Source organism: Asterias rubens, chromosome 6 (assembly GCF_902459465.1).
Source record: "Asterias rubens chromosome 6, eAstRub1.3, whole genome shotgun sequence".
Classification (NCBI taxonomy): domain Eukaryota; kingdom Metazoa; phylum Echinodermata; class Asteroidea; order Forcipulatida; family Asteriidae; genus Asterias; species Asterias rubens.
In genome coordinates this window covers 16,184,693-16,473,050 of record NC_047067.1, presented here as the reverse complement: position 1 = coordinate 16,473,050, position 288,358 = coordinate 16,184,693, and the positions used below count along the sequence as shown (strand labels likewise).

The window sequence follows — 288,358 nt, the reverse complement described above, 5'->3', positions numbered from 1 at the left end:
GTCACGATTTATATGTTTAAAAAATATATAAAGTTGTTTGGGGGGCTGACTCCGCCTACCCCTTTTGTGACGTCAATCGAGGCAGACTTTGCCTGCAATGCATATAGTAAACACACGTGCAAAGTACATGTACGTCCAAGTCATGAGTTGGTACATTTCAAAAAGTGTTTTTCTGCATTCAGCAGCAATACACCTGGTCGGCATTGCCGGAATAAAACAAAAACATTTATTTTTTTTAAACATACAAACTCACGACTTGGTCCATACATGTACTTTGCAATTGTGTTTACACTACGCATTACAGGCAAAGTCCGCCTCGATTGACGTCACAAACAGCGCCCTCTCGGGTCGGGGTCTACTCTTAAATTTGTAAATAACATAAGAACTGATTTTTTAAAACCTTAGTTAACTGTTTATTCACATTCCACTCATCAAAACACATATATTAGTGACAAAAACTTTATTTTGAAAAAATACCACTTCCAGGTGACTTTAATTAGTTAATTAAGAATTTTAACATTTTTTTCATTATGAATTAAGCTTATGTTCTAAGCTTCAGTTTGATATATAATTTAACTCTTTTGACCTTATAGTTTAGGAGATTAGGCTTAAACAAACAACGTGTACAAATGCCAAGGGGTTTTAGGCGGAAACAAAGAATAATAATAATTAGTCATTAAGTGTTTGTGAACAAACACAAAGCTGTTCCGTGTTCTTTCGCTTGGATGTAAAGGTCAACATGGGGTCTTGGTAACCTAAGGCTAATCTCCAAAGCCCAAGGAGTGTCTAACTAAAAAAAGTTTGAAAATCGTTGTGTATTTTGTTTAGATATGGTGCCACTTCCGGTTGACCCGGAAGTAGAGGTCAACTTAAGTTCACAGTTTTTCAAAGTTAATATTTTATGCCTAAGGAGTAATACAAATTTTAAAAGTTTGAAAATCTGTTGTATAGTTCTTGAGATATGGTCCCACATCCGGTTGACCCGGAAGTAGATGTTAACTTGAGGTCACAAATTTTTCAAAATTAATCTCCAACCCCCAAGGAGTCTATAACTACAAACAGTGCAAAAATCGGCCAAGTGCTTCTTGAGATATGGTCCCACTTCCGGTTGACCCGGAAGTAGAGGTCAACTTGAGGTCACGGTTTTTTTCCAAAGTTGATTTTTAATGCCTAAGGGGTCTAAGGGGCCATTCATAATTTTCAATGTTTTAAAATTTTGATTTCTTTTCCAAAGATTTTTGACCCACCCACCCCTAATTTCGAGTATAAAAACATTGATTTGTAATGCAGTATTAAAAATAAAACTACATGTGGTTTGCATTGTGCATGTACTTACAAAGTACTTTTACTCGTGTGCCCTGCATGGATGTTTATAATGCACATTTAGGCCTCGCACCGGACCGCAGGCCCAGTTTTTCAACCCTGGGCTAAAACTTTCATCAACCTTTGTTGTGACCCAAACCCATGAAGATCGGTGCCAAGTTCAGAGGCCAGCTATGCGTTAGATTTTTCAACCCCCTAAAAATATTTTGTTTTACTCCGAAATTAACGGAATCATCGCCCGAAAAAAGAACTTGCTCCGGGGAAGAAAACAAAATAGGCTAAACACCAAAATTGTGCAGAATTTGTTTTTTAAAATGCATGAAAAACCTCTCCAGTATACATCAAACTGAAATGAGGTACACAGGACATGTGGCTGGTCAATGTGGAGGTACGATTGTGTCAGATTAATTCCCCAAGAAAATTAATTTCCGGCTAAAACGATGTGCAAAATCCTCCGCTCATGACTTCTACCTGTTGTGTTGAGTACGCATGTGAGGCGCATTTAACAAACTTGCTAAACGGATTGGGACAAACTGGTGGCGCAATTCGCGTTTTGCGCTCTGCCGAATAATTGCCGAATAAATTGTCAGCTGAATTTGGTGAGAGAACCAAAGCGTGCGCAATCTGCAAATTCGCGCTCTGTTTGCATGCCAGCCCAAGTTGATAATTCTGATAAACTGCATTCAATCTGAAGATTGTGCATTATTATTTTGTTACCCTGTCTGGCCCAAAGCGTGAGAAAATGGTTGCGGTGCGTAAAAGTGTGAGACTCGCCTTAATCTGCGGTCGCTACCTCCATGGAAAATCACACTCGCATTTGACATGTTTATTGTGGTTGGAAAGTTAGTCATTAGTCAACTCGACCACCGCTACCAACTCGATCAGTGTACGAACTCGTTGTCCAACTCGACCGCTGCAAGTAAAATAGAAAAGTCAACTCGTCCATTGTGCCGAATCGGCGTACTCCTAATGGTGTTTCACATAATGGGCCACGCGTATGGTGTTTCACATAATAGTGAGTGAAGCTATTTATAGAAAGGAAAAAAAGGAAAAAAAAAGGAAGGGAAAAAAAAAAGAATTTAGTTGCCAAGTGGTCTCCCATCCTAGTACTGACCTGGCCCGATGTTGCTAAACTTCAGTGATCAGACGAGAACCATAGTAATCAACGTAATATGGTCGGAGTCAAAACAAAAAGTATATTTTTGACGGAAATATACAAAAAATCTGATTTGAACCAGAACACAAGGTCAAAATGAGGTCATGTCTGCGAGGTGTTTACTGAGTTTTTAACGACCTTTCCGATGGTGTATCGATTGTAAGAATCCATCATGTGGATCAAAAGTTGTGACATAAACTTTGAAATTTTCATAAATCAAGAATGGATGACGCCATCATAACGTACATGTACAGTTATGATTAAAGGAAGTTATCAAAATGGGGAACGGGTACCCGTGAGTCACTCGTTACAATAACGAGCGATTACAAGCGAGTTCGAGCGGGTTCGAGCGATAACGTGTGATTATGAGTGGGAGCGAGCGGGTTGGGGGAGTACCCATTTACCATGTTGAACGAGGGCTATTGAGGAGCATTCATGCGTAAATAATGACCTGAAGAGAATTCTTCAGCGGTGCCCGTTTGCAGACGGATCTGAGTGTAGTTACTGTGTAAACATGGTCCATAAAGTCTTCTGCCGACCACACAAAGCACAACTGACTTGTGCCGATCACACAAAGCACTGTCAGAAAATCCTTTGTGGTCTGGCGACGGTTCCAGCAGTATGGCCATCTTATCCATCTTTTTAATAATTATCCCGTCTTCAGACTTTGGAGTATTGTTAACAAAATGTTTCATGCAGAGAATGTCCGAACTTTTGTCCATCTTATTGTTAATAATAGTTGTCGTTGAGGGACTTTTGCAGTTGGACAAAAATTTTGTTTAAAAAGCCATTATACACTTTCGGAACCAAAAAAAATAAAGTTCACAGATTTACAAATAACTTACCAGAAGGTAATGGTGAAAGACTACTTTTGAAATACTATTCCGTGAAATGCTTGAGAAAACATTACAACAATTATCAATTCTCTATAGCGAGAATTACGGATTTATTTTAAACACATGTCATGACACGGCCAAACCTGCGGAAACAAGGGTGGGTTTTCCTGTTACTTTCTCCCGACTCCGATGACCGATTGAGCCTAAATTTTTACAAGTTTGTTATTTTATATATAAGTTGTGATACACGCCCATATACTGTCTTTTACATGATGATCCCGTTCAGAGACTGTTAGGGTCAGAGACTTGGAGACCGTTGGAGTATAAATGTACTTTGCTCATGTTTTAAATAGAGAATGTCGGAAATCCTATCTTTAAAAAAAATACTTGGGCGTTGTGGGACATTTGCAGTTGGAAAATACTTTCATTTTAATTGTAAGGATGTCCGTACCCCGTCTTTAAAATAATAATCCCGTTCTGAGACTTTTGAGTATTGTTAACAAAATGTTTTATATAGAAAGTGTCCGAACTCTCACCTTTTTAATAATAGTTGTCGTCGGGACATGTGCAACTTGGACAATTATTTTTTAAACGGAAAAAAGAACGTCCGGATAGGCCTACCCCGTCTTTTATTTAACTAGTGGCCAGAACGTCTGTACTCCATCTTTTAAATAATAATCCTGTTCAGAGACTTTCGGGTATTGTTAACAAAATGTTTTTTTATATAGGAAATGTCCGAACTCCCGTCTTAATAATAATAATTGTCATTGTGGGACATTTGCACAATAATTTTTTGAATATGGAAAAAATAATGTCTGTACTCCGTCATTTAATAATAACTCCGTCTTTTAAAAAATAATCCCGTTCAGAGACTTTTTAGTATCCTTATCAAAATGTTTTATAATAGAAAATGTGCGAACTTCCATCTTTTAATAATGTCTTTTTAATGATAACTTTCGTTATTTTTTTGTGGGACATTTGCAGTTGGACAATAATTTTGTTAAACGGAAAAAAAGAACGTCCGGAACGTTCAAACTCCTGTCTTTCTTAATCATAGTTGTCGTTGTGGGACATCTGCAATTTTTGGTTTAAATTTTAAGAATGTCCATACTCGTCCGTCTTTTAAATAAAAATCCCCTTTCGAGTATTGTTTACAAAATGTTTTATATTTTTTAGAGAACGTCGAATTTGTTTTGGTAACATGGGGGGGGGGAGAACGTCTGTACTCTGTCTTTTTAATAAAAATACCGTTCTGAGACTTTCGATTTGTCAACAAAATGTATTATATAGAATGTCCGAACTCCCATCTTTTTGAATAATAATAAATGGGCGTTGTGAGATTTGCAGTTGAACAATATTTTGGTAAAATGTTTCCCAAGTATGTCCCTACTCCGTCTTTTAAATACCAGGTAATAACTCCGTCTTTTAAATACCAGGTAAAAATCCCGTCTTTTAAATAATAATCCCGTTCTGAGACTTTCGAGTATTGTTAACGAAATGTTTTATGTAGAGAATGATCAAACTCTCGTCTTTTTAATAATAGTTGTCGATGAGGGTTTGCAAGTGGACAATATTTTGGTAAAGTTTTAAAAAAGGTCCATTCTCCGTCTTTTAAATAATAATCACGTTCTGAGACTTTCGAGTATTGTTAAACAAAAATATACATTGTAGGAACTCCTGCCTTTTTAATAATAATTGTCGTTGTGGGACATTTGCAGTTGGACAATAGTTTTGTTAAGAAAAAGAACGTCCGTACATTGTCTTTTAAATAATAATCCCGGTCTGAGACTTTCGAGTATTGTTACCAAAATGTCTTATATAGAATGTCCGAACTCCCGTCTTTTTTAATAATAATTGTCGTTGTGGGACATTTGCAGTTGGACAATAGTTTTATCAAATGGAAAAAAAAACGTCTGTACTCCGTCTTTTTAATAATCATTCCGATCAGAGACTTTCGAGTATTGTCATCAAAATGTTTTAACCGATGTAATTTAAAAAAAAAAATTGGGAGCTAAACGCTTCTGGACTAAAGCTTCAGTATCTTCTGTGTTGTTGTATAAAGTAATCATAGTTGTTCTCAATGGCACATTGAAAACAGTGGGAGCGACATGGCAACAAACATATATTGTTGCTGCCAACCATTAACAAAACATTTCTGACCAGACCAAGCAAGTGCATCACAGACAATGCACAATTAGAAGGTGTTTAGTAAGGCATGGGTCAGTTATTGTTGGCTACTTTGAAAAGGCTATAGAGATGAGCTAAACCACCACAACAGAGGTGTGAAAACATCTTTAAATGATATACATGTACATATGGTAGATCAAGGGAAACTTGCCACCAAGGGAAATGCAATAAGTTCAGAAGAAAATAACCACAACTATAGGTTACTCAAATTTCTTTGCATGTGGATGTAAACATTAATTCAGTCGTTATAAACAAAGTGTTTTTTCTGGATCGCTACTTTATATTAATATAAGCGACAAGTACAAATACATAGCAAAGGGCAGAGGAACTATAGAATCCATATTTGAAAATGATCTGATTTAATTAATCGAATATGTATACAAAACAGCCACCACGACCACTCCTAGCTCCAAGTAATCATTATATGCCTATGCGCCAGTCACCCCCCCCCCTCCCCGATATCACCTGGCAACACTGTTGCTATAGTCGGCTCACGCATGGTTCAAGAGACTTTCCACGGTGCCCAACTCCTATATTTTCGGAAAGTCAGATCCACAGAGAGCGACCAATGAAGTCTCCATTCACAGGAAAGTGGCTCATTTATTGGCCAAGAAATGACAGCAAATAACGCTCCATTCACGGCAGTATGATAAGAGGAAAAGTTGCCGAAAGTTGTTGTGACTGGGCGGGCTTTTATCAATGGCGCTGCCGTCACATTTCTATAGGTTGCTGTTTTTGTTGGCTTGGTAAAATTACATTTTCAAAGACGTAACAAAACTCTTGGGTCGAATATAAGGGGAAACCCCAGACTCATAAAAACCACAAGCTTTTGTGAATGTTGTTGGGTAAACTCATTATTCGAAAGATGCTAGATCCGTTTTTTGCCAATGTGATTAAAATGAAAATAGATTGAAATTTTTAAGCAGCGTTTTTGATAGATTCTAGAAATCTATAACCTTTCATCATTTAAGGTTTAACAGAAATACTAATTTAATGGTTAGTTAATTAGGAACTTAACATCAGCTATGTTAGGACTAGGATGTAGACACCATCTCCTGCCATCTCACAGAATTTTTTGTTTTGCTTGTTTTGTATACTCGGTATGTTCGTTATGTATGGTCATGTTTTGTTTACGTCATCATCTATCTAAATTCGTTCAAAGAAAAACATTCTTTCAAACGATAAAATTGGATCGTGCAATTAAATCCCCCCCACAGTAGTGTGGGTAGGGTCTACGAACGAATACTTACCTGTAGAGCAAATTACTACAATTGCATATTCCCTATGCGCCGCTAGGTAACACTCAGACTTTTTTACAACAAGTGCAACAGCGACCTCCATCGCCCAGTGCACGACGGCGCGACCGCCATGCGCAATCGCCCTCTTTCTCAGAAACTCATACGTACAAGTATACAAGAACCAAGTATAGTGGGGCAGGCGGGAGGGATGCTCTACAGGTAAGTATTCGTTCGTAGACCCTACCCACACTACTGTGGGGGGGGGGGGGAGTCTATGTCAATCTACTTACCTGTAGAGCAAATTACTACAATTGCATAGACTAGCACCGTTTAGGAAGGCGGTGGGTATACGCGGGACTATTGCACATCATACAATTATTATGGCGTCATGGCAACGAGGCGCGACCGGAAGGAGGCACCAGCTGTTGCAAGAAATAAAAAACGCAAAATATGGGGGGCCACATTGTCCGCACACGACCCGGGGGGTGTCGTCCCAATAGGACAAGGAAAAAACATTATCAATGTTAAACAGTGGCACAAATGTATGGTATACAGACAAGAACTCACCGAGGGTGAAGACTTGATGCGAAAAGGACTAGCAGGAGGATGACCCACGGGAGGCCGACTGCAACACCGCACGGCCTGCCTGGCCGTCAGTCTGGAGTACGTCCTTCAGGTAGCATTGTGAGAAGGTTGTAGCACTCTTCCAACAGGCTGCCTTGGTTATATCCTCTATTGGTATAACTTTAAAAAATGCCCAAGAGGACGACACGCCGCGGACGTCGTGGGCGTGAATATTGCCCTCGGCTGCCGGCCACCCGCCCGGAACGGAGCGGATGGCGGTAACGATCCAGCGAGCGATAGTATCGCGCGTTACCGGTTGATGAGGGGTTGTCGAGGCCAAGAATAGTTGGTGATGGCCGGAGCGGATAGGCTTGGTGCGGCTTATGTACCATTTAAGCGCCCGGACAGGGCACCAAAGTCTGTCAGCCGCGACCGCAGAGAAGGACTTTAAGTCCAGAATGAAAATGTCCGGGGGCTGAAAAGAATCAGACTGATTCTTCGTCAGAAACCCGGCGGAAGGAACCAGACGGACACCACCGGGTTCCCAACGAATGTGACCCGGTGCAAATGTCAGGGCGTGGAGCTCGCTACATCTGCGCGACGTAGCGGCCGCCAGCAGAGAGGAAACCTTTATCGACAACTGCAGTAAAGGAGCATTGCTGAGGGGTTCGAATGGGGGACCTGCTAGAGTGGATGGAACACTCTGGAGGTCCCAAGACGGGACAAGTTTGCGTACCGGAGGCCGGGATACAAACATGCCCCTTGCCAACTGACAGATCGCTCAATTGGTAGAAACCGAGGAGCCATCGGGAAAGCCCTCATGAATGGCTGCAATGGCCGACCGGTAGTTTTTAACCGTGGCGGTCGCTAGCCCACTCTCGTAAAGGTAAAGAAGAAAATCCCCTATGTCCTTCAGAGAAGCACTGGGGGGCGTATAGATCGCCGTCTACACCATTTAAAGAAATGGCGTAGTCGGCAATCGTAGATCTTACGAGTGGAGGCACGCCTCGACTGGGCGGCAAGCTCTGCAGCCCGGCGTGAAAGGCCTGCTGTGCGGAGCGACCGGGTGATAACACCCAGCACGTCAGGCGGAGTTCCCTCGGGGCCGGATGAATCATTCCGGAACTGGGTTGATAAAGGAGATCCGGACCAGGAGCCTCACGAGTCGAGGGAACCACAGCTGACGCGGCCAGAACGGGGCTATGAGGAGCACCCGGCAGTGGGTGGTCTCTATCTTGGTCAACACCCGGGGGATGAGCGAGAATAGCAAAAAGGCGTAAGCCAGGAGGTCCTCCCACGGAATCGACAAGGCGTCGATCTGCCATGCGTTGGGGTCTGGAACCCTTGACAATACGTTGGCAGCTGATTGTTTGCCTACGTGGGGCCGGTCGATCAGCCGGAAGAGGGTCTGTGCCACCTGAGGGAGAAAGGACCACTCTGTCGGGGCAATACAGCCCCTGGAGAGGGCATCGGCTGTCACATTCTCTTCCCCCGGGATGTGGACTGCCGACAGAGCAACGCCCTGGCGGATGCACCAGTGAAGGAGCTCCCAAGTCAGGGCGCACAACTGCGCCGACCGGGTACCTCCCTGGCGGTTGACATAAGCCACGACCGTGGTATTGTCGCACTGCACGAGCACCGCGCGTCCCGACACGCAGTCTGAAAATGCCGAAGGGCATTGAAGACCGCCATCAACTCTAGGACATTGATGTGGGACGAGCGGTGCTCCGGGCCCCACTGTCCCGCGATCTGGCGCGGGTGGAGGGTCGCCCCCAAGCCCTGCTGTGACGCATCGATGACAAAGGTCACCAAAGGCTGAGGGGGGCGGAACACGCGCCCCTGAGTGAGATGGGCCTCGTCCAGCCACCACCGCAAGTGCGGGATCAGCCAGGGCGTAGTGGGTACCGGCAGGTGGATAGGGTGGTGTCGAGGGCGGTAAAAAGACAGCAGATGGAGCTGAATTGGCCGCATCCGGAGTCGACAAAAATCCACCAAGTCCACCATGCTGGCCATAAGGCCAAGGAGCCTGAGCCAAGCCCTTGCCCGTGCCACAGCTGCTGGGAGAAAGAGGGACACGCACTGAAAAAGATTCAGTACGCGGTCCTCCGTAGGGTGGGCTAGTCCCCTTGGTGGGCGGAGATCGAGAGCCGCTCCGAGGAAGGTAGGGGTCTGCGAGGGTATCGTGTGCGACTTTTCTGTGTTCACTAGAAACCCGAGATCGGAAGAGAGGCGCCAGGTGAGCCTGAGCGCCGCATCCGTCGCCGCCCGCGATGGCCCCACTACCAGCCAGTCTTCGAGGTTCATGAAGACCATGACCCCGCGCCTCCGTAGAGCAGCCCCGATTGTCTTCATTACCCGAGTGAACACCCGGGGCGAAGTGGACAACCCGAAGGGCAGGGTCACAAACTCGTACATAAAGCGTAGGAATTTGCGATCCTCGGGCCTGATGGGCACGTGGAGGTACGCGTCCCTCAGGTCCAAGCTCGCCCCCCAGGCGGGTGTGACAATAGATTCGAGAATGGTCCGCAGCGTCTCCATACGGAAGCGCTGCGGACGAATGAATCTGTTGAGGGGTTTCAGGTTTGGGATTGGGAGCCACTCGCCCACCTCCTTCTTGGGAACCAGGAAGAAGGTGGACATGAAACCCCTCCGCGCCCCTTGCATGGGAGCGGCGTAAATTGCTCTTTTCTGGAGGAGGGAGGAGATCTCCCCCTCGATAGCCAACCGCTTCCCCATGTTGGACGGAATCAGCGTGGGCCGAATTATCATGTCCGGCGGGGGGGTCCCGGTGAACTCGAGCGAGTAGCCGTACTCGAGTGTCTCGAGGACCCACCGGTCGGAGACAACCTGCCCACCAGCCAGTCTTCGAGGTACATGAAGACCATGACCCGCGCCTCCGTAGAGCAGCCCCGATTGTCTTCACTACCCGGGTGAACACCCGGGGCGAAGTGGACAACCCGAAGGGCAGGGTCGCAAACTCGTTCATGACGCTGTTGTACATAAAGCGTAGGAATTTGCGATCCTCGGGCCTGATGGGCACGTGGAGGTACGCGTCCCTCAGGTCCAAGCTCGCCCCCCAGGCGGGTGTGACAATAGATTCGAGAATGGTCCGCAGCGTCTCCATATGGAAGCACTGCGGACGTATGAATCTGTTGAGGGGTTTCAGGTTTAGGATGGGGCGCCACTCGCCCACCTCCTTCTTGGGAACCAGGAAGAAGGTGGACATGAAACCCGTCCGCGCCCCTTGCATGGGAGCGGCGTAAATTGCTCGTTTCTGGAGGGAGGAGATCTCCCCCTCGAGAGCCAACCGCTTCCCCATGTCGGACGGAATCAGCGTGGGCCGAATTATCATGTCCGGCGGGGGGGTCCCGGTGAACTCGAGCGCGTAGCCGTACTCGAGTGTCTCGAGGACCCACCAATCAGAGACAACCTGTCCCCAGGACCCCAGAATTTTTTTAAGGCGGCCCCCCACGGGTCCGTCGGTGGGAGGCCGCCTTGAGGCAAGCGAGTCACTTGCGCCATGCCCCCAGGAATCGGGAGTTTGGCGCGTGAAAACCCCGCCCCGATTGAGGGCGCTGGTGTCCCATCTGGGTCGGCGCGGCTCGTACACTAGATTGAGTGTCGGCCCTGCCGCGAAACCCACCAAGGGCGTGCCGCTGAGGTTGACGCCGTGGGATGGTATAGGAGGCTTGCTTCTTCGCCTTGGCCTTGGGCGCAGCCGGTTTCTTTAAGTTAATTTTATCTGCCGCCTTGATGCGCTTGGCCTCAGCTTCCATGGATTCCTGGAACTGGCCCGCAAAAAGGTCGGGACCTGTGAGCGGCAAGGCGTCAAGACGCTTGCGTGCTCCCACTGAAGGAAGGAACAGTGCGTCTAACACGTTCGCCCTACGGGAAGACGTAGCCAGGGCGGAAATACGTGAGAACTGGTCCAGGATGGTCCTCAAGCCATCATCAAGGCAGTGCAGGGCAGCGACCACGAGATCGGCGGGAATCGCCGAGTCGCCATCAGCGCCCTAGGTCAAATACTCGGAAAGGAGTAACAAGAAAGAAGTGGACCGCATCCCAAAACGGGAGGCTGAGTCCAACTTCTTAGCCACTTCCTCCAATTTCCCACGGGCCTTATCGGCGAAGGGACGTTTGGAGGAAGTAGCCCCCCGGTCGGCAGTGAGTTTGTCCGATGCCGAATCTGGGAGAACGGGCGTCGCAAAATACTTATCGAAATCCCCTTGGGGAAAACGATAGTAAGCTTCAGCGCGTGAAGCATGCGCCCGCCATTTCCCTGCATGCATAACTGCATCCATGCGATCTGTGCAAACACGATCCAGGGGCAGAGTCGGGAAAGTATTCTGGACCGATGGAGCTGGACCCGACCTCTTCTTGAACGACTGACGTTCAGAAGGAGGGGGGTCGGCCATGGCCGGCAGGTTCAGCGCTCGGATCATGTCCCGCTGAACGAGCCGCAACTCAGTCTCACGAATTGACAACCGCTGCATAGCGGTCAACTCGTCCTCTTCCGGGGACGAGTCATCCCCAGGGGGGCGACTTGTCCCGGGCGAGTGCCCAGTACTATTATCATGGCCCATAGATGAACCCGAGTCAGAGAATACTGACGACGGGTGCAAACTGATCCCCAACGGGGATGTTACAGTCCTGGCGGTCACAGAGTGGTGGCACGGCGGAGACGCCGGGGCCCTGCTCACGGTATGAGGGATACCGCTACCCGAGGCCACCCACTGGTGGTCGAACGGGACCGGTGCGTCGACCCGGGCCGGGAAACCCGGCGGGGCTTACACGCCATGATGGGCCGACAAAACGGGCGGAGCCACTGGGCCATGGCCCTGCTCCAACCTGCCCATCAGGGAGGCGGTCAACGCCTGAAAGGCCTCCATGAAGTCGGCCCGTGAAAGCGAGTCACCGCGGTGACGCTTGTCCCTGCGGGATCCCCGGGAGGAATCACTGGAGCTCGAAGAGCGCCGTGACCGCTCCCCCTTTTTGGCCCTTTTCCCTCGACGGGAAGAAAGGGCTGGGGTAACCTCAGATGTCCCTTCGGACAAGGGTTGTGTCACGGGGACCCCAGAACAACGGGTAAAACCCGAGGATGAGGACGGACCCACCGAGCGCGGGATACCGGGGGAACCCCAGTTCGCCGGCTCGGCATGGGCAATCTGCCGACCGACCACCAGCGCGCCCAGCCCAATGGCATGAGCGGCCGGGTTACGGTCGGCAAACTCAACCCCGTCCCCCACCACGGCCACCGAGGGAGATTCGGTGGGGCTGGATGGGGAATGGCGCACTGAGACACGCGGAGGGGGGACCCCCTCCGTCCGCAGTAGGCCAGTGGGTGGCTTAGCGGCAGGCGTGGAAGACCCCGGAACGGGGTTTCCTTTGCCTGCCTTATTCTTCTTGGAAACGGCCCGGGTAGCAGGTGTTTTCTTGCTTGTACCCGGGCGTTTACCCTTAGACAGGCTGGACCCTTGGACGCTGACCGACGAGGGGGAACGAGAAATGTTCCCCCCGAAGTCAACGGGGTCCACGACCGACGCAGCACGCAGGGGCTGCGAAGGTTGGGAGGTTGTAATATTTTATTGGTTTCAAAACTTTCTTTGAAATATGTTATCCACATCCTGATGTTAAGTCGTCACCATGAGGTTAAATGTTTATTTAATATGCTTATATCTTTAAATTGTAGTACGATTTCTGAGACAGGAGATAAAAAATAACAACAAACTAAAATATTTGTGTCAATACAAAAAGATAAAATTATCGACCACTATTTTTTATACAACATTCTTATTTAACAATTACAGGTCCAAAATATTCCTGTCTAGAATTCCTGCCATCGAAAAAAACTCAACACAACATGGGCCCACTGGTCACAAATAATTGAACAGTTGATCTATACTATTAAAACGTAACCCCCGCCATCTTGGATTGAAATTAGAAGATCCAGTGGCATGGCATCCTTGTGGAAATCATCACGGTTGTGTGTGTGGAATTCAACACGTTTGTGTCTTTTCAGACGTCGGGTTGCAAGTCTACAAAACCCTGACACAAGCTCCCACTTAAGAGTCATCTGATTGGAGGAAGTTTGGGCGGCGACCGTGTGTCAACCACTGGTCGATGTTGTTACCAGACTTCCTATAAATCCTTCTGACAGGTGATTCATTGGACAGTGTTTCGCAGATTGTTCTCCGGATTGGTTCACTCATTGCCCCTTGCCCGCCCACCTGCCATTCGATCCGCCCTTTTTGGTCGGGTTACTTTCGTGTTATACTAAGCATGGTTCTCCGGATTGGTTCATTCATTGCCGCGCAGGGTCGAAGAGGCTGGGTGCCAGGACAAAACCGAAACAAATCTCACAAACTTGCATTGCATGAATGAAGTAACTCACAGGTTGATGTTTCGCAGGCGACCATGTGTCAACCACTGGTCGATGTTGTTACCAGACTTCCTAGAAATCCTTCTGACAGGTGCCTCATTTATTGAAAAGATTAAATGGACAATATTTATAAAAAAGCATTCACTTCCAAACAGCATGAGAATTATGGACAAGGATGGGATCAAACGGAAGCTTTATAATTTGGAAACATTGGGTAGGGCTATAGGTTGGAAGAAACCTGTAAGGTGTCTAAGGGAACTTTACAATTAGTAACATTTTGGGGTTGGGGGGGAGCTTACACAAATAAAGTAAGCATGTGTAATCGAGCCCAACCTCTCCTTACATTCTGGTCAGTGTATTGTGAGTGGCGTGTTGTCTGGTTTTGAGACGGGCCACCTGTTGCTTGGTGAAGGAGGTCGCCATGGGACCACTTTAGGTTGAAAGTGGGTGGCGACCTCGGACTTACAATAAATCTCCATACAGAAATTGCACTATTGATGCAAAACGTATCTTGCTGTTTTTAAACTACGGACACTATTTTTATAGAACAAATTATTTACAAGAAGAGTGTATACATTCTGATTCTTTTTGGCAGTAAACTCAAATGAGTACATGAATACCGTTTTAGAATACGGTCTGTTCATGGAGGTATAGTGTTGCAGTTTCAGAGTTTACCCCATCACGGAAGTTTGTGAAACTTATACACGTACGTCAAAGGCTGTTTTGAAGCTGTAAAAAAAAGAACTTTGCATTTGGTCAAAGTTGTGGAGCAAAACGACATTAAGTTTCCTTTTGAATAAGTCCATTCACAAAATTGGTTAGAGCAATGTGTCGGTCAGGTCTCAGAATGTACATTTTGCCAAATCCATTTTGCAGCCTACTTTAGCAATCGGCCCATCGGGTTGGTTACTGGAGATAATGTTAACAAAAGAGCCCTCAAGCGGCTGAATGGGGTACATTTTTAGGAGTTTGTCTATTACAAATTGACCCGAACTGGACGTAACAAACCCTAAAAATAACTTGACATGCTTTCTGAAAGTGAAATAAGTTAGAGAAAATTAAGGAGTGAGGCCGAGTTACCATTTTTATTTAGTTTGTACGATATAGGGTTCCAGAGATATGGGATGTATGGAGGTAGCGTGAACATGAACGTTCAGAAATTGTTTCGTTAAAATTTCGCGAGATGCAATAAGCCCCAAAGTAACAATAAACAATACACTTTTTTGACGTTCATGTTCACGGCTATAGTCCAGGCATTTCACAATAAAATGAGTTAACCTCGGACAAATTGCAACAGAAAGTCTGTAAACTGTTTCATATCCAGAATTTTGTCCTCTATAACATATCAAAACTCTTAAGCAATCCGAGTGGGGGAAAGTGTCATGGCTGCCATTTTTCGAAATGGTTGCAGAAACCCAATATTTCCCAGTATCACCACTTCTTTAATGACTTAGGGCTTTAATTTGAAGTGGTAAAAATACATTTTCACCCACAAGGAATCAAATAAAACGCATTTCGTATCGCTTAACCTGGTCAAAAAGCAAAAAATGACCGCCAATTTCTCAAAATGGCCACCATTTTCCAAAATAGCCGCCATAAAACAGATGTTTCCCAATATCTCCGCTTCTAAATGACTTAGGGCTTTAATTTTAAGTGCTAAACATACATTTTCTGGGGCAGGAATCCAATGACACTCGTTACAATAAGGTACACCTGACCAAAAAGCACAACAATGGCAGCCATTTTCCAAAATGGCCGCATTAACACATATATTTTCCTATTCTTTCCGCTTTTAAATAGGCCTAACATTGAGATTTAAGTGTAAGTGCTTTTGTAAGGATCCCTTCTTCTGCTTTCTAACATGTCTAAACGAAGTGTTATTTTAATGATGTTATTCTCCAGTTTGATTTTTCTCAATGTTATTAAATGTTGCTCCCACACTGGCTGAGGTACAGTGGGGGGAATCCGTCCTGGCCCAGCCTGAAAGAGACCCATAGGGCGTCCACGCAACAGCTGGTTGATGAACTTGCTGCCGTCTACAAGAACCGGATGGAAGGTTCCGTATCTGCAGAGGAGTTCTGCCAAGCTGATGTGTTAACAAGGATCAAGGAGCTCCTCATGGCAAAAACCAAATCATTGAAGTCAGTTAAGACTGCCACGCACTAGTTACAGTACGTGGAGATGGTGGATATACATGTACTTTGGAAGTTTGTCAGAGAAGAGCGCATTGGCAACTGGGCGTTGCACATTGAAGCTGTGTCAGAAATGCTGCGCTACCTGGCAGCTTCTGGGCACAATCCCTACACCAAATCAGCCTACCTCTGTGTGCATCGGTTGAGCAAGCTCAAGGATGAACATCAAGATGTATACCGACGATTCGAAGAAGGGTTACAGAGGGCGAGGCATATGACGAGGTGTATTAAAATGATAGACACTTTCTCAGAATATGCTTTTTGGTCAAGTTAAGCTTATGAAAACAGGTACGATTGGATTCCTGGCCCCAGAAAAAGTATGTCTAGCACTTAAAACTAAAGCCCTAATACGTTTAGAAGCGGAGATAATTGGAAATATCTGTTTTATGGCGGCCATTTTGGAAAATGGCCGCCATTTATTTGTTTGGCCAGGTTTAACTTTACGAAAAAGCGTTTCACTTGATTCCTAGTCAGTGAAAATGTATATTTAGCACTTAAAATTTAAGCCCTAAGTCATTAATTAGAAGCGGAGATATTGGGGAAAATCCAGTTTTTGGGGGCCATTTTGAAAAATGGCCGCCATGACGCTTTCCCCCACTCGGATTGCTTAAGAGTTTTGATATGTTATAGAGGACAAAATTCTGAGTATGAAACAGTTTACAGACTTTCTGTTGCAATTTGTCCGAGGTATTATCAAATAATGCCTGGACTACTAGTGCTCCCGTAACGTGCAGCCTATTGACAAGAAAGTTTAGAGGACCAATTAACTTAACTTAACTTAACTTAAATGCATTTCTAAAGCGCTTTAACACTGATTCAAAGCCCTGTACAGTCAAGAAAAATGCAGGATTAAAAAACATGAGCAAAAATAGCAATATGGTTTGTTAAAAATACACAACAGTTAAAAAGTAGCAAAAATTTAGTAAAAACATTGCATTACAAACAATCATATTACACGGAATAAAATACAAAAAGATAAGCGTCAGGTGGACCCAGAGTAAATCAACCCCATTTCTGATTAAAAGGAGACAAAATTGAATTGAAAAAAAAGGTAAGATCGCCACTGCAACCGCAAAAACGCACACTATATAAATTTACTTGACAAAGGGTCAAAATGTAGCAAACAAAATTTTAAAAGTGAAATTGTACTCAGAAAATCCGACTCAAAAACCATATACAACCGGCCCAGAAAAAAGGTATTACATGTATATAGGCATCATAATAAAAAAAACAGAGACATGCAGGACAAATAATGTCCATAAAGTGGAAATCAATTCAGATGAAAATAAACTAAAAAGAGGCCTATGCTCTTACCGCCCCCCCCCCCAAAAAAAAAAAAAAAAAAACAAGAAGAAAAACAGTAGACAGATTAGATTTGTGGCACACATCATGTTCCGAAAACTCGCTTTATCAGGCCTGTGAGTAGTTGCGATAACGTAAACCCTCCTACCGACGGCGTAGCTGGAGGGTTACGAGTCACTCCCATTCGATGCAGGGCGAAATATTTTAGTCAACTGATTTGCTCATTTTTTACCACTTTAAAAAATAATGACACAAATTCTATGAACACGAACTTAATCCTCAATGTCTAATGAATAACATTCAAAAACACAATTGAGAAAATATTTTGAAAAAAAGGACAAAAACTTACCAGATTCCGGGAGCGAAACAGTCACAAATTTCCCAGGTTCTATTTTTGAACCTGTCGCTGGTTACCATGCGCTGACCCCAAGCGCTGAACCCAACCGCAGGTACCAGCCAATTGAATTGACTACCTGCCGACCGAGCAGCAGCCGAGTTTGAATAAACCATTCTGTAAAAGGGGTGTTACAAGGGGTGCTGCAGTTAGGCAGTGCTTTAAGTGAGTGAACAGCGGGCATAGTAAACGGACAGCGCACACGCACTGTCGTGCTGCCTTATAACACCCCTTTTACAGAATGGTTTAGTCCAACAGCAATGAACATTGGGAAGTCACAAAATGGCGAAGCGACAGGTTCAAAATAGAACCTGGGAAATTTGTGACTGTTTCGCTCCGGGATCTGGTAAGTTTTTGTACTTTATTTCAAAATACTTTCTCAATGGTGTTTTGAATGTTATTCATTAGATATTGAGGATTAAGGTCGTGTTCATAGAATTTATGTCATGATTTTCGAAAGGGGTAAAAATTTAGCAAATCTGTTGACTAGCTGTCGAAATTGTACGTGTTTGACCATTTCGCCCTGCATCGAATGGGAGTGACTCGTAACCCTCCGGCTCCGCCGTCGGCAGGAGGGTTACGTTATCGCATTATTTAGTGCTGTAACAACGCTATGTATCGTGGTACGTGACGCTCCATAAATCGCGATGAATAAGTAAAGGGCCCATGATAGACTGGGTAAATTTTCAAAAAAAATCAACCCTGAAGGCAAATTGTGCTTTCATTGTCTCAGCTCCTTCAACTGAAACCAGTGACATAGAGTTTGGTTTTTGCTTAAACAAATTCTGCATGTCTGTTTTTTGTTGTTCAAATTCTCTTCCTTCCTCCATGTTAAAATTTGGCTCTAAAACATCAAACATTTAGTCTTAAGTATTTGTATACACAGTCCAATGCTCAACATTGTTTTAAAAATAACATTTTTATTATAAATTTTAAATTTGCATCAGGGATAAAGAATATTAATTTTGGTTTTTACCCAATCATATACAGTCGACTCCCGTTATAACGAGGTCCGCCGGACTGGCCCATTTTCCTCGTATTATCCGAACCTTGTTATAAACGCAGCGCGCTAAATATAGATACACACATCATCATTGTGCATGCACACAACACGTGTACGTGCATATACATTGTACACAACACGTGTACGTGCATATACACTTGTGTTAGCCTGCACGGAGCTGTTTGCTTATCAGAACAGCTATTACGAGCATCTTGTACACAAGAATATCATTGCTAAATGTCTTTTATTGAGTGATTAATCAGGGAAATGTAATATTTTGTACAATTTATGATAACAATATAGCAAAGAGATGTCAACTTGCCGTTCAGAGCGAGTGGATTCTGCCGCGTAGCGCATGGTATGAACATGATGCATGCACTGAACGTTCATTTTCGTTGGTGATCGACATGGAGTATCATGATAACAGCATGTCAAGCGTGGGACACAAGCGAGATGTTTCTGGAGTTCCGTTGCACATGGACTGAAGGGAGTGATGATTGTATAAAGGAGCTTGTTTCAGTTTTTTGCCGTTTCCTTTTTTAGCTGTTCCGATCCAGTTGTTTTGTTTCATTTTTCAATTTCTCCTTTTAATTCTTATAACAGTATTTAATTCATTAAATCTTTGTGTATCTGTGTCTTTTAAAATAATTTTCTTTTTGATTTATATTATTGACTTAATAAAATCTTTGCGTATCTGTGTCTTTTAAACATCTCTATCTTTTGATGTGATTGAATTAAATATTCTGGACGGGCAACCTTTGTTTTTTTCTTTCTTTTCTTAAAAAAAAAACATTTTTGGAAACGGGGGAATCTTCATTCATTGAATTGTTATTATTGAATTAATAATAATATTTTTAATTGAAAAAGGGGCTCTACTAAAAAAAAAAACTCGAACAGCGGTGACGTTTTTGAAGTTTTGCATGGATGGTACGAGCAAGGAATAATCATTAGAACCCCCAAATACTGCCGAGTGCGTTCGCCGACATGAATTTATTAAGTACGCGGCATGTTTTTGAAATTGAGAAGGATTGTCGTCAGTGACTAAACCGTTGGTGGTTTTGAGCCACGCGCGTGATTTAAGCCCTCTATTGTCTGCTTGGGTAAACCAGTCCGTTGAATAGACTGGTGGCACTCTACGAGCACCATGCAATTATCACCTCTTGTATTGATCATGGGGTTTAAGGGCTTCATGTCATTTCTCAACCTTGACGAAGGTAAGCTTTTTTTACACACTTATTCCAGGCCCTCGCTACAAACGTCTGAAAACAATACATTTTGTCTCCAAGGGACCGCAAAATTACCTCGTTATAACCGTGTTCTCGCTACTTCCGTGCTCGTATAATCCATATTTTAATGCATTGAAACACGCACGGGGCAGTTCGGGACCGGCAAAAAACCTCGTAATAACCGGAACCTCGTTACATGCGAGCTCGTAATAACGGGAGTCGACTGTACACCGATGTGTGTTAGCACTGTATACTCAGTACTTTCCCGAGTCCTGTGAAAATATCACAGGCATGTTACTCTTTTTAATTATTCTGAAAACCTCAACACTATTGGAACACATTGTTGAAAATTACGAAAAACAGACTGGCAGTCTCACAATAGAGCGAGTCACAGAAGGAGTTACAACTCCAGTCTTAATCCCCGAAGCTCAAATTAATCCGATTAGCGCTGCGCCCACCTCCAGTGGAAACACTATGGAGCAACACACAAGTTCAACGCGTGCGCAGTAGATGATGTTAGCCACGTTGCATGCGCACAGTGCTTCATTAGAAACTGTCGATTTTGAGCTTTTACTGTAGTTTGAAGCAAACAAATCGGCCTTTCCTGTGATTAGTTGTGACACTCGTTAGGTTTTGCTGATTGGAAATTATGAAATATGTAATATTGACTTTGTTATCATGAAAAGAATAACGTTGGTCTCCGGCCGTTGAAAACGAACTAAGATTGTTTGCAAATGTTTTTCTAGCCTTGATCAAGGCGCTCCAGCCAGCCGCGACCTGCAAAATCCCAGTCCCCATCACCATCACTGAATTTCGCCAGCGTACCCGCCATACATAACACAGTGCATATAATACATGTACAGCGTATGTAGCGCCTTGATTGTTTTGTATCTGCCAAAATTTAGGGCGGAGCTCATTATGCTAATGTTTACTAACAACCCGTTCTCATTGGTTGTTGGTTGACCTATAAACTCTCGCTGCGATGTCAATCACAATGTTCTGCAAGCACTGGCACATGTGCTCGTCGACGTATAAACAAGCCGTGTGTTGTAAAAAAAAAAATGGCAATGGCGGCGGGCGAGTGAGAAATCCCTTCAAAGTTGTTTACTGTAAGTCGCTGGAAATCAATGGTGTGTAATTTGCAACAAACATCGTAGCACAACTACAGAAACTTTCAACAAGATAAAACAACCGCGTTTAATGCATCAATCATGGATGTAGAAATAGAAGGAAGAAAATTAGACCATACAGTGTGTGAAATGTGTTTGAGAAAGGTTCAAAAAGTATCCAGGTGTAATGGCTACTTGGTTAGAATTCTTAGATGTTGGGCATATGACAGTACAACACACCCCATCCCCTTGAAGCACAATCACTTAATAACATTCTGTTTTCAGCCATGTTTGGTTTCATGAGATAAGGAACCCAGCTGTTTATTTTGTCTTTAATGTAGACTACATTTCTCGCGGTAAATCAAAGTTGGGGATCCAAAATATGTGTTGGTCGAAAACATACCAGACGGTAGAAGATGGTGCGTGACTGAAGATCTATTTCATAAACTAACTCTTGCCATACTACTACACTAAAGTTAACATACACTTAGTACCTCAGCTTCCAATTATGGGACAAATCTACCAGCTACTGTACTGATGCTAGTCCTTATAAATGTTATAATGGAGCGCAAGACAACGGGCCAAGGAACCCTCCTCTCTTCAAAGTTGTTCAACGTACCGACCGAGCGAGGCTTGTCCGGCACCGGTGGTAGTTGTATACCGTCCGGCAGCGCATTTAGACCCCTGACATCATAGCTAACATACACCATGATAGTGTTGCTGAGCAAAAGAAACATAAAAGTAGCATGCTACTGCAAGCTACCAATTAAGGAGTGTTTACGAAATGAGTGTTAAAAAAAATGTAATGTGTTAATAATCTGAAATTCCACTAAAGTGTCTGTAAAGATTTTATTGAATAAAACACAAGCCCCCTTTAGTGAAGAGAGGCAACTCAGATATCTGTTGATAACCTCAAAGATCAAGAGGATCGTCAGAAGGTCCAACTGGAGATTCAAGATGGTTCCACAAAATCTTAACACTTCATCAAGAGTACTTACTTCTTTTTCTGCAAGAAATCTACTTCAAATTTGATGCTCCCAATTAGCTGAGTATTTCTGTCAAAAGCGTACGGTGACACTGCAGAAAAAGGAAAATTAAATTGGCATCAAGCAAATTCTTTAGGTTATTCCATTATACATCATATATGTGGTTAGGAACACATTATTAACCTTGCGAAAGCACAAATTAAAATTTTTGTGACAGGCAAAAAAGAAATGTAGTGAAACAGTAGTAAGCTTGCTGTGAAAAGAGTTATCATGAAAAAATATTGAGCCATCATATTAAAGCCATTATACACTTTCGGCACAGACAAAAAAAAGTTCACAGATTTACAAATAACTTACAGGGTTTACAGAAGGTAATGGTGAAAGGCTTCTCTTGAAATATTATTCCATGAAATGCTTTACTTTTTGAGAAAACATTAAAACAATTATCAATTCTCGTTGTCAAGAATTACGGATTTATTTTAAACACATGTCATGACACGGCGAAATGTGCGGAAACAAGGGTGGATTTCTCCCGACTTCGATGACCGATTGAGCCTAAATTTTCACAGGTTTGTTAATTTTTATATCAGTTGTGATACACAAAGTGTGGGCCTTTGGACAATACTGTTAACCGAAAGTGTCCAATGGCTTTAAGACATCGAAATGGCCACCAATGCTGCAACCCACGTGCGTGTTACGTAAATATTCAGTCAACTCGCTTGTGTTCGTCAACTCGCAGTCAACACGACCAATACAGATGGAAGGGTGTGGTTTAGTCTTTACCATGCTGTCAACGATCAATTTACACGAAGCAGGGTACATAATTAAGCACACGGTACCAATCATTACGTCTTGGGCCAAGACAGTTCCAAATGCAGGAAAGCGCAATTTTTATCACTGAAATGTAACCTGAATCTAGTAAAAATTATCTTTTGGCTAATACTGTACAGTTCTATTACCCTTTTGTGGAGTTTATATGTATTTTAGCGGAAATGCATGTGACGGACATGTGACTGTTTAGTTTAGTCTTTGTATATGCATGCGTTTACTGCGTGGCTGGGCGATCGATGCAAGTAGGCGGAGCTAAGCGCTTGCAGTGACTCAGGCTGGCATGGTGCGCGTGCGCAGTGATCAGGCTAGCATGGTGCGCGTGCGCAAGTAGCGATCTGGGACCGCATGTGTAGAGGCATGGCACCGGGGGCTAGCGTGTAGTTAGAGGTCAGTAACAAGTCAGAGGTGTGTAGCGGAAGACCTCCAAACTGGAGGTGCTGTGTGTGAAGACCTCCAAACTGGAGGTGCTGTGTAAATAATTCCCGGATGGAGCGGGAGAGATCGTAAGTTAAGTTCTCTGTACAAAGTGTATATTAGTTTGTTCATTCTTGCATATTGTGTTTATCATTGAATTTTATGTGATAGGCCAGGGGTCTTATACGAGTTTATCTTTGTATTCTTATATGATAGGCCAGGGGTCTACGGAATTGTTATTGCATAAGTTGTTGAGTATTTTGGGTGTATTTTCATGTAACTGTGTTTATGTGACACGCTAGTTGAGTGTATAGTTTCCAGTCACAAATGCTTTGGCTTGTGACAAGGTACAGAACACCTTCTAGTAGTGTAAGAATTAAGTTAGGCTGTGATTGTGTTTATGTGACACGCTAGTTGAGTGTATAGTTTCCGGTCGCAAATGCTTTGGCTTGTGACCAGGTAAAGAACACCTTCTAGTAGTGTAAGAATTAAGTTAGGCTGTGATTGTGTTTATGTGACACGCAAGTTGAGTGTATAGTTTCCGGTCGCAAATGCTTTGGCTTGTGACCAGGTAAAGAACACCTTCTAGTAGTGTAAGAATTAAGTTAGGCTGTGATTGTGTTTATGTGACACGCTAGTGGAGTGTATAGTTTCCGGTCGCAAATGCTTTGGCTTGTGACCAGGTAAAGAACACCTTCTTATAGTGTAAGAATTAAGTTGGGTTTTCGTGGTTATGGTATTGCACTAGGAACGTGTAGAGGCACACTGTAAAAGCTTTTGGCTTGCAGTAAGTGTGAACACAGTTCAGGAAGTGTGATTTGGTGTGGTTATTTTCTGGTATTTGTTGTTTTCTTGTATTTGGTTGTTGTACCCGATATTTAGTGTTCCGTGGGCAGTGGAGACCTTTTTGGATTACAAATATATAAAGTAAAAGTAAAGAGAGGGTTACATGATTACAAAGTAAGTGTCATCCGGTTACAAAGTAAGCGTCATCGGGTTACAGAGGGTTACTTGGGGTTACTTTGGATATATCAGAAGGTTACTTGGGGTTACTTTGGATATATCAGAAGGTTACTTGGGGTTACTTTGGATATATATCAGAGGGTTACTTGGGGTTACTTTGGATATATCAGAAGGTTACTTGGGGTTACTTTGGATATATCAGAGGGTTACTTGGGGTTACTTTGGATATATCAGAAGGTTACTTGGGGTTACTTTGGATATATCAGAGGGTTACTTGGGGTTACTTTGGATATAGCAAAGGGTTACTTGGAGTTACTTTGGATATATCAGAGGGTTACTTGGGGTTACTTTGGATATATCAGAGGGTTACTTGGAGTTACTTTGGATGTATCAGAGGGTTACTTGGAGTTACTTTGGATGTAGCAAAGGGTTACTTGGAGTTACTTTGGATATAGCAAAGGGTTACTTGGGGTTACTTTGGATATAGCAAAGGGTTACTTGGAGTTACTTTGGATATATCAGAAGGTTACTTGGGGTTACTTTGGATATATCAGAGGGTTACTTGGAGTTACTTTGGATATATCAGAGGGTTACTTGGAGTTACTTTGGATATATCAGAGGGTTACTTGGGGTTACTTTGGATATATCAGAGGGTTACTTGGGGTTACTTTGGATATATCAGAGGGTTACTTGGAGTTACTTTGGATGTATCAGAGGGTTACTTGGAGTTACTTTGGATGTATCAGAGGGTTACTTGGAGTTACTTTGGATGTAGCAAAGTGTTACTTGGAGTTACTTTGGATGTAGCAAAGGGTTACTTGGGGTTACTTTAGATATAGCAAAGGGTTACTTGGAGTTACTTTGGATATATCAGAAGGTTACTTGGGGTTACTTTGGATATATCAGAGGGTTACTTGGAGTTACTTTGGATATATCAGAGGGTTACATGGAGTTACTTTGGATATATCAGAGGGTTACTTGGGGTTACTTTGGATATATCAGAGGGTTACTTGGGGTTACTTTGGATGTAGCAAAGGGTTACTTGGGGTTACTTTGGATGTAGCAGAGGGTTACTTGGGGTTACGTTAGAGCAAGGGTATGTGTAGTAATAGGGTATGTTGTAGTACTGATTTAATGTTTTGTTGAGATGTATATTCATTGACCCTGAGAGAAAGGTGCTTAATAAACGAATCCCTGCCCAATTATGTAAATGATTTGATTGAATATTGATTGTGCAATAACGGATCTAGTGATCAGTTTTACCGACAGCCAAGTAGTCAAGGTTCTCTGCTTACGTGTAACTTGTGTTTGTGTACCTAACAGAATTAGACTGATCATTATGCATTCGGCGGTATATTTCCTCCAAAACGGACCTCGTCTCACAGCCTTTAGACCCCTCGATGGTCTTTAAGCCTGGAGAAGAGTTAGGCCAAGGATCAAATTGTAATTTGCCTGTAATAATTTGCAATTGCCCGCCACAGTATTATTGGAGGTGTTGATGGCGAGTTGACGGCACCACGCAAGTTGACATTAAGTTGACGGAAAGTAGTTGAACCCATATTTTCAGAGCCATCTGTTCTAGTCAGGAACGAAGCCTTGGGGACAAGTCGGACCCCTCCCAGTCGCAGCTTCCTCAGAAAGACCTGCTATAATGAGGGATCGTTTGACAGTGGCCAAGACGCCAGGTGGAGGTCTCCCGGCGCAGGATGTACCGTATTTTCCTGCGGATAAGACACTTGGCGGACAAGGCGCAGAACGCTAAAATGACCAAAAAAAATTCAAACGTCAGCAGACAAGGCGCACCGCCGCACAAGGCGCACGTTTAACCGCACACAAAAGAACACCTTGCGCCACCCGATGTCGGTACATTGACACAAAGACATAATTTGTTGCCTTTGAGAACCTACGTATACCAACCTTTGTCCAATCAGCCAACGCTGTATATTGTTAAGTTCGGCCCAATCAGCGGGCAGAAACCATGATCCACGCACTGTCTGAAGTTAATTTTATTTGCAACATGAACACAATGCCTCCCTGGACATCCGACGTCCCACAACGAGGATCCTTGCTGGTACAGATACATTGCAACGACAGACGGACGTAGCGTGTGTGTGTGTAGTAATGTATCCTCTGCCGGGATGTCGCTGCATGCACATTAATATGCACATGTACACTGTGGATTGGGCTGCTCAATCTCGAGATTGCACAACAGATGTTGGAGACATGTGGGCACCGTATTGAGCGATGTTCGCCGACGGGTTGCGCTACGCCCTTGCATTTGCGCTGCCTGGAAATGCGCCAAAATTCCCACGTGACTGTGCAGATCCCAAGCATGAACGTATAGATACGCAGTCAAATTCCATTGCGGACTTGAGAGCAGTGACTATTTGGGCATCTATGTCACTGCACGTTCATTGTATCCAATGGGAATCACTGGATCTAGCAGCAGGGACCTGTCTTTATCCTTGCGGTACAGTAACAACGACTATAGGCGTGATATCTGCTTTTGTGTTGCGTAATTAAATTTACAGACCTCGGAACGGTTGCGTTTTGGGGCTTATTTTCTGTGTCATTTTGAGAGATTTTCGAGTCTGAACTTGGACATCGTTGATTTTACAGGCAAGTTTCATGCAAGGGCAACCATGGTTTTAACAACCAGTCCTACCCGAAGTTTTGAAGCAATAAAATAATTCAATAAAATAAAATGTGGTTTCTTCCTATTTTTTTTGGCTATAGTGTTGTATTATTTTATTTGGCCTTACAAACAAATACAAATCATATCCTAGTAAGATAATGCTACGTTCCCATAATACTTTTTAAAAGCAAACGTCTAAAAAGAGGCAATAAATATTAATAGATCGTTGTTCTCTACAATAAAAACCCTCAAAGTTTACCACACAATAGCTGTTGGGTGAATGTCGTTTGTATGAAGTTATTGATTGTCAATCGTTTTCGGAACGAATACCCGGCCACAAAGAAAAACGTTTGTACACTGCCGACGTCTGTTGGACCGAAAGCTAGACGCATTGCAGCATTAATGGAATGAAAGCACGGTCATGGGGAATAAACACGTTGCAGCATTGTTGGAATAATTGGACCGTCTGGGGGATTGCGGCATTGTTCGAAAATACGATCTCAGTGTCTGAATAGCCTTGTTCGCCCGTATTATTGAGTAAGGATTCTTCACACAAAGATCGTTGATTTGAACTGGACATGAAGGTATTTTTTATTTCACGCAGTGATCATAAAAAAAAAAAATCAATCGTCAGCAGACAAGGCGCACCGAAAGATAAGACGCATCAATGTTTTTGGGGTCTAAAAAGTCAGATAAGACGCATCTTATCCGCAGGAAAATACGGTAGTAGTCGGGAGTGTGGCTGGTATAGGAGATCATGTTGATCCGGGAGGATCAGGGGGTCCCCTACTGAAGTCTCACTAGTCTTAGGAACCATGGCTAGCGTGGCCAGAAGAGAGCGATCAGGAGAATTCGGAATGATTCCAGCTCTATTTTTCCTATGAATCTCTGATGAAGGGATACCATAGGGAACGCATATGCGAACATGCCTGTCCAGTCTATGGCCAGGGCGTCGGTGGCCCAGGCCCCTGGATGATGGAATCCTGCACTGAACACCCAGAGTTTGGCGTTTATTTGTCGCAAAAAGGTCCATGTGTGGTTGACTCGCTGACACAAAGATATTTTGGGTCACACCGCTGTGCAGGGTCTTTAAGGTCGTTTGATGCTGCCCGTACCGCCTTGGGTAGCAATTCCAGGATCACTTGTAGTGTTTCCATTCGAAAGCATCTCGGTCTGATGAACCGATTGAACGGTTTCAGATTGATCAAAGGTTGCCATTCCGTAGTTCCTTTTTTTGGCGTTAGAAAGAAGACAAGAGGAACCCCTAGAACTGTTCTGAGTCCGCCACCGGACGCACAGACTGCTTTGTTCTTACACGTGTTTTGCGAATTCGGGCACGTGTTTTGCGAATTCGGGTGTGCTCGTGAACTCTAAATGGCAGCCCATGCGTCGGACGTGATCTCGCTCCAAGACCCTGCGAAATCTCTGAGGCGGCCCCCGACAGGTCCCAGGTGGGGGGCAGGGTGTCACCGCCTCAAGACGGTCCAATGGGAGGGTCGGAAACGATGTTCTGCATGTTTCTTCCCCTCCTGCTCGTGTCTTAAAGGAGCGACGCCTCGATGAATCCTCTGGGATGGCGTCGGTCGGTAGCTTGAGGACACGTACCAGGTCCCATTGCACCAGCTGGAGCTGAGTTTTGAATGATGAGAAACTGCTCAGTTCTGCAGGCTCGTCTTTCAAGGAGCGTGCACGTGACTCACTTGAGCTCCTTTCCCCTTCGGGTTCCTCCCCTTCGAATGCCTCAAGAGTAGTTGAGGGGTGCAGTGAGATGGCTGTAGGAGAACCTCTCCATTGACAGTCACGCTCCGGAGTGCAAGGCACCTACGACCCACTATCAATTACCTCGGACGAGTGTGGAAGACCAGTATCGACTGGAGCTGCTCTGATAGGCCCCTGAACAATCAATCCCGAGTCTGGGTCCGGGAAGGTGGATGGTGGGGGAGCCCCCTGTGAGGTGGATGCCGCTGTTGGGAGATGGTTGCCAGTGAAGTGTTGATTGAACCAAACGCCTTCATAAAGGCTGTCGGGGATATGGTATCCTTTTTCTTCTTCTTTTTGATCTTCAATGTTGTTGAAGAATCATTAGAAGAGGAAACTAGACTTAAGTTTTTGTCATAACAAAAACAAGGTGTTCGGCATCCGGGAGTACAAAAATACAAGCCTAGTGGAAATTACAAAGCGACAACTCCAAGAAGTAACGCATATTCAAAGCATTTTACATGCACTTCCGGTTTAGACAGGTCAAAAGGTCAAGAGAAGGTCACTAACATACCCATTTTTGTGAAGTACGTAAAGCCCTTTCATATGATGTATAGATTGTCAAAATAGCTTTTGTGGTTAAGGAAATAGGAGCTGATGAGTAATGACGACTGGAGAAGAGACTAACTAACCGGAAGAGAAATGTTTGTTGAATGTTGAAACGCCTTGAAAACAGACAACGTACGAAAAGCCCTTTCATATGATGTAGGCCTATAGATTGTCTAAATAGCTATTGTGGTTGAGGACATAAGAACTTGTGAATGACCACTGGAGAAGAGACTAACTAACCGGAAGGGAAATGTTTGTTGAAAACGCCTTGAAAACATACTATAAACGAAGCTATTTATATAAAAAAATAAGTAAGTAAAAAAGAAAGAAAAAAACAATAACTGGCCAAGCGGATCTCCCATCCAAGTACTGACTGGGCCCGATGTTGCTTAACTTCAATGATCGGACGAGAACCATAGTAATCAACGCAGTATGGTCGTAGTCAAAACACACAATGTATTTTTGACAAAAAAAATCAAAAAAAATCCAATTTGAACCAGAAGACAAGGTAAAAATGGGGTCATGTCTGCGAGGCGTTTACAGAGTTTTTAACGACCTTTTCGATGATGCATCGATTGTAAGAATCCATCATGTAGATCAAAAGTTATGATTTTTTGAATTAATAAACTTTGAATTTTTATAACTCAAGAATGGATGACGTCATCATGACGTAACCAACACAGTATTCCACTCCTAATGCATATCTAACTATGTGCAAAGTTTCAAGTTCATACAAGTTTTGAAAGTGTGCTTTTGTTAGAGGACAAGGGACGGAGCGAAGAAGATGAAGAAGTAAAAAAAATAAAAATATTAATAAAAAAACGAACAATAACAAAAGGTGTTCGGAGCTATGCTCTGCTCCGAACACCTAACTAAACGCTTTTGTTTGGTCTTCTTGACAGAAGCCCCAATGACCCAGGGAAATTCCGATAGAGAGTCAGTCATCGGTGAAAGAGCGATCAGTGAATGAGGTTGACTGTGATTCCCTCACTCTGTTGGGTAGAGGAGGCGGAGCTCCTAACCCCTGCCCTGTCCGCCCGACAGGCGGGGGCCGCAGCGCCCGGAACACTGAAGAATGGTCAGGAGAGAGATTTAATTCCGAGCCCACTCGCTTCTGTTCACCTGCCTGGGCTGGTCAGAGGATTGTTGAGGCGTAGAGGATCCTGAGGAAATCTTCACCTGAGGACTGAGTAAAGTTGTAGATGTTGGCTGTGAGTGTGATGTACTTCTCATGGGTTTACCCTTGGTACTACTCGAGCCCTTAGCTGTGCTCTTTACCATTGCAAGTGATAGATTGCGGAATATCGCGCACGGCAGTAGCGCAGTCGAGTTTTTATTTTTACCAGTACTGTACTTCGTCCCTCCTTCCAGGGAAAGTATGTGGGAAGAGAAAAATCGTCAGGTCGATGTTCCTCACAACAGCACCCTCATTAGTCCCTCAATCCAAGTGTCGAGGAAGGAAAAAGGGCTGATCGGGGAATTTAATGAACGGCCTTACCGGCTCAAATTCCTGGTATCTCGGGGACTGGCTCAGATTGAAAACAGACGGGGCAAGGGAGAGGCCATAGGCCGGCATTCCCCGTTTATATTTTTTTGTTTGGGCCCCACGCTTTCCGCTGGAGCTAGGAGGAGCGAGCAGGGGAAAGGAACAGAAATAACCGGTATACCCAAGCTCTCTCCACTAACTTCCTGTGCTGGGAGAGGAGTACTTCTCTTGGGGCGGGAGGGAATTTGACTGGTCGCGACCAGAAGAGCGTTCGCCAATCATAAAAATACTGAGCCCTGGAGCCTCCTACTACAACAGCAGAGAGTACTTCTCTCGGAGAGTAGGGAGTCCACGAGCGTCTAAACTAGCTTTCTACCACGGCCGAGAGTACTGCTCCAGGAGGGAGTCCCAGGGAGGCGAGACACTAGTTAATTTATATATTCGTAATTAATTAAATTAAGGAAGACATGGATGACACAACAATAATATATACACTAAGAAAATAAAGTAACGGATGCACTCGATCCAGAATTCAGAATATATCTTAGCCAATATTTCTCAAGAATTTGGAAGATAAGTGTAACAGAAAAATGCTTAGGCTCTTCCAAAACGTCACTCAAAAATGATAGTCCAGGCATTATTTGATATGACCTCGGACAAATTGCAACAGAAAGTCTGCAAACTGTTTCATACTCTGAATTTTGTCCTCTATAACATATCAAAACTCTTAAGCAATCCAAGTGGGGAAAGTGTCATGGCGGCCATTTTGACAAATGGCCCCCAAAACCCGAGTTTTTCCCAATATCTCCGCTTCTAAATGACTAAGGGCTTAAATTTTAAGTGCTAAACATACATTTTCACTGACTAGGAATCAAGTTAAACGCATTTCGTAAAGTTAAACCTGGCCAAAAAATACATGGCGGCCATTTTCCAAAATGGCCACCATAAAACAGATATTTCCAATTATCTCCGCTTCTAAACGACTTAGGGCTTTAATTTTAAGTGCTAGACAAACATTTTCTGGGGCCAGGAATCCAATCATACATGTTTTTACAAGCTAAACTTGACCAAAAAGCATATTCTGAGGAAGTGTCAATCATTTTAACACACCTCGTCATATGCCTCGCCCTCTCATCAGGCCACCGCTGGTCTTCCCTCATCAGGACCTTTTTGATGGTAAGATCTACGGACAGACCAGTCCAAAGGCGGTCACTTCTTCTGAAAAGATGTAACCCTTCTTCAAATCGTCGGTATACATCTTGACGTTCATCCTTGCGCTTGCTCAACCGATGCACACAGAGGTAGGCTGATTTGGTATAGGGGTTGTGCCCAGAAGCTACCAGGTAGCGCAGCATTTCTGACACAGCTTCAATGTGCAATGCCCAGTTGCCAAAGCGCTCTTCTCTGACAAACTTCCGTAGTATATCCACCATCTCCACGTACTGTAAATAGTGCGTGGACAATCCTAAATGACTTGAATGATTTGGTTTTGGCCCTGATGAGCTCCTTGATCCTGGTTAACACATCAGCTTGGCAGAACTCCTCTGCAGATACGGGTCTCTTCCAGGCTTGGCCAGGACCGAGGCCCCCCCCCCACCCCCCCACCCCCCCCCCCCCACCCCCCCCCCAGGTTAATTTCGAAAAATGGCCTCCATGACACTTTCCCCTACTCAGATTGCTTAAGAGTTTTGATATGTTATAGAGGACAAAATTCTGGGTATGAATCAGTTTACAGACTTTCTGTTGCAATTTGTCCGAGGTTTACCCATTTTTTTGCATGAAATGCCTGGACTATGACTGAAAACTCTACTCATGAACTGGTTGTAATCTTAATAGGAATTAAGTGGACGTACAAGGACTCTAGCTAAAGCAAAAGGGTGGAAAAAACTCAAGTATACCACGCGAGTTACTGCGTGGCATGCTTGGTGGGCGCGAGAGGGCGCCCTCTGGTTGTAAATTTTTCTTGATGATTAGCCTGTCGGGGGAAGAAGAATGAAATAGACAACAAATGCAACACATAGTTTTTTTTTGTGTTTTTTCATAGTAATTGTGGGGGGAATAACCTAACATATTTTTTCTTATTTCCATGTATTTTAGGTGTTGGTCTTTCATTTTTCATAGAGAAGGTCTTTATTTTAAAGGTTTTTTCACAAAGCACTTGTAATTCAAGAAGAAACTCAATAATAGAATTACCTTCAATATCTTGGTTGATAGAAAGTACTGCCCATTTCCTCTGAGAAAAAAATGCAAAATAATTCAATCATTTTATTATTACAAAATAAGGAGTTGTCAGTTAAATTCGATTCAATTCAATTCAATTAAACATTTATTTCCTTCCCATCTCGTTAAAGTTGTATATTTTTCTACCTGAACCATTGAAAGTTTTAGAAACTTAAAAACCCATTGCAAAGTATTCTTTTAAAATGTAAAAAGAAAGCTCATTCGACAAACCAGTGGTTTGCCACACTTTTGTATGAGAAGAAATTTAGTGGTACATGTACTTTAAAGGCAGTGGACACTATTGGTAATTACTCAAAATAATTATTAGCATAAAACCTTTCTTGGTGACAAGTAATGGGGAGAGGTTGGTGGTATAAAACATTGTGAGAAACAGCTCCCTCTGAAGTGCCATAGTTTTGGAGAAAGAAGTAATTTTCAACGAATTTGATTTCGAGATCTCGAAATCAACCATCTAAAAGCAAACAACTTCGTGTGACAAGGGTGTTTTCTTCTTTCATTATTATCTCGCAACTTTGATGACCGATTGAGCTCAAATTTTCACAGGTTTGTTATTTCATGCATATGTTGAGATACACCAACTGTGAAGGCTAGTCTTTGACAATTACCAATAGTGTCCACTGCCTTTAATAAGGGAATCAATGTGTGGTGAAGAGGTTTTCAACTAGTGGTTTAAACGTGTCAAGGCCTGGTACTTGATCATTTTACCGAGACGAAGTCGAGGTAAATCATCAAGAAATAGGCCTCGGCGGGTTTAAACCACTAGTTGAAAACCGATTCAACACAATTTGATACCCATTCATAAATACTATTTCGGTCAAAAAAACAAACAATGCAAAAATTATGATTGTTCACCCCTCCAGCTATGAAATGGTAAGGCCACGTATCACGTGATGTGGCACAACTGTCCAAGCCGTTGCTCTCGATTAATAGGAGATATTAGTGCTGGGCGAATAGTGAAATTTTGATATTCGGATACCGCTGGCCAACTATCCGAAATTAACCGGATATTTGAATAGTTTGTTTTCGCCGCTAGAGGGCGCTGTTCGTTTGTGAATGAGATCGTATGGGCGGATTGATATTAGTTTTAGACAGTGTCACTCGGTTCATTCATAAAAATAACCGGATCTAATTTAAAGATGGCGATTTGCTTTTTCTTTTGATCGTGATTGACTCAACGTGAAGGAAAACTTTCGTAATCTTTAAACAAATTACGTCAGAAATGTCATTGTTTCAACTCTTCACGGAGGTGAGCATAGTTAAATACTTAATTTATGCTGTTTTATGCTGTCTTAATAGAAGTTTCATAAGGATTCAGACAAAACATTCCTATCAGTTGTCGCCCGACGTCCGCGGATATTCGGATATTAAAAGAATATCCGGTTTAATACCTGGTTGTGATTACAGAACTATCCAGTTTATAAATAGGTATTCGCGCCCTATGCGGATATCCGGTAAAAAAAAAAAAGGCATTCGCGGTTATGGATAGGAAAACCTATTCGCCATTAACCGGATATTCGAATAATTCACCCAGGCCTAGGAGATACGTCAATCAATTAATCTTGTGGACAATCGACATCGAGGGGAATAATAAAAATAAAAAAAATAAAAAAATGAAAACAAAATAACAAAGAGTTGTTCGGGCTTAATGCCCGAACACCTAAAAACCATCTACCCCCTGTCCTCCATGTACCCATTTTTACCCTGGGTAAAGAGAAGCAATTATAGTAATTCAACTCTGGTCCTATCCCCCACACTCGCTTTGGAAAATGCACCTTCTCAATCGCCACACCCACTCCTGTCCACATCCGTGCCTCCACTACACTGGACTCATTTAAAACCCCTCTCAAAACACACTTGTTTAAATCCATCTAAGCTGTTCAAATTCTGCTATTTCATCCCACGTTAAATTGTACTTTTTTTTTTTTAACATACACTTCTTGTTGCAGAGCTTAGAAACCTGGTATTAAGCGCTATATAAATGCATGTTATTATTACTAGAAGTAAAGCATCTTGCTCAAGGACCGGGACTCAACAAACAACAAATAACTGTCACAATGCATTTTTTACCTGTGGAAGACTGAATCCCACTGTTCCAGCTTGGATGCTCTGATGTGTGGAGACACTGAAAACATATCTAGAGCTTGGTGCAGTTTTCACCTCAATGTGGCTATAAAAAAAAAGTAATCACAAGGCATTTAAAATTTTAAATGAAGGGACCAACTGGAATCACATTTCAAGCAGGGTTTTAACATCAAATAATTTAGTTAGAACTATGTATTCTTTTTAAGGGGTTTAGACCCTACAGTCAATAATCCATTTGCTTCATTAGTAAAAATGTGTTTTTCCTCTTTGTATTTTGGGTGGTATAGCCATTCATCAATACCCTGTTCTGACATCAGTAAAAATGGCTATTTTAGAAAATTCATACATATTTGTATAAGCAGAAATACATGTAGCTTTTGTTTTTATCCAGATTTACACTCATCTTGTATTTGTGAAGAAGAAAAAAACGGGGAGAAAAAAAACCCAACAATTCTTAAAAACGTAAAAACTTCCAGAAACACGAGGGCCTTTGACCGATGGTGGCAGCAAACATATTGCCAAAAGAAGTGACGTAGCTGGACGTGTGGTTTTCTTTGGGTTTTTTCTTTTTTCAGGTTTATTCGCTGGCGCCTGCACGTGACCCGGAAACAGCAACGGTCAGCATGACAGACTAATACATAAATGGAATTACCAAAACAATGGCCGCTGCGATGGCCGACCGGAATTTTTCACCGTGGTCGTCGCCAACCCACTTTCGAAAAGGTACCAGAACAGATGTATTGGCGGGATGTATAATTCGCCGTCTACACCATTTAAAGAAATGGATACTCTCCGAATGGACACCCTCCCGGATCGGGCGGTGACCTCCGCAGCTCGTCTTGAGAGGCCCGCTGCTTTGAGGGATCTCTGACAGTGCCCACCGCGTCAGGTGCAGGGCCTCCACAGCCGGATGAAACACTATGGATCCGGGCTGGTACATAAGGTCCGGTCGCTGCGGGAGGACCATCGGCCTGTGCACCAGGAGCCTGACCAGCCAAGGGAACCAGGGCTGTGGAGGCCAGATTGGGGCAATCAAGAGAACCTTGCAGTGATCCTACTCGATCTCGGTCAGCACCGGCGGAATGAGGGAGATGGCATAGGCGTATGGCGTAGGCGTACGCCGGCACCCCGTCCCAGTGCATGGCCAGTGCGTCGATCTGCCAAGCCTCGGGGTTGGGACCCCTGGCACAGTAGATCGTCAGTTGATTGTTCGCCAGAGAGGCAAACAAGTCCACGTGAGGACGGGTCGATCAGCAGCAAGAGCAACTGGGCCACCCGGGGATGGAGGGACCACTCTGTTGGGATAATACAACCTGGGAAAAGGGTCAGCTATATGCACAAATGGAGTAAATCCCAAATCAGTGCACGCAGCTGAGCTGACCAGGTGCCCCCCTGGTGGTTGCAATACGCCACAACTGTTTAATTCTACTATAAAGACAGTTTGCTAAAAATCAATTTGAGGCAAAAATTTGTGCTTCAAATATTTTATTACCACCATGACTTTAATTTTATTTTTTCTCAACAGAAAGTTCCAGATGTACTATCTCCCCACGTTAGTCGAGGCTGGAAGGTTAAGGATGAAAACTTGCCAACTGGACAAACCTACTCCAAGCGCTTGACAGCATTCTATAATGTGTACATGTACATTGCTCATGCAAAAGAGTAGATGTGGTCGAGGCAAACTTTGTTCGGACAAAAGTCTACCGGGCATATACTTAAAATGCAATTGTGCACAAACTGTGAAAGTGTAAAAACTAAAGCTCTTATTAAAAACAATGATAAGTCTGATAAAGAATACTTATTTATGGCAAATAATAATTAAAATTGAGATAATTATGTATCTTCATGTAAACAGATGAGTAAAGCTATAGTAAAAACCTAAAACCACAAATAAATAATGTCGGTCTCTATTAACTACTTACTTTCAAAGTTTACAATACTGATTTTTTTTTTATAGTTACAAAATATTCTTTGAAGATTCAATGCAGGTGAAAAAAGGGAAATTTTTCTTCACTTGAAATAAATTGTTCACTGAACAAATTATTTCTAGATGTGGATTCTTCATACTTGATGAACAGAGTATCATGTTAGGGCAGAGATTGTCCATGCAGACAAAGGACATGGAGTATTTGTTATTTTTTTTGGATAGTTACAAAATATTCTTTGAAGATTCAATGCAAAAGCAGAAGTGAATAAAGGGAAACTTGTCTTCACTTGAAATAAATTGTTCACTGAACAAATTATTACTAGATGTGGATTCTTCATACTTGATGAACAGAGTATCTTGTTAGGGCAGATATTGTATGGGCAGACAAAGGACATGGAGTATTTGTTATTATCAAAACAGGATGGGAAAAGCCTGAAAAGAGGTGACCATGACGGAATAAAGCAAAAAATTCATATAGAAGAAAATGTTGTTTTGTGTTAACCTATTAGTAGGGATATTAATTAAGATAAAGTTGGCGGCCTAAGATGTTCTGTCATAGTAAACATAATAATCCATATTAAAACATGTGGGAGAGGTAGTAGTTTTCCATAGTATGACCGGAACAATAATTTCTGTAATATTTAGATGGTCTCTAAAATGTGTTGACAGTAAATCTAACTGTGTTTGGAACAACAAAATTATTGTTGAAAAATAGTACTTCTCTGTTTAAGGATAAAATAATTGTATTTTTGAGTAGACAGCGTTAGATCCACCCCTAATGGGCCATTTTATTGCAACTTTTGAGTAAGGGAAATCCTAAAATAGATCACCCTTTCATGATAAATAATTCCTTGCATCAATGCTCCATTGAAATGTACACAGTTTTCAAAAATTTTCATATTGCTTAATTAAAATGCAAATAACTTCCAAACTGGCTAGTTTGACAATTGTGGATTTATGTATTGGTAATCAGCATGTAATTGTCTATTAATTAAACCTGTTTCCACGCTCATGCAAGAGGTGCGCCATGAAACTTCATTTCTAAGCACATTTTCACTGCACACCCTGTGGTCTAGCAGGGTGCCAAAGAAATGCATGATGGATGACATTCATCGGTTGAGAACTTTTGCCGCACGCCACAATTTTCTGGTCGGAAATTTTACCACGTATTGCCTATCCTGAGGTGATCAAGCAAAACAATGTGGGTGGTCTGTTTCGGTCCTCACCTGGTGGTTTGATTAACCATCCCCAATCAGTGTGGTCGAGTCGTGAGTTACTGATCCACGACGGCATCCACCTTTCAAGTACAGCTTCCCATTTCTTGATTTTTAACTTTAATGATGCACTTCGCACTTTATTTCCATAAAAGATAATACCCAACTGAATTGAGGATATTTTTGCGGCGGTCATTGCGATGACCGTTTGGCCGTAATTCATTGTTTACACCTCAATAGTCCCCAGGTGTGTTCATTCAGCTGTTACAATTTGCTACTTTGGGGTCTTTGTTAAATGTATTATCATTATTATAACTATGGTATTCTGCCGTTGACGGGATGAACCGTATTCTAGACACTTTGGCTTAATTTGCCAACAACCGTGAAATATGAGATGTTTTTTTAACTGTGCTATATTTGCTTTAATTTCAAGTTCCTTTGTAGACCTTTTATTTTAACACTTCTGGTTTCGCAGTACAGCCTCGTCCGAGACCTGTATGCAGTAGTAGTTTTCGTGACCTCGGATTTAAACTACTGCCAGAGGTCAGTTTTGCTATTGGTTGATTCACTGTTGTTGATTTCGTGGATTTTTTTGCAATCTGCCATAAATCAGTTTGGCTTTAATTGCTTGATTTATTACTTATTGATTCGCAGGTTAAGCGACTATTAGGAATCACTTTAAACACATTTTAGATGATCTTGCAGATTGCAGACAACTGCCGGAGATCAGGTTAAGTTTTATAAAATACAAGCATTTTGTTATGTCTTAGCTCATTGTAGCATAAACAAATAAAAGGCTGCTCAGGCCACTCTGCTGATCAAACAAAGTGTTTCCTTGTCGAATGTGGTAATAATTGGTGTTGTTAAAGAACTAACATGCCCACTTTGTAATGTTTACAATAAAACTCATGAACATATCTTTATTTATTGTACCCACACTTTGGAGGCTTGGAACTTTGTGGAAAGACTGCTCAGAAGATTAATCTGGTAACAAACACTATCACTTGAATGACTCTAATATAATTTTAGGTTATGATTTGGAACCAGTTCAGGCTATTGTCGTAGCTTAACTGCTCAGGCTGATCTGGTAATATAAGATGCAAAAAGGTGTTCAACAGTTATTCCAGACTAGCACAATAATTGACATCATCATTCACTATAAGAGTCCCTGCCTGTAAGAATGTACCAAGTGGTGATTCATGGGTTCTCAGATCTTCTTCTAAAAAATTAGAGTGATACATTATCATACCAAACGAATAAATCCAAAATATTAGTTTGCTGACGCTTTCGGTTTGGGAGTTATCAGTAATCAAAGTTTCGGCCTAAAAGCCTTCGTGAAACGAATAGTACATTCCCTGTAAACACAAAAATGTGCGCCAAGGTCATCCCAACAAAGGTAAAACATTTTTTGAAACCTCCAGTTAGGCTTAAAACAAAAGTAAAAAAAAAAATTGGGGATCTCGTTGGCGCGTCATGTTACGCGCACCTGAACCTTTGACGAACAGTGCCCTCGTACCATTTTCAACACCTCATAACTCAACGCGCCTATAAGATCCCATGAATTAAACAAGTTCACATGAAAGAGCTTGCATCCCTAAAACAAGTTGAAGTGCAAAGTGCGTGGGATCTCGTTGGCGCAGAGAAATAATAGAGGTCAAAGTTCAAATTTTACCAATATACTGCGTTTTCGCACCTCCGTAAACTTGCGCGCCAACATCAACAATTTGTTTTAATGACAACCGGGTGTTGGAACAGTTTTCATCTAATGACAAATGAAAAAAGAATCTTGGGATCTCTGTAACTTGCATGTCAAAAGATTTTTTGAAAGTTTTCTAAAGTATTGCCATTCCACACATTTTGGCCTAAATTGGCACAACATTCGCTTTTCTCATCACTGTAAGTATCTGTGCCAACAAGATCCCATCAATGTTTTCTTGTATTTGGTTAAGTTGAGTGTTCCTTAACAGATTTCAATTGAAAAATAATTGGGATCATGTTGGCCCACCAGTATAACAAAGGTCAAAGGTCATATGAAACTACACTACTGCCGATTTTGTTGGGATGACCTTGGCGCACATTTTTGTGTTTACAGGGAATGTATTATTCGTTTCTCGAGGGTCTTCTGGCCGAAACTTTGATAACTGATAACTCCAAAACCGAAAGCGTCAGCAAACTAAAATTTTTGATTTTTTCGTTTGGGATGATAATGTATCACTCTAATTTTTTAGAAGAAGATCTGCGAACCCATGAATCACACCCACCCCCCCTAATTTGGTACATTCTTACAGGGAGGGACTCTTAAAAAGATCCTTGAATTACTGTCTTTGTATGGAAAAGACCAGATTGAGCCCAGACTCTGTCAAAACTATTTACACAAGAAATAATGCGTTGTGCTTTACACCATTAATGATGATGTCAAGTTTGATTATTAATTGCCTTTTACCTTGATGGGTTTGTACAGTTTATCGGAATTCCGATAAAAGTGCTAATAAATGCAGGGTGGGCGTTTCATTCTCAACATTGGCCAATCACAGGGGCGATTGAGAATGACATAGCAATCATTCCACGTCCATGTGTTATAGGCCTACGCTGTACGCTGAGCAGTGTGTGGTGGTGTACATGTTAGTAGCTATGTATGGTATCATAATTGTTGCGATGCCGGACGGTACGGCTACCCTACTGGGCTACCGGTGCCGGACAAGCATCGCTCGGTACGATGTTGGTTGACCATGTACAATGTAATGGTTGAACAACTGAGGAGGGGTTCATTATGTAACACCAGGACTAGCATCAGAAGTACAAGAGGTAGATTTGTCCCTGAAGTTGATGTACTAAGTGTAATGTTGAAGTAGTTGTTGTCGTATGGCAAGAGTAAGTTTGATGAAATTGATCGTGTATCGTATCCAGTTGTTGTTCAGCAGGCCGCACCATCTTATACTGTCTCATATGTTTCGACCCTCACAATCACATTATTATTTTTGATGCCAAACTTTAATTCCCATGTACCGAGAGAAACGTTACATAAATAATAATGTCTATATTAAAGACAAAATAAACAGCTGGGTTTCTTATCTCATAAAACCAAACATGGCTGGTGTGAAATGTGGAAAACAGATGAAGGGTTTGTGCTTCAAGGGAGTGGGGGTGTGGTGTACTGTCATGCCTTACAATACATCTCAGAATTATAACCAAGTACACCTGGATACTTTTTTAACCTTTCTCAAACACATTCCACACGTACTTGATGTATGGTCCAATTTTCTACCTTATATTTCTACATCATGCTTGATGCATTAACCGCGGAAGTCAAGCTTCTGTAGTTGTACTATGATGTTGCAAATTTCCACAGTGACTTACAGTAAACAACCTACTGGACCGAGTAGGGATTTCTCTTTCGCCTGGCGCCATTGCCATATTTTAAAACAGCCACAGCCACGTACATAAACAAGCCTAGGCTTGTTTACGTACGTCGACGAGCACGTGCGAGTGCTTGTAGAACGTTGTGATTGACATCGCAGCGAGAGTTAATAGGTCAATCAGCAACCAATGAGAACGGGTTTTTAGTAAACATTAGCATAATGAGCTCCGCCCTTAGTTTTGGCAGATACATCAGTATGTGTACATACTCTGTACACGTATTATATGCACGCTTTGTGTTATTTGTGTTATGTATGTGGGCATGCAGGTCGCGGCTCTGGCTGGAGCGCCTTGATCAAGGCTAGCATCCATATATTGAAATGTTAAACATTCTTTTTGTAACAAAGATGTGTTTGAATTCAGTAAACCTCACTCTATTTGGTACTACTACAATGCCGTTAGAGCAGCTGTATGGCCCCGTCTTCGATTGGGTGTTATTCTTTAATCCAAAGTCAACTTTGTCTTCACAGGTCAGTGATCCTCGAAGAGCCCTCAAAACTCCTCGCTTCCCTGTAATTTCTTGCGAGCGGTTACGTGCACAGGGTTTGGCTTTTCCAGGGGGTAGAATATCCCCTTAATAAAACTCAATAAACTCGCCCTCGCTCATCTCGCTCGAACGTTTTTGAGATACTTCCTCGAGATCATCACTGTAGGATCTAGTACCGTAATTTTCGGATTATAAACTGCACGGCGTATAAACCGCACTTCCCAAAAATATACAAAAAAAATATTAAGGTGTCGGCGTATATGCCGCGCGGCGTATAATACGCGACCAAAATATATTTATAAAAAAAAAGAAAAACTAACCTCAAAACACGGAAGTGAAGTACGCAAACCTGACGCGTTTACAGGTGATCTCACACTATCAGTCCTTTTTTTTCCATCAACAACCCTTTTCAAGAATTTGCGATTTGATGATCGGTTGTGTTGACCATGTTTTGTGAACTTCTTTGGCAACAAAATCTCTGTGAATCAAAGATCGGTCGACAACGCACACCGAGAAATAGTGGATCCACAACAGATATTGCAACGGCGGAAGGACGGACGTAGCGTGTGTGTAGTATGTATCCTGCAGCGTGCACATTATGCACATAAGTACGCATGCGAGTTCAAAAAGCTAGCAATCTGTTAATTGCGCTGCTCAATCTCGAGATTGCACAACAGATGTTGGGGGCACAAAATCAACGTATAAACCGCGGTTATAATTCGAAAATTACGGTAGTGGGCAATTCTCTGGAATGTGAAACTTTTTTGAAAAAAAATGAAGTTGCTGATAATAACTTTTTGTCGTTTGTTTTTAATAAAGCACTACCTGAAGTTTCTTGAACAAAATTTTGTTTTCTTTTTTTACAAGCGGCCATCCCTAATTTGCATAAATTGTTCACAAAGTTTATTTTTATTTTGAAAAATGTTTTTTATCCCTAAATTGACAAGGGGAATTATTGGCATTCACTTTAATCAAATAAAAATAAATCTGATTTGCGGAGTGCCTTTGACTTGAATTCGATTAATTTTGAATCAAATGTGAAAAAGAAATTCTAAGAATTAGTCAGTACTCGGTAATTAAAGACAGTGGACACTATTGGTAATTGTCAAAGACCAGTCTTCTCACCTGGTGTATCTCATTCTCAACATATACATAAAATAACAAACCTGTGAAAATTTGAGCTCAATCGGTCGTAGGAGTTGCGAGATAATAATGAAAGAAAAACCACCCTTGTCAAACGAAGTTGTGTGATTTCTGATGCTTGATTTTGAGACCTCAAGTTCTAAACTCAAAATCAAATTCATGAAAAATTACTTCTTTCTCGAACACTACGTCACTTCAGAGAGAGCTGTGTCTCACAATGTTGTATACTAACAACCTCTCTCCATTACTCCTAATCAAGAAAGGTTTTATAATGATAATTATTTTTAGTAAATTATAATACCAATAGTGTCCACTGCCTTTAACGAAGAAATTAGCGACTTTCTATGTCACACACATAACAGAAATATAAGTTTGTACTACAAATTCAGCACTGCTTTAATAATGTTCAAACTTTATGTCAAAAGCATAGTTTTGCCAGGCCTATCTGAATACAAAACAGAATGCACAATAAATTCACACACTATTAATTAATGGCCATAAATAATGTGTCACACACGTAACTAGTTACGTGTATGACCTCTTTGTTACGTGTGTGACAGCATGCTCACATGCATGTCCCTGTATACACAAGGTATGCGCTGTGATGCACACCCAGGTGAATAAGCCTTACAGTGTCACTTTTGGCCACATTTTTTACGTACACTTGTGAGAGGGGTACAACAAAGACCTAGCCAACATGTTTTGACAAAACAGTAAATAACCTGAGTACACAGGTATTATTTTAGGCCTAAAGACAGAGGACAGATATAAAGTAGAGAACTTCCCATTTTGTTGTCACACACGTAACACGAGAATGGCCCTACATGTAGTGCGGTATATAAACAGCACAGTCCTCACTGCCACATCCACAGTTCAAAAGGGCCTTCTGTTTGTCTTAAAAATCATGTAAGCAGTTACGTATCTTTAGTGGCTCAAATAGGGCACTTAAAGGCAGCAGACACTATTGGTAATTACTCAAAATAATTATTAGCATAAAACCATACTTGGTAGCGATTAATGGGGAGAGGTTGATAGTATAAAACATTGTGAGAAACGGCTCCCTCTGAAGTAACATAGTTTTTGAGAAAGAAATAGATTTCTACGAATTTGATTCGAGACCTCAGAACTAAATTTTGAGGTCTCAAAATCAAGCATCTGAAAGCACACAACTACATGTAACAAAGGTGTTTTTTCTTTCATCATTATCTCGCAACTTCAAAGACCAGTTGAGCTCAAAGTTTTAGAGGTTTGTTATTTTATGTATAATGTTACACAAAGTGGGAAGACTGGTCTTTGACAAACAATATTGTCCAATGTCTTTAAATGTTTAACCGTTACAAATCCTTCTAATTGATCAATTTATGACAGGGGGCCTAACTGGTGTAAAACTGCATTTCACAAAAGTTAAACCTAGCGGATGATACCTTACCTTGTTCCCTCAAAATCAACAGAAGAGACAATAGCACAATTTGAGAAGGAAAGTTCATCTGTGGGACAACGCACAGCTTTCATTTTCTGAATCTGAAAAATAAAACACATTGATTGGTAAGTTTTCAATCAAAAACTTATTCTTAAAAAGGATTTTACAAGAACTAAAGCACCTTGTAAAACTTCCCATAGCATTTCTCGCGTACAAGCTGCGGCCATTGGTGTTGAAGCCCAGCGAAGGTAAATGAGCTATCCATGCAAGGCACTATTATTATTGGTATACAAATAAGTCTGATGAATAAACAAGTTGTTTTTTCAGGTCATGAATATGAGTGGCTTAGATGCAGACCTGCTGGCTGTCCCAGAAAAGTAAATTTTCAACTCATGAATGCTTCATGTTTCGACCTTCGAGAAAGACTACCTAGGGTTGAAATGTCAGGCCAGTAACGCTCCTGTTTAATACATGTCACTGTGGCATCTTCTTTGAAATGTGGACCATTTTACAACCTTAAATGTCATTTTTCAAAAAATTCTTTTTGACCTTTTAAAAAAAATATTATAAATATTTTAAATAATTGTGTACATTATGTTTACTAAAATGTTCAATATGAGGATAGTTCAAATAATTTTAATCTTGAAGTGGTCATTTAAAAAAAGCAAGAGTCTCCAGCGGTGAAACCTGTGGTTATATATTTAATTCAAAAATAGCACAAGTAAATCACAAGAAACATTCATTGTTTACTATGATGAGGCCCAACAGATGTACTTTCAAATAACATCTGCAAAAAGTCAACAAAACACGAAACAAAGAACATATAAGCCTGACAGAGGAGGGCAAAAAACTGACAGAAAAACAAAGCAAATATTGTAGATTTGCATAAAGTTCCAGTAAATAGACAGACTCTATTGCAAAATGACATTCCAGATTTTATTAACTTTGCGCAATCCACATCAAACGTACTTGAACACAAGTTAAAAAAACTGGCGTTCGGAAGACACCTTTTCCGATGTTTTTCATCTGGAGCTGTCCCATGGATTCTCAAACTAAGCTTGATATTCAATTGTATCACGATTTATATTTAGGACAAAAAATTATAACATCTTGCGATGCCCTATTTCAATACTTTATGAAGTCTAGAATTCTGACATGCTACAATGCCCACTTTCAATAATTAATACAGATTACAAATCGGTGTATGGCTTTGTGGGGTGTACTGTCTACCCATGGTGTTGAACATGGGCCTTTCAGTTACACCATAGAGTTCTATTACACACACATAAAGTGTCTTTTAAAGTGTCTACTGCACATGACTGTTTTTAAATGTGTGCATATTTAGCTAGATCCCGCCCATTTCATTCTATCTAACCAATAAGCATCCATTAGTGCACATGGGGTGACCTCTCATTCGTAAAACGAGTTGTGGATGGGTTGTGGTTTGTGTAATATGATCCCATTGTGGTCTGCAGTTCGGCTGCAGGCGTATTTTTTTTTCTAGGACGAACGTGGGCAATTAACATAAAATGGGCGTGTTTTTGCCCGAAAATACTCGCGCGCATGCACATACTTTAGTGATGACCGCAAGGGACCTTGGGCCACAGCCCCTGGTGGTGGTATGTGGAATGAAAATAGTTGTGGCATAGAGGAGAAATAAATGGGGACCACACAACCTGCTTTTCTTCTACTATCGCTTCACACAATGACGTACTGCAGGTTGTGATGAACCAGTCTATCCTATTTCTTCCTCCATGGTCTAACCATGGAGATATGTCCATCCATGGTCTACAAAAAAGCAATTATTTTCAAACTGGACACATTTGGTGATTATTGTCGAAGACCAGTATTTTCACTTGATGTATCCCAACATGCATAAAATAACAAACCTGTGAAAAGAAAAACATTATTTTTGTTGCATAATTTTGTGTGCTTCCAGGAAGGCCAGATGCATTATAAGTACAAGTGCTGTTTGTAATGCAGTGTACTAATTTCATCAAAAAACATTTAGGACCATCAACCGTTCTGTCCCGTTCATTATGACCGTAAGTCTATTTTCTTAATTGCCCTCCCTCTCCCTCCCAACCATATCCAAACGTATTTTATCGGGCAATCAAGACTTGGCAATGGCAGCAAGCGCGACGCAATTTATGGACAAAAGGTAGAGTACAAGTTGTACTAAAAATACGCAGTTGTACATGGTACATGGTACTAACTATACATGTACATTGTACATGTAATAATAATAAGCAATCCCTCGATGTCGAGGAAGATGTTCTCCACAGAATAAACTACGTTATTAGGGCTGAGGTAGCTGGTGCCTAAGGTGACTCCGTCGATGACTCAAAAGTCTGATTCGTGAGCCACATACTCTCAGGCAGATGTCACAGGTTGTAGTTAAGGGGAGGGTTGAACCATGGAGATGTCTCTCACGTTCCCTCTCCTTTCGCTGCTGATGACGCTTAGCTGTTGCCTGAGCTAGTTGATTCATTTCAAAACTAGCCGTGCCTCTGTGCAACAGTTGCCGCATGTCCATGATGCTCGATCTACTGTCAGGTTAACATGTTTGCGTGTATGCGTGTATGTACATGTTATACGTGAGTGTATTTCAACAACTATTATTACGTTGAAGTACGCATGTGCATGGGAAAATGTATAGTTAACTACACCCATTTATGTAAATTGCCCACGTTCGTCCTAGGAAAAAAAAATACACCGGCGGCAGGGCGGCACACAAGGCTCCCACACAGGGGAGGTAATTGATACATTGTGTTACTTCTGCAGTGTCTGTGGGAGACCGCCTGGGCGCTAGAGTAGTTTGATGGGTTTTTCTTTTCAAAGAAACCCTGTTATGGATCAATTGTGGAATCATGTGGTTGTTTCTGGGACTTTATATTTTTTTAAACAGCCCTTCGTGGTTGCAAGACGTCTCAATTAGGGAAGACATCAAGATACTTCATCAAAACCACGATTTGCCGATAATTCGATTAACAAGAAATCAAGACGATACGATAATCGTCTAAGAAATGGTAACGCGATTTTCGATTATTCGAGTAAATGCCTCACATTAGTTTCTTCACGAGCACAAGATTGCGCAGAAAAACATTTGCTTATCGCGTGTTCCGTGAAAACACCGAAGGCATCTGACTACAAGCGGATGATTGAGGGGTTACTTCTCGTGTCAAAGGTTAACTTACAGGCCGATCGAAAAATTTGTGAACGTCATAACGAAAACATTGACAGCCAAGGAAAAAATTACATCGCTGGAGATTTGAAATACTGATTACTCTGATAGTTGACCAGGTATTGCAGCAATCATTGTTACAAAATAATTATTATTGAAATGTGTTTTCATCGTATTTTTAATTTTCTTTTTTTACTTATTAAATGTTTAAAAATTGGTTAATTCACGTGTTTCTTGTTGTTGATAGTTTTGTTAATTGTCAGACTTTGGTTGTCTTTTGCTGTTAAATTATTTGTCAACATCCCAACAACCTATATGCATTCAAAAGATAAATAAATGTCCTGCAAATTATGAACAGTTGATCATCTCAAATATCTAAGAGGTTGTTTAGGTCTGTCAAAAATGCTTACGCTAGGGACTCAAAATAATTGATATTAGTTGAATGGCATGGGCTGTCAAAATTGTGTATGATAGCTTGCTAGGTACCTCTTAGTTTATTACAATGCATATAAACAAAATAGCTTTCACTTTGTTCACCTGGAAGTGGTATTTTGTCAAAATAAAGCTTTTATCACTAAAATATGTGTTTTGATGAGTGGAATATGAATAAACAATTAACTAAGGTTTAAATAAATTAGTTTCCATGTTATTTACAAATTTGAAAAAAAGCCCGACCCGAGAGGGCGCTGTTCGTGTCGTCAATCGAGGCGCGATGAATCACATGCAGTGCCAAAACAACATAGTGGCGCTTGGCGCAAGCTAAAAACATGCCCTCAAAGTTGAAACAATACCTGATTTTTTTTTCACGTTAGGCAAATGCTCCGTTAGGTTCGTTACGTCTTTCAGGTACCTTCTCCGACTTCCCCACTAGCTGGACAAATTATTGGGGTGGCGTCATGTTTTAGAAAAAAACTTTTCTGTTCATGTCAAAATGTGTAGTGTATTCCAGATTCTCGAAGCACGACGGCTCGAATGAAGTGTTTGCTGCACAGCGCTGGAAAAGACGTCGGACCGGACAACTTGGCAAACTGACACCATCTTTAGTTGTTTTGCTGCATCCAGCAGCAATACACCTGGTCGATATTGCCGGAAAAATGCAAGAAAAAACCTTTTTCAAAACGTACACACTAACGACTAGGACTTGAATGTACTTGCCCGTACATGTGTTAGATGTTCGATCGAGGCAAAGTCTTCCTCGATTGACGTCACAAAAGGGGTAGGCGGAGTCACCCCCACACAACTTTATTTAATTTTTTAAACTTATAAATCGTTAAAAACAATTACTCAAAAAATTATTTTATTGTTCAGGAATATATACTCTAATGTTTGAAGCAAAAAATTTATATTTCCAGGTGCCTTTATGAAAATACCAGGGTCTGTATTTCAGATGCCATATTACTCGTTCTCATTAATCCATTTCCCCAACTTTGCATAATTTACATTGGTTACCAGTTTTAAAAACAGAGAATAACTTTCAAACTCATAGGGTGCATTCGTTTAGCTCCCCTGGGTCGACCCCGGTGTGTGGCGTGTTTTGTTTCCAGGACAAACATGTGCAGATAATTACCCACGTTCGTCCAGGAAAAAAAAAACGCCACACACCGGGGTTGACCCAGGGAAGCTAAACGAACGCACCCATAGTTACAACATACAAATGCAAACATGGTATAGCTCCTCAAAATCTCATAGAATTAATCCACAACTATTGCCCCACTAGAAATCCTTGTTCTGGCTCACAAAATCTTCTCACTCATTTTGCAGCCACCATCAAAGCTTGGGCTTTTCATGTTGCATCTCGATACATCGATAAAAAGGTTGCCCACTGGATGGCAGCACCACTGCACCGTGAACTCTACAGCAAGATATATGTACATGTAAGCTGTTGGAATGCTCATTCAGTCCAAAACAAATCTGCTCTGATCTATAATCACATTATGGACAAGAATATTGATGTCATTTCATATTAGAAACCTGGCTTCACAGTGACGACCCAGTGGTTATCTCCGAATGTACACCTCCTGGCTTTACATTCCTTAATGCACCACGTGATGGCAATGACTCTCATGGCGACTTAGCTGTCATCTTCAATTCTACACTCAAACTTTCTTTTGCAAATAATATTGTCAATGCCAGACCCACATTTGAACTCGCTTGCGTCACTGACCCTACCAAGCACGCAATCTTCATGGTTGTTTATCGCCCACCACCCTCAACCAGAAATCGCCTAAAAACTTCTGACTTCTTGCATGATTTTGAAAGATTTTTGAGTGAAGTTATTCTCCTCCCCAGCAGAATCATCATGTTAGGAGATTTTAGCGTCCATGTCGATACTCCCAGTAAATCAGAAGCGTCTCAATTCCTTACATCACTCAGTGATTGTTGTCTACACCAGCATATCAATGGACCTACACGGTCACACTCTTGACCTCATCATAGATGGTCTTGTCCAAGACAGCGGAGTTGCTAATATTCTGAACACTTCGTTTTAAGCAGCACGATCAATTACAAGACACCCGACTAAAGATTACGTCCAACTCGAGAAACTATCGTAGTGTTGATAATGATTCCTTCACCAACAATCTTTTTATTATTATTATTATTAAGTATTATTTATACAGGGTAGCCCCATCAGTGTAAAAACTGTTCTCCCTGGGGGCGCTGTAGAAAAAGCAAAACACAGACAGAACAAGAGATAAACAAATACACATGTATAAAGAACAAACCCCACAAAAGCAACAATAGCCCTCTATACCACCAGGAACAAAACAGAGAAAAAAAGGCAACAAAAAGCCAATATGCAAAGTAAATCAATGACTCCGTAAACACCAGTACCTAGAAGTGAATGAAGTCAAGGTTGGCTCATTACGCAATCGCTCAGGCAAACCGTTCCATAAAAGGGAACCTTCGTAAGAAATGCTTCTTTTGCCTTTCTCAGTCCTCACTTTAGGCACACACAACCCAATCTCTGCATTTCTGGTGGAAAAGTTATGCCTTGAAGCCGTACGGGAAAATAAGTCTTGCTGATAAATGGGTGAGTTACCATTGATGGCGTTGTGAACTAATTTGATTTGTTGAAACTTCCATCTACTTTCGATAGAAACCCATCTTAATTTGGATAATACAACATCAGAGTAGGGGTCTAAGGGTCAGCTTGCAGTAATGCGTCCCATTTTCTTTTGCAGTCTGACAAGACTATCTCTGAGGTTGGCATTACAATTTGACCAGGCAGAACTACAATAATCAAAGTGTGGTTGAACTAGGGAGCTGGAGAGCAGTCTAGAGCTTTGTTCAGTAAGCTTGGGTCGTAGACGCCTTAATAAAGCAAGCTTAGAATTAATCTTCCTACTAGTAAAATGAATATGATCGTTCCAGTCTAGAGATTGATCCAGGTGAATGCCCAAGTATTTAAAACAAATTCACACATTCCAGAATGTCATTATTAACTTTGATTTCCATGGGTATGTTAACCGTAGCAAGTTTTTGCCTAGTCCCTGCTAACATACTTAGTTTTGGTAGTGTTCAAAATGAGTCTATTTCTTTTTAACCACACGCTAACTCTATCCAGGTCAGCATTAAGACCAGTTTCGATTTCAGCTGAATTCGTACTGCTGTACATAATTGTAGTGTCGTCAGCATACATAATTACTTGACCTATAGTTACAGAATTGGGAAGATCGTTTACAAACAATGTGAATAATTGCGGCCCCAGAATTGAGCCCTGTGGCACACCTAACTGGATGCTGGCTGGTTTAGAAATATTGTTACCAATGCAGACACTTTGAAGTCTGTCCTGTAAGTAGTTGGCGAACCAAGACGGAGCCGAATCAGAGATTCTGTAAGCTGAAAGTTTACTAATGTAAGCAGTAGATTGTGGTCGACGGTATCAAAAGCTTTTTTAAGGTCTAAAAAAACAATGCCTGTCAAACGGCTTATCTGACTTTTTTGACCCCCAAAAACATCGGTGCGTCTTATCTTTCAGTGCGCCTTGTCCGCTGACGATTGATTTTTTTTTTATGATCACTGCGTGAAATAAAAAATACCTTCTTGTCCAGTTCAAATCAACGGTCTTTGTGTGAAGAATCCTTACTCAATAATGCGGTCAAACAAGGCTATTCTGACACTGAGACCGTATTTTCGTTCGAACAATGCCGCAATCCCCCAGACGGTCCTTTTATTCCAACAATGCAGCAACGTGTTTATTCCCCATGACCGTGCTTTTCATTCCAACAATACCGCAATGCGTCTAGCTTTCGGTCCAACAGACGTCGGCGTTGTACAAACGTTTTTCTGTGTGGCCGGGTATTCGTTCCAAAAACGATTGACAGTCAACTACAAACGTCATTCACTCAACCGCTAATGTGTGGTAAATTTGTGAGGGTTTTTATTGTAGAGAATAATGATCTCTGAAGTGTGCTTTAGGCTGAACAAATTTTAAAAGGATGGGGTAATAATTAGCTGTTCCGACCTACCGTCGGAACAGGTATTGTTTTCGTCGAGTTTTTCAAAACATTTTAGAAACAATGTGCTTGGTTTCCGCCAAAACGCCATAGGTTTAACGAACGATTTTTGTTTATTTGTAATCTTAGAAACGGTAGAAATGACAGACTTGAGTCATACATGGAATCGAAGCTTAGTACGTGACTTAATCACTAAACTTGGTGTTGTTTAATTTCTTAATCAATTAGCTGAGTTATAATGACATGAATATTTAATTAGGCAATCTTGTTAACACCATATCTCCCAAAATAAACGTCCGATTTTCAAAATTTGTTCATATATTCTTATTCTCTGGGTATTGAAGTTGTGGCAATTATGAATTAATTTTTTATGTCACGCCATCTTGAAATTATTTTTCATAAATATATACAGTTATTATATAAGGAACTAAATCTCAGCGTCTGTGTTGATAGATCGATTGGGCCGCGGTTAACCGCGGGTGCTTATACCCAGATGGTCAGCAGTTCGAATCCCCCGGGAATCTCGACGAAATCAATATTATAATGCATACATTTTACTCTTTTTTTTACAATAAGAAATATGTACTACTTTAAAACAATCAGTACATGTTCTTTTTTCCCAAATTTTTGGCTCATGAGAAGCTTCTTTCCGGAAAAATAAAACGTTCCTGATTTTGTCCTCGCGCATGGGTGTGTAGGTATGGAGGAAGTTGGTTCTTCGATTTATTACGAAGCATCTAGTTATAGCTACGACGAGGTAGAAACATATGGATGGAACCACTTGTTCGCTAATAAATAGCGCTATTTTTGCAGTTTTTTGCTCTGTGTATGTTGTCAATCAAAGTGCCAGCCTTTTCTTTCTAAACCTTATCACTGAAGACAAACCTATGTGAAACATAAAAACTTGTTTCTTTACTTATTTGGCCTAGATCAAAGGCATCATGTATGAGTAAAAGTGGACCGTGCATGGACGAATACACCTGCCTGAGATTTGGCAGTTTACACGGCATACACATTTTATAAATGACCATAGAAATGGTAGGCCTACTATCAATGCATGTAAAAATTTGTATAAAGATGTAGTGTTTAAGTGTACGTGTAATTTTAACTTTTGAGTGTAAAGGGTAATTTTTCAGATCCTTTAGTTGTTTGTAGTATTTTTATTATATTGGTTTCATTAATTTTATAATTATTTGTTTTGGGATTTATTGGGGAATCTAGGCCTATAAGTTTTTGTTTTCTTGTAATGCTTTTCGTTTTGAGGAATGCCAATTCATATTGCGATTTATCTTCCAGTATGTGCTAATCCACCAATCAGATGCCCGAACTACTAGGGGGATAAAAACACTTATCTTCAAGTACGCGCTAATCCTAAAAATCAGATTTGCAGAATGGAGTGGTGATAAAAACCTATATTGCACGGCTAATATCACTACCTGCGTCTTGTGTGTTCTATGTCACACGCCAAGTTTGCTTGAAGAGAAATCTGTTATCACACGCGCGTTTGTGGAAATACAGAAAATATAGCACGTCTGCGTCCCATAATAATATCTAACTCGGCCTGCGGCCTCGTTGGATATGGGACGCAGAAGCGCTATATTTTTCCATATTCCACTCGCGGTTGTGTGATAACATACTACTTTCTCTGTTTTTATTACACAGTGCGTATTGTGAGTGTCAATGCGTCACGCTCCGTATACGGACAGTGCAAAAATTACATTCTAAACTTGGTGTGCGTGCATGCTGTTCGTCGCGAAATAACGTTCTGAAATTTAAAACTTTGCGCTTTGCAGGTGAGACTGGTAGATAAATTCGGTCGAGTTGGATATGGGACGCAGAAGCACTATATCTTTCCGTAATCCACGAGCGCGCGTGTGATAACTTAGAATATAAATACTGTTTTATTATTCTTATTATTAGTTAACAATTTTCACAATCTCTCATCAACAAGCGTACTGGTTACGAATGAAAGATGAGTGAAATCATTACTAAGGCGAAATGGTTGCAAAATGACAAAAAATTATTCAGAATAAGCAAATGATTTCCGAATAAGCGACATAATTCAGACTAAGCGAACTGATTCCAAATCAGCGTATTGATTCTGAGTACACAAATTGATTCACTCACATTTTTTTATTAGTGAAAAACTGAAATGGACTATCATTCATGTGTCTTGTGGTGAAACATTGAATGACATGAATGATGTAATGTTGATTGTAATTACCTTTACAATTCTACATCAACAAGCATCTGTGTAAAGAGTAAAACTGTAACGAATAAGCAAAATGGTTTCCGAATCAGCAAAAGTATTCAGAATGTGCGAAGTGATTCTATTGATACATGGCTCTGCTTACCATAAGGGAAGAATCGGTGCTTAGGGAAGGAGGCAATTATGCGCGTACGTTAAGTGTATTTTACAGCTAGCAGGGAATGTATGCTTGAGCGTGTTTATATCCTCGCTTATTTGCATTCTTATAGCTCTGGAAAGCTAGCCAGATATTTGACACTAGCACACAGTAAGCGGAGAAAGGTGAGCGTCAGTACCGACCCCTGTGGCACAGAGTACATGTAGTTCACAACAACAGGGTCTGATATCGCTGTGCCAATGTATGGGGAGTTCTATTGAAGAGATACGATTTGCACCAAGCTAGGGCTGTGTCCTCTATGCCAAGGTGATCTGGAGCCGAGAGAGAAGGATGTTATGATCCACATTGTCAAAAACAGCACTCAAGTCTAGCAGGACTAGTGCTGTTAGGTTACCATTGTCCATAGAAGAGAGAATATCGTTGCTCACACAGACTAGTGCAGCCTCGGTCCCATGGAAAGGCTTGTATGCTCACTGGAATACGTCTGACAGCTTGAAAGCATGAATGTGATCAGAAATGCGTGATGAGACTTCTCGTTCGATGACTTTTCCAAGACATTTTAAGTTTGCAACTGGTCTGTAGTTTTTGAATACCTCCTTGTCCAGGTTTGGTTTTTTGATGAGCGGCCTGATATGTAGGAAACTTTGAGGCTATCGGGAAACAAACGGAACTGAGAGTTTCGTTGACAAGATTAGTGATGTAGGGTACAAATACATCAAAGTTTTGCTTCATCATGGATGTTGACACTGGATCCAGGTCGCAGGATTTTGAAGGAGATTTCATAATAACCCTTTAAATCTCAGCAACAGAGGCAGGCTTAAACACAAATAGTCAACACTCTGGTTGAAGTTGTGGCAATGTCTGTGGCACGTTGTAAGGGACTGATGTTTTTAATAAAGCACTACCTGAAGTTTCTTAAACAACATTTTTTTTTTTTTTACAAGCAGCCATCCCTAATTTGCATCAATTAACATAAAGTTGATTTTAATTTTGAAAAACTGTTTTTTTATCCCTAAATTGACTGGGGAATTATTGGCATTCACTCTTTTAACAACAAACATTTATCTGGTTTGCCGAGTGCCTTTGACTTGAATTAGATTAATTTTAAAACCAAATGTAATTTTTGTTTTTCAGAGTTAGTCAGTAATTAACGAAGAAATTAGTGACTTTCCATGTCACACATATGGATGAAGTTTGTACTACAAAATAAACACTGCTTTAATAATGTTCGAACTTTATGTCAAAAGCTAGTTTTGCCAGGACTATCTAATACAACTCATATGATTGACCATAAAATTGATTGTGTCATTTTACTGACTGTGAATGAAAGTCCCCCTTTCAGCAATTCCAAACTGAAGTTTAAGTCTTTCAGCAATTCCAAACTCACAGACTTTTTAGAAAGAAAATTTTGGTACAAAAACCTGCTTTTGTCTGACGTCACACACGTAACAAACCTTTATTTGACCTCTGACCCAAAATGAAAAAGTAAAACATTTTTTTTTTCATTTTTAAACTAGGGTTAGTAAATTAATGTTATTTATGAATTAAAAAGGACACAGGTATCATTTTAAAAATAGAGGACAGATATAAAGTAGAGAATTTCCCATTTTTTTTGTCACACAGGTAACGCGAGAATGGCCCTGTAGTACAATACGAAAGTGTAAGACCACCAGGGCTAGGGATTCAGCTAATTAGCCTGGTAGAAACACAACAATCGATGGGGTTAATAGTTATAACTGGCAGTTTTGGCCTTCTAGTTTCCCTGCCGCACGGACTCGAGTGTTTAGAAGAAAAAGCGGCATAGAAAGGGACCCCGTATTGACGTTTCAAAACCAGTGCGTGAATTTATGTGATGCAAAATGTATGCCGAAAAAAAAATGGGGTCGTTTGCAGACGACGACCTCCTTTGTGCTTCGATGGCGTTCTACAGGCTTGAAATTCTCCTCTCAGGTTGGCTATGAGTCATTACATCGGACAAATAAAAATAAAGCTCAAAGTTGTTCTTGGTTCTGTTAATTAATTAAACTAAAATTCTATCTCAAGTCTTCAGTGCGTGAATATAGGGCACACGACCATATCCTCCTCTTACCAGTTTTCACAGTATTATGCCTTTTTCTTTGAATTGGGAAAAAAATAATGATGCAATATATCAACCGATGCCCTAATTATCTTCATTTATTCATATTAAGTATGCAAACATAAATTCAAACTTGATGGACATTGAAATTTACTCCAACACACCGATCTTCAATGACTTCAACTAGTCCCATTTGTTTGGAGTTTTTCCTGTTTTCAAGGCAAATGAGAAACAATGGTTTCCCGGTGAAGCCATACGCGGAAGAAATATCTGCAGTGACTGCAAGTGTTCTGTGAAACTCTGTGTATGACTCTAAAATTACCATGGTAATTTGCAAACAAAATTAAAAAATAAAAATTACATAAAAAGTGTGAATAATTATTTGCTTTTAAATCCGATTTTTATTTATTTTTAATAAAAATTTTCCCCCTTAATATTTATATTAAAGCGTCAAAATAAAAAGTGGTAATTGAATCACCAAGCTAATGTTTAAAATTTAATATTTATAATAATATTGATACAAGGGTTAAAAAGAAACCTCAAAAAATAATGTTAGGCACATGGCTTCTTTAAGCCTAGTATTTTTCCAGAATGCTCAGCAGAATGTTCAGTCACATGGTTTGATCGTGAATTGTGAATTGAAATAGTGTTTGATGAAACTTTTTCGGTGGGCAATTTTTTTTATATGGCCTCAATACTATGACATATTTTTGTACCTTGTAGAAATGCCTAAAATACAATTTTTTTTGCATTTAAGTGCAAATAACCAGTGCAGTGGTGGAGCCTTACGTGTTTCTAATTTTTGGTCAAGAAAGAGGAGACTCTTTGCTTGGCAAATAAAACCAAAATTTTTGTATCTAGGGACTGTTTACATCACGCACAGAGAGGTAAAAGATTTGCCACGATTTTAGGGACACCTTGAAAACAGGACCTCCTACGATACAAGTGCAACTAACCAGTGGAGCCTTACATTTACAAAAATACATGGTTCTACTTCTAAGTGTTTGTCAAAGGAGTGGAGACTGTTTTTGCTTGGCAAGTCAAACCACAAACATTTTATCTAGGGACTGTTTACATCGCGCACAGAGAGGTAAAAGATTTGCCGCGATTTTAGGGACACCTTGAAAATGGGACGCCCTAAATGAATGACTGACTGACGCTAACCATACCATTACCATGATGATTACCTGGGGTGCGTTCCACTCGCGCAAACGTTGCCAACAGTTGCGCACGTTCACCAACAATTTCAAGTGGAACCAGTTGTTCGCTGCCACCGTTGGCGAACGTTGGCAACTTTAGGCGAACATACTTTAAAATGACGGACAAGCATACGGTATTATTTCTTTGTCACAAACATAATGACATTGTATTTTCGGTGGATGATAATGCAGATTTGGAATAACAAAGTTAATTTTAGTTGATGTAATGATGTCAAAAAGAGGACTATTGCAGCAAAAACATAGTTTTAAAAAAACTACGTAAGGTGCGCGCCATCTTCATTTCAGGGCGCCGCCATGTTGACATTGCGTATAGACCTTTCTTTTGTTGATTAACAAACCGCCTTGGTTGGCATGGTCGTCCGAATGTTAGTAAAGCATTCAATCGTATTAACAGATGTTTTAACAAAATTCAACCATTTCTGCTAACTTTCAATTAAACAAAATATCTGTTATAATTAGTTGTTTTATTTTAAACAAAATCAACAAATTTGGTAACATTGTCACCAAAAATAGCGATCTTTTTTTGATTTGCACTTACGGCTTTCCATAGTTTTTCAATCTGGGTTGGCAAAAACTCGGGCTGTGACGTTGCAAAAGAAAGGTCTATACGCACCAATCGTTCAAAAGATAAAAAACGTTTGCGCGAACAGTTGCGAGTCGTTTGCGCGAGTGGAACGCACCCAGCCCCAGGCCAGGCCAGAGGCCGGCTACACCTCCATGGTCAGTGTGACAGTGGTCAGTCTAGAGTATACTCTATTCTATAGCAGTAGTCGGTAGTAGTACGTACATATTTTTGTACTCTGAGAAGCCGAACACCTTTTCTTTGATAAGGACAAAAACTACTGGATGAGGCCGTGACTCGTATTAATGTGTCGCTCATGTAAAGTAAGTAAAGCTGAATATATTTCTTTATTAAAAGACACTTACCCTCGCCATTGTATTGTTTCACCGGATTTACCATTCGACAATTCAATACGTATACGTACACCGTGGGATGGGCCGGGTATTCGTGGTTAGGTTACCGGTTGTGTGTGTATTATTAGATCGGTTGCCGTGAACTCACTTGTGCCGTCAACTCACTGGCAACTCAACCACTACGCAGATGGCAGGAATGGATTAGTCTTTACCCAAGTTGTCAGGTAGCGATCAGTTTACACGAAGCTCAGTACATAAAATACTATGCATTACCGAATTGACGTTTTGGGCTAAGACTATTCGTTTTCAGGAAAGCGTCCTCTGTTGTCCATGTTGTACAAAGATCCGTGAAAAAGCAAGATGGCGGCCGACGGCTTTGCTGATACGCCCTAATTGTTTTCACCAGAACAAAACTCAATTAAATGTAGTAAAAATTACTGATATGTAACCTAAAACTTATGAAAATTATCTTGTAGCTAAAACTTAATAGTGTTATGCCTCTGTTGTAGATTTTAAATGTGTATTGGTTGAGTTGACGGCGAGTTGACGGCACCAAGCAAGTTGACGGTGATTTTACGGTAAGTAGTAGATCGCCGTATCGATCGCTGACCGATCAAAGCTGTAAGCTAGCCGCGTTTCCGGCCAGATATTCCACTCAGTGCTGGGCCCAATTTCATAGAGCTGCTAAGCACGAAAATTTGCTTAGCATGAAATTTCTTCCTTGAAAAAAAAACATGATACCCACCAAAATTTCCATTTGATGCGTAAAAAATTATTGCCTGTACTGATATTCAGCTGTTGTTTGCTTATCCTGAAAATCACGTGGAAATTTTGTTAGAAATCCTGTTTTTATGCAGGCCAAAATTCCATGCTAAGCAAATTGTTGTGCTTAGCAGCTCTATGAAATTGGGCCCATACTGGGCCCATGTCTAGTCTTATACCCCCTGCAATCAGGGCCCAATTTCATAGCGCTGCTAAACGGTTAGCAAATTTGTGTGCTTACTGTAGCAGAAAAATTTGCTTAAGCCTTAGCGTGTTTCACAGGTTAGCAAAAAAAATTGGACGGCCATTGCGTGTTTACCGTGGATTTGCATTGTGACGTCATTTATTTTCGTGCGGTCAGCACCGGAAGGTTAGCATGCCTTTTTCGTGTGCTTACGGTTAGCAGCGTTATGAAATAGAAATTGCACTGAGTAAGCACAAAATCGGCTGATAAGCAGCGCTATGAAATTGGGCCCTGATCCAGTGACTTCATTGGGTACAATATACGTGCAGTGACATGAGGGTTTCCCATAGAGTTATATGGGTGCGTTCGTTAGCTTCCCTGGGTCGACCCGGTCTGCCCCGGTGCGTTCGGACAGCTTTGACAGGCACCCGGGTCAGCCCCCAGTGATGTGAGGTGCATGCCGCGTGTCACCACGAGAGGGCACGCGAGTGTGATTTGTTCGATTAGCCCTTGTCGGGGGCTCACCCGAGTGAGCACTGCGGAGTCGACACAGGGAAGCTTATCGAACGCACCCACTAAGAACTAGAGGGCGCACTGGCCTATCACGCGACTCGGCATGCGCGCAGGCGGCCGTTTTCTAAGTTGATCAAACAGGCATTGCCTAGCATGTGTTTGTGCGGCCATTTTGTTAGTTGAAAAAACAGCATCGCATAGCATTCAATAAACACAAACTTCGACGTGTGTTTCTTATATTCAACGCGCGTACAGAATGATGCGCGTGTCCCCTTGCGGTCCCGTCGTGTTTGTGCAAGCAGCATCACACAGTGCGCCCTCCTTAACTATGGGGTTTTCATAGATCGTGTTCGGGCCAACAGCCCGGAACACCTCTTATTTTGGTTAGTTTTTGTTTTTCTTCATACTTCTTCTTAGTGTTCGGAGCAGAGCATAGCTCTGAACACCTTTTGTTATTGTTTGGGTTTTTTGGTTTTTTTTTTTTTTACTTCTTTATCTTCTCTTCGTCCCTAGTTGCAATAATGTAACCCTCCTCCGCCAGTCATCAAAAATACATGTTTGACTACGACCGTACTACGTTGATTACTATGGTTCCCGTTTGATCACTGAAGTTAAGCAACATTGGCCCGGTCAGTACTTGGATGGGAGACTGCTTGGCCATTTTTATTATTATTTTTTGTTTACTTACTTATTTTACAGTCTGTTGTCAAGGCGTTTTCAGCAAACATTTCTCTTCCGGTTCGTTAGTCTCTTTTCAACATTATTCATAAGTTCAATGTCCTCAATCACAAAAGCTATTTTGACAATCTATGTGAAAGGGCTTTACATACGGAGTCTAGCTGTTTTCAAGGCGTTTTTAACAAATATCTCCATGAAAGGGCTTTACATACGGAGTCTGTTTTCAAGACGTTTTTAACAAACATTTCCCTTCCATCTAAGTAGTCTCTTCTCCAGTCGTCATTTTCCATAAGTTCCTATTTAATATTTCCTCAACCACAAAAGCTTTTTGGAATCTATACATCAATGAAAGGGTTTTTGGTACTTCACAAAAACTGAAATTTTGGTGACCTTCTCTTGACCTTTTGACCTGTCTAAACAGGAAGTGCATGTTAATGCTTTGATAAGGCCTAATTTCATGGGTTTTTCTTTCGATAATTGTCCAACATGGTTGTATTTGTGTACTCCCGGAAGCCGAACACCTTGTTTTTGGTATGACAAAAACTTGAGCCTAGTTAGGTGTTCGGGCAACAGCCCGAACAACTCTTTGTTATTGTTCGGGTTTTTTCGTTTTTTTTATAGTTTTACCTCTTCCTCTCAGAGTCGATTGTCCACAAGAAAAAGCATAGTTGCGAAGCTTGCATTAAGTTGCTTTGCACACATTTAGACAATAACCAGTAGATGATACAGAAGGTGTTACGTCACGATGATGTCATCAGTTGACGAGATACATTAATTCAAAGTTTATTATTTCAAAAAATCATAACTTTTGATCTACATGAGGGATTCTTACAATCAATACATCATCGGAAAGGTCATTTGAAACTCCGTAAACGCCTCACAGACATGACCCCTTTTTGACCTTGTCTTCTGGTTAAAATCGGATTTATTGTATATTTTCTTCAAATGTACATTTTCAGGTTGTATCTACGACCGTACAGCGTTGATAACGCTGTCCCGTCCGATCACTGAAGTTAAGCAAAATTGGGCCTGGTCAGTACTTGGATGGGAGACCAATTGGCGACCAAATTTTGTATTATTTATTTTTTGATTTTATTTTTTTATTCTCCTATAAACAGCTTCGTTTTTAGTCTGTTTTCAAGGCGTTTTCATCTAACGTTTCTTTTCTGGTTAGTTAGTCTCTTCTTCAGTCGTCATTATGCATATGGTCCTCAACCACAAAAGCTATTTTGACAATCTATACATCATATGAAAGGGCTTTAAGTACGTAGTCTGTTTTCAAGGCGTTTTCAACAAACATTTCCCTTCCGGTTAGGATAGTCTCTACTCAAGTCGTCATTATGCATAAGTTCCTATGCCCTCAACCACAAAAGCTATTTTGACAACATTTGAAAGGGCTCTACGTACGTAGTCTGTTTTCAAGGCGTTTTCCAAAAAAATTCCTTTCGGTTAGTTAGTCTCTTCTCCAGTCGTCATTATTCATCAGTTCACATTTCCTCAACCACAAAAGCTATTTTGACAATCTATACATCATATGAAAGGGCCTTACATACTTCACATGGGTATGTTGGTGACCTTCTCTTGACCTTGTGACCTTTCTAAACTGAAGTGCCTGCAGAATTGTTATAACCAGTCGTTGAGACGATTCTTTACTGAACTGAACGTAGCTTTATTAAACAAGACTGAACTCAACAGCAGCCATTTTGTAAACCAATAATAATACTAAACAGTAACAACCAAGAGAGGGCGCTATATAGAAAAGCTACTTTGCAAGTTACTACAACTCCTCCCCCTTTAGTTAAATGCAACACTTCCCAGCTAATGTAACACAAAACAAATGTCCCTTAGAGAATACCTAAAAACCCCAATTTTCTGAAGTCCTGGTATCAATAATTGAGGACTTGGGTTAGATTACCAATCACCAAGGCACATCATAAAAGAAAGCATTGTTTTACTCTGCATGGATGAGAGAATTTAACACACTAAGTAGTATGAACACAATCAAGTAACCTTAAAGATTTTAACAATTACTCCTTGCAATTCCAATAACAAATCAAAAGATTGAACAACTGTTCAACTACACTTCAAAAACATCCAGCCTGTCCATCAGTTATTATCAATGTCATACACGCGTAATTCCACTCAACAGTCACAACAGTTAGGAACCGTGGAATCTGTAGCGAGGGGGTTTATTGTGGGTGCGCGTTGATCGGCGAAGGTCTGGGTTTGGAGAATTGTTCACAGATTGGCTTTGATCCGTTGGCTGTTCAGGTTGGTTGTCCGCACAGGAACTAGACTTGCTCCTATCATCTTCCTCTTCCCTTCATGGAAAAATAGGGACTGGTGCAATAGGATCATTGACGGGGGGTGTAACAAGCAACTGACGGGTTCGTAATTGATCCACATGTCTTCTCCAGACACGTCCATCATCCAGCTGAACTGTAAACATACAGTTTCCAACTCGGTTCGCAGTCAAACCGGCAATTCAACGTGGTCCAGTAGCGTAGTTTTCGGCATACACTGAGTCGTTGGTATTGAAGGTGCGCAGTTTGGTGTGTTTATCATGGTTCACCTTCTGCGAGAACTGCTAGCTGTCAACACGGACTTGGATATTAGGACGAATTGCATCAAGCCGTGTGCAAAGTTTGCGTTTCATCAACATCTCTACGGGGGATACACCTGTGGTTGCGTGAGGTGTGACGCGATAACTCATCAGGAATCGTGACAATTTGGTTTCAACGGTACCTCCAGTCATACGTAGCATTGCAGCTTTAAACGACTGCACTGCCCTCTCTGCCAAACCATTGGAAGAGGGGTGGAACGGTGCCGATCTGACATGTTTTATGCCATTCAATCGCAAAAAGTCTTTAAAGTCTGCGCTTGTGAAGTTGCTGCCGTTGTCTGTGACAATTATTTCCGGCAGACCATGGGTTGCAAAGGTCTGACGAAGCCGTTCAACTGTGGCTTGTGACGTTGTACTGTGCATGACATGATGTCCAACCACTTACTATGTGCATCAACTATCACCAAGAACATTCTACCCATAAATGGGCCTGCATAGTCCAAGTGCAAACGCGACCATGGCCGACAAGGGAACTCCAAGGGGTGAAGCGGAGCAGTGGGTGGAGATTTACGAGAGACTTGACATGCGGTGCACTGTTTAACTTTATCTTCCAGGTCTCTGTCCATGTTTGGCCACCACACATAGCTACGAGCGAGTGATTTCATTCGCGAGATTCCAGGGTGCGATTCATGCAGTTCCTGGACAATCTATGTTCGGCCTTGTGGGGGATGACTACTCGGGAACCCCACAATATGCAACCATCTTGCACACTTAATTCATCTTTGCGGCAAGTATATGGCTTTAGTGCTTCATTATTACAGTCACTTGGCCATCCATTCATCACGTATGTGCGCACTAGAGAGAGTGTTGGGTCTCTACTCGTCCAAAGACGAATTTTGTCAGGACCGACAAGCGTTGTTTCCAACCGATCCATAACCATGATGTAGTCTGCTGGTGTTGGAGTATGATGGATCGATGTTGACAGGGGCTGAGGGCATCGGCATTGCCATTCAAATGCCCAGGTTTGTACACCAAGCTATACTCATAGGCTGCTAGTGTGAGGGCCCAACGTTGAATACAGGATGACGCTATGGGGGATATTGCTCGGTGTTCACTGAATAGTCCAAGCAATGGCTTGTGATCCGTGGTTATCTCAAACCGGCGTCCATAGACACACTGGTGAAATTTCTTGACTCCGAAAATCACAGCTAAACCTTCTTTGTCAAGCTGCGAGTAGTTTTTCTCTGCTGGTGAAAAAGAACGCGAGGCATAAGCGACTGGGTGTTCCGATCCATCCGACATTCTGTGGGCTAACACAGCGCCCACACCATAGGGACTGGCATCACAGGCCATTATCAACTCCTTATCTGGGTCGTAGTGGGCAAGTACTTTGGCCGACATAAGCAATTCCTTTGAGTCTCTGAAGGATTTTTCATTGGTTGGTTTCCACGACCAGCTGGTGTTCTTCTTAAGCAGACTGTGTAATGGGGCCAATACTGACGACAAATTGAAAAGAAACTTTCCATAATAATTCAGGAGTCCAAGGTAGGACTTCTCCGACACGTTCCGTGGAATTGGTGCATCCCTGACTGCTAGAACTTTATCCGATGTTGGTTGCAACCCTGCTGCATTTATGCGATTTCCCAAGTAAATGACTTCGGTTGCAAGAAATACACATTTTTCTCGTTTCAAACGGAGTCCTGCGCTGTGGAGCCGACTCAGGACTTTATGGAGATTTGCTGCATGCTCTGCTTCAGTGCGTCCTGTAACTAACACGTCATCGAGGAATGCGACCGCTTGTGGGATATGTGCTAGTAGGCTTTCGATGGTCCTTTGGAATATTGCAGGTGCGGAGGATATGCCAAAAGGCATACGCGTGTACTGAAAGAGCCCTTTGTGCGTATTGATTGTTAGCAGCTCACGAGACTCCTCATCAAGAAGCTGCAGATAGGCGTGACTTAGATCCAACTTACTAAATGCCTTACCTCCTGCCATAGCTGCGAAGTAATGGGTAAATGTCCGTGTTTGTTGACTGATTAACAGTAGACTTGTAGTCCCCACAGATACGCAATTTACCCGATTCCTTCATAATGGGTACAATGGGTGATGCCCATCGAGAAAAGGTACTGTTCAATCACACCCTCCCTCTCGAGCCGATCCAGTTCATCATTAACCTGTTGCTTCATTGCAAATGGCACAGGCCTGGCCTTGCAGAATACAGGCCTTGCATCATCCCTAATGCTGATGTGCACCCGTTGACCTTTGAGCTGTCCTAAGTCATCACAGAACAACTCACTGTACTGTTCAGTAATGTTCGATGCAGTTGATGGTGTTTGATCCACATGGCGAATCGTGTGCCATGCCAACTTAAGGTGACGCAACCAGTTCCGGCCAAGTAAATTCGGTCCCTTACCTGCTACAACAAGGAGGGGCAATTCAGCCTTTTGGAAATTGTGCTCAACTGTAACAGTACAATTACCAATGACTTGAATCTTCTGTCCTGTATAGGTACGCAGTTCTACATCTGTGTCCTTAGAGAGGGGCGGTTTCTTTCCCATGAAGACCGTCTCATATGTGTTCTCACTGAGAATTGAAACTGATGCGCCAGTGTCGATTTCCATTGCCACTGGTGTGTTATTGATTGACAAAGTTATTATCAGCGGTGGTTCCTTGGAATGTAAAGTGGTCTTATACAAGGTGTAATTATGTGGTGGTAATGAATCCATGTCACTAGTTTCATCCTGGGGCACAGTCTCTTCAATATTATATGTACTGTTGTACTTTGGCTTTTCCGACGATGGTATCTGTGTGGGCTTACTACTTCTGCACACTTTAGCCAAATGTCCTTGCTTACCACAGCTGTTACATGTAAACGAGCGAGCTCGGCAATTTTGAGCGATGTGGTCTGTTCATCCACAACGGTAACATCTCCCCAATCCACCGGACTTGCCTTGGTCTTGATTGTGTGTCTGCGGTCTCCCTCTGCCCTTCCAGTTGGGCTTATCACCACCGACTCTGTGGGCTTCCTGTTGTTGTAGAGGAATAGGGGCCTTTACATCACTAGTGTAGGACTGTTGGATATCCTTGGTATTTTGTGTGGCAAGCTCCATTGCTTGGCCAATTTCCATGGCCTTGGCAAAGGTGAGGTTTGATTCAGATAAAAGTCTACGCTGCATCCTTTCATCATTGATACCACACACAAAACGATCTCTCAACATGTCATTTAGGGACTCCCCATATTCACAGTGCCATGTCAGGTGGCGCAGTTCCACGACAAATTGGGATACTGACTGACCTGGCTGTCTTACTTTGGAGTAAAACTTAAATCTCTCCACAATTACTGATGGAGTGGGGTGAAAATGTTTATTTGTGATTTTGATAAGTTCGTCAAAGGATTTTTCCCCGGGTTTGGCTGGAGCTACTATAGGCTCGAAATTAACTTGACTGTCTCAGCCCCACAAACAGTCAAAAGTATGGCTCTCTTCTTACCGAGTGCTTTCACATCATTGGCCTCGTAAAACTGTGTCAAACGTTCCACATAAAGTTGCCATGTCTCCTTCTCGGCATGGAACTCCCCGATGTTTCCAAAAGTATTCATTTTACCTCGTCGCCAATTGTTATAACCAGATGTTGAGACGATTCTTTACTGAACTGAACGTAGCTTTATTAAACAAGACTGAACTCAACAGCAGCCATTTTGTAAACCCATAATAATACTAAACAGTAACAACCAAGAGAGGGCGCTATAAAGAAAAGCTACTTTGCAAGTTACTACAAGAATGCTTTGAAAAGGCGTTAATTAATGGCTTTTAGGTTGAAATGTAGACATTGATGCTTTACAATATCAACACACCGAGAAAACATTTTCGTTTGATTTCTTTGACGAGCTATTATAACAACACTTTTTTTCATAGATTCAAACACTGACCCAACAATAGCCAAACACCTAGTGTTTGTTTCTACAAACACTAAATTCTAGTTTTTTAGGTGTTCGGGCAACAGCCCGAACAACTCTTTGTTATTGTTCGTTTTTTTGGGGTTTTTTTTTCTTCTTCCTCTCGCTGTCGATTGTCCACAAAAAAAAGCATAGTTGCGAAGCTTGCATTAAGTTGCTTTGCCCACAGGTAGACAATAACCAGTAGATGGTACAAAAGTTGTTACGTCACGATGACATCATCAGTTGACAAGATACACTAATTCAAAGTTTATTATTTCAAAAAATCATAACTTTTGATCTACATGAGGGATTTTTACAATCAATACATCATCGGAAAGGTCATTAAAAACGAATTTATTGTATATTTTCTTCAAACGTACATTTTGTAGTTTAATCTACGACCGTACTGCGTTGATAACACTGGTTCCCGACTGATCACTGAAGTTAAGCAAAATTGGGCCTGGTCAGTACTTGGATGAGAGACCAATTGGCGACCAAATTTTGTATTATTTATTTTTTTATTTTATTTTTTTATTCTCCTAAAAATAGCTTCGTTTTTAGTCTGTTTTCAAGGCGTTTTCAACCAACATTTCTTTTCCGGTTAGTTAGTCTCTTCTTCAGTCGTCGTTGTGCATAAGGTCCTCAACCACAAAAGCTATTTTGACAATCTATACATCATATGAAAGGGCTTAAAGTAAGTAGTCTGTTGTCAAGGCGTTTTCAACAAACATTTCCCTGATGCATTAAGTTCCTATGCCCTCAACCACAAAAGATATTTTGACAATCTACATCATATGAAAGGGCTTTACATACGTAGTCTGTATTCAAAGCGTTTTCACAAAAAAATCCCTTCCGGTTAGTTAGTCTCTTCTCCAGTCGTCATTATTCATTAGTTCACATTTCCCCAACCACAAAAGCTATTTTGACAATCTATACATCATATGAAAGGGCCTCATGTACTTCACAAAAATGGGTATGTTGGTGACCTTCTCTTGACCTTCTGACCTTTTTGAACCGGAAGTGCCTGTAAAATGCTTTGAAAAGGCATTATTTAAAGGCTTTTAGGTTGAAATGTACACTTTTTGATGCTTTACCAAAAAATTATTACACATCGAGAAAACTGTTTGGTTTTGATTTCTTTGCAATTTGACGAACTATTAACAACACTTTTTTCATTGATTCAAACACTGACCCAACAATAGCCGAACACCTAGTGTTTGTTTCTACAAACACTATATCTAGTTTTTAGTTTTTATTCTTCCTCTCGATGTCGATTGTCCGCAAAAAAAAGCATAGTTGCGAAGCTTGCATTAAGTTGAAACTTTGCACATCTATAGGGGCAATTCCACGGTAACTCGTGCTACAGTTTATGGTGTCCTTTTTCATACTCCAGGCTCCAGTTATTAAACAATATTTGATTTGAATCTTAATGTTTTGTATTTTGAAAGCCAACATCCAAGGCTAGATCCTCATAGTAATTTGACAAGAAAAAATTAATTGTTGTATGCATGGGACAGCTCTGAATATCGGTAACTCGTGCTACGAGCAGAGGACATGCTAAAAAAATTACCCATTTTTATTGTGATCGTGTCCTGAAACAAAAACCAATCAAGTCTTATTGATTATATGATGAGTAACTACTATGCCTTAGTTTATTATGGTATACCTTAGAAAGATGTGCTCTTCTTAATTTCACATTGACATGCAAAAAACATGGTAACTCGTGCTATGGTAACTCGTGCTACAGTTTGTCTGGCCATTAACAACTTACTATTATTTCACAAAAGTCAGAGTTTCTTAAATAGCATTCCTCAGCAACTTGTAAAATAATTTTGCACAACTTCACCGGGAAAGTGGTCTCCTTCATAAGGCTTCATATATTCAACCACAATATTTACAAACCATCGACCATCACAAATCTCAGTGTTTAGGTCTTTAGTAGTTTGCCTGCCACTGCCTACCATAGACCCCAGGCTTTAATATTGCATTTATTCATATCATTTATAAATGCAGAAGAGAGCTCTCAAATGTTGCCAAGTAATACTTAGTAAAACTAACTGAATCCTCCTGCTGGTTTAGGGGAGAGTGAATTGCGGTAACTCATCTAAACAGGTAGTGCCTGTAGAATGCTTTGAAAAGGCGTTAATTAATGGCTTTTAAGGTTAAGGTTGAAATGTAGACATTGATACTATACCATATCACACATCGAGAAAACATTTTCGTTTGATTTCTTTTAATTTTGACGAGCTATTAACAACACTCTTTTCACTGATTAAAACACAGACCTGCCGATAGCCGAACATCTAGTGTTTGTTTCTACAAACACTAAATTCTAGTTCTTCTTTTTCTTCTCAGGGGCTCTTGTACGCTATCAAAATCACCTTTCCCAAACTCATATGAACTTGAAACTTCACACATAGTAAGCGATTCATTAGGAGAGGAAACCGTTCAAGTAACGTCATGATGACGTCATCCATTCTTGTGTAATGAAAATTCAAAGTTTATTATTTCCAAAAATCATAACAGTTCATCTACATAGGGGATTCTTACAATTAATACCATCGGAAAGGTCATTAAAAACTCTGTAAACACCTTGCAGACATGACCCCATTTTGACATTGTCTTCTTGTCCAAATCAGGAGTTGAAAATTCAAAAATTCATGTCTAAAAAACTACGATATTTCCCCATTTGTCGAATGTAAAGATTTCAATACGTGTAGTGTATGAGTGCATAATTGGGTACATACGCTTCATGTGCTAATTGTGCTTATCTGTGTAATATATTTGGGAGACACAAATAAGTCATACACAAACATGGCTACCTGGAACCAACGACGCTCACACGAGGTCTTTTATTATAGAACACAATACGAACAGTAGAGGGCGCTATACAATGTTTATGGACTCACAGTATAGAATACTACACTCCTTCCCACTTAAATGAATTTTACCCCCTTTTACAATGAGACAGGCATATTTAACTAAAGCCACTTGGTTGAAACCTATTGAGAAAAAACCTGCTTAATGAAAATCAGCAATAATAATAGTTTTTTTTTTTACACCCAATGGAATGCATGTAATGTTTACATCAGTAACATGAAATGTAAAGTAGTACATGTACTTTGCTATTAAACCATTTGAAAACTAAACAACATGAATATGGTGTTCTTTCTATTATGTATTGTTTACAAATCTAATCGTTTTGGTGGATTTCTAACTCTTTGGGGATAGCGTCTCACTTGAGTAGCTTCCACGACTACCCGGACTGCTCTCATTAGCCTGGTTACTGTGCTTTTGGTCAAGTGATTGTGGGATTTCTCCACTTGACTCAGAATTTTGTTTTTGGTTTGTGACCTTTTCCTGTTCATACTGCTGTGGAATTTGGTTGGTTGCCGGAACATGAACTGGATTACTTGTTTCGGGCATGATTGGATCTGGAACCACCATTTGACTTTCTTCTTGTGACGGTAAAACATGATCAACATGCACAAATCTGTTCCTTCCATTTTTGTACACCTGCACTATGTAAGTACGAGGCCCACACACTTTTACAACTTTGCCTGACACCCATTTCTCTAAGTTGTTCTGATGACTTTTCACTCTAACCTTCTGGTTTACCTTAAAGGTTCTTTCCTTTACCCGGCCCTTATCATGAAACATTCTCTGTTTCCCTTGTTTGTCTTCCACTGTTGTGGCTAAATTTGGCTTCAACAAAGAAAAACGAGTTCTGGGTTGTCTTTTTAGGAACAACTCTGTCGGAGTTCGACCGGTAGTTGCCTGAGGAGTGTTGCGGTATGTTATAAGGAAATTAGCTAACTTGTGATGTATTGACAACTTTTGCTTTCTTTGGTTCGGATCAAGAAGTTGTTTAGTTAACGCTCTTTTCACTGTTTGCACCGTTCTCTCCGCTGCCCCATTGGACGCTGGGTGATACGGCGGAATTTTGGTATGTTTTATACCATTTTTGGTCATGCAGTCTTGAAATTCACTTGATGTAAATTGTGGCCCATTGTCTGAAACAATTTCCTCTGGGATTCCATAAGAAGAGAACAATCTTCTAAGAATGTCCAATGTTTTAGTGGTAGTGGTAGTTTTCATTGGATACACTTCAACCCACTTAGAGTGACTATCTACCAAAATTAACATATGTTGGCCTTTAAGTTCAGCATAGTCAATGTGTAATCTCTGCCATACCCTTGTTGGCCACTCCCATGTTTTTAAGGGTGCCTTGGGGGGTGCGTTTCGGACAGAGAGACAAGTGGTGCATGCATTTACCAAACATTCAATATCCTTGTCTAAACCTGGCCACCACAGGTAGCTTCGTGCTAAACCCTTCATACGACATATGCCTAAATGTTGCTCATGAAGATCATCTAGCAATCTAGATCTGAACTTGGGTGGGATGATCACCCGCAAACCCCATAGAATACAACCTTGTTCTACTGTTAACTCATCTCTACGAGTGAAAAAGGGTCTCACATCTTCATCCTGTACATAATTTGGCCAACCATTTGCTACAAACTCATGTACTCTAGCTAACACTGGATCTTTCAGTGTAGCTCTACTAATATCCTTAGCAGTGACTGGTAACTCGTCTAAGTATGAGAAATACTTTACTTCCTCATGAGTGGTATGATCCACTTTTCTAGGTAACCTAGATAACGCATCCGCGTTTCCATGATCCCCTGACCTTTTGAACTCAATGTCATAGGTGTAGGCAGATAATATGATTGCCCAACGTTGCATGCATGCAGCAGCCAAAGTTGGAATAGCTGACTCTGGATTAAAAATCGTGGTCAATGGTTTGTGATCAGTTATCAATGTAAACTTACGACCAATGAGATACTTGTAGAATTTCTTAACTCCATATATATAAGTGACAATGCTTCACGCTCTATTTGGGCATAATTTCGTTCGCTTGCCGACAATGTGCGCGATGCAAATGCCACTGGTCTTTCTTGGCCATCTGGCATGACATGAGAAATCACCGCTCCGATACCATACGCTGAAGCATCACATGCTAATCGGAGTTCACGATTCACATCATAGTGTACCAACAACGTACTTTCCATTAATTGGGATTTACTAGCCTTGTATGCTTTTTCGCAATCCTCTGTCCATTTCCATGGAATCTCTTTCCACAGCAGCTCATTTAGAGGGTGAAGCACTGTTGAAGCATTTGGAATAAATTTCCCATAATAATTCAAAAGCCGTAGGAATGACCTAAGCTCAGTTACATTTGTCGGACTAGGTGCCTCACTGATTGCTTCAAGCTTTTCAGTAGTAGGGTGAATACCCTCAGCATCAACTACATGACCTAGGTACTCTACAGAATGTTTACCCCACTCACATTTTTGGCTCTTAACCCGCACATCATACCTTTCCAAACGCTTGAGGACTTCGCTCAAAATTTTGCTATGGCTCTGTTCGGACGGTGCAGAGATGAGTATGTCGTCCAAATAACAACAAACCCCTTCTATACCCTGCAAAATTTGATCCATTACTCCCTGGAAAATACCAGGAGCAGAAGACACCCCAAAAGGCAATCTGTTGTATTCAAACAGCCCCTTGTGTGTATTTATGGTTAAATACTTTCTTGACCCGGCCTTCAACTCAAGTTGTAAGTATGCATGTGAGAGATCAATCTTTGAAAAGACTTTCCCCCCTTCTAAGGTAGCGAACAAGTCTCCAGCATTTGGTAAGGTATACTGCTTAGTATCTAACAGTTTGTTTACTGAAACCTTATAGTCTCCACACAAGCGTAGACTTCCATCTGGTTTGGGCACTGGTACAATAGGTGAAGCCCAGTCACTGCGATCAACCTTTGTGATGATTCCTTCATCTTGTAAACGCTGAAGTTCTTGTTCCACCTTTGCCTTGAGTGAATACGGTACTGGGCGTGCTTTGCAGAACACGGGATTGGCATTCTCTGCAACATAAATATGGGCAGCAAATTCTTTGATAGGCCCACCTTTATCACTGAAAACAGTTGCATACTGTTCCTTTATCCCTGTGATGTCCTTGGCTGGTGTACCTTGTGTTCCAGTGTCCGGTGATGGGTAAGCGGTCTGTTGCACCCTGAATATACGTTTCCAATCGATTTGCATCTTTGCTAACCAGTCTCGTCCAAACAAAGCTGGCTTGTCCCCCACCACAACATACAGTGGCAGGGTGTGGGACTGGTTCTCGTACTTGACCAGCAGAGTCAATTTCCCGAGTACTTGGATTGGTTCTCCACCGTACGTTTTCAGTTTCACCGATGAACTCTCCAATGGCCATGATGACAGCTGAGTGTGATATGTCTTTTCCGAGACAATTGATACAGCGGCTCCTGTGTCTAACTTCATCTGCACTTGAGAACCCGCTAAGTCCACCATTAAAATAATGCCTTGTTTTGGTGAGCACACTGAGCTGATTGTGTAAACCACATAATCTCCATCATCTGATGAATCGTCACCATCTTGTATCTGCTTCACAGAATTTCGGTTACTCCCCTTGGCTTGTTTAGCTTGTTTCTTCCTGCAAGCTTTCGCTATGTGCCCTACTTTTTGACAGTAGTAGCATGTAGCCTTGATGTATGGGCATTCCCGTGGAGTATGTTGCTCGAGACAGCGGTAACAGCAACTGTCCTTGTTTGTCGTCGTGCCTGCGGCAGCTGTAGACTTTGCACCATCGTTGTGTTTACGTGGAGTAGTGCCCTGTTTCCGGTAGGGTTTCTTGGTCATTTCAACTCTTTTAACTGAAGCTCCAGTCGAATCCACGATGGAGCGTGGCTGAAACTCCTGTGCTTGCTTATTTGCCATTTCATAAGCCACTGCTAGTTGCACTGCTCTAACTAAGGTAAGTTCTTTTTCCGCCAACAGCTTCTTCTGGGTTTGTGTGTTGAGCATCCCGCATACTAAACGGTCCCGTAAAGCATCATTTAAAAATGTGCCAAACTGACATGTACTTGCCAGTCTTTTTAGTTCAACCACATATTCGTTGACGGATTCCCCAGATTTTTGTTCTCTTTTATGAAACTTGTACCTTTCAGCAATGATGAGAGGTTGAGGAGAGTAATGATTACGAAGAATTTTCTTTAACTCTTCCAGAGATTTCTCGCTAACCTTGTCTGGGGACACCATGGACTTCAGTAAAGTGTAGGATTTGGGTCCTATCACTGTGAGAAACACACTCACCGCCCAGTCCTGCGTGATCACGTTGGCGATGAAAAACTGTACCAGTCTTTCCAGATAGCAAGTGAAGGTTTCTTTCCCTTCCGAAAATACTCCGATCTCTCCTATGATTCCTGCCATTGTGTTTTATCAACTCGTAGATGTCTCTAGAATCCCATCCTCGTCGCCATTGTAATATATTTGGGAGACACAAATTAGTCATACACAAACATGGCTACCTGGAACCAACGACGCTCACACGAGGTCTTTTATTATAGAACACAATACGAACAGTAGAGGGCGCCATACAATGTTTATGGACTCACAGTATAGAATACTACAATCTGGCCCCATAGAGCGCGTGATGAAGTTTCGGTAAATAGTCTGCGTTTGAGGCGTTATCAACATACATTTCCCATTGGGTTATTAAGTCTTCTCTTCAGTCGTCAATAGTTCATATTTCCTCAACCACAAGCTATTTTGACAATCTATACATCATATGAAAGGGCTTTACGAAATTCACAAAAATGGATATGTTGTGACCTTTCTTTGACCTTTTAATCTGTCTAAACCGGAAGTGACTGTAAATTGCTTTGAAAAGGCGTTATTTAACGACTTTCAAGTTGAAATGTACACCTTTTGATGCTTTATAATACAATCACAAAAAACAAGTCTGGCAAAGGTCTGGTTTTAAACAAAAATACCGATGACGTCACCAAAAATAAGTGCGCCCTCTAGCGGCAGATTGAAAACATCTAAAAATACACCTTTACTAGATGTTTGTGGCAGAGTTAATTATGACATAATAAATAATAATTGGTATTCATAAACTCCTTCATAATAGCAACATATATGTGGAGTCTTAGCTTGGTGACGTCATCAGTGTCACGTAGTATTGCTTTAAAGGTGCACTTTTCAAAGCTGTGTGTCTGTTAGTGTATTGTTAGTCAAGGACATAACTTCTTGAACTCGTCATCATGTTGTTTTGACAATTTTTGCAATTTCAATCATTTATTACAAACCTTAAGAATAAAGCAAGGTGCAATATTTGTTTTTTTACACTGAACACCTAGAGTTTGTTCACAAACTCTCAATGTGCTTTACTTGACCTTTTGACCTGTTTAAATCGGAAGTGACTGTAAAATGATTTGAAAAGGCCTATTTAATGGCTTTTAGGTTGAAATACATGTATATACATCCCTTAATGCTTTACCAGCACAGCATACAAGTCTGACAAAGGTCTGGTTTTAATTTTTTTTGACAGATGATGTAGTAACTTGCAAAGTATATTTACTATAGCGCCTCTCTTGGTTGTTACTGTTTAGTGTTATTGTTGTTGTTTACAAAATGGCTGCTGTTGAGTCAGTCTTGTATTAAATAAAGCTACGTTCAATTCAGTAAAGAATCGCTCCGCGACTGGTTATACCAATTGGCAACGAGATAAAATGAATTCTTTTGGAAACATCGGGGAGTTAATGCCGAGCAGGAGACATGGCAACTTTATGTGGAGGCCGTTTGACACAGTTTTACGAGGCCAATGATGTGAAAGCACTCGGTAAGAAGAGAGCCATACTTTTGACTGTTTGTGGGGCTGAGACATTCAAGTTAATTTTGAGCCTAGTGGCTCCAGCCAAACCCGGGGGAAAAAAAATCTTTTGACGACCTTATCACAATCACAAAGAAACATTTTCACCCAATACCATCAGTAATTGTGGAGAGATTTAAGTTTTACTACAAAGTGAGACAGCCAGATCAGGCAGTATCCCAATTTGTCGTGGAACTGCGCTACCTGACACGGCAACGTGAATGAGTCCCTAAACGACCAAAGCGCAGGACTCCGTCTGAAACGAGAAAAATGTGTACTTCTTGCAACCAAAGTTTACTTGGGACATCGCATAAATGCGGCAGGGTTGCAACTGTAATGCCTCCTGCTGGCATTTAGAGGAAGAGAGGGACTCAGCTTGTATCATGAACTTTGGTAGTTTTAATCACGTTAACACTTGGCAGCCATGTTGATGGAAAGGTACATGAGTGGGGGGCTAGACTCTAGAGGGCACTAGTCCTGTATGTATGCATGTGTGAATGTGACATCCCCTCTTCTTTAAAGATTAATACAATGGAAATGAAGATTAATCTCAAATCACTTAAATCAAATGTTCATTAGTCCAGTTATTCCTTAAAAAGTTCAGTCCTCCGGAGAAACTTATTGTTCTGTTTAGAAGAGTCCAGGTTGATTGAACTTACAAATTAAACGGTTCTTCATTGTATGACTGTGTGTCTGTTTGTGTGTATATTTGTTGTGTTTAGTAACATGATGGTATGTTGTTACAAATCATGTCTGTTTGGCTTGTTCACTCTCCTGCCTGATCGCGTCACTGTCGGCGTTCCTGAGGGGCGGTTAGAAAGCAGTCTGCTCTGGGGTTGTGAAGGATCTGAAATCCGTACTGCTGTGCTAGGGCTCGGAATTGGGAAGAGGTGAACTGCGTGCCATTGTCACATATGATAACCTCTGGGATGCCTTGTTCGGCAAAGAGCACACGTGAAACTCTTGTGATGGTGCTTGCAGTGAGATTGTCAAGTTTGCGGATAAACGGAAATTTGGAGTAATAATCCGCAATGATAAGGTACCAGACCTTGTCATGGTGGAAGAGGTCAGCTCCCAGGGTGTGCCATGGACGTGGTGGGACTTCCATACTGATCATTGGTTCACGCTGTTAAGAATGCTGGTATTTCTGGCATGCATGGCAATTTGTCACCATGTTGTCAATGTCTTTGTATATACCTGGCCAGTAGACACAAGATTTTGCACGCAACTTGCACTTGTCGATGCCCTAGTGAGCGCTGTGGATTTGTTGTAGAATGTTTTGTCGCAGAAAATTTGGAATCTCGATTCTACTGCCAACCAGGACTGTGCCGTCTTCTATGGCTACGTCATCTCGGACTGACCAGTATGGTCTGATGGAGCATTGAATGTTCTTGATGCTGTCAGGCCAGCTGTCTCTGACTTGTTGTTTCAGCAGCTGGAGGGTCATGTCTGTGGCTGTTTTTTGCCTTATCAGCTCCAACTTTGTTGGTGTCACGCTCACGACATGGTGTATACGGACTTTCATCTCTGGTATCTCATGCTTCTGGTCGTAGTAAGCGAGACTGGTGTCTGATGCTATCAGAGTTTTGATGGAGTTGAACACTTTTGTGTGTGATGGAGACCAGATGTACTCAACATCCTCACGAAGGAGTGTCCGCAGTGATGCAGAGTGTTCAGCTAATTGAGGGATGAATGGGCCCATTTAGTTGACCAGCATTTAGTTGACCAGGAAGGTTCGCAGTTGTTTTCTGTCACCTGAGGGCTGCATCATTTCAACTGCCTTTACTTTATCTGGGTTGGGCCTCACTCCATCGGGTGAGTATATCAGTCCGAAGAAACTACACTTAGTTGTTTTGATGATGCATTTTTTGGCATTCAACTTGATCCCTGCACATCTGGTGTGTTCCATGGCTTCATGGAGGTGTATATCATGGTCTCTTGCGCTTTTGCCAAATACTTGGATATCATCAGCGATGCCTACAATGCCTTCACAGCCACAATAGGTTTCGTCTATCTTTTGTTGAAAAACATCCTGACTCATCCTGAGACCAAAGGGCATTCTCAAGAATCGGTATTGGCCAAAAGGGGTGTTGAATGTGGTGAGGTACGTAGATTGTTCATCTAACTCGATGTTCCAATAGCCGTTTCTGGCATCAAGCTTGCTAAACATTTTAGCACCGGATAGCTTAGGTGTGATTTCTTCGAGAGTAGGCACAGGGTAGTGATCTCTTTTGATGGCCCGGTTGAGGTCCTTGGGATCTAGACATAGGCGCAGCCGGCCATTGGCTTTCTCACGTATCACTAGTGAGTTAACCCAGTCTGTCAACATCGATCCATCATACTCCAACACAGCAGACGTCATGGTCATAGATCGGTTAGAAACCACATTTGTCAGTCCGGACAAAATTCGTCTTTGGATGGGTAGAGACCCAACACTGTCTCTAGTGCGCATATGTGATGAATGGATGGCCAAGTGACTGCATGTACTGATGACGCATTCAAGCCATATACTTGCCGCAAAGATGAATTAAGTGTGCAAGATGGTTGCATATTGTGGGGTTCCCGAGTAGTCATCCCCCACAAGGCCGAACACAGATTGTCCATGAACTGCATGAATCGCACCCTGGAATCTCGCGAATGAAATTACTCGCTCGTATGTGTGGTGGTCAAACATGGACAGAGACCTGGAAGATAATGTTAAACAGTGCACCGCATGTCAAGTCTCTCGTAAATCTTCACCCACTGCTCCGCTTCACCCCTTGGGAGTTCCCTAGTCGGCCATAGTTGCGTTTACACTTGGACTATGCAGGCCCATTTATGGGTAGAATGTTCTTGGTGATAGTTGATGCACATAGTAAGTGGTTGGACATCCATGCCATGCACAGTACAACGTCACAAGCCACAGTTGAACGGCTTCGTCAGACCTTTGCAACCCATGGTCTGCCGAAAATAATTGTCACAGACAACGGCAGCAACTTCACAAGCGCAGACTTTGAAGACTTTTTGCGATTGAATGGCATAAAACTTGTCAGATCGGCACCGTTCAACCCCTCTTCCAGTGGTTTGGCAGAAAGGGCAGTGCAGTCGTTTAAAGCTGCAATGCTACGTATGACTGGAGGTACCGTTGAAACCAAATTGTCACGATTCCTGATGAGTTATCCGGTTACACCTCACGCAACCACAGGGGTATCCCCCGCGGAGATGTCGAGGAAACGCAAACTTTGCACACGGCTTGATGCAATTCGTCCTAATATCCAAGTCCGTGTTGACAGCAAGCAGTTCTCGCAGAAGGTGAACCATGATAAACACACCAAACTGCGCACCTTCAATACCAACGACTCAGTGTATGCCGAAAACTACGCTACTGGACCACGTTGGATTGCCGGTTTGATTTTGGGACGAGTTGGAAGCTGTATGTTTACAGTTCAGCTTGATGATGGACCTGTCTGAAGAAGACATGTGGATCAATTACGACCCTGTCAGTTGCTTGTCAGTGATCCAATCTCAGTCCCTGTTTTTCCACAAAGGGAGGAGGAAGATGATAGGAGAAAGTCTAGTCTCTGTGCGGACAACCAACCTGAACAACAGCCAACAGATCACAGCCAACAATTCTCCAAAAACAGACCTTCGCCGATCAACGCACGCGCACCCACAATAAACCCCTCGCTACAGATTCCACGATTCCCAACTGTTGAGTGGAACTAGGCGTGTATGACATGGATAATAACTGATGGACAGGCTGGATGTTTTTGAAATGTAGTTGAACAGTTATTCAATTTTTCGATTTGTTATTGGAACTTGCAAGGAGTAGTTGTTAAAATCATTAAGGTTACTTGATTGTGTTGATACTTATCAGTGTGCTTATAATTCTCTGATCCACGCAGGGTTAAATAATGCTTTCTTCATGTTGTGCCTTGGCGATTGGTTCTAACCTAGGTCCTCGATTTTGAATACCAGACTTCAGAAAATTGGGTCTTTTAGGTGTTCTCTAAGGGCCATTTGTTTGTGTTACATTAGCTGGGAAGTTTGGCATTTAACTAAAGAGGGAGGAGTTGTAGTAACTTGCAAAGTATATTTTCTATAGCGCCCTCTCTTGGTTGTTACTGTTTCAAGCGTTAGTGTTGTTTACAAAATGGCTGCTGTTGAGTCAGTCTTGTATTAAATAAAGCTACTTTCAGTTCAGTAAACAATTGTCTCCACGACTGGTTATAACAGATGACGTCACCAAAAATAAGTGCACCCTCTAGCGACATTGGTTCAACGTCGGCTAGACGTTACCCGGATAGCATTAGGACGTTGTTTCAACGTTAATTTGCTCATTAATAAAATGTTAAATTACGTCAGCAAATCAACGTTGAAACAACGTTACTTTGGATGTCTCATTAACTTTTACCTCATTAATTAGAATGATTTATGCATTTTTCTTTATTTTAATATTAATACTACACTACTGATACTTCAATACTAATATTGATACTGACACTACTATATGCTACCCCTCATAAACCTATACAACATGTTTCATAATATAAGTAGTCTAGGATACATAAAATCTGCAGTCATGTTTTTTTTATTTAATTAAAAAAAAAATAAGAATAATTAGCAACTGAAAGTTTAGAAAGAAGTGTTGAGGCCCAAAACATTTTTTTCTAAAAGAATTTAGAAAAGAAACTAAACAAAAATCATTTAATTTCCCAATTACACCAAAATTGTTGCATATTAACTTTGAGTGCCTTGCTTGTGGAGTGGGTCCCTTAGGGGCTGGCCCCAGGTGCATGACGTCACCATGAGAGGGTGAGTGATCGTTTGATTAGCTCTTGTCAGCTCTCTTGCCTCTTCGATGGGGGTCCATGCGCCACACGCAGTGGGGTCCCCGGCAGACATCCATATCTGACTATGTCAGGTTATCCACTTAATGTTCCTGTACTCAAATATTGGACCTCATTTCTTTTAAAAACCAAAGTGCTCTGGGCTGTCAATCTATATCCATCATTTTGGGTTCCTCAGGTATTTTCTGACATGCATTGTCAATGGCAAAATAAAAAGTGTCCTAAATTTTCGTACCTCTCTATGGCAAAGACCAATGAAAAAAAACATGTTTTTGAATGCTAGTATTTAGGCCTAATATATTGATTAAAAAAATTAAGATTTCAGATCCAAACCCAACATTTACACATAGGCCAACTGACAAATTTCCGTCCGGTCACGCCACCATTTTGTTTTTAATTATGTTTTTTTGTTTTTTTACAGAAAGGATCAAGCTGTGATGTCTGAAGTATAGTAAGAAATGTGTACTTTGTTTTAGCATGAAAACTGTTGTTTACCTTTTATTAAATTTGATGAAAATTTGTGTTATTTCATAATTTCTTCATTCTGTTTCATTTTTTTTACATTGTTTTGCTACGGGGTAAAACATTTTTCAAATATTAAAGCACAACTCACATGTGAACAGGCCTATAGCAGCCAATTTCTTTTTAAACACTCCTCAAAAGAATACAGGAATCAAATGTACTTCATTTTATGTCCTGTCACCTAAGGGTGGTTTTGGATCTGACCCAAGCAGCCATTTCTCACAATGTTTTGTTCTGTCTCAACAGCTCGTTGTCCACATGTTGTCAGTTTCCTTGTTTTTATTTCCTTTAGGCCTATGATGTTCCTGGCAGTTGTTTGTCATACGTCCTTTTTTCTGACACTGTCCTTTCTTGTAACTCCTACCATGATCCTCTCCATTGCTCTTTCTGTGACTCTAATTAAGTTTCTTTTCAAATGTCTTAGTTCTTGACCAGGTTTTTGCCCAGAAGAATAGCACTGTAAATAATGGGTTGTTCTAAAAAAAACATTGACCCCTGATTTTTTTCTTCTGCACAACGAAATTGCCACAGCTCACAATCTTGGCCAATCACGCACACAATTTTGTATGCTGACACTGACGATACTTCATGTAAACTGCTCACAAAAAGTAAGGAAACTTTTTTCAATCAGGTATATTTTGATTATGTATAACTCTCTTTGTATTAAGTTATATGTCAATGCAAAGCTGAAGTGTTCTTCTTTAAAATTATACCACACTTGCAATGATGATATATTGCTGGACTTGGCCACATGAGTGAGAAAGAGACAGAGTCACAAATCAAATGTGCCAAAATTAGCAATTTTGTGTTGCTGTATGAACAAACAATAATTGACACCGTAATTCAAGCAAGCAAGGCAACTTACTGATCTTAATCCACTTTATATTGAGACAAGAAGTTCAGTAACGAGTCTTGCAAATACCAAAACAAGGTGTTTTTAAGAGACGGGGGGTGGGGGGGGTAGTGTTTGTGGTGTTCTCACTGGTGCAAATCTTTGTGCAAACCATTCATGGTTCTGAAGCTTGACCGGTTTGATTATTGATCATATTGACTGTTTAGTACAGATAATGGTAACCTTTTGCTTTTGATTCAAGTTTTGGGCTACATTTTGGGCTTTATTTTTGGTCAGGGTTTTTGGGCCACAATATTCTAAGTTTGAGCTACATCTAGATTTCCAGGTACATGTTTAGTGCTACATTTATTTAGTGCTTCATTTAGATTCAAGTTTTGGGCAGCAATATAGGTCCGTGCAACCATACCACATGTTTGGGAATTTAGGTCGGGTTGCATTTTAGTAAAATTTGGGGGCTACATTTAGGTTGAGGGCTACATTTAGGGTTGGGGCTTCATCACGGTCGAGGCTACGTTTATGTATAAGATTCGGGCTACATTAGGGTCGGGCTACATGTAGGGTTAACGACCTTACAAATTATGTTTGGGCTATATTCCGATCGGGGATACGTTTGAAGTAAACGTTTGCGGCTACAATTAGGCCGGGCTACATTTAGGTCGGGCTTTATTAAGGGTCGGGGCTACATTTAGGGTCGGGCTACATTTAGGGTCGGGATACATTAAGGTCGTGATACATTTTTAAAAATTTGTCGGGGCTACATTGTAGGTCGGGGATACATTGGTAAAACTACGTTTTGGTAAATTGTTCGGGCTACATTGAGGGAAGTTTTGGGGCTACATTTAGGTCGGGGCTACATTAAGGTCGGGCTTCATTTTAGAGTCGGAGCTACATTTTAGGTCGGGGCTACATTTAGGTAGGGGACAAATTGTGGTAAATTTTTCGGGTTACATTTGGGGAGGTTTGGGGCTACATTTAGGTCGGGCTACACTTTAGAGTCGGGCTACATTTAGGGTCGGGGCTACATTTAAAAGTCGGGGCTACATTCAGGTAGGTGTACATTTTTGGGGCTACATTTAGGTAGGGAATACATTTTTGGGCTGCATTTTGGTGTTGGCTAAATTAATGGTTGGGGTTACATTTAGGTCGGGGATACATTTTGGGAAGTTTTTGGGCTACACATAGGTTGGTGAATACATTAAGGTCGAGATACAATAAGATGGGGCTACATTTAGGGTCAGGCTACAAATTAGGTCGGGGATACATTTTGGTAATTTTTTGAGGGAACATTTAAGGTTGGGGATACATTCAGGTCGGGATACAATAAGATCGGGCTGTATTTAGGGTCGTGTCTATATTTAGGTTCGGGGATACATTTTGGTAAATTTCTGGGGCTACATTTAGGGTTGGTATTTATTTTGGGAAACGTCGGGCTACGTTTTGTTCGGGCTACAGAAGCTTCAAAACACACATGTTTTTTAGTTTAGAATTAATCTTATACCAATCCAAGCAATTTATAAAAAATGACCGTGTAAGATCTCGCTTAGATTCAACCATTAGCTTAAAGATGGACTATAACGGTACTCCTACATTAAAATCACTATCAGAACTTGTTTATGTTGTGTTCAGCTATCAATTCATTGTTGTGGTCATGTTTTTCTCCAAATAATTTTGCTACAATTTGACCGAAAAAATTTGACCTCGATTCTTCGATTTTGAAATTTCCCGCCCTGTACTGGTTCCCGGCTATTAAACCAACACTGAAATCCAAGCGGATTTGTAAACCAGCGGACGTCATGAACGCGGTCAAAAAATGGTGATGTCATACCCATGAAGCAACGAGAGTAAACAAAGATTACGCCATGTTACTCCGTGTGTTGTGTATGCGTTTTCATCCACACTACAGGCGTGCGTGTGTGCTACGAAGCTTTTTGTTTCTAGTGTATCAGCTATAAATACTGCCGACTATTTGGTTGTTTGTGGATGCACTAGAAGTTTCAAAGTTTGTGTAAGAAGCCTGGATCGATTCCGAAATTTAAACCTCTAAACATCGAGAGAATTCAGGGGGATCTTCTACCACCAGGCCCCAGCCAGTGCTGCTTGTGCATGCTACGAGTACGACGTCGACGGGGTCCCTCTGCCGTGGCCCTGGTCGCAAGTGGCCGTGGAACAGCAAAAGAATGAAGTGGCATTACAGAAAAGAGAGGGAGAAAAGCCTGGTAAGTACTTGTTAATAATTTTTAAAAATCTACTACTGAGAAACTATCTCCATTATTAATTCAGGCCCAATACATGTACATGTATTTGTAATAAGAAAAATAGTAAACAATCTCTACCCTTTTCATGCAAGGAACAATCATCTTGTTGTCAAATGACACGATGTGCATGCTCTGAATCTGACCCGACTACCATAAAATAGCTACATAGTGTATTGACTCTGTTGAGTGATGAATCCATGTAGCCACCCAAGTGCTTTTGGCATGTTTATGCCCTGGTTTACACTTTCTGGCATGTGTGAACACTATATTAATCCATTTAAAAAGTTGATTGTTACAGTTAACAGTTTATTGGCCTCGCTGACATGTATTTATATTGGTCTATACTGGATTGCTGGACATTGTTGTTGCCAAAGCTGCCTAAGAATTGTTCGCTTTTTTTTTTTGAAGGCACAGCTCAAAAATATGTTCAAACTCCCATCCATATAATTGCCCATCCATGGTCATTCAGATTTTTTTCTCTCCTAATTCAGGAATTACCAATTCCAGAGAAGTTTAGTGTGAAGTTTTCCTATAGCTGTGTTTATTGGCTTGGCACGGTTAATTACATGGAGTGTTTACTATATTTGCATTTGTAAAATAAGGCAAGTTCTTTTTCAGCACTAGCTTTTTAATTTATTTATTTATTTTTTGTTTTTATATTTTTTTGTACAGAAATAACTCGCAGCTCTACACTACAATGAGAATGCAGGACGAAGACAATGCAGGACGGAGACATGCTAGCCAGAACTAGAAATGGAGACCTAAGATTCTCAATAGCACTTTAGGTAAGTAGTAGGCCTATGCATGCAAATTTTCAGAGGATCAGATGATTTCTTCATTTTTAGTTTTTCAGCTGCCCCTTTGAAAACTGTTCACGGTGGAGGGGGCGGGGGGAGGGGATGGGGTGTTAATCGCAAGAACCTCCTCCCCCCACCCCGATCTGTACCTGAACAGTTTTGTACTAGGTGTAGATCTGGGGGAGGGGGGTGGTTGGAGGTCATGTTTTCTATCAGACATAAAGAAAACCTGCCCCCTTGGTTTTGTTGCATGTGGACTCCTTTTGTTCTGGTTTTGCGTTAACTCCTGTAAGGTTCTTTTCAAAACTACGCCAACTCAAAGAGAGATTGTCAGTCTGTGGTGTTACGTCAATCCTTCCGAGATTGTATTTCTGACTTGTAAATTTTCAAGAAATCCCACATAACGATTATTTGGTTTTGTTTTTTATTTTTCATTAAACAGATACGCAAAGAATGCATGCACAATGCACTTGTTCATTGTCAGCAGGATGACAAGACATGAAAACAACTCCATCCGCAGCTGATGTGTAACCCCCGTGTCATTGACATCAACCTTCACCAGCCGCAAAAAGGATGCAGCAGCTTTTTCTTTTTTTTGGGGGGGGGTGGGGGTTCAAAGGTAGTGGGTTCAACTTTGTTTGAAGAAAGAATGACCTGTGCCCAGTTTCATGGATCTGTTCACCACCAAATTCTGCGCTTATGATCACCGTTCTCTGCTTACGTCCAAACGCTAAATTTCTGCGCTTACTTTGTAAGCGTAGAATGCCTGGTATAAACCAAGTATGCACCCATGACCGGCAAAAGCCAAAATTCGCTGGTAACCTGTGAAACGCGCTTGATGTAAGCACAGAATTCCCTGCTTCCGCAAGTGCCGATTCTTTGTTTACAGTATGCAGATCCATGAAATTGGGCCCTAGCCTGTACACATTGATTTTTTGGTGTTTCTTTTGGTAGGGGGGGGGGGGGGTTCCATGGTAGTAGAATCAACTTTGTTTGAAGAAAGAATGACCTGTGCCGAATTTCATGGATCTGTTCACCACCAAATTGTGCGCTATGATCACCGTTCTGCGCTTACATTTGTAAGCGTAGAATGCCTGGTATAAACCAAGTATGCGCCCATGACCCGCAAAAGCCAAAATTTGCTGGTAACCTGTGAAACACGCTTGACGTAAGCACAGAATTTCCTGCTTCCGCAAGTGTCGATTCTTTGTTTACAGTAAGCAGATCCATGAAATTGGGCCCTAGCTTGTACACATTGATGTGGGTTTTTATTTTATTTTTAGCTGTTCCGATCCAGTCGGAACAGCTATTGTTTTCGTCGAGATTTTTATTATTTTTATTATTATTATTAGCTGTTCCGATCCAGTCGGAACAGCTATTGTTTTCGTCGAGATTTTTATTATTTTTATTAGCTGTTCCGACCGTCCGTCGGAACAGGTATTGTTTTCGTCTAGATTTTTATTGTTTTTATTAGCTGTTCCGACCGTCCGTCGGAACAGGTATTGTTTTCGTCTAGATTTTTATTGTTTTTAGCTGTTCCGATCCAGTCGGAACAGCTATTGTTTTCGTCGAGATTTTTATTATTTTTATTATTAGCTGTTCCGATCCAGTCGGAACAGCTATTGTTTTCGTCGAGATTTTTATTATTTTTATTATTATTATTATTATTCTTTGTTTCTCCCTAAATCCCATAGTGTTTGTACACGTTTTTGTGGCAGCCTAATCTCCTAAACCATAATACGAAAGAGTGAGTTTATTATACCAAATTGAAGCTTAGAACATAAGCTTAATTCTTATCGTAAAAAAAAATTAAAATTGTTAATTAATAAGCCTTAATTAAGCTTATGAATATCTAATTAGCAAACCTAGTTAACACCATATCTCAAAAAGTAGACCGCCGATCCTGAAACTTTTTTCAGCTATACACTAGTCAGGTCCTGTTAAGGTGATTTCTGACATAAAATTTCGGACGACGTCACCATGACGTCATTTAATGCACGTTTTGTGTCTGTGCACAAACACAATGGCTCTTCAAATCTATACTTTAAACTGGTCAAAAACACAATAACTTCGAAATAATGTATCTGTTAGTTTCCTAAATATCATATTATGTGTAGAAAAATACACTGATTCTAATAAGATTTGTTTCAGTCCATAAAAGCAATCAATGTTCGTCTATTAATTAATTAATCAATTAGAATCTTGGCATCATGTGTACAACGTAGTACTTCATAAATTGGGTGCAGTCACTTTCATTGCAATGTTTAAACATCTCTATGGCTCTTGCAACACACTGCGGACCTGTATGGGTTGAGGACTCTCGGGGAGAGTCTGAGAAGACGATGTCGTGATGTTTCATCTTTAATTTGTTTTTGAAAAATGGCAACTCAACTAATTAACCACATGACCCTCATTTGCATATTAAATTAGAAAATCTTTGCTGCACCATATCTCAAGAAATATACAGCCGATTTTAAGACTGTTTGTTGCTAAAGCCTCTTTGGGGATGGGAAATTAATTTTGAAAAATCGTGACCTCAAGTTGACCCCTACTTCCGGGTCGACCGGAAGTGGGACCATATCTCAAGAACTGTACAACAGATTATAAAACTTTTTTCAGTTATAAACTCCTTAGGCATAAAATATAACTTTTGACAAACCGTGACCTCAAGTTGACCTCTACTTCCGGGTCAACCGGAAGTGGGACCATATCTCAAGAAATATACAACCGATTTTCAAACTTTTTTCAGTTATAGACTCCTTGGACATTCAAGATTAGTTTGAAACACATTTGACCCCATGTTGACCTTTACTTCCGGGTCGACCGGAAGTGGGCCCATATCTCAAGAAGTACAAAACCAATGTTGAAACTTCAGTTATAGACTCTAAGGCAATAAATATTAACTTTGGAAAACTGTGACCCTATGTTGACCTCTACTTCTGGGTCAACCGGAAGTGGGACTATATATCAAGATCTTCACAACCGATTGCTTTAACTTTTTCAGTTATAGACTCCTTGGCATTGCAGATTAGTCTTTGGTAGCTGTGGGCCCATTTTCACCTTTACTTGCGGGTCAACCGGGAAGTGTGACCTAATACCAAGAGCTACACAACTTTTTTGAAACCTTTTTTTCAGTTATATATTCCTTGGGCAATGAAGCACATAATCCAAGCAAAACAACAAGGAACAGCTTCGTGTTTGTTCACAAACACTTAATGTCTAGTTATTATTATTATTTTTTGTTTCTCCCTAAATCCCATAGTGTTTGTACACGTTTTTGCGGCAGCCTAATCTCCTAAACCATAATACGAAAGAGTGAGTTTATTATACCAAATTGAAGCTTAGAACATAAGCTTAATTCTTATCGTAACAAATGTAAAAATTGTTAATTAATAAGCCTTAATTAAGCTTGTGAATATTTAATTAGCAAACCAAGTTAACATCATATCTCAAAAATTAGACCGCCGATCCTGAAACTTTTTTCAGCTATACAATAGTCAGGTCCTGTTAATGTGATTTCCGACATAAAATTCTGGACGACGTCACCATGACGTCATGTAATGCACGTTTTGTGTCTGTGCACAAACACAATGGCTCTTGAAGTGTAAACAAACCCAGCTTTCCAAAACATAATTTATTCGATTAAAATTAAATTACATGTTGTACACTTCCCAAAATTGCTTTAGATTAAGATATATTTTATTGATGGTCATTTTAAAAGCATCAGAACTTATAGAAACAGTGTAATTATTTTTAAAAACCTGTATTTCCGGGGAAGTTTTTTCAAAGATCATGGGTACGGCGTAAAACTTGATTTGAATAGTCAAAATTGTAAAACTGTTAACTTGACCAAGTCCTTATCCCATTTTCGACCGGTGTTATTGCGTTTTTTTGTTCAATATACATAGATTTATTACGGTAACCGACTAGCACAAGTCTAAACTTGTTTCCAAAATTTGACAAGCCTGAGCATGGTGCGTCGTGGACCGGGTTCATTTCAGCCGACGAGCGTGGACGACGAAAATAGACCGCCCGGGATTTGGAATTATTTACGGGTAAAGTCACCTTGTTCGCGCCGGGGACCATTTGCCTAAACTAATTCCAGTATTTCGCGTTACGTTCGGAAATTAGACCATGACAAACAAAAACTCTTTGACAGGAATACAAAAGCAGAGATTTCATTATGCTGACGTTTCTCTGGTGGTTGAGTGGCTCAGTTTGATAGAGCTGCTTATAATAAACAGGCAAACATTTTGCTTTACAAATTTGCAGAAATTGAGCAGAACACCTGGATTCACAACTTGAACATGAGGCATGGTTAAGCTGCTTTTTGTGTTTAAAAAGCTATTATGTAGTTTGGTCCTGGGCCAATGGCTTTTAAAGGAAAGAATCGCAGCGCTTACGTAATCAGGGAACTGTGCTTACGCTAAGCGTATTTTACAGCTTAGCAGGGAATGTGTTCTTCACTTCACAATTGGCATCAAACGATTTGCTACAGTTGACTAATTGTGCTCAACTCCTGCGAAACTTTCACTGCGAAAACAGTGACTAAAAAATTTGATTTGCATTCGCAGGAAAAACCGTGCTTTACTTGTGACAAAAGTAGGCAGGGGCGACTAGTGTGCTTTAGTGTTAAAGTCGCGACTACAAATTATTATTTGAGTCGCGACTACTGTTTTTCTCTACTACAAAATTTTTCACGACTACCTGTTTGGTCATAGAGTTGCTTACTACTATTCGCAACATAATTAATATTGCCCTTGCGGCATAGCGGCACAAATCTTGAGAATCTGTACTTTATCTCGACAAGTGTCATAGTTAGGTTTGAAGTGCGACTAGTCGAGTAGTAAATTTCACTAGTCACACCCATTCGCAACATAATTAATATTGCCCTTGCGGCACATAGCGGTACAAATCTTGAGAATCCGTATTTTATCTCGACAAGTGTCGTAGGCAGGTTTGAGGTGCGACTAGTCGAGTAGTAAAATTCACTAGTCACCCATTCGCAACATAATTAATATTGCCTTTGCGACACATAGCGGCACAAATCTTGAGAATCTGTATTTTATCTCGACAAGTGTCGTAGTTAGGTTTGAGGTTCGACTAGTCGAGTCATGAACTTGCTTAATGAAAAAGATCCAGTGCTCTGCAGAAGCATTGAATTCTGCGCTTACGTCAAGCGAAATAGACTGCTTATAGCAGGGATTTCTTTTGTTTGTGTGCTTCCAAGTTCGCACATTATTTTCCAAGCTTGCACATCACAGTAAAGCGGAAAATGGTGATCGTAAGCGCAGACTTTGGTGGTCATGAGAACCATGTAATTTTGCCCTGTAAGTAGGTTTGGTAAGGCCTACACTTCAAACGTGTAAAGTCAAAAAAGATTGTTAGTACATGAGGGGAAATCTTGTGAAACTGGTCCAATTTTACTCTGCTTCACTGCGTAAGCAAAGAATTGACACATCAGAAGCGCGGATGTTATCGCTTACTTAAAGCATATTTCACAGCTTAGCAGGGATATTTTTGCTTGTGCGCGGGGAAACTTATCATATGTAATATTTGCTTTGAACTAATTGTACAGATATTTCAGCACCTGCACAGTAAGCGGAGAATGGTGGTTGTATAATAAATGGGCAGAGTTTGGTTGAAGCAGACAGAGCCATAAAAATGGGCCGTGTTCTATAGGGGAAATTATAGCTTGACATTTTGTGACAGTTTTGGTCTCTGCGACGTACACATACAAATACAGAGTCAGTCACAGACATACGGTGCAGAAGTCGTGCAATTGAAATGTCTCATAAGAGCGCCCCCTATCGGCAGGAGTAGGAAAATAAAGGAGTGTCCTACAAATTAATTATGTGTTTTTAAACACGTAAAATAATATCAAATGGAAGCTTTAGGATGTTTAGCTTAATTCCTATCATAAAACATATTAAAATTCGTTATTAATTAACCACCAGTGACCCTCATATGCATATTAATTAGGAAATCTTTGCAGCATCATATCTCAAGAAGTTCACGGCCGACTTTTCAACTGTTTGTTTTTAAAGACTCCTTGGGGGTTGGAGATTAATTTGAAAAAACTGTGACCTCAAGTTGACCTCTACTTCCGCGTCAACCGGAAGTGTCACCATATCTCAAGAACTATACTGCAGATTTTCAAAATATTTTCAGTTATAAACTCCTTAGGCATAAAATATTAACTTTAAAAAACCGTGACCTCAAGTTGACCCCTACTTCCTGGTCAACCGGAAGTGGGACCATATCTCAAGAACTATACAACAGATTATCAATTTTGGTTCAGTTATAGACTCCTTGGGCATTCAAGATTAGTTTGAAACAACTTTGACCCCATGTTGACCTTTACTGCGATAACCAATCGATTCCAAATGTTCACAGGTTTGTTATTTTATGCAAAAGTGAAAAAACTGGTCTGTTACATGTGGCATTTTGCCAAATTTGCCCAGTTCCTTCACTAGCTTTACCCTAACGGTATACAAAACAAACACCTGGTTTGATTTTCAGTCTGTCTGCCAAACCGTGGGAACTCAAAACTGAAAGGGCTATAAACATGCTGAGGTTTTCTTTCAAATTAGGATAAAACAACTAAATGAGAACAAAATTAGAACAACATGAAAACCATCTCGAAACTTACTTGATTGTGATCCTTTATACGGAAATGGATACAGCCTTTCTTGTAGCAACTCGCGTGTACGTCCCGTAGAACAAAATGCAGAATCTTATGCTCCTACACCTTCACTACTAAACGTGTCAATTCAATTCGGATCGATACTTAATACTTGTTTTCACTCTGTAGTGTTTTAACGGTGGGGGTCTTTAGTGCAGTAACAGCTGTTTCAAAGAGTGGTTTGTTTGCGGAGAAAACATCTGTTGGGATGAGTTCAATTTGCACATCCAGAACTGTAAAGCAATTGTAGTTTATTAACGCGACACCGGGGAATTCAAAGTCACTGGACACTATTTGTGATTACTCATAATAATTGATTGCATACAAACTTATTCGGTAACGAGTAATGGCGAGCTGTTGATAGTATAAAACATTGTGGGGAACGGCTCCCTCTAAAGTTACGTAGTTTTTTTTTATTTCTTACTCAAAATAATAAAATACTTCAAGCCTGGAGTCTTTTAATATTCATTAGGCATCTGAAAGCACACCAATTTTGTGCAACAAGGGAGTTTTTTCTTAAATTGTTCTCTCGCAACTTCGATGACCAATAAGTAAAAATTTCACAGATTTGTTATTTTATGCATACACCAAGTTTGTTGGGATACACACAATTGGATTGTAGAGTCTTACCCAGTGTGAGCTTCCTTTTAGCCAGGTCAAACTATCAAAGCAATTATCAAGCAAGCTTTGGGGTTCTGGCCCCGTCATTCGTTCAAAATGCATACTGTCCCTACGCGGGGCTTCAAACAAGTGTATTGAACCCTAACCCGATCCGTGGTCTCGATAACGCCCGCAGAATACCAGTCAATTTCAAAAGAGAAAGAAAGTTTACCTTAAAAAAAATCTCGAATGATTTGTTTCTAGAGGTGACACATTTGATCGAAAGTGATAGAACTAAACTCTTCCATAAGGAACTATTCTTTTTAGAGTGAAATAAATATGTTGGTGCTACCATCCTGCGGATCAGATCGAGTAAAGTATACGAAGAGGAAACTCACTTTGTGCGAGGGGTAGTGGTATTAATGCCTACTCCTATGAACACAGTCTTTGAGCGAACTGCGCCACATTTCGCTCTGCTTTCTAGCGAAGAGACAGACAACTATGTGCATCGTAGATTGTCTGATCGCATTATAGTTATCATTGACAGAACTAGATCAAGCACTACAACCAAAACTAGACATTAAGTGTTTGTGAACAAACACGAAGCTGTTCCTTTACTTGCGGGTCAACCGGGAAGTGCGACCTAATACCAAGAGCTACACAACTTTTTTGAAACCTTTTTTTCAGTTATATATTCCTTGGGCAATGAAGCACATAATCCAAGCAAAACATCACGGAACAGCTTCGTGTTTGTTCACAAACACTTAATGTCTAGTTATTATTATTAGCTGTTCCGATCCAGTCGGAACAGCTATTGTTTTCGTCGAGATTTTTATTATTTTTATTATTATTATTCTTTGTTTCTCCCTAAATCCCATAGTGTTTGTACACGTTTTTGTGGCAGCCTAATCTCCTAAACCATAATACGAAAGAGTGAGTTTATTATACCAAATTGAAGCTTAGAACATAAGCTTAATTCTTATCGCAAAAAAAAAAATAAAATTGTTAATTAATAAGCCTTAATTAAGCTTATGAATATCTAATTAGCAAACCTAGTTAACACCATATCTCAAAAAGTAGACCGCCGATCCTGAAACTTGTTTCAGCTATACACTAGTCAGGTCCTGTTAAGGTGATTTCTGACATAAAATTTTGGACGACGTCACCATGACGTCATTTAATGCACGTTTTGTGTCTGTGCACAAACACAATGGCTCTTCAAATCTATACTTTAAACTGGTCAAAAACACAATAACTTCGAAATAATTTATCTGTTAGTTTCCTAAATATCATATTATGTGTAGAAAAACACACTGATTCTAATAAGATTTGTTTCAGTCCATAAAAGCAATCAATGTTCGTCTATTAATTAATTAATCAATTAGAATCTTGGCATCATGGGTACAACGTAGTACTTCATAAATTGGGTGCAGTCACTTTCGTTACAATGTTTAAACATCTCTATGGCTCTTGCAACACACTGCGGATCTGTATGGGTTGAGGACTCTCGGGGAGAGTCTGAGAAGACGATGTCGTGATGTTTGCATCTTTAATTTGTTTTTGAAAAATGGCAACTAGTAACTAATTAACCACATGACCCTCATTTGCATATTAAATTAGAAAATCTTTGCAGCACCATATCTCAAGAAGTATACAGCCGATTTTAAGACTGTTTGTTGCTAAAGACTCTTTGGGGATTGGAAATTAATTTTGAAAAATCGTGACCTCAAGTTGACCCCTACTTCCGGGTCGACCGGAAGTGGGACCATATCTCAAGAACTATACAACCATATTATGTGTAGAAAAATACACTGATTCTAATAAGATTTGTTTCAGTCCATAAAAGCAATCAATGTTCGTCTATTAATTAATTAATCAATTAGAATCTTGGCATCATGGGTACAACGTAGTACTTCATGAATTGGGTGCAGTCACTTTCATTGTAATGTTTAAACATCTCTATGGCTCTTGCAACACACTGCGACCTGTATGGGTTGAGGACTCTCGGGGAGAGTCTGAGAAGACGATGTCGTGATGTTTGCATCTTTAATTTGTTTTTGAAAAATGGCAACAAGTAACTAATTAACCACATGACCCTGATTTGCATATTCAATCAGAAAATCTTTGCAGCACCATATCTCAAGAAGTATACAGCCGATTTTAAGACTGTTTGTTGCTAAAGACTCTTTGGGGATTGGAGATTAATTTTGAAAAATCGTGACCTCAAGTTGACCCCTACTTCCGGGTCGGCCGGAAGTGGGACCATATCTCAAGAACTATACAACAGATTATAAAACTTTTTTCAGTTATAAACTCCTTAGGCATAAAAATATAACTTTTGACAAACCGTGACCTCAAGTTGACCTCTACTTCCGGGTCAACCGGAAGTGGGACCATATCTCAAGAAATATACAACCGATTTTCAAACTTTTTTCAGTTATAGACTCCTTGGACATTCAAGATTAGTTTGAAACACATTTGACCCCATGTTGACCTTTACTTCCGGGTCGACCGGAAGTGGGCCAATATCTCAAGAAGTACAAAGCCAATGTTCAAACTTCAGTTATAGACTCTAAGGCAATAAATATTAACTTTGAAAAACTGTGACCCTATGTTGACCTCTACTTCTGGGCAACCGGAAGTGGGACTATATATCAAGATCTTCACAACAGATTGCTTAAACTTTTTCAGTTATAGACTCCTTGGCATTGCAGATTAGTCTTTGGTAGCTGTGGGCCCATTTTGACCTTTACTTGTGGGTCAACCGGGAAGTGTGACCTAATACCAAGAGCTACACAACTTTTTTGAAACTTTTTTTCCAGTTATATATTCCTTGGGCAATGAAGCACATAATCCAAGCAAAACATCACGGAACAGCTTCGTGTTTGTTCACAAACACTTAATGTCTAGTTATTCTTTGTTTCTCCCTAAATCACATAGTGTTTGTACACGTTTTTGCGGCAGCCTAATCTCCTAAACCATAATACGAAAGAGTGAGTTTATTATACCAAATTGAAGCTTAGAACATAAGCTTAATTCTTATCGTAAAAAATGTTAAAATTGTTAATTAATAATCCCCAATTAAGCTTATGAATATTTAATTAGCAAACCTTGTTAACACCATATCTCAAAAAGTAGACCGCCGATCCTGAAACTTTTTTCAGCTATACACTAGTCAGGTCCTGTTAATGTGATTTCCGACATAAAATTCTGGACGACGTCACCATGACGTCATGTAATGCACGTTTTGTGTCTGTGCACAAACACAATGGCTCTTCAAATCTATACTTTAAACTGGTCAAAAACACAATAACTTCTAAATAATTTATTTGTTAGTTTCCTAAATACCATATTATGTGTAGAAAAATACACTGATTCTAATAAGATTTGTTTCAGTCCATAAAAGCAATTAATGTTCGTCTATTAATTAATTAATCAATTAGAATCTTGGCATCATGGGTACAACGTAGTACTTCATGAATTGGGTGCAGTCACTTTCATTGTAATGTTTAAACATCTCTATGGCTCTTGCAACACACTGCGGACCTATATGGGTTGAGGACTCTCGGGGAGAGTCTGAGAAGACGATGTCGTGATGTTTGCATCTTTAATTTGTTTTTGAAAAATGGCAACTAGTAACTAATTAACCACATGACCCTCATTTGCATATTAAATTTGAAAATCTTTGCAGCACCATATCTCAAGAAGTATACAGCCGATTTTAAGACTGTTTGTTGCTAAAGACTCTTTGGGGATTGGAGATTAATTTTGAAAAATCGTGACCTCAAGTTGACCCCTACTTCCGGGTCGACCGGAAGTGGGACCATATCTCAAGAACTATACAACAGATTATAAAACTTTTTTAAGTTATAAACTCCTTAGGCATAAAATATCACTTTTGACAAACCGTGACCTCAAGTTGACCTCTACTTCCGGGTCAACCGGAAGTGGGACCATATCTCAAGAAATATACAACCGATTTTCAAACTTTTTTTCAGTTATAGACTCCTTGGACATTCAAGATTAGTTTGAAACACATTTGACCCCATGTTGACCTTTACTTCCGGGTCGACCGGAAGTGGGCCCATATCTCAAGAAGTACAAAGCCATTGTTCAAACTTCAGTTATAGACTCTAAGGCAATAAATATTAACTTTGGAAAACTGTGACCCTTTGTTGACCTCTACTTCTGGGTCAACCGGAAGTGGGACTATATATCAAGATCTACACAACCGATTTTATAGACTCCTTGGCATTGCAGATTAATCTTTGGTAGATGTGGGCCCATGTTGACCTTTACTTACGGGTCAACCGGGAAGTAAAACCTTATAACAAGAGCTACACAACTTTTTTGAAACCTTTTTTTCAGTTATATATTCCTTGGGCAATGAAGCACATAATCCAAGCAAAACAACAAGGAACAGCTTCGTGTTTGTTCACAAACACTTAATGTCTAGTTATTATTATTCTTTGTTTCTCCCTAAATCCCATAGTGTTTGTACACGTTTTTGCGGCAGCCTAATCTCTTAAACCATAACACGAAAGAGTGAGTTTATTATACCAAACTGAAGCTTAGAACATAAGCTTAATTCTTATCGTAAAAAATGTAAAAAAATTTAATTAATAAGCCTTAATTAAGCTTGTGAATATTTAATTTGCAAACCTAGTTAACACCATATCTCAAAAATTAGACCGCCGATCCTGAAACTTTTTTCAGCTAAACACTAGTCAGGTCCTGTTAATGTGATTTCCGAAAATAAAATTCTGGACGACGTCACCATGACGTCATGTAATGCACGTTTTGTGTCTGTGCACAAACACAATGGCTCTTCAAATCTATACTTTAAACTGGTCAAAAACACAATAACTTCTAAATAATTTATTTGTTAGTTTCCTAAATATCATATTATGTGTAGACAAATACACTGATTCTAATAAGATGTGTTTCAGTCCATAAAAGCAATCAATGTTCGTCTATTAATTAATTAATCAATTAGAATCTTGGCATCATGGGTACAACGTAGTACTTCATAAATTGGGTGCAGTCACTTTCATGGCAATGTTTAAACATCTCTATGGCTCTTACAACACACTGCGGACCTGTATGGGTTGAGGACTCTTGGGGAGAGTCTGAGAAGACGATGTCGTGATGTTTGCATCTTTAATTTGTTTTTGAAAAATGGCAACTAGTAACTAATTAACCACATGACCCTCATTTGCATATTCAATCAGAAAATCTTTGCAGCACCATATCTCAAGAAGTATACAGCCGATTTTAAGACTGTTTGTTGCTAAAGACTCTTTGGGGATTGGAGATTAATTTTGAAAAATCGTGACCTCAAGTTGACCCCTACTTCCGGGTCGGCCGGAAGTGGGACCATATCTCAAGAAATATACAACCGATTTTCAAACTTTTTTCAGTTATAGACTCCTTGGACATTCAAGATTAGTTTGAAACACATTTGACCCCATGTTGACCTTTACTTCCGGGTCGACCGGAAGTGGGCCAATATCTCAAGAAGTACAAAGCCAATGTTCAAACTTCAGTTATAGACTCTAAGGCAATAAATATTAACTTTGAAAAACTGTGACCCTATGTTGACCTCTACTTCTGGGCAACCGGAAGTGGGACTATATATCAAGATCTTCACAACCGATTGCTTAAACTTTTTCAGTTATAGACTCCTTGGCATTGCAGATTAGTCTTTGGTAGCTGTGGGCCCATTTTGACCTTTACTTGTGGGTCAACCGGGAAGTGTGACCTAATACCAAGAGCTACACAACTTTTTTGAAACTTTTTTTTCCAGTTATATATTCCTTGGGCAATGAAGCACATAATCCAAGCAAAACATCACGGAACAGCTTCGTGTTTGTTCACAAACACTTAATGTCTAGTTTATATATATATTTTTTTTGGGGGGGGGTAACCAGGGTAGTACAATCAACTTTGTTTAAAAACAGAATAACATGGTCTGTACACAATGATTTTATTATATTCTTTTAATGTACAACTTAATTTACAATTTACAAAGAGAACCACAGCTAACTAGGTACATAACATGGCTTAGGTTTTCTTTTTTAGGGGGAGGGGCGTTGACAGGGTTGTATAGTTAACTTTTTTTGATGACGGAATGTTCAGATGATTTCGCTATCACTAGGCAACCTTTTTTCAATTTTGATATTTAAAACTGAAAAATAAACTACATGTATTGTCGTTTGCAAATACATACAGTTTTAGTGTTGTCGTTATTATGGAGGTGTACATGTAGGCTTCTCTTTTTTTTTTTTTTTTTTATATTTCTGCTACCCAAGTTGAATGTTGTTACCATGTTAATCATAGTGTATTGTTGACAACAGGGGACAAGTTTATTGCACATAAGTGCTAAATTAATCAATTTGAACCACACACCTAATTTTATAAGCCAGAGTAATTTACATTTTGTGTCTTTCAGAGGAGTGGGTGGTTCAAATTAAATTAATCAATTTGAACCACCCACCCCTCTGAAAGAAACAAAATGAAATAATATACATGTACATTTATACGTAAATTATTATGGCTTATAAAATTATTTCTCACTCCCTCCGGATCATTATAACTTGGAAAATTGTTACGACTGAAGACAAATAAACCAAAGCAAAGCTGCCTAATCCGTTGGTGGATACGAAAATCCTTCCACTGTACTGTACACGAGGGTTAGGTAATGTCCTTCGTGTTGCTGCCACCAAACATGATGTCAGTGGCAGCGGTTGAACGGACAAGATAGTCCTAAGCTCACCACTTGCTGATATTCAACATTGCAGTGTTTTCTGTAAAACAAAACAAAAGAATTCATACAAAATTATTAACAAAAGAATTCGTACAAAATTATTAACAAAAGAATTCATACAAAATTATTAACAACAGATTTGTGGTTTGCATGGTGAAGTGTTAATATTGCATGTGTGTACCTGAATTGCTTTAAAACTATACCCATGCCAGAAGGCAATCATAATCCGAAGTAACAGTTACATACATGTACATGTACATATACATGTACATGTACATGTACATGAGATATTTGTGTAGATGCACATGTGTCAACCACCACGCAGTTACTTGGTGGAGAAAAACAACATAGGTTATCTACAATATCAGTTTAAATTGATAATGTATGAGTTTTGCCAACAAAGTATAAAACGCAAGACAAAAATTACCCCTCCCCTCTTATTTCTACTGCCTAAGTCAGTGCATGTGTTGTTCACATACATGTATTATAACGTGAATGGAGGTAAACAATAAACCTTGTCCATCATGTTCGTTCATGTTTTAATTTAGTCAAGGATAGCCTTCAACTATTTTTGGGAGCAGAAATAAACTGATCAAACGAAGCATCATTCAGTATAATTCATGAAACGTTTTGTGGCCTTACCAGTCTGTCTTTAGCCGTCGATCATCAGGGTTTGGCTCATCGTCTTCGGCCTGACGATCATCGTCTCCGGGCTGGTTAACTACATGTACTCATAACACGTCTTCGGCTTCTCTCTCGTCCAGTGAGCTCCCCTTATCGCTAGAGCCCTCACTTTCCTCTGAAGTGCCTCCCTGAAATGCCTTTTCCTCATCTATACTGTGGTTTTCCCAAGACCCGCTGCCATCGGACATTTTCGCTGTTTTTTGTGTCAAAAAAATGCAGCCTATAGTGTCCGATGTTATTCCACATTCAATGTACATGTAAAATGCACGCACACGATCGACCTGACACACTGTGTACAGAGCTTCGGTACGTGGTGTGACGTCACACACTGTGTATGAATGGTTCGTGGGTCACCGGCTTTTGCCGAAACTGAGTTTTCTGGGTCGGAGTACGCCGCGCGAATTTGTGTTTTTTTTTGCATGAAGGAAAAGGTTTTATTGAATACTACTAAAATATCAGTCCTTATTTTACATTTCTTGTACAAAAAAAGTAATATTGGCTATATAGATAATCCGTTATAGTCCATGTTTAAAAAAAGATCATCTTAGATCTCGCTTAGATTCAACGAGTCAGTTAAGAACACCTGTGTTTCTTAGTACAGAATTAATCTTAGCTCAGTCCGAGCAAATTTAAAAACAGATCATCTCAGATCTCAGATTGCTTAGATTCAACGAGTAGGTTCAAAGCACCTATGTTTCTTAGTATAAAAACAATCTTAGCACAATCTGAACATATTTTAAAATAAATATCATCTTAGATCTCGCTTAGATTCAACGAGTGAGTTAAGAACACTTATGTTTCTTAGTACAGAATTAATTTTAGCTCAGTCCGAGCAAATTTAAAAACAGATCATCTCAGATCTCAGATTGCTTAGATTCAACGAGTAGGTTCAAAACACCTATGTTTCTTAGTATAAAAACAATCTTAGCACAATCTGAACATATTTTTTAAAAAATATCATCTTAGATCTCGCTTAGATTCAACAAGTGAGTTAAGAACACTTATGTTTCTTAGTACAGAATTAATTTTAGCTCAGTCCGAGCAAATTTAAAAACAGATCATCTTAGATCTCAGATTGCATAGATTCAACGAGTAGGTTCAAAACACCTATGTTTCTTAGTATAAAAACAATCTTAGCACAATCTGAACACATTTAAAATATGTGTTTCCTAGTACATAATTAATCTCAGCTAAATTTGAGCAGTTTTAAAAAAAGACCGTCTCAGATCTCGCTTAGATTCAACGAGTAGCTTCAGAACATCCATATTTCTTAGTACACAAACAATCTTAGCTCAATCTGAGCACATAAAAAAAGATCATCTTAGATCTCGCTTAGATTCAACGAGTGAGTTAAGAACACCTATTCATAATTGGTTTATTATTTTAAAAACAAATTCCCATGGCGACCGGAGGTCGAATTACAGGAAAATATACAGAGATTAAAAAATAAGAAAAAAACACACTATTTCACATTATTTAAGAAATAATTGATTAAGGAGAGACAAATATTTACAATGTATAAAATAAATTGTTCTGAAAGTTGCGGGGGAAAAAAAAAACCTGGATAAAAAAATATTGCTGGCACAGTCAAAGGGCGCATAAAAAGCTGCATTCTATTGCAATTCAGTTGTTAAAAAGGCGTGTGAGGTGAGGGAGAGGGCTCTTTCTGTAGCGCTCTGTTCGGCATTTAAACTGACCCAGAAGTCCGGAGTTCCTAAGTTGGTACCCACTATCATACCTCTTTGGCAAGAGGCGCTTTAGGACTGATGAAGGGAGAGTTTTGGCAAAAGATTGGCACAAGTGGTTACGACGGCATACCAGTGTTTCAATACTGCACAATTGTAGAGCGTCTGAGTAGCGCACGTAGTCATTGCCAAGAATAATTCTGCATGCGCGCTTTTGCACCCTTTCCAGATCATTGCACTGCTTACTTGACAAAGCACCTGACCAGGCGGGTGCAGCGTACTCCAAAATGGGCCGCACAAAGGAGGTATATATAGCAACAAGATCAGATATGCTTAGGTAATGATACTTCAATTTACGAAGCATGAAAAGGCGGGAATTTGCACGCTTGATCATTGAGCCTACATGCGTGTCCCATCTTAAGTCGGCTTGAATAAAAACACCTAAAAGCTTAATAACTGCACATTGTGTTATAGTTTTGTCATTTAGAGTCAATGAGAGGGGAACTGGTTGGTTCCGCAAGAAACAAATGTCCATGGTGAAACACTTTTTCACGTTGAGTTGCATTTTGTTGTCCGACGACCAAACATCCAGATCAGTTATTGCAGATGGGAGGTTGGATCCAACACTGGCATCACGGGTTTCAATGACAGTCATGTCATCAACATATTTGAAGTGTTTTATACTTGTATTGTTCTCTTTGAAACCGGCGTCATTGATAACTGCCAGGAAGATAATGGCACCGAGCTTAGTGCCTTGTGGAACACCTGCATTAGTAGGGGTCCATTCCGAAAGACAATCGAGGTATCTCACGCACTGTTCATGATTAGAGATGAAATCACCGATCCATGCGGCTAAATGTGGTGGAACTCCCAACTTGAGGAGCTTGGAAACTGCAATTGTGTGGTTGATGTGATCAAAAGTCTTAGAAAAGTCAGTGAGAAGAATGGACGATATAGATTTGGGTAGTTCAGCATTAGCATGGAGTGTGTGAAGAACATCAATCAAACAGTGCGTAGTGGATACGTTCTTGATGTTTCCGAACTGGGCGGGGTCGAGGTTGGGTTTAATCGACGCCATTGTTTGTTGAGCAATGAAGTGTTCTGTCACTTTGGCAAAGTGATCTGTGAGGGCAATGGGTCGCAAATTGTCTATGTTGGCTGGTGAAGTTTTGGGCACAGGGACGACAATTGCCCTCTTCCATTGTGCTGGGACGATAAGCTGTGCAAACGAGGCGTTGATAATGTGAGTCAATGGCTTAGAAAGTTCATAAGAATACTGTCGTATAAATCTAGCCGAAATATTATCGGGGCCACTCGCCTTTGTGCTGCTTATTCTCTGAAGTTGTTTGAGCACCTCCCAAGGTTGGACAGGAGGGATTGGTTTGGCTAGAAGGTAGGCTGGCAGTAAGGATGTATCCAAGGGGTCAAGGTCGTTACCGACTGCAGCGAACTTTTCACAAATAGCAGACGCTATGTCCTTGTGAGCTGTGGGGTCAATATTCTGCAACTGGATGTTGCGATTTGTGCTCGCGCCTGTTGTAATAAGTCGAACTTCACGAAACCATGAACTCGGATTAGATTTCTTGAGTCGCTCGACCTCGGTTGTGTAGTGTGTTTTCTTGGCCAGTTTGATTTCACGATTGATCTTGTTCCTGAAATACCTCCACAGCGATTGTTGGTTGCCATGGAAAGCACGCTGACGCTTGACAACGAGTGATTTGATGTAGGGTGTCAGCCATGATTTGTCAGAGGGGTGTTTTTTGACTGATTTCTTCGGAAAGTAAGTGTCTAGCACACAGTTGAGGGTTTCGTAGAACTCCGTGCATTTTGCAGTGACGTCATGCGTGCTGATTACTTCCAACCAATCATGGTCACTCAACCATGAACCACATTCTCGCACGTCGCTGTCCTTCATGGGCCGTACCACTCGAGTCTTGCTAGTGTTGGTATTGCGGATGGGGCTTTTAGGTCTGACAATGACACAGCGGTGATCACTAAGACCAAGAGGGGAGCTGATTTCTACAGGATTGTAGAATGATGCTAGGTTGGTGATGATCTTGTCTAAAATGGCATCTTCACGAGTTGGCTTGTCCACAATTTGAGTAAAGTTATTTGACAAAAGAGGATCCAGTTCTAGCCGGTTAAAATCACCCATGACAATAATGCCGGAGTCAGGCTGCCGAGTGAGAATTTGATCAACAGTGGAACTGATGTGATCAAGCAGAGGTTGAGCAATAATGCTTTTGGGAGGGTAGTAAACAGTTCCAATCACAATGTTTGAAATTGAACGTGGTAAGCGTGGAGGCCGAACATTAACCCAGATTGCTTCGATGTCATCAGGAACCTCTATGTTATCAAGTAAGGTGGCATTCAAGCATTCTTTGGTGTAAAGAGCTACACCCCCTCCTCGTTGCTCTTTTCTTGGACGCGAAAAAATGTTGTAGCCATGGATACTAATTTGATCCACAGGTTGGTCTGGTGAAAACCACGTCTCCGTGATAGCTCCAATGTCCACTTTGTTATTGTTCAAAATCAGGCTCAGTTCATCAACTTTGTTATTGAGGGAACGAGGATTACATAACAAGGTAGTTGGTAGCTGATAATGGTACCTCGGTTGCTCAGTTGTTATGTTAATGAGGTTCCCAATTCCTCTCCTTTGTGTAGATTTCAAAATGGTGGACCTTTGCGACATTACTACTGGAATATGACGAAGTGTTGTAGATCCTGTTGTAGTAATTTTAAAAACAGATCATTTTAGATCTCAGATCTTGCTTAGATTCAACGAGTAACTTCAGAACATCCATATTTCTTAGTACAAAAACAATCTTAGCACAATCTGAACACATAAAAAAAAATCATCTTAGATCTCGCTTAGATTCAACGAGTGGGTTCAGAACACCTATGTTTCTTAGTATAGAATTAATCTTAGCTCAATCCGAGCAATTTTAAAAACAGATCATTTTAGATCTCCGATCTTGCTTAGATTCAACGAGTAGCTTCAGAACATCCATATTTCTTAGTACAAAAACAATCTTAGCACAATCTGAACACATAAAAAAAAAATCATCTTAGATCTCGCTTAGATTCAACGAGTGGGTTCAGAACACCTATGTTTCTTAGTATAGAATTAATCTTAGCTCAATCCGAGCAATTTTAAAAACCGATCATTTTAGATCTCCGATCTTGCTTAGATTCAACGAGTAACTTCAGAACATCCATATTTCTTAGTACAAAAACAATCTTAGCACAATCTGAACACATAAAAAAAAAATCATCTTAGATCTCGCTTAGATTCAACGAGTGGGTTCAGAACACCTATGTTTCTTAGTATAGAATTAATCTTAGCTCAATCCGAGCAATTTTAAAAACAGATCATTTTAGATCTCAGATCTTGCTTAGATTCAACGAGTAGCTTCAGAACATCCTATTTCTTAGTACAAAAACAATCTTAGCACAATCTGAACACATAAAAAAAAATCATCTTAGATCTCGCTTAGATTCAACGAGTGGGTTCAAAACACCTATGTTTCTTAGTACAAAAACAATCTTAGCACAATCTGAACACATTTTTAAAAAAAGATCATCTTAGATCTCGCTTAGATTCAACAGTTAAGAACACCTATGTTTCTTAGTACAGAATTAATCTTAGCTCAGTCCGAGCAAATTTAAAAACAGATCATCTCAGATCTCAGATTGCTTAGATTCAACGAGTAGGTTCAAAACACCTATGTTTCTTAGTACAAAAACAATCTTAGCCAAATTATCACGCCAAAGCCAGCTAAGATTCAATCAATAGCTTAAAAGCATATGTGTTTCCTAGTACATAATTAATCTCAGCTAAATTTGAGCAGTTTAAAAAAAAAATCATCTTAGATCTCTCTAAGATTCAACGAGTGGGTTCAGAACACCTATGTTTCTTAGTATAGAATTAATCTTAGCTCAATCCGAGCAATTTTAAAAACAGATCATTTTAGATCTCAGATCTTGCTTAGATTCAACGAGTAACTTCAGAACATCCATATTTCTTAGTACAAAAACAATCTTAGCACAATCTGAACACATAAAAAAAAAATCATCTTAGATCTCGCTTAGATTCAACGAGTGGGTTCAGAACACCTATGTTTCTTAGTATAGAATTAATCTAAGCTCAATCCGAGCAATTTTAAAAACAGATCATTTTAGATCTCAGATCTTGCTTAGATTCAACGAGTAACTTCAGAACATCCATATTTCTTAGTACAAAAACAATCTTAGCACAATCTGAACACATAAAAAAAAATCATCTTAGATCTCGCTTAGATTCAACGAGTGGGTTCAGAACACCTATGTTTCTTAGTATAGAATTAATCTTAGCTCAATCCGAGCAATTTTAAAAACCGATCATTTTAGATCTCCGATCTTGCTTAGATTCAACGAGTAACTTCAGAACATCCATATTTCTTAGTACAAAAACAATCTTAGCACAATCTGAACACATAAAAAAAAATCATCTTAGATCTCGCTTAGATTCAACGAGTGGGTTCAGAACACCTATGTTTCTTAGTATAGAATTAATCTTAGCTCAATCCGAGCAATTTTAAAAACCGATCATTTTAGATCTCCGATCTTGCTTAGATTCAACGAGTAACTTCAGAACATCCATATTTCTTAGTACAAAAACAATCTTAGCACAATCTGAACACATAAAAAAAAAATCATCTTAGATCTCGCTTAGATTCAACGAGTGGGTTCAGAACACCTATGTTTCTTAGTATAGAATTAATCTAAGCTCAATCCGAGCAATTTTAAAAACAGATCATTTTAGATCTCAGATCTTGCTTAGATTCAACGAGTAGCTTCAGAACATCCATATTTCTTAGTACAAAAACAATCTTAGCACAATCTGAACACATAAAAAAAAATCATCTTAGATCTCGCTTAGATTCAACGAGTGGGTTCAGAACACCTATGTTTCTTAGTATAGAATTAATCTTAGCTCAATCCGAGCAATTTTAAAAACAGATCATTTTAGATCTCAGATCTTGCTTAGATTCAACGAGTAACTTCAGAACATCCATATTTCTTAGTACAAAAACAATCTTAGCACAATCTGAACACATAAAAAAAAATCATCTTAGATCTCGCTTAGATTCAACGAGTGGGTTCAGAACACCTATGTTTCTTAGTATAGAATTAATCTTAGCTCAATCCGAGCAATTTTAAAAACAGATCATTTTAGATCTCAGCTCTTGCTTAGATTCAACGAGTAACTTCAGAACATCCATATTTCTTAGTACAAAAACAATCTTAGCACAATCTGAACACATAAAAAAAAATCATCTTAGATCTCGCTTAGATTCAACGAGTGGGTTCAGAACACCTATGTTTCTTAGTATAGAATTAATCTTAGCTCAATCCGAGCAATTTTAAAAACAGATCATTTTAGATCTCCGATCTTGCTTAGATTCAACGAGTAACTTCAGAACATCCATATTTCTTAGTACAAAAACAATCTTAGCACAATCTGAACACATAAAAAAAAATCATCTTAGATCTCGCTTAGATTCAACGAGTGGGTTCAGAACACCTATGTTTCTTAGTATAGAATTAATCTTAGCTCAATCCGAGCAATTTTAAAAACCGATCATTTTAGATCTCAGATCTTGCTTAGATTCAACGAGTAACTTCAGAACATCCATATTTCTTAGTACAAAAACAATCTTAGCACAATCTGAACACATAAAAAAAAATCATCTTAGATCTCGCTTAGATTCAACGAGTGGGTTCAGAACACCTATGTTTCTTAGTATAGAATTAATCTAGCTCAATCCGAGCAATTTTAAAAACAGATCATTTTAGATCTCAGATCTTGCTTAGATTCAACGAGTAACTTCAGAACATCCATATTTCTTAGTACACAAACAATCTTAGCACAATCTGAACACATAAAAAAAAAATCATCTTAGATCTCGCTTAGATTCAACGAGTGGGTTCAGAACACCTATGTTTCTTAGTATAGAATTAATCTTAGCTCAATCCGAGCAATTTTAAAAACAGATCATTTTAGATCTCAGATCTTGCTTAGATTCAACGAGTAACTTCAGAACATCCATATTTCTTAGTACAAAAACAATCTTAGCACAATCTGAACACATAAAAAAAAATCATCTTAGATCTCGCTTAGATTCAACGAGTGGGTTCAGAACACCTATGTTTCTTAGTATAGAATTAATCTTAGCTCAATCCGAGCAATTTTAAAAACCGATCATTTTAGATCTCCGATCTTGCTTAGATTCAACGAGTAACTTCAGAACATCCATATTTCTTAGTACAAAAACAATCTTAGCACAATCTGAACACATAAAAAAAAAATCATCTTAGATCTCGCTTAGATTCAACGAGTGGGTTCAGAACACCTATGTTTCTTAGTATAGAATTAATCTTAGCTCAATCCGAGCAATTTTAAAAACCGATCATTTTAGATCTCAGATCTTGCTTAGATTCAACGAGTAACTTCAGAACATCCATATTTCTTAGTACAAAAACAATCTTAGCACAATCTGAACACATAAAAAAAAAATCATCTTAGATCTCGCTTAGATTCAACGAGTGGGTTCAGAACACCTATGTTTCTTAGTATAGAATTAATCTTAGCTCAATCCGAGCAATTTTAAAAACAGATCATTTTAGGTCTCAGATCTTGCTTAGATTCAACGAGTAGCTTCAGAACATCCATATTTCTTAGTACAAAAACAATCTTAGCACAATCTGAACACATAAAAAAAAAATCATCTTAGATCTCGCTTAGATTCAACGAGTGGGTTCAGAACACCTATGTTTCTTAGTATAGAATTAATCTTAGCTCAATCCGAGCAATTTTAAAAACAGATCATTTTAGATCTCAGCTCTTGCTTAGATTCAACGAGTAACTTCAGAACATCCATATTTCTTAGTACAAAAACAATCTTAGCACAATCTGAACACATAAAAAAAAATCATCTTAGATCTCGCTTAGATTCAACGAGTGGGTTCAGAACACCTATGTTTCTTAGTATAGAATTAATCTAAGCTCAATCCGAGCAATTTTAAAAACAGATCATTTTAGGTCTCAGATCTTGCTTAGATTCAACGAGTAGCTTCAGAACATCCATATTTCTTAGTACAAAAACAATCTTAGCACAATCTGAACACATAAAAAAAAAATCATCTTAGATCTCGCTTAGATTCAACGAGTGGGTTCAGAACACCTATGTTTCTTAGTATAGAATTAATCTTAGCTCAATCCGAGCAATTTTAAAAACAGATCATTTTAGATCTCAGATCTTGCTTAGATTCAACGAGTAACTTCAGAACATCCATATTTCTTAGTACAAAAACAATCTTAGCACAATCTGAACACATAAAAAAAAAATCATCTTAGATCTCGCTTAGATTCAACGAGTGGGTTCAGAACACCTATGTTTCTTAGTATAGAATTAATCTTAGCTCAATCCGAGCAATTTTAAAAACAGATCATTTTAGATCTCAGATCTTGCTTAGATTCAACGAGTAGCTTCAGAACATCCATATTTCTTAGTACAAAAACAATCTTAGCACAATCTGAACACATAAAAAAAAATCATCTTAGATCTCGCTTAGATTCAACGAGTGGGTTCAGAACACCTATGTTTCTTAGTATAGAATTAATCTAAGCTCAATCCGAGCAATTTTAAAAACAGATCATTTTAGGTCTCAGATCTTGCTTAGATTCAACGAGTAGCTTCAGAACATCCATATTTCTTAGTACAAAAACAATCTTAGCACAATCTGAACACATAAAAAAAAAATCATCTTAGATCTCGCTTAGATTCAACGAGTGGGTTCAGAACACCTATGTTTCTTAGTATAGAATTAATCTTAGCTCAATCCGAGCAATTTTAAAAACAGATCATTTTAGATCTCAGATCTTGCTTAGATTCAACGAGTAACTTCAGAACATCCATATTTCTTAGTACAAAAACAATCTTAGCACAATCTGAACACATAAAAAAAAATCATCTTAGATCTCGCTTAGATTCAACGAGTGGGTTCAGAACACCTATGTTTCTTAGTATAGAATTAATCTTAGCTCAATCCGAGCAATTTTAAAAACAGATCATTTTAGATCTCCGATCTTGCTTAGATTCAACGAGTAACTTCAGAACATCCATATTTCTTAGTACAAAAACAATCTTAGCACAATCTGAACACATAAAAAAAAAATCATCTTAGATCTCGCTTAGATTCAACGAGTGGGTTCAGAACACCTATGTTTCTTAGTATAGAATTAATCTTAGCTCAATCCGAGCAATTTTAAAAACAGATCATTTTAGATCTCAGATCTTGCTTAGATTCAACGAGTAACTTCAGAACATCCATATTTCTTAGTACAAAAACAATCTTAGCACAATCTGAACACATAAAAAAAAATCATCTTAGATCTCGCTTAGATTCAACGAGTGGGTTCAGAACACCTATGTTTCTTAGTATAGAATTAATCTTAGCTCAATCCGAGCAATTTTAAAAACAGATCATTTTAGATCTCAGATCTTGCTTAGATTCAACGAGTAGCTTCAGAACATCCTATTTCTTAGTACAAAAACAATCTTAGCACAATCTGAACACATAAAAAAAAATCATCTTAGATCTCGCTTAGATTCAACGAGTGGGTTCAGAACACCTATGTTTCTTAGTATAGAATTAATCTTAGCTCAATCCGAGCAATTTAAAAACAGATCATTTTAGATCTCCGATCTTGCTTAGATTCAACGAGTAGCTTCAGAACATCCATATTTCTTAGTACAAAAACAATCTTAGCACAATCTGAACACATAAAAAAAAATCATCTTAGATTTCAACGAGTGGGTTCAGAACATCCATATTTCTTAGTACACAAACAATCTTACCTCAATCTGAGCACGTAAAAAAAAGATCATCTTAGAACTCGCTAAGATTCAACGAGTGGGTTAAGAACACCTATGTTTCTTAGTATAGAATTAATCTTAGCTCAATCCGAGCAATTTTAAAAACCGATCATTTTAGATCTCCGATCTTGCTTAGATTCAACGAGTAACTTCAGAACATCCTATTTCTTAGTACAAAAACAATCTTAGCATAATCTGAACACATTAAAAAAAAATCATCTTAGATCTCTCTTAGATTCAACGAGTGGGTTCAGAACACCTATGTTTCTTAGTATAGAATTAATCTAAGCTCAATCCGAGCAATTTTAAAAACAGATCATTTTAGATCTCAGATCTTGCTTAGATTCAACGAGTAACTTCAGAACATCCATATTTCTTAGTACAAAAACAATCTTAGCACAATCTGAACACATAAAAAAAAAATCATCTTAGATCTCGCTTAGATTCAACGAGTGGGTTCAGAACACCTATGTTTCTTAGTATAGAATTAATCTTAGCTCAATCCGAGCAATTTTAAAAACAGATCATTTTAGATCTCCGATCTTGCTTAGATTCAACGAGTAACTTCAGAACATCCATATTTCTTAGTACAAAAACAATCTTAGCACAATCTGAACACATAAAAAAAAATCATCTTAGATCTCGCTTAGATTCAACGAGTGGGTTCAGAACACCTATGTTTCTTAGTATAGAATTAATCTTAGCTCAATCCGAGCAATTTTAAAAACAGATCATTTTAGATCTCAGATCTTGCTTAGATTCAACGAGTAGCTTCAGAACATCCTATTTCTTAGTACAAAAACAATCTTAGCACAATCTGAACACATAAAAAAAAAATCATCTTAGATCTCGCTTAGATTCAACGAGTGGGTTCAGAACACCTATGTTTCTTAGTATAGAATTAATCTAGCTCAATCCGAGCAATTTTAAAAACAGAGATCATTTTAGATCTCAGATCTTGCTTAGATTCAACGAGTAACTTCAGAACATCCATATTTCTTAGTACAAAAACAATCTTAGCACAATCTGAACACATAAAAAAAAAATCATCTTAGATCTCGCTTAGATTCAACGAGTGGGTTCAGAACACCTATGTTTCTTAGTATAGAATTAATCTTAGCTCAATCCGAGCAATTTTAAAAACCGATCATTTTAGATCTCCGATCTTGCTTAGATTCAACGAGTAACTTCAGAACATCCATATTTCTTAGTACAAAAACAATCTTAGCACAATCTGAACACATAAAAAAAAAATCATCTTAGATCTCGCTTAGATTCAACGAGTGGGTTCAGAACACCTATGTTTCTTAGTATAGAATTAATCTTAGCTCAATCCGAGCAATTTTAAAAACCGATCATTTTAGATCTCCGATCTTGCTTAGATTCAACGAGTAACTTCAGAACATCCATATTTCTTAGTACAAAAACAATCTTAGCACAATCTGAACACATAAAAAAAAATCATCTTAGATCTCGCTTAGATTCAACGAGTGGGTTCAGAACACCTATGTTTCTTAGTATAGAATTAATCTTAGCTCAATCCGAGCAATTTTAAAAACAGATCATTTTAGATCTCAGATCTTGCTTAGATTCAACGAGTAGCTTCAGAACATCCTATTTCTTAGTACAAAAACAATCTTAGCACAATCTGAACACATAAAAAAAAAATCATCTTAGATCTCGCTTAGATTCAACGAGTGGGTTCAGAACACCTATGTTTCTTAGTATAGAATTAATCTTAGCTCAATCCGAGCAATTTTAAAAACAGATCATTTTAGATCTCAGATCTTGCTTAGATTCAACGAGTAACTTCAGAACATCCATATTTCTTAGTACAAAAACAATCTTAGCACAATCTGAACACATAAAAAAAAAATCATCTTAGATCTCGCTTAGATTCAACGAGTGGGTTCAGAACACCTATGTTTCTTAGTATAGAATTAATCTTAGCTCAATCCGAGCAATTTTAAAAACAGATCATTTTAGATCTCAGATCTTGCTTAGATTCAACGAGTAACTTCAGAACATCCATATTTCTTAGTACAAAAACAATCTTAGCACAATCTGAACACATAAAAAAAAATCATCTTAGATCTCGCTTAGATTCAACGAGTGGGTTCAGAACACCTATGTTTCTTAGTATAGAATTAATCTTAGCTCAATCCGAGCAATTTTAAAAACAGATCATTTTAGATCTCAGATCTTGCTTAGATTCAACGAGTAGCTTCAGAACATCCTATTTCTTAGTACAAAAACAATCTTAGCACAATCTGAACACATAAAAAAAAATCATCTTAGATCTCGCTTAGATTCAACGAGTGGGTTCAGAACACCTATGTTTCTTAGTATAGAATTAATCTTAGCTCAATCCGAGCAATTTTAAAAACCGATCATTTTAGATCTCCGATCTTGCTTAGATTCAACGAGTAACTTCAGAACATCCATATTTCTTAGTACAAAAACAATCTTAGCACAATCTGAACACATAAAAAAAAAATCATCTTAGATCTCGCTTAGATTCAACGAGTGGGTTCAGAACACCTATGTTTCTTAGTATAGAATTAATCTAAGCTCAATCCGAGCAATTTTAAAAACAGATCATTTTAGATCTCAGATCTTGCTTAGATTCAACGAGTAACTTCAGAACATCCATATTTCTTAGTACAAAAACAATCTTAGCACAATCTGAACACATAAAAAAAAAATCATCTTAGATCTCGCTTAGATTCAACGAGTGGGTTCAGAACACCTATGTTTCTTAGTATAGAATTAATCTTAGCTCAATCCGAGCAATTTTAAAAACCGATCATTTTAGATCTCCGATCTTGCTTAGATTCAACGAGTAACTTCAGAACATCCATATTTCTTAGTACAAAAACAATCTTAGCACAATCTGAACACATAAAAAAAAAATCATCTTAGATCTCGCTTAGATTCAACGAGTGGGTTCAGAACACCTATGTTTCTTAGTATAGAATTAATCTAAGCTCAATCCGAGCAATTTTAAAAACAGATCATTTTAGATCTCAGATCTTGCTTAGATTCAACGAGTAACTTCAGAACATCCATATTTCTTAGTACAAAAACAATCTTAGCACAATCTGAACACATAAAAAAAAAATCATCTTAGATCTCGCTTAGATTCAACGAGTGGGTTCAGAACACCTATGTTTCTTAGTATAGAATTAATCTAGCTCAATCCGAGCAATTTTAAAAACCGATCATTTTAGATCTCCGATCTTGCTTAGATTCAACGAGTAACTTCAGAACATCCATATTTCTTAGTACAAAAACAATCTTAGCACAATCTGAACACATAAAAAAAAAATCATCTTAGATCTCGCTTAGATTCAACGAGTGGGTTCAGAACACCTATGTTTCTTAGTATAGAATTAATCTTAGCTCAATCCGAGCAATTTTAAAAACCGATCATTTTAGATCTCCGATCTTGCTTAGATTCAACGAGTAGCTTCAGAACATCCTATTTCTTAGTACAAAAACAATCTTAGCACAATCTGAACACATAAAAAAAAATCATCTTAGATCTCTCTTAGATTCAACGAGTGGGTTCAGAACACCTATGTTTCTTAGTATAGAATTAATCTAAGCTCAATCCGAGCAATTTTAAAAACAGATCATTTTAGATCTCAGCTCTTGCTTAGATTCAACGAGTAGCTTCAGAACATCCTATTTCTTAGTACAAAAACAATCTTAGCACAATCTGAACACATAAAAAAAAATCATCTTAGATCTCGCTTAGATTCAACGAGTGGGTTCAGAACACCTATGTTTCTTAGTATAGAATTAATCTTAGCTCAATCCGAGCAATTTTAAAAACCGATCATTTTAGATCTCCGATCTTGCTTAGATTCAACGAGTAACTTCAGAACATCCATATTTCTTAGTACAAAAACAATCTTAGCACAATCTGAACACATAAAAAAAAATCATCTTAGATCTCGCTTAGATTCAACGAGTGGGTTCAGAACACCTATGTTTCTTAGTATAGAATTAATCTTAGCTCAATCCGAGCAATTTTAAAAACCGATCATTTTAGATCTCCGATCTTGCTTAGATTCAACGAGTAACTTCAGAACATCCATATTTCTTAGTACAAAAACAATCTTAGCACAATCTGAACACATAAAAAAAAAATCATCTTAGATCTCGCTTAGATTCAACGAGTGGGTTCAGAACACCTATGTTTCTTAGTATAGAATTAATCTAAGCTCAATCCGAGCAATTTTAAAAACAGATCATTTTAGATCTCAGATCTTGCTTAGATTCAACGAGTAGCTTCAGAACATCCATATTTCTTAGTACAAAAACAATCTTAGCACAATCTGAACACATAAAAAAAAATCATCTTAGATCTCGCTTAGATTCAACGAGTGGGTTCAGAACACCTATGTTTCTTAGTATAGAATTAATCTTAGCTCAATCCGAGCAATTTTAAAAACCGATCATTTTAGATCTCCGATCTTGCTTAGATTCAACGAGTAACTTCAGAACATCCATATTTCTTAGTACAAAAACAATCTTAGCACAATCTGAACACATAAAAAAAAAATCATCTTAGATCTCGCTTAGATTCAACGAGTGGGTTCAGAACACCTATGTTTCTTAGTATAGAATTAATCTAAGCTCAATCCGAGCAATTTTAAAAACAGATCATTTTAGATCTCAGATCTTGCTTAGATTCAACGAGTAACTTCAGAACATCCATATTTCTTAGTACAAAAACAATCTTAGCACAATCTGAACACATAAAAAAAAAATCATCTTAGATCTCGCTTAGATTCAACGAGTGGGTTCAGAACACCTATGTTTCTTAGTATAGAATTAATCTTAGCTCAATCCGAGCAATTTTAAAACCGATCATTTTAGATCTCCGATCTTGCTTAGATTCAACGAGTAACTTCAGAACATCCATATTTCTTAGTACAAAAACAATCTTAGCACAATCTGAACACATAAAAAAAAAATCATCTTAGATCTCTCTTAGATTCAACGAGTGGGTTCAGAACACCTATGTTTCTTAGTATAGAATTAATCTAAGCTCAATCCGAGCAATTTTAAAAACAGATCATTTTAGGTCTCAGATCTTGCTTAGATTCAACGAGTAGCTTCAGAACATCCATATTTCTTAGTACAAAAACAATCTTAGCACAATCTGAACACATAAAAAAAAATCATCTTAGATCTCGCTTAGATTCAACGAGTGGGTTCAGAACACCTATGTTTCTTAGTATAGAATTAATCTTAGCTCAATCCGAGCAATTTTAAAAACCGATCATTTTAGATCTCCGATCTTGCTTAGATTCAACGAGTAACTTCAGAACATCCATATTTCTTAGTACAAAAACAATCTTAGCACAATCTGAACACATAAAAAAAAATCATCTTAGATCTCGCTTAGATTCAACGAGTGGGTTCAGAACACCTATGTTTCTTAGTATAGAATTAATCTAAGCTCAATCCGAGCAATTTTAAAAACAGATCATTTTAGATCTCAGCTCTTGCTTAGATTCAACGAGTAACTTCAGAACATCCATATTTCTTAGTACAAAAACAATCTTAGCACAATCTGAACACATAAACAAAAAAATCATCTTAGATCTCGCTTAGATTCAACGAGTGGGTTCAGAACACCTATGTTTCTTAGTATAGAATTAATCTTAGCTCAATCCGAGCAATTTTAAAATCCGATCATTTTAGATCTCCGATCTTGCTTAGATTCAACGAGTAACTTCAGAACATCCATATTTCTTAGTACAAAAACAATCTTAGCACAATCTGAACACATAAAAAAAAAATCATCTTAGATCTCGCTTAGATTCAACGAGTGGGTTCAGAACACCTATGTTTCTTAGTAAAGAATTAGTTAAGCTCAATCCGAGCAAATTAAAAAAATTGACCGTGTAAGATATCACTAAGATTCAACCATTACCTTGAGAGCGCCTTTGTTTTTTAGTACAGAATTAATCTTAGCTCAATCTGAGCAATTTTTAAAAATAACCGTCTAAGTTCAACGAGTATAGTTTAAGAACACCCATGTTTCTTAGAACAGAAGTAGTCTTAGCTCAATCTGAGCAGTTTAAAATAATTATCATGTCAAAGCCCGCTAAGATTCAACCAGTAGCTTAAGAGCACTTGTGTTTCTTAGTACATATTTAATCTCAGCTAAATTTGAGCAATTTAAAAAAAATTACCGTCTGAGGTCTCGCTTAGATTCAACGAGAAGCTTCAGAACACCCATGTTTCTAAGTACAATTTATTCTCTACTCAATCTGAGCAATTTTAGAAACAAATCATCTCAGAACACCTGTTTCTAAGAATAAAATTAATCTCAACTCAACAAATCATCTCAGATCCCGCTCTCAATCTGAGCAATTTGAAAAAATGACCGCCTAAGATCTCGCTATGTTTCTTAGTACAAAATTTGTCTCAACCTTAATCTGAGCAATTTTAAAAACAAATCATCTCGCTTAGATTCAATGAGTGGCTTTATTTACAACACACATTTTCTTAGTACAGAATTAATCTCAGGCCAATTTGAGCAATTAAAAAGATTATCAACTCAAAGCCCGCTTATTCAGAGCATCTTTGTTTCTTAGTACAGAATTTATCTCAGCTGAATCTGAGCAAGCATCAGAACACATATATTTCTTAGTACAGAATTAATCTGAACTCAATCTGAGCAATTTTATTTTAAAATGACCAGTAGCTTCAGAACACCCATGTCTCTTAGTACAAAATTAATCTCAGCTCAATCCGAGTAATTTAAAAATGTTACCATCTCTGATCTCGCTAAGATTCAACCAGTAGGTTCAAAACCCCCGTGTTTCTTAGTACAGAATTAATCTCAGCTCGATCTGAGCCATTTGAAAAAATTACCATCTCAGATCCCGCTTAGATTCAACCAGTAGCTTCAAAACTCCCATGATTCTTAGTACAGAATAGATATCTGCTCAATTTGAGCAATTTAGAACAATTACCCGACTCTTAAATTGTACCCTGACCTAAATGTAGCCCCAAAGTTTTACCCAAATCAAAATGTATCCAGACCCTTAATGTAGCCCGACCTAAATGTAGCCCCCAAAATGTAATCTCGACCTTCGTAGCCCGAAACCATATACATAAGCCCCAAAGTTTTACCAAAATGTACCCTGACCTTAATATAGCCCCGACTCTAAATGTAGCACGATCCTAATTGTAGGCCCGACCCTAAATGTAGGCCCGATCCTGTAAATGTAGCCCCAAAGATTCAACCAAAATGTTTCCCCGACCTAATTGTAGCTCCAAAATTTTACTTAAATTGTATCCCCGATCTGAATATAACCCCAACATTAAGTTCGAAATGTAGCCCAAGTACCTGATCGATCTAAATAGAGCCCTAAATTTGTGAATGGGCCGAAACGAAAATTTAACCCAGTTGTAGCCCAAAATAAAATATTAAATTGTCACCCCGACCTATTTGGCCCGACCTAAATGTAGCTCAAATAACTACCAAAATGTCGCCCAAATGTTTTCATAGAATTCGGGTTAGTTACATGATTTGTTTGTCGCGTGTAGAATAATTCGATTGCGATGAATGTCAGCATTAAGAATAAAAGGGTAATTCTTACACGGTCGTGTAAAGCCGGCAGGGTCGAATGGGAGACTTTTTGAAAGCTCTGCCACTAGAGGGCAACAGACCTACCAGGTAAGGGTGCACAACTCCTACAGCAAACAAATATTTAGAAGTCTCTCAGCCTCTTGAAAATTAAATCAGATACATTGTCATACAACTAAACTTCAGATTTCTTCTCAATTTTTGGTAGGTCAGCATTTTGGAATTTTTGCTAATTACCCTAGAAGAAACATGCACTCCCAAAAACTCATGCACACCGCTTGTTATCATTGGGGAACTCGTGTCCAGTACGTCCTGTTCCAGAACAGTTTGGTTTATGCTGGCATTGTGTTATTAAAAACAAAATACAGTTTGGCTAAATCTAAATACAAAATCAAAAACACGCAAAACACAAGGTATTTGCTGTCAGTGACCGTTACTCATGCTTCTCCTATTCCTAAGTTGTTGACATTACCCAGAGCCGTATATTGGGAGCCTGGTGAAGAGCGCCCTCTCTTGGTGATTGGCAGATAGTCTAAAGTTTCCCATTGCTTTGTGTTTGAAATAATGTAATCAAAAACTTTGTGAAGAGTCTGATGCGCGTGGGTTGTTTGTACGCGCGCGTGCTTAGAAATAGAATGCGCGCGCGCTTAGAAACAGGTTACGCGCTGTTACTAATAGCTATGAATTGCGTTCCGCGTGATAATCTTGCGCGCCTGACACGCGGAAGCCAGCCGGTCATAATTAATCACTGGTCATTATCAACCGTTTAAACACCCCACGTGACGCGCTCTCCACCAATATGAGTAGAAAAACTGTCTGGGGTATTTATTAATTGCCAATAACAATGAAAAGAGGTCAGAGATGGGGGGCATAAAACATAATGGATTTAAAGACAGATTCCCTGTGATGGTAAGCCTCGGGAAGGTGTTTCGAGATGAGAATACGTCCGTTCAGGGCAGTGATGGAGGACACACTAAGTACTGGGGACAGGACATCAGCAGCTAAAATTTATAAGATAAAAACCGAGAAACCTTCAAGCAGTGAAGTAGAAGTCGGAGGAGCTACTTGCAAAAAATAATCATGGTTAGGTAAACAAAATCATGGTTAGGTAAAGAAAACTGTAGGGATCCGCCAAGTGCGCCCTCATTGTTTGACTTGAATAAAGTTTACTTTTGGGGATGTCTTGTGACATTCATTACTCTCTTTTTCTATAGCTTCGACTTGGAAGAGCAACTAATTTATTTGGTCTGTGATTCTCTCTATTATTTATATGGGATCAATAGAGTTGTACAGATATTTGTGAGTATTATTTTGTGTTTTTACCCTCATTAATGCCCAAATTATTGTGAATTTGTAGCTCTCTATTTGGATCGTTTTATTTGTAAAACCATGTGTAGTGTGTATGCCAGGCAGCACTGTCACACACGTGCGTCCGTTAGCCTCTGTGTGTGCTGACCTTTTTGTGAACTTTCACTGTGCACTGTGTAATGTTATGTAATGTATATACTGTAGTGTTATAACTTTTTGTGTTTTTTGCTATGGGTTACCATTAAAACCTGTACAGGAGAAGTTTATTTGATATATTTTACTTAACTGTCATTGTTCATTTATTGTTAATATTGATTGTATTTTGGCGAATGCTCGTCCTTTATTAATTAGAGGACCGGCTCTCCTTACCGTGTCTCTACAAAACAAAATGGTGCCTCTTGTCTTGATTTTTCTGTGTGTGATGCGTGGCGAGTTTCCCTTTTGGATATGGGTTGAATATGGGTTGAATAGGGGCACACCGGCTGAATTAGGCTATTTGGCCTACAACATAGACTAAGATATGACTTTAAAGTTCAAAGAGCAGTCCCCCCCTCCCCCTCCCCAAAAAAGAACCACGTCAAATTTAGCCGTTTTTTAGCATTTAAAAAACAAACGTGGAGTCGCATGATAGTTTGAGCCACAAAGTGGTTAGCATAATCACGTGACCTTCCGAGTGATTTTTTTCCAGCCGTAGAACAGCTAATTCGCCGAACCAAATATAAATATTTTTGTTTGGGGCTGCTGATAAACTCCCAGATTATTGGTCTAGCTGTGAGATTAGGAGGTGTTGGGCGCCAGAATTCAAAGTACATGTAAGACATCGTGGGTTTGTCAGTCGGTACACCTCGCTTGTTAAATCCGTTATTTATTATGATCGCAACGTTCAAATGCTCTGTTTTGTTCCCTTTCCCCTAATATTTTTATAGGAGTTTACAGGTGATTGATGTCAAAAGTATAGGAATACCGTATTTTGTTTTATTGACGGGGTTATTGAGTAGCATTAAGGGTCCATGTACTTTTTCCTAACACACAAAACACAATGTCTACAGATTAACATTAAACTTGCAGTTTGAAGATAATGGTAGTAGAAAGCTTCCCTTGAAATTTTACTTACTGAGGTATGAGTAAAAAATGTCGTCTCAGTTTCAGCATCATGCTACGTTTTTACATGCTGCATGTAAAAACGTACTAACCAGTTATGCTATGTTTGTGGGTTAATATCGTAATTTGTTAAAGCAATCGCGGTAAACAGTATTGTCCAAAGGCACAACTTATATATAAAATAACAAACGGGTGAAAACTTAGGTAATGACATCTGTGTTAGGTAACTCAGTGGAGCTGAAGGTAGAAATTGATATTCCTCTTAAAGATGGCAGATCATAGGATGAAGGGAAACATGCACCGGGCAATGAGTTCCAAAGAGACGCAGTACGAGTGAAAAAGCTACTGGAGTAGCTTCTTTGTTCTACATCTCGGCACAGCCACAGTATAATTGATTAGAATAGAATAGATTTATTAACTGTCCACGTTAAAAAATAGAATTTTGACATCCACTCAAATATAAGTATACGAGAATCAGTATAAAATCTATATAAATTACAAAATACGTAGAGAAATACAAAGCAACAAAAGCCAAAAGACCCGCAAAAAAAAAAAAAAAAAATAATGCACCGGCCATAACAACGCCAACCGGTCACAAGGAACATCAAGGCAACAACAGGCTGGGGAAAAAAATATGTTTTTCTCGATATCGAGAATTTGTAATTGTTTTAAAGGAACACGTTGCTTCCAATCATATGCATTTTATAACAAATGGTTACAAAACGCTTTTTATAGACCAACTCGTCCGATCCAAGGCAACGTGTTCCTTTAATGTCTCTCAAAAAGTGAAGCATTTCATGGAACAATATATCAAGGGAAGTCTTTCATCACTACCTTCTGTAAACCCTGTAAATTATTTGTGAATCTGTGAACTGTTGTTTTGTTCAGAAAGTGTATAATGGCTTATGGGTTTTTCCATACTGAAATGAGATAACAATTATTGGTAACTTGTCTTACTCATTTCTCAAAAACTACAGAACCTCAGGATGTAGTATTTGAAGGGAAGCTTTCCACTATCATCATCTTCAAACCCTGTAAATATTGTGGACCCACATCCTTTAAGCCACGCAAGTGCCCATTAATCTGCCAAACAACATCGTAGCAACAAAATATGTGTCAAAATGTGCAGAAGATAACTGTGAATCGAAATAATCAATTGTATGTACGCATACCATTGGCGCAGTTTAAACGAGTATCCAACAGGATAAATAGTCAGCAACTTAAACTCAGCCACGTTACGGTCAGTCGCATTACAGTTTTTCCAGTCAATTTACCCAAGCCAACATGGAACCAAAGCCGAGTTCTCATTTGGCAAAATTGATTTAAATCCTTGGTCAACAACTAAAATTAAATTTATTTCATATGTTAGCTATAACATCCAAGTGGAAAGAAAGTTGCGACAAAAAAAATGAATTATTTTTGTGTCATGTCCATCTATTGTTGGAGTTGCCCATATGCATCTTAATCACCTATAAACAAGTTTTTTTTTACCCTGAATTAGAAACGGTGTTGTGCCTCTAGATGGAGTTGGAAAAAAAGAAAAACCTCCCCTGGTTACATCAAATTCTAGTATGCGGTTTAATACTATAAAAAAAAAAGATACCCCAAAAATAAATACAACTTGCAGTATAATGGTTTCATCCATGTACATCAAAAGAAAACAAGCCAGATATTACCGGTGTCAGATGCAATCGTGTCCGCCATGCAATACTGTCCGCTCCGGACATGTTTGCATATGCAATCATGTCTGGGGCTATGCAAAAACCGTCCGGCGGACATGTACATGACTATACATGTTTGTGATATGCAGCATGAATATTCACGTTTTTTTTTATTGCAGCGACACATACCCAAACGGCCGAACATTTCCCATGGCATTCGTGACATGCGCTTGTAAAAAAATGATGAACGTGTACCGTCGACCAGGTGTATTGTACATACTATTGGTCGAGCATAAGTCATTTTAAGTGGGGAGAGTGTTGTGAAATTAAACGACATTATGGTTTATTAGTTATTAGTTATGGTCAATCGTTACCTGATGTCAATGCGCTCAGTGAAACTAGGTTTGACAGCATGATTTTCTTGCTCGGTGATTGGCCGACGATGACGTCATCAATATGAGGTTCAGCCTGATGTTTTCGTGGGTTTGGTGCCTTGACCGCTAAGCCAGCGTTAGCAAAAACAACTAAAGAGCCTTCATGTCGTCAAGCATGAGCTGAATCTGGGGCGCGAAAATCATGCTGTTATTGTGTTTTTTTTTTCTCGAAACGGGACTTTTAGATTACCGGTGGAAACCGCACGTATCCTGACTGGACTAGCTACGGTCAGGTAGAATAAGAAACAACCTATCCATGTCTATTATTTGGGAACTGTTGGCGACATTGATAGCGGGACAATCTGTCGTGTTTTTGTGACTAGTGTTTTCTTTCTTTTTGAAGCCATTTTTTACATACAAAAAATCTTGTTAAAATTCGCGTAGCACCGATTTTGTTCATGCTAGATATACACTCTTCGTTTTTGAGGCTTTTCAGAAAAGGTAAAAAACGACCACAACCTTTACCAATTAAAATTTTATACCGATGTCACATACGAAAACCCAAAAATATTTCGCATAAAGTAACGGATTTTGTGCGTGCTGCGGATTCGACCGGGTCATGCTTGTCAGGGCCATAAATATCGTTTCACAAAACGAAGAGGGCAGGGAGGGCCTAATAAGCTGTGAGCAACTTGAGTTATTATTCAACTTATGTGCTCATAACAAGTTTTCGCCTTAATTTTTGTTTTCCATTTTTGTTTAAATTAAACCAAACCCTCCCCCTCCAAAACCAGCAGATACGTTTTTTAAATTTATTTATAGTGAAAATTAAAATGCTTTAATTATCCAATCCATAATAATTTTGAAGTGCAGCACAACGCCCAACTTAAAATTTGATCGTTATCCCGCAGCAAATCCACAAAGGTTATAAGCAACATCTTAAAATTGATTGATGACGCTAACGCGCTATGTTCATATTTTATTTATCACAATTTTTGAAGAATATAAAGAAAGCTGCCGATTGTATGACCAAGACAGAGTCTCACACAACACTTAAGTTGTAGTCACTGTAGACATTTTGTTTCACGTGTGGCTCCAGGCACCGTTACTTTGTAGTGTCACACAAGCGGGACCACCCTCATTGAACACACAGGCCCTGCTGGTGACATCAAATATCGGTGCGTGGTGTGAAGATTGCGCCGTCCATACAGTCTTAAAAGTCTTTTTGCATACTTCTAATTAGCCCCATAAATCGGTCCAATCCACTCCGTATCCTTGGCCCCAGCACCACTGATATCAAAACCTTTCGCTTCCTTGAAAAACCATCTGCAACGTTCTGCATCATGAAACTTACCGATCTAATGCTTCATAAGTTGCAGGTAGCACTACACTTGGAATTGTTCAAATAGGTATCACAGATTTTGAGTAAAAATCAAGTGAATTTTGCATGTGAATTTTCTCAACTAACGCTCTTTTGCCGCTATGCCGATATGCCGATTGTCCCCCGACCGTGCGCAGATTTTTTTTCCCAGGACAAACGTGTAGAACCATCTGCACACGTTCGTCCTTGGAAGGAAAGATACCCAATCCGCGCTTCATGTACAAATATACGGACACGGCGCAATTTATCGCATATTACATTTATTGCATACATCAAATGAATATCGCACATATGTGACAATTATCGCATATATATGAGAAACATCGCACACATATTGTACATTATCGAATAATGCAACGTGACACGCCATATGATTGCTAGCAGTAATATGTCATTCTCAATCGCGCCTGTGATTGGCCAATGTTTAGAATGACACGCCCACATCATACATAGCCCGTTTATTGGATTTCCGATAAAGCAAATAAAGAAACACATAAGCCTTCAGTTACAAACCCGTCAAGGCTGTTGTTAGAGCCACACGTACGAGGTTGAGATACGACCGTAACCGGTGTGGCGGTTTCAGTCTTCCGCCGTGTTCAGTTTTCCGGGTGACGTAGTCGGACATATCGTTGTTCGAACGGTTTTAGCTTTCCGGCGTGTACAGTTTTCCGGGTGACCTGTCAGATACCGCCGCGAGTACCCTGGCGAGTACTGTAGTTCTCTCAGCAGTGACCCAAATTGTTTATATTACGATTCTTTTCTGTGTAGTCACATAATCTCTTGCCCCATCTTTACATGTATTCATGGGTACAACTTTAGGCAGGTCACACTCTGCTTGCATAAAAAACGACTCATACGATCCACGCCTTTGCCGCTAGTTGTACTCGACTCGTGGACGCCGCCATGACAGCTACCGGAGGGTAATGGATGACTCAATACGGCACTAAAAATGGACTACTTTCGCTTGCTGTGCGCAGGCATCGCATGACGTAATGCTACCGTATTTGGTCATTCGGAAAACTGACACAGCGGAAAGTTGAAACCGCCACACCGGGCCGGGGAATGGTAATGTACATTCGTGTATGCACTGCATGCGTGTGCCGCGAACCGGGCCAGGGAATGGTAATGTACATTCGTGTATGCACTGCATGCGTGTGCCGCGAACCGGGCCGGGGAATGGTAATGTACATTCGTGTATGCACTGCATGCGTGTGCCGCGAACCAGGCCAGGGAATGGTAATGTACATTCGTGTATGCACTGCATGCGTGTGCCGCGAACCGGGCCAGGGAATGGTAATGTACATTCGTGTATGCACTGCATGCGTGTGCCGCGAACCGGGCCGGGGAATGGTAATGTACATTCGTGTAGGCACTGCATGCGTGTGCCGCGAACCCGGGCCGGGGAATGGTAATGTACATTCGTGTAGGCATTGCATGCGTGTGCCGTGAACCGGGCCGGGGAATGGTAATGTACATTCGTGTATGCACTGCATGCGTGTGCCGCGAACCGGGCCGGGGAATGGTAATGTACATTCGTGTATGCACTGCATGCGTGTGCCGCCACACCGGGCCGGGGAATGGAAATGTACATTCGTGTATGCACTGCATGCATGCGTGTGCCGCGAACCGGTGTGGCGGTCTCGGAGCTCCGGCGGTCTCAGAGCTCCAGATTACCAAGTACGGTAGTATTACGTCATGCCATGCCTGCGCACACCAAGCGAAAGTAGTCGATTTTAGCGCCGTGCCGAGTACACTCTCGTAGAAGACTTAGGGACAACTCGTTTATTGTCCCACGCGGTGAGATAGTCGAGTTGCAGCGGTGCTCTCCGCGCGCGAACTGCTGGTTGGGCAACTACTGCGCTGCCCGACTCCAGGCAGCTCGTAGTAGTCGCGCAACCAGCAGTTCGCTGCAACTCTACATATTATCAATTAACAATTCTAAATGATGCTAATATTGCAGAATTCGTTCGAATAAAACAGATCTTCACCTTCAGATTTGAGCAAAATGCAACATTTTGTCACCACCCTGTACTGTATGTGTTCTATTTTCCAATAATACGCGGCTGGCTATTTCGGAAATACGCGGCTTGAGTCTCGTACCCTGACCATCAGTTAAACCCTCTGCCCATCTCATTGAACCATAGGAACCATACTATACCGTCCACAGTATAGTCTGGCCCGATCAAGTGGACAGGAAGCCATACTATATCCCACAATTCCGTTTTCACACATATAAAAGAACGAACATCGCACATGTATATTAAATTATCGCATATGTATATCGTCACAAAACATCGCATACAAATGATCGCATATAATATACTACAAAATTATCAAACATATATTAAAAATTATCACATATATATTGCAAATTATCGCACATATATTGCAATTTATTGATCACGGTACTTGTACAAAAATAGTCATAAAGTTGTAAATTTTGAAGAGCCCAACTCTTTCTTAGTGGATTCTGATAGAAGAAGACATGCTCTATCAATAGATTTTTATTTCATTCATTTTTGGAATGATATATTATTTCAAAAACTGGGTCAAAGGTCACGATAACATATTAAAGATTACAGTGACCTACATTTCAGAAAATTTATTTTTGACAAAAGAACTGATTTGAGCATGCAATTCTCATCATTTTGATACCAAATTTGCATATATGTGATGAGAATTGACATGGTTATGACATATTTTTACCAAAAAGGTGGTATTTTACCCTAAAAATGTCAGATTTTAGTGGTTTCTGCCCTGACCACATGGTAAGTCCGATCGGGCTAAAAATTGCTGTGTATTCATTGCTCATAAGGACCAACAATCACAGCAATTTTTATCAAAATCGGAAGACATGAGGTAAAAAAGTGCGTTGGTCTGACATGGAATGACCCATATATTACATTTATTGCATACATCAAATGAATATCGCACATAATGTGACAATTATCGCATAATATGAGAAACATCGCACGTACATTATCGAATAATGCAACGTTTGACACGCCATACAATCATGCCACGTCCAATGTGTGTATGCGTGTGTGTGTACGCTGTACGCTAGATAGCTGTTATGGACATGAGCGTGGTGTGTTAAGGGGTCTGAATGCGCTGCCGGATGGTACACTGTATACGGGCTACCGGTGTGAGCCGGACAAGCCTCGCTCGGTCGTACGGTGTCGAACAACTTCGAAGAGAGGAGGGGTTCCTTGGCCCCGTTCTTGCGTTTCATCTAACACGAGGATTAGCATCATACAATGTAGCTGGTAGATTTGTCCCCCTGAATGGGAAGCTGCTTTACTATAAGTTTGTAGTGTAGTATATGGCAAGGGTATAGCAAGGGTATAGTTTATGAAATTGATCTTTACTTGTAGTTGTTGTTCAGCCACATGCCATCTTCTACCGTCTGGTATGTTTTCGAACAACACATAATTTATTTTCGATCCCCAACTTTGATTTACCGCGAGAAACGTAACGAATAATATGTCTGGACAAAATAAACAGCTGGGTTTCTTATCTCATGTGGTCTGAAATGGGGAAAACAGAATGTTATTAAGTGTTTGTGCTTCAAGGGGATGTGTATGCCCAACATCTAAGAATTCTAACCAAGTAGCCATTGCCGGAAACCCATGACACCGTGATCCTTTCTCAAACACATTTCACACACCTTATTTCTAAATCCACGATTGGTGCATTAAACCTGGTTGTTTTATCTTTTTGAAAGCTTCTGCATTTGTGCCACGATGTACTGTTGCAAATTATACACCATTGGTATACAGTACACAACTTTGTTTTAGGGTAGGGATTTCTCCCTCGCGCCCGCCGCCATTGCAATTTTTTGCACAGCAGCCACAAGGCTTGTTGTTTACGTCGGAGCACGTGCGTGTGCTTGCAGAACGTTGTGATTGACATCGCAGCGAGAGTTTATAGGTCAACCAACAACCAATGAGAACGGGTTGTTAGTAAACATTAGAATAAATGAGCTCCGCCCTAAATTTTGGCAGTTTACAGAACCATCAAGGCGCTACGTGTACCATACAGATGGTAATGTACATGTAGTATGGGTATGTGTACATGTACATCCACTGTACACGTATTATGCACTGTGTTATGTTTGGGGGTGCGCTGGCGGAATTCAGTGATGGGGCCGGGTGCGCTGGCGGAATTCAGTGATGGGGTCTGGGTAGCCCACCTTGTTGAGCTGTAATGGCTCCGCTTTTAACATCGGTCTCATCACTGTCACCATTACAGCCCACCTTCGATACATGTCTTAAATGCCAAGTTTTCAAAGGTCGCAAAATGCGTGGTAGTTTGACTGCAAATTTCTCCCATTTAAAAAAGTCCTATAGGCCTACTACTCCAACGTACCTCATTTTATTCCTTACATTTGTGGAATTACTATGACATATAACAGGGCTTACTAAATGATGACTTTGACCAGATGTGATGATTTGAAAATTGGTCCAAAAAAACGTGTACAAAAATTACATTTAACGTGACATGTTCCTTGGGCGCCGCCATCTTTTAATGATTCTCCTCTTGTTGGACGTGAGAAGTCAGGACAATAGGTGTGTGTGTACATCCACTGTACACGTATTATATGCACTGTGTTATGTATGGGGGTGTGCTGGCGGAATTCAGTGATGGGGTCTGGGATTTTGCAGGTCGCGGCTGGCTGTATAGCGCCTTGATCAAGGGCCGGCTATATTGGTAATTGTCAAAGACTAGCCTTCACAGTTGATGTATCTCAACATAAGCATAAAATAACAAGCCTGTGAAAATTTGAGCTCAATCGGTCATCGAACTTGCGAGATAATAATGAAAGAAAAAAAACACCCTTGTCACACGAAGTTGTGTGCGTTTAGATGGTTGATTTCAAGACCTCAAGTTCTAAATCTGAGGTCTTGAAATCAAATTCGTGGAAAATTACGTCTTTCTCTAAAACTATGGCACTTCAGAGGGAGCCGTTTCTCACAATCTCTCCCCATTGCTCGTCACCAAGTAAGGTTTTATGCCAATAATTATTTTGAGTAATTACCAATAGTGTCCACTGCCTTTAATAATGCGCAGTCCCATCATGCATCACACTCACACTGCACCATGTTTCTATGCACTGCGTACGTGCGTACTTCCTGAACAAGAATCTGCGCAAGCGATTAGCCCATCCCAGCACGAACAGCGCCCTCTCTTGATATGAAGCGATACACATTTATGAAAAAATGATTTTGACTGAAAAACTGTGAAGATTGGTCAGAAAAATGTAACTCTATATAACGGGAACCGTAAAAGGTAGTGAAGTTAAAAAAAATGTAAAACTAGGCGTGAAGAAAATTGCCCGTCGTAGACAGGATTCGAACCTGTGCGGGGAAACCCCATTGGATTTCGAGTCCAACGCCTTAACCACTCGGCCACCACGACTTCAATTTTTATTGTAAAACAATAGCATATAAGCCATCTACGATTTACACGCCGGAAATAGGCGCCAAACATTATTCATAATAATTTTGAGTGTGTCACTCCGCGGTAACGTTCGGAAATCATTACCCTTTCTAAATTTGCGCAAGCCAGTCGTGCGTTCAAAAAAGCAGGAGGAAAACGAAGTTTGCGCCGTAACAAAATCGCAGCTTGTGCAAATAAAAATAGACTGTCACATCTCCAGCCGCCACGAGAGGGCGGTAGTGATCAATGCAGTCCCAATATACGGCTCTGATGCAGTAGTACGGCTCTGATCGCGATGCAATGCAAGAAAGTATATTTTTACAAGCAAGTCACGACGCGCGTGTGAGAAACGTCAATTTAAATTTTCTTTTCTCAAAATATTAACACCAAAGAAGAAAAATTTTGAATTTTAAACACTGCGCGATTGGATTTCCTACTACAAGGAACAAGTGAGTAAAAGTTCAGCTTTCTGAGTAAGGTGACATATTTTTCACAGATTTTTGAATTTCTTTCGCAATGGTATCCTCATATAATTCCTGGTGTCATGTGTTTTCAGTAGGATAACACTTAACAGGAAAATTGTTCACAATCAAAAACTAAATATTTTTTTTTCAAATCATCTATCCATTTTGGAGTAACTATAGTATATAGGTACACTCGGAGCTCTATCTGCGCCTCCGTGGAGGCGGAGTCGCGGTCACGTACGTTTTAAGTAACTTGGTCGCTCTCGTAGCGTCATACGTTTATATCGACCCTCATATGTTTTCGAACCCCAACTTTGATTCCCGTTTACCGCGAGGTTGTGTAAGCTGCACCGGTGACAGAAGCCATGCAGTTTACTCATGGTCTGTATTTTCATCAGGCTTAATCATGATGAGAATAAAGTTTCCTGTCGTTGGTTTATCCTCAAACATTTATTATATAAATTAAAATGATTGATTTTTGGTATCCTGGTGTCATGTGTTTTCAGTAGGATAACAGGAAAATTGTTCACAATCAAAAACTAAATATTGTTTTTTTCAAATCATCTATCCAATTTTTTAACAATAACCATTTCACTTCATGGTGTGTTGAAATTTTTGAAGTTTTGGTTTTACGTTGCGAGAGACAGTCCGCCATTAAAAGTGCTTATGCATGCACGACATTGGAGCAACATCATATGTTTTCACACCTTTCATTGGTTGGTATTTTATTGAATATTCAGAAGCTAGTATGGCGTGCAAAATAAATCAAAAATATTATTCAATTACTACTTAACAAATTTAATTACATTTTTGTCCTAAGGCATTATGGCTACTCATGGAGGAATAAATTAGATTCCTCCATGGGCTACTATATTATTAGAATCCAGAGATATCATAATGCATGAAAGTAAAACACCCCACCCCCTTGATACACTCACACTTCATAACAATCCCTTTTCCCCCATCTCAGACCAGTAATGTTTGGTTTCAGGAGATAAGAAACCAATCTGTGATATTTTCTCTTTAATGTAGACTTAATATTTATTACGCTTATCGGAATTTATTACAGTAATGCAGTAAATCAACAACAAAAAATTGTTGTCATTTTCACTTAAAATATGTTAATATTTTCCCCACATTTGCACACCATAGAATCCCAAATAGTAACCACCTCACGTGATCCATCTAGTGACTAAAGCAGAATGAAACTCAATCTAGCAGATAGTAATTTTGTTTTGAACTTTCAAGGTTGGATGATGTTTCTTTGACTCATTTGAATGTTGGCATAATAATGCACTAGTGATAGTACCAAAAATCAATCATTTTATAAATGTTTGAGCATAACCAACGACAGGAAACTTTATTCTCAGCATGATTAAGCCTGATGAAATGACAGACCGTGAGTAAACTGCATAGCTACTGTCACTGGTGCAGCTTGCACAATCTCGCGGTAAACGGGAATCAAAGTTGGGGACCGAAAACATCTATGAGGGTCGATAACGTATGACGCTACGATATGGTACGGACCCTTTATTTTTTATACCCCCAAGCTCCGTCACGTTGCATGCAATGGAGGAGTCCAACCTGGGCTACCCACCCCCCTTGATGCTTCAAGTTGAAGCACAAACACTGCTTATTAATCTGTTTTCATGTCACACCAGCCATGTTCGGTTCAGCATTTCTACCTCCATGGTTGAAACCAATCTGTTATATTTTCTCTTAATAATTAAAAGATTCGGGTACTTTTTCAAAATGTCCATAGATTTACAATAAACTTACAGGGTTTGAAGATAATGATAGTGGAAAGCTTCCCTTTGAATATTACTAACTAAGGTTGTGTAGTTTTTGAGAAATGAGTAAAACAAGTCACAAAATGATTTTAGCACGTAAAATCCCCTTAACCAGTTACGATATTATACCAAAACACGTTTTTATGCTAAAACTGAGACGAAAATTATTACTTTTACTAAATTTCTCAAAAGCTACAGCACCTCAGTAAGTAAAATTTCAAGGGAAGCTTTCTACTATCATAATCTTCAAACTGTGAAAGTTTAATGTAAATCTGTGGACATTGTGTTTTTTGTTAGGAAAAAGTAATAGGCCTACCCTTTAAAGACACTGAACACTAATTGGTAATTTGTCAAAGATCTATTCTTCACAGTTTGTATCCTCCTCTTACCAGTTTTCATGGGTACCAGTCACTTTGGTACCTTGCTTGCAAACTCGGCACCTGCAAACTCGGCACCTACAAACTCGGCACCTACAAACTCGGCACCTACAAACTCGGCACCTACAAACTCGGCACCCACAAACTCGGCACATGTACAAATACAAACTCGGCACCCAGTTGAAAAAGTTAGATTTTCACACTGCGTGGTATGCCTCATTTTTGATGTAAAAGTTCAGTCCCACCATAGTCCCATAAAAAGCTTGATCCTGTTACAAAGTTATTAGTAATAACATTACAAATATTATTGTTATTGGAATATAATTTTCGTAAAATTTAGCGATGTTATTGCATGGGGACAGGAAGAAACGAGGAGTGTGCACCAAAAGATCTTCGGTGTGTGCACGGACGCCATGAGCTATCACGCACAAAACTGTCGCGGAGCCATCGGGAAATTAGTCCCCATCGCGGTCGATGCCTTTCGGCAAATCACTCTGTTAAAAAGCAAAAATCCATTAAAAAAAAACACCATTCTACATGGACGGAATTTCAGCCTAGGCCCGTACACCCGCAGGCCTAAAAAAAAAGTTTTGAAAACTTGTCGACTGAATTGAACACTGCGTGCGGGCGGAGGGTTAATTTCCTGGGGGCCCAAATTTCCTCGAATGTTTGGAATACTTATAATCTTGAAACTACCATAACTAGTAGGCCCTATTTTGCCATTAACAGCATTTAACAAAGCTACTAACAATCAACCATTCTTTTTATTGTGTAAAAAGTTTACACGTAGCCTACGTTACTTTATTTTTTAACAACTTGACTCTTCGAGGTGATATTGCTTGGTGCCTGTTAAACTATATTGAATGTCCCTATCTTAATGTTTAACCTCTTCCAAACATTTTTAAGAACCAAAACTCCCCCCGAATCTCACTTAAACCCCGTTCCTCGGTAAGTCCCCTTTTTGTGGTTTCCGTCCACATCTAACCAGGCTGGCTTCTGCCTTGAAGTATGTAGTTACAATAGCCCAGAGATACAGGTATAACTACATGAAGTAGGCTAATCTTTTATTTCTACTTATCTTTCCCATATTTCCCTTTTATGTGTTTCTCACAAGGTGATTGTTCATCTTGAGTAACATGAGCCTTGCATCAACATTTTGTGACGACAGTAAAGGAAAATTAAAAATGAAAGGTTTCTGTAATTTTCAAAGGTGATCTGGATACTGCTAATGTATGTTCAAGACTGGGTAAAAAATCCCCAGAAGATTAGTTAAAATGAGTTGGGATGACTTCTTGGGAGGAACAGGCCAAACATAGCTGCTTCCTTGGTTTCCAAGTGCGAGACAGTCATTGAGGTCATCCTCTCTGACATAGACCTTATCGCAAATATGAGCATGCAATGCATCCTGGGATTGTTAGTGACCACGGACGGGATCGGGAATTAACGAGTCGAGCGAAGGCACACTTTAGCTATCTCTCGGCGGCGTATATACGATTTTGTTACAAACAGCTGAATTTTTGTCGGCAAAATGTCCAACCAGTGTGTCTTGTTTGGCTGCATAAACGACCGCCGTTATCCGGAGAGGTGAGTCATTAATCAAGTTATTATAGAAAAACAGCTATGAACTTGTACTCAGAGTCAGACTGTGTCCGTGTTGTTGTGCCAGTAACGACCCGTGTCATCTATCTACTACTAATTTTTAGTATCTGTCTATCTTCCAACATGGAGCAATGAACTAAAGTACTTCCTTCAGAGAGGAGTATAGTCGTAGCCGTACTTGGGTGCTAAAGTAAAGTGCTTATATATACTGGCGTCTTTATTTTTCTTTTTTTGTAACAGAAAACACTTCAAAGTAAGTAAAAACACTGTAGTTTGCAGTAATCACTTCAAATATGGCCAACCCTGACAATCGGCACAACACCCAACAGAATACCTCAGAGGCTGTAACACCACTTCTACAAGGCCTAGTACTAGACGTTCCCCACCTAAAAAAAAGAGGGACCCCACTGCCTAAATCTGCACCCCCAAGGATAGATGTTCCTTGTGGCGATGTGATCGCTAAACCTCCGCTAGGGACGTGTACAGCTGGCTTCAAGCACGATCATAGTAGTATGTATGTCAGTAGTGATCAGCAATCATGTCAAAGGACATGTCCACTTGAAAGAGAAACATCCCTTCAACGAGTGAGACAGAAAAATGCAGAACTGCAAAGACAACTTGAGGACTTAAAAGAGAAACAAAGAACAACCAAGTGGTCAACGCCAAAGCATAGCAGTTCGAAGTCAAAGCACTTTAGTATTGATGACATCAAGAATAAAGAACGTTTGATGAAACTGTACACAGGATTACAGTCATATGCAGTGTTTACGTGGGTTTTTGACCATGTCAAATCAAAAATGGGAAGACTACATTACTACAGGGGTAGAACTGACACTAATGAAACTTCGTCTAAACCTAAATGATGAAGATCTAGCAGTCAGGTTCTGTGTCAGTACGTCAGTCATTTCATACATAATTACAACTCTTCTCCCATTTCTTGCTAATGAGCTTAAAAGTTTAATCTACTGGCCAAGTCGTTCTGCTATTCAGAATCACTTTCCTTCATGCTTCAAGAAACATGGACAGGTTAGAGCAATAATTGATTGTTTTGAAGTTCAAACACAGAGGCCATCCCAAAGTGATGTCAATTCAAAATTGTACTCAAGCTGTAAGCAATGACATACATACAAAGTATTGGTAGCATGTACCCCAGGAGGATCAGTATCTTTTTTATCGCCAACTGCAGGGGGAAACATGTATGATATTGAAATTGTACGAAAGAGTGGTATGCTTGATTTATTGGAGAACGGCGATGTAGTCTTGGCAGACAAAGGTTTCAAAGCAGGTCAGAGTTTCTCCTTCACGGTTGTAAACTGGTGATACCACTGTTTAGTAAGAAGGGAAAGGTTTTTACTGAGGAGGCAAACATAACTAATGCTGCTGTATCTAATTCACAAATACACATTGAAAGGGTCATCGGGAGGATGCAGGAGTTTCAAATTTTGAAAGGTGATTTTCCATGACTCCGAAGCGACATTGTCGATTATGTGTTTACATTATGTGGTGTGCTAGTTAATCTGCAAAGCGTCCTTGTTCCGAAATGAATTAGTTGTCAATAATGCAGGCAGTTACAATGTCAAATATCAACCAAATTTACATTTATTTTTACTACTGGTACATTCACTCGGCAACTATGTACATAATATAGTACCCATACAATATTATAAGTTACATGTATCTGTCATAAATAGTTTTTTGCAATTGGTATTTCTTGTTAGTAAACAAATTTAAATAGTATACAAATTATTTGGTATCTACAGGATGATATTCAATCTATAAAATAAATATTCTTATGCAAATGTTCTCAAATAAATAAGTACCTACATGTATTGTGCATCTTTTGCTGCATTGCTTTTAAACTTGGAAATTATTTATTGCAATAAATAGGTTTTTTTTTCAGTATAAGCTTTTGTTTTCTTTAAAGACTCTGGACACTATTGGTAGTTGTCAAAGACCAGTCTTCTCACTTGGTGTTTCTTAACATATGCATACAATTACAAACCTGTGAAAATTGGAATTCAATTGGTTGTTGAAGTTATGAGATTACTAGGAAAGAAAAAACACCCTTGTCACACAAAGTTGTGTGCTTTCAGATGCTTGATTTCGAGACCTGCAATTCGCAAACTGAGGTCTCCAAATCAAATTCGTGTAAAAATACTTCTTTCTCAAAACCAATTCACTTCAGAGGGAGCCGGTTCTCACAATGTTTTATACTATCAACATCTCCCCATTACTCATTACCGAGTGGGGTTTTATGCTGAAAATTATTTTGAGTAACAACCAATAGTGCCCACTGTCTTTAAACTGAAACTCAATCAACATACAATTCTTATAAATATATTACTTTGTTCATAGGTAAAATATAGGATTGCTAAAACTGACAGTACCAGGTTTTTACTTGGTGTCATGGTCATTCAACATGGTCATTCAACAAACATGCACAGATTTGGGCTAAATTTGAGTCATCATGAGAAAGTAGTTGAACTCAGGCAATTCTCAATCATACAGCTCTTGCATGTATTCGACTGAATAATTTATAATCTTTTTGGTAAATATTTATTGTACTATCAGTATAAAAATAGTTTTGCTTGTGCACTTACTATGATTGATGAAATAAATTAAGTGGTATGCATGTAACTCCATGAACTCACTCAAGGAATTTTGTTTTATACTTTTAAGGCAAAAAAACAAAACATTTTGCTTCCAGTTTGATGATCGCCTTTAATTTTACATTGGGACCCTACACTCCCTTTTTATTCTTAGATCTTTGGAGCATAGAATGATTGCAATTGGGTAAAACATGAATACACAGCTACAGTCCCGGCTGTGTGACTTGCCATTCAGTTCCACACTTAATTTATAACTCTGGTTGAGCAACACCCAGTTTTGACTCTATTAGCTTTTCAGTTAGGATTTTCTTCAATCACCACAAACTGGTGCACTGGTTATGGCCTTCTGTGGCACAACTCGGCCGTCAACAAAACAGTTCTGAATATTGTCACTAATGGCATGGAATCGAACCTCACGTACATGCTTTGCCCGCCACACACTCTGTCCTTCTATTTTGGCCTTTTCTCCACCTGTGGTGATTTGGTGTTTCTCTGCGCCTGTAAATGAAAAAGTTGCTCTAAATAAAGCGTGTCTTGCTGTACATTGTGTCCAAATCTGTACTCCAGAGCATACATGTGGCCCAGTCAAGTCAAATTTTCTCTGCAGATCTAAAAATTATGTATGGTGAACACAAACTGAGAAAATAAAATACAGGCATCACTTGATGTGATACAACTATTGTGTCTTGCAAACAATACTCACACAAAGTAATGTATTCATCCACTTCTGTTGTAGTTGTAGGGGGGAAGTTGACAGCTGATGCTTCCTAGTTAGAATTTAAAACTTGAGGATCGGGAAGTGAGACAAGCCCATTCTCTAGTACTGACGACTTTCCGTCTCTTTCTGAACGATCAATTTTTCTGCATCATCACTGTCTCTGCAAGTAATAAATCATGTGCCATTAGATGAGAGACTTCTCATATATGTATAAACAGCCCAGAAATGCTACTTTAATACTATTGACAAGGATGGCTTATTTGTGCTTTTTATTTTATTTATAAAGGTCCAATCCGAAGTTAAATAAAATAGTTACAAAAATAAGTACAAACGTACTGCCTAAACACTACAGTGAGACTACTATGCACTAGCTGACTATTATAGCATAATTTATTTCATGAATTAGCATGACTAAAACTAAAGTGAAAAGCTAGGTAGGACACTTCCAACTTCTAGATAGAATTTTAGAAAACAGTTTCTCAAGAAATACTAAATGTGTTTGAAAGTTTACTTTGATTTCTCTCCCCATTTTATGGCTTCGAGAGATAATTGTATTAGTTCTGGTTTGTACAAAGTCTGCCCTTTTGTGTTATTTGAAGTCCTCTTTCTTTGAGAAAATCCTGCATCTGCTTAACGTTCCAATGTTCAAGGATATTTCTATTTCGGGTTTCAGCTTCCATGTGAAGTTTGTTTTGCTTCCGGACGGTCACTGCTCATCATGTCAAGAGTCAAGAGTTCATGCAGCGGCTGGTAACCAACTAGACCAGCATGGATTGTAAAAAAAAGTTGGCGCTTGCGCAATGGGTATTTGCGATAAGGTCTATGCAAAACAAGAACGGAGACTAGCAAATGAGGGAAAGATTGGCTGCATGGGGCTTTGTTTATAGCACAATCTATTTCCAGATTTTGTCTTATTTTCTCTCTACCTTTTCTGCCTCTCTACTCAAGTGTTAGCCATTCTGAAATTATGCAAAAATAAAGAATAAAGTGGTATAATGTATCCGTAGATGTGTACAAATCTGCATTACGCCTAGGCCTTGAGAAGTCTTCTTTGATGATAAAAATAAATGTGTTTATAATGTCCTACATACAAATATGTCCCACCAACAGTTTTTGACATTCAATATTTTGTACAATTGTTCACTTGAATATTTTTTAGGAAAGAGTAGTCATATTGGTAATAAAACTCACCTGAAAATGTCAGATTTGGGTCTCAGTTTGTAGAATCTGTGCACAATGTTAGCACTATGCGCGCTGCTAGTAAACATGAGCTTGAAACAAATTTTTGATGAGGTCTATGACAAGTATTCTCTTTGACTAATCCAAGTTTGACCTACATATGTGAGGTCCACTTAAATACACTGGACACTATTGGTAATTGTCAGACAGTTGAAAACAACAAACATGTGCAAATTTGAGCTCAATCGGTCCTCGAAGTTGCAAAATATCAATGACAGAAAAAACACCCATGTCGCACCATGTCCCAGGTCACACAAAGTTGTGTGCTTTCAGATGCTTGATTTCGAGACCTCAAGTTCTACATGTAAATCTGAGGTCTCGAAACCAAATTCGTGGAAATGTTGTTTTTCTCGAAAACTACATTACTTCAGAGGGAGCTGTTTATCACAATGTTTCTATACCATCAACCTCTCCCCATTACTCGTAATCAAGAAAGGTTTTCTGATCATAATTATTTTATATAATTACCAATAGTGTCCACTGCCTATACTTTGTAGCAATTACCTTGTAATGTCCATGACGATAAATGTCATGTCCATGACGCTCGTTGGCACATTTGTAATTAATTATTATTTTTCTTTTTTCTTCCGCTATAGGACAAGCCCCTAAGACTAGCTTTGCATGAAGTCTCATAAAAATATCCCTTACTGACTTTAGACTGGAAAACTAAAAACCATGCAATGTCATGGACATTACATTTCATAATTAGAAATTAAGGGCTAATTAAAGGCAGTGGACACTAATGGTAATGGAAGACTAGTCTTCTCACTTGGTGTATCTCAACATACAAATGCATTTATAACATAACAAACCTGTGAAAATTTGAGCTCAATTGGTCGTCGAAGTTGCGAGATAATAATGAAAGAAAGGTCTCAAAATCAAATGTGGAAAGTTACTTCTTTCTCGAAAACTATATGTCACTTCAGAGGGAGCCGTTTCTTACAATGTTTAATACCACCAACCCTTCCCCATTACTCATCACAAGTAAGGTTTTACATGTATGCTAATAATTATTTTGAGTAATTACCAATAGTGTCCACTGCCTTTAAAGGCAGTGGACACTATTGGTATTTTATTAAATACCAATACATATATATTGACCACAAGGTGACTTATATTCTGTCCACCAACACTTTGCACGCCTACCAAGAAATCCTATCCAGGCCATTGATCGAAGATCACCAACCAGTCTCTTGTCTCTCCATCTGTCTCAAGTTATCTTCAAACCAAATTGTTATTTTATGCTTATGTTGAGATACACCAACTGTGAAGGCTAGTCTTCACAATTACCAATAGTGTCCACTACCTTTAAAGGGTAATGTACCTTTTCTTAACAAAAAAACACCATGTCCAAAGATTTACATTAAACTAACACAGTTTGAAGATTATGATAGTAGAAAGCTTCCCTTGAAATGTTACTCACTGAGGTGCTGTAGTTTTTGAGGAATGAGTAAAAGTCATAATTTTCGTCTCAGTTTTAGCATGTAAAAACGTATTAACTATGCTATGGTTTTGGTATAATATCATTATAACTGGTTAAGGGGATTTTACATGCTCAAGTAGTTTTGGTCTCATGAGACCAAAATGATTTTGTGACTTCTTTTACTCATTTCTCAAAAACTACACAACCTTGTTTCCTCTGGAAGGATTTTGTGAAGCGGTGAAATATTCTCCCCAAGTGCATCTTGAGTATTTTGTAGGTACCTTCCATACTCCTAAAAACAAAACGAAAACATGTCCCGTTGACCGTTGAGGTACTGGGAACGGGTAAAAGTGTGCCACACCATGGACGCTGTAGTGAAAATATTTGCGTTTTGTTTGTGCCTAAACCACAACTGTTGCAAACACTGGCCTTTTTAAGTTTACCTACTTCAAGGGAGAAGAGGGAAACAATGCAAAAGGATGTATTTTTATCTCCGGCGCTTTCACTCAATATTTCCCTTTGCCTGTAAATATAAGCCTCATTTGATTTAACTGCAAAAAATCGTTATACTTAACATCTTCCTCTGTTTGTTTGGCTGAGCTTTATAAAAGATATAAATTAGTAGCGGCGGCTAACTGGATTTTTTTTTTCTTTCTTTCTTTTAAACTGATTTGTAAATGTACACTGCTAAACCCTCGTTCGGCATGTTTTGTAAATGCCGCTAGATTCGCCAACTGCGCAACGCATTACGTCCTGCGCTGATAATAATTGCATAATTCTGACGCGCCGCCCGCAAGCAGAGATGCACAACGTACGCCCCACTACCCTGTCTCTATGAAACGGCTTTGAGAATTCAAGCCATCCATAGCATCATGTTGCTGATGTGGCCTGGATTAAAATTCAAATAATATACAAACATTTATTTAAATTACAAATTTCCATGATACAATTCGACACTTACTGCTGTTTTGCACTCGTGTACTAGACTACAGAGGGACTGTGCCGCTGGCGCCAAGTGAGGTTTAACGCCACAACCGATGATTGTTCTTTGCCAACTGATCCCACGATTTCGGAACCAACTATAAATGAATAACACATTTTGTTACGAGTCCAAATTACTCACACGATCACAGAAAAAGTAACTGCATCTTAATATTTTTGAGAGGCAAATTGATCTCACCACCTCGGCCCATTTCCGCCAGCACTCTTTATACGGTAAAAAATATTTGGTTCCGTCCCCACACCTATATGAACCCAAAAGCAAATTATTGAACCCTTTTTTTTTTACTAAGAAATCTTTATGTTTCGGACTCATTTAAATACAATATATAATTCATCTCTAGCCATCTCGGGAGTATAACCGAAGACCTGCTGTTAATTTGAGGCGCCTCGTTGAATGGAACATTCCAGCTTTCAACTCATGAACATATTCGCACCATTGCACTCATAAACATTCATTATGTGTATAACAATGTATTCTAAATAAACAAAATAGCTTTCACTTATGAAAATATCAGGGTCCGAATTTCAGACTTACAAATGGTCCACTTAATAAAGAAGATGCCTTAAGCTAGCAACTGCTCGTGAAATAGGTTTTACGCTTAAGCAGTTTTTGTTGCTACGTCAAGCAAACAAATTTCCTTACCGTTAATTTGCCCATGCAATTGGGTCCTTAACACCATAGAGCTCTATGTTCACACACACAGTGCAACATATAAATTGCAATATGTTGTTAGTGTGGCGTGCAGCGGTGTGTATTTTACGTGTGTTTGTATGGTAGGTGTAGCGAAGTAAATGAGTCTCTAAAATGCTTCAGAAATGTTGTACAATGTATTAGGCCTATCTTCTTATTTATTCTCAAGTTAGTATGTAAACCTTTCTAGGGGCGCTTTGAACCATTACAAATAGTAGGCCTACATGAAAGACAGAGAAGGCGATGATTTTTTTTATCGCCACTTTGCATTTATATCGCCTGCCATTTTGTCAGTAGGGGGCCCACCTTCTTTATTTTTGCTTAAGCAAACGATCTAAAATCTTGTGCGTGCTGTTTGTTTACCTGCTTAAGCTCTGGAAAAATGTGTACATTCAAACCTTTAGCCTACTCCCATTTTTTTTTATTGTACACTGCATATTGTGAGTGTCAATGCATCACGCTCCGCACACAAATAGTGCAAAAATTACATTTTAAGCTTTGCGAGTGCATGCTGTTTGTCGCAAAATATTGTTATGAAATTTTAAACTTTGCTTGTCATTATTATTTTTTTTTATTACGGCCAACTCTTTGATTAGCAAAATGGCGTACCTAAATTTTTTAAAGAAACATGACGCTCATTTCATCTGTAATGCTTTGCTAGTCGTTGTGCGGACGCAATTGTCAAAAAACAAGTCTAGTCAACGGCTATTAAAATGGTTCCAGAATTGGTATTCGAGTTGTTGTTTAAAGCAATCGCACAACATCGGTAAACAGAATTGTCCAAAGGCCCACACTTCGTTATCACAACTTATTTAAAATAACAAACCTGTGAAAATTTAGGCTCAATCGGTCATCGGAGTCGTGAGAACATAATAGGAAAATCCACCCTTGTTTCTGCACGTTTCGCCATGTCATGACATGTGTTTAAAATAAATCTGTTATTCTCGAATTGTTTTAATGTTTTCTCAAAAAGTGAATCATTTTATGGAATAATATTTCAAGGGAAGTCTTTCACCAGCTTCTGTAAACCCTGTAAGTTATTTTTGTTCTGTTCAGAATGTGTCCAATGGCTTTAAGTTAAGTTATTTGTTTTTTATTATTTTTAAATAAGGTTGACTTAAAAATGAGACTGGAAGTGCTTGTGAGATAACTTGCTCTGTTATTGCAGTATTTTATTCAGTCTATGTAGATGATACTGTGTTTTTTCATTTTTTTTTACAGGTCATTGCACTTCAAGGATAGAAAAGGTCATGAAGTAGTTGTGAGAAAGCTGTAATGGCAGCAAGACTAGTCCAAGAATGGCTTACAGAATACAAGGTATGGTTTAGGGTCTCTTACACACAGTGTAAAATAGAAAGATTGTACATTACAGTAGAATTGGGCTATGAGGGCCTACCAAACACCAAAATAATACCTAACATGACCTTCAGGGCTGCTGATTTTACACGTTGACATCAATATTTTAAAATTTATTAAGTTAAAGAGAGAAATTTATTGCATGGAATTTTGCTAGCATACATAATGATGTGATGACACATTGAAGTCAAGCAGTCAATATACATTAGGGTGCACTTTACGGATTGCTGTTCCCGGAGGCCATCTTGGAATTGTCTTCATTTGGGCCGCGGCAAATTACTCTCTCTTTAGAAATAGCCGAATCGTGTCTTTCTGTCTGTGTGTGTGTGTGTATGTTATTGGATCTCCTCCCTGGATATCGCATCAAACCTCACAAAATTTACATGGAAGAAAGGAGCTGACTTCGTCTTGACACTCATTTATTTTTGAACAAAATCCATTGAGAATTGACAGATTTATGAGCAAAAAAACCCACCAAAATTTGTGGGGTTTTGCGCGCCGCTTTCACTGTTGCTATAAGCAGCGTGCGCGTACAGTGCAAGCAAAGCCGGGCAATTCCATGCAAGTGCGACACGAGGGTCAAAATTTCAAAATGCTTTTTTTCTCAAACATCTTTGCAAAATTGATAGAGTGTATTTTGAAGTTTCTAGAAATGAACAAAAAAAGATCCAGACCAAATAATTTGAAAGTTACAGTACTCTGAAGTTGACGCTACATAAAATGGCACCAATCATAGGTAAGAACATACAATTTATTTCTTTTGGTATTTTTCATTAATCTAATGGCACTCATTTTATTTTGTTTGGTAAAAATAACAACTCTCAGTGTCTATCTTTAGGAAAATAACTTTAATTAATATGAAACTAATGTTAGATACCTAGTATGTGCCGTCAAATGAACACCTTTGTTAGGCTCAGTGTAATGTCAGTCACAAAAAATGAAGATTTTTGTCATAAAAGTATACATGGTAGCAATTAAAATCTGCCCTTAGTTATTTTCTTAGTAGGGGGTCAGGGTAGAGCAACAATGTTATCAAACTGGTAAATAATTAAACAAAAGTGTAATGTCAGTCACGTTTAATGTCAGTCACATTATTACACAAGTCAGTGGAAAAGATTTTGAACATTGGATGGACTAATAACTTGTCTTTTACTCACAATGCAACTAAAATGAAGCTATATAATCCTGAAACAATGCTCTTGGATCTGTTTTTGAATTTTTAGTCCAATTCATCCATATTTTACAGGTAAGTGAATAACAGATTTGTAAGGTGAACTGTACTCCAATCCATGTACATGCATTAGGCGGATTATTCATTGTGAATATTTGTCATTGATCAAAGTAAAAGTAATACAATTAGTAAAAGTAATACAATTGTTTTCTTTTTAAATAGGGTCAAAACTATTGCAAGAGTCTCACACTAAACAAGTTTTACAAGAGAGTAAGGAGGATACTACAAGACAGCAGCAGAGATGGGCTGCTGAGTACATGAAAACAAAGGAAGCGTAGGGTCAACAAAATGACAAAAAGAGGAGTTCAAGCTATATACATGTAAGACTGATTAGAAGAAATTTTGAACAGAGAGATGTAATCGAAATAGAGAGAGGGTATCCAGATGTCATAATCTTAATAAGCAGAGAGCAGCTCAATCAGCTGATCTATCTCCTTCAAAGTTGATGGTACTTTAACAGCTCCTACATACACTAGATCGACTTGATGGATACAGAGTGCTGTTTCGATGGGAAGGACAAGACTGTTTTGTGGAATATTGAATGTGTGCAAAGTAACTACAAACTGATCTGCTACCCCAGCAGGGTGGAGATTATACAGTGGTGTTGGTTGGTTTAACCTTTATTTCAAGATTTAACAACACAGGTCTCAAAATACCCACTCCACCCACAGCAATTGTCGCGGTGCCCTGTGCTTTTGCGTTGGTGCCTTTCTCCAAAGTTTCAGTACACATTTACATTTTCGGAAAATAGAATTAGCTGTTGCAAACAACTTACCAACCAAATGGACTGAGAGTATAAATGCAAAAAATAGTTAATGGCCTGATGTTTCGACCCTAGCAGAGTCTTTCTCGAAGGCTTTTCCTCGCAGAGTGCCCCCTTACCGGAGGAAAATTGCAGTGCTATGCCCCTTCAACAGCAATGTTCAAGGCCTGCTAACAATGTAGCCAATACCTTGGAACCTGACCACTATCGGTAACAATGTAGCCAATACCTTGGAACCTGACCACCATCGGTAACAATGTAGCCAATACCTTGGAACCTGACCACCATCGGTAACAATGTAGCCAATACCTTGGAACCTGACCACCATCGGTAACAATGTAGCCAATACCTTGGAACCTGACCACCATCGGTAACAATGTAGCCAATACCTTGGAACCTGACCACCATCGGTAACAATGTAGCCAATACCTTGGAACCTGACCACCATCGGTAACAATGTAGCCAATACCTTGGAACCTGACCACCATCGGTAACAATGTAGCCAATACCTTGGAACCTGACCACCATCGGTAACAATGTAGCCAATACCTTGGAACCTGACCACCATCGGTAACAATGTAGCCAATACCTTGGAACCTGACCACCATCGGTAACAATGTAGCCAATACCTTGGAACCTGACCACCATCGGTAACAATGTAGCCAATACCTTGGAACCTGACCACCATCGGTAACAATGTAGCCAATACCTTGGAACCTGACCACCATCGGTAACAATGTAGCCAATACCTTGGAACCTGACCACCATCGGTAACAATGTAGCCAATACCTTGGAACCTGACCACCATCGGTAACAATGTAGCCAATACCTTGGAACCTGACCACCATCGGTAACAATGTAGCCAATACCTTGGAACCTGACCACCATCGGTAACAATGTAGCCAATACCTTGGAACCTGACCACCATCGGTAACAATGTAGCCAATACCATGGAACCTGACCACCATCGGTAACAATGTAGCCAATACCTTGGAACCTGACCACCATCGGTAACAATGTAGCCAATACCATGGAACCTGACCACAATCAGACAATGTTAGTGTTCAATTTTTTTGTATTTGCAGAAAGCAAATGGAGTCAAGCTATCAAAGGAACCAAAAGCAGCGACAGAGCGAAAGAATTTGTTCATATAATAGCTGATGTCATCTGGTCCAAGTTAACATTGATACTATGTGCAGCTCCTGCATTTTCTGTGCTGAGCGACGGATCCCAGACCAGAAAAACTGGGAAAGTGAAAGAGCTGGTGATGGTTCGAGTCGTCAAGAGTGGGCATCCCAAATTCTTTGTAGCTGCTCTGGAGAACGTGGACAGTTATGGAGATGCAACTGCAGAAAATCTCCACAAATCCATAAGGTGAAGCTCCCTGATGAAAAGTTCTCGAAAGCTATGGTATCAGCGACTGCAGATGGAGCGTCTGTAAACAGGCCATTGAGAACTCCATCATGCACAGCACTCACAGTAACCTGAACGCCAAACTTCAAAGTATTCTGAAAAAGCTGAGACGACCTGATTTTCTTGCCAACAGCTGTCTCTTCGTCGAGTTTCTCGATATCATCTCATCTCTGTCCCTGAGGTTTGAGAGAGGGGATATCCACGCTTTTGAAGTTCTCCCTGCAATTGAGATTGCAAAGATCAGCTTGCAGGCCCTACTTGAGGATGAAAGTTCAGCCTCTCTGATCCAGAAAGCTGGGTTTATTTATGACCCAAATAACAGTAAAATTAGCCGGGATCTTCCCAAAGAGGACCACATGAGAAGAAGTGCTGAAAATCTGCAATACTCAACAGTCTCTTTGGAGAGAATTTGTCTACGTAATCTACGTCACAGGGCAAATGATGCCAGTGACAGTCTCCATCAGAAGTGCATTCCTTTGTTGGTGAAGCGACTTGACGACCGATTCAGCTCATTCAACAACGAGAGGGTGTATACTAGCATGTTTTGACTGAATCCCGCTAATTGGAGAGAGGATGACATGACCGGCGAGGTAGAAGCAAGTTGTTGCTGCTCACTTCTCAACATCATTGTCTGCTGTTGGTTTCCAGTCCAGCAAGATCAAGCGAGAGTGGCAGATGTTGAAAGTATTGCAGAAAACTTTCTCTACTAGGTATGAAGGCCAAGGAAAATTGGGGGTAGGTTTGTCCAGTATAGTAACATATGCCTGCTTGTTGAGGTCGCCATGGCCATTGGAGTGAGCAACAGCATTGTTGAATGTGGGTTCAGCATCCTGACATCAATGCTGTCTGACCGAAGGCTCTCCCTCAACCACAACACCATGGAAGATCTTCTTCTAATCAAGGCCAATCATCATGCCTGGGAGGAGCTCGAGCGTGAGAAGATCCTTGAGGATGCTCTCAGAGCGTTTTTGATGAAGAGGCGAAAACGAGTTACGGATTAACCCTGATGGTGACTAAGCTTGGGCGGTTCCTTCAGTTACCCGGTTCTACCCGGTTCCAAATTGAAAATCGGACCCGCGGTTCCACTCTTCTGTGGAACCGGGTACCCGCTTTTTACGGTTCCGATTTTAAAAGACCGAGTCCCAACTATAAAAGACTCTGTGGAGCCGATCCTGGGACGAACCGGCTCTAGAAATTGAGGCTTGATGTTGAAAGCGGTGACCGCAGATACAGTGTGCAAAGGCTTCAAGCCGACATGAGTATCAACTAGCACATGTGGCTGCATTATTATACAACACACAGTGCACAGCCCCCTCTAGTGCATAGGCATCTACAACCACCACCTGTGTATCTCATGCATGCTGAGATATACAGAGTCCAAAGTCCAAACAGACAGCACGTTGTGATTGGCTGCGGATATATCCATATTCATAAAAGCTTGTCCCATGCACAAAACACATAGTACTGTATGCATGTACAGGCATGTACACTTTTATGTACAGCAGAGACGGCACACTGCATGCACTACGGACGTACTGCACTACGGACGTACTGCACTACGGACGAACTGCCGGCCAAATCGAAGACTTGTTTAAATGCAGGGAGAATAGGTGCTCGGTGGCACGATGTCTGATTGACTTGGTGGGTATTCTGGTATTTTCGTTAAAAATAGATCGGCTCCAATTGTGTGTGTGTGAGCTCGGGACCGATGTCTGATTAACTTGGTTATTTTCAGTTAAAATACGGCTCAATTGTGTGTGTGTGAGCTCGGGACGGGCGGCTTACATGTATGTTTTATATAGAGTGGAACCGGGTATGACTCAGAACCGAGCTTTTTTTGGAACCGGAACCGAGCCCCAAATTTCTGGAACCGCCCAAGCTTAATGGTGACGACACTTCAGATGACTCATCTTTTCGATTTTTCCAAACAATAATATATATAAGACAAAAGAAAGTAGACAGCAAAACTTTTCCTGTTATCAAAGCAAAACCAAATATCAAAACAAATTAGTTTTAAAGGCACCTTTGGTAATTTTCAATTACCAGTAAATTACCAGTATTTTCACTTGGGTGTAACCAATCATAGGCCTAATATGCTTAAAAAAACAAATAGAAACCTGTGGAGATTTTGACTCCATTGGTCATCAAATTTGCAAGAGAAAAATGATAGAAAAACACTCTTGCATTACTTTGTGTGCTTAAAGTTTCAGATGCATAATAAAATGCTTCAGCTGAAGTCTTTTATTTTGATTTACTACATAGTGACTGACTTGGGCCCATTTCAAAAAGCTGTTTACCCGTAAGCAAATTTTTTTACTTGCTGTAGCAAAAAAATGTGCGTGTGAAGCATAAACATGAAAATGAATTCTTAATTCATAAGCAGAAAATTTGTAGAAGCACATGCACCTTCATTCACCATGGATTTTCATTAGTCACTGATTTGCTTACATGTACTGCAGGTTAGCCAGCAATTTACCCTTGCCTATGGGTAACAGCTGCGAGTATCAATGGAAGATATAAATGGGAGAAAAAACACCCTTGTCGCACCATGGTCACACGAAGTTGTGTGCTTTTAGATGCTTGATTTTGAGACCTCAAATTCTAAACTTGAGGTCTCAAAATCAAATTTGTGGAAAATTACTTCTTTCTCAAAAACTATTTCACTTCAGAGGGAGCTGTTTCTCACAATGTTTTATACTATTAACCTCTCCCCATTACTAGTAATCAAGAAAGGTTTTATGTTTATAATTATTTTTTAGTAATTACCAATAGTGTCCACTGCCTTTAAACAATTTGTTTTTTTCACAATCAGTTCCCCTTTTTAACAGGGTAATTTTTGCTTGATAATTTTCAGTCTGGTTTTGCTGTTTTTTCCACGTTTTTGTGGTCATGATGTTCAGTACCTTAGTCACCCAAGGTTCCTTCTGTGTGCTGGGTGTGAACACATCCGACAGCGCCCAGCACATAAGGCTGATGAGAAGGAGTCTCGGTTTTTGTCAAACAGTGTGAGCAGGCGGCATACAATGCAAACATTTTTAAAGTATTGTTATACTTAAAGTATCAATTTACAACACAGTGTAACTATTTTGTACATTTTGTGATAGCGCACATCTAATGGAATTTTTTCCCTGGCTGTGACGCCTAGAGTGGCTGGTTTTGGGGCATTCTGGTTTTTCTTTTGGTAGATGGTCTCGTCTACATGTATTTCTACCTCCATGGTTGGAGCAAGGTTTTGTTGGCCTTGCTTATAAATATGTAAATTTAACATACAAGTCACAAAAACATGGCAAATTTTCCTGTATGAATGTCGGCAACAGTCCCCAATTAGCATAATATGGGTAGATTATTTCATATTCTTCCAGGAAATGTTAAAAGTGAGACCGGATCTAAGCTAGTCCATTCAGGATACAGCGATTTCCACTGGTAGTCCAAAACTCAAGTTACGAAAAAAATCAACCATTAAACAGCATGGTTTTCCTGCACGGTGATTGGCTGACGATGACATCATCTACTGATGGCAGCTTGCTGTTTTTCGTGGGTATGGTGCCCTGACTGCCAAGCCAGCGTTAGTCAATAACAAAAGACCCTGTCTAGCATGAGCTAAACCCCCCCAGATTCAGATTATTCAGCTCATTGTCACCGGTGGAAATTGCTGTATCCTGACTGGACTAGCCACGATCTGGTCTCGCTTTTAACAATTCTGGGAAGAATATGAAATAATCTATCCAGTGGGGACTCAGTTGCTGACATTCATAACAGGAAAATGCGAAGGACGCGGCTACAACGTGTTCGAGAAGCAGGCATACAAGGGTGCCTTTGGCTGCCAGCCACATCAACCAATTATGACCACGGAGCACAGCCAAGATCGAAAGTGTTTGATTTTTCCAGAGGGAGAGAAAACCGGATGGTCTGGAAAACCCTCATGGCACAGCAGAGAACAACTCAACTCACAGCAGAGCACAACTCAATCGGGTCACCTTGGTGAGAGGCGAGCGCTTTAACGCACAAGCCAACCACCAGCAACGGCAAAATTATTGTCCCACAACGGTAAAAATATAACAGCGAGAGAAGGTCGGATTCTAAACTTGTAAAAAATGTTCCCCAATACCCGAATGCCGTCAATATCAAAAGTCAGAATACAGACATTTTACCATTTAAAGGAAATTATTTTAAATGCATTTTCCCGCAATGGCAAAAATATAACGAGGGGAGGTCCGACATTCTTAACTTGTAAAAAATGTTCCCCAATACTCGGATGCATGCGAGCAATATTAAAAGACGGAGTACATGTACGGACATTCTTACTATTTTTGTTTTGTTTTTAACATACAAATGTGAAAAAAATATTATTTTAAAGACGGAATATGGACGTTCTATTATATAATCTTGTTTTATTTTATGCATTTGTCCCGCAACAGCAAAAATATAACAATGAGGGGAGGTCGGATATTTTTTTAAAAATAACAAAATGTTCCCCAACTTGTATGCCAGCAATATTAAATATCAATATTAAATATTTGTGGCCCACAGCGGCAAAAATATAACAAAGAGGGGAGGTCTGACATTCTTAACTTGTAATAAAATTGTTTCCCAGTACTCGAATGCCAGCAATATTTAAAGCCAAAGTACGGACATTCTTACAATTTTTGTTCCGTTTTTAACACACAAATACAAAATAAAATAGACATTAAGTGTTTGTGAACAAACACGAAGCTGTTCCGTGTTGTTTTGCTTGGATTATGTGCTTCATTGCCCAAGGAATCTATAACTGAAAAAGGTTTCAAAAAAGTTGTGTAGCTCTTGACTAGTCGCACCTCAAATCTAACTACGACACTTGTCGAGATAAAATACGAATTCTCAAGATTTGTGCCGCTATGCCACAAGGGCAATATTAATTATGTTGCGAATGGGTGACTAGTGAAATTTACTACTCGACTAGTTGCACCTCAAACCTAACTACGACACTTGTCGAGATAAAATACGGATTCTCAAGATTTGTGCCGCTATGCCGCAAGGGCAATATTAATTATGTTGCGAATGGGTGACTAGTGAAATTTACTACTCGACTAGTCGCACCTCAAACCTAACTACGACACTTGTCGAGATAAAGTACAGATTCTCAAGATTTGTGCCGCTATGCCGCAAACCAGTATTAATTATGTTGCGAATAGAAGTAAGCAACACAACTGGTTCACCAAACAGGTAGTCGGGACAAATTTTGTAGTCAATGTGTGGACACGATTATAACGGAGTAGAGAAAAACAGTAGTCGCGACTCAAATAATAATTTGTAGTCGCGAATTTAACACTAAAGCACACTAGTCGCCCGGCCTACTTTTGTCACAAGTAAAGCACGGTTCCTGCGAATGCAAATCAAATTTTTAAGTCACTGTTTTCGCAGTGAAAGTTTCGCAGGAGTTGAGCACAGTTAGTCAACTGTACCAAATTTTTTGATGCGAATTGTGACGCTCAAGAACACATTCCCTGCTAAGCTGTTAAATACGCTTAGCGTAAGCACAATTCCCTGATTACGTAAGCGCTGCAATTATTTCCTTTAAAAGCCATTGGCCCAGGACCAAACTACATAATAGCTTTTTAAACACAAAAAGCTGCTTAACCATGCCTCATGTTCAAGTTGTGAATCCAGAATTTTATGTCGGATATCACATTAATAGGACCTGACTAGTGTATAGCTGAAAAAAGTTTCAGGATCGGCGGTCTACTTTTTGAGATATGGTGTTAACTAGGTTTGCTAATTAAATATTAATAAGCTTAATTAATGCTTATTAATTAACAATTTTAACATTTTTTACGGTAAGAATTAAGCTAAGCTTCAACTTGGTATGATGAACTCACTCTTTCGTATTATGGTTTAGGAGATTAGGCTGCCGCAAAAACGTGTACAAACGCTATGGGATTAAGGGGAGAAACAAAGAATAATAATAATAAAAACAATAAAAATCTAGACGAAAACAATACCTGTTCCGACGGTAGGTCGGAACAGCTAAATATATTAGTTTAAAGACGGAATACGGACATTCTACCATTTAAGACAAAACAGTAGAGTGGGACAGAGAGAGTTCCGAACCAGTGGATAAAAATGCAACCCTCTTCTCGATGCTAGGGTGGGGTCCTCAGGGAGGGGGGCGGTATGAACCAGAGGATAAAATGTGGCTTACCTTGTCAGTGTACTCCGTGCGGTCCATGATGACTGGCATTCCCCTTATCAGCAGACAGGATGTGAATGGATTCGTCCCGGCAAAGTTCTCGGAGGGCTGCCTGCTCAAACTTGGAAAGGTTCGACTTGGCTGGTTTCGCCTTCCTCTCCTTGTTTATCTTGATCTGGACATCATCCTTCTCTGTCTTGCTGAGGTGTTTGAGGGCTTGCTCTGTGGATCACTCACCATTTCTTGTCTTCTCTCTCGAGAGCTGCCATGGGTCGAATGGTTGACTCTATGGTCCTGGTGGATGCAATGCACTCAATGTTTATGATGCGCCTCCTTGACAGCGCCCCATGCAGTTGCAACAGGCTGGACCACGCTACCCGACTCAAATCGAACAAGCTAATCATCATGCATTAATGAGTAAAAGAATTAGAAATGGCCGCTTCTTTTTCTATTCTCTACAAGAAGGGAACTTAAAATCAACAGAGGGCGATGTAACCAACCAAGAGTGCTAACCAGCAACAGAATAGTGTTAACTTACACACATTCCGCTCGTAAATTACATAAACCAAGGATTAGTCCCAAAAGCTTAGATATCTCAGTGGCGTCCAAACTGGCTATAATGCTCCATTTATCACAATTTTTCAAAGCAAGTCTCATAACAAAATGGTACTGTAAGCGCTTGCGTTGTTTTTTTCCCAGTTCTTTAGGTTTTTTTTCACATGAAAATTGGAGTTGTAGAAGGTGAGTTCTGAGTGACTTCTTCACTTACCGCTTGTGATGTTTTTATGGAAATATCATAGCATATTTTTACATTTTTTTGCAACTTTCCGGTCACTAGCAGCGGTTCAAAATTAGGGTAATAGCACGCGAGGTGGTTTGTATTAAATTGTGTTTATCGTTTAGGTGTCCGAGAGCATACAAAAATTTAATCAGTTTTTTCTTTATATATCCATACGACATACGACGCCATAGTTGCATGAAAAACCAAGCGCGGACGCACAAACACACAGACGCCAGGTATATAAGGATATAAGGTATGTTCGGCTTTTGAAGTCTCTTTGTTTCATGGTACATGTATGTTGCAACCTCATTCAAAAAATAATTGTTAAGCTCAGCAGTTGGGGCTGCAGAGGATTGTGCAAACACATATTCAAATAATTGAGAGCTTTAAGTGTAACTCTTGACATACAATTTCATGAAAAACGATTGTTTATTGGCCTTTTCAATGACTTGTGTAAAACTAGTCTCAAAATGTTGAGAGGACAGGTTTATTTTGCCATTATTATCTTTTAGTTTCACTTCAGTTTTTCACGTAAAATTACTTTTAACATTATGGTGATAACATGACCATGACGACATGATAAAAACATGCAAGATACAGAGAAAATCCATTTAATTTGGTCCTGTTTACATAAAGAAAAAAAAAAGAGCAAAGGAGAATTCTAAAGAACTCCAAAAGAGAATTTTAAAGAATTTTTAAGGAAAATCTTGTTAATGTTAATAAAATTGCACAAGCTTATGAAACCAACATACTGAAAAATCTTGCTGTTTTGAGGCCGACAAAAGTCACAAATTCATGAACCTTTCGGGTACTGTTTTTTTGCACTGTCAAGCCGACGCACTTGTCGACGATAATGGAACCACTCGATTTTGCATTCCCAGCTGCGCACCTAATCATAATTGGGCCCAATTTCATGGCTCTGCTCACCGCAATTCTGCGCTTACGATCACGATTCCCCGCAATTCTGTGCTTACGATCACGATTCCCCGCTTACGTGAAAGTGCCGAATTTCTGCGCTAGCCTTGTAAGTGTAGAATGTCTAGTAACATGGAGTACGCACGTGCAAAAGTCAAAATTCGCCCCTAACCTGTAAAATACGCTTGTCATAAGCACAGAATTCCCTGCTTCCTTAAGTGCCGATGCTGAGTGCATGTATAGTAAGCAGAGCCATGAAATTGGGCCCTGTTGTTGCTGGTAAACTACATACACATGAACACAATGTCATCTTCATTATCTGAACTAAAGTCTCCACCGAAAATGAGTTCAATATCAGCTTCGTTGTCTGAAAAATGATTGAAATCTGAACCCCTCTACGCCGCCATTTTAGCAAGGATATATGCCACTATTTCAGCGAGGAGGTAACTAAGCTGCCATTTTAGCAAGTATGCAATCGTTTTGCGCTTGCACATCAGTTCCCACAGTGCAACGCGTTCTGAGTCTGGGACAGAACAGGCGGGAATTGACTTAATGGGATAAGTAATTGACTTAATGGGATAAGTGATTGGTATTTACATGTACTCCTGCTATTTTTATGATGGTGGCACTGGACATTAAATGTTTGATCACTGCTTCGTTCCAACTCCGTTTATTTCTATCTATGGTTGAACTTTGTTATGCTCATGAACAAGCTTAGAGGGCAACAGCTTGGCAGGCATGTTACAGGGCATTGTGTGTATAGGACAGCAAAAAGCCCTATTTCTGGTAATTTTTTTAGCATATTGCCTGCCGGCATACAAATGTTAGCAAATTTACATTAGGTTTCACTTGACATGTTAGTATTCGTTCGTAGAACCCTGCCCACACTACTCGAATTGAAACCATTTGACATGAATACATGTAATAGCAATAAAATATAATTTTTATTAGAAATTTTTTTTAAACGCCATCACAAAGCGCTGTACAATAAAAGCCATTAAAAATACAGACAATTTTATCAAAACAGAAGAAACAATTGTTAGGCCTACTACAGAAAAAACAGTAATATAAAACATTACAAATCAACAAATATGTTATGAAAAGTAATTCTTTAAAAGGTTAGTTTTCAGATAATGTTGTAAAATTTCAAATGTATTGGCAGATTGGATTGCAGATTGCTGGCAGCCTGTTCCACAAACGAGGGGCATGTATCGAAAATGACAATCTGCATATTGTTTAGTTTTGGTTTCTGGCTGGTGTAAAGTCACCTTGAAGTGGTATTTTTTTAAAATAAAGCCTTTGTCACTTAGATATGTGTTTGTAATAAACAGTTAACTATAGGTTCTAAAAAATTAGTTCTTATTTTATTGTACAAATTTAAGAGTAGGCCCCGACTCGAGAGGGCACTGTTTGTGACGTTAATCGAGGCACGATATTGCAAGAGAAAGTGTGTAGTGTGGTCTTGGTACCTGATCAGTATGATGCCTACGTACAGAACTACGGTCACGGAGCAGACTGCACACACTAAGGCTGAGTGACGTGACGCTTGGCGCAAGTTAAAAACATGCCCTCAAAGTTCAAACTTGCCCAAATGCGTTTGGCATATGCTCCTCTAGGTTTGTAACGTCTTTAAGGTACCTTCGTCGACTTCCAATTAGCTGGAAAAATTGTTCGGATGGCGTCATGTTTTAGAATAACTTTTCTCTTCATCAGTCTACCCGCAGGTCACCAAATTTCCTTTCATTTTATCTGCAAATTATGCATCGTTTTTCGTGCGTGACCTTTGTGTGCATATATAATTTGTCAAAAGGGCTTCTGGAATTCGGCCATTTTGGGCCTTTTCTGAAAAGTCTCAACCAAAATAATGTACCAGTAAATTGAAACGAAGACCATCTGTCGTTATGTATGTCGTTATTTTTGAAGCCATTTTTTACGTACAAATTTCTCCTTTTAAAATTTGAGTTGCACCGATTTTTTTCATACAAAACGACAGGTATGCTCTTTAATTCAATGTACTGCTACATTATTTCTGTCAATACTTTTCAGATAAGGCCGAAAAATACTGAATTTCAGAAGCCCTTTGGACTAATTATATATTCAAACCAAGGTCACGCATGAAAAACCACACCAAACACTGCAGATAAAATCGAGCAAAAGCTCACTAAAACGCATGGGTTGCGGGTAGACTGTCATCTCATATGTGTAGTGTTTTCCGGATTTGAAGCACGACGGCTCAAATTGTTGGCTGCACAGCGCAGAAAAAGAAGTCGGACCGGACTACTATTGCTCAATTGACTTTCGCGGCCCAAAGCCGACTATACTTGGGATCTGCAAACTGACCCCATCTTTAGTTGTTTTGCTGCATCCAGCAGTGACACACCTGTCGGCATTGCCGGAAAAATGCAAGAAAAAAGAACATTTTCGAAACGTACAAACTCATGACTTGGACTTACATGTACTTTGCACGTGTGTTTACTTCTACGCATTGCAGGCAAAATTCACAGGGGGGTCGATGTTCCTTCGAGGCAAAGTCTGCCTCGATTGACGTCACAAAAGGGGTAGGCGGACTTGCCCCCAAACAACTTTATCTATTTTTTAAACATATTATACATCGTGACAAACAATTACTGTAAAAATTGTTTTATTGTTCATAAATATACTCTTATGTTAAAAACAAATTCTATTTCCAGGTGACTTTCAGTTTAAGTATACAACACTATATTTAGATGTGGTTCTTTTGTAATAAATGGTTGCCTGAAGATGTGTCCAGTGTCAATATATATTTTTTCAAGATACCAGTGTGGTTTGTAAAAAAATACTTTTCACTTTGGAGTAGTGATTTGTATTATGACATCACACTTTACTTCATGTGTAAGCAACTCTGATTGATTTGCACTTACAATCAATCTCAACTCTTTGTGAAATCGGCCCCAGGTCTTTTGTCCACATACACTGTATGGCAATATTGCATCAAGAGCCTTCCACCAGTTGTACATATGTACATCGCATTTCAGTGTGGAGGTACATTCAAGCCTTGGTTCCAGTTGAGAGCCCAGTGCGCCGTTTTTGTCAAAGCGTGAGGGCGCTCCTAAAAATATTGCTATGAGTCACTTCCGGGTGTATTATTCATTTATACCAAAAACAGTTATAAAGACTGGAACACATTACCACCACAGACATCATATCCATCACTGCAAATAAGACTATTAAAGGAGCCGTTGTTCTTTGTCCTCTTAGCTTTGTTAAGTCATTATTTTTTTCTGCCCGCAGTAATCTCACTGAATAATAAGTCCGGCAATGCTGCTAAAATAATCCCGTCAAAATCCATGTTAACTGGTTATTGATGACAATCGATCGACTTTTGGCCATGTTGGCCTTTACTTCAAACTTAAAATAATGACATCATTTTTGACAACATCCTCATGTGACAAGTATTACAATGAAATGTGTTGTACATTTACAATGCAATGTACACCCTAACTGTAGGCATTACATTCACACATGCCTATAGACCCTATTGGTTGGAAAACACCATAGAGTTGTGCACTAAGCTGACGCGCAATCACACCTGCGTTACGCATCCTTTAGCTGTGTACATAACAGCGCGATGTTCTCTCATTTTGCCAAGCAAAATGTTAGTGCGCATGCGCTATGTGCAGTTTACATATTTCATGGGAAGGGTCTATGATTCATGGTAATTTTCTCTATCAAAATGGGATGAAAATATGGATATTACATCTCTGCCATGTTTCAGCTAACCTTTGTTTTTCCCCATTATTTCAGTCAATCTGTAGGTCAGATATTCCTTCATTTTCTAGAAAGAACAAAGAAAACATCCAGCTTATCAAAGCCATATTTGATGTCCTTCAGCCACCTCAGTCCAATGTGAATGTAAGTAAACTTGTGTGTGATATTTTATAGAAAATACATTTATATGCTATTTTCTGTAGAAGGGGTAAAAATGCTCCATGAAGGTTGAGTTATTTTCCCTCTTGCAATGTATGACTAATTCTTGAATAACTGGGGCAATCCACTTTGATTGGACCATTCATAGGAGATCACCTGTGTGGTCAATATGGAGTCCAACTTCTTTTTTGTACATGTATCTCACATGTCTTGGTGGAGAGATGGATTTCAGAAACACTACCCAGTCAATGCTGATACTGCTTGTTTTAAAATACTGCACTGGCCTTGCTTATTCAGGCATTGACCTCATCATTATGTGAAGGCATTATGGGCTTGTGTTAAACCTTTCAATACCACATTGTTTTTTGCAAGCGCCAAGCCAGATACAGCAATGTTGACAAAGGTCACACTGCTGTGCACCACATTTTTTTCACACAAGAAGCAACTAGCAGTGTACATTATACAATTGTTGCACACTGTGACGGGGTCCATGGCGTTCTGTACACCCGAGGGGGAATGCCATTTTCACTTAAGGGTGTTCAAAACCCGTGGACCCCAAATCACAGCGTGCAACAATTGTTTTTTTTATACCTTGGTAACATGATTATTCCTCTTCTCAAAGTTATGTTGTCATCTTCAAACATTATAAGTAACGATGGAGTATGCATAATTGAAATAAGGCATCTTCTTTGAAATATGGACCTTTTTACAACCTCAAATGTCATTTTTCATAAAATTATTTTTGACCTTTTTCAGATTTTATACATATTAAGGTTTACTAAAATGGTCATATAAGGATAGTTCAGTTAACTTTAATTGTGTGGTGATCATTTTAAAAATGTAAAGTCTGCAGCAGTGAAAACTGTGGTTATATATATTTAATTAAAAACTAGCTTAAGTAAATCACAAGGAACATTCATAATTGTTTACTACATGTATAATGAGGCCCAACAGGTGTACTTTCAAATAAAATCAGTAAAAAATAAACAAAACACCAAACACAAGAAATATAAGCCTGTAGAGGAGGGCACAAGGTTGACAGAAAAACAAAGCAAATATTGTCTGTAATTATTTTTTTCTGGCACAAGACTACTGTAATTTGTCTGATTATTGCAGCCACTCATACCTGATATCTATCAAAAATAAAAACTTTGTCAAGCGTCCATATATATTTTTTTTAGGTCATTAACGTCAGTTTCGAACGTAATTTTTGACGGATTTTAAGTGACGATCGCCAAAAAATGACAGATTTGCATGACGTTCCAGAAAATAGACAGACTTTATTGCAACATGACGTTCCAGACTTTATTACCTTCGCGCAATCCACATCAAACGTACCTGAACAGAAGTTGATTTAGTTTCTAAAAACTAGCGTTCGGAAGAAAGTATTTCCATTGTAAATCATCTGGAAGACGTTTTGGTTTTTTGTCTTGTCCTGTCCGATGGATTGTCGAACAAAAGTAAATGATTAGTTTGGATTATAGTAAACCACTATCGCTCCCTGTGCTACATGTTAAACATGCTCCAATACAGTGCATGATATGGACGGAAGAATACACACACAAGATTTGTCCAGCCATCAAAAAAGCCGACCGACGAACATGATGCATACCTTTGGAGTGCTTTCAATGGGGAAAATCAGCTGGGAGTTAGGGCATTTAAGATTGATATAATCACTAATCCAGTGTTTGACAAAGGTGTGGGATTTATTTTATTGGAACAATAGGATAATGAGTGATATTATACTAAAAATATTTAGAGATGTAAAAATTATGTCGTCATCCTGAGTTGTTTCCCGTCAACCTCGTCCCTTAATATTTCCCGTCCAAAGTTTTTCCTTGTCCCATGTTTATTTCCCCGTCCCGGTTTTTTCTCTGTCCAATAATTTGTCCTGTCCAGGGTTGTTTAAGATTGTTTCCAGTCCCAGGTTTATTTCCCCATCCTGGGTTTTTCTCTGTCTGGTAATATTTCCCCGCCGCAGGTTTATTTCCCCATCCAAAGTTTATTTCCCCTTCCCACTTTCTTTTTTCAGACCCGTAAATTGTTTCCAGTCCCAGGTTTATTTCTCCTTACCGTTTTTTTTTTCTCAGAGTCCCTTAATTATTATTTTCCTGTCCTTCGTTTCCCCGTCAAAGAAGGTTTATTTCCTTAATATTTCCCCGTTCTAGGTTTATTTTCTGGTCCCAGGTTTTTTTTTTCAGTAATATTTCCCGTCCCAGTTTATTTTCCGCCCCTTAATTTTTCCCAGTCCGGGGTTTGTTTCCCGTCTTGGGTATTATTTCCCCTTCCCTTTTTTCTCAAAATCCTGTAATAATTATTTCGCCGCCCTGGGTTGTTTCCACCGTCAAAGAAGGTTTATTTCTCCCTCCGGGTATTTTTCTCCCTTAATATTTCCCCATCCCGTTCCCGTTCTAGGACATTTCCCTATCTCGGGTTTTTTCTCTGTCTCGTAATAATTCCCCGTCCCAGATTTATTTCTCCATGCAAAGTTTATTTCCCCTTCCCTGTTTTTTTTTTTTCAGTCAAAAAACAACTTTTGAGCTTTAAAACAATAGTAAAGCTTGTACAAACTTAAAGCTTACTTTGTACATAGGCACTAGTGCGTAGATGAAACTGCCACTTTTTTGGATTGATGACGTCAAGGTTTTTAATGTTGAAAAATTACAATTTGCTTGTTGCTGTATCTCAACGAACATTGAAGCTACATGTATGATGTTCATATTTCAGCATCGGATAGATAAAGACTTGGACAACATTTGAAAAGTTAACGCCAAAATCGTACGACCTTAACTTCTGGGTCGTTACCCTGGGTCAAAGTTCGACTTCGTGTATTTTACATCAAAAAAACAACTTTTGAGCTTTTAAACAAAAGTAAAACTTGTACAAACTTAAAACTTACTATGTTCATAGGCAATAGTGAGTGGAATAAACCGCCACTTTTTTGGAATGATGACGTCATGACAGGGTTTTTAATTTTGAAAAATGACCATTTGCTTGTTGCTGTATCTCAACGAATAGAAAAGCTATGATGTTCATATTTCAGTATCGGATAGATAAAGACTTGGACAATATATGAAAACTTAACGCCAAAATCTTACGACCTTAACATCCGGGTCGTTACCCTGGGTCATAGTTCACCTTCGTGTAATTTACATCAACAAAACAACTTTTGAGCTTTTAAACAAAAGTAAAGCTTGTACAAACTTAAAACTTACTATGTTCATATAGGCAATAATGAGTAGATGAAACCGCCACTTTTTTGGAATGATGACGTCATTGATGAGGTCATGACAAGGTTTTTAATGTTTAAAAATGACCATTTGCTTGTTGCTGTACATGTATATCAACGAGTATAAAAGCTATGATGTTCATACTTTGGCATCGGATAGATAAAGACTTGGGAAACATTTGAAAAGTTAACACTAAAATCGTACAACCTTAACTTCCGGGTCGTTACCCTGGGTCAAAGTTCGCCTTCGTGTTTTTTCCATCAAAAAACAACTTTTGAGCTTATCTACGGCATAACTCAAGGTTGAGATCGATTTGAACCTTGAAACTCAACAGATAGTTGAACATTCAAAATGACGTTATCGGGTATTAAATAACAATGAAACAACGTTTAAAATTTGTAAAAATCATATGGCGCGAATGTTTTTTGGGGAATTCCCAACAGCGCTCTCTTTTTGCCCACCAAAGAGGGCGCTGTTGATTATCAAATCTGTGTACAGCATTAAGTGCAGGGGTGAGCTAGATTTTTAAAGGGCTTTCATAAGTTGCAAACAAAAAACCTGATGCCAATCTCACACAAACATATTGCATTTGTGAAGAAACAAGGCGTTCAAAAGTGTGATACAAGTTTAACTATAAAATAACGACACATTGTATAAAAAACATCTTTATGGTTCAATGTTTTTGAATTACGTCATCACGTAACGTCCAACCGAACACCGTGTTTTTGTAATTAACAAAAAACACTATGTCTAGTTTCTTCCTGTTTTTTTTCTCAGTCCCGTAATAATTATTTTGCGGTCCTGGGTTGTTTCCCCCATCAAAGAAGGTTTATTTCCTCATCTGGGTTTTTTACCCCTGAATATATTTTCCCGCCTCTTAATTTTTCCCCATCCAGAGTTGTTTCCCGTCTTAGGTTTACTTCCCCTTCCCGTTTTTTCCTCAGAGTTCCGTAATAATTGTTTCACCTTCCTGGGTTGTTTTCCCCTTCCTGGGTTGTTTTTGTTAAAGTTTTTTAAATTATTATTAGCTGTTTCGTAGCGAAGCGCAGCGAAACAGCTCTTGTTTTTGTTAAAGTTTTTTTAGGTGTTCGTGCATTTCAGCACGAACACCTATTGTTATTGCTCTGTTTTTTTTAGGTGTTCGGCCAACTATTGTTATTGTTCTTTTTTTTTTTTTAGGTGTTCGGCCAACAGCCGAACAACTATTGTTATTGTTCTGGTTTTTTTTAGGTGTTCGGCCAACAGCCGAACAACTATTGTTATTGTTCTGTTTTTTTTTTTTAGGTGTTCGGCCAACAGCCGAACAACTATTGTTATTGTTCTGTTTTTTTTTTTTTTTTTTTTTTTCCTCGCGTTCTTCTTTCCCTGCGAACCTTCTCCAGCAATTTTAAACAAAAGTAAAGCTTGTACAAACTTAAAACTTACTATGTACATCGGCAATAGTGAGTAGACGAAACCGCCACTTTTTGGGAATGATGACGTCATTGATGACGTCATGGCAAGGTTTTTAAAGTTGAAAAACGACATTTGCTTTTCGCTGTATCTCAACGAATATTAATGCTATGATGTTCATACTTGGGCATCACATAGATAAAGACTTGGACAACATTTGAAAAGTTAAGTCAAAATCGTATGACCTCATCTTCCGGTCGTACCGGAAGGTCAAACTCTGCCTTTGTGTTTTTTGTGTTTTTTTGTGAAAAAAGACAATTTGTTGTCATAACTCAAGATTGATATGGAATTTAACATTGAAACTCATCAGACAATTGAACATTAATAATAAGACCACACAAACTTAATGATGTCATGATGACGTCATCAGGTTTTGAATTACAACAAATAAAATTTTAATATTTTAAAGAAATCATAACTCCTGAACCACATGGTGGATTTTGACAATCTACATATCATCGGACAGGTCGATCAAACTTCAAAAAACGCTACACACAAAATGACCCCATTTGACCTTGACTTCCGGTTCAAACCAAAAGTTGAACAATTTTACAAATTTTGATCTCTAAAACTACGTAACATTTCAACATAAATTTTGCATCCCGTTATAGATGAGTGATCCTGCTCAAACTTTCCCACAGAGATGATACCAATTTGACCTGAACCTCTGGTCGAAATCGGACGATAAAGCCCACGGATGTGTTGACCCGCGTGATAACTGCGTACACTGCAAAAGCGCTTTGGCTGGCCGTTCCGCTCCATTGATCACACCTTGTTCAGTCCACGAGGCCTGTGTGTTCTGCTCTGAATAGTGCATCGTTTGACTGTACGCGTGATTTCGATTCATGTTTTGACAAGTCTCAGGTCATTGTACTTACAACGTAGCGCTAGTTTAATGGTGTACCAACATTTTACAATTGAAGTCCGCTCATATCATATTCGGCGTCAAATTGTTCCCCTGTTCGCCCTTCTCATGGCTTAATTATCAAAACGGAATTAAAGACGAAGCTTCGCTGAGATGGCCACCTACTGCAGCGATTCGTATGACTTTTAATTATGTGAGAAAATGCAACCAGAAAAAGACGAACATTGGTTATGTTTTGATCAAACACCGGGAAGCGGATTCGTGACATCGACTCGTGAAGGGTGTTCCTATCCGGCACTCACGGCAGTGTTTAGCGCGCTACACGGTAAAGCTTTGTGTACAAATCATTGCTTTTCAAAATAAGTGTTTATTTAATGCCTAACAAAATCTAACGTGCATCCCAGTTATCTTAGTTGTATCTGTACCCGTGTCGTACACTTGCGAAACCTCTGTAATACTTAATAAATAAGTCTTTTACAGTTATTTACTTCACAAGTCTAAAATTAGTAAACTGTTGTTTCGTATAAAGTTTCCCCAAATCCAGTTAACCTTTTAAGAAGTTTACTCTTGAGTTAAACATCACAAGGATCACAAAACCTTCAAACTTTGCACATAGTTAGCTCTTTACTAATAAAATACATCGCTTTAACAAGTATTAAACTTAGCATTTGTTTTCTGTGCAAAGAAAGGTATAAATGTAATAGATTTACACTTTTACTTTCTGTGAAAATTAAAAAGCTATCAACAATCTGTTCATAGATTTAATTTTCCTCGTGTTCTTCTTTACCTCTGAACCTTCCCAAGCAATTTTAAACAAAAGTTAAGCTTGTATAAACTTAAAACTTACTATGTACATAGGCACCAGTGAGTTGATGAAACCGCCACTTTTTTAGAATGATGACGTCATGACAGGGTTTTTAATGTTAAAAAAGGATCATTTGCTTGTTGCTGTATCTCAACGAATATAAAAGCTATGACGTTCATACTTGGGCATCGGATAGATAAAGACTTGGACAACATTTGAAAAGTTAACTCAAAAATCGTACGACGTTAACTTCCGGGTCGTTACCCTGGATCACAGTTCGCCTTCGTGTTTTTTTTATATAAAAAAAACTTTCGAGCTTATCTACGGAATAACTCAAGATTGAGATTGATTTGAACGTTGAAACTCAACAGATAGGTGAACCTTGGTATCAAGACACCACAGACCTAACTATGTCATAATGACGTCATCGGGCATTAGACTACAATAAATCAAAGTTTAAAATTTGTAAAAATCATATGGCACGCAATTTGGGGGGAATATCCAACGGCGCTCTATTTGGTCCAACGAAAGAGGGCGCGATTGGGCATAAAGATTTTAGAAACATTGAGCGCTATGTGCAGAGCGGAAAATCGCAATAGTTGAGTGATAACGTCTCACACCAAAACCACAACCTTTTTTGAATTGATGACGTCATTGATGAAGTCATTACATTAAATAGCTAGAAAATTTATACCTTGAGAATCACAAATGCTACCAATAAGCTATTTTTATGGTCTTTTCCACGACAAAAGTATTGTTAGTGTTTGACCTTGCTTTCGTTTAGAACCGGCTTTTTATCGTGACATAAGATTTTCAGTTGAAAAACTAAACCTAAAAATCCGGAGTGGCTTTGCATTAACGATCGCATTATGGCACACTTTTCTAAAACATTTTAAGGGGATTCTCAAATCTGTAATGCACATTTAACTATAAAATAACGTCACATTGTATAAAAAACATCTTTAAGGTTCAATGTTTTTGAACCACGTCATCACGTAACGTCCAACCGAACACCGTGTTTTTGTAATTAACAAAAAGCACTATGTCTAGTTCCTCGTGTTCTTCTTTCCCTGCGAACCTTCTCCAGCAATTTTAAACAAAAGTAAAGCTTGTACAAACTTAAAACTTACTATGCACATAGGCAATAGTGAGTAGACGAAACCGCCACTTTTTGGGAATGATGACGTCATTGATGACGTCATGGCAAGGTTTTTAAAGTTGAAAAATGACATTTGCTTTTTCGCTGCATCTCAACGAATATGAATGCTATGATGTTCATACTTAGGCATCAGATAGATAAAGACTTGGACAACATTTGAAAAGTTAACGCCAAAATCGTATGACCTTAACTTCCGGTCGTTACCCTGGGTCAAAGTTCGCCTTCGCATTTTTTCATCAAAAAACAACTTTTGAGCTTTAAAACAAAAGTAAAGCTTGTACAAACTTAAAACTTACTATGTTCATAGGTTATAGTGATTAGATGAAACCGCCACTTTTTTTGGAATGATGACGTCATTGATGACGTCATGACAGGGTTTTTAATGTGCAAAAATGATCATTTGCTTGTTGCTGTATCTCAACGATTATAACAGCTATGATGTTCATACTTAAGCATCAGATAGTTTAAGACTTACACAACATTTGAAAAGTTAACGCTAAAATCGTACGACCTTAACTTCCGGGTCAAAGGTCGGGTCAAAGGTCGCCTTCGTGTTTTTTTCATAAAAAAACAACTTTTGAGCTTATCTACAACATAACTCAAGATTGAGATCGATTTGAACCTTGAAACTCAATAGATAGTTGAACCCTAGTATTTTTAAGACAACACAGGCCTAATTACGTCATAATGACGTCATCAGGTATTGAATAACAATAAAATGTGTAAAAATCATATGGCGCAAAAGTTTTTGGGGGAATTCCCAACAGCGCTCTCTTTTTGCCCACCAAAGAGGGCGCTGTTGATTATCAAATCTGTGTACAGCATCAAGTGCAGGGGTGAGCTAGATTTTTAAAGGGCTTTCATAAGTTGCAAACAAAAAAACTACAAAAGCGCTTTGGCTGGCCGTTCCGCTCCATTGATCACACCTTGTTCAGTCCACGAGGCCTGTGTGTTCTGCTGCTCGGAATAGTGCATCGTTTGACTGTACGCGTGATTTCGATTCATGTTTTGACAAGTCTCAGGTCATTGTACTTACAACGTAGCGCTAGTTTAATGGTGTACCAACATTTTACAATTGAAGTCCGCTCATATCATATTCGGCGTCAAATTGTTCCCCTGTTCGCCCTTCTCATGGCTTAATTATCAAAACGGAATTAAAGACGAAGCTTCGCTGAGATGGCCACCTACTGCAGCGATTCGTATGACTTTTAATTATGTGAGAAAATGCAACCAGAAAAAGACGAACATTGGTTATGTTTTGATCAAACACCGGGAAGTGGATTCGTGACATCGACTCGTGAAGGGTGTTTCTATCCGGCACTCACGGCAGTGTTTAGCGCGCTACACGGTAAAGCTTTGTGTACAAATCATTGCTTTTCAAAATAAGTGTTTATTTAATGCCTAACAAAATCTAACGTGCATCCCAGTTATCTTAGTTGTATCTGTACCCGTGTCGTACACTTGCGAAACCTCTGTAATATTTAATAAATAAGTCTTTTACAGTTATTTACTTCACAAGTCTAAAATTAGTAAACTGTTGTTTCGTATAAAGTTTCCCCAAATCCAGTTAACCTTTTAAGAAGTTTACTCTTGAGTTAAACATCACAAGGATCACAAAACCTTCAAACTTTGCACATAGTTAGCTCTTTACTAATAAAATACATCGCTTTAACAAGTATTAAACTTAGCATTTGTTTTCTGTGCAAAGAAAGGTATAAATGTAATAGATTTACACTTTTACTTTCTGTGAAAATTAAAAAGCTATCAACAATCTGTTCATAGATTTAATTTTCCTCGTGTTCTTCTTTACCTCTGAACCTTCCCAAGCAATTTTAAACAAAAGTTAAGCTTGTATAAACTTAAAACTTACTATAAACATAGGCACCAGTGAGTTGATGAAACCGCCACTTTTTTAGAATGATGACGTCATGACAGGGTTTTTAATGTTAAAAAAGGACCATTTGCTTGTTGCTGTATCTCAACGAATATAAAAGCTATGATGTTCATACTTGGGCATCGGATAGATAAAGACTTGGACAACATTTGAAAAGTTAACGCTAAAATCGTACCACCTTAACTTCCGGGTCGTTACCCTGGGTCAAAGTTCGCCTTCGTGTTTTTTTCATAAAAAAACAACTTTTGAGCTTATCTACAACATAACTCAAGATTGAGATCGATTTGAACCTTGAAACTCAATAGATAGTTGAACCTTAGTATTTTTAAGACAACACAGGCCTAATTACGTCATAATGACGTCATCAGGTATTGAATAACAATAAAATGTGTAAAAATCATATGGCGCGAAAGTTTGTGGGGGAATTCCCAACAGCGCTCTCTTTTTGCCCACCAAAGAGGGCGCTGTTGATTATCAAATCTGTGTACAGCATCCAGTGCAGGGGTGAGCTAGATTTTTAAAGGGCTTTCATAAGTTGCAAACAAAAAAACTGATGTCAATCTCACACAAACATATTGCATTTGTGAAGAAACAAGGCGTTCAAAAGTGTGAAAAGTTTTGAAAGAAAAATTGTAAACATCTTGCGAGTTTTCGCAGAATTTGTAGAAATGAATGACAACTCATTTACATTGACAAAAGTTGAGTTACAGTGTATTTAAATTTTTAGGTAATTCCTGTTAGTGAATTTGCAGTTATTGGGGAAAATAGCAAGTTAATGTAAATTTTATGTTAGGGGGAAGTTTATTGTTTGATGAGATTTATCTAAGTTTGGCGAGTTGTTGAGGTAGGAGCGAACTTATGTTATGAAAATAAAAGGAGTATGCCTGTGAATTCATTTGTTATTGTTTGCAAACAACTGACATTTATATTATTTTTGTTCCCTCGTTTAAATTTTCTTTTTCCATGGGCAAAATATATAAAATACGAGAACTTCGGGAGCAGTCGCAGTGAGTAAATCTAACTTTATAGTAAAACTTCAGTCAGAAACAATTTCTGCAATTATTTTACTTGTATACAAGTCTTTATTTCAACAGATTCTTTAAAGAACAAACAAACTGAACAATCTTTAAGAATTTCTTATAAATGATGACAATATTATTATATGATTCGAAAGAGTACAATATCTTTAAACCCTGGGTGATTTTTTTACATGTGAAAAGACTTATGTACAACAACAGACTTATGTATAATTGTTTATAACGTATACAAAAGCCCAACAGTAAAAGGAAAAAAGGTACGGAATTTTGTACAAACTGTTTTTGAAAAAAGAAAACACATTACATTGAAGACAAAAAAAAGCAGAAACGCCTCCATACAACAGAAATGCCTGAATTTTTGTTGAACCTCCATATACTTGAACCTAAATATGAAGACGTGACTTGAACAATAAAATCATCCATAACTCCAGAACACAATACAATGTATACACTACATCATCGCAAAGGTCTTTGAAAGCATATTAAATGTCCCTCTCAAATGATCCCAATTTGACCTTGTCTTGCGGCTCCAACGAGGAGTTTAAGGAACAAATATGACAAAGCCACAATTTTTACTTTTGTGGTCACTATAGAGCAACTGTTAGACATGGTTTCAGTTTGTCAATATTGAAAACTACGTTTTTCCAGTTTAAACCTAATGATTACATTTTCCCGCCCGCTGCTAACAAGTTTCAAAAAATGATGCTACAACACTAACTGTAAACTGTGTCATGTACATTGTTGTGTATATTCACTCATCGATGTTTACAAGCAATCATTACTTCTTTCCGAACACCCAGTTTTTGTAGTGATACAAAATCTGAATTTCTAGTTTTTTTTGTGTTTTTTTTCCTCGTGTTCTTCTTTCCCTGCGAACCTTCTCCAGCAATTTTAAACAAAAGTAAAGCTTGTACAAACATAAAACTTACTGTGTACATAGGCAATAGTGAGTAGATGAAACCGCCACTTTTTGGGAATGATGACGTCATGGCAAGGTTTTTAAAGTTGAAAAACGACATTTGCTTTTCGCTGTATCTCAACGAATATAAAAGCTATGATGTTCATACTTGGGCATCAGATAGATAAAGACTTGGACAACATTTGAAAAGTTAACGCCAAAATCGTATGACCTCATCTTCCGGTCGTACCGGAAGGTCAAACTCTGCCTTTGTGTTTTTTTGTGTTTTTTTGTAAAAAAAGACAATTTGTTGTCATAACTCAAGATTGATATGGAATTTAACATTGAAACTCATCAGACAATTGAACCTTAATAATAAGACCACACAAACTTAATGATGTCATGATGACATCATCAGGTTTTGAATTACAACAAATCAAAGTTAAATATTTTAAAGAAATCATAACTCCTGAACCACATGGTGGATTTTGACAATCTACATATCATCGGACAGGTCGATCAAACTTCAAAAAACGCTACACACAAAATGACCCCATTTGACCTTGACTTCCGGTTCAAACCAAAAGTTGAACAATTTTACAAATTTTGATCTCTAAAACTACGTAACATTTCAACATAAATTTTGCATCCCGTTATAGATGAGTGATCCTGCTCAAACTCTCCCACAGAGATGATACCAATTTGACCTGAAACTCTGGTCGAAATCGGACGATAAAGCCCACGGATGTGTTGACCCGCGTGATAACTGCGTACACTGCAAAAGCGCTTTGGCTGGCTGTTCCGCTCCATTGATCACACCTTGTTCAGTCCACGAGGCCTGTGTGTTCTGCTCTGAATAGTGCATCGTTTGACTGTACACGTGATTTCCATTCATGTTTTGACAAGTCTCAGGTCATTGTACTTACAGCGTAGTGCTAGTTTAATGGTGTACCAACATTTTACAATTGAAGTCCGCTCATATTCGGCGTCAAATTGTTCCCCTGTTCGCCCTTCTCATGGCTTAAATATCAAAACGGAATTAAAGACGAAGCTTCGCTGAGATGGCCACCTACTTCAGTGATTCGTATGACTTAATTATATGAGAAAATGAAACCAGAAAAAGACGAACATTGGTTATGTTTGATCAAACACCGGGAAGCGGATTCGTGACATCTACTCGTGAAGGGTGTTTCTAACCGGCACTCACGGCAGTGTTTAGCGCGCTACACGGTAAAGCTTTGTGTGAAAATCATTGCTTTTCAAAATAAGTGTTTATTTAATGCCTAACAAAATCTAACGTGCATCCCAGTTATCTTAGTTGTATCTGTACCCGTGTCGTACACTTGCGAAACCTCTGTAATACTTAATAAATAAGTCTTTTACAGTTATTTACTTCACAAGTCTAAAATTAGTAAACTGTTGTTTCGTATAAAGTTTCCCCAAATCCAGTTAACCTTTTAAGAAGTTTACTCTTGAGTTAAACATCACAAGGATCACAAAACCTTCAAACTTTGCACATAGTTAGCTCTTTACTAATAAAATACATCGCTTTAATAAGTATTAACCTTAGCATTTATTTTCTGTGCAAAGAAAGGTATAAATGTAATAGATTTACACTTTTACTTTCTGTGAAAATTAAAAAGCTATCAACAATCTGTTCATAGATTTAATTTTCCTCGTGTTCTTCTTTCCCTCTGAACCTTCCCAAGCAATTTTAAACAAAAGTAAAGCTTGTACAAACTTAAAACTTACTGTGTACATAGGCAATAGTGAGTAGATGAAACCGCCACTTTTTGGGAATGATGACGTCATTGATGACGTCATGACAGGGTTTTTATTTGTTGATGTTTATATTTCAGCATCGGATAGATAAAGACTTGGACAACATTTGAAAAGTTAACGCCAAAATCGTACGACCTTAACTAGATTTTTAAAGGGCTTTCATAAGTTGCAAACAAAAAACCTGATGCCAATCTCACACAAACATATTGCATTTGTGAAGAAACAAGGCGTTCAAAAGTGTGATACAAGTTTAACTATAAAATAACGACACATTGTATAAAAAACATCTTTATGGTTCAATGTTTTTGAATTACGTCATCACGTAACGTCCAACCGAACACCGTGTTTTTGTAATTAACAAAAAACACTATGTCTAGTTTCTTCTCCATCTTCTTCTTCATTGTCAACTCTTCTCTACGGCATAACTCAAGATTCAAGCCACACTGAACCTTGAAACTCATCAGACAATTGAACCTCAATACGAAGAAGGCACAGTTTTCATTACGTCATGATGACGTCATTAGGTGTCAAATTACAAGGTTTTTAAAGTTGAAAAGGGACCATTTTCGTTTTGCTGTATCTCAACGAATATGAAAGCTATGATGTTCAAAGTTTTCGCATCTGATAGACCAAGACTGGGGCAACATTTGAAAAGTTAACGCCAAAATCGTACGACCTTAGCATCCGGGTCGTTACCCTGGGTCGAAGTTCACCTTCGGGTTTTTTTCGTCAAAAAACAACTTTCGAGCTTTTCTATGGAATAACTCAAGATTGAGATTGAATGGAATGTTGAAACTCAACAGATAGTTGAACCTCAGTATCAAGACAACACATACTTAATTACATCATTATGACGTCATCGGGAATTGAATTACGTTAGATCAAAGTTTAATATTTGTAAAAATCATAACTCAAAAACTATGATTCGGATTTTGACAATCTACACATCATCGGATAGATCATTAAAAGTTGGACAAATGCTTCACAGAACACGTAAAATATTTTTAATACTTCTAGTGCAAAATGAAAGTTGAAAATTTCATAAAATCTTATCGTATTCATGTTTTTAAAACTACTGATCATTTCAACGTAATTTTTGTTTCAGATTGTAAAACAGCAATCCCGCTCAATCTTTTGCACAGAAATAACAAAATTTGGACCTTTACATCAGTCGAAAAGGGACGTTAAAGCACCTGTTGACCCACGCGTTTACCCCATTTTGATCAACAATGCACGCTATGTACGCTATGCAGTGCAAGCGCCGAGTTTTTTGGGGGAAATCCCAAAAGTGCTCTCTTTAGTCCAGCGAAAGAGGGCGCTGTAACGTTTTTAGTAACATCGAGTGCTGAGTGAATCGCGGTGAATCGCAATAGTTGAGTAATAATGAACAACGTCTCGCACCAAAACTACAAGTAGGAATACATTTGCATTGATGTTATAAGATACATTATACACCTTCAGATAGTCCATCACATAATTATAAAATGTTTACAAGTCATACATCAGCTGAAAGGTTTTAATGAACTAGTCAGGATCTACACAAATGAAATCAGTTTAAACTTTGCTTCTTGTTCAAACCAGAGGTTGAAAATAATTGGTCAAAGAAAAATAATTTCAGAACCACACATTTGATTTTTTATATATTTATACGTCATTGGGTAGGTATGTAACAACTTAAGAAACGATACACAACATTGACTATTAAACCTTGACATCCAGTTAAACAGGAAGATGCAGTTAATTATTTGAAAAAATATTACTCGAGAACCAGAAATTAGTTGTTTATTATCTGAACGTCGTCAGATAAGGCTTTGAAAAACATTACTAACGCTATAATTTGTGACCTGAAAAAATTGTCTTCCGGTTCAAACCGGATGTTTAAATTTTATATTTGAAAAAAATCATAACATCTGAACCATACATTGGATTTTTTCAATCTATGCATCATCTGAAAGGTCTTAATAGACTTATCACGTGCTATACAATATGCGACCCTGTTTGTCCTTGACTTCCAGTTAAAGTTGGAAATTGATATATAATGTTTGAAAAATAAAAAAATCCTAAACCACATGATTTGATTTTTATCATCTATACGTCAAAAGAAAGAACTCAAAAGACATCACCAACGCTACCAAGTGTGACCTCATTTGACAGTACCTTCCGGTTCAAAACGGAAGTTGAAACTTTATATTTGAAAAAATCATAACTTCTAAACCAAATATTGGATTTTTACAACCCATCCATCATTTAAAAGGTCTTAATAAACTTATCACGCGCTACATAAAAAGTAACCCCTATTTGACCTTTTAACCGATGCAAACCGGAAGTTGGTGTTTAATTTGTAAAAAAATCATAACTCCTTAACCAGTCATTGGATTGATGAGGTAAAATGTTGTCACCAATTCATTCACTCACTCACCACGAACACCTTGTTTTTGTAGTAAACAAAAACTGTACATGTACCTCTAGTTTATTATTAATTTTAGCTGTTCCGTCGGAACAGGTTTTATTTTCGTCAAGATTTTTATTGTTTTTATTATTAGCTGTTCCGACCTACTGTCGGAACAGGTTTTGTTTTCGTCGAGATTTTTATTGTTTAGCTGTTCCGATTCAGTCGGAACAGCTATTGTTTTCGTCAAGATTTTTATTATTTTTATTATTATTATTATTATTATTATTCTTATTCTTTGTTTCCGCCTAAAACCCCATAGCGTTTGTACAACGTTTTTGTTTAGGCCCCATCTCCTAAAGTATAAGGATAAAAGAGTTAAATCATATATCAATTTGAAGCTTAGAACAAAAGCTTTACTGTAACAAAAAAGTGTTAACATTCTTAATTAATTAACCACGTGGTCTTCATTTGAATTTTTAATTTGTAAACTTGATGCAGTCACTTTCATGTTATTGTGAAATATTCTCTTTGGTAATACAACACAGTATGTACCTCTATGAGTTGTTGACTTCTTGAGAGGAGTCTATACTATTTTGTTTCCTACCCGCGTTCTGGACACATTACTCTGTACACGCACAACGTACGGAGGTTTGGGATTCTCGTTAGAACGTGCGTTAAATCTGTCCTTGTTTTTCTAACCGGGTTCTGGGCCCATTACTCTGTGCATGGGTTTTTGTTCAAACGAACGTGCGTAATTAGATAGGGGTTTTTGACGACGCCGACGTCGTCGTCAAAAACCCCTAAAGGCATCTAATACTACATTTCAACCCTACTTAATAGTTATAGGTGTTTTAAGCAGTTCATTTTTAGTGACAATGGTCGCAAAATCATGAAACGAGAATTATTTCGCTGAATCATAATCCCCTCTGTTGATGCACATATATGTAAAAACCCACCATTTTTGCATCGTGCCCTTCTAGCCTAGTGGTCATCAGTCGCGACTACACATCTGACAGCTGACAGTTGCGAGTTCAAATCTCCGTCCGAATGTTTTTATTTTTTTTATCCCCCAAACTAAACATATATTTCTGTTTGTAATATTTAAGTTTGATTCTTATCTTTATATCGATAGTGTTGTCTTTTCTTTTTCTCAATTGTAAGCCCAACATAACCTGTGTGCATGCATGACATGATATGATGTTTAAAAACACAGTAAGCGAAAAATGGTGATCATAAGCGCAGAGTTTGGTGGTTAAGAGTTCTGTGAAATCAACTTGTATTAGATCAAACATCAAACCACGGACCATTTTTTTTTTTGAATTTGCAATTAATTAACCACGTGACCCATATTTGCATATTTAATTGGGAAATCTTTGTAGCACCATATCTCAAGAAGTACACGGCCGTTTAACAGACTGTTTGTAGTTATAAAGACTCCTTGGGGATTGGAGTAACTGATTCTAATAAGAGATGTTTTAGTCCATTAAAATCAATCAAAGTACGTCTATAATTAACAATTAATTAAAAATCTTGGCATCATGGGTACAACGTACATGTAGTACCTCATAAACTGGATGCAGTCACTTTCAACGCATTGCAATAGCTTCTCCACGGTTAATGCAATACAAAATTGAGATTTTGCAAAAGGCATTGCATTGGGGTATGTTTCATACCATCGTGTACCTTATGAAATTTATTAGTACGAAAAATACAAATGTGACGTCATCACATGTTAATTTATGCTAATTAGAAGCTTTAATGAGTTTTTCTTTGCAGCACTATATCTCAAGAAGTTTACGGCCGATTTCAAAGTTTTTTTCAGTATTAGACTCATTAGGCATAGGAGAATTGCCTCGGGTAACCGTGACCCCGATTTGACCTCTACTTTCGGGTCAACCGGAAGTGGGACCAAATCTGAAGAGTTACACAACCGATTTAATTTTTTTCTTTAGTTATAGACTCCTAAGGCATTAAATTTTGTTGGGGAAAATCCGTGACCCCATTTTGACCTCTTCTTTTGGGCCAACCGGAAGTGGGACCATTTCTCAAGAACTACACAACCGATTTTCAAACTTTTTTTAGTTATAGATTACTTAGGCATTAAATATTAACTTTGAAAACTGAGACCCCCATGTTGACCTTTATTTCCGGGTCAACCGGAAGTTGGACCTTATCTCAAAAACAACCCAACCGATTTTCAGACTTTTTTCAGTTATGGGCTCCTTTGGCATTGGACAATCGCTTCGGGTAGGTATGACCCCATGTTGACCTTTATTTCCGGGTCAACCGGAAGTGGGACCTTATCTCAAGAACTGCACAACCAATGTTCAAGTTCTTTTCAGTTATAGACCCTTTGAGCTCTAAAGATTGAACTTGGATTACCTTGACCCTAAATTGACCTTTACTTCCGGGTCAACCGGAAGTGGGACCATATCTCAAGAACCATGCAACCGATCTTCAGTTTCTTTTCAATTATAGACCCCTTGAACCTTGAAAATTAAAAAGGAACAGCTCTGTGTTTGTTCACAAACACTTGATGTCTAGTTTTATTGTTATTCTTTGTTTCCGCCTAAAACCCCATAGCATTTGTACACGTTGTTTGTTTAAGCCTAATCTCCTAAACCATAATCAAACGAGTTAAATCATATATCAAATTGAAGCTTAGAACTTAATTCTAAATGTCACAAATGTTAAAATTCTTAATTAATTAACCACGTGACCCTCATTTGCATATTTAATTGGGAAATCTTTGTAGCACCATATCTCAAGAAGTTCAAGGCCGATTCTTACCCTCTTTATAGGTATAGACTCCATGGGGATGTGAGATTAATTTTGAAAACCCGTGACCTCAAGTTGACCTCTACTTCTGGGTTAACCGGAAGTTGGGACCATATCTCAAGTACTATACAACCGATTTTCAAACTTTTTTCAGTTTTAGACCCCTTGGCATTAAAAATCAACTTTGAAAAACCGTGACCTCAAGTTGACCTCTACTTTCGGGTCAACCGGAAGTGGGACGATATCACAAGAAGTGCACGGCCGATTTTTAGACTGTTTGTAATTAAAGACTCCTTGGGGATTGGAGATTAATTTGGAAAAACCGTGACCTCAAGTTGACCTCTACTTCCGGGTCAACCGGAAGTGGAACTATATCTCAAGTACTGTACAACCGATTTTCAAACTTTTTTCAGTTTTAGACCCCTTGGCATTAAAAATCAACTTTGAAAAACCGTGACCTCAAGTTGACCTCTACTTCCGGGTCAACCGGAAGTGGGACGATATCACAAGAAGTGCACGGCCGATTTTTAGACTGTTTGTAATTAAAGACTCCTTGGGGATTGGAGATTAATTTGTAAAAACCGTGACCTCAAGTTGACCTCTACTTCCGGGTTAACCGGAAGTGGGACCATATCTCAAGTACTATACAACCGATTTTCAAACTTTTTTCAGTTTTAGACCCCTTGGGCGTTAAAAATCTCCTTTGAAAAACCGTGACCTTAAGTTGACCTCTACTTCCGATCAACCGGAAGTGGGACCATATCTCAAGAAGTACACGGCCGATTTTTAGACTGTTTGTAATTAAAGACTCCTTGGGGATTGGAGATTAATTTGGAAAAACCGTGACCTCAAGTTGACCTCTACTTCCGGGTCAACCGGAAGTGGAACTATATCTAAAGTACTACACAACCGATTTTCAAACTTTTTTCAGTTTTAGACCCCTTGGGCGATAAAGATAAACTTTGAAAAACCCTCACCTCAAGTTGACCTCTACTTCCGGGTCAACCGGAAGTGGGACCATATCTCGAGAAGTACACAGCAGATTTTAGACTGTTTGTAGTTACAGACTCCTAGGGGATTGGAGATAAGTTGCAAAAAACCGTTACCTCAAATTGACCTCTATTTCCGGATCAACCGGAAGTGGGACCATATCTCAAGTACTATACAACCAATTTTCTTACTTTTTTCAACTTAAGACCCCTTAGGCGTTGAAAATAAACTTTGAAACACCGTGACTTCAAGTTGACCTTTTACGGGACTGATGGGGAAAAAGCAGGAAGGAGAAATAAACCTGGGACTTGGGAACAAACCTGGGACAGGAAATAAATCTGGGACAGGAAATAAATCTGGGGCGGGAAATAAACCTGGGACTTGGAAATAAACCTGGGACAGGAAATAAATCTGGGGCGGGAAATAAACCTGGGACAGGAAATAAATTTGGGGCGGGAAATAAACCTGCGACGGGAAATAAACCTGTGACGAGGATATAAACCTGCGACGGGGAAAAAAACCTGGGAAGGGGAAATAAACCTGGGACTTGGAAATAAACCTGGGACTTGGAAATAAACCTGGGACTTGGAAATAAACCTGGGACAGGAAATAAATCTGGGGCGGGAAATAAACCTGCGACGGGAAATAAACCTGGGACCGGGAAATAAACCTGGGACCGGGAAATAAACCTGGGACGGGGAAATAAACCTACATGTAGGACAGGGAAATAAACCTGGGACGGGGGAGTTATTAAGGGCAAAAAGATGGGAAGAGGAAATAAACCTTCTTTGGCAGGGGAAACAACCCAGGACGGCGAAATAATTATAACGGGACTGATGGGGAAAAAACGAGAAGGAGAAATAAACCTGGGACTTGGAAATAAACCTGGGACAGGAAATAAACCTGGGACTTGGAAACAAACCTGGGACAGGAAATAAATCTGGGACAGGAAATAGATCTGGGGCGGGAAATAAACCTGGGACTTGGAAATAAACCTTGGACAGGAAATAAATCTGGGGCGGGACATAAACCTGGGACAGGAAATAAATCTGGGGCAGGAAATAAACCTGCGACGGGAAGTAAACCTGCGACGGGGAAATAAACCTGCGAAGGGGAAATAAACCTGGGAAGGGGAAATAAACCTGGGACTTGGAAATAAACCTGGGACTTGGAAATAAACCTGGGACTTGGAAATAAACCTGGGACAGGAAATAAACCTGCGACGGGAAATGAAATAAACCTGCGATGGGGAAATAAATCTGGGGCGGGGAAATAAACCTTGGACAGGGAAATAGTGGACGGGGAAAGGGAAAGGGAGAAAAAAAACGGGAAGAGGAAATAAACCTGGGACAGGGAAACCCGGAGGGAAAAATGGGACTGTTACTCTGTGACCGGGAATTGTTGCGAGGCAGGACACGGACAAAAACCGACGAAAACCTCAGTCGTACCCCCCCCCCCTAAAAACCAAGAAGAAGACAAAAAAAGAAAAGATTTTTACACTTTCCCCTAGCTAAGGGCATGAGTTATTTTCTGAATTTGTTTTCGAGGAATTCAGCTTTAACAGTGAACTCCCCCCATTCAGCTTGAGTGCCAAAATCCTGTTGACACAACGGTCATAAAAAAGTCTCTCTGTAGATGCCCACACCGCCAACACCCCCCCCCCCCCCCCCCAACCCCACATACCCCAAAGCAAAAACACAATTGTTAAAGCTGCATGTGTCGGTTATCTTTGAAGTACAGACAAACAGACTGATGGTTTAATTTAGGTTAGTTCTTCAAACAAAGTGCACCCAAACTCCTGTTTAGCTTGTATGCCAAAAACCTTCCTGACAAGTTCTTTCATAACGAACCTTTCATTGTAATCTGGAGGAGATGATTCCACTTTCGATCCGAGCGAGAATTATTCAGCTTAAATTTAGAAAAGTTTCAACAAGACAAATTCAAAGTATTTTAACCTTCCTGGGCCTATTACTTTTTGTCAAAGCTCGCCAGCGATTCTACTTCATTTGAATTCCCAGTGACTCCGAATGAGCAACTTCGTTTTGGTGTGTCTTGTCACTGCTGTCATATTACAATTTTGTCCCCATAATCTAGTGCGCGATGTCATCGAATCACGTACATGTGCTGCAGTGAATGGGAAGGAGGATGATCACCTTGATCAATTGGCTGGCCATGCCGTAGGAAATGTTTTCAGATTGGTCTTACACTATGTATTTGCAAATGGATAGTAAAGGTGCCGATTTGGTCGTCTTTTTAGTATGATTTAACTGTCATGATGAATATAGAAAAATGTGAATATGTGAAAAATATAAAAACTTCAATATTTTTGCGGCAAGCTAGGGAAAAATATCAAGGCCTCTACGTGCAACACCAGGAGAAAAAATAAAGGCAGCGAATATCGCGCTGAAAATTCGGAAAACATGATGGTTTATACATCCAAGGTCAGTTGTGTGTTCCTTATCTGCAGAAAATGTATCAAGTTTCACTGTCAAAGAAAAATGAGTTAGCAGCAGAAATGCTCCTGCAAACTGGAGTTGCAATCATGAAAATCATAAGCAATCCTGGTGGCATATTCACCGACAGTTAAATCTGACAAGTGTTGGCAAACTGAGTGTTATGGCCTCGACAGGTTTAATCAAATGTAATAAGTACAGCATTTGGATAGAATCTATTCAGTTAGCTCAATCAAAAATGTTTGAGTCAATTTAAGCACTAATATTTACCAACGAAGTACAACTATATTGAAGGTTGGTTAATCATGGTTATTCATTGTCTGGCTGCTGACTGTCAACTGTAAACGAGTGTGTTACAACAACACTATGAACACGATGGCGGCGCTCTGTGATAACTTCGTCCATTTTTTCACTAAATGCATTCATTGTCATAAGTTGTGTGGTGAACAGATTATCACTTCAGGTTTACGACCGTGTTTATCGTGATCGTGTTGCACGTTCCACTAAATAGCTTGTTAGCCAAGGCCTATACTCTGAGCACAACTGTACATGCGTATTTGTTGCAGGGCATGTGATTGTTTTTTGTTTTTTTTTCAATTTTTGGGCGATCTTACCCTCTTATTTCTGCCCTTGATAATACTTTTTTTTCGTCACCCATTTTTATAGGTTTGCAATTGGAGGATCTGTTGCATAAAAAACTGTTATGTTCGATCGGTCAGCACTGCACATTGGGAAAGGGTCCAACAACAACTTACTGCCAACTCCCCGTCAACTCGCTTGGTGCCGTCAACTCCTCCAAAATATATTTAAAATCCACAAAATATGCATAAAACTGTAAAGTTCTAGCTTAGAGCAAATTTGAAAAGTTTTAGGTTACATTTCGGTTATAAGACTTTTTTCTTGTGAAAAACTATCTCTAAGCTACAAAGCCCTCGGTCGCCATCTTGCATTTTCACAGGGCTTGTACAACATCGACATTAGATGGCGCTTTAATGCATTTGGAATAGCCTTGCCCCAAGGCTTAAATGATTGGTACTGCACTTTATGTTAATATTGATCCCTTACGCTTTGGGTCAAGTTCATACCTACCATCTGCTTAGTGGTTGAGGGATGGCAAGTTGACGGCACATATATTTTCTCCGGCCAGATGAAAAACACGGAGATAAAATACGGAATGCCGGAAATCTGTTTTCAATCAAATATGAATTGCCAGAATTTGTTTTCTTTCTTCAAAATTTTGTTTTTGTTCCCAGCCAGTTGAAACATGGAACGTCGAAAAAATTGGGGAAAAATTTGAAAAGCCGGAATTCCAGCAATAGCCGGAACTCCGGCAATAGCCGGAAAACTGGCGTCCCTGTGTACGGGTCTATAGTCCTGTTCTCTGTCATCATTGTACAGATACCTGTACATGCCTGGCGACGGAATACCACGATGGTGCCAAATGTTCACTAGATTCTTCGTCAGAATTTCCAATTTTTTTTTTTTTTTGAGTAACTAGAGGCAAACATATTCGGGCAAAACCTCCTTGTAACGAACAGCCATGACGGTGATTTTTGTTGGAAAAAAACGGTAGCGGAAATCTTGAAGTGTACTTTTCTCGGAAAATCTTAACGGCAACCCCCTATACAATACACACCATTGAACAGCTGGCTAAACACTCTACCCGTCTATATAAAATCCAACAACAGAGGGCGCCAAACAAAACTACAGGCTCTCAAACACCAGGCCTTTTTTGGTAAACTCGACAATGGTATGGAGCCACTACACAGTGCATGGTTGAGAAATTGGACAATGGTAAGGAAGCACTTGCATTGCACAGTCATGGTATTGAAACAAATGAAAGGGTTGAGTGTACATGTATTTACCCATTGGATATGACTCACTGACGGATGCATTTTATGTTACTCTGTCTATTTCAAACCCTGTCTTTTTTAAACTGATGGTTTACCGAAAGCAACAACAAGCATCTTCATAGCAGTCAGTCAAGGCTTGAGAATATTTGTGTCTGATGTCGCCTATCCAGAGAGCTAGGAGCCATGTTGACTTTCAGGGAGGATGATGGCAGTAACAGCTATGAGATAAGAATACTTACCGTGATAGTATTGGTCTGTCAGCACCAGTTAGGGAGGATAATGTCCAAGATAGGACAAAAGTAAAATGAAAACAAGTTTGCAGTCACCTGAATAATTAATTTTGAAACTTAAAGATGGTCTAGAGATAGTCAAACAATTCCCAAATACCATGCATGCCTGCAGAGTGTCCATGAAGTATGAACTAAATTGTATCTGGTAACTGGTAAATTGTCCCCTGTCACTGCTATACTCAGACGCCCACTTTTTTCAACTTAGTGGGACAACATCGTAAATGACTAAAACTATGGAAATAAACTGGAGCTTACACCTAGCCTGCGATTTAAAGGCTGATACTTTTGTAAACCCAGGCCACGAATAAATTAAAAAAAACATTTCTAGAATTCACATGTTTTGGTCATTTACATGTAGGCCTCACCAAGTCTTAAAAGTCACACAGTGCAGAAATGGCTTTTATTTACACATGCAACCTCACTTTGCTTTTTGCTCTGCAAAAGCCATTGTTCACCACCTGCGTTCCTCCGTGGTTCCACCGGTTAGTGAGTCTACGGAGCCGCCGTGGCAATCATGCTTATTGATATTTAAATATGTGGACCTCACAATAGCCGACTGGTTGCTCCGCGAAGCCGCCAGAATATTCATGTTTATTGACATGTAAATGAGCCCCCTGCCTGACTGCTAGAGTCATGCTTGTCTTTGTGAGTGTGTAGCTTAGTTTCCAACTTGTTGCGAGTTAGGTAGTAGACCTTGATTTCGGCCTCACGGAGGATCCGTTGAATTTTGTGTGAGGTATGATCAATGTACGGAAGGACCGCAATGGGCATATCTTTGGATTGTGCAGACTTAGAGTTGTGTTTTGAAAGGGACTCTTGTTTGTTTGGTTTATACCCATTCTCTTTTAGCACTGTGTTAAGGTGCTCCAGTTCATTAGGTAAATGTTGCTATCACAAATAATGTGTGCCCTTTGAAATAGGGTCCGGTTCACTGAGGCTTTCACAGAAGGAGGATGGAATGACCGAGCGTTGAGGTAGCGGTCTGTATGGGTGGGTTTTCTGTACACGGAGTGTGCTAGAGAACCATCAGTCCTCTTGGAAATGAGTACATCAAGGAAAGGTAATGAATCGGATGTCTCAGTTTCCATGGTGAACTGAATGTTAGGGTGTTGGCGGTTAATGTGACTAAGGAAGTCATCAAGGTTTTCCAATCCATGTGACCAAATGATGAACGTGTCATCCACATATCGGAGCCAAAGTTTGGGTTTGAGTCGAGCGGTACCCAGGGCTTTCTGTTCAAAATCTTCCATGAAAATGTTCGCTAAGACTGGGGAAATAGGAGAGCCCATGGGAGTTCCTAAAGCCTGTCTGTAATATCCATCTCTCCATTGGAAGTATGTGGACTTCACGCATGTCATTAATAGATCATGAATCAGGTCTGGCGTTAGGCTGGTTCGATCGGTTAGATCTTGTTCTAGTACCGCTTTGGTTATTTGGCAAGCTTCATCGGTGGGTACGTTAGTGAAAAGAGATTTGACATAAAAACTCACTAATATATCGGATGACTGTAATTCAATTCCCTTGATAATATCGATAAACCCTGCTGAATTTGGTACATGGTGAGGTGTTTTGCCCACAAGTGGGTGTAAAAGCTTAGTCAAGTGTTGGGCGAGGTTGTAGGTAGGGGAACCTCGAGAGGAGACAATCGGGCGGAGCGGTTTATCTGGTTTGTGAATCTTTGGCTGACCAAAGAATCTCGGGCACTTCGAGGCCGAAGGCCTGAGATGTCTGTACAATGGAGTGGGTATGGCAGTGCTACGGTTTAGTGAGAGGAGCTTGGCAGTGAGCTTCCTTTCAACTGATGGGATCGGGTTCTTCTTTAGGCGGGCATAGGTATCTGTGTCAAGGATACTTTGAACCTTTTGATCATATTCAGTGCGGTCCATTACAACAGTGGCATTACCCTTGTCAGCCTTTAGGATGTGTATTGAGGGATCCCGGCGTAGGTCATTTATAGCCTGGAATTCTCGTTTTGATAGATTGGATTTAGGAGGTTTAGAATGTTTCAAGACCTCATGAATCTGAATACGGATGTCGTCTGCCTTTTGTTTCTCCAGCTTTCGGATAGAGGGTTCAATTGCTTGGATGAACTCCTCAACTGGTATCTTGTTCAGGGTAGTGGCAATATTCATACCTAAGGATAAGACATTTGTTTCAGTTTCAGATAGCTGGCGTTGACTGAGGTTTACAACTGATTTATGTTTAATTCCCTGATTGTTTGTCCCGTTACTTGTGCAACCCTTTCTATTAGGGTTCGTTCATACCTTGTTGGCTTTAGATTGGAGGCGCTGGAATTTATGAATAAGGTTCTTCTGGGTTGAGACATTCGTGTATGATATAGATTTTTCCGTGAGGGCGGAAATTTTATCATAATCAATGGTTTGCATAGTCGTACGGAGACTAGCTTTGCATTCTGATATGTGTTGATCTGTCTGGGCTAGACAACATCGGATTGAGGCGATTTGGCTTCGGAGTAAAGCTTTGTTGGCTTTACGAATGATTCGAGCAGATTGTTCAGTTCGGATGGGGTCTCTAAGGAAGAGACTTCGGGGGACTACATTTGCATCTCTACATCTCTTCAGAAATGTCAACTTGTTGATAAGTTTACAACGTCTGGTAGAAGATCGTTGATATAACTTTACAAGTCCATTGGTGCGCTCCCCGTAGAGCATACGTATATAGGATTTGAGGCATTGCATGGTGTTACCGCAAACCAAATATACATATAATATTGTTATAAAAATCTGCGGACTCGCGCAGAATGAACGCAGAATGGAACAGCTTGGAGGTTTTGACAAGGTGCCTTACAGTATCCCATTGTACATTTTGTACCATGCGTGACCGTTCATAGCAAAAGTCATGCTGCACAAGGAGTTAACACTAGTTATCTTGCATGGAAACAAAAGTGTGTTCCTTGTTCTCTTGTACTTAAGTCCTTTAACAATTTCCCTTTTTAACATTCACCTTTTAAAATTCTTCCACAGCTTCAGGAGCCAGTGTGTGGGCAGTTGTATGAATTTTACCGCTCAGGTGACTTTGAACTCAAGCGCTTCTGCCTTCAGTTTATACCAGCTGTTATCTGGAACTTCCTGTTTGGTCTGCAAATACATCAGGTTCTATTTTGTGTTTCTTAATCTTTATTAGCTTTAGTCGAAAGTTTTAGTTTTAGCTGAAATTGTGTCAATGTTTTTGTGAATTCATAATTGTCAATCTTAAAATCACCTGGAAATAGAATTTTTATTTTTGGCGAGCTGCTTTAGCAGTATGCGAGCCTATGTAATACCGATTTTGTCCGTCCGTCCCTCCGCACTCAGTGGAAATGTTAAAGTTTTTGGTTTGAGTTTCAGTCTTTGAGTTGAGTTGTTTTTGGTATGTACAAGCCCAAGTGAGATTGTTATATATACTTGTCAGTAATTTTTTGTAGTTTTTAGCTATGTTTTCCAATAATGTTGAAGTTTTAGGAATAAGAAAATGTTAAAGTTTTTGGAATAAAAAAAATGTTAAAGTTTTTGGAAAACCTTAAAACCTTGAAAACCTTAAATGGTCATAACTTCTAATTGCAACGATGTACTGACTTGAAACTTAATACATTGCTTCTGTCGTATAGATACATATGAAAAGATAAAATTCAAAGAGTGCATCAATGGTTCCAGTTGAATGAGCTGAAACAATGAAAACCTTAAATGGTCATAACTTCTTATTGCACTTATGTATTGAATTGAAACTATTCTTCTGGAAATTAAACATCTGAATACATTTTTTGTACTTGTACGTGTATACATGTGGATACATGTACCACTGACTAGTTCAATGAATGTGTGTGTGTGTGCACTGGTTCAAGTTGAATGAGCTAAAACAATGAAAACCTTAAAGGAACCTGTCGCCTTGGGCCGGTCGAGGTGGTCTTTGAAAAGCGCTTGTAACTGTTTGCTATAAAATGCATATGGTTGGAAAGCTGTTTTAAAAGTAAACTACAATGATCCACACAAATATGCCTCAAAATTGCATGATTTTCCTTTTACCTTGTCGACTAACACGGTTGGCCATTTATGGGAGTCAAATTTTGTGTTCCCATAAATGGCCGACAGTGTTAGTTCGCAAAGCAAAAGGAAAACCACACAATTTTGAGGCAAGTTCATGTGGATCATTGTACTCTACTTTTAAAACATCTTTCCAACCATATATGCATTTTATAACAAATGGTTACAAATGCTTTTTATAACGCCAACTCGTCTGATCCAAGGCAACATGTCCCTTTAAATGGTCATAACTCTTTATTGCAATGATGTACAGATTTAAAACTTCAATCAAATATTGCTGCTTACATGTAGATAATACATGTATGAAAAGATGAAAACCTTAAATGGTCTTAACTTCATACTTGTCAATGTCTCCACCATTGTGACCATCAGTTGATCAAATGATTGGTTTTTCTGTCAGTCATTGGTTCTATCTGGCGATCGGCAGCTCGCCTTGGCAGCTTCGCTGTCTAGTTTCAGATATAAGAGTATATGTTTAGTAACAATAAAACAATTTTGTTTTTGTATTTGTTTGTTACGATTTATATGTTAAAAAAATAGATACAGTTGTTTGGGGGGTTGACTCCGTCTACCCCTTTGTGACGTCAATCGAGGCAGACTGCCTTGATGCTTAGAGTAAACACACTTATGCAAAGTACATGCAAGTCAAAGTCGTGAGTTTGTACGTTTCAAAAAAAGTGTTTTCTTGCATTTTCCGTCAATGCCGACCAAGTGTATTGCTGCTGGATGCAGCAAAACAATTGCAGATGGGGGTCATTCTGCATGGCTGGTCAGACTCACAAGAGCAATAGTTACTAGTGGTCCGGTCCGACGTCTTTTTCAGCGCTGTGCAGCATTTTCTCTTCAAATAGCGGGCCTCGATTGATGTCACAAACTGCGCTCTTGGGGCCTACTCTTAAATTTATAAATAAGATAAGAACTAATTTTTTAGAACCTTGGTTAATTGTTTATTCACATTCCACTCATCAAAATACATATATTAGTGACAAAAGCTTTATTTTGCCAAAATACCACTTCCAGGTGACTTTAATACTACACTAGCGGGGTTGCCGCGCTTCACGCGACAACCCCGCTAGAAAGCTCTACGTAAGAATGATGCAAGTGTAGCGTTGTGTACAGGGGAGGGTTGAAGTGGCTGGGCAGGGTCACAATACAAATCACTGTGGCAAACAACCCATCCTAAGTTAAGACGAATCTTAGTGCTTTGTTAAATCGTCCGTCTTTTTTCCGCTTCGGCATTGTAGATCCAATCCATATTTTCCAGTTTCCAGCGGATTCCGATAGTGGTTCTTTCCCAACAGTCCCATTTATATCCCGTTTCTTTTATTTTTTTCCCGTTCAGTTGATTATTTTCTGTCCTGTATAGTTTTCAAACCCCTTTTCTCCCCCCCCCCTCACCAGCCTCGTTAATTTTTTTCCCCCAACTCCCTGTCCCACCGTGTGCCCCTTCCCTATCCCGTCCCATATCTAGCCCACGCCTCCGTGCCTCTCCCGTCCCCGCGATCCCCTGCAATTGGCATTGTTCTTTGCTTGCCACTGTTTGCCAATAACTCATATTTTCCAGTTTCGCGCGGGTCTCGGTCTGTGTTTTTTTTCCGTTTATTGGCTTGATTTCCCCCCCCCCCCAATTCAGTTTAATATTTTCCTGTCCCATGTCCCATATCACGATAGTCCCTTTTAATTTTTTAAAATCCCTACCCCAGCCCTGTGCATTTTCCCCGTCAATTCTATTTTTGCCGTTCCCCCGTTCCACAGACGTACCACTTTGTTCCCATACCTCCTATCCCCGTTTAAAATCTAACCCGTGTCTCCTTCCCGTCATCCCGCCCGTGAATTGTTCTTTGCACTTTTTTGCCGTCCTATAACTTTCCCTGTTCCCCGCAGGTCCCGCCAGTCAGGTGGTTCTCCGTTTCGTGTATTTTTCTCTGTCCAGTTTATTTTTTCCCTGTCCAATGTCATCATTAGTCCCTTTTTCTTTTTCTCCTTTCCGTATTATTTTTCCAGCCCTTTTACTAATGTTCCCTACATTTGTTGCCATTCCCCCGCCCTCTTCCAACAGACGTACCACACTACATGCCCCTTCCATCTCCCTGTCACCACAACGTGCTCTAATAACCCCCACCAGTCTTCGTCCTGTCGTCGTGCCTCCCCCCCATGCATTGTTCTTTACTGTATGTACACGCGAAGTACTGGACGCTTGTGCTGTGACTGTGATGCCGCAAACAACACATGCCCCAACCCACGGGTACCCCGAAATTTACCCCAGGGCGCATCATTTTAATCGCAATGGCGGCGCCCATGCGATTTAAGCGCTTTTATAATATAGATGTATGTACATGTATAGCATCAATTTGTAGTTAATTTTTCTTTAGGGAGATGCACCGATGTAGATATTACAACTGTCACCCTTTGGGTTTTTTTATAGCAAAACTGTGTGTTACAAAGCCTAAATTTCCTCCTTGGTCTACAACAAGACAATTTTGAAGGTTAACTTGCTGACCATGACAAAAATGTTGCAAGGCCAATGCATGATGGATGTGAAAGTAAATTTCCAAAATTGACCGAAACATTAAACATTGAAAAGTGCTGTTACATGATTTTGGCCTTATTAGGCCTAACAAAATAATTTTTTGTTTCCGGTAACATGCTCTGAAAAATTTGGGACGGTAGTTAGGGAATTTTTTTTTATTTTACAATTTTTTTTAGTATTCTGGAAGACTCAACTGTATGCTTTTTGGCGAGCTGCAGAGCAGTGCGAGCCTATGTAATACCAATTTCCGTCCGTCCGCCCGTCTGTCTGTCTGGCCGTCCGCGTTAAAGTTTTTGGAAATGTTAAAGTTTTTGGTTTAAGTTTTAATACTTTGAGTTGAGTTGTTTTTGTTATACAAGCCAAAGTGAGATTGTTATATAAAATTGCCAGTAATTTTCAGTAATTTTCAGCTATGGAATAAGTTATGGAATAAACAAAAATGTTTAACTTTTTGGAATAACAAAAATGAAAAAAAGGCTCAAACATTGACATCTGGATTTAAAACAAACAAACTTAAATTATAATCTTATAACATTAAAAAGTCATAACTCCTTATTGCAATGATGTACTGACTTGAAACTTAAGTCAAACATTGCTTCTTACATGTAGATTCATATAAAAAGATAAAACTCAAAGAATTAATCACAGGTTTCAGTTGAATGGGCTAAAACATTGAAACATTTTCATAGACATAACTCCTTATTTCAATGATGAACTGACTATTACTTTTTACATATAGATTCATAAAGATAAACCTCTCTTTGTGCATCACTGGTTCCAGTTGAATGAGGTGAAACAATGACAACCTTGAATGGTCAAAACGCCTGATTGCAATGATGTTCTGACTTGAAACTTGAGTCAAATATTGCTTCTTACATGTATATTTATATGAAGAGATAAAACGTTAAGAATTAATCACTGGTTTCCGTTGAATGAGCTAAAGTAATGAAAATCTTAAATGTCATAACTTCATACTTGTCAATGTCCCCACCCCTTTGACCATCAGTTGATCAAATGATTGTTTTTTCTGTCAGCCATTGGTTCTATCTGGTGATCGGCAGCTCGCCATGGCAGCTTCGCTGTTCTAGTTTTTCAGGGTAATAGTATCCAAACATTTCCATAATTACATCAAAATGTTGGAGTATGTATTACTAAGGGAATAAAAGGGTAGCGACAAGTTCTTAAACGGCCGTGCAAGTAGGGCAAGGTTTTAAACGGCCATTTAAGAATGAGTCACTACTCTTCGTCTTGTATTCCCATTCATAAATGTATTTGGGTTAAAAGGCGAGAGAAAAAGAAACTCTGTGAAACCTATCCGTTTCCTGTAATGATTGTTATGACTGAGGACGACAGTTTCTGCACGAGGTTCTCGTTTTCCTTTCACACACGGTGCAGCCAACTCACCAACTGCATCGCATCGCCCGTAACAAGAAACGTCTTGCATCAAGACTGACCTGAACTTTTTTTTTTTTTTTTTTTTTTTTTTTTTCTCCACGGAGGAAATTATTTATTCACATTTAAGACCACTCCTCATTATTATTACAAACACGCTGAAGATACATAACATAAAGAGCAAGAAAAATAAACAAAATACAAAATACGATTTTAACCTGGAACCAATAGTTTGAAGGAGTCCCACTTTTTGTGAAAGTTAACAGTTGAATTATTGGTGATGGAGATGTATTTATCCAAAGTATAATAAAGCTTTAAATCCAGTTTTAATAATGCAAGGGAGGGTCTATTCTCACTCATTTTCATTTTATAGATATTGAAGCGACACAAAAGAAGGATCAGATTCAGAGCACTCCAAGATTTTTTTGTAATACCAAAAAGGATAGCCTCATTGTCTAGGCGAATGTCAATATTAAGAGTACTCCTTATCCAATCCCCAAATTGGGTCCAAAACATAGTTGAAAACTTGCATCTACAAAATAAATGGACCAGCGTCTCACTCTCCAATTGACAGAATATACAAAGACCATTATCCCTTTTACCGATTTTGGCTAAGAATGAGTTGACTGTGGACTAATCTGTATTGAAACCACCGTAGTCTGGTGTCGTTAGTAACACAAAATGGAATGTTACAAAGGACCATCCACTTAGGTTTGGTAAGCTGAATACTCAATTTTGTTTCCCACTTAGCGATGAATTTATACGCAACTTTTTTAGCAGATGTAAGACAGTTATAAATACGGTTAGAGCCTTTTTTATCTTGCAAGAGAAGCCTAAAATTGAATGGAATGAAAGGGAAGCAAATATTCACCCCATCCTTGTCCATCATCGCTGTTCCAAAAGATTGTTTCACGGCCTTAATTATTCCACCGTATTCAAGGAAATTTGTCGTAACACCAAACTTAGCCATGAAATCCACCATGGTAAGAAAAAAGCCCCTTTCATCTAGAAGATCACATACATAAAAGACACCCTTATTTATCCAATGTTTATAATGAACACAGTTGTAATTAATTCTAATCCTATGGTTGTACCATAAAACACTGGTTAAGGAGTCAATCTGGTTAGTCGGCTGGTGGCATTGTACGTAAGATCCCCAGGCAGTAAGAACATCTAACCAAAAACGGTTGGGGTGAATGGCCCTCTGTAAAAATTGAGCAAAACTCGGGTGGCCGCCTTCCAGAAAAAGTATATTCTGGAAATTGAATAATGTATAGAACAGGGAAGACCAACCAGAGTCCTCTGCTCTTAGCAACCTGCGAATCCACGTACATTTGAGAGCACTAAAATAAGAACGGATGTCCACCATTTTAACCCCACCTTCGCTGTAATCTTGAATCATTTGATTCCTACTAACTCTGTCAATCCCTTTCCAAATAAATTTATACAACATAGAATCAAGGTTTTTAATAAATAACTTGGAAGGATCAGGGAGAGTAAGGATTAAAAATGTGAGCTTAGACAAAAGGAGAGATTTCACAACAGTAACTCTACCCAAAACTGTAAGGTTGCGCTTAGACCAATGCCCAATTAAGTTGCTGATGAAATTTAAAACCCGGTTATAATTGTTATCAATCACATTGTCCAAGTTGGTAGAAAAATCAATACCTAGAGCTCTAAAACTTTCTTGGGGATGGACCCAGTGAACATTAATATCAGGACAAACACCTTTTTGACGGCCCTTATTCCCACCAATCCAAACTGCATTGGTTTTACTGATATTAACCTTAAGGCCCGACATGCAAGCAAAATCGTCTAGTAGCTTAAAGGCCCTGCTAAGCGAGTTTTCTGAACCGTCTAGAATAAACACGGTGTCGTCTGCATATTGAGAAAGCCTATATTCGGAGCCATCAACTGTAACTCCTTTCAAAGTGTTGTCCCTGCGAACCATTTTGCCCAGAATTTCGGCACACAAAAGGAACAAATAAGGGCTTAAGCCGTCACCTTGCCGGCAACCCCGCTCAATTTGAAAAGATTCTGACAAGAAACCATTTATCAATACAGAGGCTTTTGCACCATTGTACAGCACTTGAAACCACTTTTGTATTGAGGGGCCAAAGTTAAACAGCTCAAGAATCTGAAGAATAAAGTCATGGGAGACCGAATCAACTAAAAGAAACATACCAGGAATGTTGTTGTTGTCTGAGTAGTTAAGCAAATCATACATTAACCGAATGTTTTCCCCTATATAGCGACCTTGCAAAAAGCCTTTTTGTTGTTCATGAATAATAGAAGGAAGGCATGTTTTAAATCTCTCTGCTATACAAGAAGAGGCCAGTTTGTACGTAATGTTCAATAGGGAAATGGGTCTCCAGTTCTTCAAGAATTGACGGGGTTTATCCCCTTTTGGTAGCAGGGTGATAATCCCATATTGCTGGGTGACTGAAAATTTTCCTGTTTCGTAGCCAAAATTCAGAGACCGCAATAGAAACCATGCCAAATCTGAGAAAAAGAATTAAAAAAATTTGAAGCTAAAACCATCTGACCCCGGAGACTTTCCGTTTTTACTCCTTTTCAGGGCGTTCAAAACTTCTTGATATGACAACGGACCCTCCAAACGATCCCGAGTCAAGTTAGAAAGAACTGGAGAATCATAATTACTGAACAAATGTTGCAAACTAGCCCTTTCGTGTGAATCAGGGGAAGAATACAGTTTTTTGTAAAAAAGCCTAGCTTCATTAAGGATACTACACGAGCTCGTCAGCTCACTATTATTATCTGTAACAACACGACTAATGCTTCTATTTACACAATTACTCTCTCCATATTAAGGAAATACCTGGAAGGCTTTTCCCCTTGTTCCATCCACCTAGTTTTTGACCGTATCAAAACGCCTTCCATTTTTTTCTTACGAAGGTTAACGAGGTCAGTCTGCTTTGATTTTAGCATGTCGTTTGATACAACATCTCCCTTTGCAACTTTCTCGGAAAGAACTGTAATTTCTTTTTCGAGGTTTGATTCAGCCTTACGTGAATTTTTGTTCTTCCAGGCGGCATAGGAAATGGTCTTAGTTCTAATCTCCATCAGTAACATTTCCAAAAAAAGTTGATCATTAATAATAAAATTAACATCCTTAGGATGAATGTCACTCAGATTTGAACGTTGGTAGGGCGAGGCGGCATACCTATCGACAATCTCTCTAATGGTGGTTTTAACCTGGTCAACATAAATCGCATCTATAAGAAGAGAATTATTAAATTTCCAATAACCAACTCCTCTGTCTACCTGATTAAAATCAAGTTGCAAATCAACCATTGAATGATCAGTGCGATAGCCCGGTTTAATATCGCAAGAGGCTAGTTTAGTGTTTAACTCTGAAGAAATTAAAAAGAAATCTAGCCTGGACTGTTTTAATGGGGAGTTTTGCCTCCAAGTGTATTTCTTAGACTCTGGATTTTGAATGCGCCAGGGATCAATGAGATTTACTTGGTTACACAAATCCAACACTCTCTGCCTAGCCAATGGATTGTTAATGTTGACATAATTGAAACAATCCAATCTGACATCCAATACCAAATTCCAATCACCACAGATAATTGTGTGTGGATTATCGTTATCAGTAATAATACCATTCACAGTTTCATAGAAATTACGATCATCTTTGTTAGGGCCATATAAATTAATTAAAGTAATGTTACAACCATAAATTTCCAAGCTGAGCGCCAAAAAATTGCCGTTCGGGTCAGTTTTGCATGAAAGAACTTTGAACTCAAAGGTGTTGTTGAAAAGAATTGCCACTCCTCTGGAGTTACTTTTGAAAGAGCTAAAATAACAATCGAATCCCCATTCAGCTCTAATCCTCTGCTCCATCAAGTCTGTACAATGGACGTCTTGCAGACAGTAAATGGAGAAGCGCTTTGTCCTTAAAAGATGTAAAACGTCCCTCCTTTTTTTGTAATCTGCTAAGCCGCGACAATTCATGGAGACTATGGACACATTTTGAGGCGAGGTGCCTTTAGAACTATGCGAGCTTGTCATTCAAAGCGTGAACCCGGTTGACACCACAATTTAGTGGGCCAAACAAAAAGCAATCATACAAGAAAAGCAAGAGGAATGTCATGGTAACAAAGGGACGGTACACTTTAACCCATGGGATTATGTACTTCATACACAAGAAATAAATGAAATGAGGAGTTGGTCTAACTGTATACAAGCTTACAAATCTCTGTGTTTTTGATTTAGTTGCAATAAACCCCCCAAAAACCCAAACCAAGCTCCCATGCTGGGAAGGGAGAAAAATATAATTAGAAAAAACCCACCCCAAAAACACCAAAAAACAAACCCAGCCCCAAAAACAAAAAACAAAATACTTGTAATGCAAAAACAACACCACACCGACTGTGCTTAGTCGGAGCTCCACTTGCAATGCAGGGTACCAACTTAGAAGTAATTTCTAACAAAAACGAAATAAATGCAATCCCAACTGTCCTCGATAAAATAACCTACTTAGGCACAAGAGAAAAACACATTTTACTTTAGTGAGGGCAGTTATGGAAATTAAGCTGGCACTTAAAAATGAGGTAACAACTGTTCAGCTTTCGAAGTCGATAGAGTTCAAATTTATACAGTTAGTTACCGTTGAACGCAAAGGGTTCACCATCTCTGTGTCGCCATTTCCCCGCAAAGAACCTCAGCTTCGTCCCCTGGTCGTATAGTGCTTTCACCTCCACTTTCCACTTCCACTTTTCCTTTCGATCGGCTGCCGTCAGGTCGTCGAGTATGTACATAGGCGAGTCTGTTAAGGCGGTACGGTGGGACTTCATGATTGTTACCTTGCTTTGGTATGATAACATCTTTATGAGCATGTGGGCCGGTTTACCGTACTTCCCTCTACCGTCTCGGTGGGCTCGTTCAATGCAGGGCTCGCCTTCGAAGTCAAACTTGTCTTCCAGGATGGTTTTGACTATCTCAATACAGTTCTCATTTGTAGATTCCTCCACACCAATCAATCTGATATTGTTACGCCGGGAGAAGCGTTCTTGTTTGTTTATGTCGGCCTGCTGTTGGGCTAGCTGGTTCTGGACAGCAGAGAGGTCTGTTTGTAGCTAGTCTACAGTGTCCTCTAAAATATCTTTAGCTTTTTCTAGCTCCGTTATCCGCTCGCTGTTATACTCTATCGAGGCCCCGAGTTGCTCCTCTAGCTGCCTTTGCCCGTTTAGTAGCTGTGTAAGAGTGGCTCTTACAAACGCCTCAAAATCTTCATGTTGGTTGGCTGTTGTTCCTTCTTCGGGGCTCGCAGCTTCATCACCAGAGGCTGCGGGGCGAGAGGCCCTACCGACCGGGTGGCCTCCTCGTCGCTTGGGACCCATTTCGTGTAGACTGCACGGTTTGTATGTGCTCAGTGAAGCAAGTGGAGCTCCCCGAAAACACGTCCACCTCTCACGGGGTCATTGTACGTCTATTGTACGTCTGACCTGAACTTTTGACGAACAGTGCCTTGCGCCATTTTCAAAGGCTCATAACTCAATGCGCCTATAAGATCCCATGAATTAAACAAGTTCACATGAAAGAGCTTGCATTCCTAAAACAAATTTAAAGCCATTGGACACTTGTGGTAAACAGTATTGTCCAAAGGCCCACACTTCGTGTATCACAACTTATATATATATTTAAAAAAATTAGGCTCAATCGGTCATCAGTCGGGAGAAATAATGGGAAACCCACCCTTGTTTTCGCCCTTTTCGCCGTGTTATGACATGTGTTTAAAAAATTCTGAAATTCTGGATCTTATATCGAGAATGATAGTTGTTTTAATGTTTTCTCAAAAAGTAAAGCTTTACATGGAATAATATTTCAAGAGAAGTCTTTCACCATTACCTACTGTAAACCCTGTAAGTGACTTGTAAATCTGTGAACTTTTTTTTGTTACTGTTCCGAAAGTGTCCAATGGATTTAAGTGCGTGGGATCTTGTTGGGCAGAGAGATAATAGAGTTAAAAGTTCAAATGTTACCAATACATGTATATTGCGTTTTCGCAATGCAATGCGCTCTTCCTCCCGTCTTCGGGCGCCTGAAAGAGATCTAAGGCTCTCTCTTTTGCCGGCAGAGATCTCTTTGCAGGAAAGTTTGAGGAACTTATGCAGGTGGATGCTAAATGGCTTAAGACGACTGAGAATATTAATCTTAAGAAGCCGGCGGGTCCCTCCATCAAGTTGCCTCAGGATAAGGGTAAAAATCCTTTGTTATCCCTCAGCAAAAGCCGTTTAAGCCGACGTGCGGTGCTTTTCGCACCCGTGCAGCCAACCGGACGCCGGCGTTGGCAGCAAGTCTGGACTTGAAGGATGCCTACCTTCACTTTTTCGTCTGCCCAGACAATGGAAATCCCTTTGGTTCCAATAAAGTCCGATAAGAATTCTCGGTGCTCCCGTTCGACCTCCCCTCAGGTCTTTACCCGATTAGTGAAGGTGGTAGGGGTCACCCTGCGGAGGCGTTGACTGGCTGATTGTGGGTCAATCCTGGGCCTCCACAAAAGCGACACTCCACTGAAATCATTGTTGGTTGAACTCTCATTGGTTCTGACTGCAATAAGATGGCTTCACACCCTCTCCTCGAGAAGCTCTGATGTTGAATGCCAAAAATTATATTTTATTTCCATAGGGCCTACACACCCTCCCAAACCAGAAAAAAATCTTTGGAATTTTATTTGTATTTCCCCTTCACTTTTTATCCCTGCTCGCTCAAGCCTACTCGTGAATACTCATTGTTCAAAATAACCTATAACTTAACCAATCAAAACCTATATTGAAGTCAGATTACTTCTTTGTTTAAAGACACCGGACACTATTGGTAATTGTCAAAGACCAGTCTTCTCTCTTGGTGTATCTCAACATATAAATAAAATAACAAACCTGTGAAAATTTGAGCTCAATCGGTCGTCGAAGTTGCGAGATAATAATGAAACAAAAAACACCTTTGTCACACGAAGTTGTGTGCTTTTAGATGGTTGATTTCGAGACCTCAAATTCTAAACTTGAGGTCTCGAAATCAAATTCGTGGAAAAATACTTCTTTCTCAAAAACTATGTCACTTCAGAGGGAGCCGTTTCTCAAAATGTTTTATACCATCAACCTCTCTCCATTACTCTCTCCATTACTGCCTTTAAATAAGATGGCTCTTCAAGTTTAAGGAATTTTGGGGTGCGGTTTGGCCACTCAAAATTATAAGAACAATTTTTTTTTAAAGTACTATACATGCACTCTGGCCATACACAAATTAGGATTACTCTGTTACCATAAGATCTGGAGTAATTTCAATAATTTTATTTCACTCTGTGACACAACCTCTTTCGAGCGAATTACTCTCTTATGCACTTAACAAATATTACACATTATTTTACCACTTTCGCAGTGGTTAAGGTATGCGAGAGGGTGGTGGAAATTGCTTGCCATACAAATATACATGTATGTGAAACTTTGCAATTCCTCTAGCCTTGATTCAAGGCTGATGGCGTATTGTGCCTCGGCCTGGTGCGGCAGGATTCGCAACAAAAACTGAACGCAGTGCATACACGAACAACGTATACATATTGTATGTGCCGTACATTGTACATGTACATCGAGAACAGTGTAGCAAAGTCATGAGTACGGAAAAGAGAAGGGGTTCGCCCCGGTGTTCCTGGCTGTAGCTGCTTAATGCGCCAAAGCACACCTTGTAAACCCTTATAAGGTGCTAACTACTATGTTCTCAAAATTCATCACTGCAATAACCTATCTTTCTGAAATTTTGTATATACTCGGCGCCTTGAGTACCTTGTTTGGTAGATACGTGCACTATATAAGACTTTGATATTATTACATGTGTACACATGTGTACATACACTGTACACATGCACGCTTTGTGTTATTGATGGAGGGTGGGCTGGCAGAATTCAGATGGGGACTCGGATTAGGCAGGTTGCGGCTGGCTGGAGCGCCTTGATCAAGGCTACAATTCCCCATACTAATGCGAGACATTCGCGTTCAATGACAGCATATGCAGATTCACGTGGAATCAATTTACGACTGATGGTCAGGTAAATGCAAGATGGGTGCAGAATGTAGGCGAGCTTTTAGCGTCTCAAACGTGCTTTCTTGTGCTTGGCTCTAGTCTACGCGCGTTGGATTACCCCTTTTTGTCAAATCTGTTAGCGGTGCCGCGATCGCTGCAAAACTGTAGTAAAACTTGCGGTAGTAGTTGATCAGTCCCATGAATGATCAAACATCCTTTTTCGTGCACGGATGCGTTGCGTGCAGGATTTTTATGATCTTATCTGGTTAAGGTACGAGTTTACTGTCGCCTATGACGTGTCAAAGAAATTCAAGAGTTTTTTATGCAGCTTGACACTTGATGGTTGACGGTTTTGCTGTGAGTTTCGCAGTGCGCAATTGATCTAAGACTTCTTTAATTGTACGAAGATGATCATCAAAAGAATGCATGAAAATCAGAACATCTTCAATGAAATTTACAACACTAGGCTGGTCCTTGAGAAGCTTTCGCATCATGTGCGTAAACGTGGTCGGTGCGTTAATCATTCCAAATGGTATCACAGTGAATTGGAATAATCCATGTGAGGTGATAAATGCGGTCTTATCTTCATCATGATGAGAAATTGGAATCTGCCAATACCTTTTGGTGAGTTTAGTGAAGTATTTCGCATCTCCTACTTGACCCATAAGGCTTTCTATATTCGACATTGGCTAGGGATAAAAAATGGTCGCTCCGTTTAGTTTACGAAAATCCATGCAAAATAGGTGACTTCCATCTTTCTTACATATGAGTACGATTGGGGATGCATATTTTGATTGTGATCGCTCGACTACACCTATTTAAGCATTGTGTCTATTTCATTCGTGATAGCTTCTTGTGTTGCGAATGGTACAGGATATGCTTTAGAGTAAATTGCATGGTCAGTGGTGAGCGCTACTGAGCGTTCAGTTAGATCAGTGCGACCAGGAATATCGGTGAACACATCTGAAAATTCTTCAAACAGTTATTGAATATCCTGTATTTGGGATTCAGTAATGTCAGGACAAATCTGTATGTCCGTTCATCTTTCTGTTTGTTCCACCGGGAACAACTTCAACTTGGGCATATCTACAGTTGTTTCGTCTTCTTGGCGACACTGATGTGCGAAAGGCAGAATGCGGCATGTACTGTTTCTGGCTCGCTTTCGTGCCTTGTCAAGTATTTTTTCAGTAGGTTTGCGTGAAATATTCGCTCTTTGATGTTCATATCTATGGCGAAATCATGATTAGCTACGCGCTTAATGACAGCAAATGGGCCTTTCCATTGCATGAGTAACTTATTTGTGTCAGCAGTGGGTTTGTAAATTACATGTATTTTTACATACTTGACGAATAAACCATTCAATTCAATTCAATATAAAGTTGGAGTACAAGTCGCTTGATGGCACTGTTTCCTGCTAAGGCCAATTGTGTCTTCCCCGGGGTGGAACTTGGGGTATGAGGGGGTCCCATATGGTGTGAAAGTTCGTACCCTCCCTTGTCTCTGTGGAGAGTTGATTGCCGTCTCCTTATCCATAGACTTTCCCTAATCCACCGTCTAAATTTGTCGCCGTCTCTGTGTAAAATTGCACTGTCCGCCCAATTCATCACATGGTTGTTGTCTCTAACGTTTTCTGTTATAGCCGATTTGGTTTATTTTCCTACTGTTGATGATTTTCTTGGCCTCCTCATGGTCCCGGATGTTAGTTTGTGAACCTTTGTCCTACATGTATGTTCTTCGAACCAAGTACAGAATTTTCTTCCCGTTTCCCCAATGTAGGATAGTTGGCATGACTGACATGGAGTTTCAAATACCACGCCGCATTTTTGTTCTTTTTCGATCTTGTCTTTGGGGTGTACTAGGAGTTGCCTGAGCGTGCGATGAGGCTTGACAGGACATTCCACTCCATGTTTCTGCATAGATCTCTGTATCTGCTCTGATACACCTTTTACATAAGGTCGTACCACTATTGCTTTTTGTTCATTCCTGGGTTTAGTTGACTTGTTTCTTAGGGCTTGTTGTGCTTTGTCGTTTTTTTCTTATGATGTCCTGCTCTAATTTTTCGAAACTGTACATGTTAAAGAGTTGTAATATCTCCACAACGGACTTTTTGACAATTTATAAGGGGTATGTGAGATCCTTGTTGAAGTACGCTGTTCCAGTATGGAACGCTGGTTTGACTGCAAAACAATTTGATGTTTTAGAACGAGTTCAGAAGCGTACACTTAGAATTATTCTTGGGGCTGCATACTCAACGTATCAATAAGCCCGGGTGGTAACAAATATTCTCAACCTTCAACAAAGTAGAAGAGACATTTGCATGAAGTTTGCTACTCAACTAAGAAAGTCTAGCATATTCAATGATTGGCTACCGAAACATCGTAGAGATCTTCAATGTAGTACAATATAACTTAAGAGACAGCCATAAAATCTCTGGAATAAGGTATAAGACAAACAGATACAAAAACAGTGCAATGCTCTACCTAATTGGCCCCCTAAATGATAGTTAGTTAATTTTTTACATATTTGTAGTTTCCAGCATTTGCTTTATGTTTTTTTTAATTGCCAAATATTTGGCTGCAATGGCCTAGTGTAGGGTTTTCCACATTTAAAGGTTTTTAAAGGTTATATTGTTATTGTTTTTGCCTGCTGTTTGTGGTTAGTCAATTGCTTTAAAGGGAAGGTACACGTTTGGTAATTACTCAAAACAAATATTAACTTAAAAACTGACTTGGTAATGAGCATTGGAGAGCTGTTGATAGTATAAAACATTGTGAAATACGGCTCCCTCTGAGAAGTAGCATAGATTTTGAGAAAGAACTAATTTCTCACAAAAATAATAAAAGACTAGCCAGAAGTCTTTTATTCCTATACATGTATGAAAGCACACAAACTCGTCCGACAAGGATGTTTTTTCTTTAATCATTTTCTCCCAACTTTGATGACCAATTGAGCTCAAATTTTCACAAGCTTGTTATTTTGTGCTGATGTTCGGATACACCAAGTGAGAAGACTGGTCTTTGACAATCATTGGACACTATTGGTAATTACTCAAAATAATTGTTAACATAACAATTTACTTGTATAACAAGCAATGGAGAGCCGTGCTAGTATGAAAACATAAAGTATAAAACGGCTCTCTTTGAACTAACGTAGTTTTTGAGAAAGAAGTAATTTTCCACAAATTTGATTTTGAGACATCAGAATTAGATTTTGAGGTCCCGAAATCAAGCATCTGAAAGCACACAACATTAAGTGACAAGGGTGTTTTTTTTCCATTATTATCTGGCAACTTCCATGACCAATTGAATTGAGACTACTTGTCTTTGACAATTACATTGTAGGCCTACCAATAGTGTCCAGTGCCTTTAAACATGTTAAAGGAATTTGGTACTTTTGTGTAGACTTTTCAATGTACCTGTATACATTGTGTACATGTACTTAATGTGTTTTGCTTTTCAAATTGTATTGTAAAAATTGGCGCTATGTTCATTAAATAAGTTTCTTGCCTTTTAGGGTTCTCCGGTATTTTAATGTTTTAGTTAAGTTGTTCTTGTGTGTTGTGGCGGTAGGATAATAAGTTCCTTTTTATAGAGGGACTGGTCGCCATCTTTGATGTAAAACAATTGAAAAATTGCAGATACTCGGGATTTGTTTTTTAGTCTTTAAAGCCATTGGACCCTTTCGGTAAACAGTGTTGTCCAAGGCCCACACTTTGTGTACCACAACTTCTATATCAAATAACAAACCTGTGAAAATTTAGGCTCAATCGGTCATCGGAGTCGGGAGAAAACAACGGCAAAAACCCACCCTTGTTTCCGTGTCATGACATGTGTTTAAAATAAATCCGTAATTCTCGTTAACGAGAATTTATATTGTTTTGCTGTTTTCTCAAAAAGTAAAGCATTTCATGGAATAATATTTCAAGAGAAGTCTTTCACCATTGCCTTCTGTAAACCCTGTAAGTTATTTGTAAATCTGTGAACTTTTATTTGTTTTTCTGAACCAAAAGGGTCCAATGGCTTTAAAGACAATGGACACTATTGGTAATTGTCAAAGACAAGTCTTCTTACTTCGTGTATCTCAACATATGCATAAAATAACAAACCTGTGAACATTTGAGCTTGATTGGTCGTCGGAGTTGCGAGATAACTATGAAAGATAAAAAACACCCTTGTCACACGAAGTTGTGTGCTTTCAGATGCTTGATTTCGAGACCTCAAATTCTAAACTTGAGGTATTGAAATCAAAATCGTGGAAAACTACTTCTTTCTTCAGAGGGAGCCGTTTCTCACAATGTTTTATACTATCAACCTCTCCCCATTACTTGTAACCAAGAAAGGTTTTATGCTGATAATTATTTTGAGAAATTACCATTAGTGTCCACTGCCTTTAAAAGTCAAGTTTTTTAGAGGCAATAGATGCTCTTTTTTTTCCAACGAGTTAATAACCAAGAAACACTGTTGTTTGTTTGTTATCTAGAATTGCAGTCGAGCTGGAAGTCTCTTACTTGGTATCTATAACATGGTAAGTCGAACCTTTCCATTAGTTTACAAGAACAATTAATTAGGGAATAACAGTGCGAGGACCCCGGGTCTTCACTGTGTGGTATTGACCAGGTTTGTGGCTGGCCCTGTTAACGGACCGAGTCAGTTAACAACGCCAGCCACAAACCCAGGTTTCGAACACTGCTATTCCCATTTTTGGCGAGCTGCAGAGCAGTGCAAGCCTATGAAATACCAATTTCTGTCCGGCATCTGTCCATACGTCCGCTCTGTGTCCGTATGTCCAGTTTTTGGTTTAAGTTTAAGTCTTTGGGTTGAGTTGTTTTGGTATGGACAAGCCCAAGTGAGAATGTTATATATAATAGACCTTATGCATTGACGTCATCCAGCGGGCCATCTTAGTGGAAAATCGGTGACGAAACAATCAAAACGCACAGATTTGTAAGCGCGGCGCACAGGATTGGCCAATGAACAACCTCCTTTTGACCTCTAGGTGAGGTCTATTGGCAGAATTTTTTGTTTGTAATTTTCAGCTATGTTTTTAAATAATGTTGAAGTTTTTGGAATAAAAAAATTATAATGTTTTTGGAATAAAAAAAATGTTAAAGCTTTTCGAATAACACAAATTTTAAATTTGTTCAGGCTCAAACATTGTCATCTGGATTAAAAAAAAAACCCTCATTTTAAAATCTTAAAGTTTTAAATGATTTGTTTAAACAAAAATCAAACTCTCTGTCCCTTGTTCCAGTTGAATAAGCTGAAACAATGAAAATTATGAACGGTCATAACTCCTGATTGCAATGATGTACTGACTTGAAACTTAAGTCAAATATTGCTTCTTCTGTGTAGATTCATACACGTATGAATATATAAATCTCAAAGAAAAATTCAATGGTTTCAGTTGAGTGAGCTAAAGCAATGAAAAACTTCACTAGGCAGTACTCCTTATTTCCATGATGTACTGACTTCAAACTGAAATCAAATGTTGCTTCTTACATAAAGATGCATGTATGATCAAATAAAACTCAATGAGTGCATCACTGGTTCCAGTTGAATGAGCTGAAACAATTTAAACCTTAAATGGTCGCAACTCGTTTTTACAATCACGTACTGACTTGAAGTTTAAATCAATTATTGCTTCGTAGTATGTAAATTCACATGAAAAGATTAGACTAAAAAAATTTAACACTTGTTCCAGTTGAATAGGCTAAAACCATGATATCCATTAATGGCCATAACTCCTTATTGCACGGATGTACTGATTAATTTAAAAAAATAAATCAAATATTGCTTCTTAAATGTAGATAATATGAAAAATATTTAAATATCAAAGAGTTTATCACTGGTTCCAGTTGAATGAGCTATTTGAAACAATGCGAGGGCCTTTATCACACGGCACTTTGACCATGCCTAGTTTGGGGTGGTTAGGTGGGTCAAAACAATTTTGGAAAAAAAATTGTAATTTTTTAACATTGACTTTTATGAATGGCCCCTAACTTCAAGTCTGCTTGAGTCGTTAAACCTCCGATGGAGAACTGCAACCTGTGGAGTTTCCACTCGGCACGAAATGGCTAACTTCCTACACAGCGCCCCCATCTTTGCCCCTCCTCCCACAGACTTGCTGACATTCAAAGAGGATGGCCAGCCAAAACCTTGCAAACCCCACGTCGGACTGACAAGCTCTTTGAAGGTTTTACTTATCTAGACATCTGACTGCTGGAGGGGAAGTGACACTTGAAGGTCCACAGTTCAAAAGAGAGTCCATTCGTTGACTTTGCATTACCATGGCATGATGGATACTCCAGGGCCCCAACCTGCCCATTTTCAGCCAGACGTACTGATTGATCACTCAGGACACCAATTTAGGCCACCACAACCTTGAGTGAGTATGTTTTGGAACTACCATGGTAATTGCTACGTTCCCCCACTTGCCAAACAGCCTGATGAGGGCTGGGATCATAACAAAGGGCGGGAAAACATAAAGATGCTATTCTCGTGAGCGAATACATAAACCCCTGCCGATCCAGGGACTGGGTATCTTGAAAATAATTTGAGTGGCTTTCCCACAGTTGATCAATTGCTGAGAGCAGGACAAAATACAAAGCGAGAGATTCTTTGTAGCATATGTCTCTTACATGCACCACCTCGGGTGACCAGTAGTCTCCAAAGTTGATGTTACCAGTGTGCTGAATCATCACACCGCCCCATCTGTAGCTGGATTCGTCTGAACTTAGTTGCAATTGTCTCCTGCCTCCAAGGGATCGATTCTGAAAAAGGAGTTCACAAAGCGCCAAAATAATATCTTGTCCGGCTTGTGACGTCATCAAGCCCAGACATTAAGATACAGCACTCCCTAGTATTACAGTGAAGCCCGGGGGAAAACGAAAAGCTTTGACACTTTCTTACAAAACGCTGCATCGTCTTCAGCAGGATTTCACCGTCCGACAAAATTGCTTTCCTTACTGCACCAAATGAAATTCTCTTCTTCTCCAGAATCCAAAAGGAAATGGTCTCGGAGCAAATCCCAAGTCCCAGATGAATCATGTTTGTGGAAGGTCCTAACTGACTCTTGTCAAAATTAAACAAAATATCCCAATTGTGGCTGCATATAACACTTTGCTTATAATGCCCTAGACGCCTCTTGAAAGCTGATTCACCTGCAATGCCACCCTGCGAAAAAAGAATAACTCTTGAGCTACTCTGTGAGTTTCCCTGTCCTGATACTAATCTGCCCAATAAATCGGTCATCTATCCATATCTCTGTATGAATGCCGCGGTTCTTAAGCCATGTTGACAAACAAAAACCAATGGTGGTATATATATACATGTAGGCACTATTTTTTAAACCCAAAGGGCAATGTGGAGTCCACGAAAAAAACAACTGCCCACTCAAAACCACAAAAGGTCTTTGAACTTTAAGACAATTTTACTTGCTTATATCCTTGAGCATCACCGGTCCCTAAAAAATTACCCATTTCAATCAATTGATTTTGCAATAGCCCAGGGGAACAAGGTTGATCGGGGTATCTTTGCACCACAAGTTTGGACCCTTCATTAATAGTATTAATCTCTATCGACAATGCATTTACACCCTGGGAGGGGGGACTTGACCAACAGTCCCCACAAGTTCCATGGAACCTTCTATGAGCCGCTTATTAATCGTTTTGGTAATAAAGGACGTAAACTCCCTAGAAATGGGAGCGTTTGCAAAATACATGTGATGCTGGGGGTCTGTTTAATCATTCCATGTAATGTGTTTTTGTTTCTGTTGCTTATTGGGCCTATATAGTTTTTTTATTCATTATTATCTTTTGCTTTTTTTGGTTGCATTATCCTTAGGGCTTTGTATTCTTTGGAAAAGGCGCTCTATAAATACGGTTATTATTATAAGTTATCACACAAGCGCGAGTGGAATACAAAAAAATATAGCGCTTCTGCGTCCCATATCCAACGAGGCCGAAAAGCGCTTCTGCGTCCCATATCCAAGGAGGCCGAAGGCCGAGTTGGATATTGGACGCAGATACGCTATGATTTTTCGTATTTCATGAGCGCGCGTGTGATAACAAATTTATCTTCCAGTCTCACTTGCAATGCGCAAAATTTGAAATTTCAGAGCGTTTTTTTCACGCGCACAAAGTTTAGAATGTAGTTTTTGCACTGTCTGTATACTGAGCGTGACAACATGACATTTCACAATACGCACTGTGTAATAGAAACAGAGGATGTAGGATATAAAACAGAGGTCGTAGCATATATGTTTTTATTCCCCTAGTAGTTCAAGCTTCAGGGAACATGGTCACACCATTTTGCAGTCACTTGGACGCCCAATTTCTTGCACAGATCCCAATGAATTACCTTGGCCAACTTGTCGTGTCTACCTTTGTACTCCGTCTGGGCCATCTTACTGCACTCGCTGACAATATGAAAGACAGTCTCCTCCGCCTTGTTACACATCCTGCACATGGGAGAGACGTTCGCATCATTACATTTGTCCTCAGAGACTGGTCTTGTGCTGCAGTAATCAAGCCCTCGGTTTCCTTCTTCAACTCTCCGCTCTTCAGCCAATTCCAGGACTTGTTGCAGGCCACTTGTTAGTACACCTTAAGAACCTTCCATGAAGTGGTTTGTTCTGCCAATCTTGGTGTCTTTCTTCAGTCCTTTCCCTCTTGTACTCCTTCGGCCCAACTTCGCTCGCTTTCAAGGTTTTTTGCACTACTTTCACAAAGTTCCCCTCAGTCCTCCTTATGAAAATGCAAACTCCTGTGCTCGATGTTGACTTTGTCTGCCACATTCAGCAACCCCTCTACCACCCTCTGACCTCAGAAGATAAAGCCTGCTCACATTCGCCCGCGGATGAAGCATACCATTCATGGTCATCAGTTTTCTTGTTCTCCTGTCCATGACATCTACAATAGATCTTTCTTAGTCCACTAGACTATACCTGCACTGTGCCTCATTAAAGACACAGCCCATGTATTAATCGCCTTAACCATGTTCCCCCCCCCCCCCGTTGAGTTTAAAGTTCAAACATTTCTTGACCTGTCTGATGTGTTCTGCCCTCATCCGTACCTTTGACTCCTCATGAAGAACATGGTCCGATTTAAGTACACCAAGATACTGGTAACTCTCCTCTTCACCCAAAGCCTTCATCTGTGCACCATCTGGCAGAGCGATGCCATTGGAATGTACCCTCTTTCCCCTCTTCATTGTCATTGAAGCACATTTCTCAAGGCCAAATTGCATCCCGATGTCATCGCTTAAAATCCTGACGGTCTGCACCAAAGATTCGATCTCCTTCTCTTTCTTTGCAAACAACTTCAAATCGTCCATAAAATGCAGATGGTTTATCTTACACCCGTCCTTCTTCATTTCATAACCGGCACTTACCTTCCTCAGAATCATCGACAGGGGCATTAGCGCAAGAACAAACAGCAGCAGAGACAGAGGATTCTCTGGAAAATACCTCCTCTTCTTCATACCTTGCCCAGATTATCATTGTTGGCAGTAAAATTAGTTCGCCATGTCTTCATGCTCTCACCTAGAAGACGTTTTACTGCATCAGCCACTCCAACCATATCCAGGCATTCCATTATCCATGTGTGCATCCATGTCATACGCCTTCTTGTAGTCGATCCGCGTATCGCCAAGTTAGTCTTCCTGCTCGTGCAGTCCTTCGGTACTGCCTTATCAATGATAAGTTGATCCTTCGCACCTCCAGACCGCTTCTTGCAATCTTTCTGCTGGTCATCCATATGACGATAAAGGTCCTCTGCTAACACACTGGTCAAGAGTTTATACATTACAGGTAAGTACGTGATTGGTCTATAGTTACTGGCATCATTCTTGACATCCTTCATAATCAGAACCGTAAGTGCAGGTGAAATCGAATACACTTGCCCGTCTAACTTTTCTGTTTCTCATTATTTGTCGATCTCCCATCCATATTTTCCAGTTTCGCTGCGCAGGTCCGCTAGTGGTTCTTTCCCAGTCCCGTTTTTTTTTTTTTTTTTCCACGTTCAGTTTATTAATTTCATATTCCGTAATGTTTATAAGTCTTTTTTTCCCTTTCCCGTAGGCCTATTATATCCCGGCCCCGTTAATTTGTTTGCCATTCCATGCGTTGGCATTGTTCTTTGCTTTCCACTTGTCCCGTTATACCCCGTTCCGTTGCGGCACCCGCTAGACATCATTGCGTATTTTATTCTGCAAGTAGCGTGGTGAAAAGGGGGAGGGTTAAGTGGAGGGGCACTCTGAGTCACGACGACCTTTTAGTGCTTTGTGAAATTATAAATCGTACACTTGCTCGTCTTTTTCCCCGTTTCCTTTTGTTTGTTGGTCCCATCTATGTTTTCTATTTTTGCTCAGGACCCGCTAGTGGTTCTTTCCCAGTCTTGTTTATATCCGTTTCCGTTTATTCCCGAGCAGTTTATTTTTTTCCTGGTCCTGTACCGTTTTCAAGTCCCTTTTCCTTTTTTCCTTTCCCTTTTTATATTCCCAGCCCATTTATTTTCCCTTCAATTATTTTGCCGTTCCTCCACTCCCTGTCCCATCGTGTGGCCCTTTCCTTTCCCTTTCTCGTCCCATAATCCCATGCCTCCTCGTCTCCCGTCCCCGCGGTCCAGGTGCAATGGCATTGTTCTTTGCATGCCACTGTTTGCCCATAACTCATGCTTTGGTTGTGATCCCTTGCATTGTTCTTTGCTTCCACTGTACGCGCGAGGTTACTGGACGCTCGCTGTGACTGTGACATCACAAAGGACGCTTGACGGGTATGAATAACGCAGACCCAATGACAACCCCGAAGTTACTATACACGCTCACGCTTTGACTGTGAAGTCACAAACAACACAAACCCCCAACCCATGGGTACCCCGAAATTGACCCCAGCACGCATCAATTCAGCAGGGTGTGGGCACCACTTGACGTGAAAACGATTGCGGCGCCCAGAAAACAATGGTGGCGCCCATGCGATTTAAGCGCCATTATAGTATAGATGTATTTAAATCAAAGTTAAAAACCCATTTGTTTACTTCACCCATTTAGTTCATTCTTGCTCTGTTTTTTTTTCTGTTTTTTTTCTTCTCATTTTTGTTACTCTGCATTTTTTTGTATTCCTTGTAATGCGTAGTAGAGTATATTTATGTAGGTCACTGTGCAATATAAATATCTATATTATTATTATATTATTATTATCAAGTTGCACCTTCCCATTTTCCCGTTCCTTTCTGACAATATTTGAACATTTTCTATGATTTTGCAAATCTTGGCGACCATTTTTGATACCATTTTGGATTTTAAAAAATGGCATCAGAACCCAACCTCATTCCTAGGGGTGATTGATCTCACCGCCCCGTTTTTTCCCAGGATGCGTTGCTCGATCATAACCCCTGGAATTGGCAAATTTAAGTTTGCTATATGCTAGCACATTTAAATGAGCCATTAATGAGCGTACATATTCATTATTCAATATTTTCTACGCGCGTACGCATGTCTTTAGTCTTAAAAAATGTTTTTGTTTTTGTTTAAAAAAATTGTGTTTGTGTCATAAAAAACGCGGGCGTGATCAACATACAACTACGCGCGCCTGCACTTGACATCTAATGCATAACCATTTTCCTGAGACAATCAGCGTTGTTTCCCAGTACATTCTTACCAGGGGTTAGTGACGAGAGGTATCGATACGGCACGCTGCCCATGGTAGCTACATGTAGGCTGATCAGAACCCAATTATCAAAATAAAATACAAGTGATCAGGGGTCAAATGCCACTGATTATTTTATCCTTTCTTGGTGGCTAGTTTGGATGCCATCTTGAAAACGACTGAGTGATAGTTTGTTTTAAAGCTTTATAACACAATAAAACAAAGTACATGTACATGTACATGTACATGTGAAAGTAGGCTAACATAGTTTGTTTGGGGGAACTACTTGGGCAATAATATTAAATTAAGTTGAAATGGAGATTTTGTAATCTTACGCTGTAAATTAGTTGTTTCGTAATTTTCTATTTGAAAATAACTACATATTGTTATGATAGTGTTTGTTTATTTTCTTACTATTAACAGGAGGCAGTGGAGGCAGATGGTGTCTCAAGAGTAGAATCCTTCATTGTGCCAACACTTGCTAAGCCATCTATATATCATGAGGTAATTTAGAAGGGTTTGTTGTCAATTGTGTTATTGCTTTGCTTTGCAGTTAACCTGTAAAGACTGGCAACTAGGCAAATAAAATTCTGCAGCATGCACAATTTTACAGTGTTACATCAATGTTTTTGGAATGGGAAAGAAAATTACAGAAACACATATTGTACAGCACTATTTTGGGGAGGGTTAGTTAACTTGACTCTTCTGTTTTTCAGTAAACACAAAAAAACAAAGTCATGGCATGTTTTGTTTTATCAGCATAAGAAAATAACACGGTCCTGTATGCCAGTATGCCTGCAATTGGAGAGGTGACTTAACTTTGTCAAGGAATCACAAGGTTGCCAAACAATCTTCTAAAAATGCTATTGGTCCTGACCATTTTTTTAGATGTTGTCATTTATGCCAAACTTTTATTTGAATAATATGCAACCAAAGCTTTACTACATGTAGGCCCTACAAGAGCAATAGAATAACCTGGACTGCTTTCACAGAATTCTTAATTTTTGTAATGTATAATAAGTGGCATTTGGCTAGCTGTGACAAACTTCTTCTTCTTCTTCCTCGTAAAGTGCAGCTTTAAAATGATTGAAGATGTACGCACTGCGTACGTGCGCATGGGTTGGCTTAGGCAACAGGAATATTATGTCAGGTGCATTAGAATTATGTACAGTGCGTGTAAGAAGTTGGATATGAAGTTGCTTCAGCCGGGGGTCGAGGGACAGGTTCGCCGGAGGATCAACAGGGGGGTTGTGCCAGTCCCGGATGGTTTGTGGGAAGGAAGAGCTGGCATTTGCTGAAGAGCTTCATGTAGTATGTGGGATTGTGAAACGGGAGCCATGACCTCTTGTGATGTTGTTTAGTGTGACAGATTGGTGCTCCAAGGGATATCGACCAGGTTAAATCTGATTTTGTACATCATTTGAAGGGTACTTTGATAAAAACGTTCCTGTACAATGTAGAGTAGGCCATTCAAGGTGTTCTACATGTAGCATGGCAAGAGACACTGCTTGTTCTTCTGTAATCACCCATGGCAAATAGAGCTGAGTTTGTGGATCCCATTAGTGCAGCTGCTATGGTAACAATTGTGCACTTTGTGGTAAAAGCATGAAATTTGCTATGATGGTTGGTATTGGGCTAATTGTCAATTTTAGACTTGGACCCACCTTGGGTCTCTCCTATTTTGGGGCGGAGCCTCATTTGCATAAAAAGGGGTCTTAGATATAAATATTGGGAAAAATTATATTTAAAGGAAAACCAATTGTATTTTTTTGACCAGAAATATAAACTTGAAAATCATCATCATATTAGGGGGGGAAAAAAATCCCTTTTGTGGGCGGAGTTTCAATATTTCTAACAAAAAACAGTTATAGTTCACTAAGACTAAACTTTGTTATAAAAACGCCCACTGTCAGTTTTTTTTTTTTAAAGCTGATTTATGTTATTTGAATAGAAATACTTAACAAAATAAAACAATTTTCTACAAGTTTAAAGATCATACAAAATAGTACAAAAAACTTTCACCATTTTAAACATTGTATATTTACTAGTAGATATAACCCAAATTTAGTCATGTAATAATTTTTGTTTTCCCGAAGAAAAATATATATAAAAAAGTGCTTTGGGTCTGCCTGCGCTCAGCCAAAACTCAAACAAAAGCCGTCGGGTGCATTTAGAGAAAGGCTCTGAATGTGATGTCACTGGACGTGGGAGATAACCAAACGACTGTTTACTGCGCTGCGGACCTGCCGTGTAGTACATGGGTAGACATGTGACGATCACATGCACACGCAACAACAACACATAGCCACAGTAAAAAATAAAGCAGTTACAACGTCTGAAAACAAGTCGATTGTGAAGAAGTATCAAATGCGAGCTGTGAACAGTGGTATTAGTAATCATCTCCATTCGATGAGGATGACTGATTTTCTACTGTGGAATCAGAGGAAATTTGGGGGTGGGAACCCTATCAGTTTGGCCCGACGACGGCAAACTTGCAACCCCGAAGATACAAGATAATAAATGCCGAAGATCTTGAACACTGTGGCTTGACAATACAGAATGGTATACATTTACCTCACCTTTTTCTTAGATTCTTAGGAATAAACTTGTACAACAGACACCGTGAAATTTTGCAAACATAACTAATAGTTCCACTGTCCTTTCTCTATGGTTTCATGAAGTGTATTTATCATGGCAATTAGGAAAATGATCTTTGTATGAAACCAGACTATACGTACAACGAGAGGATTTTGCCAGCGTGAGTCTGCAACCGAGTAAACCCTGAGAAACCCGAAGAAACCACATGTCCAGACACGTCACTATTTTTGGCAATATGTTTGCTGCCACCATCGGTGAAAGGCGCTCGTGTTTGGGGAAGCCCTTATATTGCGGGGTAATTTTTCGCCGCAAATTTCTTTTTTTCCTAAAACACAAGATGAGTGTAAAAATCTAGGAATATGGTAAGGTACTAATTGATACATGATTTTTTAAATGGAGATGGCTGAAGGGGGGTATTTCGTATGGTCTTTAAAGTTTCTTTATTTATCCCCTCTTGTGGGCGGGTCCAGAGTAGTTTAATGAGGGTGTGTCTAAATTACACATTTGTATACAGCCAAGAATGCACAATCAGCCAACAATCTCATCATCAACATAGGAATGAAAGTATGTCCTGGGCCAGCAAAATCTTATACTCGTGTCATTAGACATACATCATCGGTTACATGTGTATGTTATGGCTATGACAAACTCAAGCTCTCAAATCACGCCATTACCCACACAGTATGATCTGATAGCACCATGCCATGCAGGCCAGAACAATACAAATTATATCAGCAGTTTTTCTGCATTTTTGAGATGGGAATGAACTTGCTCAAAGTTATTAGGTTGGGATGTGTTGGAATGCTCACTTAGCTGTAGCCTACATGTCGGAATACTGAAATAGGTAACCTGCACAGGGAAAAGGACAAGTGCTGAGATGGTATAGATGAGAGGATTACAGTCGCCATTGAAATCTACCAGTACGACCCAAGTTAATACTATGTGCTGTGGATTAGAGGGTTGAGATCCATTGGTCAGGGAGAGTAGAGCCAAATGTCACTTAGCTGGAGGCTGATGTTTTGAAGAAGGGTGTCTTGCTGTAAAATTTAAATGGTTCCTAATGCATTCATGGTGTCAATCGTGTCCACACACACTAGATAGTGTTTCAGCAAGAATTGAACGCAGTTCCTAGCAATTTTGTTGTACTCTGCAAGGTCCTCAGCTCTGCATAGTTTGTGGCTCTGTCTTACATATGCAGGTCACGTCTTCAGAGTCTAGTTATCCCCACTTCTTGAGAGACGCTTTGCACTGGCCAGTTGATGTTCTACGTCAGTTGAGGCACTTCCATTCAGCCCAACCTGAGTCAGCACCTGGGGGGAGTTCTTCCAAGTCTCTCATCCCACAAGTCAGTTCGAAGAGCCCCGGCTTCTGCACTTGGTTTGACTTTGTTGAGGAAGCTTTTCCTGGACTGAGTTGATTGTTAGCAGGTACGTGGCTGAATGCAGGGTTTCACTCATCTGTGGTCTGGCTATAGCGTTCTTTGCTGCTTGCCGCACTGCGTCGAAAATCAGGTGGCTCTATACCATTCTCTGTCATTTGATGTTGGTCTGAGGCATCCAGTGATGAGTTTGCTGCATATTCGACAGCTGATCGAATAAAGGAAGTATAGACAGCTTCTTTGATTTTCTGGCTGCTGTGGCTCAGATTACGGGAGAAGAAGGCCTTGGCTCTTTTTATGATGTTGTCAACATGGGTGTTGAAGCTCAGCCCCAGATCAAGGTGGACTCCCAAACAGGGAACAATTTCGTCCAAAATGTTTGCATAGCAAAACCGCTTCACAATTTTTATTTATTTATAGCAAAATCAAAATTTTGCAAACATTCGATAAATTGTGCTTAGCAAATAAAAAAAATGCTTAATTTGCAATACGGGTTAAGGTCTTAGGGCCAAGTTTAAGTAAAATGTTGTCATACATAGGGCCTAGCTTGTAACTTTAATTGAATGTCATTGTGGAAAAAAAAAAGAGAAAAAAAGAAGTGACATCTCCTGGCATGAATCTGTGTGCTAACAGGACACCCAGTGGCAACTGGTTAAGGACGCAATTATTATTATTATTATTATTATTAAGCATTTAGGTACGCTATTCATGGTAAAACCATATCACAGCGTTTACAAAGAGCAATAAATTAAACATTATACAAACAAACAACAATAGAAAAAAAAAAAAAAATATTAAAAAAAATCAATTAGGAAAGAGGTAGGTTTTAAGAATCTTCTTAAACACATTCACTGTTTCAGCAGATTTAATATAGGAGGGAAGTTCATTCCACTCTTTAGCTGCTGAAACAGTGAATGTTCGATCTCCCGCCTTACTGTGAGTCATGGGAAAAGTAAGGCGAAATGGATCTGCATTGGAGCGAAGATTTGTACGCAAAGGTCGATACAACTGAATACATTCATTAAAATACACTGGTGCCTGATTGTGAAAGAATTTGTAAACGAATAAAAGAATCTTAAATACAATCCTCTGTTTAATTGGTAAACAATGAAGCGATCTTAGAAGAGGCATGGCATCATGACGGCGATCTAACCTAAAGATAACACGAGCAACCCAGTTCTGCAAACTTTGAAGTCTCTTAATATGCACCTGTGGGACTTCTGTAAGCAACCCGTTACAATAGTCTAACCGGGAGAGAACATGGCTGCGAATCACATGATGACATGCCTCTTCAGATACATACTTCCTTATCTGTGACACATAACTGAAATCGAACAGACTTGCAAAGGTGGTTTATTTGGTAAGACATAGACATATTGCAATCAAAATATACACCAAGGTTCTTGACTGATGTTGATGGTGCAATCTGAGTGGTTCCAAATGTAAAAATGACATTGTTCATTGTTCATGTTGCAATAACCATTGAATTGTTGTTTATAGTTTAAATGATTTAATACACCTTGCAGATGTTCTTAACATAAATAAACAACTGTTTGTTCTTACTTTCCCTAAAAAATCCCAAGTCACCGTTGCTCAGAATAAACAAATCCACACACGTATGTCAAAACAACCATGTAGTCTGGTTCGTCTAATGCCTGAGGGGGAGAAAGCCACAGTCTCAGACACATGTGTTTCTATTGGCTGTTGAATTTCCTATTGGTGTCCTGCTGGTGATTTCTTATTAACTTAGCATCATTTTTATTGCGGGAAAATTTATTAAATTTGAATGGTTGTAAAGAAAAAATCAATTTTTTTTTGTATCAAGCATCAATGCTGCAAAATATGCATCGCAAATTGTATCACAAAATTTGCGATGCACTTTTTAAAATTGCTTAGGAAATCATCCAAATTGCATCGCAAATTGCAATGCGATACAGGCGAAATCGATCCCTGCCCAAGTATTTAGCAGAGTTGGCGGCCTCCAAGGTATGCCCATGGATGGTGTATTGAGGCAGGGACAATGGTACTCTTACTTGTGACTCTACAATTTGGCTCTTTGTGGCATTGAAGCGCATCAGCCGTTTCATCAGAGATGTGTCTGTAAACAGCACTGTCGTCTGTGAATAGCTTACAAGTACTTGTTGAGCTTGAGAGGCAGTCAGGCAGGTCATTAATGTACATTAGGAAGAGTAGAGGGTCGAGTAAACTACCTTGTGGGACCTCAGATGTGACTGCAGGAGTGGAGGAAGTCTGTTATCCATTCAAGTGCCTTACCTCTAAAAAAAAAAAAAAAAAACTAATTTTAGACTTGCCTGTGAGACACTTTGTGTAGCGCCTTCTCGTAATCCAGCAGTACCACATCGATTTGAGACTTTATAGTGTTCAAAGTTGTGTTTCCCAGAATCAATGTTTATGGATACCATGCTGAGCCTCTGGTGCCATTTTCTAAGTCGCCATGGACCCCATTCACAGTGGCAACAATTGTTTAATGTTATAGTCTCCTCAACCTGTCTTTCCCCTACTATTCCAAGCAACCAAGGGTAAGTTATTTTTCAAACGCACTGCATTTTTAAGCAATGAATTGAAAAACTTGTGTGATTTGTTAAAGAGATAATACTTTGAAGAATTTCTCTTTGAGAAATTATGATTGGTTTTTATTAAAACAATGTTTTTTATTTTACACTATATCCCCAGCCAGTGAGCCAATTGGCATTGACTGAAAATGTCCTGTCCTATCAGCAAAGTGATCATCATTTAATCACAAGGAGTCCTTCTTCCCAGTATGATGAACTAACCATACAAAATAGGTAAGGCTTTTTTAGTTACATGTATACATGTACATGTTTTCTGTTTTTTCAGGGGCACATACGACCTCTTCAACTGATTCTGCTTTACCCCTACTGCCCGAGAAAAAAAGTCTGGTTCCAGTGGACTCCTACATACAATCCAATTTCAAGTTGTGGCGCTCTCATCGGAACCTCCCCTGCGAAACAGTTTTTCTTGCCCTTTCCTTTTGTAACCTCTCCACAGATACATCAGAGTAGCTGGGCGTTGATCTTTCTGAGAACAGTATCTTCACATCTAAGCAGAATGAAGATTCACTTAGACAACTCAACCTTGTGTCCTACATAAACCGTTAGGAAGGGACTCCCCCTCTTCCCTATGCTAACCTGGAGCCTACTCACTTGGGCTTTTTCTGTCAATTCTCTCTACAAACGAACGATATGATCCCTTCATCATTGGGTGGTCAAACAGATATTCAGCATCCTAAACACCCCCATACATACATGTAGATCACAGCCTGAACAACTTTTTGTTTTTTTTATTCTTTTTAAACAAATTTTAAAAAGTTTTTAATATTCTTCTCTGAGTCGATTGTCCGCAAGAAAATGCATAGTTGCGAGGCTTGCATAAAGATGAAACTTTGCATGCAGGTAGACAGTAACCAGAGATGATAGAAAAGGTGTTACGTCACGATGACATCATCAGGTGTCAAATATTATGGTTTTTAAAGTTGAAAAATGAAAAGTCATTTGCTTTTTGCTTTATCTCATTTAATGTAAAAGCTGTGATTGGGGCAATATTTGAAAAGTTTCGGCATAACTGTATTACCTCTCCTTCCGGTCGTACCGGGCGGTCAAATTTGCCTTTGTATATTTTCTTTAAAAATAAATTTTCTGGCTTATCTACACCATAACTCAAGATTGGAATTGAATTTAACTTTGAGACTCATGAGACAATTTCACCTTAACATCCAGATAATGCAAACTTGAACGTCATCAGGTATTGAGTTACAATAAATCAAAGTTTAAACAGGGGCTGCAGGATAACCTCAATATTTTAACTAATACCTTTTTTTTTGCCAAAAAGACATCGTAGATACAGACTTATAAGCATATTACGCTGAAACTCTCCCTGCAGCTTTTTCAGCCGAGAGTCAAAAACTGTTTATCTATGATAATGGTACGCAATGACCCCTTGACGTCGGGGGGGGGGGGGGGGGGTGTGCACGTGGGGTTCCCGTACATACCCGACTATTCTGACGCTTTATTGTTGCGCTCTGTTTTTTTTCTTCTGAAAAGCAGGCCAAAAGTTACTACTTTGCGTGCGAAAAAAAATACAAGAAACATTGACACAGAACATTGCGATAGTGCAAGATTGGACACCCTCTTTTGGTGAAATTACGCAAACCAGCAACAAAAGCGTTTTTTCCTCAAAGATTCGACGTTTCGCGCATGCTTTGGAAAATTGGTTAATTGTACAAACATAATAAATTAGTAGAAAAAAAGAAGTATTTTACTGTGTAATGTATGTACAATGTTTTCTTCTTGATTTGGATTTGGTTTTGTTGTGTTTTGGGGAGTTTATTCGTACCCACAAATGGCGCGTTCACCATTGGCATTAAATGCACCTGTGACATCATGCTATTTTTAAATCAGTCCATTATTTTGCGCGAATGATAAGATTTTGTTCAGGTTTTAAGTCAATTATTTGTTTACGAATGCAACATGTACATGGTACACGTATATACATGTAGGGTACATGGATAAAGACCAACATTCAGGAAATACGCTCGTTCTTACGTAGCGAAAGTGACAGCGAAAGTATATTCTTCCTGACTCAAAGTAAATTTAGTCAAGTGAAAGAAAGTGACTATGACACGGATGATGTTGTAGCCGACTTGTTTGGTATGATAAAATTGAGCACAGCAAGAAATCTCTACGTGAAGAAAGTGACAACCGGTTAAGCTGGCCCAAAAACAGCCTATCCTTGTGAGACATCTGATCGAGCCGTTGTTTAAGGGCGATGCGAGCAGGGTCGTTGTTTTAGGGCGACGCGAGCAGGGTCGTTGTTTTAGGGCGACGCGAGCAGGGTCGTTGTTTTAGGGCGACGCGAGTAGCAATACGCTGCACATAATCAAGTTGCTGCTGTTGGGAGACTGTGTGCGCGCCCCAGAAGGGGATGCCATATTCAAGGGTAGGAAGGACCAGGGATTTTTACAATGTCAACAAGGTTTTATTGGAAGCACTCTAAGATAAAGTACTTTTAATGTTCTTCACAACAAGAATGCTCAAATTTTACCTGAATTTGATTCTAATACCAAGCTTGCTGACAACTTTCTGTCCTTCAAGGACAAGGTTGATACCATATGTTCCAACGTTAGATAACACCCTGATACAAATGACATTGTTCCAACACATTTTTCCAACACATGAATTTGAGCAGCTTACTTGTGACGTTAAACAAATTACCATTCGCCTTTAAACAAATCCTGCTCATTGGACACCTTACCTCCCTGGTTGGTTAAGAACAATTTTGTCCACTCTTCTCCCGGTTATCACAAAGATTGTTAACGCTTCCCTCTCATTTCTGTCTAATCTTTAAACACTCTGTCATTATTTCTGTACTTAAGAAGAGTTCTCTTGTTAAGTGATTAACCATGTGGACAGCTATACACAAGGTGAACAGTTCCACTCTGCTTACAAGCGCTATCATAGTACTGAGACTTGTTTTTTGTGCAATCTTCTTTTTTTTCCTTTTGCCATTGGTTATTTTTTTGCAGTTTTTGGGGGTTTCGGTGTTGATAAACTCCTGGAGTGGAAACATTCAGAACAAGTAAAACTCTTCTTTTGTACAGTCAAAGTTTTTGTGTACGATAATGTATGTAAAGAATGTTGAGGCTATTGTGTTTGTCTGACATGGAATGTCTGTTTACTTTTTAGAAAGAGAATGGAGGTGTTCTTATTTGATATAAGACCTGCTGGATAGAAGAGGGTGAAAAAAACATCACAGAATTTTTTTTTTGAACATGGAAAAATGCAAGATGATTAACAAAAAAACCCAGTTCTGCTGTCAGAGCTGATAACATATATGCTACATGTAGGTCTACCTAGTTCAGAGGCTGAAACCTTGAACAACAGCAATTTGTGCTCCATTTATAATGGTTTATCTCAGATAAACTGCGGGAGAGTTTGGAAAGGTCCTCCAGGGCATAATGGCTAGTGGTTGTGAATTCAGGGTTTCTCAATATGCAGATTAACAGAGTTCTCTTTTTAGACGGCTCAGAGGCTCCTTTAAAAAGTCCGTTGGAATACTTGCGACCTTTGCGAGAATGTCTAGCGTTAAAGTCAGCATTGACAAATACGTTTTGGATTAGCAACAAATAAAGGGATTTTGAGCATGTAAAAGTTAACTCGGTTTTGGCTAATAACCTATACCCACTCATCCCCACTCCACAACATAACTGTTCACGTGTGGAATGCAAACTCCATACCGAACAAGACAGTTACTCTCTTAGATCATGTTTTGTCATATGATATAGAAATAATGGTAATTGTTGAAACCAAGCTACTTGAGGATGATTCTGTAGTCATTGGTGAATTTACCCCTCCTGGTTACGAGTTTTTCAACTACCCTCGTGGAAGCACTACCTATGGTGGAGGTGTTGGAATCCTTGCCAAACTAAAGCCCCTTACCAACTGACATTAATTCTGTTACTTTCGAGCAATGTGTTGTCACCCTCAAAAATCAAATCCAAGTTGTTGCTCTATTAGGCCACCACCATCACGGGTCAACAAATTCAAGACTTCTAAATTTCTAGAAGAGTTTGAGACATTTTTGGACAAGATATGTGACACACCACATAAATCTATCTACCTTGGTGATTTTAATCTGCATTTGGACAAACCTGAAAAATTGGACACTCGTAAGTTCTGTACTGGTCTTGAGAACTTTGGTTTTTACCAACATGTCAAGGATCCTACGCATACAAAAGGTCACTTCCTTGATCTTGTGATATCTGGTGTTGGTGACAACCTTGTTTATAATGTTGAAGTTGACCCTGTAACCCATACAATAGTAGGATCACTTGATCACCATTTCTTGATCAAGTGCTCTCTTAATTCAATTGTGAAAAACCTAACCACCTCAAGATCAGTAAGACCTACCATGAATATGGCAAAATGGACCACAACCGTTTCCGTGAACTGCTAAGTGAAAAGGTTGACTCCATTCCTGATAGCGCCAATCCAAATGTTCTCGTTCAGTCATTCATCAGCATAACATCTGCTACTCTCAACGATGTGTGTCCTTTGATCACCAAAACCACTACTGTCAAGCATAGACTCCCGTGGTACAATGACACAATCCATGGTGCGAGATGTGAACGGCGCAGAATGGACAGCAAATTGAAGAAGAGTCCGTCACAAGAGGACGAAGAACTTTTCAGGCTGCAGAAAGAACTTGTTGGCAGGCTCATCATAGATTCTAAGATCGGGTTTTTCTCTGATAAATGTGCCTCCACTAATCCCAAAGAAATGTTTCGCACTATTGACGCTCTTCTCAATAGGCCATCCAAGATCTTACCCAAGTCTGTCTCGAAGCTTGAGATTCGTAATGATGTTGGTTCATGTAATGTCTCTGCTAATGTTATGTATGTTACAGTTACTCAGTCATCCTTATCTGATTTTCAACCACTTGAAAGCGATGATGTTGCGGAGATTGTGCAGGCAGTTCCCCACCAAAGTGTGTACCCTTGACTCTATTCCATCTTGGCTTTTCAAAAAGTACCTTGATGTCCTGGTTCATGTTATCACTAAGACAGTTAATGCATCTCTTTCCAGTGGCACTTTTCCTTCTGCCCTCAAAGAGTCCATCATTACTCCTGTAATTAAGAGAAGTACTTTGGATAGAAATCCTCTCAAAAACTACCAGCCCATTGCCAACCTTCCTTTCCTGTTCAAAGTCATCGAGAAGGCAGCGTCATGTCAAGTAATGGCCCATGTGGACAGCAACAATCTGGGTGAGCCCCTCCAGTCTTCGTTCAAGCGTCACCACAGTACGGAGACAGCCCTTCTGAAGGTGAAAAATGGTCTGCTGCATTCCCTTGATAACAATAAGGCTGTCCTCATGGTCCTTCTCGACATGTCTGCTGCCTTTGATACCGTCGACCACCATATCCTTGTGGCCAGATAAGAATCCAAATTTGGTATCGGGAGCACTGTTAAATCTTGGTTTTCCTCAAGGATCGTGTCACTAAAGTCTCCATTGACGGCCAATTCTCCTCTGAGGAATGAATGATTCAAAACACACTTCGCTTAAACCAGGATAAGACTGAGTTCTTTCTAATTGCCAATAGAAATGTTTCTGCTGCTCTTCCTGATCTTCATCTGAACGTGGGTGATTTATCCATTCGGAGATCTACATCAATCAAGAACCTAGCTGTTACTTTTGACAAATCTCTCACCATGACTAGCCAAATTAATACGATATGTAAGTCCGTCAACTTCCACATACGTAACTTGTGGTGTATTCGTCGCTTCATCACCATTGACGCCTGCCATCATGTCGTTATAAGGCCTTGTGCTATCCCGTCTGGACTATGCTAACTCCCTTCTTAATGGGGCGCGCGAGGCCAATCTTACTTGTCTGCAACGCCTGCAGAACAAAGCAGCGCGGTTAGTTGTGGCTGGTGGACTGGATGTGCCCTCTATCGACTTACTGAGGGAATTTCATTGGCTCCCTCTCAGACAAAGAATTGCTTTTAAACTCATGCTGTATGTCTACAAGGCTATGAACAACCTTGCCCCTAGTTATCTTTCTGCCATCACTCAACTCCAGAACATTGGTTCCGCTGAACACAGACCACGACTGTGCTCCTCCACTGATCGGACCCGGCTTGTTGTCCAAAGATCGTACAAGAAAGCTGTTGACATGACTTTCACATCTACCACGGCTCGTCTTTGGAATGAACTACCGTTCAGTTTTCGAGAAGCGCCGTCTTTGTCTGTGTTCAAGCGGAAATTGAAAACTCATTTGTTTCCGCGATTCACTGTTCTTTTGTTCCTCTTCTTTAAGTTGTTAAGCACTCCGTTCTTCGTGGGGCCCTATATAAGTGCTTGTGTATTATTATTGTTATTATAACTTTTTCAGAGCCTTGGTATAGATTTTTAACACTAATCTTGCGAGAATTGTGAATTTGAACTACAATAAGGTCATTTCTTCTAAGAGTTTGAATGAGCAGTGGTCCAAACGACTGTGCTGGGGAGAGTTACTATAACTGAGTCACTCCTTTTATCTTAGCGTACCTTTCTAATCTTTGAAGCCATTGGACACTTTCGGTAAACAGTATTGTCCAAGGCCTTATATATAAAATAACAAACCTGTGAAAATTTAGGCTCAATCGGTCATCGGAGTCGGGAGAAACAATGGGAAAACCCACCCTTGTTTCCGCACGTTTTGCCGTGTCATGACATGTGTTTAAAATAAATCCGTAATTCTCGATATTGAAAATATATATTGTTTTAATGTTTTCTGCATTTCATGGAATAATGTTTCAAGAAAAGTGTTTCAACATTACCTTCTGTAAACCCTGTAAGTTATTTGTAAATCTGTGAACTTTTAATTTGTTTTCTGTACTGAAAATGTCCAATGGCTTTAAGGCAGTGGACACCATTTGTAATAACTCAAAATAATTATTATCATAAAACTTTACTTGGTACAAGTAATTAGGCTATTGATAAATTAAAACATTGTTAGAGACGGCTCCCTCTGAAGAAACATAGTTTTCATGAAAGAAATAATTGTCCACAAATTTGATTTTGAGACCTCAGAATTAGATTTTGAGGTCTCAAAATCAAGCATCTGAAAGCACACAACTTTTTGTGACAAGGGTGTGTTTTCTTCCATTATTATCCAAATGTTGCAAAGTTTGAGCGATTGTATTTCCATTTGGATGCAAATTGGCTAGCATATTTGACGGAAGCATAACTAAATGCCATGCATTTCATAAACTGTTTCCTGTTTTTGCCATTTGCCATTTTTCTTAACATGTTGTTCTTAGAGTAGTTGGTTTAAAGAAGCTTATATCAAATTTCTCTTCCGGGATAAAAAACCCAATTCATCATTTTGGTTAACATGTATGTTCTTTTGTTTTCAGATTTGATGTGCTAACCTATGTGTTGTCAGAATACAATGCAGATATTGGGTTTTTGTCACCTGTTTCACATGCCTTTTTCAGCCAGATTTGTTCTAGGTAAGTCTGGATATTTCATATTTCAGTACAGTCTATAGTAATTTACATTCAGGTTATTTGCTGTAGCATAAAAGCTATTTTGAGCCTTAAAAATTGTCACAAAGCATTTAACAGAGCAATGTGTGAGCTGTATATTGAAGCTGTTGTGCGTTCAACCATGAGACACGTCACATGAACAAATAATATGAGCATTATAGTGATCTCCCTAAAAGGCCACGAACAGGGGGATTACCAACTGAGCTATCTACACTAAGAACGGTCTCCCTTAAAGACCACTCACATGGGGTGTCCAACTAAGGTGTACCATGCGCAGCGCGCCGTATCGATACCTCTCTTCACTAACCCCTGGAAGTGATGTACTGAGAAACAACGCTGATTGGCCAATGAAATTGGTTATGCATTAGATGTAAAGTGCGTGTGTGCATTTTAACAAGATATTTGCATGTTGATCACATCCACATTTGTTATGGCACAAACATGTTTTTTCTAAAGAAAGACAAAAACATTCTGCTGACCAGGGCGACGTCATCTGCGTAGTCCATGTCCGAGAACCTTGACTGGCCGATGGTCCAGTCCATGGCACCGTAGAAGAGGGAAGAAGCCAAGATGCAACCCTGTCTTGCACCTGATCTTGTGGGGAAGCATTTAGAGGTGTTCCTTCCTTGGTGTACCTTGGCAGAGGTATTGGTTTGAAGATCCTTAATGAGGGTGAGGAGACAGTCGGGAACCCCTATGCCTTGGAGAGCTTTCCTGAGTGCGACAGAGTCCAAAGCAGCCTTCAGGTCGACGTAGGCCACGGACAGAGGTTGACAGAACTCATGATGCAGCTCAGATAACAGGCGGAGGGCAAGAATGGCATCCATTGTGGAGCGGCCAGCTGTAAATCCAGATTGCTCAGGGCGTCTCTATGCTCGACAAGCAGAAGAGGGCCCTTCCCCTTATAGAGTGTGACTATGATGCCCTCTTACCACTCTGCCAGGACTTTGCCTGATTGCCAGGCCTGCAGAAAGAGCTTGTGGAGGACGGCACTGATAGGATCAATAGCACACTTCAGAAGCTCAGGAGGGATGTGGTCTGGGCCGGCAGCTTTACCTTTCTTCAGCTTTTTGATGGTTGATATCACCTCTTCCAAGGTGGGGTTTTTGCAAAGGTTCCCTGGTCTGGAGGAGGAGTTGTAGGGATGTCCAAGTCTGGGCATGATGGAGCTGGTGGGTGGTTGAGGGCAGCTTCGAAATGTTCCTTCCATCTGTCTAGTGTCTCCTGAGGAACAGGGAGAACCATTGATTTGTTGATGCAGATTCCACGTCATCTTGCAGGTCACCAATAGCTTGGAACCTTTTTTGGCTTGTGACAGAGTATTTGAGTGCGGGGTTTTGTCTTTGGTGACTCGTTCCTTGTCATACAAGGGGGTGGGGGGCTTCTTGGAGTGGAAACGGGGAGTGATTGCTAGAAATGGGATAAGCAGGCGTTGATCTGTGTTTGCAGGGGCTTCAGCTCCTCTGTAGACCCTGTAGGATTTTAGTTCATTTTGTGTGTGACCATCGTTTGAGATCCAGGTGACTCTGTGGATGTTGCGTTGGTGTAATCAGCTACCAGTTATTGGTATGTTCTGAGAGGAGCCTCTCTGAGCCTCACTGAGTTGTCGTTGGTTGGGCCAGTGTTGAATGCACCTAGGATGGATTCGGAGCCGTTCCTTGAGCAGGAGGGTGGGGAGGCGTTCATGTCGCCAAGGACAATGAGCTTGTTGTGGGCTGATACATTCTCAACCACAGCAGTTAATTGGTCGTAGAATATATCCTTTGTGCTGTCGTCTGATACATTTGTTGGAGCATAAGCCACAATGATGGAGAGTTGACCATGTCAAAAAGTAGACGGTCGAAGATTGTTTGCCATTTGGTGATGACTCTGTTGAAAGGGGGACGTACAAAGAGAGCGACACCGATGGTCTTTGTAGTGCCACCAGAGTATATTAGTGTAGCTTCATCGAACTAATGAAGGCCGCTGTCATTGAGTCTGGACTCGGTGACGCCTCATAGAGAAATGTTGTATGATTTAATTTGCCGGATAAATGCTGCTGGATAACCGTTCATGTTAAGGGTAAGGACGTTCCACGTTGCAATACGGATGGATTTGCAAAACACCTTCCCCAGGGGAGCTTTGAGTACCACTCGTCATCGTTACAGGAGTCCTGCGTCTTTTGCTATCTGCCTTATATGGAGCAGGGGCTCTAACCCTGGTGCTAGTAGTTGTGTTCATTATAGGAGATTGGTTGCCCCTGGGTAGCCACTGGGATGGTGGTGTGGCTGGACTCTGCTGCCTCCTTGGGACAGGGGAGACAAGAGCACCCTTCTATGTACGTCAGCCGCCTAGCCGCAAGACTAAGGTTAACAGATTCACCGCGAGAAGGTGTGGATAGGATTTGAATGTGAGAGGCTAAAAGACCCAGTTAGCTATGAATCTGTTCAAACTGGCTTTTTGTTTGGTTTTGTATGAACTATACAAGTCTAACTTAACCAGTGGTTTTCGAATCCTCTAAGATCTTCTCACCATAACTGGTTTAGATGCTGACTCCACTACAGGTTTGTTTGGCTCTGTTTTAGTCCAAGAACTTTGATTAGAGGAGTCTGATTCTTTGTCATTAATAGCTGAATTTGGTGATTCAACCACTATGGTCGTTTCCAACTCACTTTCACCCAAAACCTCGGGAGCTAGGTATTCATGTTCAGGCTTTAGTTTATCTTTGGCTGGAATCATTTGGTCAACATGAACACTTCTGATTTTGTTCCCAGTTCAACTAAGTATCTTTTCGTACCACACACTTCTACTATTTTCCCAACACCCCACTTGTTTGGCAAAGACCTGTTGGGAGGACTGAGAAGACGAACTTGCTCATCTGGGTCAAAAGTCCTCTCTCTTTTTTTGGAGCCAAATTGCTGCTTTCAACGCAACTGTTGTTTTTCAACCCTTGATGCTAAATTTGGCTGAACCAGACCTACGTATAGGTGTGTTCTGAGCGTTCTCTTCATCAACAATTCTGCAGGTGTGTAACCCATTGTTGTGTGTGGTGTAGTCCTATACTTAGAGATTACAAAGTTACAGTACAAAGTTAGGTGTTTCAAGGCAACAATGTACTCACTGCTTTTCTCATTCTGTTTCTGGTTCCTGGTGCGGAATTTACAGCTCTCAGCGATTTCCAGAGGTGTAGGAATAAAATTATTCTCCAACTTTTTCAGAATGTCCTGGAAAAGGACGACCTTTGCTTTCTTGGGCACAAGGAGATTTACCAGTGTGCCTTAAACTTCAGGACCGACCTCTGTGAGCAGAATTGCTTTCTTGCGTTCTTGAAGGGCTTCATGTTGTTGCCCCGTGCGCTATTAGCATACAAAAGTTCTCCAATCGAGCGCGTCAATGCGTCGAGTTAGTTCGCTCAATAAACACTGATAGCTTGCAGTTTTGGTGTAACAAGTCCACCTAAAACCCGAATGTACTAAGGCTATACTAGCTTACGGTGGTCTCGACGAAAAAAACATACCGTCTGAAATCCCATCTTTGTCGTCAATGTAATGTCTAAGGACTTGAAATAAATGAAACATGTAGTGACATTACTTGCCAGTATCATGAGTGCTTTATTACAGCTATGCAGTGCGCATGCTCAACCCCTGCTCATTAGCATACATTAACATAATGTAGGAATAAATTAAAATGGGATTGCCAACTGAGCTATTCTACACTAGTCTCCCTTAAAGTTCGCCAACATAGGGTTACCAACTAATTGCTATCTAAACTATGTATGGTCTCCCTTAAATACCGCCAACATAAGGGTTACCAACTAAGCTATCTACACTATGTATGGTCTCCCTTAAAGTTCGCCAACATAGGGTTACCAACTAAGCTATCTACACTACATTGTATGTATGGTCTCCCTTAAAGACCGCCAACATAGGGTTACCAACTAAGCTATCTACACTATATATGGTCTCCCTTAAAATTCGCCAACATAGGGTTACCAACTAAGCTATCTACACTATGTATGGTCTCCCTTAAAGACCGCCAACATAGGGTTACCAACTAAGCTATCTACACTATGTATGGTCTCCCTTAAAGTTCGCCAATATAGGGTTACCAACTAAGCTATCTACACTATGTATGGTCTCCCTTAAAGACCGCCAACATAGGGTTACCAACTAAGCTATCTACACTATGTATGGTCTCCCTTAAAGACCGCCAACATAAGGGTTACCAACTAAGCTATCTACACTATGTATGGTCTCCCTTAAAGTTCACCAACATAGGGTTACCAACTAAGCTATCTACACTATAGATTAGATTAGATTAGATTAGATTATAATTCTTTATTGTCCGCATAACATATACAGATAATTGTTTTCCATTGGCAATTGGAGACATTAAAATATTATTATTATTATTATTATAATAAACATGTTCATAAAACCGAACAATAAAATGTAAAGCACAATACAAAACCACGAAAAAATTGTATATTGCTAAAATTACAGCGAATGATTGGAATAGATTACTGACAATACTTACAAGTTACTTTAAAATTATACAAAACATTTGTGGTACAGTTAAAAAATAAGTAATTACCGTTTGACTAAAGAATTAAAAAGATGAATTGAATTGGGAACAAAGGATTGTCGAAAACGAAGTGATTTTGTTTGTGGTGGACGGAGTCTAATACCAGAGCGATTAAAAACAAAGCAATTAAAAAGTGGGTGGGTCGGGTCCTTCATTTTCTCAAAAAGTACAAACGTTGGTTAGCTTTACTGTATATCGTTTCAGTATTCCTATTCCAGTTCAGTTGATCATCCACTACAGTTCCAAGATACTTATATTCATTGACTCTTTCTACAATGCAGTTATTGATAGTGAGAGGGTCATGTGTCTCAGCACCTCGTCGAAAATCAAAAATCATCTCCTTAGTTTTCTGTACATTTATCGAGAGATAGTGACGATTACACCAGTCAATAAAATTCATGACCTCTGTTACATACTCGGTAGAGTCATTTTTCAAGTACCCAGTAATTAGGGTAAACTGGGGTAAAAGCGCCCATGGGGTAAAAACGCCCACTTGACTTGTTTCTTCCGCTAGTAAAAAAAGACAAATAGAATTACTAAATGAAATATATTTCTATTAAGGACAATGCATGGGAAATATAATAAAAAGAAGAATTAAACTCATTAACATGTTTTAAGGATGCATAGTTGCTGTAAAAAAAAAAAAAAATTAAAAAGTTTTGAAAAATGCCTGTCGAAGGTTTAACCTACTAAACCTAAAAAAGAAAAAAAAACAGCACATTGTGTATTTTTTTTATTATTCCATAGTTGATATATATTCAGAAGGGTTAACTACAAAGTAATAAATGATCACAATATTCAAATGAATTTTAATATTTTGCTTACTATTGTTTTGCAAGTGGGCGTTTTTACCCCAGGATAAATCAAGTACCTCGGGGTAAAAACGCCCAGTAGCATCCTTTAACATTGAACTCTATTAAAGCCCCATTAGTCATCAAAAACCTCATTATAAATAATTTGACAGCCAAATTTGTATCTGCCTCATTAACTAACCACCCTTCCCACTTGTTGTCTTTTGGGTTGTCCAACCTCTTTTGGTCATACCAGCCCCTCCCTCTGCCCCCCCCCCCCCCCCCCTCCGTCAACCTCTTCTCCGTTCATCTCTTGTTGTCCTGTGTGCTCTGATCTATTTCCACCACTTGACTGTCTCTGTTACAACAGTAGGCCTTACCTATTACTGTTTGAGTGTGTTGTGTCCTCATTAAAATCTGGGAGGTAGATTCTGTCACATGCGCAGCACATGCGCAAAACATGTGAGAGCACATGCGAGAGCACATGTGAAAACACATGCACAGCCTGTGGACACACATGCATACATGACATGTTGTACAAGTACTGTATCTTTCAGAAGCCAGTCACACTTGGGGCTCACAGGAAGGACTCTTTTACTGAAGGTAAATATTTCAATTTCAATATTCCTACAAACTTTTAAACAATCTATTAGGCCAGTGTTATGTAGTCAATATTTCTTCATCAAGGCTTGCATACAAGTGCATGTAGGTCTGAAATATTAGGGTCAAGTTGTTAAGATTACATAGACCTACTGGTATTGCGTGTACCAGGCATATGCCTATGAGTTGGTCTTGCTATCCTACCATAGGCCTTGGTGCCTGCATCCACAGCAGCCCACTACATAATTAGTGCTGCCCGTATTTCAAGGGTAAACAGTAACCCTACATGCCCTAGGGCATTTTTCAAGGTGCAAGGTGGCATTGGCTTTATTTAATTGAGTGATTTTTCTTCCCCAACCTTTCGCATTCCAAACACTATTCTGTTGCCTAGCCTTTAGCCTTTCTTACATCTTTTTTTTCAGAGCAAGATGCCTCGACAGTATCAGAAAACTGGTTTGCGACAAAAGTATAGCACAATCACTCTAAAAACTGCCCTCTGCCGAGTGCAGAGAGGTGAAATAAGTCAACGTGAAGCAGAAAGGCAATACAAGATTCCAAGACGAACACTCAGAGAGCACATCGCAGATCCCAATCTTAAATACGGATCAGGAAGAGCTACAGACCTTTCGCATGCAGAGGAGGAACTCTTGGTAACAGCCATTATTGCAGCTGGGGAGTATGCATGTCCAATGGAGAAATCAGATATACTAGACATCACAGAAGAGTATGTCGCATCTCTGGCAAAGAAGACCCGGTTCAAGAATAACCGTCCAGGCGACGATTGGTTCTACGGCTTCACAAGACGCTGGATGACTGAACTTGCTCCTAGAAAACCAGAGGTGTTAACCATCTCTAGGGCTACATCCTGCAATGAGTTTGTCATATCAAAGTTCTTTGACATTTTAGAACAAAAAGTTGATGAGCTAGGAATCCGTGATTCTCCTGCTCAAATCATCAATCTGGATGAGACAGGCTTTGTCACCGATCCAAAATGCAAGAGAGTATTTGTAAAGAAAGGGAAACGCAACCCCAGTGTTGTCATTCCAGGTAGTGGGAAAGAAATGTACACTGTCTTGGGATGTGTTGCTGCAAATGGTAAAGTGTTCCCCCCATATATCCTCTACAAGGCCAAGAACTTGTATGATTCTTGGTGTGTTGGTGGTCCTTATGGTGCAGGGTACTCGACAACTGATTCAGGATGGATGGAAGGGACAACACTGGCCTCATGGTTCGAGAAGCGCTTCTTATACCACGTCAGACACATCAAGAAACCCATTCTGGTTTTGTTCGATGGGCACAGTAGTCACATCACTGTAGATCTAATAACCACAGCCAAAGCACACGATGTGCACCTTCTCTGTATGCCACCGCACTGTTCGCATGTTCTACAACCATTAGATGTTGGTGTGTTTGGCCCTGCCAAAAAAGACTGGAGCAAAATCCTGAAGCGGCACTACAAGGGTAGTCGACTAAAAAGTGTTGACAAGTCAACTTTTCCTGGCCTGCTGAAGCAGCTGTATGCTAAGGCTTTCCGTAAAGAGCATGTTATCTCTGGCTTCATGAAAAGCGGAATATATCCAGTGGACAGACATGCCATTCCCACAGAGAAGCTTCTTCCAGCCAAGGTGTTCTTCCGTCCAGATACAGATACACGTAGGCCTACATGTAGCACGGTACAAGTTAATCAGGACACACAGATGAGTCCAGACCAAGTTGCAGCTTCATGTTCCAGTGTAGATGAAGGTGAGACCACACAGCCAACACTTAGTCCAGCACCTGATCTTTCTTGGGACACACAGAGTCCAGCCCACGTTAGCTCTCCACCAAGTCCATTGGTTTCTCCTTCTAGTGAAGATGACTCCCTCACTGATCCTCTCACGCCAAAGCGAGCAATGAAGGTCGCTGTGCTTAACTCACTTCAGAAACGACAGGCACCAGTTAATGAAAAGAAAAGGGGGAAAGCTGTGAAGAGATCATTTGGGGAATGCCTAACAGAAGATGAAGTGGTTGTAAGGCTTCAAACAGAAGAACAAGAAAAACAGAAAAAGAAAGCAGAAATCAAAGCGAAAAAACAACTGGCTAAAAGTAAGAAAGAGCAGCTGCAAAAGAATCGAGAAGTAGCAAAAGAGAAAAAAGACCTAGCACAGAAGAGGAAAATGGAACAAAAGAAAATGCAAGCGACATCGAATGACAACAAACAAGAAACACTAGTAGCGTCACAGGCAGCAGCTTCATCAGGGACAGTACACTCGGCAGGATCTTCTGAAAACGTGATTTCTGCAAATTATCAAGTGGGAGAATATGTGGCAGCTATATATGAGGAGGATTTATACATTGGAGTAGTGATGCTACCAATCACTCCGACTCATGTGACCGTCAAATACATGCTGCCTCGTGGCACCAACAGATTCATTTGGCCAGAAAAAAATGATGACATTCTCCAGACTCGACGCTGTGATATCCTCTGCAAATTACAGACCATCATTCCAACTACTGCACGCCACTGGGGATTAAATCAAGAAGACTTGGCTAAAACTATGGTCAAATTCAATAAATGGCAGATAAATATGCATTGAAATAGCTACTATCACAAAGCAGGCTAGAAACATATATGTAAATTTATGACTAATAACATTGATTTTGCTTGGGGTAAAAACATGATTGACTTTAGTAAGGCATGTTTCAAGCTGAATTGACCGAATATGTTTTAAAGTTGCTTGTAAAAGCATGATGTAAGATATAGAGTCAAAGCTTTCTAAGTAATACTGAAAAAAAAGAAAAAAAGAAAGAAAAAAACAGTTTTAGTATGAAATGCGTCTTCTAATCTTAGGTCTTAAAAGAAATATCAGTGATCCAAGCTTGATTTTACAAAGAGCTAAGAATGGCCTTATTTGCAAATCTTTGCAATCTTAACTGACAAGTCATTTTAACATGAGTCTTAGTGCTTGTGAAATCAGGAGCTTCTGGGACGATTTCCTGGGAACAGTGTGCTTCAGTTATGGGCTTTGTAACCTTAGACCTTTCAAAGTTGGTACATAAAATAGGTGTTAAAGTTTGTCGTGCGTTAATTATGTGCGCTAATGTTTCAACCTTCCAAATAAAATTACGGTTTCAAATGATTGAGTTTATAGTTATATAATGAACTAACTGTGTTTAAAAAATTGTTTGTAGTTAGTGTAGGTTCCTCAATATTGAATCAATTGAATAAATATGATTCCACTACAAAAACCTGTATATAATAGCAATCGCTTTTGGGGGTTTACATATGCGCGGGCGTTTTTACCCGGGTCTTGGGCGTTTTTACCCCAACACCCGGGTAAAAACGCCCGCCAAACTTCCTTTCAAAAAGCAAGGAAAATTTCCCTTTATCAACATAGTGAGTTTAATTTTATATTTGCACACAATAGAGGAGATATGTAATGGATAAAACCACACATTAATTTCCCTCTGTCTCCAAGAAATTCGGAGACATTTCTCATAAACTAGAAAAACGGGCGTTTTTACCCCAGTTTACCCTACCGTGTCATCTGCATATTTAATGATGCTGCAATTTGAGCTGGAACATAAACAGTCACTGGTATATAACGAAAATAACACAGGAGAGATGACACATCCTTGAGGAACACCAGTATTGATATATTTTACATCAGAACAAACACCTCCTACTTTGACCCACTGTGGCCTATCTCTTAAAAATCCATGTATCCATCGCACAATTTGGGGTGAGATATTCATTTGTAATAATTTCTGCGCAAGGATATGAGGTTGTATTGTGTTAAAAGCACTGGAGAAATCAATAAACAGAGACCTGACGTATGTTCGGGGTGAGTCCAGGTGATTGTAAAGTTTGTGAAGATAGACAAGCACTGCATCGTCAACTCCCCTACTTTGCCTGTATGCAAATTGAAGATTATCAAGAAATGGGCTAGCCTGGCTAGTGAGAAACCTTGTGATCAATCTTTCCAAGCTATATATGGTCTCCCTTAAAGTTTGCCAACATAGGGTTACCAACTAAGCTATCTACACTTTGTATGGTCTCCCTTAAAGTTCGCCAACATAGGGTTACCAACTATAAGCTATCTACACTATGTATGGTCTCCCTTAAAGTTCGCCAACATAGGGTTACCAACTAAGCTATCTAAACTATGTATGGTCTCCCTTAAAGTTTGCCAACATAGGGTTACCAACTAAGCTATCTACACTATGTATGGTCTCCCTTAAAGTTCACCAACATAGGGTTACCAACTAAGCTATCTACACTATGTATGGTCTCCCTTAAAGTTCGCAAACATAGGGTTACCAACTAAGCTATCTACACTATGTATGGTCTCCCTTAAAGTTCGCCAACATATGGTTACCAACTAAGCTATCTACACTATGTATGGTCTCCCTTTAAGTTCACCAACATAGGGTTACCAACTAAGCTATCTACACTACATTGTATGTATGGTCTCCCTTAAAGACCGCCAACATAGGGTTACCAACTAAGCTATCTACACTCTATGTATGGTCTCCCTTAAAGACCGCCAACATAGGGTTACCAACTAAGCTATCTACACTATGTATGGTCTCCCTTAAAGACCGCCAACATAGGGTTACCAACTAAGCTATCTACACTATGTATGGTCTCCCTTAAAGTTCACCAACATAGGGTTACCAACTAAGATATCTACACTATGTATGGTCTCCCTTCAAGTTCACCAACATAGGGTTACCAACTAAGCTATCTACACTACATTGTATGTATGGTCTCCCTTAAAGACCGCCAACATAGGGTTACCAACTAAGCTATCTACACTATGTATGGTCTCCCTTAAAATTTTGCCAACATAGGGTTACCAACTAAGCTATCTACACTATGTATGGTCTCCCTTAAAGTTCACCAACATATGGTTACCAACTAAGCTATCTACACTATGTATGGTCTCCCTTAAAGACCGCCAACATAGCGTTACCAACTAAGCTATCTACACTATGTATGGTCTCCCTTAAAGACCGCCAACATAGGGTTACCAACTAAGCTATCTACACTATGTATGGTCTCCCTTAAAATTTTGCCAACATAGGGTTACCAACTAAGCTATCTACACTATGTATGGTCTCCCTTAAAGTTCACCAACATATGGTTACCAACTAAGCTATCTACACTATGTAAGGTCTCCCTTTAAGTTCACCAACATAGGGTTACCAACTAAGCTATCTACACTACATTGTATGTATGGTCTCCCTTAAAGACCGCCAACATAGCGTTACCAACTAAGCTATCTACACTATGTATGGTCTCCCTTAAAGTTCACCAACATAGGGTTACCAACTAAGATATCTACACTATGTATGGTCTCCCTTCAAGTTCACCAACATAGGGTTACCAACTAAGCTATGTATGGTCTCCCTTAAAGACCGCCAACATAGGGTTACCAACTAAGCTATCTACACTATGTATGGTCTCCCTTAAAGTTCACCAACATAGGGTTACCAACTAGGCTATCTACACTATGAATGGTCTCCCTTAAAGTTCGCCAACATAGGGTTACCAACTAAGCTATCTACACTACATTGTATGTATGGTCTCCCTTAAAGACTGCCAACATAGGGTTACCAACTAAGCTATCTACACTATGTATGGTCTCCCTTAAAGTTCGCCAACATAGGGTTACCAACTAAGCTATCTACACTATGTATGGTCTCCCTTTAAGTTCACCAACATAGGGTTACCAACTAAGCTATCTACACTATGTATGGTCTCCCTTAAAGTTCGCCAACATAGGGTTACCAACTAAGCTATCTACACTATGTATGGTCTCCCTTAAAGTTTGCCAACATAGGGTTACCAACTAAGCTATCTACACTATGTATGGTCTCCCTTAAAATTCGCCAACATAGGGTTACCAACTAAGCTATCTACACTATGTATGGTCTCCCTTAAAATTTTGCCAACATAGGGTTACCAACTAAGCTATCTACACTATGTATGGTCTCCCTTAAAGTTCGCCAACATAGGGTTACCAACTAAGCTATCTACACTATGTATGGTCTCCCTTAAAATTTTGCCAACAAAGGGTTACCAACTAAGCTATCTACACTATGTATGGTCTCCCTTAAAGTTCACCAACATAGGGTTACCAACTAAGCTATCTACACTATGTATGGTCTCCCTTAAAGTTCACCAACATAGGGTTACCAACTAAGCTATCTGCACTATGTATGGTCTCCCTTAAAGTTCGCAAACATATGGTTACCAACTAAGCTATCTACACTACATTGTATGTATGGTCTCCCTTAAAGTTCACCAACATAGGGTTACCAACTAAGCTATCTACACTACATTGTATGTATGGTCTCCCTTAAAGACCGCCAACATAGGGTTACCAACTAAGCTATCTACACTATGTATGGTCTCCCTTAAAATTTTGCCAACATAGGGTTACCAACTAAGCTATCTACACTATGTATGGTCTCCCTTAAAATTTTGCCAACATAGGGTTACCAACTAAGCTATCTACACTATGTGTGGTCTCCCTTAAAGACCGCCAACATAGGGTTACCAACTAAGCTATCTACACTATGTATGGTCTCCCTTTAAGTTCACCAACATAGGGTTACCAACTAAGCTATCTACACTACATTGTATGTATGGTCTCCCTTAAAGACCGCCAACATAGGGTTACCAACTAAGCTATCTACACTATGTATGGTCTCCCTTAAAGTTCACCAACATAGGGTTACCAACTAAGCTATCTACACTATGTATGGTCTCCCTTTAAGTTCACCAACAAAGGGTTACCAACTAAGCTATCTACACTATGTATGGTCTCCCTTAAAGACCGCCAACATAGGGTTACCAACTAAGCTATCTACACTATGTATGGTCTCCCTTTAAGTTCACCAACATAGGGTTACCAACTAAGCTATCTACACTACATTGTATGTATGGTCTCCCTTAAAGACCGCCAACATAGGTTCACCAATTAAGCTATCTACACTATGTATGGTCTCCCTTAAAGACCGCCAACATAGGGTTACCAACTAAGCTATCTATACTATGTATGGTCTCCCTTAAAGTTCACCAACATAGGGTTACCAACTAAGCTATCTACACTATGTATGGTCTCCCTTAAAGTTCACCAACATAGGGTTACCAACTAGGCTATCTACACTATGTACGGTCTCCCTTAAAGTTCGCCAACATAGGGTTACCAACTAAGCTATCTACACTACATTGTATGTATGGTCTCCCTTAAAGACTGCCAACATAGGGTTACCAACTAAGCTATCTACACTATGTATGGTCTCCCTTAAAGACCGCCAACATAGGGTTACCAACTAAGCTATCTACACTATGTATGGTCTCCCTTAAAGTTCACCAACATAGGGTTACCAACTAAGCTATCTACACTATGTATGGTCTCCCTTAAAGTTCACCAACATAGGGTTACCAACTAGGCTATCTACACTATGTATGGTCTCCCTTAAAGTTCGCCAACATAGGGTTACCAACTAAGCTATCTACACTACATTGTATGTATGGTCTCCCTTAAAGACTGCCAACATAGGGTTACCAACTAAGCTATCTACACTATGTATGGTCTCCCTTAACCCTTTAGCACGCACGCAACATTAAACATAATGTCACACGGTCCTTAGTGCGCCAGGAAAATTCAATCGATTTCCGGCCCTATCCAAAAAAACGTCGTATAACTGTCGGTGTGATTATTTTCTTGTGTTACAAGTTGAGTTTATTTTGTAGAGGATGAAATTATCTTTTGAATGATTTTCACAGTTCCTTTGTTTGACTCACCAAATTCAAGCTTTCAGGTTGGAAACATAAGAGAGATCAACAAAACATTGAAAACATTGTTTGCGTATCAAGTGAAGGTTTGTTTACGTGGAAAGTTGTGCACACAAGTTTTCTCAAGTTTATTGTCGTCCGACAGGAAAACAAAGCTACGAAAAGTGGTTGAAAATAATCACAACATACCTTGAGAAATGAAAATGAATGCCTCTATAATCAACAAATACCTTCTGTACCTAAAATCTTTTGTAAAAATCCTTTCAAATCGCGGTCCTCCGTGTGTACAAACACCAGAAAGTTTGACGCGAAACAAGCTGGAGACTGTCATTACTGTGTACATGCGCGCGTAGTACGTGGTACATCCCCTATACGGTCAGACTACACGGAGAAAACGTTTGGCTCCATACAGAGAAAAAGCACCCACTCATACATGCGTTGTTTGATTGTGAAATGACTTTCGACCTTTGAACCTTACGTAATTTTTTCTTATGTGGACCATGTGCTATTTTTAGACTGTTGTCATCTTGAGATCGCGCTCAATCTACGGCTGTTTGCTGCGTTATAATCGCATGTGTATAACTCAAATGTCACCATGTCAAACTGCAGGCGCGTGTGGGCAGTATGCGTGGTCATACGCAGGGCGCCTCCGGGCGTTATGCGGGCTCAAGGGTTAAAGACTGCCCACATGGGGTTTCTGTTTGGTGTGATGTCAACAGGGGTGCTATTTTTGAAATATTTTGAGAAAAACGTGGTTGAACATTTTGTTGTTGTTGCTTAAAACAAAATTAATCTGTGCACCAAAGGGGTTAAAGGCCACCAACATGGGGTTCGATACATGTAGTTCAGTTGGTAGAGTGCAGCATGTTTTAAACTGCAGGTGGTTTGTTTAAATTCCACTCTATTGAATTTTACTTTTTTAAACCCCAAATTATGGTTTATAATTTTATTTATTTATTTTTAAAATTATTTACACATGCAATAACCGTGGTGAGGATCACAGCAGATAATTCTTAAATGACAAAGACAAGTTTTTAAATGTTTTGGAATGAGTCACTACTCTTTTATTCCCATTCATAAAATGCCCTTTTGTAATAGCTGACTTTTTAAAAAGAAAATCCGTGGCAATCTTTTTCTTAGGCAAATTAATATTTGAAGTTTGTACATTCCCCCCCCCCTAAAAAAAAAAGAGCGTTTGGTTGTGTATACACGTGCGTACAAATAATTTGCACGTTTGTACTTTATTTTGGTATTTATTGCGTTCCACGTTAATTAATTGGTGTAAATGACCGCCTAACATGCGAAGCAAGTCGGACTTAAACGAAACAGCTCAATCTTTATTGGGGGTATGCCTTATTTTGTACATATTCAAGGATGTTTTAATTCTGTTATAGCATGACAGTCATATTTTTTCATTCTCAACAAAATTTGTGAATTTAAAAAAGTTTGTTGATGCACATTTATGCTACCAACATGGAATAGACAGGCAAATGGAAACAAACGTAAAAATTGTCATAATTTCCTATTTCAATTAATTTATTAACATGCCCCTAGTACAGCAGTTGTAAATGTATAACTATTACCGTGCTTATTGAACTAATCTAGTCTTAAATATTTCTGTACTAATAACTACTTTTCTTGTCAGATTGGCTCTTTGTGGCTTCTCAGAGGTGCAAGAACAAGGAAACCTTAAGTCAGCTGAAAGAGACCATCAAAGAAAACTTAACCTCAACACTCACAAGACTCCTAGAATTCCTTTAGACTCGCTATTTCTGTTGGAAATGCTCACTGGTATCTACTTTGTCATGTGAGTTTTTAATGAAGTATTATTAGTAAAATGGTTAGACTGGGCCTTAATAATCCTTCATGTAGAAGCAAGCTCTTATTTGCTTTTGTTAGTCTAAATGTTTGCAATGTTTTAAATGCGTGTGTATAAATCTGAATAGACCTGCAAGTTTTTTGTATGAAAGTATCATACTTGACAATGTCCTCTCAAGGCAAGTCATGCACGATTTTGAAGATCAAGACTTTTGAAACAGATGAAACATATATCATCAGGATGTCATCACGTGTCAACTTATATCAAATCAAAGAAGCTTGTCACATTTCATGCTCACACATGCATGACCCGAGCCCTTACATTCAGTCAAAACTGGAAGGAAGTTGGAACAGAAAAGAGCAGTTTGCGACTTGAATTGCTTGTACAAGAAAATTAATCAAGAATTTTCAGATGGTTTCTTTGTCATAATGATAATAAAAGCGCCCTTGAGAGACAGATTCAATTGTCATACTTCACTTGACATTTCCAAGCTTTGACAATTGATACACCATTTGGGCTGTGACAACTTAATTTTAGTCTATATACATGTAGGTCTATGGTTTATATTAACACTAAGGTGTATCTACCTTGCTGGGTATATTGTGTTTTATATAACACCCAAGCAGATCCTTGCCATTTGATTGGAGGATTGTCCGTCACGTGATAGCAAATAAAAGTACCATTGCACGCTGAGTCACTCGCCGTGCTTTTTCGTTCCATCCGAAAAGTACCATTGCACGCTGGCACGCTGCCAGCGTGCAATGGTACTTTTCGGATGGAACGAAAAAGCTGAGTAAAAACATCACTGCGTGCGCGTGTCTTTGGTAACGCAGCAGGTGTTACTGCAAGAAGGCATAGTAAAATTACTAGCATTCGGCTTCTACAGTTGAAATTGTTTGTTTTGAAAGTTGTTTCTTTCAATAAAAATGACAAAGTTCTACTTGGATGTTATATAAAACAAATAATGAATGTTTTTCATTCGTGCAATGGTGCGAATATGTTCATTCGTTGAAAGCTGGAATGTTCCATTCAACTCGGCTCCGCCTCGTTGAATAGAACATTCCATCTTTCAACTCATGAACATATTCGCACCATTGCACTCATAAACATTCATTATGTGTATACTAATGAGAACTTGTCTTGCTTTGTATTTTTCTACCGGGGAGTATATTTTTCAGAATAGCCTTCTCAGTTCTGAAAAGAACTGTCCTTTCTTTTAACTACTACCTGGGCAGAAAGCACATTTGTACATGTAAGAAATCGGCCAGGGACTACTACATGTACCTTCGCTTTAGTGGGGACTTTTAGTAAAAAAAATCATAAAAAAAATCAATCTCTTGATGATGACTTAAGCAAGCTTGTCCAAATTTTGAGACAAACTTGCTTTAGCCATAGAGCAAGGAACAGAAGTAGTTACAACTCCAGTCTCAATCTCCGAAGCTCAAATTAATCCGATTAGTGCTGCCTCCAGTGGAAACACTATGGATGTGAACCGCAGCGACTGTAAAAGGCTGTACACATTCCAACCGCAGCAAGCTCTTTGTACCCCATGTGTGTTACCGCCTTTCGCTGCCGTCACTGGTATCACATCGTTTTCCATTCATAATTATTGGAGTGGTAAAGTAGCAACACACAAGTTCAATGCGTGCGCAGTAAACAATGTCACCTACATTGCATGCGCACAGTGCTACATTAGAAACTGTAGACTTTGAGCTTTTGACTGAATTTTGAAGCAAACAAATCGGCCTTTCCTGTGATGAATTATGACATTTGTTAGGTTTTGCTGATCGGGAAAATTATGAAATATGTGGTATTGATTGTTTTATCATGAAAAGAATGTCAGTGGTCTCTGGCCGTTGAAAACGAAATGGGATTGTTTGCAAACGCTTTTCCTACAGGGGATATGCATTTGAACAATAGACACAATTAAATACAAACTGAAAAAGGGGAATATAAAATGATTTTTTTTTTTAAACACTTTTATACAATTTCGCGTAGGATATTTTTGGTTAAGAAGATTGAGAGAGCCGTAATTATTCAACTGTTTTTGTGTTTGTTTTATAAGAATATTACAAACGGGTAATTTCAATTGCATTTTTGTTTGCCAAAATCACTGAAATGTCGTTATTCATTGCTAAAATCATCCTTGCCGTATGCTGTTTGGTTGAAAAGGACGCTTGAACGCACTGCAATTTTTTTCTTCTTTTTCTGTGGCGTAACCACAGACATATAATACCTAGTTCAATTATACTTCGCTCGTTAGGAAATGCGCCCCCAGATGTTTCTGCCGATTAGCGCTAGTCATTATACGCCCGCGGTAATACACATAGAACCTTCAGGCATGTGAGACTTCCTCTTTTCAGCTGATTCCTCTTTTTGGATTTTGAGTTTCCTCTTTTTTTTCTTCACTTTCTGTGTACAAAAGTATAGGAATATTATATTTTCCTCTTTTCTTCTTGCCTGGTTTTCTCTTTTCCTCTTTTTTCATTGATAGTTACTCACATGCCTGAACCTTTGAAGATGACTAGTTGTAACTCTTTCTCTTCCTTGCTCTTTGCTTTAGCCTAGCCCTGGCGGCCTTACACTTTCGTATTATACTACAGTGACGTCCTGGATATCAGGGCCCATTTCTGGGGCGGAAAATGTTTAAAAGCTTCATAACTCAAATCTTACCTGCAAGAAAGCACTAATTTCAACAGATTCACATTCTATGGCAGCATACATTTTTCTGCGGTGGGTTTTGATCGCAGTTATTCTTCACAAATCCGTAATTTTCATGAAACAATGCAGCTCCCAACGTTAAGGAATTCCCATTTTTGTTCGTACTCTCACAGTCTGCTGTGTGTATGCAAGATGGACGACGCACAAATCTTGCGCTGCGTTTGCGTGTAACGCTGTGCAGTCAAGATACGGTGACCAAGAATTCATGGGTCTTGCATCATGCGTCTTGCACGCGAATGTATACGCGTACGCACGGCAACAGACAACACTGTGAGAAAATAATCAAAAACGGGAATTTTTTAATGTTGGGAGCTGCATTATTTCACGAAAATGACGGATTTGTGAGGAATAATATGATGACCAAAACCCACCGCAGAAAAATGTATGCAGCCATGGAATGTGAATCTGTTGAAATTAGTGGCTTTCAACAAAATAAAAATCACTTGATAGTACATGTTTTCCTCTATCACAATCAACCAAGAAACTACTGAGCTCTTCAAAATGTACAATTTTATTACCATTTTTGTACAGTTGTTAGGTCACAAACTAGTCAATTTATATACTTCACATAATAAATCCACCAACAAACCTCACTCTTCTGTTTCTAAAGTTACTTAAAGTGTTCATGGTTTGCGATTTGTTTCTTGTTGAGGGCTGATGTGGTTTAACCAGAATCAGAATTTAAACTATCAGCAGTGACACACCCAGGATTTATTATTTTTTTGGGGTGGGCCATATTTTCCCCAAAAATTTCTTTCGAAGATTGTAAAACAAAAAATCAAAACAAATCAAACAAACAAATTGAATACCTTGGAGGGGCTGGGATCAATCCCCCAGACCCATCGTCCCCCCCCCCCCCCCCCCCCCCTTTGGGTGCACCACTGTGATTATTAGTGATCCCAGTTAGAGATTACATCAAGGTTGAGATGGAGAAGCTGTCTGCCTTTCTTCAGTAGATCACAAACTTATGCAGTCTTACTTTAACCCCCTGTGATGAATCTTGAACAACAAATTAATGCATAGTAACTTTCTGAGAAATCCTCAAGAACAATTTGTTCACCATGCTGCAACTCTGACTTCAGTGCCCATTTTAATAGAGCTGCTCAGCAGCAGATTTTGTGCTAACTGTGCGATTTCCATATACGGTTGTATAGCACACGAAAAGGCATGCTAACCTTCCGATGAAGTCAGAGTTGCAGCATGGTGACATTTTTTGTTTACCATCTTGGAAAGAATTTTGTTTCGGAAAAATGCCCTCCCCCCCCCCACCCCCCTCCACCCACAACCCAAATTAAATCCTGGGTGTATCACTGCTGGTATTTTAAAGTATGATTCTGGTTAGACCACATCAGCCCTCAACATGAAAAAATCCCAAACCAATAACAAATTTAGTAACTTTGGAAAGTTTTTTATTTTTATTTATTTATAAAGTAAAGTGCATGTATAAATTGACTAATTTGTAACCTACCAACTGTACAAAAATAGTCTTAAAGTTGTAAATTTTGAAGAGCCCAGTTGTTTCTTAGTGTATTCTGATAGAGGATGACATGCTCTATCAAGTGATTTTCATTTCATTGACTTTTGGAATGATGCGTTATTTCAAAAATTGGGTCAAAGGTCACGATAACATATTAAAGATCATAGTGACTTGTACAAAAATAGTCATAAACTTGTAAATTTTGAAGAGCCCAACTGTTTCTTAGTGGATGCTGATAGAGGAAGACATGCTCTATCAAATGATTTTTACTTCGTTGAGTTTTGGAATGATACATTATTTCAAAAACGGGGTCAAAGGTCACAATAAAGATTACAGTGACCTACATTTCAGAAAATTTATTTTTGATGAAAGAATTGATTTGAGCATGCAATTCTCATCAATTTGATACCAAATTTGCATATATGTGATAAAAATTGACAGGGTTATGACATAATTTTACCAAAAAGGTGGTATTTTACCCTAAAAATGTCAGATTTTAGTGGTTTCTGCCCTGACCACATGGAAAGTCCGATCGGGCTGAAAATTGGTGTGCATTCATTGCTCATTAGGACCTACAAGCACAGCAATTTTTATCAAAATCAGGAGACATGAGGTAAAAAAGTGCGTTGGTCTGACATGGAATGACCCAGGTAAGATTTGAGTTATGAAGCTTTGAAATTTTTCCGCCCCAGAAACGGGCCTTAATAGTTAGGACTCTGTATCTGTGTACAGAGGAAGAGTCCTATATAGGGCTAGCTTTAGCCATCATCAGGAGATTTATTTATTTATTTATTCATTCAAACTACATAATGTCAACATGACGTTATACAATACTGAGTAGTTTATGGTGCAGTAAACAGTTTGTAGATAGTTGATAAATTACTCCTTTGTGTTTTACAATCATTGAGTCTCTTTTATTTCTTTTCTCTTTTTTCCTCTATTGCTCAGAAGCCCAGGTGTGTGCTTTGTGTCTACTTCACTCTACTTACCGGTAGAGTCGAATTACTAATTTGCATATTCCCTATGCCGCGAGGCAATAATGCTAAGACTTTCACACACACACAATAGCGCCCTTCACCGTCCTACCCACAACGCCCCGCGACATGCCTGCCGCGGAGTCGTCCTCTTTTCTCTTTGCCGCGAGTGGGTAAGGACTCTTCGGCACCCGCCCATGCCATAGGCTGTGGGGCGCTAGCCATGGGGAAGAGGATTAATGGTGCAGAGTCGGGTACCTGGGATTCCCCCGGAATACCCCACTCACAGGGCCCGCCCTCGTCTTCGGGTTTCACCCGTTGCTCAGATGTTCCTGTAACTCAGGCTTCCTCTGAGAGGGCCTCGGATTCGTCCCGAGACCGGGTACCGTTAACAAGAGGCAGAAGCCCAGAAAGGACCGTCATTTGCGGTCATCTGACGAGTCTTCGCCTGACACCCATAGGAAACGTCTTCGGGGTAGCGAACCGCTATCCCGGGATGAATTCCCGACGGCATTCCAGACTTTAGGGGCCTTACTATCCGGCCGGCGTGAAGTCCAGGACTTTGCTCAAATTCAAGGGCCGTACACCCAGCCCGACCACTTCGGTCATGGCTGGGTGCACTCAGGGTTCACAGTCAGCCGGACACCGGCCTCCCCTCCCAGCCACCGTCCCACAACCACCGCACAGGACGTTGCATGGGGTGTTGTGGAACAGACTGGTGTGCGGTCACGCACGTGTGCACGGGCACAATCCCAGACGGGGATCAGCATACACCCTTCGGGTCCTTTGTCTCCGATCGGGATGCAGAGCAACACGCCTTAGGCACAGCCCTGCCGTTGGATGAACAGTCACTGAGTGTGTCTGACCGGCTCTCTGCTCAACGGCTCTCAATTGCCGAGAATGAACTGCGCCTTGTCCAGAGGGACATGGCCCATGTTCTGGACCTTCCCGCCGAGAAAACGGCATCTCCCCCGTTGTGCGGCGATTGTTTAAGAGGAGGACAGGCCCTGCTCCGAGGAGCGGGATTATTTTCCCGGCTATATCATTCGACCGCGTATGTACTGATCGCATCGAGGGCATGGGGATTTTAATAAATATTTTTCGACCCCTGTCCTGCCGGACTCCGCATCAGACAAACTGACCGCGGACAGGGGGTCAACCTCCTCCAAACTCGACCCACATCAACGACCTGGAAATGCTGGCGGTCCGAAATGCCCTCTAGCACTTCCATGCACAGTTAGTGGGGCAGGCCGTCCTGGTGCGCTCCGACAACGCTACTGTGGTAGCGTATATCAATCACCAGGGGGGCACCCGGTCGGCCCGGCTGTGTGCACTAGCCTGGGACCTAAATCACTGGTGCATTCCGCAGGGGATCGCCCTGTCGGCGGTGTACAATCCAGGGAAGGATAAGCTCACGGCCGACGCTCTTTCCCGGGGCTGGATCGTCCCAACAGAGTGGTCCCTCCGCCCCTGTGTGGCCCAGTCGCTCTTCCTGCTAATCGACCGGCCTCATGTGGATTTGTTCGCCTCTCGGACGAACAATCAACTGCCGATCTACTGCGCCAGGGGTACCGACCCCGGGTCATGGCGGATCAACGCTCTGACTATGCGATGGGAGGGGCTGTTAGCATACGCCTACCCGCCCATCTCCCTCATTCCACGGGTGCTGACAAAGATCGAGCAGGATTACTGCAAAGTTCTCTTGATCGCCCCTTTTTGGCCCCGACAGCCCTGGTTCCCTCAGCTGATCAGGCTCCTGGTGCACAGGCCGGACCTCATATACCAGCCAGGATCCGGAGTGGTTCAGACGGCTGCAGGGGATCTGCACCTGATGTGCTGGGCGCTGTCATGGGATCCCTCAGAGCAGGGGGCCTTTCGAGACGGGCTGCGGAAGTTGCCGCCCAGTCCCGGAGGGCCTCAACTCGAAGAGTATATGACTGCCGACTACACCATTTCTTTAAATGGTGTAGGCGGAGAGCTATACATCCCGCCGATACTTCTGTAGAGGAAGTCGGGGATTTCCTCCTATATCTTTTTGATAGCGGGCCATTTCAGCGGTCCACGGGGGATTTGCCAACGGTTCGACGGTTTCGGATAATCGGGCGATCAGGCAGCTGACTAAGGGTATGTTTGTCACCCGTCCCCCTGTGCGCAAACTGGTCCCATCCTGGGACCTCTTTAGCGTACTGTCAGCACTAACCAAACCCCCTTATGAACCACTGAGTGGGGCCACGTTGCTGCACTTAACGGTCAAAGTGGCCTTTTTGGTGGCGGTCGCTACGTCTCGCCGACAGAGTGAACTCCACTCCCTTACAGTGGCGGCAGGACATACCGGTGGGAACCCGGAGGAGCCCGCCTGATTCCTACGGCGGGGTTTCTGGCCAAGAACCAATCCGGTTCTTTCGAACCCCCAGACATCTTTGTCCCCGACCTTAAAGCCTTTCCGGCGGTTGTGGCCGACAAACTTTGGTGCCCGGTACGGGCATTAAAGTGGTACATCGACCGCACAAAGTAAATCCGAACCGGCAACGAACAGCTGTTCGTTCCGACCAGCATCCCGCGATACGATCGCGCGTTGGATAGTTACAACCATCTGCCTGGTGCCGGGCGGATGGCCAGCGACCGATGGTCCGGTTCATGCCCACGAAGTATGGGGAGTGTCGGCCTCATGGGCTTTCTTTAAAGGTGTCTCCATGAATGACATAACAAGGGCGGCCTCCTGGAAGAGCCCGTCCACGTTCTCCGACTGCTACCTGAAGGGCGTTCTGCAGGTGGATGGGAGAGCGGGTAGAGCGGTGTTACAGGCGGCCTGCCAAGCTGCGAAGCCAGAACAAGCTCCACCTTGTCAGTCACGTGTTTAGGTGAGTTTTCCACGGTATTACAGTGCGAACAATACTTAATGTTTTGTTCACCCGTGGGGACGACACCCCCTGTCCATTTGGGCATGGACCACTGTCGGGCCTAGCGGTCGCGAAGCGTGCTCTGAATTTTTGAGTGCGCCGGGGTCCTACGCCCCCTTAAGGCATGCAGTAGCACCGCGTATACCCACCGCCTTTCCTCGGTGCGAGTCTATGGGTACCGGTAAGTAGAGTGAAGTAGACTCTGCCCCACAGAAGTGTGGATGGGGTCTACGAATGAATACTTACCGGTAGAGTATCCCTCCCTCCTTCCCCACATACTCGGTCCTTGGGTGCTTACATTTAGTAGGGCTCATCGGAAAGAGGACGACTTCGTGGCAGGCATGTAGCGGGGCGTTGTGGGTAGGACGGTGGAGGGCGCTATTGTGTGTGTGTGAAAGTCTTAGCATTATTGCCTCGCGGCATGGGGAATATGCAAATTAGTAATTCGACTCTACCGGTAAGTAGAGTGAAGTAGACACAAAGCACACACCTGGGCTTCTGAGCAATAGAGGAAAAAAGAGAAAAGAAATAAAAGAGACTCGATGATTGTTAAACATAAAGGAGTAATATCAACATTCTATATATACAAACTGTTTACTGCACCATAAACTTTATGGCAAAATTAGTAATTCGACTCTACCGGTAAGTATTCGTTTTAAGACCCCATCCACACTTCCTGGGGGGGGGGGGGATTTTAAACAATGCATTTCTATATCTTAGGTGCTTTTTTTTCAAGCATCCTTGCAAAATTACCATAGGGATAAAGAGTGTATATAAATGTTAATGTTTGGTACGATAAGAGTTTACACTCTGGAGACTTGATATTTTTAGCGGTGAGGGTCGGGTGAATTTACAAAAAAAAAATGATCTAGGATAGGGTATGTAAAAAGTGAATACACTGTTTTGTGTGAGATCTCTTTGAATTCTAACTTCAACGTTGGGGAATTTTTTTAGAAGCGCAGAGAATTGGTTGTTTTTACTTAATGTCTTGCGATCATCAAAGTATACGTTTGAGAGGTTGCAACTTGTTGCTCTTGCTGAATCAGTTGACATCTCTTCAGTTCTTGGATTTAATCCCTTAGCTGGTCAAATGGCAGCCTTATCATGTCAACAGGCCCGAGCCATATGGAGATAACATAACATAGTCTCAACATTGTGAAGCATGTACGTATGTACGCCAATGCCCAACTTCAGATAATGTTTGAAGGGTTTTAACATAGTTCGGGTTGTACACCAGAATAATAATAATAATAATAATAATAATAATAATAATAATAATAATAATAATAATAATAATAATAATAATAATAATAATAATAATAATAATAATAATAATAATAATAATAATAATAATAATAATAATAATAATAATAATAATAATAATAATAATAATAATAAATCTGGCATTGCTCTGCCAGATGGTACACAGTTGAGGGCTTTGGGTGAGGAGGAGAGTTATCGGTATCTTGGTGTACTTGAATCGGACCATGTCCTTCACAAGGAATCAAAGGTAAGGCTGAAGGCAGAATACATCAGGCGTGTAAAGAAATGTTTGAAGTCTAAACTAAACGGGGGGAACATGATTAAGGCGATTAACACATGGGCCGTGTCTTTGATGAGGTACAGTGCGGGTATTGTCGAGTGGACTAAGGAAGATCTAGATGTCACTGACAGGAGGACAAGAAAACTAATGACCATGCATGGCATGCTACACCCGCGGTCAAATGTTAGTAGACTCTATCTTCCGAGGTCAGAGGGCGGAAGGGGGTTGCTTAGCGTGGCGGACAGTGTTAACATCGAGCGCAGAAGCTTGCATTGTCATGTCAGAAGGACCGAGGAGAGCTTGTTGAAAGTTGCACAAAGGTACACGAGGGCAGACGAAGTTGGGCCGAAGGAGTACAAGAGGGAAAGGAAGGAGGAAAGACATCAAGATTGGAGGAACAAACCACTTCATGGCCGGTTCTTGAGGTGTACTGAGGAAGTGGCCAGCAGCAAGTCATGGAATTGGTTAAAGAGTGGAGAACTAAAGAAGGAAACAGAGGGCTTGATTACTGCGGCGCAAGACCAGTCTCTAAGGACAAATGTAATGAAGGCAAGGATAGAGAAAGCAAACGTCTCTCCTATGTGTAGAATGTGCAATAAAGCAGAGGAGACTGTATTTCATATTGTTAGCGAATGCAGTAAGATGGCCCAGACGGAGTACAAAGGAAGACATGACAAGCTGGCCAAGGTGATTCACTGGGATCTGTGTAAGAAGTATGGTGTCAAAGTGCTTGCGAAATGGTACAACCATGTTCCGGAGAAAGTTGTAGAGACCGACCAGGTCAAGATCCTATGGGACTTTAACATTCAGACCGATCATGTTATACAACATAGGCGTCCGGATGTTGTGCTATTAGATAAGACGAAGAAGATGTGTCATCTCATTGACATAGCTGTGCCAGGTGATACAAGGGTAGCTTCGAAGGAGATGGAAAAGATCGAGAAGTACCAGGACCTGGCCAGGGAACTTCGTAAGATTTGGCAGGTAAAGGTAAAAGTAGTCCCCGTGGTGGTTGGAGCACTTGGCACCATTCCCAAAGCACTGGGGAAACATCTAGATGAAATAGGGACAAATGTGAGGGTAGATCTGTTACAGAAGGCAGCGCTTTTGGGAACAGCGAGGATCCTGAGAAAGACCCTTGAGATCTAAGGCTACGGGACGTAGCCCGACTCGAGGAGTTACCGGCACAAAGGAAAATGAGATCTTTCTTTTGCATGCTGTGATAAAATGAAATAATAATAATAATAATAATAATAATAATAATAATAATAATAATAATAATAATAATAATAATAATAATAATAATAATAATAATAATAATAACAACAACCGTATTTCTATAGCGCCTAACACCTACAAAAGAAAGTCTCTAAGCTCTCAAATGCACATTTCTACCTAGTTTTGTTTTACCCAAAATATGATTATGCTTTTATGAATGGACTGACTAAAGGAATCTCTCACTGTGCACAGGTTTAATGGGCAAGCTACCGCTGGTATGCTTGCAGTGGATGACATCCACTTCAGAGCCAGCTATGAAAATTATGCTGATGTTTTATTGGTAAGATCTATGTGTCTTCTAGATGTCTCACATAAAAAAGAACCCTATTTCTATATCTGATAAAACTAACAGGAAATGCATAAATTCTGTTGGGGTTTCATGTTATTTCAATATTAATTGGTACAACAAGTCCCATTCACTCTTTATTATGATTGTTCATTCCAAGTTTCACAGTAATCATTCAACTTGTTTTTGTATCCTGGAAAACAAGTCGTTTGGTGATGTCGAATGGTGATGTAGAATGTTGGGTCTTGCTAGTAAAATATTTAGTATTTTGTATTTAACTTAGACCAGCTGCACTGTTTGCTATAAAGTTGCTGATGAAAAATGCATTTGAATATGTTACAGGTGACCAACGCAATCAAGCATTCTCTTGATACCAATCCATCGGGTAGACCAAATGATGGGCCAGTTGGCATAAATGTTGCCATTACACCACCATCGCCTGTTGTCAAGCGCTCTGCTATTACAAATGCATCATTCAAGATACGCAGACAAAAAGGTACTTTAGCTTTTATTTTCATTATCTTGTGCATAAACTTCTTTTTTACTTTTTCTCCTTATAAATATAGATAATGAATATGCTGTTTAGCATAGATAAGTTAACTTGAAATGTAGGTAACTGGTTTACTTACATGTGTGGCTGAAGTTCATAGTGGAGTTATGAGCGCAGTGAATACCATATTGAGCTGGTGAATGATACGCTGCTCTAGTGTTTGCATTGTCCAGTTCAGTGTAGTTGTTGTGATTACCAGGTTGCAATACTTGACCTTCAGCCAGGGTCCTTTTGGGAGTAGTGACATTTTAATAACGAATTGGAGCTCTAGTCTTATCTGAGGTCGTTGCCTGGTACATGATGCAATCAAGGATGGTTTGTTCAACAAGATGATCAATTCCAGGAAACCATGCTTTTGTCTTAGGTGTTGTTTAGTTTAGGTGATTCCCTGGTGTTCCCTCGTGTGCAATGTCAAAGAAGGTTCGAGTCAAAGCATGAGGAATGACAATGCGTAAAAGATTGCAGTTAGTGACAGCATGATTAGCACAGTGCATAGGCCCTACTTCATACAAACTTTGAAGTGGGTCACCAGGTTGCTGTGCGTTTGGTTGTTTAAGGGCTATGTCCCAGTTACCAGTGACCAGTCTGTGATGCAGTGCTGAAGTGTCTTGTCCTGTGGCATTGCAGTGCGAATGGTCTTTGGTACCGCAAATTGCAAGATGAAGTTAATATGCTGTTCCGCGAGTTTTTCTTCTCGACTGGGGGACCTTGCGAGGATGGAAGCGTATGAAGCTGGTTTAAAGGGTCTATGTAACTTTTGTAGGACAAAAAACACAATGTAAACACAATTTACTCTCAACTTACACAGTTTGGAGATACTGATAGTAGAAAGCTTCCCTGAAAATATTACGTGCTGAGGTGCTGTATAGTACTTGGGAAATGAGTAAAACAATGTCATGAACATTATTTTAATCATTTACAAACATATTTTCATGACATTGTTTTACTCATTTCTCAAAAACTACAGCACCTTGGTAAGTAATATTTGAAGGGAAGCTTTCTACTATCATTATCTTCAAACCCTGTAAGTTTAATGTTAATCTATGGACATTTTGAAAAAGTACCCAAATCCTTTAAGCTTTCCCAGCTGATACTCAACATTGTATTTGTACTCTTGAAGCTTGAGCACCCAATAATCAAACATTGCTGGCGGTGAGTGTTTGGGTTGTTGGACAATGTTACAAGCGGTTTGCTGTCAGTGATAACGGTAAACAATCCACCATAAGCAAAGAGATGGAAGTAGAGTAAAGCCCATGGAGTTTTCGATGCTTCACGCTCGGTCTGCAGTAGCGTTGTACTACCGCCAGGAGTGTTCTACATCTCCTTGCGAGTGGGATGAACAAAAGTTCACCACCAGAGTCATGATCTCAGTTTTCTTAGTTGGATCAAAGTAGGCCATGGCCATGTTTGTGAATCTGCTCAAGAGCTTGTTGTTGTTCAGTTCCCCCATGACCATGGTGCTGCGTCTTTAGTGAGTATCGCGTAAGGGTTTGGAGATCGTTGCCAGATCAGGGCCCTAATTTATGGCTCTGCCTACCGTAAGCACAGAGTCAGGGAATTTCTCTGCTTATGGGCAAGCGTAGTATTTCACTCACTTCCCTTTAGAGCCACTATATCACATTTTCCCTAACCGATAGGTTTGATTTGCCAAGAGTTTTACAAATACACATAGTAGCGCCCTCTCTCGTCCCATACTGCCCCGAAGTCTGGCCGCCATGTTATCTTCCTCTTTTCTCTTAGCACCGACAAGAGTGGATGCATTTATTTCTGCTCTGATAAAAGTGTTCAGTGTCTTAGTTTTACGCTTTTTTATTTCTGATAAGATAAGGATAAGAAGTAGAGTGTTTTTTACTTGAGATTATTTCTTTTTCTGAAGTTCCCTAGAGTTTGTTTTTTATGCCCGCGTCAAAGCCCAAGGAGCTTATAGTGTTTGCCTTGTCCTTCCGTGTGTGTGTGTATTGCCTACCCTCCGAGGACCTTGGTAACAAAATGGACAATAGGTCCTCACCAGTCGGTTCTTTGTTTTCAGGTGTCTTCACTAGTTATTCGTGTACAAAGGATTGCTTCAATACAGGAACAAAAGTACATTAGGTGTCCTCTAACATATAGGTGTGCTGTAGCTGTGTGCGTGTGTGCACATCATCTTTGTCCGAGCGATATCATAGGAAGGACTTGGCGTATCAACTCCAAACTTTGTTTTTGGATTGGTCATAGGATCCCCCAGAAGCCTATTGTTTTTGGACCCCCTCAAATAAATATTACGCTCATTATGGCTAAAACAAAAGAAATATTGTTCGAGCAACAAATCAAAAAGGACTTGGCGTATTAACTCCAAACTTGGTTTGTGGTCATTGGACCCCCCAGAAGCCTACTGTTTTTGGACCCCTCAGATAATTATTTGAGTTAATAATGGCTAAACAAAAGAAATTTTGTCCGAGCAATAACTTTAAAAGGACTTAGCGTATCAACTCCAAACTTGGTTTGTGGATTGGTCATGGGATCCCCAAGAAATCCAAAGAGGAATTATCCTGGGGGGAGGAAGAAACAAAAGAAACTGCCATCTTTTTGTCCTTCCTCCGGTGACTCACCCATATGTGTGGACAATCCAACTCGGCCCATCCAACTGGAAGCATTCAGGTCAATCACAGCATCGCTGGCGGCAATGTCTGGGTCCGGATCAATTGCTCCACCAGGATTAAGCCACCAGGGCCCGCCTTTCAAGGCACCAGGGGCCCATGCCTACCCCGACCCAGGGATAGGGATGGCTATGTGGAAACCAACTTGGCCTCCCGCAGACGGTTTCCTGCAGGTCCCTGCTTCGACACAGAGTATTAGCCTCCCCCTGTCGGGAGGACTCGCTGAATCAAACTCGGGGAATGCCAAACGTGGAAATCCGCTTTGCGTAGCGGAACATATTCCACTCGGCTCACGTGACTTGTTACGTGACTTGTCTGGTGAAGTCGCGGACATATAGTATCGTTCGGACATGCAGCATCGCAGGGACTCATGCCCACGCGTTGGGTTCCGAGAGTCTGTGATCAATCGCCCGCGCGTGGGCACCCGCGAGTCTGCAAGTGGCAGCTCCCGTGGCGAGGCGGGCCTGACTGCACATGATAATTCACAGGCGGCGAGCTTGGTAACGTGCGCCGATCCACTGGAAAAGGGGATTCCTCTGATAATTCTCTTGGGTCTGAGGACACTGTGGATATGCACAGACTTTCTAATTTTGAAACCCAGCTGGGACTTGTCCAACGGGACATGATTAGGGTGCTCAACCTTCCGACTGAGGTGGATACTGATGCAGCCCCTGTCCGCGCCAGTCCTTCAAGAGTCGAACAGCTCCAGTTGAGCCAAGGCCAGCAACCTTTTCAGCCATGCCCCTCGACTCAGTTTGAGCCGATGACATGACAGCTATTGCCGAGGCCACCAAGTGGAAACCAGTAAAATCATGCGAGACGGCTCACTACCATTTCCCTCAGGCAGACTTTGAAAAAAAATTCTCAGTCCCATCTATCTCTGATTCCATCAAGGACAAGCTAGTGGCCGATGGGGCAGCCTCGGCCCCCAAGGGAGTCTTCACAGACAATGGAAGACTCTATGCGCAAGATTGATCTCGCGGGCATCCTCGTTCCTGCTCCTGTTGATTGAATACTTAGTCAGTGGCTGTGAGGAGGACTCAACTATTAGGTTTGAATTGCATGGACATTCGGGTTCGCTTCCTCCTAGGCCAGTGCACTTGTGTCTCAATGATGTCAGTCCTGACCGGACGGAACAATATTTTGGACGCCCTCTTCCTCCAAACAGAGGGAGCGCGTAAACGCCTCCTTGCCCTTTGGATTTGTTCAGAGACAAGTTCCAGGAGGCTATGGAGGCAGAAGCCAAACGACTTGACGCCACAGAGAAAATCAACCTTCATAAACCCAAGGCCCCACTGGCACGTATTAAGGCTAGAAAGACAAAACAAGGATTCCAAATCCCTCAGCACCGCCCCTTCAAAACGGGGTTGAGGCTTTGCGACGCCAGCTGTCCGAGGGACAAGGGTCCAAGGGTCCTGGGCGGATTTTATCCCCAACGAGTGGGTGCCCAATAAGTGTAGGCTACGCTTTGGAGTTTATTAGCAACCCCCCGTAGGGGACACTTGCCCGCCAGACACCAGTGCACTCTCTTCTCGAGAAACGTGAGGCACTCAAAGATTCGTTCCCTCCTCACAAAGAACGCTGTTCGCAAAGTACCCAAATAACAAGAACTCACAGGGTTCATGTCCAGTTTCTTTCTGACACCAAAGAAGGGCACCGTTGTCTGGCGACCATTGTCTGAATCGAAAACCCCTCAACGGATTCATCAGACCAAAACGCTTCAGGATGGGTACACTGCGAGTGGTCCTAGACTCACTGCTTATTATTGGCTGCATCACTGGACCTACAGGATGCTTATTTTCCTCCATTTACCGGTCCTCCCAGACCATAACAAGTTCCTGCGATTCCGTTACAAGGACATCACTTACGAGTTTACTGTCCTCCCCTTCAGGCTTTCAACGGCTTCACAAGCAATAGATTACCACATTCATGTATCTAGACGACTGGCTCGTTGTGGGCCAGTCCGAGGCGGAGGCTCGATCAGCCATGTCCATGACGCTAGATCTATCGACCTCCCTCGGGTTTATCGTCAACGAGGAAAAATCTCGGCCGACGCAAACTCAGCTTCCAATTTTTCTTGGGGCGGAAATTGACCTCCAGAAGGGGATCGCCCGACCATCCCACGAGCGGCTGGTTAACTTACGACAATGTGTTAAACTTTTTCTACAGAGAACATCGGCCTCAGCCCTTGCTTGGCTTCGCCTCCTGGGGCTCATGGCCAGCATGGTAGACCTGGTAGGGTTTTGCAGGCTCCGCATGCGGCCCCTGCAACTACACTTGTTAGCTTTCTACCGACTGAAGCGGGACAAGTTGGGTCACATGATCCCGATACCTTGCCATATTCATCCCCATCTCCGATGGTGGCTCCAGGAGGCAAATGTGGCGTCGGATTTGTCTTTTTGACAAAGCTGACCGTCCGTCATCATCACGCCAGACGCTTCATTGACGGGGCACCACGTGCAGATCAGGTACGACAACACAACTGTGGTCGCCCTCATCAACCAACTGCACCGTTTTTACAAATAGTGCAGAAGGAAGACTGTGGTTCCCTCCAGTTCTCCTGTAGGGGTGATCGGCGATTTCTTCGTCCATCTCTTCCAATCTCTGTTTTTCCAATATTCATTATGATGAATTTAATAATAATATCGAAGTCTTATATAGCGCACGTATCTACCAAACAAGGTACTCAAGTACTCTTGCACCCACCGCCTGTAGCGGTGCCATTCGATGCGATATAGTGGTTCTACCTCTACGGGTAAGTATTCGTTCATAGTTTGTCAATATGCCTTCAGGGGAATTTCCTAATGTGTACACTAACGTTAATTAGCTTTTGTTTTTTTAAGAAATACGATACCTTTGCATGACAGGAAAATTTTGAAACAACTTCTTTTTAAAGGCTGTAGACCCCTTGCATATGCACGTCTCAGGAAAACTTAGAAGCCTATAAACTAGCAACTATCCAGTCCTACTAAATGGACGTCATACTCTAAAAAAACACCATGAGGCAGATAATTGGACGATAGCTGATCTTTGGATGTAAAAACAATAAAGAATGAACCTCAGAAAAATTCCTGTCTAACATTTCAATAATTTTGGGAATAACCCAAAATAGCGAAAATGATAGGCGCGTGCGAGTGCGCTGCTCGTTGTGCAAAGGGTTGTGGCCGAGAGGTAAGTGCATCAATTTTAAGTTCTGGTTCAAGGCATGGTTTTAGATCCCACTAAAGACACCTGTGTCCTTGAGTAACACACCTGTAATATCAGTTGCTTCTCTTCACCCAGGGGTAAATTGGTACCTGTGAGGGCAGAGATGGTTCTTGTGATACCCTCCAGGGAGCTGAGATGGTTTAAGGAATGAACTAAAATGGCCCAGTGACTAGGAGTAATAATGTCTTAACGCAATTATTATTCTTTTGAGTTGCACTGAAGAATTTATATTATATGATATTCTTAGTATTGAACCCTTTTATTCTTTTACCATTTAGAAACAACAATTACAGTCACTATCGAGAGTGTAGAAAAAAGACATGAAACTGCACATCATCTACATTTAATAGAGACTTCAGGAACTGATACTGTTGCCACAACCAGACATACAGGGATGGCAGTCAACCCAGTTGACGTGACAGTTATTGATCAGTCAGGCTCAAAGACAGTAGACTCTCTGGAGATTGAAGAGGTTACAGTCAGTATGAAGGAAACAGAAAGCAAACAAACCAATAAAGATAATAAAAGGCTGCACCAAAGTTCTAATCTCTCATATCATTCTGAAGGTTCCAAAATATCACCAGCCTCACATTCCAGAGAATTGGTTCTGTCAAACAATCGCCCATCATCCAGTTCATCAGGGGAAAGCATCGAGACAAATCTTTAGATTTCTGTTATGAATTTTTACATACATGTCTAAAACACACTTTGTTTTGATATAATGTTCATTTGCCTCCAATTTGGTGGTATATTCTCAGCCAATATGACTGTAAAGTCTTCGGCATAGCAATCAGTGTCTGGATCAGTGTGATTGTCACAGATGATATAAACTAGAATGATGCAATCACATGTTACCTTGTTTGTAGATTAGTCTTGAAGTAAGAGTTGGTTCAAGGTTTGGATTTGGACGTCAGTTCCTTATGTGAAAGCCTAGAGTGATTGGCATAACCAAACATTAAAAAAAAAGCTTGGACTTCTTGCAGACACCATTTTTAGAGATTATAGTAAGCTTGCACCATTATAATAGCACAAATAAAATGTCTCATGAGCTGACTGGTTTTAAAATATATGATTTAATATTGTTGAAATTACAATGTAGAAAAGTAAACAATATTCAATACCAACAGCTCAGTTTTGTATCTGCTATGAAACACCCTCTGTTTATTAAAATATTCATGTGTTCCAATGCTTACATTATCTTGTTTATTCCTAGTTTTCTATACTTGGGGAATAAAAGGGTACTAACAAGTTCTTTAACGGCCGATTAAAACAGGCAGTGTCGTTGCCGTGTTTTTATTGCACGGCAACGACCCTGCGGGGTTTTAAACGGCCGTTTAAGAATGAGTCACTACTCTTTATTCCCAAATGCCTTTTTGGTTAAAAGGCGTGATAAAGTAAGAAACTGTGTAAAACGTATCCTTTTCCGACGTGCTTGAGCTCGTGTCCATGTGTTGCACTGTTATGACTGAGATGCCTATTTCCGACAGTTTCCGGAATCGTTCGTGCGCGTATAGTCTTGGTGCAAGACGTTCTCGTTTTCTTTTCACACACAGCGCGGCCAACTCACTGACAGCGCCCGCATCAACCGTAACAAGAAACGTCTTGCACTAAGACTAACCGGTTATAAACAGAGTCCAGCTGGTCAGTATCAACCATTTAAACAAAAAAAAACATGACGCGCTCTCCACCAATAGGAATAGCAAAACTGTCTGAGGTATTTATGAATGTTTATTATAAATACTCCTTAATCAATATACTTGTTCTAATAGAAGTATGTGTTGCAAATGAACCAGTCACTGTATTTTCTCAACGGATAACTCATAATTGTAACAATGCAAAAATCATTCTTAGTTTTAGTCATGATAACAAACTATGTAATTTAGGGATTTTTGTTTACACTCCCAAGAAAATTAAGGTATTGTTACAATATCAGTCAACTTTATGGCTTCAGGCTTTAGGTTTCACCATAACACCATGAAAACATGTATGTTCTTAAGATTGTTATAGGTTGAAGTTGTGGAGAGAATGAAGTGTTCAAATTCTCTTCTAGTGTGGTGTTCAAGTTAGGAACATTGACATGGATATGAGCTACATTTCATAGATCTTAGCGGCCAATTAAATATGCTACCTTCCTGCGTTTACTTTATGAAAATCCATGGTGAACGCGCAAGCTGGCCGCCTATTTCTAACCTGTGAGGGATATTTTAATACGCAAAGTGTTCAGCTATAGTTTGCATGAAAAAGTGCTTACTGTTAACCATCACTTTGAAATTGGCTCTCCTGCATGTCCTTGCAAAGAAAAACACAAACAAAACCCCAACAATACGCACTAAGATAATAAGCAACCGTGGATTTGTAAAATCCAAGCAAGACAAGAGCATTGTGCATATGTTTGTTTATGGGCCGTTCATTCACAGAGCCGGTCTTTATATCACGTGCTAATACCTTTTAAATATCTTTACATTTATTTGCTTTTCGCATTTTTGTTTCATTTATTATACCCTACCCCCCCCCCCAAAAGCACAAATAGCAATAATTGGATAAAATGTGACACATCATTTCGTAGCAAGGGAAGCAAGAAACTATATTGATGGCAATTTATTTCCATATATCTTCAAATTAATTAATTTATGTCACTTAAAATGGTCGATTTTTGAAACACAAAAAATAACAAAACAGCTTAAATTCAAAAAACAAGTTTGTATATCATGAGAAATAGTGAAATCACATGAACAGAAGGGAAACATTGATACAATGTGATTGATGTCTGAAACATGATTTATTTTGACAAATTCTTACATTAATAACCTAAATTTTGCTATAAGCTTTTTTTCCTCGTCTATTTAATGAACAAATATACCTAGATTTGAGTTTTTCTGAAATGTCATATTTGATGAGAAAAAAATTGTATTGTTAGCAAAGAATAATTATTTAAAGGAACGTTACAGAACTGGTACGAAACAAAAATCGTGAAGATCACAGATTTTCATAAATGTTACATTGTCTAGTGATAGTAGAAAACATCCCTTGAAATATTTCTGTCTGAAATGTCATATTTAATGAGAAATAAATAATCTAACTTCGCATTTAGTGTTTATTTTGGCATCATGCAATGCAAAATTTGTGATCTGTTTTTCACTATTCTCTCGTGACCCAGATGGCCAATCGATCTAAAACTTTTACAGGTTTGTCAGTTTAAGTATATGGTGGATTACATAAAGTGCTTACACTCTCAGCAACTGTTTTGTTAGCAAAACCAATTCTGTAATGTTCCTTTAATGCTCCTTTAAATCCCAAATGCAATTCCATTAATTGCAACACTGTGTTCAAAATTAAAAAGGACAAGATTGCTTGTTTTAAAGTTAATCTTGAAATATAATCTTTGAAAGTCAATCTATTTGGATGTTAAAAATGTGTGGGGGTTTTCAGTACCATGCTAAATTTTAGGGCAAATACAGATTTCTGTTGAATATTGTGTTTTCCTCTTTAGATTTTTTTTAAAACTGCCATGAATGCATCAAAAACAAATCAAAGGAGGGGGAGGGAAAAAACATAAAAACACATTTAAAACCAATGTACACTGTTATTTTTGTTGCACTAAATAGATGGTAGAATGAAGTATGATTAAATGCCTAATTAAAAATCAGATGACTGAATCAATTAACTCTAAAAAGTGCGAATTTTTGTTAAAGAATACAAACAATTATTTACGAGAAAGCCCTCTAAAGTGCTGGGTCGTCATGATCAAAGAAGGGATGTGACTACATGGGATTAAAGGCAGTGGACATTATTGGTAATTGGCAAAGACTAGCCTTCACAGTTGGTGTATCTCAACATATGCATAAAATAACAAACCTGTGAAAATTTGAGCTTAATCGGTCATCGAACTTGCGAGATAATGAAAGAAAAAACACCCTTGTCACAAGAAGTTGTGTGCATTTAGATGGTTGATTTCGAGACCTCAAGTTCTAAATCTGAGGTCTTGAAATCAAATTCATGGAAAATTACTTCTTTTCCAAAAAATATGGCACTTCAGAGGGAGCCTTTTTATACTACCAACCTCTCCCCATTACTCGTTACCAAGTAAGGTTTTATGCTAATAAATATTTTGAGTAATTACCAATAGTGTCCACTGCCTTTAAAGCTCTCAAACAGCTACATCACTGCAGTACCCCCCCCCCCCCCCCCACCCCAACCTCATTCCATCATTCCATGCACAGTCACATGCCAGCTTTGATCATAGCGCTGAGTGGGGTTTCAACATTTTGAATTTTTACCTCCAAAGTTTTGCCGCCGGAGGTTGCATGTTAAAATTGTTCTTTTTTCATTCAAAAACTATTAAAGATGCACCCAATTTGTTTTCCTGATGGTTTTTTGTCTTGGAAAAATTCAACTAGTTTTCTCTTCATTTTTATGCTAATAAGAATAGCCATTATGACTATTAAGGCAAAGTCAAACAGATCTGTCCAGAGCTACCGGGTAGCATGGTGTATGTTGCCTGAAGATGAAACGTACATGCAAAGTAGTTTGCAGCATCAGCAGCTGTATTGTCAAACCTAAATGTTCAGTATTAAGTGTGAAGTTACATTTCCATTTCAAACATTTGTTTCAAACTGCATATGAAGTAGAATCTGTATTGTATGTACTTAAAGGGAAAGTCCTGGTTGTGATATTTGCCATACATATAAGTAATATAATATTTTCTTAATGATCGATTAAGCTTGTAATATTGCAATATTATGTCATATGATTATGAATATCAGATTTTTTTGTAATCTCTTTGGAAAACAAATAAGTCATTAAAAGTGACATTGCAATCCTTTCATATAATTTTTTTAGACGGATTCGTCAATACTTTAGGTTGTTTCATTCGGTGATAAGGGAATTTCCAAACTGCCACGAGAATGGTTGTATACTTGAAAATTGATGGTTCCAATGCTGACAGGTTACCAACACTTCTTAAGTGGTGTCAGGTTTCTTCCAGTTACTCAAAAGCAAACTAAGAACAAGCCAATAAAAATATAGTTAAAGGCAATGTAAATAATTATTGTTCTCAAACCTGACACACATTTTATATTGTCCATACAGTACCATCTGAAGACAATGGTTTTTTTAAATGAATTTCACTGGTCAGTTGCTCTGTCAAACTAAAGAGGGTGTCTTGTAAAATATTAAATTTATCCCTTTAGCTGCTCTCAGATGGGCCAACTTGCATGTTATTCCGTTACATCACTGAATATTGATTCAGTGATGTTTGAAGATTTTGCTTAGTATGTGGAGATTAAGAACTACCCTATTGTGGGTACAGCCATTTGTTAAACTTATTTGGGTGGACTGTTGGTCTTTAAGGGAGATAGGCAGTGACTGTTTGAAAGGTCGAAACCACACCGAATCCTTTCGGAGCAAACACTCCTCCCACAAGTTCATTAGTTCATTAGCTTGATAAGCACAACTTCCTAAGGTTATTTAGGGAGGGGGCGGGGTTGTAACTTACACTTATTGGTATCTGGAAAAAAAGCTTATTACAAAGAAAAAGGTACAGACATTTTTGAAAATTTTAAAGGATTATTTAACATGCTTAGAAATGAAAACAAAATAATACCAATCACCTTTGCAGGAGACAAACCACACCTGTAACACTTGTTTAGATGGGCTCACAGTAACTGAATCCTTGCAATGCACATTAACAGCTGATTTATATTTTGTTCATTATCAGGAATCCTTCAATGCGTTATGTGTTGACTGAATTGCTAAATAATGTGAAGTGAATCACTTTAACCCTACTGTATGACCATATTGTATTTATAATTGACAACATTTAAAACATTAAAAGCACAATAACAATATTTGAAAAAGATGAAAAAGTGACTGGCGGATATCAAATTCAACTGCAAATGCTACCACGGTATAAATATGAAACTTTATTACAAGTTTCGGCTACTCAAAAAATCTTTTGTTGCATGCGCTAATGCATTAACATTCTCAGATTCCTATACAATCTAAACCGAAACATCCTAAAAGAAAAAGTGAGATATAGGCCTACCTATTAAAATCAAGATCATTGTTGATCCTCTTTTAAACAAAATCTTAACTGATAATAAAAAGGTTGTTTTTATTAAAAGTGTTTTTCAAATATATTTTTAGCAGTACTTACCTAAGTCCATATCCCATCAGAAGTGCAGCAATTGCTAAGCCTACAATTGCATCTAAGTAGTATATTTCTTCGTTTTTTGAATGTACAAATGCACTCAATATAACTCCCAATGCACCAATACCACAAGCAAAGGAACTGTAACCTGCAACAAAAACAAATATTTCAAAAGTCATTAAGAGAGAAGTTGCTTTTTAACTACTAATTTTATGTAGGGATCCACCAAGTGCGCCGTCAGTGTTGAACTTGTTCAAAGTTAACTTTTGGTATTGTCACGTGACAGTCACCCTCTTTTTCTATAGCTTTGCCTTGGAAGAGCAACTAATTTATTTGGTCGGTGATTCTCTTTATTTTTATAGGGAGCATGGCTCTGGCCATGCTCCAAAAACCTATTTATATGGGAGGGATAAGTTCTAAGAGATATTTGTGAGTATTATTTTGTGTTTTTACCCTCATTAATGCCCAAATTATTGTGATTTTGTAGCTCTCTATTTGGATCGTTTTATTTGTAAAACCATGTGTGTATGCCAGGCAGCACCGTCACACACGTGCGTCCGTTAGCCTCTGTGTGTGCTGACCTTTTTGTGAACTTTGCGCACTGTGTAATGTAGGCTACATGTAGTGTATACTGTATGTAGTGTTATAACTTTTTGTATGTTTGCTATGGGTTGGAAGTATTAAAACCTGTATAGAAGAGATTTTCATATAAACGTCATTGGCTTGTGATTTTCTTGTTATCGTAATGTATTTTGGCGAATGCTCGTCCTTTATTAAGTAGAGGACCGGCTCATCTCACCTTCCTGTCTCTCTTTACATTTACTATACCTCATACATATTCATGACTGGTAGTCGAGTTCTCATTGGTCCATTCATCATCACTTGCCAGGTGTTAATTTTGCTAATTACAGCAGTGGTAAATAAGCATGACAAGAAGAATAGATCGGCGGGAGGCTATTTTCTTATTCTACTTGTTATGCGCATTACCATTGTGCGACATCATTCCCGGGCGCTATCCTACTTTTAATGTGCTTTAAGATTGTGGTTCTGTTTGTATACATGTACACGCACAAGGTGTTGTTTGAATGGATGATATAACACCAGTAAAAAGTGTTATGGGCGTGACGCGCGCTTGTACCTGTGCGTATAAGACAGTTTCTTCATTCCTATTGGTCGAGAGCAATGGCTGAAACAGTTGTGCAACATCACGCGATACGCGCGATGCGCACAGCATCTCCTTATAAGGAGTTGTTTACCCGAGGGCCTAACCATTTCATAGCTGGAGGGGTGTTGTGTTGAAAGAAATCATTGAATAATTATAATATTTGCATTTATTTTATCTTTTGACCAAAAAGTGTTGATGTTTTTTGACCGAAAAATGTATTTATGAATGGGAATCAAAGTGTGTTGAATGGGTTTTCAACTAGTGGTTTAAACCCGCCGAGGACAAAGTGTGTTGAATGGGTTTTCAACTAGTGGTTTAAACCCGCCGAGGACAAAGTGTGTTGAATTGGTTTTCAACTAGTGGTTTAAACCCGCCGAGGACAAAGTGTGTTGAATGGGTTTTCAACTAGTGGTTTAAACCCGCCGAGGACAAAGTGTGTTGAATGGGTTTTCAACTTGTGGTTTAAACCCGCCGAGGCCTGGTTCTTAATATAAGGTAATTATGAATAGGAATCAAAGTGTGTTGAATGGGTTTTCAACTAGTGGTTTAAACCCGCCGAGGACAAAGTGTGTTGAATGGGTTTTCAACTAGTGGTTTAAACCCGCCGAGGACAAAGTGTGTTGAATGGGTTTTCAACTAGTGGTTTAAACCCGCCGAGGACAAAGTGTGTTGAATCGGTTTTCAACTAGTGGTTTAAACCCGCCGAGGACAAAGTGTGTTGAATCGGTTTTCAACTAGTGGTTTAAACCCGCCAGGGCCCAATTTCATAGAGCTGCTTAACGGTCCATTTTTTGCTTATCGGGCGCACCTAGCAAATTTGTCAGTTCATAGCCTTGATTAAGCAATGTTATTTGCTTATAGCGACAGGCAAGCAAGCAAAAAGGGTCCTTAAAGCCCCATTTCTGCTTAAGCACTCTGTTTAAGCATAGAGCCAAATTTCATAAAGCTGCCTGTAACGGTCGATGTTGTGCTTATTGGGCGCACCTATCACTTTTTTGCTTAAAGCGGTTAGCAAACAAAAAGGGTCCTTAAAGCCTCTATTATGCTCAAGCACCCCATTCACACAGCGCATAGTGCAACATCATTGCAAACGTTGTTATTGTGCCGGCGCAGCGGTGTGTATTGTACGTGTGTTTGAATGGTAGGTGTAGCGAAGCAAACGACTGTCCAAAATGCTTCAGAAATGTTCCTACAATGTATTATCTTCTTGTTTACTTTCAAGTTTGTGTGTAAACCTTTCGAGGGGCACTTTAAACCATTAAACAATAATACATAGAAGGTGATGACTTTTGTATCGCCACTCCGCATTTATTTCGCCCGCCATTTTGTCATCACCTTCTTCCTTTTTGCTGAAGCAAACATCTAAAATGCTGCGTGCGCAGTTTGTTTACGTACTTAAGCTAGCGACCGCTCGTGAAATAGGTTTACGCTTAAGCAATTTTTGTTGCTACGTTAAAGCAAAACATTTTCCTTGCCGTTAAGCAGCCCTACGCTGGGTCCTTCACACAAACAGTGCAACATAATTGCAATACGTTGTTAGTGTGCCGGCGCAGCGGTGTGTATTTTACGTGTGTTTGTATGGTAGGTGTAGCGAAGTAATTGAGTCTCTAAAATGCTTCAGAAATGTTGTACAATGTATTAGGCCTATCTTCTTATTTACTCTCAAGTTAGTATGTAAACCTTTCTAGGGGCGCTTTGAACCATTACTATGGTTATTAGCTGTTCCGATCCAGTCGGAACAGCTATTGTTTTCGTCGAGATTTTTATTATTTTTATTATTAGCTGTTCCGACCGTCCGTCGGAACAGGTATTGTTTTCGTCTAGATTTTTATTGTTTTTATTATTATTATTCTTTGTTTCTCCCTAAATCCCATAGTGTTTGTACACGTTTTTGCGGCAGCCTAATCTCCTAAACCATAATACGAAAGAGTGAGTTTATTATACCAAATTGAAGCTTAGAACATAAGCTTAATTCTTATCGTAAAAAATGTAAAAAATTTTAATTAATAAGCCTGAATTAAGCTTGTGAATATTTAATTAGCAAACCTAGTTAACACCATATCTCAAAAATTAGACCGCCGATCCTGAAACTTTTTTCAGCTATACACTAGTCAGGTCCTGTTAATGTGATTTCCGACATAAAATTCTGGACGACGTCACCATGACGTCATGTAATGCACGTTTTGTGTCTGTGCACAAACACAATGGCTCTTCAAATCTATAATTTAAACTGGTCAAAAACACAATAACTTCTAAATAATTTATTTGTTAGTTTCCTAAATATCATATTATGTGTAGAAAAATACACTGATTCTAATAAGATTTGTTTCAGTCCATAAAAGCAATCAATGTTTGTCTATTAATTAATTAATCAATTAGAATCTTGGCATCATGGGTACAACGTAGTACTTCATAAATTGGGGCAGTCACTTTCATTTCAGTATTTAGACATCTCTATGGCTCTTGCAACACACTGCGGACCTGTATGGGTTGAGGACTCTCGGGGAGAGTCTGAGAAGACGATGTCGTGATGTTTGCATCTTTAATTTGTTTTTGAAAAATGGCAACTAGTAACTAATTAACCACATGACCCTCATTTGCATATTCAATCAGAAAATCTTTGCAGCACCATATCTCAAGAAGCATACAGCCGATTTTAAGACTGTTTGTTGCTAAAGACTCTTTGGGGATTGCAGATTAATTTTGAAAAATCGTGACCTCAAGTTGACCCCTACTTCCGGGTCGGCCGGATGTGGGACCATATCTCAAGAACTATACAACAGATTATAAAACCTTTTTCAGTTATAAACTCCTTAGGCATAAAAATATAACTTTTGACAAACCGTGACCTCAAGTTGACCTCTACTTCCGGGTCAACCTGAAGTGGGACCATATCTCAAGAAATATACAACCGATTTTCAAACTTTTTTCAGTTATAGACTCCTTGGACATTCAAGATTAGTTTGAAACACATTTGACCCCACGTTGACCTTTACTTCCGGGTCGACCGGAAGTGGGCCAATATCTCAAGAAGTACAAAGCCAATGTTCAAACTTCAGTTATAGACTCTAAGGCAATAAATATTAACTTTGAAAAACTGTGACCCTATGTTGACCTCTACTTCTGGGCAACCGGAAGTGGGACTATATACAAGATCTTCACAACCGATTGCTTAAACTTTTTCAGTTATAGACTCCTTGGCATTGCAGATTAGTCTTTGGTAGCTGTGGGCCCATTTTGACCTTTACTTGTGGGTCAACCGGGAAGTGTGACCTAATACCAAGAGCTACACAACTTTTTTGAAACTTTTTTTTCCAGTTATATATTCCTTGGGCAATGAAGCACATAATCCAAGCAAAACATCACGGAACAGCTTCGTGTTTGTTCACAAACACTTAATGTCTAGTTAGCTGTTCCGATCCAGTCGGAACAGCTATTGTTTTCGTCGAGATTTTTATTATTTTTATTAGCTGTTCCGATGCAGTCGGAACAGCTATTGTTTTCGTCGAGATTTTTATTATTTTTATTTTTAGCTGTTCCGATCCAGTCGGAACAGCTATTGTTTTCGTCGAGATTTTTATTATTTTTATTAGCTGTTCCGATCCAGTCGGAACAGCTATTGTTTTCGTCGAGATTTTTATTATTAGCTGTTCCGATCCAGTCGGAACAGGTATTGTTTTTGTCGAGATTTTTATTATTTTTATTAGCTGTTCCGATCCAGTCGGAACAGCTATTGTTTTCGTCGAGATTTTTATTATTTTTATTATTATTATTATTATTCTTTGTTTCTCCCTAAATCCCATAGTGTTTGTACACGTTTTTGCGGCAGCCTAATCTCCTAAACCATAATACGAAAGAGTGAATTTATTATACCAAATTGAAGCTTAGAACATAAGCTTAATTCTTATCGTAAAAAATGTAAAAATTTTTAATTAATAAGCCTTAATTAAGCTTGTGAATATTTAAGTAGCAAACCTAGTTAACACCATATCTCAAAAATTAGATCGCTGATCCTGAAACTTTTTTCAGCTATACACTAGTCAGGTCCTGTTAAGGTGATTTCTGACATAAAATTTCGGACGACGTCACCATGACGTCATTTAATGCACGTTTTGTGTCTGTGCACAAACACAATGGCTCTTCAAATCTATACTTTAAACTGGTCAAAAACACAATAACTTCGAAATAATGTATCTGTTAGTTTCCTAAATATCATATTATGTGTAGAAAAATACACTGATTCTAATAAGATTTGTTTCAGTCCATAAAAGCAATCAATGTTCGTCTATTAATTAATTAATCAATTAGAATCTTGGCATCATGGGTACAACGTAGTACTTCATAAATTGGGTGCAGTCACTTTCATTGCAATGTTTAAACATCTCTATGGCTCTTGCAACACACTGCGGACCTGTATGGGTTGAGGACTCTCGGGGAGAGTCTGAGAAGACGATGTCGTGATGTTTGCATCTTTAATTTGTTTTTAAAAAATGGCAACTAGTAACTAATTAACCACATGACCCTCATTTGCATATTAAATTAGAAAATCTTTGCTGCACCATATCTCAAGAAGTATACAGCCGATTTTAAGACTGTTTGTTGCTAAATCAATCAATCAATATATACATTTATTTCAATGCTGTCCTTGGACATATAATATACAATGGTTGTAAGAGGTTAAATTACAACATTACTTGTATACATTAAGTATAGTTTATTATAATTATTTAAGGGACAACATTAAGGTTTGGGTGAAGCAGAAAAGCTTTTGTACCCTAACCTAGGGACAGACAGCGAAACAGGACGGGACATGACAGGACATGTGTGCATCATGCAGTCGCTAAGACATAGTAATACGAAAAATGATAAAAGAAGAATCAGAAATTAAGCGTGTGTATCAAGAAGTTGTTTTTTCAGTTTACCAACAAATATTGACTGCGAAGGTGACTTTTTAATGGACTCATTAAGACCGTTCCAGTAATTCACACCACGCTGTATAAGACTGTTTTTATAGAGTGAGGTTCGATTGTAACAGACATGGATGTTTTTGCTAGAAGCACTACGGGTATTATATGAATGTATGTTGGAAGTTAACTCAAAACATGAGATAAAACAACCAGGTAATGCATTGTTCGTATACTTGTACATTAATTTACCTAGATTTAAGTAGTAAATGTCTTTAAATCTTAACAATTTTAGATTTACAAATAAGTCGGCAGTATGATCACGGTAACCAGCACTGGAAATAATTCCAACAGCTCGCTTTTGTAAGAAAAGAAGTTTGTCACAATTCACTGAGGAACTGCCCCAGGTTAGAACTGAATAATTTAAGTACGGAAGAACAAAGGAATTATAAAGAATAAGTAAAATATCACTTGGAATGAAGGTCTTTAATCGATTCATAATACCAACAGTTTTTGATATCTTGCTGGAAACTTCACTGACATGGCTCTTCCAAGTAAGATTTTCATCAATTGACACACCTAGAAATTTGGTAATTGTAACACATTTTAAATTAACACCATTCAAGAGTAGAGGAACAGATTGGGTATATTTATGTTGTCTGGAACAGAATATCATATAGTTTGATTTAAGTAGATTAATACACAATTTGTTTGCTAAGAGCCAGCTGCTGATTTTTTCAAGTTCAATATTTAGGATCTGAATAGCTGTGTCCACATTGTTATGACTATACACCAAACTTGTGTCGTCTGCAAATAAGCAAAAGGACACTTTATCAGACGTATATGAGATGTCGTTAATATAAATAAGGAATAGTAAAGGGCCCAGTACAGAACCCTGCGGAACTCCACAGCAAATAGGTTGCTCATCAGAATTAGCACAATTATAGGAAACAATTTGTATTCTATTCGATAAATAACTCTTAAACCAATTTAAGGCTATACCACGGACACCATAGTTTTCCAGTTTACAAAATAAAATTTTATGGTTAACTGTATCAAAAGCCTTTGAAAGGTCCAGAAATATACCGACAGAGAATTTACCATCGTCTATGGCTTTAAGCAATTTATTAACAACATGTGACGTTGCTAGTTCAGTTGAGCGTCCCTCTCTGAAACCAAATTGCGAGTCAGATAAAATATTGTGTTTATCTATAAAGTTAATAAGACGGTGGTAAATTAGTTTTTCAAAAACTTTAGAGAATGTAGTAAGCACTGAAATAGGTCTATAATTGGCAATGTTATGTTTATCGCCACCCTTATGTATTGGTGTGACCTTACCGTTCTTTAAGCCGTCAGGGAAAATACCCGTAATTAGAGACTCGTTGAAGATACAAGCAAGTGGCTTTGCTAAGGCATGCTTCGCCCGTTTGATAACAAAAGCACTTAACCCATCGAAGCCAGGGGCTTTACCATCTGGAATTTTATTAAGAATGTCTATAATTTCTTCTTGCGTAATAGGATTTAAGAAAAGAGAATTTGACTGTCGATCCTGAAGAAAGGATTCAAACGTGTTATTACATAATGGCAGATTACTAGCAAGTCTGGTACCAACACTAACAAAATACTCATTAAATCGATCAGCAATGTCTTTGTCTTCGTCAATTGTTATACCGTCTTGAACAAAGTAGGAGGGGTTGCTTTTCCTCTGACCCTTATTGAGTATTGCATTTATAACATTCCAAGTTCCCTTGATATTGCCCTTCTCTTGGTTAAATCTTGTACAAAAATAGCTTTTCTTAGATACTTTAATTAAAGTATTAAGTTTGTTTTTGTACATGGTATAAATGGACTTGTTTTGAGAAGTAGGATGTCTCATTAATTTTTTGTAAAGATAATTTTTTCTCCTTATTGATTTATAAATACCATCTGACAGCCAAGGAGACTTACGTTTATTGTATCGGCACTTTACTTCTTGAAGTGGGAAGGATTTATCATAGAGTTCTAGAACATGATTTATAAAAGAGTTATACATAGAGTGAGTGTCATTCAGTGATGTCATAAAATACCAATCAGTTGTATTCAGATCATTAACAAAATGTTCAGTGTTGTTACTATTAAAAACACGTTTAGTACCGAGTCTTCCTACATCCTGAGGCTTCTCAAAAGAATCATCAATAATTAAAAATACTGGTAAGTGATCACTTATATCTGAGACTAAGACACCAGCAGTATGGTTATGTAAGTCATTAATTAGAATGTTATCAATTACAGTTGCACTATTTTCAGTAATTCTTGTAGGTTTGTTTATGGTAGGATAAAAAGACTGTGAATGAAGCATATCTATAAAATTATGTACACCATCATTTGTTTCATACTGCAATATATTAATGTTGAAATCACCCATTATAAAACACTTTTTGCCTTCAGCGCTAATGTTTTCCAATATATCATTAATGTACTCTGAGAAATTATCACATGAAGCACTTGGCGGTTTATACACAACTCCGATTAAAACATTACTACAGTGTGTGTTAACAAGCTCAATGAAGAATGACTCAATTTCAGAATTATTAACAGATAAGTCATTGCGGTTGTTATAATTAAGATCCTGTTTAATATAAAGTGCTACCCCACCACCCTTTTTGTTCTTTCTACACGAACCTTCAATTGAATAATCATTAATTTGAATAAGTGGATCTGTAGTATCCGTTAGCCAAGTTTCAGATATACCAATAACAGAAAACCTAGTTCCTACAAGGTTAACAAACTCAATAATATTCGATATGTTCTTTTTTAAACTTCGTGCATTGACATGTAACAATTTGGTACATGTGTTATTATTGAAATCGCTAGAAAACTTATATACATCATAGTAATCACATGATATATCAGGGGTTACAAAGTTTAAGTCAGGATCTATGTTACAGTTTATAACAGTGTGGTCATTTACTTGATTCATAGGTACAACAATGATTGGCATTGATAACATTAACAATTCCGTATTGATACAAAGTAATGACAGGGGCGTCTGCACACACAAACACAAACATGAATACACAGAACAAAGAACATGGATGGATTAATAAATTAAATGTATACATAAATATACAAAACTAGAACAATTTAAGCAAAAAGGGTGAACAGCTGAGCCCAACAAAAATACCGTTCATTGAATAGTTATAAAGGTTGAGCAAAAGTTCCTTCAAACAGAGGAAAACTAGAAGACATCTAGGATGGCGATGTGTATTTAACACCGTTAATGAACAGTTGGCCACTTCGGGATATTGGTTTCTTTCCAGCATCGTAGGCCTTCTTCATGACGTTGCGAAGAGATCTTTTCTTTATGGCGTCAGCGGGTGGTAAGTCTTGAATAACGAACATTCCGGAATTGGCAAGGGCCACTTTGGATCGTTTCAGGATTAACATACGTTCTGGTCGGTACAAAAACTTCGCCAAGATGTGACGGGGTTTGTCAGTAGCCATTTTGGGGGGTTTGCCAGTTCTGTGAGCATTTTCTATCTCGGCATCAGGCATGTCAAATTGTTCAGCTAGGATCTGTTTGACTTGATCGTAGGCAAAACTTGGGGTTTCCGAAGAACTTTCAGGGATTCCCCCGAATCGTAAATTAAAGCTACGGGAGTACCGTTCTAGATTAAGAGTAGCTTCCCCAAGATGATCGATTTTCTTGTGGGCCTCTTGCAACTGCGACGCAATATCTGAAATACCAACAGAAAATGTCTTACTTTTTTGTTGAAGTTCCTCGATGGATTGGGTTGAGAAACTTAGTGCCTCCTCCATCTCTCTCTGTTTGCCCTCGGCGATCTGCATTCTGGAAAGTAGAGATTCTTGATTTTTGATGACCTTATCAAGCTTGCTGTGTAGATCAGTCGCCATGTTTCGAAGCTCCCGCCGTATGGTAATGACGATGTCATTGTCTGTGGTGGTGGCTGGTGGCGTCAAGTCACCTGGTGCAATCGGCGGGAGCTGGGCTGCAGGTTCAGCAGAAGCTGGACTTTTTTTCTCTTTTCTTGGTGGCATTATTGCTGAAGTTGAATGCTGAGCAGTATTGGATCGAGGAGTAAGTACTCAGTTACGAAACAGGCATTTAATTTTAAGAGATGGAGGAGCTAAATGTGAGATAACGGTATTTCTGTGGAGCACCGAACTGAGCACGTCCGTTCACGACCTCATGTAGAATCAAAGCTTTATATTGCCTCTTTGGGGATTGGAAATTAATTTTGAAAAATCGTGACCTCAAGTTGACCCCTACTTCCGGGTCGACCGGAAGTGGGACCATATCTCAAGAACTGTACAACAGATTATAAAACTTTTTTCAGTTATAAACTCCTTAGGCATAAAATATAACTTTTGACAAACCGTGACCTCAAGTTGACCTCTACTTCCGGGTCAACCGGAAGTGGGACCATATCTCAAGAAATATACAACCGATTTTCAAACTTTTTTCAGTTATAGACTCCTTGGACATTCAAGATTAGTTTGAAACACATTTGACCCCATGTTGACCTTTACTTCCGGGTCGACCGGAAGTGGGCCCATATCTCAAGAAGTACAAAACCAATGTTGAAACTTCGGTTATAGACTCTAAGGCAATAAATATTAACTTTGGAAAACTGTGACCCTATGTTGACCTCTACTTCTGGGTCAACCGGAAGTGGGACTATATATCAAGATCTTCACAACCGATTGCTTTAACTTTTTCAGTTATAGACTCCTTGGCATTGCAGATTAGTCTTTGGTAGCTGTGGGCCCATTTTCACCTTTACTTGCGGGTCAACCGGGAAGTGTGACCTAATACCAAGAGCTACACAACTTTTTTGAAACCTTTTTTTCAGTTATATATTCCTTGGGCAATGAAGCACATAATCCAAGCAAAACAACAAGGAACAGCTTCGTGTTTGTTCACAAACACTTAATGTCTAGTTATTATTATTATTATTATTATTATTATTATTATTATTATTATTATTATTATATTACAAATAGTACATGTAAGACAGAAAAGGCAATGATTTTTTTTATCGCCACTCTGCATTTAATATCGCCCGCCATTTTGTCAGTAGGGGCCTACCTTCTACTTTTTTGCTTAAGCAAACGATCTAAAAACTTGTGCGCGCTGTTTGTTTACGTGCTTAACCTCGTGAAATATGTGTACATTCCTCCAGAGTTTAAGCAATTATTTTTGCTACATTAAGCAAAAAAGTCGCTAACCGTTAAGCAGCTCTATTAAATGGGGCCCTGGTTCTTGATCATTTACCTCGACTTCATCTCGGTAAAATTATTAAGTCCAGGCCGATTCTGTTCCAATTCTATTGACCCCTTGCATGCGCATCACACGCGGTGATCAATGCCATGCTCACCATGTTGGTGGGCAGTTAGGTTTACGTGTATTAACACCGCGTCGCCTAAATTGCACACTTTACTGCATAACGCGCAGCATAGAGTTATATATAAAAACTCACAGTGAAATTGCCCACCAGTATAGTATATTCAAGATTTTTCTGATGATGACGTCAGGTGAAATGGGTCAATTAGAACAGAACTTCTGTTTTAATACTTATGCATGTCGTCATAATTCTTACCCAAAATGAGGCTATGGGCGCATGTTCCCCATCACTTGCAGTGGCTGTGCCCATCGCCTCGTTTTGAGTTAGCATTAAGACGTACCTCATGCATAAATATTAAGAAAGGCGTATAGATTATATATTCATAAATACCTAAGACATTATCCATTCTGATTGGTCGAGAGGGCATCACGAGGGGTCGTTTGAACGAATGATATAACACCAGTAAAAAGTGTTGAAACATGGGCGTGACACGCGTGCTTGCACCTGTGCTTATATGACAGTTTCTTCATTCCTATTGGTCGAGAGCAATGGCTGAAACAGTTCAGTTGTGCCACATCACGCAACACGGTTGAAAGAAATCATTGAACATTTATAATTTTTGCATTTATTTTACCTTTTGACCAAAAAGTGTTGATTTTTTTTGACCGAGAAGGTATTTATGAATGTGTGTTGAATCGGTTTTCAACTATAGTGGATACTCTCAGACCTACTACGGCAGATGAGATCGAGCGTCTCCTACGTCAAACTCCTGCAAAGTCTTGTGAACTGGACCCAATCCCCACAACATTGCTCAAAGAGTGTTCCACTACTTTTGCACCAATAATTGCGAGTATTTTCAACTTGAGCATTGATAAAGCCACTGTTCCTGTGTCATTAAAAATTGCTCACATCCATCCTCTCCTGAAGAAGCCATCCTTTGATCCTGAAGTTCCCAACAATTATCGACTGGTGCAAATCTTCCATACTTGTCTAAGATAATTGAGCGGGTTGTTTTTTTAGAGTCTCTGAATATCTTCTTGGATAATGACCTTTTCGATAACCGTCAGTCTGCCTACCGTCCAACGACAGTGTTGAGACTCTTCTTGTTAACAATGTCTCTGACCATATACTCAATGAAATGGATGGTGGAAATATTACTGCTTTGCTACTTCTGGACCTTTCTCCCGCTTTCGATACGGTGAACCATGAGATCTTACTTCATTCTCTTCAATCACTTGGTATTACTGGACAGGCATATAAATGGTTTGAGTCATATATAAGTAATCGTTCTCAGATTGTATGTATTAATGATTGTAAATCTGATTCTATGCCTGTTACTTGTGGTGTTCCGCAGGGATCTGTCGGTGGTCCTACATTGTTTTCCATATATCTCAGCGGTCTAAAGAGCATTCTTCAACGTCACTCTGTCAAATATCATTGACATTCAGTTATACGTTTCCTTTCACCCAAGTCAAAGTCAGGTACTATGTTCCCTTTCACCCAAGTCAGAGTCGGGCACTATATGTTCCATTCACAATCTTGAATCTTGTGTGATGATATTTGTAGCTGGTTGAGTACTCTCTTAAATTGAATTGTGCTAGGTCTGAATTTCTATTATTTGGTTCTAAGGTTCAAATTAGATAAGATCAATGTTACTTCTTTTAAGATTGCTGATTCTGTGATAACTCTCTCTCATTCTTGCAGAAATCTTGGTATAACTTTTGATTGTACAATGTCTATGTAAGCTCATATACCCAATGTGTGTAAATCTGTTCGTTACCAGTTGAGAAATGTTGGCCTGATCCGCAAATACCTGACACGTCCAGCCACTGAGGAAATAGTCCATGCTCTCATTTCTTCTCGATTGGATTTCGGTAATGGTCTTCTTTTTCACTTACCCCAAACTCAACTTTCTAACTACAAAAATTACAAAACGCAGCTGCTCGCATTGTCACTCTTATCAGGAAACACACTCACATTACACCAGTACCGAAGCACTACACTGGCTACCAGTCAAATCTAGTATTACTTTCAAACTTCTGTTGTATAACATTTCTTTGGTAAAAGCTTATACTCCTGTGCGATCTCTCCGATCTTCCAATACATGTATGCTACGGGTTACTAAGAGTAGCAAGTCATGGGGTGTTAGGTCATTTTCCCATGCTGGAGCCACACTCTGGAATGACTTGCCTCTACAAATCCGCAATATTTCTAATATCAATACTTTAAAGGTATAAGTTGAAAACCACTTTGTTTAATCTCGCCTATGTGTAACTGGTCTACATCAGCGGGTCTAAACCACTAAACAATAATAATAGTAAGAATATTTATAGGGTGCCAAAATCCACCAAAATGAGGTGCTCAAGGCGCACAGGAGGGGGAACCACAAACAGCAAGAAAAATAAGACAAATATTGTCTTATTTTCCTTGCTGTTTGTAATTATAAGGAGATGATGTGCGCGTCGCGCAAATCGCGTGATGAGGCACAATAATTGTTCAGCCGTTGCTCTCGACCAATATGAATGAAGGAACTGTCTTATAAGCGCTGTGTGATGGTGCAAGCTCGCGTGTCACGCCCATGTTATAACACTTTTTACTGGTGTTATATCATCCGTTCAAACAACCCCTCGTGATGCCCTCTCGACCAATCAGAATGGAAACTGTCTTAGGTATTTATGAATCCCTTATAATAGAACAACTAGATTGTAATAAGAGAGTTATTATTATACACATAATGAATTTTTGTGAGTGCAATGGTGCGAATATGTTCATGAGTTGAAAGATGGAATGTTCTATTCAACGAAGCGGAGCCGAGCGTGCAATAGCAGCGTGCACTAGTACTTTTCGGATGGAACGAAAAAGCACGGTGAGTGACTCAGCGTGCAATGGTACTTTTATTTGCTATCACGTGACGGACAATCCTCCAATCAAATGGCAAGGATCTGCTTGGGTGTTATAAGCCTACAGCAGCTTTCAATAGTAGAGCATTTTGAGAAACATTTCACTTTGAAGTAATGTGGTTATGTTAAAAAGATATTATATAACACCCAAGCAGATCCTTGTAAGTTGATTGGAGGATTGTCCGTCACGTGTTGGCAAATAAAAGTACTATTGCACGCTACGTCAAGCATTTTTTGGTCCATCCAAAAAGTACTGTTGCACGCTGAGCAAAAAACATCACCGCATGCGCGTTCTTTGGTAACGCAGCAGTGTTACTGCAATGCACATTATACAGCCTCGCTACCGCCGTATCGTTACCTCTCGTCAGGGGTTATGATCGAGCAAGGCATGCTGGGGAAAAATGGCGCGGTGAGATCGATCACCCCTGTGAACGAGGTTGCACATTATATTACTAGCATTCGGCTTCTGCGTGTCTCAAAATAGCTGTACAGAACGCATATTGTCAAACAGGCCGACCCAAAAGAAACGGGTGTAACTTCACAATTAGAAACTGTAGGCGTACGCTTTGTTGAATAGAAAATTCCATCTTTCAACTCATGAACATACTCGCACCATTGCACTCATAAACATTCATTATTTGTATATTAAATAACTGACATACAGATCCTTGTCATTTGATTGGTGGAACTTACTTCACGTGACATTCAAATACTCCCAACCGCACCGGCGATCAAAAAGACCTATTCGCGCATTTCCCATTCAACAGTTAGGATCATCCTTGTTCCCAATGTTTTTGAGCAGTACAGGGCCGCCGCGCCGCTGCTAAAACAAAGGAGCACCTGTGCAAAAGGCGCTATATGATTTGTGGTTGTCAGTAATTTGTGTGATTTTTCATAATGTTATACTTTTAAAAAACATCAAATGACAAGGATCTATATGTCAGTTATATAAAACAAATATTGAGTGGCTTTAATTCGTAGAATGGAAGGAATATTATCGCTCGATAAAATTTGGACTGTTCCATTTCACTCGGCTTCGCCTCGTGAAATGAAACAGTCCAAATTTTACCTTGTGATAATATTCCTCCCATTCCACTCTGAGCCACTCAATATTTGTATACTATGACTGTGAGCCAGCCTTTATAGAAGCGGGCGAAGAACTGAAGAAGGAAACCGAAAGCTTGATTATTTCGACACAAGACGAGTCTCTCAAGAACAATGTAAAGATGTCAGTGATAGGGAAAGCAAACGTCTACCATGTGTATAGAATAAGGGAATAGAGGGGTTGAACGTTTAAAACCGGCAGGGTTGTGCTGTGCTATAAAGGCCACGACCCTGCAAAGTTTTAAACGGCAGTTTAAGAACGAGTCACTTGTCTTTTATTGCAATGTAAAAATGCCTTGGCGTAATAAAGTAAGAAGCTCTGTAAAACTTATTCGTTTTCCGACACCCTTGAGCTATGTAGGCCTATTATACATGTGTTGCGTTTCATGACTGAAACACTTTTCCGATATGCATTCGTGCGCGTAGTATCGTTTACTGATTAACTAAGATAAGAAACCTTCTATTAAAACGAGTTGAAACTAGAGTTTAGTTTACCAACATGATTTACATTTCCGTCTTCCGTTTGTCTAGTTTCTCTGAAATTGAAACATAACACTCTATATATAGAATTGTGTGAGTCGGATAAATCATGTTTATTTTATACTCATGTTGAACATTTAAACAGGATAGTATAAACAATAACATGGTTTCTATAGCGCTATCCGATCACGACGCTTATGCAGCAACAAACAAATTTATATTTTAAAGGCAGTGGACACTATATTATTGGTAATTGTCGAAGACCAGTCTTCTCACTTGATATATCTCGAAAACTACGTCACTTCAGAGGGAGCCGTTTCTCACAATGTTTTATGATATCAACCTCTCGTAATCAAGTGAGGTTTTATGCTGATTATTATTTTGAGTAATTACCAATAGTGTCCACTGCCTTAAGGGCAACTGGAAACAGTTGAGTTTTTAAGTTGAATGACGAAACAGTGTCCAGTGATCTGGGACCAATTTCACAGAGCTGCTTAAGCACAAAGCACAACAAAAGTACGCTGCCTTACCGGACGAGAGTTACATGTACCAGCAAAAATCGCTGGAGTTTTATACTAAGAGATTGGAATACGTAATACTGAAGATCGAGGTAGGAAGTTGCCATAATCCAGGCGGGATAAAACAAGCGGGACAAATTACTTTGGTGACTTGATTCAAAATCAAAGTGTCTACGTACTCTTGAAATATTGCAAAGTTGAGGTTCAGAGCATGTTTTGACATTGACATATTATTTTCATCAAAATTTCATAGTATAACTAGTTTTAGAGAAGAGCTGAGAGTTTAACAGCTTTCCTAAAAGAATTGTCACAAACAATTAGAAAGCAATTTTAGTTTACATCTTCACACAAGGAACTTAACCAAATTCTAAATAATTTTTAGGTTTTGATTATTTTATAGCAGTATGCAGTAACAAAACTTTTAAAGATTGCAAATGAGCATTTAATTTATATTTAAAAAAAAGAGATAAAAGGGATGTTCATAACTCACCATCGCTTACAAGAGTTTTACTCTGGAGCTTGTATCCCACGTGAAGTTTACTTACAAAGAGTATCAAACTAATTATAACTGCAACGGTTGCCACGACATACAGGGATAATATCTGTAACACAACAAAAAATACATAAATAAATACCACATGCATGTGTGGTGGATGGTTTACTCTCAATATTTCACTCCATTGGACTGATTTTAAAACAAACAGATTTCCTTTCCGAGTTTAGTCAAGTTTATTTTTTTACTTCCTTCCAAGATTTGCCAACGATGAGTTCTCCGAAAAGTCCTTGTTATTGTGTTTATTGTTCACCTCGTTTTTTTTTCGTACAAGTTTTGTCACTAAAATTCCTTGACTTTGTACATTCATTTTTTGCAAAGTTTTTTAAAAATACTTTTGGTGGTAATATCTTACTAGGGTATTATTAATAATTATGTGATGTAGCTGAGTTGTAGCTGTAAATGAAGTAGATTGCGTCCCAATGTATGATGGGGGAAGGCGACAAGGAAGATCGTTGAAAAGTAATTTAATTTAGTAGTGAAGAAAGATGTATGTGTACATTGGATCCCAGTGGTGGGGGATAGCCATCCTCAGATTCATAATTAATAATGGTCAAACGACCGTATTGTATTCGATAATACTGAGCTGTTTTTAGTAATTCGCTATTTTGCTTCACGAGCCTTATTATGCCTGTTAACCAAAAGGGTATATATGAATGACAATAAAAGGGTAGCTACTAGTTCTTTCACGGCCGTTTAAAACCCTTTAGGGTCGAATTGCCGTGTGATAAAGGCACTCGCCTTCGGCTCGGGCCTTTATCACACGGCAATTCGGACCTGCCTGTTTTCCCGTGAAAGAACTAGTAGCTACCCTTTTATTCCCTTATAAAGGCAGAATATTCCATGTCCACCAAGCAAAATGCATCTTCGTGGAGTTTTTTTTTTTTTTTTTTAATCCGCCCTGTATAAGCCAATTAGGCCCAGTTGTACATCTGTGTATCTTTAATGCGCGTACGAGCGTTACGTATACGATGATGATATATAGTATGTTGGGGTGTTATAAAACAAATATTGACTGCGTATGTGATCCCCTGACCAGTCTCGTGAAAATAGAAAGCTCCGGGATCACCTCGGGAGTGCACTCGAAGCAGTCAATATGTTTTATACTATAGCCCATGACGACTGGGATCAGTCCATTAAACAGTACCTCTTCGGTTGCACTTGCTTTGATAATGAAGATTATGGACTTAATTCCAACTGACAATGACGCAGCTAAGAAGAGAAATGCCAACACCAACAGGGCACTAAAAAGGAAAGAGAACAAGTTTAGAGACATTCGAGTTGTTTGTCTGAACAAGGGACTTGATACATGGACCTAACTAGTCGTTAGACTTTTATATAAATTGAACATCTCAGATCTAATATTGCAACCATTCGGTGCAACTCTTGGCATGTTGGTGCACTTTGGTCTCGAAACGATTAAAAGTAACAGGGTTTAAGTAAATCACACACAAATAGTTGGGTGTAGGCCCACCGGTTGCAGAAGCTTCGATTCAAAGTCTCAAAATTTATATAAAGCCGTGAGACAAAAAGTACATGATCCTCTTTTTAAAGACATGGACACTATTGGTAATTTTCAAAGACCAGTCTTTTCACTTGGTGTATCTCAACTCATGCAAAAAATAATGAACCAGTGAACATTTGAGCTCAATTGGTCGTCGAAGTTGGGAGATAATAATGAACGAAAAGAACACCCTTGTCACACGAAGTTGTGTGCGTTTAGATGGTTGATTTCGAGACCTCAAATTCTAAATCGATGAGGTCTCGAAATCAAATTCGTGGAAAATTACTTCTTTCTCGAAAACTATGTCACTTCAGAGGGAGCCGTTTCTCACAATGTTTTATACTATCAACCTCCCCCCATTACTCGTTACCAAGTGAGGTTTTATGCCAATAATTATTTTGAGTAATTACCAATAGTGTCCACTGCCTTTAAACGATGATATTATTACTAAAACATTTACAACATTGTTTTTTATTGTTTGTTGTATAAACTGTTCTTTTTCTTGTTTTTTTTAATACAAGTTGTTTTGTTTACAAGACACATTTTCAGTAAAATTGTTACCTCCGTTCTTTCTCTCTGGAATAAACTGTCTCACTTGAGCCATAAAATCTCCAAAGGACAACCAATGACGTCCCAACATCTAAGAGTGCATCAAACTGAAACAAATCAAAACTAGACATTAAGTGTTTGTGAACAAACACGAAGCTGTTCCTTGTTGTTTTGCTTGGATTATGTGCTTCATCGCCCAAGGAATATATAACTGAAAAAAAGGTTTCAAAAAAGTTGTGTAGCTCTTGGTATTAGGTCACACTTCCCGGTTGACCCGCAAGTAAAGGTCAAAATGGGCCCACAGCTACCGAAGACTAATCTGCAATGCCAAGGAGTCTATAACTGAAAAAGTTAAAGCAATCGGTTGTGAAGATCTTGATATATAGTCCCACTTCCGGTTGACCCAGAAGTAGAGGTCAACATAGGGTCACAGTTTTCCAAAGTTAATATTTATTGCCTTAGAGTCTATAACTGAAGTTTCAACATTGGTTTTGTACTTCTTGAGATATGGCCCACTTCCGGTCGACCCGGAAGTAAAGGTCAACATGGGGTCAAATGTGTTTCAAACTAATCTTGAATGTCCAAGGAGTCTATAACTGAAAAAAGTTTGAAAATCGGTTGTATATTTCTTGAGATATGGTCCCCCTTCCGGTTGACCCGGAAGTAGAGGTCAACTTGAGGTCACGGTTTGTCAAAAGTTATATTTTATGCCTAAGGAGTTTATAACTGAAAAAAGTTTGAAAATCGGTTGTATAGTTCTTGAGATATGGTCCCACTTCCGGTTGACCCGGAAGTAGGGGTCAACTTGAGGTCACGATTTTTCAAAATTAATCTCCAATCTCCAAAGAGTCTTTAGCAACAAATAGTCTTAAAATCGGCTGTATACTTCTTGAGATATGATGCTGCAAAGATTTTCTGATTGAATATGCAAATGAGGGTCATGTGGTTAATTAGTTACTAGTTGCCATTTTTCACAAACAAATTAAAGATGCAAACATCACGACATCGTCTTCTCAGACTCTCTCCCCATAAGTCCTCAACCCATACAGGTCCGCAGTGTGTTGCAAGAGCCATAGAGATGTTTAAACATTGCTTTGAAAGTGACTGCACCCAATTTATGAAGTACTACGTTGTACCCATGATGCCAAGATTCTAATTGATTAATTAATTAATAGACGAACATTGATTGCTTTTATGGACTGAAACAAATCTTATTAGAATCAGTGTATTTTTCTACACATAATATGATATTTAGGAAACTAACAAATAAATTATTTAGAAGTTATTGTGTTTTTGACCAGTTTAAAGTATAGATTTGAAGAGCCATTGTGTTTGTGCACAGACACAAAACGTGCATTACATGACGTCATGGTGACGTCGTCCAGAATTTTATGTCGGAAATCACATTAACGGGACCTGACTAGTTTATAGCTATAGGTGAAAAAAGTTTCAGGATCGGCGGTCTAATTTTTGAGATATGGTGTTAACTAGGTTTGCTAATTAAATATTCACAAGCTTAATTAAGGCTTATTAATTAATTTTTTTTACATTTGTTACGATAAGAATTAAGCTTATGTTCTAAGCTTCAATTTGGTATAATAAACTCACTCTTTCGTATTATGGTTTAGGAGATTAGGCTGCCGCAAAAACGTGTACAAACACTATGGGATTTAGGGAGAAACAAAGAATAATAATAATAATAATAAAACTAGACATTAAGTGTTTGTGAACAAACACGAAGCTGTTCCTTGTTGTTTTGCTTGGATTATGTGCTTCATTGCCCAAGGAATATATAACTGAAAAAAAGGTTTCAAAAAAGTTGTGTAGCTCTTGTTATAAGGTTTTACTTCCCGGTTGACCCGTAAGTAAAGGTCAACATGGGCCCACAGCTACCAAAGATTAATCTGCAATGCCAAGGAGTCTATAAAATCGGTTGTGTAGATCTTGATATATAGTCCCACTTCCGGTTGACCCAGAAGTAGAGGTCAACTTGGGGTCACAGTTTTCCAAAGCTAATATTTATTGCCTAAGAGTCTACAACTGAAGTTTGAACATTAGCTTTGTACTTTTTTAGATATGGGTTCACTTCCGGTTGACCCGGAAGTAAAGGTCATCATGGGGTCAAAGTTGTTTCAAACTAATCTTGAATGCCCAAGGAGTCTATAACTGAACCAACATTGATAATCTGTTGTATAGTTCTTGAGATATGGTCCCACTTCCGGTTGACCAGGAAAAAGGGGTCAACTTGAAGTCACGGTTTTTTAAAGTTAATATTTTATGCCTAAGGAGTTTATAATTGAAAATATTTTGAAAATCTGCTGTATAGTTCTTGAGATATGGTGACACTTCCGGTTGACGCGGAAGTAGAGGTCAACTTGAGGTCACAGTTTTTTCAAATTAATCTCCAACCCCCAAGGAGTCTTTAAAAACAAACAGTTGAAAAGTCGGCCGTGAAGTTCTTGAGATATGATGCTGCAAAGATTTCCTAATTAATATGCATATGAGGGTCACTGGTGGTTAATTAATAAATAATTTTAATATGTTTTATGATAGGAATTAAGCTAAACATCCTAAAGCTTCCATTTGATATTATTTTACGTGTTTAAAAACACATAATTAATTTGTAGGATACTCCTTTATTTTCCTACTCCTGCCGATAGGGGGCGCTCTTATGAGACATTTGAATTGCACGATTTCTGCACCGTAATGTCTGTATCTGACTCTGTATTTGTATGTGTACGTCGCAGAGACCAAAACTGTCACAAAATGTCAAGCTATAATTTCCCCTATAGAACACGGCCCAGTTTTATGGCTCTGTCTGCTTCAACCAAACTCTGCCTATTTATTATACAACCACCAATCTCCGCTTACTGTGCAGGCGCTGAAATATCTGTACAATTAGTTCAAAGCAAAGATTACATATGATAAGTTTCCCCGCGCACAAGCAAAAATATCCCTGCTAAGCTGTGAAATATGCTTTAATTAACGATAATATCCGCGCTTCTGATGTGTCAATTCTTTGCTTACGCAGTGAAGCAGAGTCAAATTGGACCAGTTTCACAAGATTTCCCCTCATGTACTAACAATCTTTTTTGACTTCACATGTTTGAAGTGTAGGCCTTACCAAACCTACTTACAGGGCAAAATTACACGGTTCTCATGACCACCAAAGTCTGCGCTTACGATCACCATTTTCCGCTTTACTGTGATGTGCAAGCTTGGAAAATAATGTGCGAACTTGGAAGCACACAAACAAAAGAAATCCCCGCTATAAGCAGTCTATTTCGCTTGACGTAAGCGCAGAATTCAATGCTTCTGCAGAGCAATGAATCTTTTTCATTAAGCATCATTCCCATCATGACTCGACTAGTCGAACCTCAAACCTAACTACGACACTTGTCGAGATAAAATACAGATTCTCAAGATTTGTGCCGCTATGTGCCGCAAAGGCAATATTAGTTATGTTGCGAATAGTAGTAAGCAACACAACTGGTTCACCAAACAGGTAGTCGGGACAAATTTTTAATTATGTTGCGAATGGGTGACTAGTGAATTTTACTACTCGACTAGTCGCACCTCAAACCTAACCACGACACTTGCCGAGATAAAGTACGGATTCTCAAGATTTGTGCCGCTATGCCGCAAGGGCAATATAAATTATGTTGCGAATAGTAGTAAGCAACACAACTGGTTCACCAAACAGGTAGTCGGGATAAATTTTTAATTATGTTGCGAATGGGTGTGACTAGTGAAATTTACTACTCGACTAGTCGCACTTCAAACCTAACTATGACACTTGTCGAGATAAAGTACGGATTCTCAAGATTTGTGCCGCTATGCCGCAAGGGCAATATTAATTATGTTGCGAATATAAGCAACACAACTGGTTCACCAAACAGGTAGTCGGGACAAATTTTGTAGTCGATGTGTGGACACGATTGTAACGGAGTAGAGAAAAACAGTAGTCGCGACTCAAATAATAATTTGTAGTCGCGACTTTAACACTAAAGCACACTAGTCGCCCCTGCCTACTTTTGTCACAAGTAAAGCACGGTTTTTCCTGCGAATGCAAATCAAATTTTTAAATCACTGTTTTCGCAGTGAAAGTTTCGCAGGAGTTGAGCACAATTAGTCAACTGTAGCAAATTTTTTGATGCGAATTGTGACGTGAAGAACACATTCCCGGCTAAGCTGTAAAATACGCTTAGCGTAAGCACATTTCCCTGATTACGTAAGCGCTGCGATTCTTTCCTTTAAAAGCCATTGGCCCAGGACCAAACTACATAATAGCTTTTTAAACACAAAAAGCAGCTTAACCATGCCTCATGTTCAAGTTGTGAATCCAGGTGTTCTGCTCAATTTCTGCAATTTTGTAAAGCAAAATGTTTTGCCTGTTTATTATAAGCAGCTCTATAAAACTGAGCCACTCAACCACCAGAGAAACGTCAGCATAATAAAATCTCTGCTTTTGTATTCCTGTCAAAGAGTTTTTGTTTGTCATGGTCTAATTTCCGAACGTAATGCGAAATACTGGAATTAGTTTAGGCAAATGGTCCCCGGCGCGATCAAGGTGACTTTACCCGTAAATAACTCCAAATCCCGGGCGGTCTATTTTCGTCGTCCACGCTCGTCGGCTGAAATGAACCCGGTCCACGACGCACCATGCTCAGGCTTGACAAATTTTGGAAACAAGTTTAGACTTGTGCTAGTCGGTGACCATAAGAAATCTATGTATATTGAACAAAACAACGCAATAACACCGGTCGAAAATGGGATAAGGACTTGGTCAAGTTTTACAATTTTGACTATTCAAATCAAGTTTTACGCCGTACCCATGATCTTTGAAAAAATTGCCCCGGAAATACAGGTTTTTAAAAATAATTACACTGTTTCTATAAGTTCTGATGCTTTTAAAATGACCATCAATAAAATATATCTTAATCTAAAGCAGTTTTGGGAAGTGTACAACATGTAATTTAATTTTAATCGAATAAATTATGTTTCGGAAAGCTGGGTTTGTTTACACTTCAAGAGCCATTGTGTTTGTGCACAGACACAAAACGTGCATTACATGACGTCATGGTGACGTCGTCCAGAATTTTATGTCGGAAATCACATTAACAGGACCTGACTAATGTATAGCTGAAAAAAGTTTCAGGATCGGCGGTCTACTTTTTGAGATATGGTGTTAACTTGGTTTGCTAATTAAATATTCACAAGCTTAATTAAGGCTTATTAATTAACAATTTTAACATTTTTTACGATAAGAATTAAGCTTATGTTCTAAGCTTCAATTTGGTACAATAAACTCACTCTTTCGTATTATGGTTTAGGAGATTAGGCTGCCGCAAAAATGTGTACAAACACTATGGGATTTAGGGAGAAACAAAGAATAACTAGACATTAAGTGTTTGTGAACAAACACGAAGCTGTTCCGTGATGTTTTGCTTGGATTATGTGCTTCATTGCCCAAGGAATATATAACTGGAAAAAAAAGTTTCAAAAAGTTGTGTAGCTCTTGGTATTAGGTCACACTTCCCGGTTGACCCACAAGTAAAGGTCAAAATGGGCCCACACCTACCAAAGACTAATCTGCAATGCCAAGGAGTCTATAACTGAAAAAGTTTAAGCAATCGGTTGTGAAGATCTTGATATATAGTCCCACTTCCGGTTGCCCAGAAGTAGAGGTCAACATAGAGTCACAGTTTTTCAAAGTTAATATTTATTGCCTTAGAGTCTATAACTGAAGTTTGAACATTGGCTTTGTACTTCTTGAGATATTGGCCCACTTCCGGTCGACCCGGAAGTAAAGGTCAACATGGGGTCAAATGTGTTTCAAACTAATCTTGAATGTCCAAGGAGTCTATAACTGAAAAAAGTTTGAAAATCGGTTGTATATTTCTTGAGATATGGTCCCACTTCCGGTTGACCCGGAAGTAGAGGTCAACTTGAGGTCACGGTTTGTCAAAAGTTATATTTTTATGCCTATGGAGATTATAACTGAAAAAAGTTTTATAATCTGTTGTATAGTTCTTGAGATATGGTCCCACTTCCGGCCGACCCGGAAGTAGGGGTCAACTTGAGGTCACGATTTTTCAAAATTAATCTCCAATCCCCAAAGAGTCTTTAGCAACAAACAGTCTTAAAATCGGCTGTATACTTCTTGAGATATGGTGCTGCAAAGATTTTCTGATTGAATATGCAAATGAGGGTCATGTGGTTAATTAGTTACTAGTTGCCATTTTTCAAAAACAAATTAAAGATGCAAACATCACGACATCGTCTTCTCAGACTCTCCCCGAGAGTCCTCAACCCATACAGGTCCGCAGTGTGTTGCAAGAGCTATAGAGATGTTTAAACATTGCAATGAAAGTGACTGCCCCAATTTATGAAGTACTACGTTGTACCCATGATGCCAAGATTCTAATTGATTAATTAATTAATAGACGAACATTGATTGCTTTTATGGACTGAAACAAATCTTATTAGAATCAGTGTATTTTT

The 288,358-nt window shown here is 39.6% G+C and overlaps 5 protein-coding genes, 2 long non-coding RNA genes and 1 other non-coding gene across 9 annotated transcripts in view; 2 read left to right on the top strand and 6 right to left on the bottom strand.

The window, feature by feature from the left end:
• The window catches only part of LOC117291391 (vesicle-fusing ATPase-like), a 217,455-nt gene extending 158,579 nt beyond the window's left edge, over nucleotides 1-58,876 (bottom strand). The window contains exons 1-5 of the mRNA XM_033773044.1: nucleotides 58,694-58,876; nucleotides 44,472-44,563; nucleotides 34,840-34,939; nucleotides 32,725-32,764; nucleotides 21,908-21,986 (exon numbers count right to left, since the gene is read on the bottom strand). Coding sequence (XP_033628935.1) covers nucleotides 21,908-21,986; nucleotides 32,725-32,764; nucleotides 34,840-34,939; nucleotides 44,472-44,563; nucleotides 58,694-58,702 — 320 coding nt within the window. The 5' untranslated portion in view covers nucleotides 58,703-58,876. The remainder of the gene's footprint in view (nucleotides 1-21,907; nucleotides 21,987-32,724; nucleotides 32,765-34,839; nucleotides 34,940-44,471; nucleotides 44,564-58,693) is intronic.
• Nucleotides 58,877-70,531: 11,655 nt separating this feature from the next.
• Nucleotides 70,532-74,613, bottom strand: LOC117291379 (uncharacterized protein K02A2.6-like). Its single transcript, XM_033773030.1, has 3 exons — nucleotides 72,384-74,613; nucleotides 71,594-72,096; nucleotides 70,532-71,023 (listed from the first exon to the last, which is right to left on the bottom strand). The coding sequence occupies exons 1-3, from the start codon at nucleotides 74,611-74,613 to the stop codon at nucleotides 70,532-70,534; spliced, it is 3,225 nt and encodes a 1,074-aa protein (XP_033628921.1).
• Nucleotides 74,614-77,774: 3,161 nt separating this feature from the next.
• LOC117291378 (uncharacterized protein K02A2.6-like) lies at nucleotides 77,775-78,419 on the bottom strand. Its single transcript, XM_033773029.1, has one exon. The coding sequence runs from the start codon at nucleotides 78,417-78,419 to the stop codon at nucleotides 77,775-77,777; it is 645 nt and encodes a 214-aa protein (XP_033628920.1).
• A 5,777-nt stretch (nucleotides 78,420-84,196) lies between these two features.
• LOC117291716 lies at nucleotides 84,197-85,865 on the top strand. The gene is made up of 3 exons (XR_004519190.1): nucleotides 84,197-84,477; nucleotides 85,189-85,301; nucleotides 85,756-85,865. It is a non-coding gene; the product is annotated as an uncharacterized LOC117291716 (long non-coding RNA).
• A 15,806-nt stretch (nucleotides 85,866-101,671) lies between these two features.
• On the bottom strand, nucleotides 101,672-104,425 carry LOC117291377. The gene has a single exon (XM_033773028.1). The coding sequence runs from the start codon at nucleotides 104,423-104,425 to the stop codon at nucleotides 101,672-101,674; it is 2,754 nt and encodes a 917-aa protein (XP_033628919.1).
• Nucleotides 104,426-119,460: 15,035 nt separating this feature from the next.
• On the top strand, nucleotides 119,461-258,232 carry LOC117291695 (hyccin-like). 2 transcript variants are annotated; one of them, XM_033773543.1, is made up of 12 exons: nucleotides 119,461-119,568; nucleotides 142,667-142,762; nucleotides 157,854-157,961; nucleotides 184,839-184,967; nucleotides 202,342-202,386; nucleotides 209,929-210,009; nucleotides 216,176-216,288; nucleotides 223,419-223,514; nucleotides 238,939-239,100; nucleotides 250,198-250,285; nucleotides 250,634-250,787; nucleotides 256,963-258,232. In XM_033773543.1, exons 2-12 carry the CDS (start codon nucleotides 142,721-142,723, stop codon nucleotides 257,349-257,351), a joined length of 1,407 nt encoding a protein of 468 aa, XP_033629434.1. In that variant the 5' UTR covers nucleotides 119,461-119,568; nucleotides 142,667-142,720; the 3' UTR covers nucleotides 257,352-258,232. The 2 variants fall into 2 exon arrangements, with proteins under 2 accessions (XP_033629434.1, XP_033629433.1); XM_033773542.1 differs by lacking the exon at nucleotides 119,461-119,568 and adding an exon at nucleotides 129,805-129,982.
• Nucleotides 129,431-129,512, bottom strand: Trnas-cga. The gene has a single exon. It is a non-coding gene; the product is annotated as a tRNA-Ser (tRNA).
• Nucleotides 258,233-279,754: 21,522 nt separating the features above from the next.
• LOC117291380 lies at nucleotides 279,755-281,919 on the bottom strand. Its single transcript, XR_004519149.1, has 3 exons — nucleotides 281,867-281,919; nucleotides 280,949-281,045; nucleotides 279,755-279,850 (listed from the first exon to the last, which is right to left on the bottom strand). It is a non-coding gene; the product is annotated as an uncharacterized LOC117291380 (long non-coding RNA).
• Between the last annotated feature and the right edge of the window lie 6,439 nt (nucleotides 281,920-288,358).

Bases quoted from the DNA above. Each gene is read 5' to 3' on its own strand.
- LOC117291379 (XM_033773030.1), bottom strand. From the start codon at position 74,613: ATGGCAGGAATCATAGGAGAGATCGGAGTATTTTCGGAAGGGAAAGAA. The intron at 72,097-72,383 runs GTACGTTGTTGG...TTTTTAATCCAG, and splicing joins TAAATCCCAATTAATGGAAA to AGTCAGCTATTCCAACTTTG. The intron at 71,024-71,593 runs GTAAATGCATGC...TCTTTGTTGAAG, and splicing joins ACAAGGATATTGAATGTTTG to CCAAATTTAGCCACAACAGT.
- LOC117291378 (XM_033773029.1), bottom strand. From the start codon at position 78,419: ATGACGTCTGCTGTGTTGGAGTATGATGGATCGATGTTGACAGACTGG.
- LOC117291377 (XM_033773028.1), bottom strand. From the start codon at position 104,425: ATGTCGCAAAGGTCCACCATTTTGAAATCTACACAAAGGAGAGGAATT.
- LOC117291695 (XM_033773543.1), top strand. From the start codon at position 142,721: ATGGCAGCAAGACTAGTCCAAGAATGGCTTACAGAATACAAG. The intron at 142,763-157,853 runs GTATGGTTTAGG...CCATTATTTCAG, and splicing joins AATGGCTTACAGAATACAAG to TCAATCTGTAGGTCAGATAT. The intron at 202,387-209,928 runs GTAAGTCGAACC...TACTATTAACAG, and splicing joins TACTTGGTATCTATAACATG to GAGGCAGTGGAGGCAGATGG.